This window comes from Lygodium microphyllum, chromosome 2 (assembly GCF_053477565.2).
Source record: "Lygodium microphyllum isolate KBCC chromosome 2, Lygodium_microphyllum_v1.1.10, whole genome shotgun sequence".
NCBI classification, from domain to species: domain Eukaryota; kingdom Viridiplantae; phylum Streptophyta; class Polypodiopsida; order Schizaeales; family Lygodiaceae; genus Lygodium; species Lygodium microphyllum.
The window spans coordinates 18,245,719-18,534,076 of NC_141136.1; the positions used below are offsets into that span (position 1 = coordinate 18,245,719).

At 42.7% G+C, this 288,358-nt stretch overlaps 2 protein-coding genes across 5 annotated transcripts; one reads left to right on the plus strand and one right to left on the minus strand.

The window, feature by feature from the left end:
• Nucleotides 1-6,322: 6,322 nt before the first annotated feature.
• LOC148039524 (glycerophosphodiester phosphodiesterase GDPD2-like) lies at nt 6,323-8,957 on the minus strand. Of its 2 annotated transcripts, none has more exons than XM_087665166.1 (9): nt 8,823-8,957; nt 8,248-8,427; nt 8,045-8,104; nt 7,803-7,886; nt 7,485-7,685; nt 7,290-7,385; nt 7,091-7,178; nt 6,896-7,004; nt 6,323-6,768 (listed from the first exon to the last, which is right to left on the minus strand). In XM_087665166.1, the coding sequence occupies exons 2-9, from the start codon at nt 8,401-8,403 to the stop codon at nt 6,525-6,527; spliced, it is 1,038 nt and encodes a 345-aa protein (XP_087521292.1). In that variant the 5' UTR covers nt 8,404-8,427; nt 8,823-8,957; the 3' UTR covers nt 6,323-6,524. The 2 variants fall into 2 exon arrangements, with proteins under 2 accessions (XP_087521292.1, XP_087521295.1); XM_087665169.1 differs by having other exon boundaries at nt 8,340-8,427; nt 8,823-8,872.
• Nucleotides 8,958-83,095: 74,138 nt separating this feature from the next.
• LOC148039525 (putative pentatricopeptide repeat-containing protein At3g47840) lies at nt 83,096-212,048 on the plus strand. Of its 3 annotated transcripts, none has more exons than XM_087691638.1 (3): nt 83,096-86,411; nt 86,498-86,577; nt 211,678-212,048. In XM_087691638.1, exon 1 carries the CDS (start codon nt 83,268-83,270, stop codon nt 85,959-85,961), a length of 2,694 nt encoding a protein of 897 aa, XP_087547764.1. In that variant the 5' UTR covers nt 83,096-83,267; the 3' UTR covers nt 85,962-86,411; nt 86,498-86,577; nt 211,678-212,048. The 3 variants fall into 3 exon arrangements, with proteins under 3 accessions (XP_087547764.1, XP_087547756.1, XP_087547773.1); XM_087691630.1 differs by lacking the exon at nt 211,678-212,048 and adding an exon at nt 209,232-209,626; XM_087691647.1 differs by lacking the exon at nt 211,678-212,048 and adding an exon at nt 136,119-136,466.
• The last annotated feature ends 76,310 nt before the right edge of the window (nt 212,049-288,358 follow it).

The window sequence follows — 288,358 nt, forward strand, 5'->3', positions numbered from 1 at the left end:
GGAGGTGGAGCTTACTTGAGGTGCATTGCAAGGATCGTGGAGCCATTAATGTGCCTTTTTCAAATAGACTACAATGAGAAGGTAAATTCATGAGTTCATTGCATTTATATGGAGAGCTTATAATGGTTATTTGAGATGTAGCCATAGTTGTGTTGCTCAAAATGCTAGAAACAATATGCATCCCATTAAGTCTAAAATTCATGGCTTGTGAAATCAATGACATTTTACTTCCATTTCTAGGATTGACGAAATCAAATAAAGAGGCATATACGTTGTACGCCTAGTGACAAAATAGGAGCTTGTACTTTGTCGCATGGATTAGCATAGGGTGAGTGAGCTTATATGATCCTCATTGCCCTACTTGCTTGAGATCTATACTTGAGTTTATTTAGAATGGTCTTGAATTTTTTATTCTTAGAACTAAAAACAATTGGTCTTGGATCTTCATGACCACTTAAGAATTTAGAAAGGGAATCGGATGGCATGCCAATGGCCATAAGGCCTTTGTCTAAAAATCAAGTGACACTGAGTCATAGGACTAAATGCCTATGTGTGAAAAACAAAATCAAGCATCATCTTGTGTATGGCCATAGGGTCTCTAATCGCAACTCCAATGTAGCTACAAAGGCCTAGCCTTGGGAAATTATTCAACCACTTACGCCATTACATGATTGTTTGACCATTTAGGCCAGCCTTGCTCGTCATTGGCCAATTAGGTCATGATAAGGCCTCATTGGCAAGAGAATATGTCAAATGGCCAAACGGCCTTTTCAAGGCCATAAGGCCTCAATCTCATTCAAATGACCAATAAGACCTCTAGTAATTAGGCATTTACCTTATTCTTGTATTATTCTTGATCGAACGAAAGTCAACAATTGGATAATTGTTGATAAATCGGACAAGATGATGAAGTCAATGATTGAAAAAACAGATGAGATGATGAATCCATCAATTGGATAATCATTGAAAAATCAAATGAGATAATCAAGTCGAAGAAGATTATGTGCATCAAAAGTAAATTAGACAATTTGGATAGTCATTCACTCTCTAAACATTGCCTTGGCACTACAAAAGTATGCATTGAATCGTAATGCTAGGTCTTCTTGGAACATCATTCTCTTTCCTAAGTTGATAACCTAGTATGACATCTTGCATTTGGCCTTGGAAAAGGATAGGACCTTGTGATCAATTGTGCTTGACTGCCAAAAAGCACAGAAAGTAATTCATTGGTGTTTATTCCATACCCCCCAAGTGAATATGTTGAGTGTGAATAGAGTGACCACTTCACCTAGTTGGAAGCACATCTTTCGTGAAGCTGCCATGATCCTCATGATTGCTTGCCATAGTTTGCTATTGAGAAGCATAGTATTAATATGTTGACTCATTTTTCCTTAGCTACAACCTTTCTATCTAAGCATCACATGATCACATGACTGTGTTCAACATAACCCATTGAGGGGTCATTTTTCCTTAGCTACAACCTTTCTGTTAAAGCATCACATGATCACATGACCATGTTCAACATAGCCCATTGTCAATGCAACCACAATGGGTACATTGGCAATGCTTTATTCCACGATTAGAAACTTGCACCCAAGGACATACCCACCTATGTACCCTATGTTTTGCATGCTTACTCACTTCCCTTAGGCACATCCCTTTCCATTTTAAGACCTATCTCTAGGATGTATTAGACCTTTGAGACCCTAAACCACTTGTGCATAAACCCTATTGCGCACATTCATTTCTAACTTGTGAGAAGAGCATAATTTGCATATAGATCATGCTACTTGGGAATCTTAGAATAGGACACTAAACCCTACACCTTTAGGTTAGGCACTTCTCCATGCTCACAAATACCTAGGCACACACCCTTAGCCCTAGCACTTATAGGGAACACAATTGCATCCTAACAAACTTGCATTAGCCACTCATCCAACTTGGAGCCATGCACATGCACTTTCAAGATAGGTCTAACTTATCAAGGCCAACTATTTAGTGCACTTTTTGAATCTAGCATCTCATTCTCATACCTATCTAACACATTTGTAACTCTAAATATTGTTTTGATATTCTTCATCAACTAGGTCACTACAATTTGCACATAGGCAATTAGCCCTTTCGCCCTTTCAATTTTGCAATCTAACTACCCACGTATTCCCTAAAAAACACATCTAGGCATGACCCTTGCCACAACCCACCTAGTGCATCCCAATAGAGTCAACTTAATTCTAGGTTGGCACGTAAGCACCATTGTTGCAAAGGTACTATTCAATTAATCACCCCCCACAGTCACCTAGATAACAAGAAATTGACACATACTAGACATCCCACTCAGTCACACACCACCACTTAGCACATTCTTAGGGGTAGCTTTTGCTTAGTGGAAGTGGAGCACTAGTATGCAAGTCCACTCACTAAGCCCATTGCTTCTACTAAGACCTTGCACGTAAGCACACCATGTATACTTCTAGAGTAGTATCCATAGGCACTATCGTTAGGTTTGATTAAGTGCACATAAGCACACCTTGATCATAATCATCCTACATGAGAAGATTTCACAAACCCTTAGGCATACTAGTTCAAATCCAAGATACTACATCATTGGTTAAGGCACTAAAACCAGCAAAGAACCAAGCACATACGAATAACACAAGTATAGTAAGTGGCATAGCACTCGTACATCAATTTGGCCATCCATACACTCATTAGGTTTTGCATGTAGTAATAGACCTCCTTGGATACATTTAGTAATCAAGCCCCTTACCCTAGCACACTCTCCTCATGCTTAGGCACAACAAAAGCTGAGGGACAGTACTTGAAGGACCACAACCACACCTACTTATTGAGATATCAAGCTCTACATGAGCAATTTATGCAGCTTTCATGGAAGCCATATTTGGATACAGTGTGATGCACATTACGCTATGTCAAGTCCACATTGGACTATGCCTTATTCTACAGTGCAAGTGTACCATTCGACTTGCATGATTACAAACATGTAAATTAGGCTAGTAGTATTTCAAACAAGAGATATACCAATGGTTTTATGTTTTCCTTTGGGAATGATGTTGTTACTTGGAGTAGCAAGAAACGACCAACACTTGCCGTGTCTAGTACAGAGGTAGAGTACGAAGGTAAAGCAATTGTAGCATGTGAGGTAGCTTAGTTATGCAAGCTACTTGGTGATTTAGGAATGTAAGTGGATAAGAAGGTTATCATCTACTGTGGTAACCTTAGTAGCATTCAATGGGCTAGGAACCTAGTGTATCATGGGTGGACCAAACACATAAAGGTCCATTGCCATTTCATTCAAGAGTGGGTTCTAGCGGGTAATATTGACTTGGTTTATATCAGCACGAAGGATCAATGTGTTGATATTTTCACCAAGTCCTTGGGAGCTGAGAAGCTTCAACACTTTAAGACTATGCTTGGAGTTTATAAGCTCATGTTGAGCTCAAGGGGGAGTGTTGAGATGCCGAGCTCTACATGAGCTGGCATCCACTATGTGTCTCAATGATATGGCATGATACTATTTACTGGTGTGTTAGGTGACCAACATGAGGATACACCAATGATTCTATAGCTAGACTACACCCCACATAGTCCATCCTTAGTTATGGCACATTCATTGTGCTACCTCTTCTTTCCTAGTGGATTCACACTTAGTGGCCACATGTGCATATGTTGTGGTACTTTCATTTTAGTGTTTTATCATGTTGTAGACTTAGTTCTCTTTTTGTAAAGAAGAAGAAGAAAAAAAAAAGATTTTTGTCGTATCTCTTTGTGTTCTCAAGTCTCCATTGCTTTTGTATATGTGTGCTCTTGGGTGCTTCACCTCTCTCCTCTCTTATTTGTTTTTACTACTCACATCTAAAGCTCTGTTGCTTGAGACAAAGATGATTCTTGTGTTCACGAGTGTATCACCCACTCTCAAAATCAAAAGAGGCATGAGAGGCACAAACCTTGACAAGAGAGCTTGCCCTCATTGAATGGTGAAATTGGAGTATGAACATGCTTCAAAATTACCCTCAATTCTAGTCTTAGATATATAACCTTTGGCAAGGATACCACTTGCATGACTTGAGAGAACCCTAGAGTTCTAGTGGAACGAATACAAGGGAAATACCAAAAGATTACCTAGGAATGCCTTGCGACAATTAGAAACCAAAGCACTCCTAACCCGCCTGTGTGAATGCTACTAGATATGATTTTTAAGCACAAAAGCTAAGAAATACAAATGCATAAATATATGCATGGAGAATGTGCTCACTCATGTATCGGTTGGGAGATTGTACCCATTCTCTTATCATGCACTATTATCTTTGTTTTCTCTCTTATGCAATGTGTTTCTCTAAATTTTTAGTTTATATTTGCTATTGCATGGTGAAAGGCTACAACATTTAATCTAATGATATGTTTAACTATCTATAACCTATGGCTCAAGTGTTCAAATCCCAATACAAGGGCCAATTTTCTAGGCCATTAGGCTATCAATTTTGAGACCTATCATGGGGTCAAGGCCACACGTTGTGCACCATACTCATGAAAAAGCAAGCCACAAAAGATCAAATTTGTTTAATCAAGAAGCCATAATTTGCAAATTCAAATTCAATTTGCATCCCATCACCTTTATACATTGGAAAATATGATGTTATCCTGGCAAGGCCTCACAATTTAAGAATTAAAAAGTATTCTTTCATTTTCACAAAACCACTCCTCTTTAAGGAAATCCAAGAATAGTGGGCCATGTGGTGGTGGGGGGGGTGGGGGGGGTGGGGGGGGGGGGATGTAAATGGATAGAATGTGCATCTCAACCTCCCTCCCATTAGTTCACCTCAAATCTCTTACTTGGAAAGGATATTAATGCCTAATCTAAAGTTCCTTTTTTTAGTCCATATTTTTCCTAATGTGTTATTGTACTATGAGGTTGTCTATACCAATCTTTTGACCTCACAAGTGTAATAGGAGTTAGTCCATGTGATCTTTTGACTAGGATGCACATTATAAGGTGACAAGTTTAAGTGGATCATGATATGATTAGTCATGTTTTTTTAGCCTTATCAACTTGGAAAGAACAATTGAAGAAGAAGGAAAGAAAATCCAATTAGAGTCATCCTTAGACTCTCATTCTCACAAAGGAAAAAATTTAAGGGCTTGTCCAAGTATTCTCCCTTTGTGATCTACTCCTACCATTATGACTCAATCTATGTCCTTTCACATTCATCAAGTGGAGAATTCTTCTATGGCTTGCTCATCTTTTGGGAAGGCTTGGCTAGTGGATAATGATGCTTTGAGTCAAACAACTTACATTTGAGATTCTGTCTAGGATCATATCACAAACATTGGGTGAACGATCATTTTCTACTCCATCAAACTTTTCCATATCCATTCTTTTTAAAATTTGATGCCCTCAATATAATGTGCCAAGGCACATTTAGGGGTTGTATGAACATTCTTTCTTGTTCATTTCAAGTAAATTAGAGCTCTATTTCCTTCATCATCTTCTATATCTTTCTTCTCTCTGTTTTCCTTTATTATGCACTCAAAACTCACATGAGTTACATATTATATCAATAAGATCCCTCCAAGTTATTTGTCCACTAGGATTCGTCATAAATCTCCATAAATGTGTGAATGTATGATTTCATGCATTGTTGTAGCTAAGTACACATGAAGGAGTCAACCCATTTTTGCTCAACAAGAATGTATTCCAAGAAGCTACAAGCAAGAATCATATTATCCTTAATGGTATTGACAAAAACAACCAATTTTTCTCATCCTTCCACATTGTCTTGATAAGGGGAAACCCTCAAAGCATGCCCTCATTAATAAGGGAGCACGACTATAACCTCTTGTGTGTATGCCTTTCTTATTGCAACATGCTACGAAGGCAAAGGAATAAGCTACCAAGGTAGAAAGATTATTCAAGAAATTTTGGTGAACTTTGTAAAGCCATGTATGTGGTGTATTCAACATCTTTTATCAAGTTTATTTGTATGCAATATACAACAATAATTTATTTCAAGAATTGGTATTACATTTTGTGCACATGACCTTATACAAGAGTAAAGATCCTACCTCCTTAATAAGTAGAATAGAGCATTCATTAGAATCATGTAGCTTGCTAAAAGTTATCACAAGTTGTCACGACGATCACATGATGAAGTCTTTAATGCGACCACGGTGGTGAAATCCCACCAAGGACATCATCAAGTTGATGTGCAAGTCAAGGTCTAGTAGTTATTAGTACTTTACGTGAAAGCGATGGTTATTTTAGCAGGCGAACAGGCCCAAGGGGACACACATAAAACTTCTAATCTGTACCTAAAATGTGTCGTCGTTTGACGACTCCATGACTTTATATAGGCTGCGCAAAATGTGACATCATTTTGCAAATATTTTTTAAAAAGGCGGGAAAAAAAAAGCAAAGAAATGGGTCAGGTAGGTGTCAAAGTGGGGTAGGTGTCCAGGAACGCCTGTCGGTTTTGCGGCGAACAGAAGGGACGGTTCGTTCCCCAAGCCTAGGCTGGCACGGCCCTTACAAGCTGCGACGTTATGGTGCCTCTGCCGGGAGTAGAAGCAGCCATGGCGATGATGCCGCTGCCGCTGACTGCCTCGATTTCATCAGCTTCACAACCGGAAGAAGAGGCAGACAAGACCAAGGGCGGGCTCATCTTCATTTCGGACACTGCCTTCGCTACCTCATCCACAATCACCCCCTCCACACCCAGCTCTTCTTGGCGACGCACAGCGTCAGCGTCATCGCTGACCCATTAACAAAAAAAAAAAAAAAGACAAGCGACGCCACCCTGTTCAGTCAGGGCTAGATTTTGGGTATTTGGAGGATTGTCTCTCTCTGCCAATAATCACAAGGTTTAGGTCTGACCCTTACTTTACTTCGCCGTAGGTGAGAAGAGACAAGTCGGCCTCCAGAATGCTCTTCACCGCCTGCGGTCGTAGCAAGATCGATGCCGCTTCTGCAACTATACCATCTAAAGCAGCTGCGCACAAAACAATATATATTCCCCTGTTTTGAAGATGCCCTAAACGACAACACAAGCAAGTAAAAAGAGCCCAACTAACAGACCTTTTCGACACACGTCCACTGCTGCTTCCAAGGAGTTCCTCCTCGAATCCTCGTGCAGGTGCAACCCTCCTTCTGTCAAGAAGTAAACCTGCAATTTCATCATATTGTTAAGGGAACATACCCCCTCTGTTTGGCTTTCTTCAATGGAAGCTTGGCATCAGAATAATTTCAACGGAATGGCAGGCTAACGTAGAACTACAGGATAGGTGCTTTGGTCTCTTCTCATGACTTCGACAGCGTCGGGGTGAAAACTTGAAAGAATAATGCTCCGGTTCCTCGAACATCTCGATACAACCTGCATATTTACAGGACGACGTCTTCAGAACATGCAGTTACGGCGCCTCTCGTGGTCGGGAAACCATGAAGAATGAAATGTTTACATCCGTTTCATCACCTTCAAGACAGTATTTACTGTCTGTTTCATTATAGCTTCGGCAATATGTTGGTCGTCTGCAAACTTGAGCTCGATGTTGAAGCCGACTGAAGTTGAGACCTGCTCGAAAGCCTCTTCCAACGTGCAGAAAGAGTCGTTGACCGACACCTTCCATGGTACCAACCTTCCGTCTGCAGCTTCTCTCAACAGAAGCTTATCCGTCTGGGACAAACTGGAATTGCTAAGATTGACGCATTCAAGCAACGAACAAATTGCTGGAAACAATAGTTCTGACTCTACCGTGACCATGGCACCGTTTTTATCTGGATTGGTGATTACCTTGGCTTGGTGGTCGTTTTGATAGCCAATATCCAGAAACTCCTGCAGTGTCATATCTGATATTTTCTTTGCCACAATGCGCCCCTGGCAACCAAGTTCCGAAGCCCTGTAAGATATGCATAAAAGCGCTAACATGTACGAAAAAGGCAACAACCATATCTCCACGATCCAAAGACCTCGATGCATCATCATGGAACATGTTGATGCACAGAAGTTAAGAGATCCTCAATATTCAAACTCACCTCCACCATTGCAACTACATGATTGTCGTGGAAGAGAACAGGGCATCCATCTTCGGTCACCTGCAAGAGGATGCATCCTGTGAGAAATGGAGCATCAGTCCTAGCCTAAGACCCTCAGCCCGCACTTCACAAAAGGTGAAGTTTTCACCCTATAAGTGTAAGACCTCTGAGCGGCAGGCTCTGAAAGAACGACCCGAACAAACCTGCACATCGAACTCCACAAAGTCCGCTCCGTGTGAAGCAGCAGTGTTGAAGGATGTGATTGTGTTCTCCATGATAGAGTGCAGGGAATCACCTGAGATTGGATTACTCTTGTTCTTGCCACAGCCGCGATGGCCAATAACCAACAATCGCTTCATCGTCGTCAAAGAACAGAATGTAATCTGCGACAAAGAAGTCAACAAAACGTCACCAGAAAAGCAGCACCATGCGGTCCGCAATCTCTCTTAACACGAAAACGGAAAGAAGCGGAAGCGAGGACGGAAGAAAACGGAAGGCAGAATGACAGGAAAAGAAAACAAGCGCCGGAGGAAGATGTGCCGTGAGCGGTTTTGGCACTGAAATGCAAGGCTGCGCAATGGCACAGGAAAATGGGGGAAGCATGAATTCTAATTCCTGGTGGTTTGAAATGGAGAATTAGCGGATGCCTAAATGGAACCCAAGGACGGTGAAAGATGGCGATAATGGGAAGAGGAAAAGCATCGCCATGGACTGTAAAAACGGAGAATCTATCATGTTCTCATACCTGGTTGTTTGAAATGGATGAGAAGACACCTACCTGACGCAGGTTGGAGGAGACGAGGGATGGCGCCGTTAAGTCGATGCACTGTGTATGTGATATGCGAGAGAACAAGGAAGATCAGGCTACTTTAAAGGGAGGGAAGATGAAAGAGGGAGAAGGGAGGGAGGGAGGGAGGGAGAAGGAAAGGGCACGAATAACAGCAACCCCTGAAAGGAAGTAACCAATTGGCCCAAAGGCTCTTTGCCAGCTTTGGTTGACGTGGAAACCTCTCTCTCTCTCTCTCTCTCTCTCTCTCTCGCTCTCGCTAGGAGAGGACCTTAAAAAGTCTTAGGCCTCTCTCTCTCTCTCTCTCTCTCTCTCTCTCTCTCTAGGAGAGAACCTTAAAAAGTCTTAGGCCTTTTACTTCCACATACCCCAAAGTTTTAGTTGCCTTTCACCCAGTCGATAAAAAAATTTTGGAACTTTACCTTCCAACGTCCCCACATAGCATATAGCTCAAACACCCAAAATATATATTGGACACATTTCGGGGTATCTCAAGCTTTGGTTTCTAAAGGTTTTAACATTTTGGGGTATCTCATGCTTTAGTTTCTAAAGGTTCAACATGCTGGACAAACCTTTACTTGTTGGATGTTGTCCAACAACAAAAAGTAAAAGCAAGACCACCTCTTTAGCAAAAATCTTCTTTCATGCCTTTGCCCCTCCCGACATCAAATCCCATCCATAGACCATCGAACCTATAGTGTGATGTCACATGCAAACTTATTGTCAATCTAAAGTAGTAACTTAGGGTTGGTCCAAAGTAATTCTATAGGTACATTATTGGGAGTGATGTTAAAGGGAGGCTAATCACATCGGTTATACATATGCCTAATGCATAAGTTGAGTCTCATTTTTCTTAAAATAGTTGATTTCCTAAGTTTTGCATCCACATTTGCTTCGTTCTCTTCCCAAAACAAAGAGCATTGTGAAGCAAACCAAGGAAATGAGATGGTAGCTATGTGGACACAAATAAGAATGGCTAACTCAATAGCTAAAGGAAGGGTAAATAGAGTAGATCTCTCTCTCTCTCTCTCTCTCTCTCTCTCTCTCTCTCTCTCTCTCTCTCTCTCTCTCTCTCTCTCTCTCTCTCTCTCTCTCTCTCTCTCTCTCTCTCTCTCTCTCTCTCTCTCTCTCTCTCTCTCTCTCTCTCATCCCTAATTTGACATAGCTTGTCCATGGTTGAGTAGAAAACACAAACATCAGCTCACCCCACCTCGAGCACATAATTCCTTTATGGTTTCAACACAAAGAGCAACTCACAATTTCAACTCAAACAACAACTCTGGACAAAGCATCACCTTGTCCCCAAAACCAAATAGCAACTTGAGGCTTTAATACAGCTTCACATCCACATCCCATGCAGTTTGTCATCGGTCTAAATATCCTGTACAACCCAACTCGCTCTTTCTAGTCGAACATCAGCTCACCCCACCTCGAGCACATAATTCCTTTATGGTTTCAACACAAAGAGCAACTCACCATTTCAACTCAAACAACAACTCTAAACAAAGCATCACCTTGTCCCCAAAACCAAATAGCAACTTGAGGCTTTAATACAGCTTCACATCCACATCCCATGCAGTTTGTCATCGGTCTAAATATCATGTACAACCCAACTCGCTCTTTCTAGTCGAACTGCTAAAAAAAAATTTCACCTAGATGCAATGACTGTACTTTTTGGCACCTTCATGTCATGTTTTGACTTTGCTTTTTCTACCACTATTTTTAGCAATGGATGTTCTTTAGCTATCAAAGTTGCTTTTTAACTTCATTTCACTTAAGCTTTAATAAAGTCTCACATCCAAATCCATTGCACATCTTATACAACCCGTCTTACTCTTTCTAGTTGAACAACTTTCATCATGTAGCACAACTAGGTCTACTAAGCATCAAGGTTCGAGACATTGCTAGTAGCTCAATTCTTGGAAGCATATCTCTACAATAAGAGTTTGCTCATACACGTAAGTGTCTTCAAAGGGTTTTTCCCATCTTTTCATCACCTTCCTCTATGGTTCAAGGTGCCACCTAAGGAACAGGGTTAGACATAAATTATTGCCCTAATAGCAAGATATACCCAAAGACTTTTTCAACTTCCCTAGCAATACCACCCAAGCAAAGTCCATAGGAAAAAACCCTATGTTAATGAGTTTATAACTTGAAAGTAGAAAATATGACCTTGAAGGACTTACTTTCCAAGGTCCAATGCATTTTTGGCTCAACTAGAGGAGAAGTTGGGTATGGAGGTGACTACAACTAGTAAGAAGATTGGACATAAAATCAAGAACATGACAACTATGATGCAAGAAAAGGTATAGAAGGAAATTGCAACAAAGAAGGAATGAGATATAAAATTTATGATATATATTAATTTTTCCATGGTTAATGAAGCTACATTACAAAAGGATATCAAATCTCATGCACAACTAGGAGGACTTCCTAACCATTAGCATGAAGAAATACAAGAGGAACTAGAGGATGAAGTCCACCAAGAATATTTAGAGTCATACAAGTTAGAAACCAAACTATAGCCGATATTGGAAAATCAAGGGTAGCAACTTTGGATTTTGGAGACATATCTGATATTGGGGATGAGACAGAATACCCTAACATGTTCAGGATGATAGTAGGAGTTTGATTTACATGATTATCATAAGGCCAAACTTGAGCTATAACTTGAGCTATGTTGTTAGCCTTGTTAGTCAGTCTACGCAAATGCCTAAAAAGCCTCACTTGGATGGAGTTAGATGCATTTTGAGGTATGTGAAGTCAAGTTTGCATTACGAACTTTTTTATGAGGTAGGTAAGGATATACAAGTGTTTGGATACACATACGCAAATTGGCATGGTAGCATGTCTGACAGAAGATCTACCTGTGGATTCATGTTTTTCATTGGTAATGCAACAGTTATGTGGAGCAGCAAAAAGTAACCTATAGTTGCTTTATCAAGTATAAAGACTAAGTATAGAGGTGCTACTATGGCAGCATGTAAGGTGGTATTGCTACAAAAGTTATTAGGTGATATGGATGTATAGGGAGATGGTCTAGTTGTCATTCATTGTGACAACATGAATAGTATACAATTAGCTAGGAACCCAATAGTCTATGCTAGGATAAAGCACATTGAGGTGTATTACCACTTTGTGAGACAGAAGGTACTTGCAGGAGAGATTGACTTGATATATGTCAGTACACAAGTTCTACAAAGGCATTGGGTGTAGAGAAGCTTTGAATATTTTGAAGGTTACTTAGAGTTATAAATATACAATTGAGCTTGAAGGGGAGTATTGAGATAGAAATCTCAACATGTACGGACATTGATGATCGACCACCTAATTAGATAAATTTGTACATCTATACTTAACACATCAATGGTCATTATGATCCTTACATGGCCACTCACCTAGAACTTATTATATTTAGTTTATTGCACCTATCTGCAACTTGCACAGTTATAGCACTAGTCGATTAATATAGTTAGTTATGCATTGTTTGACTTAGTAGGCCACTTTCCTTATGTTCTATTTTATCTACACTTTGTGTACATTGTATTGAGTAAGAAAGAAGAAGAAAAAACTAGCAAGAAAATGTTTTGGCCTCCATTTCTCTTCTTATGTTCTTGAGTGAGCTTCCTCTTGTGTGTATGGTGTGTGTTTGACACAGCAACTCAAGCAAGTTCCCCCACCATGCGATTCTTGACATTGGATCATCTACAAAGGTGCTTCAAGTCATAAGACTCCTTCAAGTCATAAGACTCCACAAAGGGAATTAGATCTAGGATCTTCATTAATATAAGGGTATAGTCACTCTCGGTGATATTTTCTTGATGCATGTTAAAGGTATTGGCACTTTTCCACTATTGCATAGCCATCCATGGAGTTATGTTTTAGAAGTACTACATGTTTCAAATTGGGGATTCCCATTTCTCTCAATTCATGGCCTTATTAAACTTGGTAATCAAGTTGTCTTCATCAAGCAAATTGTAAGGACTCTTCATCAAGAACCATTCTTGTGATAGCTTGGTAGGATAGAGGGCTATATAGGTTCCAATCCCCTTCCTTTGTGTAGGGCCCTCTAAGGTACTCTTCCATTGTCACACCCATTCACATTTGTCTAAAACCCATCCCACAAGCTCCATCCCATCCCCCAACATATCCTCTATTGGTTCCCTCATACCCCATCTATTTCAAAGAGGGAGGATATCGATAATGCAATTGTGGATTCCCAAGATAATGAGGACGTTCTTTGAGGATTGCATTGACAAACTTTGGAACTCATTTTGCTTCCCTCAAATCCATTTCATCTTCTTTGGACTTTAGCCACACATCAAGGATCTAAGAGGGGTGTGTTAGCACTCATTTGTGTCATGCGTAGTCATCTCCTACATGTGAGCTTTAGTTTGAGTTAGACAAAGACAATAGGAGCTCTAACATTGTTTGTCTATCATTTCATGTGTTTTGAGGAAGGCGGTAACTCTTTCTAAAGTGTGCATTTTAGTGCATTAAAATTTTTGCTCACTTTTAGGGCATTCACACTAGCTATTTGAGAGATCCATACCAATAGATTTCTTTCAATGACCAAAGGTTGCATTCACATGGGGATGATCAATTTAGGAATGGCAATCAACATTTTCTACATTAAATGCATTGCCTCAACCAAATTTAGGCCATGCTTTTGCAACAATTGGCTAGTTTTAGGTTTCATTAGTTTTTTATAGCTACTTCACTTCATTGTTGGCATCCACCTTTTCTTGCATATTTGTGGAAGTTTTCACTCAACCGCCAAAACCCATGGACCTCTTATTACTTCAAGTGTTTCAATCCGTGCAATGGATACCTCTCACATAGTCGTATGCACTCTCGTACCTACAAGTGTAGTGAACTTACCTCTACTCGATCAAGTTTCCTCCTCCCTCAAACACTCCGGTAGCTCCATGATCCAAGTTGCAAGCTCGATCCTCAAGCTCCAAGCTCCATGCTCCACTTCTGTGCGCGAGACAAGAGAAGAGAAGAGAAAAAGAAGAGGAGAGGAGAAGATGGAGAGCTTATCCCCCATGGTCCCTTACCCTCACACACTCACTTCCTCACACCCTCACACTCCCTCTCTCAAGCACAAGCTCAAGCAAGCAAGAACAAGAAGAAGAAGAGAAGAGGAGAATTAGTTTGGCCACATATAAGAATAAGCTTCTTCATGCACTTTTTTCCTTTTATACAAAACCCTAACGCTAATCCCCTTTCGGCACCCATCCCTTTTTACATAACCGGCCATCTTAGCCTAGGTCCTCTTTTCCTATTTCCTTCCTATTTGCATTGCAGCTTCACCCATGCTCGTCTACACTTACAAATTGCACAAGAGCTTGGCACTCTTTTACAAGGATTTAGAGTGGCTTATATTTAAAATACACATTTTCTCTTTTGCACTTGCCTTGAACTTTTAAGGTTATCCTTGTGCTTTTGGCATTTTTTCCCTCCATTTCTTCTACTAGGCCGCCTTTTTTTAATTTGCCTTGTGTCTTTTAAATGTTCTTTTTGCTTTCTTTGCACTTGGTTAACATTACTCCCCCCTAGCTAAGTGCCAATCCCATGGCACTTGTTGTTGCTACACTTGTTGATGAGGGCTCAATCTTTTACTGTGGGTCTTTTCTTCGTTTTCTCTTTTCTCTTTCTTTTTCTTTTTCTTTCTCTTTTTTTTTTGGAGATGCACTGGGAGGGAGCATGTTAGACATCATCCCAATGCTCTACAGTAATTAAATTTCGAGGGGCCCAAGAGATTTGCCAGGGAATGCATGGCTTGGCATGGAGCCCTTTGCTCTTCTGACTATACTTCTTGTGGCCACAGAGGGGGCTTGGTTCTTACACTCGTTCTTTCTTTTGTTGAGCTGATTTAGAATCATGCCCTTCTTCCTAGACCAACTCCAATGGCTCCTGTTGAGGCGGTTGCATTTGTTGTTCTGGCTCCCCAAGCCCTAGCAAGGAGAGTTCCTGTGAGGTTCAGCCAATTGAGATTAGGGGAGTACTTTGTGCCTCTACTCCTAAGCCAATGTTAGGCTTAGGTATTTTGGCATGCAGTCCATGTTGCTGCACCCTCCTAATTAGCTCTAGTTTTCTTTTTAGTTGTGTGACATTCAATGTGCTCAAGGATGTGCATTGCTGCTCCAGCATTCTTGTCTTGAAAATTGCGACTTTTCTTTCCACCAAGAGGCATTCACTCTCGGAATGGGCCAAGCTGTAGGCTAAAACTTTGATTCCATTTTCGTTAGAGCAATCTCCTCCCCATGCTATTGCTGCCTTAGTTGTTCTTCCTCCTCTTTTGGTGTTTTCCTGTGCTCTTCTTCTAAACTCTTCGATTCCTCCTCCACCCTTTGCAGCACTCTATTTTCTTTGGAAGTGGATCGAGTTCTTCTTATGGGGATTTTGAGAGTGATCTTTTCCTCTCCCCTTGACTCTATAATTTTCAGCCTTGCTTGTCATTGATTATCCTCTTACTCTTTCTATTGAGATGATTCATCATTCTTCTTTTTATTAGTAACTCTCTCCATGTTGTGGATTGAGTTCTTCTTATGGGGATTTTGAGAGTGATCTTTCCCTCTCCCCTTGACTCTATAATTTTCAGCCTTACTTGTCCTTGATTATCCTCTTACTCTTTCTGTTGAGATGATTCATCATTCTTCTTTTTATTAGTAACTCTCTCCATGTTGTCATATTGTTCCTTCCCCAGACTTTGCCTCCCCCTATTCTCCTACTATTGAAAGTGAGATGGTTGGGCTTGCTAGGGTGGGAGAATGATGCTCCTCTCGGATCGGTAATGGCTCTGGGGTCTTCTCTGTTCCTTCTCTGTTTGTCTCCCCCAAAGCTTCCCAAATGATGGCAGTTGACACTCCTCCAAAGCCTACAGTTGAAGCCTTGGAGGTAGATTATTTCCTCTCGGATTCCGCTATGGTAGCTAGAGACTCCTTTTCTGCCACCCTTGGTGCTATGGCTAGTATCTTTGCTGATGCATGTATTATCTTCCGAACATAGGCGTTTCATTGTTCCTTATCTAAGGCATTGGCTGCAAGACTCTCCAACAATGATACACCTATTTTGCGCATGAGAGCATTATATCTCTTGCTTGAGAAAAGGATGTGGATCATTTTAACCTGCAAGTGAATGGTGGGGTGCTTGATGGCTACCATGTTAATGTTCCTTCTTTTGTCAAAAGTTCTTAGGAATTGTAAGCATCTGTCGTGGTTTATTTTCTAGTCAACCTTCTCCGTGTATTTGTGGAGATTGCACAGGTCCACATTTGTCTCATCGCACCTTCCTTGTTCACTAGCTCTCTCAAATTGTTGATGTTGTGGTACTTTAGTTGGTTGTAGACTTATGTTTTAGTGACCAATCGATACATCTTCTCTTCCTCTGAGAATGAAAGTTGACCTGCCATCTCAAGTTCTTGTTATGGCCCAACTACTTACAATTAGCTCCTTTGAGGTATTTTTTGCAAAAAAGTAAAAAGTTTAAGATTGAACATTATGAAATAGTGTGATTGTTTCAATAAGAAATGTGAACTTTTTATACTTCAAGAAATCCACACATTCCAGGCACAAATTCCATAAAGGATTTTCTTGAAGTACAATTTTTCTTTATTCATCCCTTTTTTTTTGCCTTTGAAATTCAGTTTTGTGAAAAGACGTGGGATCTAGAGCATGGCAGTAGCTATGGTGGATCAAAGAGGAAGATTAAGCTCATGATGATATAGACAAGACTTGACCTATTACACAAGTGAATTAGGTTTCAAGATTGAAGGTTGGACTCATAAACACAATCTTGTGTATAAGATTGACAATGACTAAAACACTAAGTGAAATGGTAAAACATCACGATATTGCATTCATCATATGTGTGTAAAAGTGATAGTCAAGTACAATGCTTTATAGTTGTTGGATGTGTAGCAGTTTCCCTTTCTGTGCATATGGGATTCAGTCTGCTACATGTCCTAAGCCCAGAACTGCCTCATATAAAGAGCCATAGTGGATGTGATTGCAAATATCTCAATACCCCTCCTCAATCACAACCAGAAAGTACAAAATGTGTAGAGGCCTTAGTGAGAGCAACACCTGCAAAGTGTGGGCACACCATAAACACGGAAAAAACACCAGAGGCTATTGCAGAAAAGGCTAAATGTGGATTTATAGTTGTTGGATGGGTAGCAATTCCCCTTTTTATCCATATGGGATTCAGTCTACATGCATGTTCTAAGCCCAGAACTGCCTCATACAAAGAGGCCATAGTGGGTGTGATTGCAAATATCTCAACAAGTTTGAAGTTTTGAAGTTCAAGTCATGTTTTCTTTTCCATCTTACCCCCTCCCCCCCAAGAATGATGAAAATCCTTTCTAGGATTGGAGGATGAAGGGTTACGGGCATTTAACTACATGCTTGATGTGCTCTACTTCGTCATGAGCCAATCGTAGAAGTTTGGGCTATACTCCAAGTGGGCGACATGTAATGACGTCTAATGCCTATGTGTGTAATGTAGGTCAGGACATCAGTGAGGAAGTCAATGGAGTTCATCCTGCTAGTAATATGTAGTTCTTCTTTAGTGAGGATTCGATCGAAATAGGGGTGGGCCATGACATATTCCTCTAAAGGTTGTTTGCATGAGATGGCCAAGACTCTAAACAAGATAGGAGCCACATAGGTAGGGTCATACTCAAAGGTCTTGATTGCACATCTCTCCTCGGTCTTGGTCATGATTTGGTAGCCCTCTTGTTCCCATTGGAGGTGCATAGCCTACCATTTTCGTAGAAAGGAAGAGTCAGAGTCGATTGGCTTTATCTACTCTTCTAGCTCTTGGCCTATCGCGAAGACTTTGCTCCTACGATATGATGTGATCAGTCATTGTGTGCAAGCTTGCTCTTGAGAGATCTTGTTGTCAATCAATTCCTTGGCTACCTTGAGAACCTTGGTGAACATAAACTCATAGTCCTCCTAAGTGCATGGCAAGGAGTTCACTTCCATTGATAATGTCTCATCAAGGAGGCCTAAGTCTAGCCATGCATAGTTCCTGGTCTAGTGTGGTGAATGTGGCATCCAAGCATCTGATGTAGGTGACTAAGTCATTCCCCATATTTGCGGATAGATCCATGGCCAATGTAAGAATAGACTTATGCTTATAGGAGGGTCTAAGTCTACGGGAGGCTAGGTTTGGTTGAGCTAGATAGCTCAACTACTAATGCATGCCTCATGGGTGGTTTAATAGGGTGTCTGTCGACCACTTGTGCGATAGATTGGTCATGCGGCTTGGTTGATGTACTACTAGTGTTAGGTTGAATTGGCCTAGGGCCCCAACTGGTTGCGGCTTTGGTTGATAGACTCCATGAGGTTCTATGGATTTGGTGATTTTTGAGGCAATGAATTTCTCATCCCTAGTTGGCTCAGTGCTTTTGTGGAGATGGGCTGGAGGGCTTGGGTTGAGGAGCATGTGTACCCCTCCTAGTCTTGTGCAACCAAATCTAGTTGTTGCCTTCGTATAGTAGCCTTGAGAGTGCAATAGATCTTTGGGTACCCATCGTAGCTTGACTATTCATGTGCTTTTCGATAGCACCATCTTTGTCTTCTAGGCCTAGGATGTGATATTTTGTGGTCACGGCTTCAAAAGGATTGGCTTCAAGGCAGTTGCAATTGTTGTTTAGACACCCATTTGAGCTCCTGCTCAGTTATCTTGGATATGTCTCCTTTAGGTTGCAGTTGACTTGTCTTGGTAGGATGGGACAAGTTACAACCCCCCTCCTTAGACCTATTAGGTTTCTCATCAATATCGGAACACTGCAAATGGCAAGGTGAATGCACTGCAAGTCATAGTCGGCATTGCAATGTGCTTGTTTATTGAATGCACGTCCTAGTAGCGATTTCTTACGAGAACCTTGGTGTTAGGCATCACATAAAAGATCATAGGTAAGCTTTCGGTCTCGATAGAGACCGCTATTTTGCACTTTCCCAATAGTGAGTAGGACTGCCCTCCAAATGGGTTGAGTTTAGTGTTTGTAGGTTATAGGTGGGGCTAACCAATGAGGGTCCAATGATCATGCATAAGGATGTTACAGTCATAGCTCCCTCATAAATGATTGCATCAAAGATGTGTGTCTTCTAGGCATTCGTTGATATACATAGGTAGGCAAGTGTCACTGCTTCCTCACCCTATTTCTCAATCTCACTGATGGTGGCTACTCTTATATTTATAGGGGTTTCTAGCATTGGAGGCTTGTGTGGTAGGTGCGCTAGTATTGGTCAATGACTAGAGTTCTTGGCCATCATGTAGAGTGGTACTGATGGTGGGACTATATTCTTTGATAGCAGTTGAGATTATGTGACTTTTTGGGACTTGCCGACTACCCTACCAACCTATTTATAATCCTTGTCTTCATCTGAGAATGGAAGATCAATGGTGGCTAGCACATGCATCTAATTCCGCTTGTCCTCAGGGCAAGGGATATACTTTATAAGTGGTCCATAGGATTTGTTGACTTGTGAGTCTCCTTTCAACATAGCAGAGGTGGCATCTAGGTCAACTGGAGTGGCCTTCCAAGTGTCCATCTCGACTCTTATAGCCTTCGATCTATTGCCTAAGAATATGAGACTGTTGCCCCAATCTTCTATTACTCATGCATTTTGCATCCAAGGTGGGCCTAGCATGACATCTTGGTCCACTCCCTTCATGACTATGAAGTTTATTGAGAACTCGACTACATGGCTGAGTACACTCACTTCGAGCTTGTAGGACTACATGGCTAACTACACTAACTCCTACTCTTGTGTCTACAATTCACTTTCTTGTATCATCTCCTAATGCATTGACATGCAAGTCTGCATCCATCTCTATGCCTTCCCCAAAAGCATTCATTGCAAAGACCTAGGCACAGAGTTCAAGGTTAAGCTTGGTATGTGTGTTACTACATCGTGGTCACGCAAGTCGGTCATGGTAAGCTCATCATTTTGTTCTACCCACTACTTCAACCCTTGCCATAGTGTCAAGTTTTGCCTGAGCAACTCTCCCAAATGTAGGGTCATAGGGGCTGATATCAATGTCATGAGCAAGTTTCCAACTACCTACTTTTCGTTAGGCTCTACATTCTTTTGCCAATGATCTTGGGAAATCTGCCCACCTATGGCATCTAGGCTATGCCTATGTGGTGTTATGTGGGGTGCGGATGCGTCTCTTGATTTAAACTGTGTAGGCAAGACTGGTGTGCTCACGCTAGAGAGCTCATCGATCTCATCGTCATGATGGGTTTTGCATCTTTTAGGTGCACTTGGGCTTCTCTTACCCACTCCTTGACCTTATCAACCACTTCTAATTGGTGCCTCGGATCAGGATATTCTCCAACCTTAGCACTTTTCTTTTCTGATTTTTTAGGAGTAGAGGTCTCTGCTTCTACATCCTGACTTTCTTCCCCTCTCTGGTAACGTGGTGGCACTATTTGTCTTAAGTGTAATCCTCATCTCATCCTACTTTTTCCTTCTTCTACAACTTCTCTTCCCTATTGAAACTACATCAAGGTTGCTAGGTCCTGATAATGAAATACCGGCCCGCTTTGCCTGTGCTCGAGTCATGAAATTCAGCAGAATTGGTGTGTCTTCACCGTCAAGTGTTTCAACTCCAAACAATCCCAATGGTATAGATGGCATGATAACTAAACTAGTGGATGGTTTCTGTCTAGGATACTCGACATAGAAGTGTGTGATTGCACACTCAGGGCATCTTAGGTCAATCTTGTCTCGATTAGTGATGGGATTACCCTCATCCTCATATGAGACATAAGGGTTTACATATGCTTTGTCCTCATTCGGCTCCTCTACGTATTGTATTGGAGCATCTCTCGGTCAATGGATGGGTCACAATGGGTCCAGGTGGTCTAGGTATCTCTATGGGGTTGATGTCCATCCTAGGGATAGCTAGCTTTGAATCATTGGGTGCTAGAAGAGCTAGTGGAGATCCCCTTCCGTAATGTGGCAGTCTACTCCCTAGGTAGTAAGGTTGATTGTATGGCTATGGATATGGCAATTGCCTCGATAATCAGCAGTGCATTGCATCATAGCCAAACCTACTACAATTGGCACAGGGTCTAGATCTAGGATCCATGCACTCAATCGAAAGGTAGTTTCCTCCGCAATGCACCCATTGCAAGTGAGGTCGTGTGGGCCTTCTCATCATCACTTGCAAAGCTTAGCCAACTCTAGCTTCATGTCTACCAACTCTTGGCTTTGATCGACATTCTTTTCCTTGTCTTGGGTGCTTTTGCCAAATCTTTCACTAACGGTCAGAGCTCTTTCTAAGGTTCTAGAGGCAATGATGTCTTGGGTTGTGGGTCTTGAGCTCCTCTCATTGAGTAGATCAAAGAGACTCCACATGTGGATGATGTAGTCTTAGATATCCTACTCGTCCTTCATTCATCAATCTAATGATGAGGTTGTCAAAGTATCCCACCTCAGAGAATCTCTTGATGAAGAGACTCTTAAGGGTATTAAATTCATTGTTTTCGGCATTGTCTAAACTAGTGTACCACGTCTGCCCTTTGTCTCCTAGGCAAAGTCCAAAAGTTATTCGTGCTGAGCAAGGTCCATGAGGATGCCTCACATAATTGCTCAAACGGCTCCACAAAGCTATATGGGTCATTGTCAAGCTAAGTTTCTTAGCAACCATAGATATCTTGGTTTGGCTCCTAGAGTTCAGGGTGATTCCTAGTCCTACTATCAACATAGTTGCTAGAGCTACTCTGCTTTCCTCAGCAGTTATGTTGTCTAAGAGTCATTTTTTGAGAACCTTGCTTAGCATAAGATCAACCTCTAAGCCTCTCTCCCTCTTAGCATTCGGTCATGTGTCTTGGCTATATTGGGATGAGTTAAGACACATTAGACTTCATGCATTTCTATGTTTTATCTCAGCTTTTGAGCTCATTGCTCTCGGTTGTAGGTGGCCATGCTTTGTAGTGCTTCCCTTGCCAACCTTCTCTCCTCCTTTGGATCGGCTAATATATCCTCGCCTAGTCTAGCATGATGCTCCATTTTGGTTTGCACGTCATACCGGGTCATCAGTTGTTTGTTGGTTGTCAATTGGTAATTCTCCCAAATCAAGCTCATCATTTTTTGGGTTGGCACTGGTTCCTGACATATTGCTAACTTCTTGAGCAACTAGGGTGTTGATCAAATTGATCAAGTTGAGTAGAGTTGTATCCCTAACCGTGCCTCTTGTTGTTGCTCCCAAATAGGCTTGACAATCCAAGTCTCTTAGTCTTCAGTGATTGGGGTTGTTGGCCATTGTTCAATGTCTAGGGTTTCCTCCTACTAGTGGCTTCATTTAGCTCATCTTATATTGGGTGAGTTCCTTGTTATTTAAAGCAATCCTCAATGTTATAGACACTTAGATGTTAGTGGTGTGCTCTTTAAGGCGCGCTCTGCAAAATTAGGCTTTCAGCTTTTCTATGCACGTAAAATGTTTAATTAATGCAGTGTATGAATCCAATGAAAACAATACAATGTAGCACACACTTTCCTGATTCTTTCATGCCTTTAACAACCACTCTAGCTCGTTTGTTCTGGTCTCTATAGCATCCTAGATGTGTGGTCTAAGGGGTAGCAGGTCTCTATCGAGATACAAGGCTCAGGGTCAATGTGCTACGATCGTTTTCTCGACTTTTGAATCTTAGCTCTCGATTTAATTGGCTTTATTGTCCCATTCACTCACCTGGGGATCCACTAGGGTGTCATATGGCTAGGGCATGGCCTCTACAGGATCCAATGAGGTCAGAGTTTGTCAAAATTTGATGTTTTGTTTCACGTTTGCTTTGTAGGCTTTTCTATCTGATTCCTAGAATCGGCTATCTGATTCTAGGTTGCCTAATTATGGACTATCTAATTTTGGCTGTCCAATTCTAGGTTGTCTAATTTTGGTTGTCTAATTCTAGGCTGTCCAATTTTGGATTCTGGGATGTTTGATTCTAAAGTATTGAATTCTACGAATCGAACTACCCGACTATGACAGTGAAAACATATGCAGACTCAACAAAAATTTGACATATCACGCTCGATGCTTCCTTCTAGTCTCTAGCAAGGTCTAGAATCAAAAAACAAGGTGTCAAAACAACTCAACTATAGCCTTTGAATGTACCCGATCGACAGGAATCGAAGCTCTCCTTGCCTTGTTCTTTCCCTGTTTTAGGCCTACTATTACAACAGACACCATGTTGTGTATTTCTCTATTTTTCTTATTTTTTCCTTACCTAAATGCATTCAAATTACAAGCAACAACTTACACTACTCCAATCTACTTTTCTAAATCCAAAAAACCATAATAACTTACTTACAAAGGCGATCGAATACCTCTTCAACTCCCTTGCACCCTATTTCAATGCTCGATTTGGAGCATGCAAGAACTTAAAGCTTGAATTCATTGGTTTTGGCAACGGAACCAAAATGTGGAAAATTTTGCTCAATCGTAAAGACCCACCACCCGCTTATTGCTTCAAGCATTTCAAGCCAAGTGCAATGGCTACCTCTCACATAGCCATACGTGCTCTCACACCTATGAGTGTGGTGAGCTTACCTCCATGCCCGATTGAGTTACCTCCTCCCTCAAGCACTCCAATAGCTCCATGATCCAAGGTGTAAGCTTAATCCTCAAGCTCCAAGCTCCATACTCCACTGTCATGTATGAGACAAGAGAAGAGAAGAGAAGAAGTCACACACTCACTCCCTCTCTCAAGCACAAGCTCAAGCAAGCAAGAACAAGTAGAAGAAGAAGAAGAGGAGAGGAGAGATAGTTTTGTCTACACACAAGAATGAGCTTCTTCATTCACTTTTTGCCTTTTATACAAAACCCTAGCCCTAATCCCCTTTGGGCACCCATCCCTTTTTACATGACCAACAATCTTAGCCTAGGTCCTTTTTTCCTATTTCCTTCCTATTTGTATTGTGCCTTCACCCATAACCAGGTACATTTACAAATTGCACAGGAGGGAGCTTGGAGCTCTTTTACAAGGATTTAAAGTGTGCTTTTATATTTAAAATGCACATTTCCTCTTTTACACTTGCCTTGAACTTTTAAGGTTGTCCTTGTGCTTTTGGCCTTTTTTCCTCCCATTTCTTCAATTGCTAGGTCCGCCTTTTTGTACTTTGCCCTGTGTCTTTTAAATTTTCTTTTTGATTTCTTTGCATTGGGGTTAACAATATTTTAGCACTCTCCATCATCTAGTGGCATTCCTCTCTCATTGAATGCTCATCTTAGTCTCATCTAGTGCCCTCATTAACACTTTGGGTCTGCTTTATATTCAAGATCCTTTTTATTTCAATGCAAAATTCTTCTTCCATTCTCTATGTTCTCTTCAACCTCTCTCCTTTATTCTCTCTTTGTGTTCATGATCTTCTTCCATTGTCTATTCTCACAAAGTCATGTGGGATGAAGCACCATTGTCTACCACAATCATGGCTTCTCCAACATGGAAGAAGCAAGTGTGACACCTTCAACCTTGAACATATGGATGAAGATGGACTTAGCGGTAATCATTGTTGTAGGCTTTGAGTCCTTGCACCTTTCTTACTACTAGGCTTCAAGTGAGGGTATCTTTGCTAACACTTCTTCTCAAGATGAGTGCCTTTCCTACAATATGGACAACTTGGCTTTGATTTGTTCTCATTCCTATTAACATCTTGGTCATTCTTCTTTTTCTTGGCCTTCTTCTTGTCCTTCTTGTTACCCCTTTTTGAACTTGTAGCAAAATCTTTTCTAGATCTAGATCCAATAGCTTCTATCTCCTTGAGTCATTGTTCCTATTCAAAAACAAGGAAGGCAAGATTCACCTAAAGAATAGTGCAACCTCTAGAGGTGTAGAAGATATCATACCTTCGAGATGGGATATGAGTATTAAGAACCATCATCCTCACATAAAGAGATACAATATCATCCTACAACTCAAAATTATTGATTTGGTCCTTCATGGAAGGTGTAACGTGTCCGCTCGTCCACTTGTGGGACATATCTTAGTAGCCCATCGGGAAGAGAGTCTAGAAAGTGCCACTTGGCACTCGCAAGGAATGTCACAGGGTTTGCGATCTAGGTCTTCCCGAGTCTGCCCTGAGCAACGGAAGTATCCGGCCGTTCCCACTTAGGACCGACCTGAAGTCAGGGTTTCTTTCCCATTAACAAAGTCTCTAGGAAGTAGCTAGCATCGAGCTCCAGATGACCCACTTTGAGTAGGAACACTAGAGTCGAACCAGATTTATGCTGCACTTGGTTCATGGAGAATGGAAAACGAGAGGGATACAAAGCTCAACTTCTCTGCCCATAAGGCCTAGTCCCATTCCGCTCCCCTAAAATAGCATAAATCGGGATTCTAACTCTACTACTCTAGGTCTTCACAGTTTCGTTATCACATCTTTTGAGAAAAGTTCCCAGCTAACTGGGACCACCCTTCCGTAGGACGGACCCAAGTCACGTCCATCGCACTTTCCTCAGGTTGCTTAGTTATCTAATTACCTACCACATTATGTTTGACATGCAAAAGCAGCTTCCTTAATTAATCAATTTAAACACAGGTTCCTTCACGTAACTTAGGCACTGACAAAAAAACAATGTCAAGCAAGTTCCTTTTTCAAATATCTGATCTTTATTTATCATAGTCCTGGAATACATCAAGTATCATGCCCGAAGGCTATCCCAGCAATCAACAGGATTGCTGCTCCAAGTTTCGCTTGTAGACTAGTACACGGGCCTCGAGATCCCATCTCGAGTCACGTCGGCCTCTTATACGGGCATAGCTACAAAGTTCTTCTAGCATAAGACATGATTATCCTCTATGGTGCTAACCATTTTGAGGTTGTGGAGGAGCCATTGGCTAGCCATCTCTGACATGGTAGCTAAGTGATTAGCTCTAAGTTACACATTTTTCTTTAATGAGTGGATATGATAGGTCCTACAAATTTCAACACCTCTTGAAACCATATGTCTAGCTAATCTAAGCTCAAGACTTATTAGTGAATTACAATGTGCATATTTGAACTTAAAGTTTATTATTTCTTCACTTACTTGCAATTTTTAAACCCACATTATGAGGTGGTAAGCCTAGAATATCGCTATTAAAAACCTACTTCTGTGTGTGTGTGTGTGTGTGTGTGTGTGTGTGTGTGTGTGTGTGTGTGTGTGTGTGTGTGTGTGTGTGTGTGTGTGCGCGCACACGCACGCACGTGCGTACGTGTGTGCATACATGCGTGCATGTGTGCGTGCGTGCATGCTGCATGCGAGCAACAAGTGAGACTGAGACTGAGAGATAGCTAATGATAATAATGTAGCTCAGAACACCTAAACATTGAATTGTATGGGCCCATGAGAATTTAATGACATAGAGAGGGAGGTGGATTTTCGAGAGGGGGTGCTAGCACTCTCCATCTCCTTCTATCTCTATGTGATAAGATGATGATGTGATAACGTGTAATGAACCATCATCTCATTGAGGTAAATATTGGTGTGAAAGCATGCCAAAAATAAAGATATTCCAAAGAAGCTTTGCCAAGCAGCCTAGCCAAAAAAATTTCCCCTTTAGAGAAAGTTATTGTTAAAATATGTTCACAGAGATGGGTTGCAGCCTATAAACAATTACATAGTGTCACATACTTGTAAGATCTTGAGTATTAGGGTCTAGATATATGGAACAATAATGAGGCGGCTGCAAACTCCTACACTGTGATCAATGCATTCTATGCAAAATAATGAGGTATCACGCAAGGGATGTGAAGAAATTGACATGAAAGTGGTGGGCCATGAATGCAGGGGAAACTTATCCACATTTGAGGCCCCTCGTTGTGCATATATTAGGGCAATGTGCAAGCAACTCTAGCTCAGAGCAAAATTGAACCACATATAAATAAATGCACAACACCATCTGAAACAAATGGTCCCTTTTCTAATCCCTTTGTGTAGGAGATGGCAAAAAAAAAACTAGCATGGAAGTGGTGAACCATGAAAGTAGGGGAGACTTGTCCACATTTGAGACCCCTCACTATGCATATACTAGCACACTGTGCTAGCAACTCCATCTTTGGAGCAAAATTGAAGCACATATAAATATATGCACAACACCATCTGAAATAGATTGTTGGTAGATTGTTGGTAGATAGGGAAAAGAAGTTGGTATACATATTTTTGCAATGATAGGATCATGCAAATTCTCAAGAGGAGTGGCTCTATGAGGAGGGTATACCCTTATAGATGTATAATTGTGATGGCATTGAGATGGAGGTCTCAAACACTAATGGAATCAAGCATGTTGAAAGTGAGAATCACACCATTCCAACAAATATTGAGATTCAAATGAATCTAGAGGTAATGGATATAGAAATTGAGAAGTATCTTGCTCATCAAATGACTCAATCACACTACAAGGATACAGGCGTATAGAGACGGTGATTTCCGACGCAAGTTAGCAGCATTGCGACAGTACTCATGCGAAAAGAGCGCGTCGTTTTGTGCGAACGAACGAAAGAGGGAGCGAAAGGGAGAGCGAACTGCATCTTGCGTTTGAGAGAGAGAGAGGGAGAGAAAGAGAGAAAGAGGGAGAAGAAAAGCTTCTCACCGCCGCCGCCATTTGCGAAGAAGAGGAGGAAGTGTATGGAGGGCAAAGAGGAGCCACCGAATCCATCCTCAGGCCTTTGCGGTGAGTGCATTGTTCCATCTTGCTTTGTTTTTGTTTTTTATCATTTTCTTTTGCTTGTTTTTGTTAAAAATCATGTGTATTGAGAGAGAAAGAGAGGAATTGAGAGAGGAAGAGGAAGAGAGAAAAAGAAAGAAGGAACGAGAGAGAGACAGTGGGAAAAAAACATTAAACATAATAGAGAAAGAGAGAAAGAGAGAAAGAGAGAAAGAGAGAAAGAGGGAGGCAGAGAGGAGAATGAATGAATGAAAAACAAAGAGAGGGTAAGATCATATTCTTTAATTTCTTATTTTCTTGTTTGTAGTAATAGTAATAGTAATAGTAGTTGTAGTAGTAGTAGTAGTAGTTCTTTAATCTCTTCTTTTCTTGTTTGTAGTGGTAGTAGTGGTGGTGGTGGTAGCAGTAGTTCTTTAATTTCTTATTTTCTTGTTTATAGTAGTAGTAGTGGTAGTAGTAGCAGTTCTTTAATTTATTATTTTCTTGTTTTTTGTAGTAGTAGTGGTAGTAGTATTTGTTGTTGTTGTTGTTGTTGTTTTATTTCTTCTTTTCTTATTTGTTGTTGTTGTGGTAGTCATAGTGGTAGTGGTAGTGGTAGTGGTAGTGGTAGTGATAGTGGTAGTAGTTGTTGTTTAATTTCTTATTTTCTTATTTGTTGTCATTGTGGTAGTCGTAGTAGTAGCGGTGGTAGTGGTAGTGGTAGTAGTTGTTGTTGTTGTTTAATATCTTTTTTTCTTGTTTGTTTTTGCTATGATAGTCATTGTTTAATTTCTTCTTTTCTTGTTTGTTGTTGTTGTGGTAGTCGTAATCGTGGACGTAATAGTAGTAGTAGCAGCAGCAGCAGCAGCAGCAGTAGTAGTGGTAGTGGTAGTGGTAGTAGTAGTAGTAGTTTTCTTATTTGTTATTGTTGTTGTTTTTTTCTTTTCTTTTCTTTTCTTGTTTATTTGTTATTTAGTTTTCTTGTTTGTAGTAGTAGTAGTAGTAGTAGTAGTTTTTTGTTATTTTCTTGTTTGTTGTTGTTGTTTTTTTTTTTCTTCTTCTTCTTCTTTTCTTGTTTATTGTAGTAGTGGTAGTAGTAGTGGTAGTGATAGTAGAGAGAGAGAGAGATATTTTGTTAAAGGAAATGAGAGAGGGAGAGGAAGAGAAAAAGAAAGAATGAATGAGAGAGAGGGAATAAACATACAACATAATAAAGAAAGAGAGAGAGAGAGAGAGATGGAGGGAGAAAAGAGAATGAATGGATAAAAAACAAAGAGAGGGTAAGATCTTGTTCTTTAACTTCTTCTTTTCTTGTTTGTAGCAGTAGTGGTGGTGGTGGTGGTGGTGGCGAGGTTTGGTGCGGTCCGATGCAATACCACGAGACAGGAAACACTCCGACATATATTAATTTGTGGGTGGGTGGAGACTTTACATATGTTAATTTTGTTGATGTAACGTGTCCACTTGTCCACCTATGGGACACATCTTAGTAGCCCATCGAGAAGAGATTCTAGGAAGCGCCACTTGGCACTCACAAGGAATGCCACAAGGTTTGTGATCTAGGTCTTCCCGAGTCTGCCTCGAAGCACAAGTATCCGGTCGTTCCCACTTAGGACTGACCTGAAGTCAGGGTTTTTTTTTCCTATCAGGCAAGTCTCTAGGAAGTAGCTAGCGTCGAGCTCCAGATGAACCACTTTGCATAGGAACAACAGAGTCGAAGCGGATTTATGCTGCACTTGATTCATGGAGAATGGGAAACCAAAGGGATGTGAAGCTCAACCTCTCTGCCCATAAGGCATAGTCCCATTCCGCTCCCCTAAAATAGCATAAATCGGGATTCTAACTCTACTCACTCTAGGTCTTCACAGTTTCGTTATCACGTCTTTTGAGAAAAGTTCCCAGCTAACCGGGACCACCCTTCCGTAGGACGGACCCAAGTCACATCCACCGCACTTTCCATGGGTTGCTTAGTTATCTAATTACCTACCACATTATGTTTGACATGCAAAAGCAGCTTCCTTAATTAATCAATTTAAACACAGGTTCATTCACGCAACTTAGGCACTGACATTAAAAAAACAATGTCAAGCAAGTTCCTTTTTCAAATATCTGATCTTTATTTATCATAGTCTTGGAATACATCAAGTATCTTGCCCAAAGGCTACCCTAGCAATCATCACGATTGCTACTCCAAGTTTTGCCCGTAGACTAGTACACGGGCCTCGAGATCCCATATCGATTTACGTCGGCCTCTTGTGCGGGATCCAGAGGTAAGGAATTTACAGCCAGAGCCTCCCCTAGCACCCAAGCATCCTCCTGCTCTAAGGAGCACCCATGGAGAGACCTCTCGCGGCGAGTTCGGGCCATGTACCCGACGCGGCTAATAACCCTCTTGGATAGGGCCAGGCAGGCAATCGGAGGTAACTGAACCTGCCTCTGCCTCCAGGCTATTAACCTGAAGCATTAATTGTTTGGCCTTGAATTAGTTCCTTGAGCAAAGAATTTCAAACAATGTACCTAAGTGTACAATCAAGATCATTTCTGTGGTCGTTCGTGCGGCCAACTGCTAAGGTGTGATTCATTTTTCCCGAATACTCCCAACATTCAATCTTGGATTGTTCGCGACTTGGCGAGATTCCAAGGGCTTGGCAAGCCAGGTTGCTTGTTTGCCCTTTTTCCTTTGGGTTAGGGTTTATACCCTACCGACCTCAATTTTCATTACCTTAGGTCTCCTTGTACTATAGTCAAATAGATCTTGGACAACCTCGTCATCCTCGGTTGGTCAATTTGCTTCTTGGCAATTCACAATTTCCCTAAGTTTGACAAATCAGTCCCCAAGAGAGAGAGTTGCAGTAGGGCGACTACTCGACTTCTAACTTGTAATTAGATCTCGCCTCCCTTGGCCTAAGATGTAGTAGTAGCATCTTATGGTTTAGTTGCAATAGCATTTGACCTTGCAGACTAGTTGCTCGAGATAGGTAGCAGTGCCTATCTTCAGGAATTACATCCCTTTGTTTGTCAATATTACTAGTATTCGTGTCCTAAGGCCTGGTACCCTCTCTCACACGCAGCATAGAATTATCTAAGTACGAGAACGTTGGATTAACTCTGCAAACCCCTATCTTTTCATATTGAATGTAACTATCACTTCATGCGTGCTGCATCCTATATGCTTTTTCCCAATTGAAATATACCCTTTTTCCTTTCATACATCTACTTACGCATGCAAGTTGCTTATGCAAGTTATACTACATAGATTTATAACGCTATAAAAACATAATCTTTCCTCTTCCCATGCAAGTCACGCGAATAAGAATGCAATTGCTTATGCGAATTCTAAATAAAATATAACTCTTTTACTCCTCTCCATAGCAACTATCTAACCTTTAATTAAACATCCTTCTATGAATTAACCTATTTACGGTCGTTACAAGGGATTTTTATTGCACAAATGCATTGTGTACACATAGTTCATTCTTTCCAATGTAAATTGCCCAATGCAAACCTTCCAACGCATAAGAACATCATAATTTAAATTTAAACTATAAGCGAGATGCAACTAAGACATTATTGCATAAGTGCATCTTTTAACACCTGAACCGTATACTCAAAAACGCAACAACCTTTCATCATGATGGTGCGAGAATTATAAGTAGCTTATCATTCAATTTAAGACTTTTTCGAACATTCCTATGATCTTTTTAAAACAAAGCATTCTAATAATGCAATTAATTTAATGCACCCATATCATGCGAAAATGAAAAGGGTGAATTTTATGGAACCTGAACATCTGCAGGAGGGGTATTATCGATTCTTGCTCCTCGGGTGGGGACTCCTACATGTGCCCCTCTTACTCCCGCGTGTGCTCCTCTTGTGTGGCACTTTGGGGCCATCACAATCAGGACTTGGGAATAAATCGGGCAGGTGGAGGGTGTGCTGAAATTCTCTACAAACTGGCAGTCCTTCCTTCCCGCAAGAGAACTCCCTTCGCAAGCGAGTTGTGCCCTTCCGCGGTTTGCGGGTGAAACACCCCCTAGGAAGCTTTTTTGTGGAAGCTTTTTTTTTTCTTCTTGTTTTCTAACAAGATTCGTGCTGAGAAAGGAGATGGAGACGATAATGATGTTGATGAGGGAGGCAGCATCCTGGCAGCCTGGGGGGTGGCGCTGCATGTCAAGAGGAGGGGGGGAACGTGATGTGTAGGCGGAACAGGGGGCCGGCACTGCTGAGACCATGGGGGCGAGGGAGGGGGGCGCTCTCCCCTTAAATAGTGGGGAGGGGGTGGTTCACGAGGGGGAGACGGCTAGTTAACAGCCGCCACCCCTTACACCTGGGGGTACATGCCCCCCTCTCCCACTCATACTCTCTCTCTCTCTCTCTCTCTCTCTCTCTCTCTCTCTCTCTCTCTCTCTCTCTCTCTCTCTCTCTCTCTCTCTCTCTCTCTCCGCCATGCTATTGGCAAGGGAAGAGAGAGAGAGGTAAAAAAATTAAAAAAAAATTTGAAAAAAAAGGGGGGGTTCTCATGGGAGAGGCACGGGAGAGATATTACAGTTGAGTTACAAGAGAAGAAATCCCTTCTCAAACAATTTAAGAAAGAAAAAAAGAATGATAACAAAAACAAATTGTTTATCATAACATAGACCAAATGGAAAACGATGAAGGTCGTGATGGTCAAGATCACGAGGCGTATCTTAATCAGTGTGTCCCATGTCCTTGCTCTCAATGTAAGCTAGCAATTAGACAAAAACATCAATTGTCTATAGAACACATATGATGCTTCGGTGAGTTTCAATCAGAGGTCATTGATCAGGTGATCTGAGATTTTGAGCAAACGGTAAGAAAAGTATATATCAATCATGCATTGTATTCGCAAGCTAATTGAATATCATATACAAAAAACAGTGGGTATGGCTAGCAAATTTTAAATCCAAGGAGGTGACGTCTCGTCCCAAGGAGGAGTGCACCCTTTGCGGCCAGTTAGAAGAGTTCGTGGGCATACGATGGATGGAGTGCCTGAGCCAATCCACCACTTGGAAGGTACTATCCAATCTATACTATCAATACCAAAGAAGACGGACTGCCTTCCAGACTTTCCTACAATCTTGGAGCTTGAGATGGAGGCAATGATCGATGCATTGATGCTCATGGATGTTGAGACATCTGATCCGCTTAGAGAGGAAGCATCCATACCATTATATGATGGGTGCCAAGTATCTCGCCTGAAGACACTGCTTGCACTCCTAAGTGTGCAAGCAAAATACCAGTAGAGCAATGTGAGTGTGACCGAGTTGTTCAGGTACCTTGTATGTATGCTTCATTGATTTCTCTTCAACACTATCATAAAAAACATTTGTGCTTTTTCAAGGTGTTTTATGAATTTTTTTCATATTACTAAAGTATCATATATTACCACTTGCAAATACCATACCTGAGTCGTGATGATGACATGTTTTACGAAAGCTTGGTATGGACTACAACAGTATCCATGTATGTATCAACAATTGCATACTGTTTCGAGGAGAATACGAGACTATGGAGACATATCCAAAGTGTGGTGCTCACAAGTATCGGGAGGACTTGCAAGGAAAAACCATCCCTCAAAAAGTTCTTAGACACTTTTCGCTTATCCCCTGCATAAACCACATGTTTCTTACATCCAACATGGCGAGCTTGACAACGTGGCATGCGCAAAATAGATCCATAGATGGAGTTCAATGAATATTAGCGGATTCACACACATGGAGCCACATTGACTCTACCTTTCCAGGCTTTTCCCAAGAGCCAAGAAATCTTTGGCTCGGTCTTGCTATGGATGGTGTAAATCCATTCGGTCTACACTCAACTTCTTACAGTGTGTGGCCTATAGTCCTTGTCAACTACAATATCCCTCCATGGCTTTCTACAAAGAAAGGACATCTCATCCTTAGCTTGCTCATTCCCGGCCGCTATAAAGTCAAAAATATGGGCGCATATCTTCGTCCATTAGTTAATGGGCTTAAGATTTTGTGGGAGGAGGGGGCCACCGTGGAAGATATGAGCAAGCGCGATGGTCGATGGTTCATCAATATTCGAGCCATTCTCATGTGGACTATGTATGACTTTCTAGGATTCGGAGAATGCTCAGGTAAGTAGGCTTCCGTTCTTATTGGTAATATCTATCATAGCTTGTTCAAGTTTGTATTCACAGGATAGAGGTGTTGGGACAGGTCTGGTTATCTCAGGTTATCATGCATGTCCATTGTGTGGGCCACAGTTAGACTCCCGAAGGTCACGAACCATGAAGAAGATGGTATATCAAGGACACGCCACTTTCTTGCCAGAGGGTCATGAACTCAGGGAAGGTTTTCTTGGACAACCTCTAGCACGTATGAATGCCCAAAGCTGGTACAAGCTGAAAATGGTCCACATAGAGTCACATCCAAACAGAATGCAACGATTCTCAGTTTTCTATGAGTTTTCATATTGGATCCACTTACAGATCTTGGATCCCATGCATACTTTCAAGAACGTGGGCAACTTACTATGGGACCATATCACAGGAAGGAGAGACAGTATAGGGGCATGAATGGATTTGAAGGAGGTAGGCAAGATGGAGGCGCTTTGGCCTGGTCGAGTGTGCTGATGGTCGCTCTTGCAACTACCTCGCGCTCCTTGGGTTTTGTCCATTAAAGAAGAGCACATTGTGAGGCAAATAGTCAAGTCTATCCGCACTTCGATGGGAATGATGTGTTCTCTCATGTTCGTGTTTTCTAAAGATGACCAATAATCAGGGCTAAAATCCCATGATTAGCATAAGATATATCAAGATTGTACTACGAATGGATTGTAAGTGGCCTGCATATTTTGCTATTTGGAGTGTAGTCGTTTTTCATAATGCTTCCTTGTTTGTGGCAATTTGTACTACCAATCACGATCGCAGGATGTCTTACTCCAAAAATACATGGGGCGATTTATAGGTTGTCAACTTTAGTGCAATGGATCTCACAGAAGGAGATTAAGACATCTTGTATTCAATCCGCAAGGCGAGGAGCAATGGAGATGGTCTATCTCTTTGAAAAATACCTGCCTACCAGCATGCTCATGATACAAATCCACCTTCTTGTGCATCTTGTAGATGAAGTGGAGATTGTTGGACCTGTCCATACGCGATGGATGTTCTTCTTAGAGCGCTTCATGAAAACCCTGAAAGGCTTTGTGCGACAATGAGCTCGATCAGATGGTAGCATGGCTGAAGGTTGGTTGGTGTTTGAGGCGTTAGTGCATATTTCACAATGGCTACCAACAGTGGATTCAGACAATAGTATGCTATGGTCATTGAAGGACGATGATAGACTAACCGGAGATGTGGTGGTTGGAAATGGGGTAGAAAAAAGAATGGATGCTGCAATGGAGGAGAAAGTGAATCGCTTTTGTATGTTGCACAATGCCTCCATGGAGACGTGGCTCGCTAGGTACGAGCAAGCTAGCAAAGATCGGGAAGAAGCACGATCTAAATTTCAACATAGTACATGCCATCGACTGATTCGATATCTCAAGGGCATGGAGGAGATGCTGCAGTTTATGTCAACGTGATGGTTGCATGGAGCTTTGACTGCAGCGTCTCGGGAAGGTTTGGAGGTCTCAACCGAGGAGTGGGAATTCTCAAGGGGATGTAGTTCAAAGGTGATGACGTGTTTAGGGTTTGTCGTATCTATATTTTATATGCGACAACTAATTGAGTGTTTCAATGTAAAGTACAAAATATATAGTGCATCGTAGTCGCATGGACGGCATTTCCACGTGGAGCGTATTGACAAAATGTGCTCCACAACAAATTGTGGTATCATAGCAAAGTTTGAGCAAGAGAGCCGACGACGAGCAATGGATCCAAACACGATTATAGATGAGATGGAGTATTTTGGGAACTTGCAAAGTATTATCATGGTGGATTACCGTAGCTTCTCCATGATCATATTCGATGTGCAGCAGTGGTTCAAAATGGAGGAGCTGGAGCTACAGTTCGACGAGGTCCATTTGGATTTCTCAAAATAGATTCCGAAAAAAGATAGACGAATTTGCACGACACGTTTGTGTTGCCGGTCCATTGTGAACAGGTGCATGAACTCATATTTTTTTAAATTTTATTACGACATGGTACATGTTACAAAACTTAAATCTCTCTTGTATGTGATTTTGAACATGTAGTTTTCTATCCAAATCCTTGGCAACCTCAATGGTAGTATGTTAAATCTCTCTTGTGTGTGATTTTGAACATGTAGTTTTCTATCCAAATCCCCGACAACCTCAATGGTGGTATGTTATACCTTCAGCTCCCCGAAGTGCAAGAGTATATGATCAAAGTGATGTTCTAAGTGTAGATGAGGACAGTATGCAAATAGAGGAATCGATATTGCAAGGGGTGGAGGCCACTGAAAGCTTGGAGCATGTAGAGGAGCCAGAATCAGGTAACAATGATGGAAATACATGAATCCAAGAATTCTTTGAGAACGAGATGGACTCATCCTTTTGTGGTGACATATCTATCAACCTTCCAGTATATGTGGAGTTGTGTTAGGAGATTGATATGGGACCATAGGGTACTTCATACTTGGAGCATCCACCTACTCAATTCATTGAGGAATTGCTTATAAGGGTACATAAGCTATGCATTTTAAGTAAGATCATTTTTAAAAGATTTATATTACCGTGCTTTGTATGATTTATATTGATTATGCTAATATCAATTTTGTGTGCAGGTGACCTTTGTGGATATTTAGATCAGTACGATGAGTCAAGGGATGAGCAACGAGAAGCTACAAGAGATATTCACGAGTATATCTCCAGATCAAATGGCTCGATTCAAAGATATGGAGGACTAGGAGCTGTCTCAGACACCATCAAGCTGTTCTGTTAGATCTGCTTCGGTGCACTCAGATGCTTCAATTTCCAGTAGATTCAATTTCCAGTAGACGAGGTCAATACTCTAGACTTGGGCCAGTTGGGCTAGATGGAGGGAGTGGTTCTGGGGGATGCTGTAGAGACATGGATGCAGTGAGCTCACAATCGGCTTGAGATACAGGTGCTTAGGTGGTTGTTGTGGAGGTACTGATGCAGTGTCTCCGTCTCATCATTCTGTTGGAGTTTGTGTCACCTATGGGAATGCCTACTCCAATCATTGCTCAATTGTCCGCAGGTGGCACCCCTATGGGTGCTACTCCAAGAGATACTACCCTCGTAGCTAGACCAGATATACAGGGGTCTCCTGGATATGCCCAGGAGCGTGGTCATAGGTGGGAGAGGACACATCTTAGGCATACCCCAGAGGGGTATGGATACCTTGTAGATGATAGGACAGGAGCGATCATCATGAATGATGAGGGGAGGAGGGTGATGGCTCATATGAGAGAGTTGTGCCAACAAGTTTTTCAACACAACGTCTTGGATCATTGGAAGAACATACAGGAGGGGAGCAAGGATTACATAATAGCATCCTTGCATGAGGAGTTTCCGGTATTGCCGTAGTAGATAGGTTTTTCACAGGCTGGATGATGGAGTGCATGCATGCGTACATGTCACACAGATGATCAAACACACGCAAGGCACTTAAGAGTGGGGCCTCAAAGCCCAAGTGGCTAGAGGTAGACGACTAGTGTTGACTCAGGGAGGAGGCTATAGATTCTCCAGGACATTGGAGACAATAACGCGAGGTGGCGAGGGCACGATTGGAGGCAGGAGTGGTCCATCATCTTGGGAGTGGCGACCACAGGACATATCTGGAGGACTTTGTAAGTTATTATTTTATTTTGCTTGCTTATTTTTTTGCAGTATCCCTTGTACTAACAATCGTGTTTCTAATAGTTGTATTTTATTTTCTTTGCAGCACTCCATTGCAAACCGCAATCCCACCTGCCTAGAGACTTGATATGCAGAGATACACGGTCTCACTGCATTGATCGACCGATTGTATGGACGCGGCGGCCTTGTAAGTCACTCATATTTCTTGTCCATAGTTACTAAATTTAATTAAAATGCATTATTGTATGGTGGACTGATGTGTAGTTGTTTCGTTTTTTGCAAAGTCCGTTCGATGCTGCTTTGCGGCGAGATGAGGTTTCGGATGGCAAGGATCTATAGCTCGTCCTTGGATCCGTGGAGCTCACATACTCTTCTTTTCTGGTCACGTGATTTTCGTAGGCATTTTCTATATAGTAGTAGTATCTTGCTATGATTGTATCGTCGCTTTCATTATGCAATCATGTATTTATTTCATGTGTCAGTGTTACAATTCAAGTACGCTTTGCCTTCATTTACACAAGCATTGTACACATTACTGAAACTCTTTTGTAAGTATGGCCCAAATAAAGCACATAGTGTTATTTGTGGTAGGGTAACTTTTTTTAAAAAAGTTCCTCTTACCGTTGCTATTAGCATCGCAAATTTACTACACGCATCGTTATTAGCGTTGCAATAGGCGTCGCAAAGCGTCGTTATCACCGTCACTATCTGTGTCGGTATCACCGTTGCATTTGCGACACAGATAGCGACGCTGATAACAACACTGATACCGACTGTTCTATGGCGTCGCTAATACCAACGTTTTTTGCGATAATGGGGGAAAATTTCTTAATGAACATTTTCGTCGCTTTGAACGTTGGTATAAGGCCTGTATCTTGTAGTGTCACATCCAATAGTCATTGAGCTAGAACATCATGATGTGGCAATGGATTAGCTATGAAGCTTTACCTCTCCTTTTTCCTTGATGTTAAAAAAAAATTAAATGCTATAAATGATTGATCTCTTGATATTTAAAGTTTTTTATAGCAATAAGTTTGCAATGTCACATATAACATGTACTATGAAAGACACAGTTTATTGTTTCAACTATGAAAGACATATTTTATTGTTTCAACTATGAAAGATATGGTTTATTGTTTCAACTTTTCATAATTAATATACTTCGAAAGCTATCTCTTTATAGAGATTCAAAAAGTGATATTGCTTGAGATTCATTGTGCAACTTATTTAATGTTTGTACAGAGCTGATGTTTACATAATGGTTTCAATCAACAAAGAGGTTGTGGAGAGCATTGTGAGTGCTCTCTTGATCTCACTCTTAAGATCATGCATAAGGCATTCTAAAGATCTTATACAAAGATTCAAGAATGAGAAATTGGCAATACAGACGCTTGTTGTTCAAAATCATCTAGTGCACCATGAAAGCAAGGTGGATGCAGTGCTCACATGATAAAAAGTATGAGTCTATTTCCCTAACAAATGACTTACAATATCCCATACACATATTGCTCGAGCTCATAAGGACATCTACATTTTGTTGTAAAACTTACACGGCACAGTGAACAAAATCTGAGAAAGAGATAAAGAGTACACAACAGAGAAGAGGAGAATTAAATTTTTTATTTAGCTCCAAACAACTGATACAAAGATGGATCTATCCACTCATGCACTTCCACTATGAAGCTCAAATGTTGATCTAGACAGAAGATAGGTGAAGAGCTTAAGGCTAGCTGGAACAACTCTGACTGGGTGAAAGATAGATAATAGATGGTTGTGAAGGGGTTTACCTTTTATAGCCTGCGAAGGTGGTTAGGTCGGCCTAACCGACCTATCATATGAGATTCCACTAGTCGTCCAGGGAATATTCCCTTTATCATTGTGTCGAGGGCATTGCCCTCGGACCCCCACCAGGGGGGCTAGCACCAGAGGCCACTTTCACGGTCCCCGGACCCCAAAATAGGGGCCCTTGATAACTCCCTTACCCCACAACTTGATGCAATGTGCAAGTGAAATGGAAGACGAAGGCGCGCCAAGAAGAATTTGGAAACACAAGAAGTGCAGAAAATTCCTCAATCAAGGAGAAATGTGCACAAGAAAAAGTGCAAGTCAATACTTTTGTATAAGAGCGCAAAGGCGCACCACGATTTATTTTAAGAGCACTGGGCTCTCACCTGTGTGAATTGTAAAGGTAGATAGGCGGTAGAAAGGAAGCTAAGAAGATAGGAGAATGATGGAAAAAATGGCCTAGGCCACAGCCGGCCATGTAAAAAAAGGGGATAAGGGGATGACCGCCCAAAAGGGATTTAGAGTTTTGTATATAAAGTTGAAAAGTGAATGAGAAGCTCATTCTTGCGTGTGCCAAAACTAGCTCTCTTCTTCTTCTTCTTCTTCTTGTTTTTGCTTGCTTGAGCTTGTGCTTGTGCTTGAGAGAGGGAGTGTGAGTGTAAGGGAGTGAGTGTGTGAGGGTGAGGGTGAGGGACCGTGGTAGAGAAGCTCTCCATCTTCTCTTCTCTCCTTCTCTTGTCTTCTCTTCTCTTCTCTTCGTGGAGCTTGAGAATGGAGCTCACTTGAAGCTTGCACTTAGATCGTGGAGCTACCAGAGTGCTTGGGAGAGGAGGCAACTCGATCGGGCATGGAGGTAAGCTCACTACACTCGTAGAGATCGATAGTGCATCGGCTATGTGAGAGGTAGCCATTAGTGCTTCGCTTGAAACGCTTGAACAATAAGCGGTTAGTGGGTCTTAGCGGTAGCTTGCCTCTACAATATATATATATATATATATATATATATATATCGTATAGATGTAGTTTAAAATATTTTGGGTGGACTTTTCCACCATCAATAGTTTACAAAATATGCTTGAAATCTTGACAATTTTAAATGCTAGAAGTTTTTATGAGAAAAAAGATGGTATTGCTTATGTAAAGACATAAATATTGATGTTTCATTGTGATAAAAAAACATTATGTATACTTTAGCTGCAATTAGTATTGTAGGATCAAATAACTATAAACTCATGTATGTAGTTTAATGTGAACATGTATTTTCATGTGGATAAACATCCACTTCTCATAGAAAAATTTATAGTTAGGCAATTCTTGATGGATTGCAATGAAAATGCTAGGTTGCTTGGGTTGAAATGGATGGAAAGTTAAAGATTCACTTAGACTATGATAGGCTTTCTTATAGTGAAATGGGTAAATTTTGTGCCCTTTGCATGAATGTATGAATTCAATTTCTCTTTGCTACATTGAATAATTGCTTTCAAACTAGATGCTTGCTTGATGGGACCTACATAGGTCCTATGGGCTATATTGTTTCAAATGGAAGCCTAGGGCTTACACCCTTTTAAATCATGTCACATGTAGATAGTCATGCTTGATAGCCGTGTAAGCATCACAAATTTGATCGAATTTCCTTGTTATTAAAAGTCAGATGTAACATCTACTCCATCAATTTAGAAACACACTGTAAAGGAGAAGTGGGATGAGAAACTATATGGTGCAAGAGGAAACAATTCCAAAATCTTCCTCAAAATAGAGTTCTTCAGCTTGGAATACAAGCAAGAGAAGACCTAGGAAAGTTTGTTTCCCACATGAAGGGTTTGATGGCTCAATTATCGTCAGTCCGAGATCTGGTTGTACTGAAGAGGATGCCATTGCAATACTTGAAGGTGTCATCGAGTCTTGTTTGGATGAGGAGAAAAGAAACCAAAAGAAAGGTAGCACTGGCTCAACATCTACTTCAACAAAGCAATCCTTAATCCATACTATGACTACTAAAATTTCCTTTTACAATAAAAAAGGATATATTGTAAGCAACTACTTGAAAAATATCCCAACAAGATGAAGTGCAAAAAATATAAACAAATAGGGTATATCACTAGTAAATATCCAAACTCTCCTGAAGTACCCAACGAATTGGAGGCCAACTATGTCTCCGAAGCACCTGATGACCAACTTTTCTAGTATCCATTGTATAATCTTTCCATAAATATCCTTATAGCCTATTTTATAAATCCATCCCACTACTTTAATTAGGGGGGAACCATTTACATGCTATGTAATCCAATGCCACCTTGAAATTGAGGGGGGGTGTTAGAAGTGTAGCATGGGAAACATAAGTAAACAAGGGTGCATGAGGGAAGGTGAGGTTTGAATTAATTGAAGGGAAAGGGAAACCCTAACCCTAGCCAACATTTAGGCTATATAAATAGCCTAGAGGTCACTCTCAAGTGTAGAGAGAGTGTGCTAGTTGTACCTTGGGCAACTTACTAAGCAAGATTTCCTTCTTGTACTTGAGTTCTCTCTCCCTCTTGTGCACATAACTTTATGCTTTCACTTTAATTTCCAACAATATGAGTATCATTTAGTGGCACAACTAGACATGTGTTATCTCATCCTCCCATTGTACCCTTGTATGGGCACTTTTTGGTCTTGTACACCACATTGGCTTCTTTTATAGTATATCACTTATTTTATAGTACATCACTTCTTTTATAGTTCATCACTTCTAGCACATCACATTTTGATGTCTAGTGATGATCCAAAGTGTACATAATTTTGTGTCATAAGTCGATTTTGAACCTCAAAAGAAATTAATATATCTTTATTTCTTTCTTTCTACCCTGTACCACCACCATCATATCATCCTCCTTGTCACATGCTCTCTCTCTCTCTCTCTCTCTCTCTCTCTCTCTCTCTCTCTCTCTCTCTCTCTCTCTCTCTCTCTCTCTCTCTCTCTCTCTCTCTCTCTCTCTCTCTCTCTCTCTCTCTCTCTCTCTCTCTCTCTCTCTCTCTCTCTCTCTCTCTCTCTCTCTCTCTCTCTCTCTCTCTCTCTCCCCCCCCAACAACCTTGGCATCATGTCCCAACCTTGGTGAGTTTGTAACTTAGAAGCAAAGGAGGTGTTTTGAAAGACTCAATTGCAAAAGTGGTTACATGCTTGGGGAAACTAGAAGAAAGCTTGCAATAAAGATGGCTATAGCTAATAAGAAGATTAAAGATGAAGCCATGGAAATGACAACCAAAGGACAAAAGGAGGTACGTAAGAAAATAAACACAAGAAAGGAGGTAAATAAGCAAGGTATGATACACAATATCATTTCAATAGTTAATAATGTTACATCACAAAAGAAGATTACATTTCTTCTATGTCTAGGAGGTCTCCTTGATGGCTAGCAAATGAAGAAACAAACGAAGAACTAGATGATGAAGACTATCAAGGATGTTTATAGTGATAGAGGCTAGAAGCCAAACTAAGGCTAATATTGGGTAGAGGGGGCGGGCTTAATTGGATGGTATTAGAAAAGGTCACTAAGAAAGAAAACTATCAAGCAAATGTTGAGTTTGAAAATGTAGCAAATAAAGTTGAAATATTAAAGAAATTGAAGTGTTTCAAGGAAACCAAAATGTGGATTATATATGAACTTACTCTAGCACAAGCCAAAGCACCACAAGATTAAAGAATATTCATTATACATAGTTTTAAAGCATGAGTACTAAGTGCTTTAGGGTCATGATACCTTTAGTAACTTTGGCATCAAAACTTGGATTTATTTTTCTACCAATGGCACCCTAAAGCGAGTCCCTTTTTGTACCAATGGCACCTTAAAGTGGATTATAACTAAATTTTTCATGGTCAGTAGCATCAATGATAACAAATACCACCCATGTCATCCTCTACTAGCCTTGTTACTAGTAATAATCCGATCACAACTTGCCACTATTTTCGAGTGTCAAGCTCACTCTCGTGAAAATTGTAATTAAAAATTATACACATGTAAAGGCACTACACTTCTATGAATCAATGAAATTAAAAAGAAATGTGCTTAAAGGGCCTAAACCTTGAAGGTTATAAGTAGTGGGATGGCCAAGCATGCTGTCCAAGATTAAAAGATCTCCCACATATAAGGAAACCCACTCATGTTTAAGGTGGAAAAATTAAAGAAAATGATTCTATGGCTACAAACTAAACATGAGTTATCTCTACTCTACCTCTACCATCTCTATTGATTCTCTTGTGAGTTTGTGAGTGGAAGGAGAGGACAATATCATCTCTTAGAGTCATTGTGAGAATCGGGTTGCCTTCTATCCACTTGATTGCATTCACATTCGCCACATTTCTTTCAATGGTTACTATTTGTGAGTGGAGAGAGAGAGAGAGAGAGGGGGGGGGGGAGGGAGGGAGGGGGGAAGAGGTTAATGGAGAGATTTCATTAGAGGAATAAGTGAGAGGGATTGTTATCTTGTGCATACCTCTTGGGATGACAGAGTGCAAGGTTGTGACAAGGAGCATTCATTGAAATTAGTAACAACTTCAAGCTTATCGATAGCATTTGGACTACACTTGGTGAGTTTATATAGCTTCAATCTACTTCTTTATTGGATTTCAATAACCAATATCAACCATAGAATAGCATCTATAGTTATGCTAGGTTTTCCAAATGCCATTACTAAAGGAATTTTGAAGGGTGAGAGACCATAAGACATTGATGTGAGAGACCATAAGACATTGAAGGGTGAGAGACCATAAGACATTGATGTGTCAATATCACATGATCCAATATGTGTAGGATATAAGAGAGTCTCTCACCTATGATGAGGCTACGCATAGGGGTGACAGTTACTCTTAGGAGAGGGCTATGCAATCTGAGATTGACTCATTGCATAAGAATCACACATGGGATTTGGTTTCCTTGCCTAGTGGCAAGAGGGCTTTCCCTTGCAAGTGGGTGTATAAGTTGAAAAGTACCGTTGACACCCACTACTAGCATACAAGGCCAGATTGGTAGCAAAGGGTTTTAAGCAAGAGCATGGTATTGACTTTGATGAGTTTTTCTCTCCTATGGTTTAAGATGAATATCCTACACTTGGTTTTGGCTATGATTACACATCTTGACTTGGATTTGTATTAGTTGGATGTCAAGATGGCTTTCTTACATGGGGACTTGCATGATGAGATATACATGGAGCAGCCTAAGGGCTTTGCAAAGCTTGGTAGGAAACACCTAATCTACAAATTGAGTATGGCTTGAAGTAGGCACCTAGGGAATGGTACCACAAATTTGATGCATTCATGCAGTTTCAAGGCTATAGCCATAGTGGTATGGATCTGTGCTTGAACAGAAGAAATCCAAGATAGTTTGTTACTGATTTTAGTACTCTATGTGGATGATATGCTTTTAGTAGGGAGAGCTCATGATGAGCTAGATGCTCTTAAGGCTCAACTCAAGAAGAGCTTTGAGATGAAAGATTTGGGATAGGCCTCTCATATACTTGGTATGCGCATTACGCACGACAAGTCTTACGGACTACTCTATCTATCACAAGGAGTATATCCATAAAGTCTTTGAGCGCTTCCGTATGCAAGATGTGAAGCCTATTGGTTGTCCATTGCCTTCTCATCTGAAGGTATCATAGGCCAATGGTATGTAGAAAGATGAGCAAAGGGTCAAGATGGCCAAGATTCCCTATGCATCCATAGTGGACAGTCTTATGTATGCCATGATAACCACCCATCTAGATCTTGCATTTGCAATTGGTGTTGTTGCATGTTATATGGCTATACCTGGCAAGAGGAATTGGAATGACGTGAAGGGTATCGTGAGGTGCCTAAAAGGCACTACTGATATGTGCATATGTTATGGCAGCCAATGTACATAAGTCATGGGATACAGTAACTCTAACTATGCAGGATATGTAGATAGTAGGAAGTCCACTTTTGGCTATGTGTTCACTTTTGCTAGAGGTGTTGTTTTATGGATGTCTAGGGTGCAGAAATGCACAGCCCTTTTGTACTACAGAGGCCAAGTATGTTACCGCCACACTGAGGATTGCAAGGAGGCCATTTGGTTGGGTTGTATGGTTGATCACCTTGGTATTGCATATGCTATCCCTACACTACATTCAAATTCTAGGAGGGCTATCCAGTTAGCCAAGAATCTAGTCTTCCATGCGAAGACAAAACACAATGAGGTGAGGTATCACTTCATTCGTGAGGCCATTGAGGACAGGGTTGTTGACCTTGTTAAGATCTCAACTAACTAGAATCCTGCAGACTTGCTCACAAAAAGCCTCTCTACAGAGTGCTTTGCCTTCCTTAGGAGGTTGATGGGTGCTATTGTTATTTTTCCAAAGGGTTGACAGGCTATGACTAGCGTCAATTTTATGTTGTCTTTTTTTTTGTACTTTTGTGTGTTGATACTCATAATAATGTTTCACAAATCAAGCCACGTCCTTAAAGAAGATAGACCATCACAATCGAGCTTGAAAAATTTTACACACCATTGTATCCCTATATGAAGTCTTCTTTTTTTACCCCTCTATATCTTCTCCTTGGACCCTCCTTGGAGCACATCTAGCATCTCATGTTTACACACACATCTTTTCAATATTCCATCATGCCCTAACCTATTAATATAAATAGCATGTACTAAGTTGGTAGCATTAGGATTAGGTGAGAAAATAGTGAGCTTTTTCTTCTCCATTAGGTGGCCTTGCAATCCATGTTTAAGTATATGCATAATGTTCTAGTCCAATAAGGAGTTTAAATTACTCTAAAAAGCTCAATATCTTATCCAATCTGAAATAAATTGGCATGAGATAGATCATTCTTGCAACTTTCCATAAGCTACCCACTGGGAATTTGCAACATATGATATATAATAGTTTCATTTTTGCACACACCATTAAGAAGTCAAATTTAATTACTAGTAGTAGACATCTTGTTAATGCATCTAGTTGTACAAGGTTTAACAAGATGAAATAATACTCGATGGGCTACAAACAAGGTAAATGGGGTTGCTAGAAGGTAGGATTAGAACTTCTTCACAACATATACTATTGTGAGGCCTTCCTTTTTATCATTGGAGTAATTAATTTCTACACCAACGAGTTGTCTACTTGTGAATCTCACAAGGGAGTCCTTGCTTTTTCACCAAGCTGTCATAGATTTGCTCCAATAGCAATCACCAATGCATGAATATGTATGAATGGTAGCCAAGGCTTGTAAGATAGGTACACTTATTAGAGCATTTTTTAAAGTCTCACATGTAAGTTGGTATTCTCAAATCCATTCAAAGAGCATGTATAGTGTATAGTGGTGTATCATTGATAGCATAGTTTAAAGCAAACAGCATATAGTACCTTGCACAACTAAGAAAGCATTGGACTCATTTGGCATTAGCTAGTGGTTGAATATTAACAATATCCATTCACTTAAAATAACTATCGTTTGAAACCGCATGCCCTAAAATACTACCATATCTAGCCTAAAAAGTGGTCTTTCAAGGTGTCAAACCACAAACAGAAAAAGGCTACAAATGGTAAAAGGCCATAAATAGAAAAAGGCAAATACCACAAAAGATAAAAGGCAAACAAAAGTGAAGTTGTAATATGATGGGAATATTTTGAAGGATTAATCCTTTTGAGCACTCAGGTGTGCAAACAATAAATTTTGATTAATTCCCATGGTTATGTGATTATTTCTAATATTATTTTGAGAGTCAAACTCGATTATCATGCAAGTTGTAATACTACAAGTATTGGAGATGAAGATCCATAACTAGACAAGATTGCATGCAGTAGCTTTCTATTTAGTTTTGAAGGATCATTCTAAATTAATCTAAAGTTGTGTACATATGGTAAGAAAAGGATTGATTGTGTTAAAAAGAAGGATAGGGTGTCTTGACTCGACCCATGTGTAAAAATCATAGAGTGAATGGATAAGGTGATTCTTATGTGTATAAACTTGAGAGCCCTCTTCTTCTCCTTTATGCTTCTACTCTACCTTCTTGTGCTTCATCTTCTCCCCTTGTTCTTAGAGGCGAGAGGCAAAGTGGAGGAGAGATTGGATTGTCTCTCTTCTTCTCTATATTTTCTCTTGAAGATAGAGCACTCGTGCAGATTAAACTAGTGGCTATGGAGTAAAGGAGGTAAATCAAGGAGCACTATTTGAATCACTAGCAAGATATGATGAAATTAACCATAAAGGCATAAATTATCTCCACCATGTGATGGAATAGGGGTGCAAAAACCAAAATGGAATAGGAGCTTACATTCCAAAAATCAAATAGGAATGCAAACTCCAAAATGTGGCATGGTGTAGTTAGTAAGTATGGTGTAAGAAAATATTGAGATGCTTTTTAAGGCTTTGATTGATTCTTTGGTTGACGAATGAGCTCTAGAAAGATTAGGAAAAAGAAAAAAACCTTAAGAATAGTCCTCAAACCTTGTAAAAGCACAAAAAAAAACAACCTTTTGCGTATCATGTTGGAAATAATGAGAACACATCCAACTAATTAGATGCAATGATAATGATTTAAGGAGGATGAAACTCATAGATAGCCACAGGATTAATTATCAAAAAATTAGCATGGATAGCATATAGTGGTGGCAAATATACTAATGATGACAAGGTTTGAATGATTGATATGCCACTTGAGGGCTCTGTAAGATTGTGGTGGGATTCTCAGAATTAGGAAACAAAGGCAAATTGGAATGAAGTTGAAACCATTTCCCTATCAAGTTTGTAGAAAGGTAAACTCTCGAGAGTTTATGAAAATTTTTAGAAAGATTGGACAAAGAAGAGAATGAGGAAGTGTCTAAATTTGTAGAAAGAAAAAATCTTGATAATTTATGAAAAATTTTAGAAAGATTGTACAAAGAAGAGAATGAGGAAGTATCTAAATTTGCTACTAGATTAGAAGAGAGATGGATAGAGGCTATGCAAGGAACAGAGCAAACTCTAGTCATATTATTGAAAAAGGAAAAGTTTGTGTATTCACTCAGACTTGAAAATGAAAGAGAAGATTTTGATAAAAGATCTTGATTCATTTGAGGATGCAATTAGAATTGAGGATAGGTAGAGGAAGTTGTAAATGAGGTTGGAACAATTAAGAACTATTGTTGCACCTATAGTTTAAATGCCTAGCATAGTTAATACTATTGCATAAAATACAAAACAACTAGCTATAAATCGTCCCATGGTGCTTGAAGAGTTGAAAATGTTGTGCAACAAGGTTATTGAAAACTTGATGATGATGTAATTCAAAACTTGCAATAACAATTGGAATATCTAAATTTGAATATGAATATGTTGCAAGCTAGGCAACTTCCAATGCAACCACGATTTAGAGGATGAAGCTTACACTCAAAGGGCAACAAGAATTAAAAATGAAAATGGGTTGCAGATGAGCTAGAGACTAGCAAGAAGGCTAGATAGAGAAGGAAAATGCAAATGGGAGATTTTGCTTTCAGAGTTAATTAGGTTTCTTATAACTTGTTTGAGGATCTTAAAAGCAAAAAGATTGATATTCCATATGGATAGATGGTTGGTACAATAAGTTCAACCTTGAGAAGACAATATAATGGACTCATTGGTATCATAAAATGGAGAATGATACCTAAACATGTGGGTCTGTGTACATATGAAATGTGGAAGACATATGAAAAGATTGATATTCCATATGGAGAGATGGTTGCTACAATAAGTTCAACATTGAGAAGTGTAGGGGGAGCTCATGCTCAACCACCAAGACCCACGAACCACTTATTGCTTCAAGTATTCCAAGCGAGCTCTCATGGCTATCTCTCACCTAGCCGACGTGCCGTCGATCCTCTCGGGGTGTAGTGAGCTTACCTTGATGCCGAAATGAGTTGCCTCCTCCCTCACACAAGCTGGCAGCTCCAAATCCTAAATGCTATCTCAAGCATCCTCAAGCCTCCTCCATCTCCAAGCTCCATCCACCATAGCCGCATGTGAGACAAGAAAAGAGAGAAGAGGAGATGGTGAAGAGCTTCACCCTCTTGATCCCTCACTCCCACACACTCACTCACTCCCTCACACTCTCACACTCCGTCCCTCAAGAGTACACACACAAGCAAGATGAAGAGAAGAAGAGAAGAAGAGAGGACTCTTGTTAGCCACACACCAAAGAATGAGCTCCCATTCACTTTTTGAACTTTATATATACAAACCCTAAAATCCCATGGGCACCCATCCCTTTTTACACGACCAACCATTGTGGCAAGGTCCCTTTTTCTAACTCCTTCTTCTTGCTTCATGCCTTAAGCCTATATCCATCTATTCTTTTGAAAATGGCACAGGAGGGAGCCTTGTGCTCTTTTACAAGAGTTTTTAGAGTTTTTGAGGCACCTTTCCTTTAAAATTGTGTTTTTTGCCTCAGTTTAGCTTTAGGGGCTGCCTCTATGCCTTTGCTCTTTTTCCATTCTTTTTTCGCTTTTTCCTTCATTTTTTCACTGTCTCGAATTGAGGTTAACATTACCCCCGTCCAAGGCGGGTACCAGTCCCATGGCACTTCGAGGTATTTGTTGGGAATGTTGGAAAAGGGTAGGCGGTTGGTAAGTTGTCGGTCAAGTGATGGTAGGGCCATATGTGGGCTGAGATGCTTTGGAAGCTTTGGCAATGATGGATGACGGAGAGCCAATTAGATGTTAAGTGGATGATGGGGCCTCCGAAGTTGGTGGTTTGTCACATTTTGTAGTATCTAAAAGGAGAAAGTGTGGTGCTCTACCTAAGGGGAGTGTCTAGCTTATTGTGTGGTGTATTGTGCTCATGCTAGTGGAACAGGGAGTTGGGTCTAACCACAAGTAGTCCTGGGTGATGCCCCACACTTGAGGACCCTGTTGGGGTGGTAGGGAGGTGCGGTGAGTGTAGCATAGGGTGACAGGTCTAACCATAGGCGAGTGTTACCTCCCTAGGTGCGTCCTACCCTTGGGGTGCCCTAAGCATGAAGTGGGGGCAACAAAGGGCTAGGGGGTTAAGAACGGGGCCAGCCGGCCGACCAAGGTCACTGAACGCGCCTAACTTGAGGACCCTTAGGTGTAGGGACTGTGTGCTATGTGCTGCGACCTACGTGCATATAGGTTTTTCTTTCTTTTTTTATTTCTTTTAAAAATTTATTTTTTATATAGTTGGGTTCAGTAGTAGGGAATTGTTAGTCCTCATCCTCAAGAGGGGGTGGTGAAGGAGATTTGATGAAATGGCTCAAAAATCGCCAACTTTGCATGAAATTCTTAAGGTTCAAGTGAATTTGGAGGGAAGTGGTGGAGAGGAATGGATGGCTGCAGCAAGTGAACTGGTTGTCACTCATATCTTCAAGAATAGAGAGGTAAAAAGAAGGGAGGAGTCTGGCTCGCATCATCAGGCGGGTCATTGCGCAGCTATCGATTGAATTAGGATCAAAAAAGAGTGGGGAAAAGCCACATTCACTACAAGATATAGACCTTATAGCGACGTTTAAAGCGACGAAAATACAAACAACAAAATTTGCCCCGTCGTCGCAAAAAGCGTCGTTATTGACGACGCCATAGAATCGTCGCTATATGCGTCGCTATATGCGACGCATATAGCGACGCATATAGTGACGGTTACAGAGAATTTGTGATGCTGATAGCGACGACAATAGCGATGCGTGCAGCAAATTTGCGACGCAAATAGCGACGGTAACAGAGAAAAAAAAATTTGTGGCAGGGCAGCAAGCTGCCCTGCCACATATAGCACTATGTGCTGTATGAGAGCCATACAAAATAGTTTCTGCACTACTGCATACAAAGCGTTTGCAAACAAAAAGAATGTATACTGAAATCATAAAACTGATAGATGAAATAAATACATGATATCGCATAAAATGCGATTGGTACAATCATAAAACAATATCAGTAATACATAGAAAATGTCTACATAGATCGGGCGACTAAAAACTAAAGGTATGTGAGGTCTAAGGATCCAAGGGCGAGCTACAAATCGTCGTCCCCCGAAAGCTCTTCCCGCTGTAAAGGAGCATCAAACGGATTCTGCAGAAAAAGAAACAACATATCAATCCACCATACAATAATGCATTCAAATATCTCATGGTAACTACGGACAAGAAAGATGAGTGACTTACTGGGCCGCCGCGTCTATACAATCGGTCGATCAATGATCTGAGACTGTGCCTCTCTGCATATCGAGTCTCAAGGCCTTGCGGATCGCGATTTATAATGGAGTGCTGCAAAGAAAACAAAATGCTAACTGTTAGAAACATGATTGTCAGTACAAAGAATATCTCAAAAAAACAAATAAGCAAAACAAAAGAGAAACTTACAAAGTCCTCCAAATATGTCCTGTGGCCGCCACTCCCAAGATGATGTACCGATCCGGCCTCGATTCGTGCCCTCGCCGCCTCCCGCCTGCTGACTCCAACGTCCTGGCGAATTTGTAGCCTCCTCCCTCAGTCGGCGCCAGTCGTCTGCATCTAACCACTCGGGCTTTGGAGCCCCACTCTTGATTGCCTTGCGTGCGTCGGATCGTCTATGTGACATGTATGCACGCATGCAATCCATCATCCTGCCCGTAGAGAATCTATCCACTGCGGCTGGCACCGGGAACTCCTCGTGCAAGGATGCTACTATGTACTCCTTGCTCCCCTCCGGTATGTTCCTCCAATGATCCAGGACGTTGTGCCGAAAAACTTGTTGGCACAACTCCCTCATGCGAGCCATCACCCTCCTCCCCTCATCATTCATGATGATGGCTCCTGACTTGCCATCCACTAGGTATCCATAATCCCTAGGAGTGTGCCTTGTATGGGCCCTCTCCCATCTCCGTCCACGCTCCTGGGCATATCCAGGAGACCCCTGAACATCCGGTGTACCGACGGGGGTACCCTCTCCCGGAGTGCCACTCAAAGGGGTGCCACCAGAGGGGGTGCCACCAAAAGGAGTGCCACCAAAAGGCGTGACATCTACCGACGGTTGCACAAAAGCCAGAGTAACTGGAGTGGACGTCCCCACAGGTGTGACAAATCCTGGAGGTGACCGAGCTCCAACTGAACGACAAGACGGAGACACTGCGTCCGTGTCTCCACAGCAGCACCCCCCTGATCCTCCTGCAGTCGCAGTCCCTCCCTCTGGCCCAAGTCGCGAGCGTCGAGATCGTTTGCTCGAAGTTGAAGCATCTGATCGCACTGAAGCTGATCGAGCAGAGTGCCCTGACGAAGAACGAGACAGCTCCTCATCTGCAATCTCTCTGAATCTCGCGAGCTGATCTGGAGACATACATGCCATCATCTCCTAAAACTCCTCATCGCTCATCCCTCGACTCATCCTGAAAATGTCGATACCTGCACAGATAAAAAATAATGTTAGAATAATCAATTTAAACTATACAAAGCACATTAATATAAATCATTTTTGAAATCCCTCTTAAAATGCATATCTTATCTACCTTTATGGAAGATCTAAACAACGAATTGAGTAATACAATTCTCCAAGAATGAAGTATTCTATGGTCCCATGTTAATCCCCTGACACAACTCTGCATACACTGGAAGGTCGATAGACATGTCACCACAAAAGAACGAGTCTGCCTCGTTCTCAAAAAATTCTACGACTTCTGTATTTCCATCATTGTTAGCCGATGCGTGCTCCAAGCTTGCGGTGGCCTCCACCCCTTGTAATTTCGATCCCTCTATTTGCATATTTTCTTCATCTATGCCTGGAACATCGCTTTGATCGTATACTCTCGCACCTCGAGGAGTTGAAGGTATAACATACCACCATCGAGGTTGTCGGGGATTTGGATAGAAGATTACCTGTTCACAAACACTTACAAACCGTCTTCAAACCATTGTGACATAAACCATGTCGTATTACAATTAGCAAGCAAATGACTAGTTGTACCTGTTCACAATGGGCCGACAACACAAAGGTGTCGCGCAAATCCATCCATTTTTTTCTAGAATCTATTTCGAGAAATCCAGATGGACCTCGTGGAACTGTTGCACCAGCTCCTCCAAGTACCACTTTGAACCACTGCACATCGAATATTATCGTGGAGAAGCTACGGTAATCCACCGTAATAATACTTTGCAAATTTCCAAAATACTCCATCTCATCCACAACCGTGTTCGGATCCGTTGCTCGTCGCCGGCTCTCTTGCTCAAACCTTGCCATGACACCACAGTCCATTGTGGAGCGCATTTTGTCAATACGCTCCACCCGAAAATGCCGTCCGCGCGACCACGTTGCACTATATATTTTGTACTGCACATTGAAACACTCAAATTAGATGTAGCAAGCATATTTAGATACGACACATTCTAAACCCCTCATTACCTTTGGACTACATCCCCTCGAGAACTCCCACTCCTCCATTGAGACCTCTGTCCCTTCGCTGGATGCTGCGGTCAAGGCTCCATGCAACCATCGTGTTGACATAAACCGTGGCATCTCCTCCATGCCTTCGGGATATCGAATCGGTCGGTGACGCGTACTGCATCGGAATTCAGCTCGCGCTTCCTCTCGATCTTGCCTTGCAATCTGGTACTTGGCGAGCCACGTCTCCATGGAGGCATGGTGCAACATACAAAAGCGATTCACCTTCTCTTCCATTGAGGCATCCATTCTTTTTTCTACCCCATTTCCAACCACCACATCTCCAATCAACCTGTCATCATCCTTCAGCGTCCATAGCATTTCATTGTCTGGTTCCACCGTTGGTAGCCATTGTGAGATATGCACTAATGCCTCTGACACCAACCAACCTTCCGCCATGCTATCTTCCGGACGAGCTCGTTGTCGCACAAAGCCTTTCAGGGTTTTCATGAAGCGCTCCAGGAAGAACATCCATCGCGTATAGACAAGTCCAGCAATCTCCACTTCATCCACAAGATGCACAAGAAGGTGAACTTGTATCGTGAGCATGCTAGTGGGCAGGTATTTCTCAAAGAGACAGACTGTCTCAACTGCTCCCCGCCTTGCGGATTCAATAGAGGACGTCTTAATCTCTTTCTGTGAGATCCATTGTACCAAAGTCGACAGCTTGTAAATGGCCCCGCGAATTTCTGGAGTTAGGCATCCCGCGATCGCGATCGGTAGGACAAACTGCCACAAATGAGAAAGCATTAAGAATAATGGTCACTTTTCAAATTTCAAAATGTCCACGCTAATTAAAATCCATTCTGTTCACAAACCTGACATATCTTATGCCAATCATGGGATTTTAGCCCAGACATTTGGTCATCTTTAGAAAATGCGGACCTGAGAGAACGCATCATACCCGTCGGAGTGCGGATAGACTTGATTACTTGCTTCACAATGCGCTCTTCTTTGGTAGACAAAACCCAAGGAGCGCGAGGAAGCTGCACTCCCCCTTCAGCACTCGACTGCGACCAAAGCGCCTCCATCTTACCGACCTCCTTTAAATCCATTCGTGACCCTATAGTGTCTCTCTTTCCTGTGATGTGGTCCCATAGCAAGCTGCCCACATTTTTGAAAATATGCATGGGATCCAACAAGTGGTTGACCTGTAAGTGGGTCCAATATGGCAACTCCTAGAAAACTGAGAGCCGTCGCATTCCATTTGGATGTGATTCCGGGTTTACCATTTTCAGCTCGTACCAGCTTGCAGCGTTCATACGTGCTGGAGGTGGTCCAAGAAAACCTTCCCTGAGTTCATGATCCTCCGGCAAGAAAGCGGCGTGTCCTTGATATACCATCTTCTTCATGGTTCGTGACCTTCGGGAGTCTAACTGTGGCCCACACAATGGACATGCATGATAACCTAAGGTAACGAGACCTGCAAGGCGATCCACGACCTAGTGAATACTTGATTGAATGAAATAAAATATAGATATTACCGGTGAGAACAAAGGTCTGCTCACCTGAGCACTCTCCCAATCCCGGAAAGTCATGCATCGTCCACATGAGAATGGCTCGAATGTTGGCTGACCGCCGACGATCGCGCCTGCTCATATCTTGCACCGTGACCCCCTCCTCCCACAAAATCTTAAGCTCATCAACTAATGGACGAAGATACACGTCCATATTTTTTACTTTGTAGCGGCCCGGGATGAGCAAGCTAAGGATGAGATGTCCTTTCTTCGTAGAAAGCCATGGAGGAATATTGTAGTTGACAAGCACTATAGGCCACACACTGTAAGAAGTCGAGTGTAGACCGAATGGGTTCACACCATCCATGGCGAGACCGAGCCGAAGATTCCTTGGCTCTCGCGCAAAGCCTGGGAAGGTAGAGTCAATGTGGCTCCATGCGCGCGAATCTGCTGATATTCATTGCACTCCATCCGTGGACCTATTCTGCACATGCCACGTTGTCAAGCTTGCCATGGCAGACGTGTGAAACATGTGGTTTATGCGGGGGATGAGCGGAAAGTGTCTGAGGACTTTTTGAGGGATGGTCTGCCCTTGCAAGTCCTGTCGATACCTGTGAGCACCACACTTTGGACATGTCTCCATAGTCTCGTATTCATCTCGAAACAATATGCAGTCGTTGATACATGCATGGATGTTATTGTAGTCCATGCCAAGCTTCCGTAAAACATGTCGCGCATCATCACGAGACTCAGGCATGGTGTTTGCAGGTGGCAATATATGACATTTCAATAACCTGAAAAAATCATAAAACACCTTGAAAAATCCATCCATGTTTGCAATAATACTGTTTTTTAAAAAAAACAATGAAGTCTGTGTGCAAGGTACCTGAATAACTTAGTCACACTCGTATCGCTCCAACCGTATTTTGCTTGCACACTTAAGAGTGCAAGCAATGTCTTCAACTGAGATACTCGACACCCATCATATAATGGTATGGATGCTTCCTCTCTAAGCGGGTCAGATGTCTCAACATCCATGGGAATCAATGCATCGATCATTGCCTCCATCTCAGGCTCCAAGATTGTAGGCAAGTCGGGAAGGTTGTCTGTCTCCTCTGGCATTGACGGTATAGATGGGCCTTGCGAGTGGTCGATTGGCTCCTACAATCCATCCATCGCACGTCCACGAACTCTTCTAATTGGCCGCAAAGGGTGCACTCCCCCTTGGGTCGAGACATCACCCCCCTGGACACAAAATTTGCCAACAAGACCCAATCTTATTGTGTATGGTTTTCAATTAGCTTGAGAGTACAATGCATGAAAAATGCTAACTTCAAATTACCGTTTGCTGAAAATCTGCAATCGCCTGATCAATGATCTCAGATTGAAACTCGCCAAATCGTCGTACGTGTTCTATAGACAATCGGCATTTTCGTCTAATTGCCAACTTGCATTGAGAGCAAAGATGGGGTGAAGGGGGTTGTGGAACCACTTCTTCTTCAAAACCGCCTAGGTCGATGTGCAGTTCTGTCTCACTCCTTGCGCACTCTTGCTGTTGTACCTCTTCTACGAGCCCTAGAGCATCAATCTCTTAGAGGTTTAGCCTGACCGATAGCAGATACCTACGTTGTTCCTCCGGGCTTAGCCCCATTGTAATGGGTTGGGAGGGCATGTGTAGCCCTGCGCTCGCAAGGCTCTGCGCGCTATGCTCAGTTTCTTTTTTATTGCCTCCAAGGACTTCCCTTCCTCCTCATGAGTGGCATCCATCAAGGTATTCAGGAAGATTCGTTGTTGAGTAAGGAAGGCCACTTGGCTTGCCTCTACACTACCTTCTGCTAGGATTTTCTCTTTCTCTGCAAGAGAGAGGAGATGCGCCAAGGTCTTCACTCTATGCTTATTCTGGCCTACCCACTCTTCAGCTCTCTTTTTCATTTCTTCCATGCCTTCTCTATGTCTTTGCACCAAGGCCATGAGCCTCCACTGCTGATCTTCTAATTCCCTACTCATTCTCTCCTGCTCTTCTCTTTCGAGGCTCAGCCTTTCGGTCATAGTTTCCATTTCTCGATGGTGTTGCTCCTCTTCTTGTTTCCTTCCTTCCTCCCCTGCAGTAAACTCTTTCATGCCCTGTTCGATCCGACCTATTTTTGCTGCCAGATCCTCATGTTGCATGATCAGAACCTTATACTCTTTTTGCATCTTCTCGAGCTCTTGATTTTCATCTATGAGCTATCGCCACTAGCTTTGCTTCTTTTCTTCTTTGGTTTTTAGTTCCCTTTTCAGGTCGAGAATTTTCTTTTTGTTGTGTAGTCATTTGCCTTGTCTTCTTGAGCTGGAAGGCCACTGCTGCTTCCCTTTCTACCTCCAACTCGGCCACTGCGATCCTCCTTTTCTCCCTTGCCCTCTCTAACTGCGAGAGCAATTCATCAACGTACTCGTCGTGATTTGTGAGTGGCATCATAGTAGTGGGGATTGGGGTGATCGAGGCTTCCATTTTTTGGCGTTTCGGCTCTTGCCTAGACTCGACATCTGTAGTTGGCCTTTTGTGCTCGGTGGCTGTGGCCTCCCGCTCCTTCCTTGTGCTAGTTTCTTATTGATAAAGTATTGCATCCACGTCACAAAACTGTTCACATCGGTGCTAGCTGGGATGCTTGGGGTGACAGTGGTGGCTTCGCTGGCAGGCACCAAGGGGCGGAATGGAATGGATGGGAGCCTAACCCTTGCCTTCGATGACCATGGACGGCATGGCTTTGGGGTACTTGAGCGCTTGAGCCGGGTCTATCTTCCTTAGGTAGACTTAAATTTCCTAGGCCATTTAGTCAGCTCTGTTGTTCTATGGACCGGCAAATTGCTTCGGCCATGTCTTCCTCCTCCTGTCTCCTCAACTCTGTCTCCTCAACCCTGTCTCCTCAACTCTATCTCCTCTTCCATAACTCTTCTTTCTCTCTCTTCTTCTATTTTCCTTGCTTCCTCAGTCAACTTTTCAGCTTCTTCCTTCTCCTTCTTTTTCTACTCCGCTGCCTCTCTCAAGGATTCCTTTTTTGCTTTTTCCAGAACTTCTTCTTCATTTTTCCTACCTGCCTTCTGTTTCTTCTTCTGAGTTGCCTTCCCAGTGAACTCCTTTGTTTTTCTTCGTCTTGATTGATCCTCCCACTCCTCCTTCTTTGTCTCGATTTCTGTTCGGTCGCTTTATTGCTCATCCTTTTGATGGGTCAGCGACCTGTCTGGGGTCTCATTTGCTCCTTTGTTTCCTTGTTTGGCCTCTTTCACAGTCTCCTGGATGATGGCCGTCAGTATGCTTCCATATCTGATGAAGGAGGCTTTCGAGGAAGGTTTCTTCCTCTCTGTATTCTTAGATGCGGGGGATTCTCCGCTTGCCTATTGTTGCCCAGGGCTACTGCTTTGGCCGCTTGGTGTATTGTTTTTTGCGCACATAGCCATTCCAATCCACCTCATCCAGGGTGTGGGTTGCCACATTCTCAAGCACATGTACACTGATCCGGTGCACGGGGGAATTGTAGCATTGGCTGGAGAAAAGAGCGTGCACCAACTTCGCCTACATGTAGATCTCAGCATCGGGGATGTCTTATATGCTGATGCCATTGTTTGTCAAAACTTCTTCCCTCTTCATCTTCAGCAGAGCATACACATCCCTCTTGCGTTTTTTTTCTCCGCCTTAGGTTCCAATCCCAGTGCTTTCTCCACCAAGACTTGGTTTAGTGGTACATGCACTTGTTAGGCATTCTCCCCCCTTCCCACCATCACCATTCCGCTTTCTCGATCGGGGTTGTGCATTCTTAAGAACTCTACACACTTCGTGTGGTCAGGTTCTTGTGCAAACTTCTCTAGATACTTGTGGAGGTTGATTGTTCCACTATTCTCCTTGCGGTCTGTTCCTTGGCCACCATCTTCTCAAGGTTGTGAATGCTATGGAATTTTAGTTGACTATAAGCCCGATTTTCCAGGCTGATGTCGTATTGCGCTCTCTCTTCCTCCATGAAGGGGAGTCAGTGGGCACGGTCTTGTTGCAACATCTCTCGCTCCTATCACAAACCATAATTTCCATTAGTGATTTTTTTAATATAGTTAATATATACAATAATTTTCTTAAAAGAAAGACTTTATGTTTGTTGAATGAAATCATTAAGATCCAATACAGATTTTTCCCTTAAGACTTTTTGTGTTTTATTTCAAAGTTTTTGTGACATTCCCTTACATCGCCAGTTTTTTATGTGTTTATTACGTTTGCTTGATCTTGATTGTTTTTAATTTGATTCACCTTCACCTTTACCCTCTCCCCTTCCAGATTGAGAAGAATCCTTCCTAGGATTGAAAGTTAGGAGATCAAGGGCATTCAATATTCAGACCTAAGGGTTACTTGCACATGAGCTAATTATAGAATTCTGGGTTATATTCCAAGTGAGCCTTATAGTCTAGATCGAAGGGTCGGGTACTTACATGTGTGATGTAAGTGAGGACATCCGTTAGGAAATCGCCGGAATCGACATGGCTAGCGATGTGGAGCTCTTCTTTGGTCAAGAGACGATCAAGATATGGGTGTCCTTTGACGTGCTCTTCCATGGATCGACCACCAAGAGTGGTTAACACTCTACATGAGGTGGGTGCGACATAGGTTGGGTCATACTCCGGTGTCTTGATTGCGCGACACTGCTCAGCATTGGTTATGATCTGGCATCCTTGGAGTTCCCACAACAATCGTAGAGCGTACCAGTTTCGTAAAAATGAGGAGTCGATGGCAGCTAATGCTTTCAACTCCTCGACTTTGTTGTCAGTGATGAAAGAAGTCACACGCTTATTGTAGGACGTAATGAGGCGTTGTTTGATGGCTTGTTCTCTTGAGATCTCAGTGTGTAGCAACTCTGCAGCTCAATGGGGTGTTTTGACAAATACGAATTCGAATGTTTCCCATGAGCAAAGGATCGTGCGAACTTCAGTCCTAAAGGCTCTTGCAACATGCATAAGTCCAAGCGGTCATAACTTAGAGTGAGCAACATGAACGTGGCATCTAAGCATCTGAGACAAGCAATAACGTCATTCCCTGTGTCTTCAGCTAGGTCTGTGGCCAGAGTTAAGAATAATTTCCACTCGTAAGAGGGTTTAAGGCCCGCATGTGGCTGGCATTTGATGGGGCTAGAAGGCTCGACGGCAGATGGTGGTAGTTGCCTATGACACGGTGTTTGAGACTCAAGCGTCGGAGTAGTAGCTGCTAGGATGGGCTACTAAACTTGGATGGCATTTGGAGTTTGGACTGATAGGCTTGCTCAACTCTTTTGGGCTTATGCGTGAGTGAGCTAGTAGGCAGTGGGTCCAGGAAGCACTGCGGCTTCTGGTTATGAGGTTCTATGGGGCTCAGGGTGATCAAGCTTGAGGGCAGCATGTGAGTAGTTCCTTGGGCCATTCAAGTCTTAGGGATCCATATCCAGGCATTTCCCTCATAGTAGCCTTGCACGTGCAAGAGGGCTTTCGGAACCCATCTGGGCTTGATCATGCTTTGATTTTTGTAACTGCGTCTTGGCCTCCTAGGTTTAGAGTTTCTTGTGTTACGAGGGCGTGGGCATCTACTCATAGGCGACCATTGCGGTTGTTTAGGCCTCCATTGAAACTCAGGCTATTGGGCCTTAGCTTTTGCTGCTGTGAGGGGCGAGCTCATGGGATTCAGTGGATGGTGGCCGAGCACTACCCCCCCTCCATAGACTTGGCTGCGAGTATTCCTACCGGTGGCCTTGCGGACTTCAATGAGGTCACGCAGCCCTTGCTGAAGGCTGTAACAATGCAGATGTTGCCCATGGCAAGGTGGATGCGTTGTGACCCATAATTGACATTGTAGTGAGTTTGCTTTTTGAAGGTTCGCCCCAGCAGCGACTCAGTGCTTGCGTCTTTAGAGTTTGGCAACACATAAAAGATCGTTGGTATAGTCTCAGACTCGATAGCAACAGCGGCCCTGCACTTGCTGAGAAGTGCGTATGAGCAGCCCCCATATGGGTTTAATTTGGCATTAGTGGGCTGTAGTGGTGGTTTACCAAGCTGGGTCCAATGATTATGAGTTAGGACATTGAAGTCTGCTCCCTCATCGATCAAGGCATTGAAAGCATATGTTTGCTTGGCAGTGACCATGATGTGGAGGTATGCGGGTTCTACGATTTTCTCATCCTCATCTTCAATTTTCGTGATTGTGGCGACTCGTACTTTGACAGGGGGTTCTAACATTGGTGGCTCATGCAGCAGATGCATGGGGGGGTAGTACTTTTTAATGTGATTGCCATTGAAGAAGCCTATACCCTCATCATCTAGAATCTCGAGCTCAATGTTGCCAGTTTAGCTGATTGCTCAAACTTTGAAAGGCCCAAAACCTCTAAACTTCATTTTCTGCTTGTGTCCTTTAACTGAGTACATGAGCACTAAGTCGCCCTGTTCAAAGTTGCACTATTTGATATGCTTGTCAAACCAGCTTTTGCATTGTGCCTTCTCGCATATGAGTGCATGAGTGGCTAGAAGGCAAGTCTCTGAGAGGTGTTCAAGTTCAACCAAGTGTTGCATCCATGCCTCCTTCCCTTCCCATCGTTCTTGAAGCACTATTCTCAGGCTAGGAACGAAGAATTCTATTGGTAGAATTGCCTCAGTCCCATAGGTCAACCTAAAGGGAGTCTGGCCGACAGTCGTTTTATAAGTTGTACGGTAAGCCCACAATGCTGCCATCAACTTCTTATCTGAGTCGTTGCGCGAAGTAGAGATTGCTTTGGTTTTTACAAGGATCTTATTTGTGGATTTTGCTTGCCTGTTTGCTTGAGGGTAGTATGGAGAGGATTTTCGATGGATAATTAGAAAGGTGGATAGAAGATGTGCTATCACTTCATTGATGAAGTGCATGCCCTGGTACTGACTAGTTCAATGGGGCAGCCGAATTGTGAGATCACCTCCTCCCATAAGAACTTAGCAGTCATTCTAGCATCATTCTTTCGTGTCGCTCTTGCTTCTACCCATTTCGTTAGGTAGTCTGTGGCCATAATGATATATTTGGCTTGCGAGTACTATGCCGCAGGACTAATGGGTCCTATGAAGTCGATCCCCCATTTTTCGAAGGGTTGTAGTGCAATGATTGAGGTTAACTCCATTTGATCCTTACAAATCGGGGCCTTTGTCCACTGACACTCGTCATAATGCTTGACAAATCGTGCTGAGTCGCGAAAAAGCATAGGCCACCACAGTTAAGACTGTAGCACCTTGTGGGCTATCATGTCTCCGCTGAAGTGTCCTCCAGCAATTCCACTGTGCGTCTCTATAAGCACATCGTGCATCTCATGCTCGCATACTCATCTATGCAACAACCCGTCTTGTCCTAACCTATATAGTTGGCCTGCTATTAACTAATAGGGTTGGATTTTGAGGATAAGTCACCTAAATCGGGTCTTTTCTATCGGTCGCTCAGGTAGTCCATGCTCCAGCACTTGGACAATGTCATTGCCTAGTATGGCATTAGATCAGCCTTGAATAAATCTCTCTCGCTAGAAAGGTTAAACAGATGGGCGTCTAGCAATTCATTAACAATGCCTTGTCCAGCGGCCTCTCCCATGGGGATGCGCGACATGTGGCCAGCCATGTAGTGCTATTTTCCCTTCTGTACAACCACAGAGAAGTCGAATTCTAAAAGCAAAAGGAGCCATCAAGCTATGCATCCTATAGAGCAGGTTTTGTTCACTAGATACAGCAAGGCTTGATGGTCCACAAAGAAAGTAAAAGGCGTAGCCAAAAGATAATGCCGAAACTTCTTTACAGCAAATACCATGGCTAAACCCTCTCTCTCAGTCGTCGAGTAGTTCATTTCGGTCTCAGTGAGTTGTCTGCTAGCAAAGCTCACAGGATAGTCGAGTTAGTGTTCGCCAGGTTCGCACATCATTGCCCCCACGGCGAATTTCGAAGCATCAATATGCATGTGGAAGGTAGTGGTCTAATCTGGGGCTCGTAGGATCGGTGCAATAGTCAGAGCCTTTTTCAATTTCTCGTATGCTCGTTGGCATGCTTCAATCCAAGACGATCAATAGCTTATACAAAGGTATGGTAATCAATGCATAGTTCAACACAAACCGTCGATAGTATCCCGTATGGCCTAAGAAGCATTGAACTCCCTTATAGTTGATTAGGGGTGGAAGGTCGACAATAACCCTGACTTTTGAGAAGTCAGTGGCAATGCCATTCTTCAACACCACGTGCCCTAGGATGCATCCATGTTTCACCCAGAACTGGCACTTTAAGGGGTTCAAAGAGAGACGATATAGGTGACACTGCTCAAAGGCTGCCCGGAGTTTGTCTAAGTGTTCTCTCCAGGTCGAGTGAACACACAAGTCATCCACGAAGACCTCCAATTCCTTGCGAAGCATGTCTTTAAATATGGTGCACATGAGGCATTGAAAGGTGGTTGGGGCAATAGTCAACCCAAAGGGCATGACTATGTAAGCAAAGACACCACACTCAATGGCGAAGGCAATCTTATGCTTGTCAATAGGATGCACTTGCACCTGATTGTATCCAAAGAAGCTGTTCAGAAAGCTATAGGCCTCTTTGCCCGCCACTCTTTCGAGCATGTGCTCGGTATACGGCAATGGGTAGTTGTCTCTCTTAGTGGCAGCATTCACCTTCTTGTAATTGACGCATACTCTAATCTTTCTATTTTTCTTCATCACTATGACTATGGGCGACACCCAGTCAGTGTGCTTGATTTCATAAATGAATCCTGCTCTCATCAGCTTGTCAATCTCCTCTTTGACTGCATGAGCGTGTTTTGGATTTATCGGGTACAGTCGCTGCTTGACTGACATTGCGTCTGGCATCATGGGTATGTTATGAGTCACTACACTTAGATCTATCCCCTTAAGCTCTTCTAAGGACCAAGCGAACACGTCTATATACTCTCGCAAGAGAGCAACAAGACTCATCTCCTCTTCCTCAGTCAAGTCATCGGCACAATTAAAACCGGTCGAGGTGTCTCCCCCTCCTATGCTAGGCTCACCTCCTTGGCCTTGGCTAGTCCCTCGATGGGTTCACTCGTTTGCCCTTGGAGTTTGGCACCCAACAGGATTACCACCGTGTCACCCTTCTTGAATTTTATAAATCTCCTTGGGAGATCCTGCAGCTTTCTTTGCTCTTCCGTTTGCGTGCCCCTAGGCTGCTTTGCCTTTTCTTCCTTCAACCGTTTGCGCCTTAGGTGGACGGGTAGCTCCCCCTTGGTGCGTTTGGTCTTGGATGGGCTAGGTATTTATGGGTCGCTATCTGACCTTACCTCTGACTCAAAATTGAACTCATCGTTTTTACTAAAAGAGGTGGTTTCTCCTGGCAGTCGCAGCTCAGAGAGTGACTCTGTTCTAAGCACTGGTGTCGTACTTGGTTGGATTAGGCCTGCTTGTTCAAAATCTATGGCTCCTATGTGTTCCAACCAAGCATGGTCACAATCCATGCGCATGACCCCTCGTTCTATCTTAAAGACACTCTTTTTTTGTGGCTTAGAGTCCGCTTGTATCTGTTCTATTTCTCATCCCTCCGTGTCATATTTCACCATGTCTATCTCACCCTCACTTATGTCACTGAAAGAACGACAGTCTTTGTACTTGTCATTGGAGTCATCTTCGTCTGACTGCTCATCGTCTCCTAGGTTTTGGTATATCTCTTGTTTCTGATCGGGGACTAGGACCTAATTATACATGAGGTTTTAAGTCATGCACCCTGGTCCATTGCCACCTTGGTTCGTCTACCAAATCTTGGAGTGGCTTGAAGTTTGTTCCTGGGTTGCCAGGTAGCCTGCCAGTCAAATACTCCAGAATCTCTTGGAGATCCCTCTTGTTATTTGGCACTTGGAATGTGACAGGTTTAGGTCGGCCACAAGGGGTTCCTGCCAACATGCAGACTAGTACGGAGGGTGTGTCTTTTGACTTGCCCACTATCTTGATGGCTTGCTCGTATGCCTCATGATTTGAGAATGGCAAGTCGATCATAGCTAGGACATGCATCCAGTCCCGCTCATGCTCCGGGCATGGGATATACTCGGTCAAGGGTCCATAGGAATTCTTGACTCGAGCGTTACCTTTAAGCATCACGGAGATGGCATCCAAGTCGACTGGCAAGATCTTCCAAGTGTCCATTTCTACCCTCACAGCTTCCGTTCTATTGCCAAGGAAGATTAAGCTGTTACTCCAATCTTCGATGACTCTGGCATTGTGTATCCAGGGTTAGCCTAATAGGATATCTTAGTCCACTCCCTTCATGACTATAAAGTCAACAAAAAATTGGACGCCTACGATTTTCATCGGCTAGTTTTTAAGTACCCTAGATGGTTTCACTCTCATAGCTTTTACTAGTGTGACATTGAACCTAGCGGTCTCGACTGACAGGTTTCCCCAAGTTTGAAGCACCGCATGGCTCAGCACGCTAACCCCCGCTCCTGTGTCTACAATCCCCTTCCTCATTGTGTCGCCTAGGGCTAAGACATGTAAGACCGCATGCATCTCGGTACCTTCCCATGAAGCATTAACGTGCAAGGACTTAGGCATAGAGTGCAGCGTCAAACTCGGTATTTGTATCTTTGCATCATGGTCGTGCAGGTCTACAGCAGCTTGCTCTCGTGATCCTTCAACCCACTACTTCAAGTCTCGCCATAGGGTGGAATGCTGCCTAAGCAGGTCTCCCAAACCCAGTGTCACAGGGGTGGTCACTAGCACAGTAAGGAGGTTGTTGGCTGCTTGTCTCTCTCCTATTCTGGATTGCCCTGGCCAATGGCCATGACTGATTTGCTAGCCTATAGCGTCAAGGCTTTGCCTAAGTGGCACCACTTGTGGTGCAGTTGCATCTCTCGATTTTGATTGAGGGGGTGAGACTGGCATGCTTATGCTGGGGTCGATCTCGTCCTCTAGGATGGGCTCAGCATATTTTAGGTGCTCTTGGGCCTCTTTTACCCATTTCTTCACTTTCTCAATACCCTCTAGTTTGGCACTTCGGATGCAAGTGTGTTAACCTTCAGACGAACAAGGTGGAAAATCTGGAAAAGCTAAAGAAGAAGACAAAGGCCAAGGCAAAGTGAAATGGAAGACAAAGACGCACAAGGAGAAGAGTCCTAAATAAGGGAGAAAGGTGCACAAGGAAAAGCGCATGTCACTACCTTTGTAAAAGAGCGCAAGCACATCATGATTTAAGTTAAGGATCGATGCGGGCTCTCACCCATGCAATTTGTAAATGTAGATGGGCGGTGGAAAGGAAGCTAGGAAGATAAAAGGACAATGGGGAAAAGGGCCGAGGCCAGGGCCGGCCATGTAAAAAAGGGGATAAGGGGATGACCGCCCAAAAGGGATTTAGGGGTTTGTATATAAAGTTGAAAAGTGAATGAGAAGCTCATTCTTGTGCGTGGCCAAAAGTGGCTCTCCTCTTCTTCTTCTTCTTCTTCTTCTTGCTTGCTTGAGCTTGTGCTTGAGAGTGTGAGGGAGTGAGTGTGTGAGGGTGAGGGACCGGGGAGGAGAAGCTCTCCATCTTCTCCTCTCTTCTTCTCTTCTCTTCTCCTCTCTTCTCTTACTCACGGCAATGGAGCTTGGAGCATGGAGCTTGAGGATGGAGCTTGCTTGAAGCTTGCACTTCGATCGTGGAGCTACCAGAGTGTGCAGGAGAGGAGGTAACTTGAACGGCATGGAGGTAAGCTCACTACACCCGTAGATATGGATGGTGTGTTGGCTATGTGAGAGGTAGCCATTAGTGCTCGGCTTGGAACACTTGAACAATAAGCGGTCCGTGGGTCTTGGCAGTTGAGCGAAAGCTCCCATAGGCCATTGTGGCAAGGTCCCTTTTTCTAATTCCTTCTTCTTGCTTCATGCCCTAAGCCTATACCCATTTATTCTTTTACAAATGGCACAGGAGGGAGCCTAGCGCTCTTTTACAACAGTTTTTAGAGTTTTTAAGGCACCTTTCCTTTAAATTTGCACTTTTTGCCTCAGTTTAGCTTTAGAGGCTGCCTCTACACCTTTGCTCTTTTTCCATTCTTTTTCCACTTTTTTCTTCATTTTTTCGCCATCTCGAATTGAGGTTAGCAAGAAGACAATATAATGGGCTCATTAGTATCACAAAATGGAGAATGATACCTAAATATGTGGGGTTGTGTACATATGAAATGTGCAAGACATAATACATGCTGTCATGGATGCATTGATACATGGAAGGAAAGTTGATTAGGTTTATGTAGATACCAATGCACAATTCTATGTAATTATTGAAGAAACAATGTTGCAAATGCATCTTAAAATGATTGGGAAGTCAATGTTTAAGGTTAAGGTGGCTAACAACTCAAAAGGTAAGATTCTTGGGAGTTATTGAAAATATGGAGATTAATATTGGAGGTCAAAGAGCATGCTTGGATTTTCATGTTCTACTTGCTTGTTGAATCCACACTGCACTTACATATCTATAAGTAGCCATGCTAAGGAAGTGTTGTTTCTCCTCCTCATACCTACATTGCTTTTAGAGCTCTTAAAGTCCTGGAGTACTCATGTGTCATCACTTCTTGAGCTTTACACGTGATAATTTAAATTAGTAATAAGACAAGTACAACTTGAAGTTAGCATCTAGTGCTACGGTTTTTTCAAGTGTTCCAAATAGCGTTGATCGTTTTGTTTCTAGCTACCCATGCACACTATTCCTAGTGCAAATCATATATTGCACAATGTATACAAGATCATATGTTATGCTAGCAAGAAGATCCCATCAATGGTTATGCAATTGGGTCTCTAGACATGCTTTTAGACATGTCTACGTACTTTTCTCTTAGTGCAAAAAACATATCTAGCTGCGTTTTGACATTTTGGTTTTCTTATAGCCATCCACCATTGAATTCTTTTCTGTGAACCCAAAAAACAAATATAGTGATGATATAAAATCATGAAGTATAGAGTCTACAATCCATGTAGCTTCCAAAGTGTGTCTCTTTCACATTGTCATCATATATGAGCGGTTGATATGAAATGAGAAAACACTCTTTATGCTATGCATTTCTATTGTAGAGATATCAACAAATTTTTAGCTTTTTTCAAGCTGAAAATTTTACATATCAAATTGTGATGGATAGAGAAGTCAAGAATTAGTCTTATTCATCACTTTTTCTTTTAAAAAATAATTTTAGTGGGGATATTCACTTTTATGACTTTAGTTTTTTAATGTTATAATTTTAGAAAACACAACTTGCTTCTCATGTAGCTGATCGTGTCTCATCAACAACTTACTTTATTATGCTTGCATTTAAATGTTATGATTAAATAGAGTGTTTTCTATAGTAAAGGTTACCATAGGTGAACTAGCTCTAGAAACCTTGTAACCTTTGGGTGGAGGTGTTAACTTAGGACATGGATCAGCTTGAGCTTGGTTCATTGAGTGATAGGGAATTCTAGGACCTTGAGGATCAATGGATCAATACTCTGCCATTCAAAGGAAAATGCTTTGAAACTATTGAGAAAATATAGTGCAAGAGAATGAGAATGAGAATGCTAGAAATTGCAAATCCAATTGAACCAGTTCTACTCTCTATTATATTTAGGAGCTACCATTCAATGGTATACATACAAGTACAAGAGGTGAGGTTTGTAATTAGTGGGTGGTAGATGCAAGTTATTTCATGTGGTAGGTGACCACATTTAATTGTTAATCAATGAGGTTGTTGAGCCTACCAAGGTTTATCTATATGGTAGATGAACTATCATTCAATATCCTTGCTTAAGGTAAAGAGAGGTGAGACTAATATACAAAACTTCTAATGAGAATTGACTTTTCTAGTAATGCATTCCCCATTAGGAAAACAATAACATCCATCTTGCCTATGGAAGACATATCCTTTCTATTGATGTTTTTGAGGATTAAGTCCACATGTAAGGGATCATAAGAATAGCTATAAAGTAGAATATCAATGTTACTTTGGAGTCTAGGAAATTATTTTTTTGCTTGATCTTAGGGTATGAATCATGGAAATGCCAATGGAAAATTAACTGGATGATGAAGTAGATACTTGGACCTTGTGGACCAGAAGAAGAATTGTCATGATTGAGGCGACCAGTCAAAAGCCATCCTCTTCACAATATCAAAGTAGAGAGCTCCTTGAGGATTTTCTAAGGATAGGGTGTTGATGAGGTATCTTGCATAATTTAAAGTGGACACTGATGCTATATACTATAAGCAAACTCATTTGAGAGGTATAAAGCGAGGATGGTTACAAAAGGATATGCTCAAAATCATGCATTAGGCTATGAGGAAACATGCAATACGATTGCAAAAATGACATCTGCTAGATTGGTTATTGCTTTGGCTTCTATTTATGGTTAGAAACTATATTAGATGGATGTTAAAAAGCTCTCTAAAATTGCACTTTGGGAGACCATATGTACATGGAGTAGCTAGAAGTGCATGTACATCCAAAGTTTTCGCATTATGTATATAAGGTAAAGAAGGTATTGTATGGGCTGAAGCAAGTACCTAAAGCTTTGGTGTGAGAGGATTAGTGGGCCTTTATGCAACATGGATTTCCAATAGATTACGGATGGTTACTCTTTTTATGTTAGACATTCTAACAATGGTATGGTGGTTGTGATCATATATGTTGATGATCTCATCATAATAGATGAAATAACGAACTGATAAGCCTCAAAAGCAGATGTGTCACCTTTTTGTGGCTTCTATAGCGAAAAAAGGGATTCGAACCCTCAACAAGCATGGCTTACACAAGGAGTTTGACATTAAGGGCTTGGGACTATTGAGATACTTCTTGGGTAATGAAGTAATAGAGACACCATATGGAATTTGGTTTAACCAAAGGTAAGACTCTTTGGTGATTTTAGAAAAGTATGGTATGACTATATATAAGCCAATTGATACACCTTTTGATCAAAATGTGAAGATGGTTAATGATGGACAATATGCTGAAGACATTAATATGTTTAGAAAGATAGTTGGTAGTTTGATCTACTTAACCAAAACAAGACTAGACGAGTTATGAAGATGGAGTGATAAGCCAATTTATGTAAAAGTCATGCAAATTACACTTAGATTCTATAAGAAGAGTATTGAGATATGTAAAGAAATAGCCATTTATGGATTGTTTCATGAGAAAGGAATCAAGCCTACATTGTTTGGATATACAAATCTAGACTAGGGATTATGGATAGAAGATCAGCTAGTGGATAGGCCTTTTCATTTGGTTTAGTGATGTGAGTTAAAGCAGTAAGAAATAATATATAGTAGCATTATCAAGTATGAAAGCCAAGTATAGAGAAGTAACATTGATAGCTTGTGAGCTGTAACATGCCCGCTCCTCAAATCACGAGACATGTCTTAGTAGCTGATCGAGAGATATATCTAGAAGACGCTGCCCGGCACTCCCAAGGAATGACACGGGGTTTGCCAACTAGGGTCTCTCGAGTCTGCCCCACAACGGAACTTATCTGACTATTCCCACTAGGATCGACCTGAAGTCCGACTTTTCCTAACATTTTCTCATTAACATTTCCTTTGAGGAAAGCTCTCGGCTAATTGAGACCACCCTTCCGTAGGATAGACCTATTGGTCACATCCACCATGCTTTCATCGGGGGTTGATTTAGTTATCTAATTACCTCCCACGTTATGCTTGACACATAAAAGCAACTTCCTTAGTTAACCCGTTAGTCACAGGTTCCTTTATGTAATTTAGGACACATACACGAAGACAAGATAAAACAGGATCAAACACTTCCTTAGCTTATCTTCATATTAATGTTTGTCTCCCGCCCATACAGGAGAATTAAGTGTTCCTTTCTGCCTCCGTAGAAAAAATCCTTCCGTCTCCCAGCAATAAAAACCCGAAGGTTTATCCTCCCAAGATTCCGCCTTGTAACTAGTATCGAGGCCTCGAGATCCCATCTCGAGTCATGTAGAACACTTGTGTAGGGCCCGGAGGCATTGGGATTTACGACCAGAGCCCCCACTGGCACCCAAGCATCCTCCTACGCCAAGTGATTTCCATGGAGAGACCTCTCGCGGCGGGCTCGGTCCACATTCCCGGCGTGGATTCACAATCCCCTTGGTTAGGGTTTGGCGGTTTGCGAGGGGTTGCTAGCACCATCCTTCCTTAGTTATCCCTTTAGGAAATTAACCACAGCTAAAGCCACTAGCTTAATACCATTACTAGGGAAAACATCCCTTTTATTTCCATGGCAATCAGTCATCTCAGACCCGGCCATGCAATCATCAACCACAAACAACTTGGATTAGCATCCAAAACCACATCAACGAACAATTGAATGCACAACCTCTTACTTCAAGCCATCGCAATCCTATTGCCTGCACAACCAGATTTTAACTTGGATGTATCAAAACACTTTTACAACCTTTCCAAACAACCAAGCATAACTTGGGTCAACAATCCATCTTTAACAAGACCAACCTTCGTTAAAACCATTTCAACAGTTCCGAGCAACATGCTTAGCATGAATCAACTTCCCTAAAGTTCGCTCTCCCCCCTTGGGTTAGGGCTTCGCAAGGTCAATTTAACAAGCTCCTTCTAGATCATTTTGTCTTGCACGGCCTTTGACGGTTGCGACCTACTTGACAATCTGTCTAGCTCATTGCGTTTCACAACCATAGAGCCTTTGATGGACAACCCTTTGTTGGAAAAGATAAGACTAAGCCCTTGGAGTTGGGTTCTTAAGTTTTCAAGGTATGGCAATAAACCCTCCTTGTTGGTAATCAATTGGACATCAACTTTAAGTAAATGCAACATCTTCTAACCTTTTATCTTTAAGTGTGATACAATGCAGAATTTTTCTAGTCAAATTCACTCCTCATGCGCTTGGAGCATACCAATAGCCATTCTTCTCACCTTTCCACTCTATTAGCCCCATTAAAGTGAGATGCAATGAGAAGTTCATGCATTGATAACCTCTAGACCTTAGTGTATCTACCTTTGTGCGGATGTTTGCAAAGGTAAACATATATCACAACAACTATTGTGTCGTAGGAAATTTCTTAAGTATGTATTAAATTCCTGAATGGATACATCATAGAGTAGGACAACTTAGATTTTTAAGATAGCAGTTTTGATATTGATTATAAACTTATTTAGGATGCAATCTATGTCATAACCTCAACCGAACATTATATGACTCGTACTAAGCCTTAATAAGTTTGCATCCTATGCGGGAATAGATTAGAAATTCCTTTCATTTCAGGTGATCAATCATGCTTATAGATTGAATTATGCGTAAATGGAAGACATAAGTTCTTTTCGAGTTTTACGGGTCACCTGGATGTGGAGAGAGGGTGACGAGATGTTAGGGTTGGTTGCGACTCCATTGGCATTTCTATCTTCGGCCGCGGCTTTCGCGCTAGTACTCTTAGTAAGCTTTCTCTTTGGAGCCATCTTGCATACACGATCCTTCACCCTGGGTCCTTGATGTGGTGGCGTTGTTTAAGGGCAACTCGCAAAGTGGTCACCAATCCAATGAGGGAGATGAAAGTTCGATAGTGTTCATGACTTTGAGAATCACCTTGGCTGGAGATAATCTCTAACTTTCACCCCTCTCTCTCTCTCTCTCTCTCTCTCTCTCTCTCTCTCTCTCTCAGCATGACGGTCTGATTCAATCTCCCACTAACTATATCTCTCTTCCCCTATCATATTAATCTCTCTCTCTCTCTCTTCTTCTTCCTTTCTTCTTTCCTTCTCCTACTCTCTCTCTTCCTATTCTTCTTCTTCTTCTTCTCTTCCTCTTCCTCTTCTTCTTCCTCTTCTCCTACTCTTCTACCTCTTTTCCTCCTCTTCTCCATCTTCTCTTCTCCTTCTCCTTCTCTCTCACTAATTCTCTTCTTCTTCTCCTTCTCTCCCACTACTTCTCTTCTTCTTCTTTTCTCCTTCTCTTCTCCCTCCTCCTCTTCTTCTCTTCTCTCTCTTCCTATTCTTCTTCTTCTCTTCCTCTTCTCCTACTCTCTCTCCCTCTGCTTCTCTTCTTCTCTCTCCTTCTCTCCTTCCTCTTCTCTCCTTCTCCCTCTTCTTCCCTTCTCTCTCCCACTCCTTCCTCTCTCCTTCTTCACTTCTCTTCTCCTCCTCTTCTTCCCTTCTCTCTCTCACTCCTTCTTCCTCTCTCCTTCTTCTTCACTTCTTCTCTTCTCCTCCTCTTCTCCCTCTTCTCCTCCTCTCTCTCTCTCCCTCCCTCTCCTCTTCCTTCTTCTCTTCTCCTTCTTTTCTTCTCCTTCTCTTCTCTTCTCCTCCTCTCCTCCTCTCCTCCCTCTTCTCCTCCTCACTCTCCCTCCTCCTTCCCTTCACACTGCTCATGGGGGAAAGGGCGCAGCTCTTTCAACGAATGGGGGGGGGGGGGGGGACTCTTTCCGATGGACGCCCAGGGGGCCGCAATCTCCAAGGTAGATGAAGGTGCCTATCTCTGACAGGGGGCGAGACTCTCCTTACGGCCAACAGGGGGGAGGGTTTTATCATGTGTGGGAGGGGGGAGGAAGTGGTTGTTCGCCGCCAACTGGGGGGCTGCATGCCCCCCACCTCGAGCTCACTCCCTCTTTCTCTCTCTCCCCGCCATGCTCACGGCAAGGGGAGAGAGAGGGAGGGATTTTTTTTAAAAAAAATCAAAAAGGGGGGGTGAGTTCCAATGGAGGAGGGCACGGGGTCACGGAGAGGGGAAGAAATGTTACATTTGAGCAAACATGCCTGAGACTACTTCCATGTGACATGGGGATTGAGATATATGGTGGAATTATCATGTATTGTGATAACATCAATTGCACTATGCTTGCAAAGAACCGAGTCTATCATTGCAAGAACAAAATATATTGAACTACACTATCATTTTATCATAGACAAAGTCATGGATAGAGAGATAGACTTGGTACATGTCAAAATAAATGACCAAGTAGCAACAGACAACCAAAATCATTAAGTAAACATAGATTTGAGTATTGTAGGAGTACACTTGGAGTATTATGTCTACAATCTTATTTTGAATTGGAAGGGGAGTGTTGAGAAATATCTCATATGTTATAGTCATATCCTATATATGCATAAAATAAAGTAAAACTATGTGCAAAGTGACTTAAAAGGTAAAAAAAGTATCTATCTACTTTGAGAGATAATCATTGTAGGTATGTGGGACAATGGAAGAAAAAGAAGAATGAAGAATGAATAAGACGAAGATGGATTGAGCCCAAAGTGCTTGTCTCCCTTACCTTGTGCTTTTTTTTTTAAATTCTTGTGATTTATTGGTTTAATCAATTTTTCTTTATCTGAAGAGAACTGACATATCTCATATCCACTACTACGACTAACTGCCCTAACTTTAAAAATATTTTACGATTTGTATGCGAGTGTACCCGACTCTCTTTAAAAATATAATTACAACATAAGGTCCTTCTAAAAATTACAAGTGTCCAAAAAAAAAAACTCATTGACCTTAAAAATAGTCTTAGCATGGCTCAAAAAGTAATATGCCCTTGCTTCCAGTCCTTGCACTTTTACTTTCCAATTTCTTGAATTCCTACATCCTTGTTTTCCTAACTTCTTTGAATTTTTTGAATTCATGATTTATTGAGTTATCTTGAAGAGAAAACTTGTCACCACTCTTCCATAGAGGTTTGCCACAAATTGACCATGTATGGCCCCATTTTCCCCAATTGGAACACTATTATGGTCCACACAAATAATGATATCCTCCCCTCTTCAATTTTGTGTGCTTGAACATGATCACTTCTGTGCTTTTCTTGTTCTCGATTTTGAGTGAAATAAGGCGGTTGCCACCTTCTCCCTCTACCTTTGCCTTTAGAACCCAAGATATTAAGGCCTAGATAGCATGTTCTTAAATATATCAATAGAATCATGGATCACTTTCCTCAAAGGGTCATGGACTAGATAGGGTTTGCAAATGTGGAAGAAATTGCCACCTCTTTTCCCTTCTTATGACTTCCTTGTACACCTCCCAATCCGAGTTCGCGATTAGGAGAAAGTGGGTGACATTTGCTATGCAAGTGACCATCCATTTCTATGAGCACGATGAGGAGATAACCCCTTGTGCTACATTAGTTGAATCAGAGGGGATCAAGCCCTCACATAGCAAAGTAGAGGCAACTACTGGGGTGCCTCTCGTATGAACCGATTAGGGTGATGGGGTCTTTGTGAATGGATCCAAAGTGGTTGAGCTACATGTTGACGTAGAGTCCGTGCTCACCGTGAAGGTGAGTTTCAAGGAGGTCCCTTTGCATTAAAGGCCTACTTATGTGTTCAAACGCATTCTAGTCTCTGGAACAAAAGGTTGTAATCTTCTTGGTGAGATCATGGTGATTGGTTGGCTACATGATCAAACCAAGTTGGTTCCAAGGAGACTTCACCCTCTTGGTCACTCACAATGGATGGAGCTTGTCACGGAGTGAGAAAGATTGGAACAAGCTAGGTGTAAAGACTTAGCTCGCATGTGCCCCCAAGGAAAATCTAGACATGTCAAGGTCCCGAAGTGATGTGGGCAAACTTGTGCTAGGGCACAATGCCAGTCCACACCCAACCTCATGTGCCTTCATGTATTATGCAGTTATTGAGGGCCAAGTCAAAGTCGTCATGGCTTAGGTAATGGCCTGTGCCATGCACGCTAGGTAGTTCGATGCTATACATTTGACTATCCTACGCACCACGTGCCTCAACTCATGATTTGGCCATCAAGGGCCTCAACATACATGTAGGCGCATCATGGAAAGATCCACCTAAGGGCTGCCTACCAAACTTGTGCATGATAATGGTGTATCTAGGTGACAGTGGCCCAATGGTTTTGATAGTAGGGGAGATGACCCTTACATTGCAGGCATAGTGATCCGATGCAACCCATCAAGTCGCCATGCTTTGTCCAGGTGCTCCATCTATCTAGTCCACGTAGTAGGATGGGCTTCCTCCTCACCTTGCAGTATCTATGTATGCTTCAACGTGAGAAATGATACTCGATGTGAGAGAAATGGATCTCTCGCGATGTGCAAGGCAACATGCAACAACACCACGCGTTCCTTGGTGTGTCGTGTTCCAAATGCTCTCATCCCTCGAAGGTCCAAGCGAAAGAAGACTGATGCCAGGAGGCATATTCCATGGTGGATTCCGTGAGGTTTTGCAGTGGATTCCATAAAACTATATTTATTTGCTGGGGCTTATACACAAGGTGGATTCCTTGTGTGAGAAGTTGATGGTGACACCTGTCCTTATGTTAATTTAATGTGCATGTAGGTGATTCCATGGCAGGTGATTTCGCAAAATATATATTTAAATTAATGGACGTTTATGAGTTTAGAGTGCACTCGTATTAAATTAACGTTAGAACAAAGTTCCAACCTATTTATTTATTTTGTTGAAGATTGCTAGGTATTCACTTTTGTTGGTTTAATTTTATTATTTTCTAACAATTGTGAATGCTTCAGTTAATGTGTAGAGTAGGCAGCAGTGGCGTTGGGAAGCACTGGGCGATAGCATGCATTCAAATTACCTATAAGAAATTATCATTTTTGATGGGCGCACGTCTTATTATTAAAGACGTGGCACTAATACTTATTTAGACGTGCTTGACAAATATTTATTATTTTGTATGCGCATGGGCGCACGGTTTAAATATTTCATTATGGGACATTGTATTTGGATACAGCTCAACTTTTCGGCCGCCCAACCACTTTATTCTTTATTTGGACAAAAGCAAACACAAAGGCTAAAGCATGCTAATTGTAAAATTGGGCCATTTTTTGGCTTTGAGATGAATAAATTTATAAATACATACCTTGTGAAGCGCTCACACAAGGCATGGGGGGAGATTGTACCCAATTGGTCTTTTTGCCTCATGTCGTGCAAATCTTCTTTCTTGCTTTTTGAGCTTAAGTAGAGTTCTTTGTTCTTGGGGACCTTTCGGCACTCGCTAAGTACACATCCAAGATCTGATTTGTGCACCAGTGGTATTAGAGTGAAGCTAAGATCAAGGGCTTCTAATCGCTTACCATCTCGCGCGAAGGCGAAGCTCCTGGAATGAACGGCCTCTCAAACCGTCAATACCAGTGTGTTTGTGGCGGTGAAGAATCCCCTGATGTGCTATTGGATCGTAAAGGACCACTCTTTGGAGGCAGAGGACCACTCGAGAAGCTCCCTTATCAACACACTTTTTCTCAGAGTTAGCAGAGAAGAAAGATTAGTCAATTGGAGTTTAAAAGCTTAATAAGATTTATAAAAATATTAACTTTTTCAATTCAAACGTCTGTGGCAGTAGGACGTACTCACTGCCATCGAATCCAGCGTCAACATGGCGCTATCCTGTCACGTTAATCCTAAAAAAAGTAAGCTTTTTCTTTAAAGCTTAAGATTACTAAGCTTTCTGAAGCTTCAAAATTCAATCTTTAAATTCCTCCTTAGCAGGCGTTCAGATGGAGCTCTTTCCAAAATCAATCTTGAACCGGTTTTGCAACTCTAGCAAGCTCATGGTTGTACTTGCACTTTGACAGAGCCAATTTTCAAACAGATTGCTATAGATAGTCTATAAGGACGACGTTTTCGTTGGAAGAAGGATTTCATCAATTTCTGTACCCGTAAAAAGAAGAAAGATCGCAAAAAGCCATATAAAAAAAACAAGCAAGCCTTGTAAACTCAACCTTGAGCTACGCGCATCCCGCTAACAAGATTTCGAGTGTGTGAGGTTGTTTGAAATTTTACAAGATGTATGATCAAAATATGAAAGATTTTATGGCCGAAGGGGATTTACTGAAACCAATGATGGAGCAAAAAGTGGATCTAATTATGATGTAGCTTCAAGAGGAATGAAGAGCACGTCAAACTTTGCAAGCTCAACTGGCTACTCTTCAACGATCTACTGTCGATCAAGATGGACTGCAACTCAAAGATGTTATACGACGTATGATTGATGTGACACTCGAAGCACAATCTATCAGGAAAGAAGCCAATATAAGTTTAAAAAATTTAAATTCTGTACTTTTAATGGGCTACATGACAGAAAAACTGTTCTCACTTTTATCAATCAGTTTGATGATTATTTCCATGAAGAATAGTATGCCGAAAAAGACAAACTCAAGTGTGTCACTAACCATCTAGTGGACAGAGCATCGTTATGGTGGACTGTTGTCCACAAAAGTATTGATTGTCCTACTACTTGGGAGGCTTTTCAAAAGAAATTTTTGTAGAATTTTCTTCCACCTCGATTCCATGAAAAAGCAATCAAACAGTGGGATCTTCTGTAACAAAGAGAGCGTGAGCTTATTTCGCAATACATTGAGCGTTTCTAGAACGCCTTACTGTTCAAGCTCACGACTCTCGAGGATGTGATTTCTTTAGCCCATGATGCTAAAGACAAAATTCAAGGATAAGAGAAGCAACCACAACAAATTCAAACTAATGGTAACTTTGATACAAAGCAATTCAATTCTAACTTTCAAAGATTCAATCAAAATCGCATTGTTCCTTCTTCTTTTTGTAAATCCTAGACACAACCCCCTGCTTTACTATCAAACACAAATTCAAATCCTAAGCCATCTTTCCAACCAAATCCTAATATACATAAACTCCCAGCCATTACCAATAATGTTTCCAAAGCCAAGCCTATAGTCTACTACAAGTGCCACCAACCTAGATATCTAGTGGTGAATTGTCAATCCAAAAATCCAATTGTTCACATCAACTACTTGGGAGCGATTGAAGATAAAGACCATGAAGAAATACCGGATTTCACAGAAGACAATGATGATATTGGTACTAATTCAAATACTTTACCAGGTATGCTAAATCCTTATTCATTTTTAACGATGAAATGTATTGTGCGTGCATTCAAATATTGTTTTGCTACTGACTTACCACCTAGTTTACCACCTACATGTCCTGAAGATCATAAAATAGACTTAATTCTTGGTTCTCAACCACCACGTAAAGCACCTTATAGACACAATCAAATTGAACAGAAAGAAATCCAAGCACAAGTTGAAGATTTGTTAACTCGAGGACTCATTAGGCCCAGTAGTTCTCCTTTTGGTGTACCTATCCTATTAGTTAAAAAGAAAAATAATACCTATATGATGTGCATTCACTATCGTGCCCTAAATAAGATCACTGTCAATAATAAATCTTCGATCCCTAGGGTAGACAACCTCATGGATAAACTACAAAAAGCCACAATATTTAGCAAGATAGATCTTAAATCTGGATATCATCAAGTACAATTGGATACACTTGATATTTTCAAACTGCATTTAGAACTCAATTTGGTCATTATAAATTCCTTGTTATGCCTTTTGCTTTGACTAATGCACCAGCCACATTCAGTCATATGATGAATCACATATTTTTGAAGCATCAGTATTGTGTAATTGTTTTCTTTGATGACATATTGATTTTCAGTAAAAATGAGAACAAGAATTATGAACATTTATCTTTGGTTTTCAAATTATTGAAAGAGAATCAATTATATGCTAACCTTGAAAATAGTGAAAATTTTCAAACCCACATCGAATACTTAGGATATATTGTTTCTTCTGATGGTATTAAAGTTGATCCTAAAAAGATAGAAGCAATTTTGAGTTGGCCGATTCCTAAAAATGTGCATGAATTACGTTCTTTCTTAGGTCTTGCTAGCTTTTATAGAAAATTTGCGAGAAAATTTTCATTGCTTGCATTGCCTTTGACAAAATTGTTAAAGAAATGTGTTGTATATCATTGGTTTGATAATCAACAAAGGTCTTTTAACTTATTGAAACATGCTTTAACCCATACCTCTGTTTTGCAATTACTTGACTTTAATAGACCATTCTTTCTAGTAGTCACGCTGATGCTAATGGATCTAGAATAAGAGATGTCCTTATGCAAGATTCATATCTTCCATAGCTTACTCTAGCTGCAAACTTAAACCATCTGAACTCAAGTATTCTACTTATGATAAGGAATTGCTAGCTGTAATACAAGCTTTACGTCAATGGAAACACTATTTAATGGGATTTGAATACATGATCAAAACTGACCAATAAAGTATCAAACATCTCCTTAGTCAGCCACAAATCTCTGACCGTCATATTAAATGGGCTACTTTTATTCAAAGTTTTCATCCACTTATCCAATATCAACTTGAAAAAGAGAATGTTGTTGCCGACGCCTTAAGTAGAAGACCAAGTGTCCATAATATTTCCGTTATATCTTTTGATTTCCTTATCCCTATGAAAGATACCTATGACTAAGACCCCAGCTTTCAAGCTGATTGGAATAAATTAGTTGCTAATAACTGGATTCCAGTAGATTCATTGTCTTATTCTGATGGATTTATGTTTTATGAGAAAAGATTATGTGTAACTGTTCCATTTAGATAATTTGTGTTGCATGAAATTCATTGTCTCCCATATCAAGGCCATAAATGTATTATTTATACTTTATGTACATTGATTGAAGATTTCTATTGGCCACAGATGGAATCTGATGTTTCTAACTTTATATCTGAGTGTTTAATTTGTCAAAGAGTTAAGCGATACCATGGTAAGAAATATGGTTTATTAATGCCTTTACCAATTCTCGAACGACCATGGGAACATATTTCAATGGATTTTATAACTGGTTTGCCTAACACCCAAGCTAATCATGTTTTGATTTGGACTATTGTAGATTGATTTAGCAAACAAACATTTTTCCTTCCATGTAAGAAAACATTAACTACATCTCAAGCTGCTCAATTGTTTTTGAGAACTGCTTTCACTAACCATGGTTTACCAAAAGTTATTATTTAAGATCATGATTCTAGATTTTGCAATAATTTTTGGACTACTTTCTTTGCTAATTTAGGTACAAAGATTGATTTCTTATATGCATTTCATCCTGAAACTAATAGGCAAACAGAAGCTACTAACAATACAATTTTAGATCTTTTGCATGTATACACAATTTCAAAACCACAAACATGGGATACACACTTGTATTTACTTCAGTTTGCATATAATAATACACCACATACAACTACACAAAAAGCACCTTTTGAAATCATTTATGGACATAGATTGCCTACACCTGTTACATCATTGTCAAATAAAGTTAAAGCTCCTGATGATATTAAAAATCGTCCTATTGAAGAGGCCTAATGGATACACGCTTGCAACCTAAGTGCTTACCTCTCACTGCTCGCTCCACATTGAGCTAATAGCAATTGAGGACAATTGCTATCCCACCTCGGGGGTATGATGCCAAGAGGCATATTTTACGGTAGATTCCGTGAGGTTTTACGGTGGATTTTGTAAAACTATATTTATTTGCCGGGGCTCGTACACAAGGTGGATTCATTGTGCGAGAAGTTGACAGGGACACCTGTCCTTTTTGGGTGTCATGTTAATTTAATGTGCACATGGGTGATTCCATGGCGGGTGATTTCGTAAAATACATATTTAAATTAATGGGCATTTATGAGTTTAGAGTGCACTCATATTAAATTAAGGTTAGGACTGAGTTCCAACCTATTTATTTATTTTGCTGAAGATTGCTAGGTATTCACTTTTGTTGGTTTAATTTTATTATTTTCTAACAATTGTGAATGCTTCAGTTGATATGTAGAGCAGGTGGTGGTGGCGTTGGGAAGCATTGGGCGATAGCGTATATTCAAATTATCTAGAAGAAATTATCATTTTTGATGGGCGTGCGTTGTATCATTAAAGGCGCGGTGCTAATATTTATTTAGGTACACTTATTTATTGAAGAGCTTGACAAATATTTATTATTTTGTATGTGCATGGACTCACGGTTTAAATATTTTATTATGAGACATTGTATTTGGGCATAGCTCGACTTTTGGACCGCCCAACCGCTTTATTCTTTATTTGGACAAAAGCAAACACAAAAGCTAAAGCATGCTAATTGTAAAGGTGGGCTGTTTTTTAGCTTTGAGATAAATAAACTTATAAATACATACCTTGTGAAGCGCTCATACAAGGCATGGGGGGAGATTGTATCCAATTGGTATTTTTGCCTCATGTCGTGCAAATCTTCTTTCTTGCTTTTTGAGCTTAAGTAGAGTTCTTTGTTCTTGGGGACCTTTCTAGCGCTCGCTATGTATACATCTATAATCCGATTTGTGTACCAAAGACAAATGGTGTGAAGTAGTGGGATCACGCCTTTCGCGCAAGGAGACATGCCACCTTCGCAAGTAGGCAGTATGGCCTCCTCTTTAGAGGAAAGCAAGCTCGTGCCAACAAAGTGAAGATCTGGGCAACTAAAGTCAAACTCTTTATCAAGGGGAGGTGCATCCTCAGAGTGCACCTCTTGGAAGACGAGGCATGCGGCTACCCTGCGGTGGTCAAATGCTGCCTCATGTAGATGAAGGGATGCAACCACTCTAGTGCGGTCAAATGCTCTCTCCTACCTTGATTGCATATTGACAAATTTGGCCAATCAACTATGAAGGCAAGAGCCCAAAAGGTGGCGCCTTGCGAGCGATGGCTTGCTCCTCGTTGAGCTTCTCGCCTTGCCGCTAAGTCCACTGGTTAGGCCATATTGCCAAGACCATGTGTTAGGCCAAGTGCGTAAGACTTATATTAATTGGGTTACCCTCCATTTTGTGCTTATAAATATGGGTAGTAGGTGGACGGATTGAAGTGCACAGTAAAATCTATCTTCCAAGTCAAGTATGCCCCAGGCTACTCCACAATTGTAAATTGAGTTAATGGGTGGTACCTTAACTGTAGTCCGAAAAGACCATGTTCCACACTTGTAATTGAGTTTGTGGGCATGGCACCTAGTGGGTAGACCCTGACTAGCTTGATAGCGAGTTGGCAAAGACCCCGTAAGTTTTGAAGTCAAAAGAGTTTAGCGAGTAGATACTGAGACTGTCTTGATAGTGAGGCATGTTAAGACCCCAAAATTTTGGAGTCCTCATACAACCGCCCCTTGGGCTATGTTATGGTTTTTGGGGACTCGACAAGGACCTTGAGTTCTTCAAGGGGAGGGGTGCATGAGGGATATAAACCTATTGTGCCAACCCCTCACCCCACAGTGTTGAGCCGAGTGCATCGTGTGTTGAAACCTCCATCCTCACTCGTGAAACTAAGCCATCTTGCAATACAACTTCGGGCCCTAAAAAAGGGCCCTCATTTTTTAATCCCTTGTCACTTGTTGTTTACTTGTGCTATGTTGTGTTATGCTTCTGCACGCTTGTGGGCTCGCTCACTGGTGGGTAATATCCCATGAGACGGGTTCCACGGGGTGGGTCACACCCCTGCCCAAGGCAGACCCATGGTGGCTTTGATGCACCTGCTAAGACTTGAACGGTTAAGATAAGGCCATCGCTTTCGGGTCGTCACTTCGTGTTCTGCAACAATTTTGCGATTAACGCTTTATCGAACGCTTGCCGGCACTGGAAATGATGGATGCTGAAACTCAAAGATGCTTTGTTGGAAAAGAAGTACGAAAGGCGTCGAAGTAGAATGCGAAGGTGGGAGAAGCTACGAAAGGAAGAAACGTCCATCCTACAGAAATCTCAGCAATCTTGTCGTCACTTGGACTTCGCAGAAGCAAATCCTGCAACATTGCCTTCTGTCCTGCGATGGTGTACAGCCAATAAACTTCTCCCCGACGGTCGATTAGCTCACATCCACCTAGTCTGCACTGGCTTCCCTCATAGTGCCTTCTATGGCAACCTCCTCCTCTCCTTGTACTGTAATTGCGATTCCCTACATGATGCGCATGCAGTTTTTGCCCGCATGCATGACAAGGATCAGCTCTCGTGGAAGCTTCTCATCAAAGCTTATGGTAGACATGACTCTGGCTATCGCGCTGCTCACATTTTCCATCAGATGCAATTGGAAGGCACGATACCGGACAAATTTGTTGTCAGCACCTTGTTCTCCGTGTGTGACTGTCATGCTGAACTTCAGAGAATTTTGGCCTGCACAGTTGGCCGGGACATTGCTTCAGATTTGATTTTATGCAATGGTCTCCTGAGCATGCACTCTAGACACCAGCACATGGAGGATGCCGTGATGATTTTCGATCACATGTCTGAACGAGATGTTGTATCCTGGAACATTATAATTCAAGCCTTTGCTCATGCAGGACAAGGTACACTCGGCCTTCAGCATTTTGAGCATATGCAGAATCAAGCCGTGTTACCAGACAAGGCCACTTTTGTTGCCGTCATCTTTGCATGCACACGACAGTCTGCTCTGAAACAAGGGAGGAATGCACATGCACTTATAATGAGCACTATATTCAAATCCGATGCCAGTTTGTTCACTTCCCTTGTCAACATGTATGGCAGCTGTGGTAGCTTGGTGGATGCTCAGGGGAGCTTTGAAACAGCAAGATCAGGTCGCTACATTACTTCATGGAATGCTATGATAGTGGCCTATTTACATCATGGGAGAATTCATGATGCCATTTGTCTGTTTGAGCAGATGAGTACTAGTATCATATTACCAAGTAGAGCGACCTTTGTCACAATTCTCAGTGCATGTGCAAGTCAGGCAGCAGTGGATGAGGGTAAATTCATGCATGCACATGTGATAGACAATGTTATGGAGGGTGATGTGATTGTTGGAAATGTTCTTGTGTCCATGTACAGCAAATGTGGCAATCTGGAGGATGCTGACTATGTGTTCCGAAAAATGCCTGAGCGAGAAAACGTTACATGGAATACAATGATTACAGCATTTGTTGGGCATGGACAGGGGCATACTGCCTTAAAACTTTTTCACCAAATGCAAGTGGAAGGTGTCATGCCAAATGAGGTCACATTTCTGAATCTCTTATCTGCATGCACAACTCTTGCAGCCAAGTTAGAGGGTGTGTTGCTTCATGTGCACATTGTGAACAGTAACTTTGTGCATGATTCTGCCATGAGGAACACACTTCTTAACATGTATGGGAAGTGGGGTAGTGTGGAGGAAGCACAGAAAGCTTTCGAGAAGCTTGTTGAGCCAGATGTCTTTTCATGGAATACTTTAATTGCAGCCTACCGTCAACTAGGGAAATACATAAAAGTTGTAGAGCTTTTTTGCCAAATGCAAAGTGAAGCTGTGATCCCGGATAAAGTGACTTTTGGTTCTGTCCTTGCTGCATTTGTTTCTCATACAACATTGGCTGAAGCCAAGAGAGTCCATGCTAGCATTGCACCAACTGAGTGGGGTTTTGATATTACCATGGGAACTACCCTTATCAACATGTACAGCAACTGCAAAAGTGTGGGTGATTCAATTGACCACTTTTACGAGTTGCCTTACCGGAATACCTTCACATGGAATGCTATAATTACAGCATATGCTGAGCATGGTCAAAGTCTTAATGCTGGGCAAATGTTTGATAGAATGAAACAAGAAGCAGTGATGCATGATGATATTACATTTGTCTGCATTCTGTCAGCATATGCTGAGTCAGCAGCGATTGCTGATGGCAAGCGAATACATGCACAGATTGTTTGCACTGAATTTGAGCAAGATACAGTGCTAGGGAATGCTATTCTTAGTATGTATGGAAAATGTGGTAGTAAGGGGGATGCTTGTAGATTTTTTGATAACATGCCTGTGAAGGATGAAGTTTCATGGTCTGCTCTTATTTCAGTATATGCCCAGAATGGGCAGGCTAAAGATTGTCTCCGATTATTTGGTCAAATGAGGCAAGAAGGTGTTGTACCAACTCATATAACCTTCTTGAGTGTTCTTTCTGCATGTCGCCATGCTGGCCTACTGAAAGAAGGTCGTGAATGTTTTAGACTAATGAATCAGTATGGCATAACACCCACAGTGGATCATAACAACTGTATGATTGACTTGTTTGCAAGGGCAGGATTACTGAATGAGGCTGAAGACTGGATCAAACGAATGCCGATGAACCCAACGGCTGCCTCATGGACAACCTTGCTAATTGCTTGCAGAAACCTTGGAGATTCCGAAAGGGGTGAGAGGTTTGCTAAGCAGGCAATGCGATTAGATCCGAAAAATGCAGCAGTTTATATAACATTATTCAATCTTTATATGGCAGTGGGGAAAGAAGAGGATGGAAGGAAAGTGATGGACCTAATGAAGGGAAAATCTACTGTTAAAAAGCCAGCATGTACTGCAGTGTAGTTTGAAGGACAGGATGTACTTCGATTGCTGTTCAGAATGATATGCCTTACTGCAATGGACAAAAGAGATGGATGTTGGTGAGGAATTTGTAGCAGTAAGGACAGCATGGGGCAGTGTAGTTTGAAGGACAGGGTACTGGGCATCATGACATCGTTTCTGTAAACAGTCGAATAGTCTAATTGGAGGACAGTCTGAAGTTTTAAGACATGGTAGTGTGATTTCTTTCATCTCAGTATTGCAAAGAAACTGTGAGATTTGGATGCATCGAGATGCTCCTTGAACATGCAGGACAAAGTTTGAACATGTATGAGTGGCTGTGAAGGCTGACTGGCTAATCCAAAGTTGCAGACGACATAAATCTTAGAGATCTCATGGTTCCTGCAAAACCACTTCATTACAGGAATTCAGGCGTGGGATATGGAGTTTTTTGCACTGATACTGTGAAGCTATGTATGGTCCTACTCATCGATTATTCAAAACTTTTTTGGTAACTGACAGCTTTGACAGACTCTAACTTCCATATTTCCCTGGTGTAGTTTCGTTTCCTCTGGATTCAGTTCCTTGTGGCTGCCATTTGGGTATCAAGACAAGTTCAATAAGTTCAACTTGGCCGAAGGTAAGGCATGCTCCTCTTTATTGTTAAGTAAGTTTCTAATAAGTCTGCTTTCAGGAAGGCCGATGTTTCATGTTTTCCTTGCTTGTCTTCTTAAATTTTGTCCCAAGTCCCATTCATATGTTGAAGACAAGGTAAGTTTTTTTCTTTTTGGTTTTGTTTATGATATATCTTTATTGTAGACCGTATTATATTAGGACTCTTAAGGGGAGTTCTTGTGTAGCACAATAAGTGAGAGAGAGCAAATAGGGGAAAAGATACTGGTTTAGAGAAGCATCCCAAAACAAAATTTTGTCTCACAGCTCATCAGGTGGTATCTCTCTAAGCTGGGACTTGCCAGAAAACAGCATCAAAGCTCTGGGCAATGCTTTACAATTGAGGGTTTCAGAACCCGAGATCTTTCAGTCACTAGGTCTTACCTCGAGCTGCTGTAAACAGAGGCACAGCAGGAATATGGATGACAACGAGAGACTAAACACAAGAATGAAGGCAGTATGAACAGGCCCCAAGGTGCACATAACTGAAATAGAAAACTGGAGAGAGGTAAACAGACATACTGTCAGAGTGAAGCAGTGCGGAAGTGAATGACCAAGACAGAGAGAGAGAGAGAGAGAGAGAGAGAGAGAGAGAGAGAGAATGAAACACAAATCTGCAGTGTAGAATGCTGTTTAAGGATGCAGAAATATACAAGGGAGCAGAGAGAATGTCTGTGTATGTCTCCACCTCGAAGATCTCAATCTCTGTGAACCAGAGGGCAGTCTCCATGATCTGCAGTCTGAAAACTGAGAGCACAATTGACCGAGATTGTGAAGACTGAGGCCAATAAATAGGCCAACAAGGAAATGCCAAAAATAACAGGTTGGCCGACTGGACAGCGAATCTGTCTGACCAGTTGTCAGACTGCAGTCTGCTGCTCGCCTGAGATGTGGCACTCCTGCTGTCCCTGTTGCTGCCTGCTGTACCTGCCGCTCCTGCTGCACCTGCCTGTCCTGCCTGTCTAGGGAATGTCCAGCTCTAACAGCCCCTCTCAGATCTTGGACACGGCAGAAGGCTAAGGGATCTGGAGTGTTGTCAAAGGAAAGCTTGAGGAAGCGCCTTCGTAAACAAGTCTGCAAGATTGTCTTCTGTCTTGCAATAGACTAGGGAAATGGTCTCATCTAGAATCTTCTCCCGAATGAAATGGTATTGGATCTCAATGTGCTTCGTTTGAGCATGAAACATAGGGTTCCTGGCCAAGGGAATGCAACTCTCATTGTTGCATTGCAGAACAATAGGACCTCTCTGCAGAGGTAGCCAAGCTCCGCCAAGAGCTTGCGAAGCCACACTGTCTCACATGTCGTAGAAGATGCCGCCCGATACTCCGTCTCAGTCAAAGATAGGGCGACCGTGGGTTGCTTCTTGCTGCTCCATGAAACAACACTAGCACCCAAGGTAAAGGAATAACTTGTCGTGGACCTCCGATGATCTACATTGCTAGTCCAATGTGAATCACTCCAGCCTGTAAGTACCAAGTCTGCATCACTTGTACCTGCGGGATAATAGATCCCAAGATTAGGAGTCCCATGTAGGAAGCACAAAATTTGCTGAGTAGCCTACCAATGCACCATCTCGGGTTCACTCATGAAATCGGCCAGCACACCTATAGCTATCATAAGTCAACACAAGTATTAAGAAGCCAGATCAAGGAGCCAACCAACTGCCTATAACGGGTAGCATCCACCAAAGGAGAATCAGAATGAGTTGTAGCCTTTCAATTCGGGTCCATAGGAATCATAAGAGACTTGCATCGCTCCATCTCACACGTAGCAAGAGCTCTTATACATACCGTTGCTGAGAAATAAAGATTCCCCTTGGAGTTTGATAGATCTCATGACTTAGAAATAAGTGAAGAAGTCCCATATCCATCATCTCAAACTTCTCACGAAGTGTTGCCTTTGTCTGCTTGACCATCTGAGTATGGTCACCTGTTACAATCAAGTCGTCCACATGAAGGACAAACAACACACGACCTCCACTTGAGGTGTGAATATAAAGCTGGGGATTGGCTTTGGAATGCCGATACCCCAATTTCTCTTGGAGGAATGAGTCAATCTTCTTGTTTCAAGCACGGGGAGCTTGCTTAAGGCCATAGAGAGTCTTCTTTAACATGTACACCTTACCATCAGAAGAATCGAAGTCTGGAGGCTGCTCAACATAGATCTTCTTCTTCAACTTCCCATTTAAGAAGGCAGACTTTATATCCAGCCGATAGATCGGCCATCTTCTATGGCTAGCCAAGGCAAGAACTATGCGAATAGTAGCCATCCAAGTTGTAGGGGCAAAAGTATCATTGGAAATCAATGCCGGGGTGCTGTGCAAAACCTTTAGCAACAAGGCGGGCCTTGTGCTTGTCCAATGTGCCATCACTGTGGTACTTGGTCTTGAAGACCCATTTGACTCCAATGATCTTATGGGGAGGCTTTGGTACAAGATACCAAGTGCCATTCCTCTCAATCGACTCGAGCTTTTGCTTAATCACTTTCCGCCAATGATCATACTGTAAAGCCTCCTTCACAGAGGTGGACACTTGATCCTGCTGCCGCGGGCCATTTTGCGGTTGCCACTCCTCAGGGATCCCCTCAATCCTTGCATCACGAAGAGTGTCAGGAGCGCAACGAGGAGGAGGTTGGATCTCACCTTGTCGCTCTCCATTTGCTAAAGTTTCTGGCAGATGCAGATCCACCGATGGCGGGGGTGCAGTCGGTGAATTTGGTAGTTGAGAACTAAGCTCCTCATCTAAGGAGTCCTCACGAGGCACAGGCTCTAGAGAAATAGTCATTGGCGCCCAACTATCACCGGGTTCTTGAAGAACAGGGTGTTCCTCACCCCCTCCTGAGGTTGGAACTTCCATGAACCTAACATCATGACTCGTGTAGACATCCCGCTTAACGGGATCATACAATTGGTAGCCTTGAGATTGCGAGCTATAGCCCACAAACAGTTGTCTTTTGGAAGCCGTTTCAAATTTGTCACGTTGTGTCTTCGAGATGTAAACATAGGCATCACATCTAAAAACCTTGAAATAAGAAACATCTGGCTTAGACCCAAAGTATGCCTCATAAGGGGTCATATCAACAATAACGGAAGTAGGGGATCAATTAAGGATGTGAATTGTAGTAGCCACAACCTCGGCCCATAGACACTGAGGTGTCTGATGATGCTCCATCATGGTACGGGTCATCTCGATCACATTGTGATTCTTCCGCTCCTATATGCCATTCTCCTGAGAGGGGTTTGTATTGGGAGACTCCTAGTGAATACCACGATCTGCATAAAAACAAGCAAGCTCATTTGAAACAAATTCTTTGCCCTTATACGATCTTAAGGTCTTTAATTTTTGGCCCGATCGGTTCTCCTCAAAGAGTAACCGATCCTTAAAGTTGGAGAAAGCCTCCGACTTTAGCTTCAAGAAATAAGCCCATGTCATCCTGCTGTAATCATCCACAATTAGCATGAAATATAGGCTCCCTCTAAGGGACTCTGTCCTCATCGAGCCACAAAGATCGGTAGAAACAAGCTCCAAGGGTATTGAAGATTGCCTCAAAGCCTTGTTGGGAACAACATCATGAGTCTGCTTTCCACAAATGCAGGATACACAAGGCGGCTCGCTCACCACAATATCCGGCTCAAACAAGTTGTCCCCCTTGGATGCTTTCGGAAGGTAATCATAGTTGAGGTGGCCAAAGCGAGCATGCTAAAGCTTGGATTGAGTTTGTGAGGTAAGAAGAAGAGAAGTCAAGGCAGAAGAAGATCGCAACTTATAGACCATATTCTCCTCATATCCTGAAAAAAGAATCTATCTTGATCCATGAATCCGAAAAGAATTCATATCAAATTCTACTATAAGTCCAAGGGCACAAATCTTGTGCACTGAAAGTAGATGTAGCCCAAGGCTGGCACATAAAGCACCTCAGATGTATGGGCACCACCTCGCCCATTTGGAATAAGATGCACGTCTCATGGTCCCTGCTTAGGAAGAGACGAACTATCACGAATGAGAATCTAGCCATGCGAAGGCCGCAAATGAGCAATGTCTGTTGAGGAAGGAGTCATGTGCAGGCAGCACCATTGTCAACAATCCACTCCCGAGTGTATGGGGCCATCAACGCAGCATCAGAAGCCGTTAGGGTCGAATCCTCAACCACCTCCAAGTGGAGGAAAGCAGCTGATGAGGGAGCAACCACTGCTTTGGAATTTTTTGAAGATTTCTCCTTCTTCTCCTTGTCGGGGCAATCCTTTTTCCAGTGATCTATTTTGTCACACATGTGATAAGTGGACTCCTTTTCTTTGTCCTTGGATTCGTCCTCCTTTTTTCGGTCCTTTCTCTTCTTTTGAGAGGACTGACCAACCAAAGCCTTGTGAAGGAAACTGCTAGGGTTTGCACCGAGGACACAGAGAGTATACGACCACGACAGAAACACAAAAAGACAGACACAGACATAGAGGGCAAAACTCCTAATAGGGAAAGAGAGAAAGAGAGGGAGAGGGTGAGGGAGGGAGAGGAAACGAGAGAGGGAGAGGAAGAGGGAAAAGGAAAGAAGGAACGAGAGAGAGAGGGAGAAAACATTAAACATAATAGGGAAAGAGAGAAAGAGAGGGAGAGGGAGAGGGAGGGAGAGAGAGAAGGAGGGAGAGGTTATTTTTATTGTTGTTATTGCTTTGTTTCTTCTTTTCTTTTTTTATTGTTTGTTGTTGTTGTGGTAGTCGTAGTAGCGGTAGCAATAGTGGTAGCGGTAGCGGTAGTTGGAGATTAATTTGCAAAACTCAAAACTCAAACTCAAACACAAACAGAAGAAGGGAGAGAGAGAACACAACTCTGAAGTGAATGCATGCTGTAAATGAATGTAAGAGTGTACAGTGTGCTCAAGGGCAGAGCAATGTCGGAGTGTGACGTCCATTGAAGATGGATCCCAAGTCTGTGACCACCAGTCGGAGTGTAGGAGTGCTGAATAGTGAATGGCAGCAGGCTGGTCACCAAAACGCAGCAGTCTGGAGGCTGGAAATTGGTAAATGCATCAATATACCACAGATCGGAGGCTGGAAACTATGCACAATCTGTTGTAAACAGGAGGCTGAAACAATGTTTGAGAGTGTCAGGGCCTGCAATGCTGAAAACGCAGTCGGGCTGACCTTGGAGATGATGGACAGCAGGCTGAAAAGCAGTTTGGGACACTCTGGATCAGTTGCCAACAGTTGAGAGCTGTCATCTACAACAATGGACAGGATGAAGATAATGTGGCTGCAGTCGATGATGGCTGGACAGCAGATGGAGGTGGGCTGCAAGCTGGAAATTGGGCACCAACAGCAGCAGAGGGTGTGTGGGCTGGTGTAACCTGCAAACAAGGATGATGGCTGAATGGGGGTAGCCTGTCTATTTATAGATGTGGAAGGGCACCCCAAAAATTAGGGTTTCCACTAAACTCTCTCAAACTGCTCCCCATTTTAGGGTTTCCACTAAATTCTCTCGAACCGCTCCCCGTTTTAGGCTTTTACTCTAAAAGAGCATTTTTAGTGTGTTTTGGGGCTGTTTAAGAGGCTAATCAACAAGTAATGTATATTTTAGCTCTACACCCCCTCTCAGCCCCAAAACTGAGCTGAAAGGTTAGGCCAGCCATTGTGATGTTTATGTATCCCAAGGCATCCCACTCCAAAGCAGCCAAGGCATGGGACAAAGGGTGCACCTTGGCTGCTCAGTGGCCTACCAGGACTATAGAGGCAATGGCTATTGTACCAAGGAAATCCAAGTAGTCACCCTAGAGAGGATAGGGCATCGGCAAAGGGTGCACGTCGGTTGCCCAGTGGCCTACCAAGCCCTACAAAGGCGGATGGAACTACATGGAATGCTTAAAAAATAAAAATAAAAATAAGTGAAGTAAATTTAATGGGATGCGGCCGATTGAGGAAAAGTGACCCAGAAGATGGGAGTAGGGAGGATACACCCAACATATCACAAAACAATACAAGCTAGCCCGAAGCACCTTGCTAGAAGAGCAAGGTAGAAGTCACTGCCATGATATCATCGAGAGAGATGTTGCATGATTTGCCTTGGGAGGGGAAACCGCCATGTTGGAAGAAGAGCAAGCACTCCTAGGATGATGAAACCATGAAAGGAACGGTGCACATTTCCATGTCTCTAGCCCAGGTAGGACCAAAGCAATCTGCAAGTTAGCCCGACACTGAAAGACAAAACCCTGCAAAAGAGATGAGAATCTGCAAACACAGAGTTTAATGGTGAGATGCTCCAAAGCAAAACATAACAGAAAGAAAATCTAACTCAAAAGAAATGCAGTGAATTTGTATGTGTGTGAGGAAATGCAGTGGAAGATAAAGAAATGGAAAAACTTAGGATAATGAATCCTATGGGCCCGACTCTTAAGAGTGCAAAAATCCGAAAGGACCTAGAGACATGCTAGGCTAAGAAGGTGGTCACCATCGCGTATGTCCAGTAGCAGGGATTTGCCAAGGGAATGCCTGACGAGGTGGGAAGGAAGGTGAGATAGATGCATGAAGTGCAAGAGGATTAGAACCTACAGGCCAATTAGCCAATCCTGCGGGGGTAGTGAAAGAGATGGGCCGCTGAGGCTGTACTCGAGCGACATGTCCAACAGTAGCAACAACGGGTGCTGAAGGAGCAGATGAAGCAGGAGCGGAGGGCGTAGCCCCAGTGGACTCTGTAGTGGCAGTAATCTGCTGAGGCTTTTTAGGTGGAAGACCTTGGGCCTTGGAGCGACACTCCTTGTTCACATGGCCTGCTCTCTGGCAATGTGTGCAAAACCGGTTTTTCTTAGGGAGTTGTTGCCAGATAGGTCTAGATTCTTTGGTTCCATCTGAGGAATAGGAGTCACCCTTCGATTGGCCGTAGCATTGCGGGCTCTCCATTGACGGATGTAATTAGGGTGAGCTAGTCGAGGGTCCGGCATAGGCTTTAGACCAATGAAGAGGTCCCAAAGACCCTGAGACTCAAGCACTTGGTGCATAAAATTAGACCAAGTGGTGAAATTTGACCCATTAAAACGTGTCTTATCCGTGAAGGCATTCTTGGCCGTTGCAACAGGATTGGTTGTGTTCAGAGATGGATAGTGTGAAAAAGTGTAGTGTGGGTAGGATGGGGGAGTGGAGTACACTTGGAAATGAGCCCCAGAGTGCCCACTAGGCATGCGTGTAGTGTGCAAGGTAGATCCATAGGTAGGGATGAGTTGACTAGGCATGGGCATGGTAGCCACATGAGAAACCCAAAGCGGTGGGACAGGAACACGGTTAGTAGAAGATGGGAATCCCTGTGTAGGTGTAACCCAAGGAGAGTATGAAGACGCACCATAAGCTGAGGATGGAAACCCCTGCTTATGAGTGGTCATGGGAGATGTGAAGCTGGGGATAGTGAGGGGGATGCCCAGCACAATCGACCCAGGAGTTATGGGTGTGCTCATTTGCTAAAAGGTGAGGGACACTGTGTTAAAGGGTGGCATTCCCCCTAACGAAGTACCATGGTGCAAAGAGGTAGAGAATGGGGTGGAGAAGGAAAAGGTGCTAGAAGCGGAGATGGAAGATCCAACCCCTAGGGTGTGTGATGCAGATGTGGAGTGTAATCCAAGGTTTTGGAAAGATGATGAGAGGTGTGATATAGAAGAGGGTGGGATGGGAGGGAAGTGAGAAGTGTGTGTGATATGTTCAAATGAAACAGAAGCTGTAGATGTACCTGAATTTCGTTTGCTTCTCATGAGCCCCCTCTATTGAAGCTCACATACGCAAAGCCATCCGGATCTTGTACCTCAAAAGAAGAAACAGGTGAGGGTTTTGATTCATGCAACACAAAAGAATTGTATAAACCTGACATTGGACCTGGTTGAGATGATGAAGATGGATCGCTAGACGTTCCGAATGCCGTATGTCCTTTATGATCGGAGAGGTGGCTAGCCTCACCAACCGGTCCGGATGTGGTAGCAAAACTAGGAGGGGTGTAAACATCACCATACTTGTTGCGATAGTAATCCTCAAAGTCGTCCTTTGTCATGCTAGTGAAATCTGGTGAAGGTAGAGTGTCGTTCTTCTCAGCGAGTCCATAATGTTGTCTCAGGGCCTCCAATGATTTGGTTACGAGTTGTATTGTGTGTCTCACACAAATACTAGCTCTCCACAATATCTACAGGATACTCTTTACAAGAGCACCGGCTCTGATACCATGTGAAGGAAATGGCTAGGGTTTGCACTGAGGACACACAATGTACGACCATGACAAAAACACAAAAAGACAGACACAGACACAGAGGGCAAAACTCAAACCCTAAACGCAAAACTCAAAACTCAAAACTCAAACACAAAAACTCAAATACAAATAGATGAAGGGAGAGAGAGAACACAACTCTGAAGTGAATGAATGCTGTAAATGAATGTAAGAGTGTACAGTGTGCTCAAGGGCAGAGTAATGTCGGAGTATGATGTCCACCAAAGACGGATCCCAAGTCTGTGACCACTAGTCGGAGTGTAGGAGTGCTGAATAGTGAATGGCAGCAGGCTGGAAACTGGTAAACGCAGTAGTGTACCATTGATCAGAGACTGGAAACTGTGCACAGTCTGTTGTAAACAGCAGGCTGAAACAATGTCTGAGAGTGTCAGGGCTTGCAATGCTGAAAACGCAGGCTGACTGACCCTGGAGATGATGGACAGCAGGCTGAACAGCAGTCTGGGACAGTCAGGAGCAGTCGCCAGCAGCTGAGAGCTGTCGCCTACAGCAATGGACAGGCTGAAGATAATGTGGTTGCAGTCGATGATGGCTGGACAGCAGATGGAGGTGGGCTGCAGGCTGGAAACTGGGCGCCAACAGTAGCAGAGGGTGTGTGGGCTGGTGTAACCTGCAAACAAGGATGATGGCTAAATGGGGGTAGCCTGTCCATTTATAGATGTGGAAGGGCGCCCCAAAAATTAGGGTTTCCACTAAACTCTCACGAACTGCTCCCCATTTTAGGGTTTCCATTGAACTCTCTCGAACTGCTCCCCGTTTTAGGGTTTTACTCTAAAAGAGCATTTTTAGAGTGTTTTGGGGCTGTTTAAGAGACTAATCAACAAGTAATGCATATTTTAGCTCAACAAGCCTCAAATTTAGAAGCATTGTGTTATATTAATAAGGTAAATTATGAGAAGCAGGCACGAGGGATGACCGTTTGGGGGCCTTGGGCGCCCGAACAGGGTTTAGGGGAGCCTAGAATTAAAGAGAGTCCAGGAATAGTAGGACTCACCAAGAAGTGACGGCTGGCAATCAGATCACGATGGGAGTTGCTAGCAATTAACTAGGCAAGGCTGGGAGGAAAAAACGTATCTCGTGCCCCTATTGAGAATCGGACTGAGTACTTTTCCGTTCTCCTCATCATACTAGTCTCTTCATTGAATTGTCATCTTGAATATAACATTGGTATCAGAGCCACCATCGCATCCTGCTGGAGCCATTGGGTCCTGTTTCAGCCAGTGGGTCCTGATTCTGTCAGTTATTCACGAAGTTTTTTTTCAGCGACTAAGGCGTGAGGGTCAGGCGACTAAGGCGAGGGCCAAGCGACTTCACGAACACGTCACCCGTCATCCGTTTACACTGGCCGTAGGGAGACGTATAGCGTGAGACGGTACTCTACATGCCACATGTCATAGACGACTGTCTTCGGAGAGCAGTAATACCACGGTAGTCACATCCGTCACCAATCGAATGAAGCGAGGAGTCAAATCCGTCACCAGCCGATTAAAGTCAGTGATGTGAGAGTGCGCAACGGAAGAGGAAATACGAACACGGAGGGAGAGAGAGAGAGAGAAAGAAGAAAATAAGGAAGAGAAATCTGCACTGACTGAAATGAATGCTGAATACACTGAAATGGACTGATCAGTCCCTGCACGCAGCCCACAGCGTCAGTGAGGGCACCAGATCAGGCTGATGATGATGGCAGCACCACCACGGGGGAGAAGGAGTGTCGGAATCTGCAAGAAGACTACTGACCAAGTGGGGAGGGGGGCTGCCAATATATAGGCAACGGACAAACCCTAACCCTAACCCTAAAATGGGCGCAAACCCTAAAAGTGCCCTAAAATGGGCGCCCCACAACAGTGACCAAAAAGTGGCCGGGCAGCCAGTGGCTGCCCACTAAAAGAGGCCAAAAAGAAATACACAACCTAAGATAGCCAGTCAAGAGTGACTAGCCTCCCCCATCATAACACGACAGACATGCCAGAGCTCCTAATGTCCTCGTCTGACTCAGACTGAAGCTCACAGGCAGGAGATGACAAGGCATGACAAACATGACTGCTAACACCCCCTCTCAGATCCTGGATGTGGCTGAAGGCCGAAGAAGAAATGGATCCGGGGATGGCAAGAGGAATGTCAATGTCGATGAAGTCCGTCGATGTAGACTGCCGCTGAAGGAGCTCCTCACGATCCTAGAAAGCCCCCTCTAAAACACTAGGGGCCAGGGAATCCACAGCCGCATCACCGAGATCGTCCCCCTCTGAAAGGGATGGGGGGTACGAGGGAACCACCGGAGGAGAAGGTGGGGGATGGGAAGAAACCTGTGGAATAAAAGGTGTACAAGCGGGAACGGGTGTAGCAATAGACTGCCTCGGAGGACCCTGCATCAAAGAAGGGGAATGGAGCCTGTAAAGCCCCCTCTCCTGCCAATCTGTAGATAAGGCAGCTCCTGTAAGAGAATCCTCAATAACAACGGCATGCTCGGTGAAGATCACTCGTGTGCCAAGCCTCGTAAGGCCATAAACTGAGAGGAGGGGAAGGCCCAAGTCCGGAACATGTAGGGCCTGTGAAAGGAAGCTCGTAGGTCGGTCTGTAAACAAAGGCAATGTGCCAACACCACTAATAGGCACCGATAAAATGTCACCAACAGTGACTGAACCCTCTGATGGACGGAGATCCTGTAACAAATCACCTCGGGGAGTCATATGACTCGAAGCACCACTGTCCACTAACCAAGGCTGCGCAGAAGACACTGCAGCCACGGAAGAAGGATCCTCCTCCAAAGCATGGATATGAAGGAACATTGACTCATGGGTAACAGCTGGTGTAGAGGTAGAAGAAGGCTCCGATGTAGATCCACCCTTCGCTCCCGGACAAAGGTGAGGGTACTTTTTCCAGCATTTCTCCTCTGGATGTGTCCCTTTCCCACAGTGTGGGCACTTCGGTCTCTCTGAATCTGAGTCAGAGCCTGAAGAACTGTCCTTCTTCTTAGCCTTTGACTTCGTTTTCTTCTTCTTCTGTCCTCCCGAACCTGCAACAAAGGCTCTAGTGGAGTCGGATCCACTAGCATTGACCTCTCTGAGTCGCTCGTCATGCTCCAAGACAAGCGGGGATAGCTCCTCCCATAGAAGCTTCTCACGGGTCCTCGATGTAAGAAGGCTGGTGTAGAAGACATCAAACCGAGGCGATGGCAGCTGAGTCAAAAGAATCATAGCCATGTCTTCAGAAGATATCGTCCGACCGAGGGATGCAAGCTCATCCCTCATATCCTGTAATCTGTTGATGTGGTCCTTCATGGAAGGACTATCATCAATAGCGAGCATCTGCAACTTCTTTTCGAGAGATATCCGGTGGGCAAACGTCTTCTGCTGATAGAGAGACGCTAGCTTTTGCCACACGTCCGCTGCAGTCTTCAACCTGTGAACATGAACAAGGACAGAATCCTGCAAACTCAGAAAGAGGAAAGATCGGGCTCTAGAATTGAGCCGATCCCATAACGCTGCGCGATCCATAGATGTCCCATCTGCGGGATCCACCATAGGCCGGGGAGTAGGAACAGAAACAAGCTCCCAAAGATCGAAGGAGTCCAAGATACACTCCACCTTGCAGGACCATAGAGAAAAGTTGGAGCCATCCAACCGGTCCTCTTTGGGCAGTTGAGGAAGTATGGGTACCTGTACAGGGGGTACCAAAGGCTGCATCTTCGGCCCACTGGAAGGGGATCGCCGAGATACATGAATAGAAGGGGGACGGGAACGAGGAAGAGACTCCATATGACGATCCTCGCGATAGAAATCACGCCTCCGTTCAGATGAATGTCGAGACAAAAGCTCATCATCTGAGTCATCAAAACCTGTAGACTGATGAGAAGACATCTTCCAATCTGCAAACACCAAAACACAACAAGGGAAGGTTGCCGGTGCCGAAACACAAACACCAGAAGCTCCTGAGCTGGCCGCCTTGCACAGAACGCAAGGATGCTGTCAAACGCAAATGCTGATGATGCAATCACCACAGAAAAAACAGCCGCCTGCCTGAAAACGCAGCCTGGGAAGAAGTCGCCAGCAGGAAAAGAGCCGCCGGACGATGGAACAACAGCCAGAACAGCAAGGCGCAGGCTGGAAGGGTGTCGCCCAGCTAGAGGAGGGCCGCCCAGGCTGAAAACGCAGGCAGGAAGAGGGTGGTGATGACGTGGCAGCCACTGGAGAAGGCGCCAGCAGCAAACGCAAATTTGTTGATACCAAAACAGGCCGCCCTGATCAAGGAGATGGTGCAGAGGATGACGCCTCAGCTGTTGGAGACGTCTTGACCAGCAAACGCAGAGTTGTGGGTGTTCTCCCGCGTAAAACTCAGCTCCGTGTACTCTCAGTTTGGCGATGATACCATGTGAGAGCGCGCAACGGAAGAGGAAATACGAACACGGAGGGAGAGAGAGAGAGAAAGCAGAAAATAAGGAAGAGAAATCTGCACTGACTGAAATGAATGCTGAATACACTGAAATGGACTGATCAGTCCCTGCACGCAGCCCACAGCGTCAGTGAGGGCACCGGATCAGGCTGATGATGATGGCAGCACCACCACGGGGGAGAAGGAGTGTCGGAATCTGCAAGAAGACTACTGACCAAGTGGGGAGGGGGGCCTGCCAATATATAGGCAACGGACAAACCCTAACCCTAACCCTAAAATGGGTGCAAACCCTAAAAGTGCCCTAAAATGGGCGCCCCACAACAGTGACCAAAAAGTGGCCGGGCAGCCAGTGGCTGCCCACTAAAAGAGGCCAAAAAGAAATACACAACCTAAGACAGCCAGTCAAGAGTGACTAGCCTCCCCCATCATAACACATGACAGACATGTCAGAGCTCCTAATGTCCTCGTCTGACTCAGACTGAGGCTCACAGGCAGGAGATGACAAGGCATGACAAACATGACTGCTAACAAGTGAGACCTGTCCTCTACATAGAAGACATACTGATGGTTCACGTGACCATTCAGAAGGGGGATATTTAGTCCCCTTCTTACTAGTCGTTTCTGCCAATAAGCTTCATCTCCAGCGTGACCGGCTTCATTCGGGAAGATAAAAATTATCCCCACTCTTCGGGCTTATTAATAACACTAGCAATAGTTGCCCTGTCATTATAACCAGGGAAGTACTTTACTTTGTATGCAAATTTCTTATCTTTGCTTTCCAATTCCAGTGTATTCATGGCAGACAAAGGGAAAGAGGGATTAATGGAAGGTTCTAGTTCTGGGGACCACCCTATGGTAGATCCCCATGAAACGGAGATGCAAGAAGAACAGTGGGAAGAATTCTTTGCCACACGAGAACAATTTGATGATCTAACTGCTCGTGTGCAGGCACAGGGGGTTCAAATGGAATTTTTAACTCAAACACTCGCCGAAATAAAATCTCAATTAACTTTATTACTAGAAAGGGATAAAAATAAGATAGAAACCTCGGATATCCCATCTTCATTGAAAGATTTAGATGTGACTATGCAAGATCCTAAGGAACCCCACCACAAGTTGAGGGATAATCCAGTTCTAAAAGATATGAAACCCCCTTAGTTTCACGGGGAGGAAAAAGATAGAAATAAAGACACTATTTTTAATTTTCTCCAAAAATGGGAAGATTTACACAAACTTAAAAATACTCCACCACATCTCCAAGCGGCGCTGGAGGCTAGTTTTACTTTGGAGCCAAAGGCGTATAAATGGTGGCGAACTTTAAAGGAGGCAAATAAAATACCTGAAACTTGGGCTCAATTTGAATCCGTCTTTTTGAAAGAATTCCTTTCTGAAAATGAAATGGAAAGAAATTGGGAAGATTGGGATTATGTCAGATAAAAGGGAAGACCCCTGCTGACATATTTGGAGGAATATCGTGAGATAATCCTCAAATTGGAAGGAATAGATGAATTTCAAAAGACAAGAGGATTCATTAGGGGACTAGATAAGGCCTGTAAAAAGGAAGTAAAAAGGAGTTCACCTAAGACGCTGGAAGAGGCAATTAAATTTGCATTAATCAATGAAGATAGTACGTGTCCAGGTACACTCACTAGTCTCACTGATATGGAGCCCAAGTCTAAGGAATTGGAAACCTCAAAATTTGTAGGCAAATTTAAAAGGAAAATGCCATTTTTTAAGGGCAAGAAACCACCTTTTGAAAAGAAACAATATGTAAGGCCAAAGTTAAGTCCAGATGACTTTGATAAGGCCAAAAAAGAAAAGTTGTGTTTCAATTGCCTATCCCCTAACCATGCTGCTTGGAGTTGCCCTCAAAGGAAAAAGGGGGAAGACAAAGGAAAGGATAAGGACAAGGGCAAAGGAAAAGAAAAACAAATCCATGTAGTGCAGACTCTATAATTAAAGGGGCATGAAAGGTATAAATCTTTAGAAGTCTTGCACAAGGATGTACAACACAGGTGTTGTATGTCAACTTCTATGTGGCAGCCTACCTTTGGGCCACATGATTTAGTTAGAGTGCATGGATTGATAGCTGGAAAGAGGGTTAGAGTCATGATTGATGACTCTGCTACCCACAATTTCATAAATTATGCACTTGTCAAAAAATTGAAATTTCCCCAACAAAAGAGTGGGCATCAATATGTTGTTCGTATGATGCAAGGTCAAGATAATAAAATATGGTATACAATGGTATTCAATTTGGAAATTGAGATTCAAGGATATACACATAAACTTGATTTCCAAATTATGAATATGGAAAAAGCCGATATTGCTTTAGGGAGGGAGTGGCTATGGGGATTGGAACCATCCTTAAAACGTAGTTATCATCATAATACACTGGAATTTGAAAGGGATGGTAAGACTTTTGTAATTCAAGGTAAACATGAAGTATCTGATAATCCTTTGTTTGTTAGAGATCAGTGCCTGTACGGGACTGCACAGTCCAGTCGGACTGTGCAGTCGGACTGCCACGTGGCAGTCTGACTCCCTGCAGTCCAGTCGGCTGCATTTAATGCAGCCGACCTGCCCTGATTTTCGCCCTGTTTTCTGGCTATAAATAGCCGAGGACTTCAGCAGTCTCTCACACTTCTCTGCTCGCAGACTACAGACCGGTGGCACGTGTAGATTCCGTCTCTGTTCGCAGATTTCAGACAGGAGATAGTGCAGACTACAGCAGACTTCGAGGTGAACAGCAGGTTGCATCGTCGAGGTGGAGACACGCAGTCCAGCGCACTGCGCCCGTGTATATATTTGCATATCTTTGTATTCAGCACACTTTATACAGCAGATCTTCATCTTCCACTGTCTCTTGCTCTCTCTTCTCTCTCTGCGTTCTCTCTCTCTCAGTCCTACGCTTCCGCACCGTTGCACTCTGACATGGTATCAGAGCAGTGTTAGAGGGCTGACTGAGCGCAGAACCAACCTGAAGAGGAGTTTCTATCGTGACACAAATTTGCGTTTTCAGTGTTTGAGGGCAGGCAGGAGGGCTGCGCCTTGGAACAAGGCGAAGCGAGCGTGGGCGCGCAGGAAAGGAGTCCAGGTGGTGGATTTGCTGCTGTTTACTGCTGTTTGACGAGGAGGAAGTTTGAGTTTTCAGCTTTCAAGTGCAGGTTTTGCTTTTTCATCGCCTCTGGCAGGTAAAGAAGTTTCAGGACGCGGAAGAGCCTTAGCAGGCTGAGTTTTCACAGTCAGAGGGGGCTGCTTTTGCGTTTGTGAAGGCATTACAGGTAAAGATGTCTACAGAGATTGACTTGGAGTTCCAGACGATTATGGACCGGAAGGTGCTTGTCTTACCGGCTCTTCCCGCAGATCAGAAGCTCGATGGCGACAACTACCGCATCTGGCGCGTCATGATGTTGGCCATCCTTGAGTTCTATGATTTGGCGGAGCTTGTACAGGAGGAGATTGACCGGCCCTCGGTAAGAGATGAGTCCAAACTCTCTTCCGAGGCTCGTGCGGAGTTGGCCAAGGCTCAGCCTCACTGGGACAAACTGAATGCTAGGATTCATTCCTTTCTTTTTCTATCTTGTACTACAGCCGTGATAGCTCACATTGAGCACTTGATGGTGGCTCGGGAGATATGGCTGGAGCTTGATCAGATGTACAACCGGATGACCCTTATGAAGCAGGTTTCTTTGGAGGTTCAGATGCGGACCTTGTCTGTAAACAAGTCTTCTTCGCTACGGGAGCACATCAACAAGCTAAGACAGCTTCAGATGCAGGTTCAGAATGCGGGGAAGCCGATTTCCTCCGAAGACATGGCGATCACACTCTTGTCCCAGTTGCCGCCACGATTCGGTACATTCTACTCTGCCCTTTTTGCTTTGGGGCGAGAGTCTACTCTTCGTTGGGAAGAGTTGGTTCCTATGGTCTTGGACCAAGAGGAACAGCTCAAGGGACAGAATGCTTCCAAGTCGGAGGCGCTGACAGGTCAAGCCTCTCAGAAGAAGGGGAAGGACCAAAAGAAGAAGAAGGGGGATAACAAGTCAAACAAGGACAAGGACAAGGACAAAGAATTCACATGTCATATTTGTGGAAAGACTGGCCATTGGAAGAAGGATTGCCCTGACAAAGACAAGAAGGACACCAACAAGAAGGACACAAAGGATTCTGGAGCGGTGGCTGCACCCTCATCAGCTGCATTTCTTCATCTAGCTGTCATTGAGGACTCTTCACCGAATGCTTCTGATGCTGCGATGACGGCTCCCTAGGCTCGAGAGTGGATCGTTGATAGTGGTGCCTCCCGGCACATGACTCCTTCATCAAATGGTGTTTCCCAGTTGCGACCCTCGCGTGGGCAGAATCTCATTGGAGATAGCTCTTCCGTGTCTATTGCAGGACGGGGTAAGATGCAGCTTATTCCAGATGGACGTGGTGGTACCCACACCTCAGAGGTCTTGCATGTACCAGGCTTAGGGTTATAGCCAGAAAACAGGGCGAAAATCAGGGCAGGTCGGCTGCATTAAATGCAGCCGACTGGACTGCAGGTAGTCGGACTGCCACGTGGCAGTCTGACTGCACAGTCCGACAGCCCACGGTAGCCCTTTCGTCTACTGAGACGGAGTATCGGGCCGCGTTTTCCACCATATGTAAGGCTGTGTGGCTTCAGAGATTGTTGGAGGAGCTTGGCTGCCCCCAGACTCATCCTACCTTGCTGCAATGTGACAATGAGAGTTGCATTGCCTTGGCACGGAACCCTGTTTTTCATGCCCGGATGAAGCACATAGAGATCCAGTACCACTTCATCAGAGAGAAGCTTCTGGATGAGACCATCATTGTGGAGTACTGCAAGATGGAGGACAATCTTGCAGATTTGTTTACGAAGGCACTTCCCCAGGCTCTACTTCGGAGACATTCCAGATCCCTTAGGCCTCTGCCTCGCCCAGGCTCTGAGAGGGGGTGTTAGAGATCAGCGCCTGTACGGGACTGCACAGTCCAGTCGGACTGCCACGTGGCAGTCCTCCACGTGGCAGTCCGACTGCCTGCAGTCCAGTCGGCTGCATTTAATGCAGCCGACCTGCCCTGATTTTCGCCCTGTTTTCTGGCTATAAATAGCCGAGGACTTCAGCAGTCTCTCACACTTCTCTGCTCGCAGATTACAGACCAGTGGCACGCACAGATTCCGTCTGTGTTCGCAGATTTCAGACAGGAGACAGTGCAGACTGCAGCGGACTTCGAGGTGAACAGCAGGTTGCATCGTCGAGGTGGAGACATGCAGTCCACCGCACTGCGCCCGTGTATATATCTGCATATCTTTGTATTCAGCACACTTTATACAACAGATCTTCATCTTCCACTGTCTCTTTCTCTCTCTTCTCTCTCTGCGTTCTCTCTCTCTCAGTCCTAAGCTTCCGCACCGCTGCACTCTGACATTGTTGTGTTCCACTGAGGTTCAGAAGCTGATAAATAAGGGAGCTTGTGAGGTATATATGTTATGGTCTCTTCCTGTACAAAACACTTTTACTTTCTGTAATATAAAGCAACAATTTTCTTATGTTTGTGAGTTGAATGTAAATAATGAATTAAGTAGTTTGTTAGATGAATTTAAAGATGTGTTTCCTTCTGATTTACCAAGTGGCCTTCCACCAGATAGGGGTGATTTAAATCACCCAATTGATACAAATAAGGATACACACCCTATTTCTAAACCACTGTATAAATTAAGTGAAACACAGCACCAAGAAGTTGAAAGACAAATTAAGAATTACCTTGATAAATGATTTATCCAACCCAGTAATTCACCTTGGGCTTCGCCAATTTTATTAGTAAAAAAAAAAGACGGTTCTATGTGACTTTGTGTTGATTATAGAGCACTTAATAAAATAACAGTGAAAAATAAATTTCCTATGCCCAGAATGGAAGATCTTTTTGATCAATTACAAGGGGCGAAATTCTTCACAAAGATAGATTTAAGATCAGGCTATCATCAAGTAAGAATTAAGGCACAAGATGTTCCTAAGACGGCATTTCGTACTAGATACGGGCATTATGATTTTTTGGTGATGCCAAAATAGCTGTTCCAATGACAGACCAACTTAAAGGGAAAGGAAAGAGCTTTAATTGGGGAACAGACCAAAATGAAGTTTTCGAAAACTTAAGGTAGCTATTGCTACAGCTCCAGTACTATTAATTGTGGATCCCAATAAACCATTTGTGGTTGAAGCCGATGCCAGTGATAAGGCGATAGGCGCGGTCTTATTACAAGAAGGTCTACCAGTTACTTTTGAAAGGAAGAAATTAGACCGTGCAAAACAGAATTATTTTGTTTATGAGAGAGAGCTGGAGGCACTATTTATACGGTGCCAAACTTTTGATCTTGTCGGATCATGAAAGCATTAAGTGGCTTAATGACCAACCGGATCTACAAGGGCGTAAAGCCAGACGGGCCGAACTCCTCCAAGAGTTCGACTATGAGATAAGATATAGGAAGGGAAAGTATAATATAGTAGCTGATGCACTCAGCAGAATGCCCATCATAAATGAATTGAGTTTTACTTAGTTCACTTCCGATTTGCTTGAATCTTTAAAAGAAAAATGCCAAGTTGATCCGGCATATTCCAATATATGGGAAGCAATAAAAAATGAGGATCCAAATGAAAGTGCCTCCACTGAGGAAAGAATATCTGAGGATGTTCAACAAGGAAATGGAGTATCAGGGGTTGCTCAAACCGGATTCAAGTGGAAGAATTTTACCATGGATAATGGTTATTTACTCTACAAGGGTAGGGTATGTGTCCCAAAAGATAAAGAAATAAGGCACCGGATACTCTTTGAGTGTCATGATACCCCTAGCGCGGGATATCCAGGAGTTAATAAGACTTATAGTCTTATTAAAAGGCAGTTCTATTGGCCTGGAATGAATAAGGAAGTCCTTGACTATGTGATCAAATGTAATAAATGCCAGGTTAATAAAGCTGAAAGATTGAAAATGGGAGGACTTCTCCATCCATTAGAGATTTCTTCAAGAAAATGGGAGAGTATCTCCATGGATTTTATTGTTGCATTACCCAGAACACAGGGGGGGCACGACTCTGTGTGGGTGATTGTGGATAGGTTAACCAAAATGGCTAGGTTATGTTAAAATTTGCTTAAGAAAATATTAAGAAAGCTTAAAATCGAGCTAGAGCTTATACAGATCCTCATCGAAGAGACGTCTCCTTTGAAGAAGGAGAATTGGTCTATCTTAAAGTGCTTGAACAAACTAAAACCATGAAAACGGGACAATGTCCAAAGCTTTCACCGAGGTATTGTGGTTCTTTCACAATACTTAAAAAGGTGGGAGAACGGGCTTACAAGCTCCAACTACCTACTGGTAGTAAAATACATCTAGTTTTTCATGTGAGTAAGTTAAGGAAGAAGCTAGGTGATTTGGATAATTTAATCTTAAATGATAACATTGAGGAGCTATTAGATGATCAATCTAATCCACATGAACCAGAAAGAATATTAAATGTTCGTAACAGATGAACAAGGAATACTATTTATCAAGAATGTTTGGTCAAGTGGAAAGATTGTTCAGAAGAAAGCTCAACATGGGAGCGAGTAAGTACCCTAAGAAAAAGGTTTCCCAATTTACAGTTAGACCTTCCAAGTATCGTTTTCGAGGACGAAACCGATTTTTAAGGGGAAGGAAATGTTATATTAATAAGGTAAATTATGGGAAGAAGGCACAAGGGATGACCGTCCGGGGCCCCGAACGGGGTTTAGGGGAGCCTAGAATTAAAGAGAGTCCAGGAATAGTAGGACTCACCAAGAAGTGATGGCTGGCAATCGGATCACGATGGGAGTTGCTAGCAATTAACTAGGCAAGGCTGGGAGGAAAAAAAACGTATCTCGTGCCCCTATTGTTAATCGGACTAAGTACTCTTCCGTTCTCCTCATCATACTAGTCTCTTCATTGAATTGTCATCTTGAATATAACACATTGGTTCCTTTCAATTGCTCTTATTGATCCTAGACCATAGAAACCAACTCTTCCCACTGAAGAGTCTCAGACCGCCCTGAAGCAATCAAGGCAAAATAAAAACCATTGAAACAGGTAGTAATTGTGAAAGAATAGTTATTGCCATGTCTTTAGAAGTGATCACCTTCTCTGTGTTTTGTACTTGCATTTGAAGTTGCCTCAGCTTGTTAATATGCTCCTACATGGAAGATGACTTGTTGACACTCATGGTCCTCATTTGCACTTCCAAAGAAACTCACTTCATGATGGTCATACGATTGTACATTTGATCAAACTCGAGCCATATCTCTTGGGCCACTGTTAAATGCTCAATATGAGAGAGAATAGTTGTAGTACATGAGAGAAATAGAAACGAGCGGATGTGAGCATTGAGTTTATCCCAACGTGTCTGAGCCTTTGCTAACTCCACTTTATCATTGGAAGAGAGTCTGGAATTGTCTCATGAAGAAGGACGATGAATAGCTTTCGTAACAAGCTCCTTCTGATCATAGGACTCCAAAATGGCAAGCATCATGACCCGCCAGATGTGGGAATTCTTGCCATTGAGCTTTTGATCTGATGGAAGAGCCAGTAACAAGGGCACCTTCTGGTCCATGATCGCCTGAAACTCTGTCTTGGCCTCAGAAGACATCTGCACCTACAATGCCTGCACAAAACACAAAAAGTAGCCCTCTCTAATTGTGAGAATACAGCCAAGAGGGTGGGGAAGAAGGAGGCTTAGAATAAGCCAAGGGTGGGGAACAATTGTAGGCTCTCAGGAGAGTAGACTGTGGAGGAGATGTGGGCCAGGGAAGCCACTGTACCTGGAAGTGGGTGGGGGAATTCTCCGTGCTGTGGGGTGGTCTCCAGGAGGGCTTGTCGCCTCCTAAGGTCTTAGAGCCTCTGTGTGCTCGAAAGGACTTAGTGTGCGTCGGGTGTGGCTTATTGCCTTGAGTATAATACTCTGATAGCCGATGTAGAATGATCTCTGTGGCCTAGAAAGGAGAGGTGGCACAAGGAGTGCCTTGTGGAAAATGCATATACTCCGGAGGGGTGGGGAGCAAAGGTCGATGTCGACAATCTACGGTGGGATGACTGTTCGTGCCGTAGTAGTAGCACCTAGTAGAAGGACAATTTGTCAATGGAGATGTCATGGTATTGGTGTGGCAAACTGGAGAAGGGAAGTGGGAGAGAGAAAAAGGATATCTCCCAATGCGCAATGAAAATGATAGAGAAATCAAATGTTGATGCCGAACCGGCCACCGGTCTTTGTCTTCTTTGATGAGGAGGAGAGAGAAAGACTAAAAACGCAGGCTGTAGGAGTGAGAAAGACTAAAAACGTAGGAAAAACCAGTAGTAGCAATTAGTATGCTGAAATCAGCTCCGAATAGTGTGTGCTAGGCTGGAAACATGCACCAAACTATTATAGACAACAATGGCCAGCTTAGACCGTGATGTCCTCCGCGTCTAGGGCATGGGTAGCAAGCTGAAATACATGAAATCTGCAAAAACGAGATTATTTTCTGAATGGAGAGTGATCAGCAATAGTTGCTTTGCTATAAACAGCTGCAAACTACGGGTGGAAGCCTGGAAATAGACGCTAGACTGTAGATGACAGCAAGGGACAGCTGAGACTGCGATGTTCTCTGCGAAAGGGGTGTGGGCAGCAAGCTGAAAACACTTGAAACCTGCAAAAACGAGATATTGATGCAGTGGAAGAAGAAGAAGCGGATGCTGAATCTACCACCAGTCTTTGCTGTCACTGGAGTGGAGGATCTTTGCTCCTGTTTGAGCAGATCCAGCTCTGATACTATGTCAAAAGATGACGTACAAGTGAGGCAGTAGGGTTTGTGGGGAGAAACATGGAGTGAACTCGACAAACATGGAGAAGAGAAGAGAGAAGAAACTCTGATGAATGGAATGATGAAGTTTTGAATCATGGAGTGAATGTGATACAGGGGAACAAGGGTGCCATAGCACAAGGAAGATGAAGACAGCCATGAACCATGAACTGCAATGTCCTCCTGAAGGGGTGTGAGGGTAGTGGAGAGGCTTGAGAGAAGAGGTGACAGATTGAATGAATCAGCCGTGGAGAATGAGTGATAGAGGTAGCCTATAAATAGGCAAGAGTTAGTCTAGGGTGGTGCCCCTTTTTGGGGCTGCAAACCCTAAACACAAAATGCAGAATTGCAAAAAGGCAAACTGCGGGTGAAAGGTTTCTCAACAGTTTCCATCCCGAAGTTCTCAATCTCCGTGAACTCCAAGGGCAGCCTCCACGGTTTGCAGCCTGAAAACTGAGAACACAATTGACCGAGACTGTGAAGACCGAGGCCAATAATTAGGCCAGCAAGGAAATGCCAAAAATAACAGGTCGGCTGCTGATTGGACAACAAATCTGTCTGACCAGCTATTGGACTGCCCGCTTGACATGTGGCAACTGCCACGTGGCACTCCTGCTGTCCCTGTTGCCACCTGCTGTACTTGCTGCTCCTGCTGCACCTGCCTGCCCTGCCTGTCCAAGGAATGTCTAGCTCTAACACATACAGTCCTAGCAGCCTAAATACAGGCACAGAAGTCAAGAATGGTCCAACCAGCAAATAGATATTGACCTGCTGACTTGGAAAAGGCAAATCTGCCCAATTGTCCCTAGTTGTCATGTGTCAAAATTTGACCAATACATGGACATTGGACTTGGGCTAAACCATTGGCATAATTGCCTAGATATGGAGCTAAACATGCACACTTTCAACACCCCCTCTTAGTGGGATAAAGGGAACAACCCAATGAGTTGAGGAGCTACAAACATATGTACCGTGGACTGAGGGGTAAAGACGTAACTCCCCTCTCAATTAAGTGTGAGAATGCACAACGGAAGCAGAAGCAACACACACAAGGCACAAAACACAACACAATGAACAATAAACAATGAAGAACGAATTTAGAGACAACTCATGGATGGGCAATGGAATCCATAGCAGAAAGCACGAAAAATGAAGTACAACGCCACCAGGGTAACCAACATTCTGATGATCAGCTGCAATGCCTCCAGTCTGCCTCCCTCCAAGGATATGTTAGAGATATCATTCCCTGGACAGCAGTGTTGCAGAGCAGTACGGCTAGAGTGCCACGTCAGCAGTCGCAAGAGCCATGTGAGCTGTTGTAGGAGCCACGTGGCAGCGGACTGTTCAGTCGGACAGAGGCTGAGCAGTCGGACAGAGGCTGAGCAGTCGGACAGGTTTTTTGGCATTTTTTAATGCAGTCGGCTGCATTTAATGCAGCTGACATGATGCTGGACACTATTTTTTCTTGGCTATTTATAGCCTGTCTTTTGGCACACTCTCAGTCATTCATAGGTACTCTCGGCAGTTCGTGGAGATCAGATCGTGATCAGGCCTTGCTGTCCTCGAGGCGTGCACGTGGGGTGACATTGTAGAGGAGGACATACACAAATATTCTCTTTGCACCCGTGTATATTTCTGCATTCCTATACAACATTCTATACCGCAGATTTTCTACATTTTACTGTCTCCTCTCTCTGTTTCTCTCTTCTTTTTGTGTTCACTCTCTCTCAGTCTTGGTCCCACACTCCCGCATTGCTGCACTCTGACATGCTATCAGAGTGGTGAAGACGGACTGACTGACTGAGTCAAGAACCTACTTGAAGAGGAGATTTCAGCGCAACACAAGGCTGCGTCTCCAGCATTCGAGGGTGAGTGGGAGGACTGTGCATATTGGAACAAGGCTGAAGCGAGTGTGGGTGTACGGGAAAAGAATCAAGTTGGTGAATTTGCTACAGGTTGCTGCTATTTAAAGAGGAGGAAGGTTGCGCTTTCTGCCTTCCATTGTAGATTTTACCTTTTCATCGCCTTCGGCGGTTGATGAAGGTTCGGGAAGCAGAGGGAAGAGCCCTAGCAGGCTGCATCTTCACAGTCAAAGGGGGTTACTTTTGCGTTTGTGCAGGCATTTGTGGGAGCTTTCACTCAACCGCCAAGACCCACGGATCGCTTATTGTTTTAAGCATTCCAAATCGAGCACTAATGGCTACCTCTCACATAGCCGACGTGCCATCCATATCTACGGGTGTAGTGAGCTTACCTCCATGCCGATTGAGTTACCTCCTCTCCCGCGCACTCTAGTAGTTCCACGATCCAAGTGCAAGCTTCAAACAAGCTTCATCCTCAAGCTCCACGCTCCAAGCTCCATAGCTGCGAGCAAGAGAAGAGAAGAGAAGAGAAGAGAAGAGAAGAAGAGAGGAGAAGATGGAGAGCTTCTCCTCCCTGGTCCCTCACCCTCACACACTCACTCCCTCACACTCTCACACTCCCTCTCTCACGCACAAGCTCAAGCAAGTAAGAAGAATAAGAAGAAGAAGAAAAGGAGAGCCACTTTTGGCCACACACAAGAATGAGCTTCTCATTCACTTTTCAACTTTATATACAAAACCCTAAATCCCTTTTTGGGCGGTCATCTCCTTATTCCCTTTTTTACATGGCTGGCCGTGGCCTAGGTCCTTTTTCCCATTGTCCTTCTATCTTCCTAGTTTTCTTTCCACTGTCCGTTTACATTTACAAATTGCATAGGTGAGAGCCGGCGCTCCTTAAATTAAATCATGATGCGCTTGCGCTCTTTTACAAAAGTATTGACTTGCGCTTTTCCTTGTGCGTATTTTCCCCTTATTTAGGACTTTTCTGCGCTTCTTGTGTTTCTAAATTTTTCTTAGCGCGCTTTCGTCTTCCGTTTCACTTTGCCTTGGCCTTTGTCTTCTGCTTTAGCTTTTCCAAATTTTCCACCTTGTTCGTTTGACGGTTAACATTATCCCCCTCCTAGACGAGTGCCAGTCCCATGGCACTCACCGTCGTAGGTAGCAGGCTTTGGCATGCACTGTTGACGTGGGTGGAAGGGACATCTGTGGTTGCCGTGGAGGAGTGTTGGTGGTGGTGTGGAGGAAGGTCGTTGGGGGCACGTTGGTGGCCTAGGTGGTTGGTGATAGGGTTGTTGAAGTTGGTGGTAGGGTTGTTCTTTGTTGGGGATTGTACTGATGGCCAACACAAGTGTTGGTTTGTTGGGGATTTTGCACATGACGATTCTTGGCGGGCTTGCAGGACGATAAAATGATAAGAATTGAGAGTTGGGTGGCGATGAAGAGCAAACGACACTTTCATTGGAGTCTTCAATACTTGCAATTGAAAATCTCTCATAGGTGGTCTCTCCCTAGGGGTAGTGCTAGTCTTCTCTATCGTGCACAAGACATAGTTCAATTAGTTTGGGAGACATGTCGAACTCTAAGCAAGCTGAGAGTATTGTAGCACTTGAGGACCCAAACTGTGTATATATTTCGGTGCAGATATTATGTGAGTGCTCGTGCATACTTAGATATTACGTAGTTAGAAGACCGCGGGGTGGTTTCTCGTAACAATGTGTGGATGAAGCAAAGTTGTCCATGTTGAGAAGAAGTACACGTGAAGGTATATGAGACATCCTTTGCATTGTGATTGCACGACGTAGCATAATTGAACACAGGGACACCGCACTTTCGGTAGCTGAGAGCTATGGGACATACTTGATGAGGACAGTGTATTTTCATGGCCATTCGTGCGGTGCTTACCACAATTGATTGCAATGGTATTAAGGCAGAGTGCAGGAGGGAATCGTGTGAATGGGTCAGGGTGACATGTCTAACCATAGGCGAGACAAGCTCCCTAGGTATGTCCTGCCCTTGATGTGCCTTGAACAATTGTGGGTGATGCTAAAGGGCTAGGGGACTAGGGACGGAGCCAGCCGACCAAGGTCACTGGACGTGCCTAATTTGAGGACCCCTAGGTGCTGTGCTATGATCGTGGGTGCTTCGCATATTTTTCTTATTTTCTTTTTTTTTTTCATTTTTCATTTTTTTGGTTTTTTTTTTCTTCTTATTTCTTTCTTTCTTTTTTCTCTTTTTTTGTTTTTGTTTTTGTTTTTTTTTGGACTTGCTTGAGTACAACCATTGCTATATGTTGAGGCTATCAGTCTTTTAATGGGTTGGAAAATGTCAAGCTTCAAAGGCTTAGGAAATGGATATTATAGTGATGATTGTGCCCTAGCCTCGTTATTAGAGAAGCAGTCGTTGAGATGGGGAGATACACTTGAGATATTTCAACTCTCTTTGGAACGTGCGATGTTGGTACAATTGGGGTAACAGCTGCCGTGCCCAGCGCAGAGTGTAACCCAGAAAAAGGAAGTGGTTAAGATCATGCTTTGGGCCATGCGATATGGGCACTCGCACGGGTGATTTTTGCTTTCGGCAGTGTGGCTTTGTCACGGCTCTTTGCGGGGTCGGTGGTCTTGCGGTGACGTGGGCATTGAACACTTTCGCACAAAGGCCTGTGTCATCCTGCATCCACTTGTCACTTCATGAGAGTACATACACGGCATATGCCGCAACTAGAATAAACCAGTGCAACGCAAGAAGACATCACTTATTTGAATTCCATGGTGTTGGCTTAGATACTTATCACATGCGCTTGATTAGCTTTTTCTTTTGCTAAAGACGTGAAATATATTAAACGCAAATATAAAAAGTTTGTACAATCGAGAAACATATCAGCACTTAACCATTTAAAGACAAAAAAGTCATGGCCAGGTAGCATTTGATAAGCCTTTTATACAACATAGGGCTACTCTATTTGTACGAGGCGGGGCGAGTCTGGGTGGTCGGGCAACTGAGGCTGTGTTGGTGAGGGGCTCTTGTGAGGTTGGGCGGAGAAAATGTCGGCTGGGACCTGAATGGTGTAGTCCCTGGCCGCAACTGTTTCCAGAATGCTTTTAAACAATGCGTCAAATTCCTGCTTGTCTCGAGCTGCCCTCTCCTCTTTTGAGCACCTGGTGCTCGAGCTTTTGGTGGGAGCCTGCACGGTTGGTGTTGCCACACCTCGTATGCTCCCTTGAGCCCTCGTCCTCTTGGCTTGGGGGGTTTTTGGCCTGCGTCCTGGGCGGTGTCATTTAGGGCCTCTTTTCGCGCGTACATCTTTAGAGTAGGCATGTAGCGTTCTAGTGGGGGGGCGCTTGTGCTGTATGCTCCCTTCGACGGTGAATAGCGTCCTTGCAAGCCAGTTACACTAGGTGCTCCATGTTGGCTACCGTAGGGGAACCTGCAATATGCGAACCAAGGATTAGGCCTTGAGGCAGGATAAAACTGTTCGCATGGAAGGGATTATATAGTGGGTTATCAAGTGCACATGACGAGAAGAGGAGAGGTGAGGCATGCAGTGTTTATTGTAGAGGGATGGCCCCCATAATGATGTTCATTTGGCCTCTAGCCATTAGCAGATCTTGGCTCATGCTAAGTTGCGTGGACTGGTTGTCATGGAGTGGGGCAAGGCTCATCCTTGGAAGGATAGACCGAAAAGGGGGAAAGGTGTATAGAAAGGGACGGTACCTTGTCTACACCATCAGAGATGTTGGTCAGGGCTTCCTATGGTGGTAATGAGGGTTGCATGCCCTCCACCTGGAGGTGGGAATGGTCACACAACTTCTAAATGTGTGGTGAGAGGAGAACTTGAGGAGCTTAGCTTGTTGAACCCAACTCTTCTCCCTGCTCTTAACTATCATTGCTTGTATGTGTTGATATTGTCTATATAGGGTCACAAAAGTCATTGTTTATCTATATACATATCTATGAATCCATGTCACTTCACGAGGATAAAAGCCAATTGTAGAACTCTGGATTGTACTGGAGTGTGGCACACGCATCTAGTACTCGTGGCAGCTTACTCAATACCGATAGATATTTTGCAACATTGAGTAGCATGGAACCTTGTCTGAGTCTACTGGCAATATATAACTCCTCCTCAGTGAGAACCTTATCAGACAGAGAGTTCTCTTAGCTAGTTTCAGCTAAGTCCGTACCCCGAAGGGTAGTCAACACTCGAAAGGAAGTTGGTGCCACATAGCTTGGGTCTCTTTGAGATCGCCATTTGGCCAATCGCTCCTCTGAGACTGTCATGATCTGGGCTCTTAGTTCGGCCATTGCAACGTGGTTTTCACACCAACGTTGTTCAAATTGACTTTGACTCTCTGATTGTCGCTTTAGTTGCTCTATCTCTAAGAGATTTGGTTGGTAGAGTACATCATTGAATGTTACAGTTAAGCGTAGTTCGTCGGCTTTCTCGTCAGAGATGAGTCGCATGCGTTCATGCAGGAGCCTGTTATAGTGCTCGCCAAGATGTTCTTGCTCTTCCCAAGATAAGGGAAATGGCAAGTATTCTTTAAGCTGCTCTTTAGAGAATGTGCCCATGTCTTTCAGGACATAGACACGTGCGAACACTTTGAGCTTAGCATCCAACTCGGTTAAGCATTCTGCGACACTTTTATGTTCAACGAGGGCTTGCTCGGTTGCTATCTCATGTAAGGTTCTAGGAGTTTTCCTAGGCTTTAGCATAGCTGGGGGCTCAGGCCTAGACGAGCAAGATTGGTCAACGCTAGGATTTCTTATGCTCTTGGGGTTTCCATGTTTCTCTTGAGGCTTCGTTATTGCGTCATGGTTCTCCTTGGATGTGAGTGGTATAAATTTGTCACCCTGTTGTGACAACGTTGTATCCACTCTTGATTGGTCAATGCGAGTTCTGTTGTCGGTGGATTGAGTGTTGCAAGCAACTGTTGATGGTAACAATTGCTTTGATTTTTCAGAGCACACGGATGTGTCTGAGGTTTCACCGCTACTAGGAGAGGCATCAATGGGGTCATTGGTAGATGGACTCGATGCTTTATTTCTCAGCTCTCCAGCGCTCTTGGTGTCAATGTTCTTGGGGTTCACAACCACCTGTAACTGCTGTTGTTTTCCCTGTTTTTTCCTCTTTTTCTTGGTCAATGAAGGTGTATCTCTCAACGACTCAGGATCCTGGACTAGGTCAACCGTTGATGTGCTTGGTTGGGCCTCAGCATTTTCTTTCTCTAGTGTGTCCTTATGGGACATAGCCGTGGCTTGCTGAATAGTCTCGCTAGGTTGTGAGGGTACAACTGCCTCCCTTTTCGGAGAGTCTAGCTCTTCCCTTCTGTTTAGCTCCTCCAACCTAGACTTTAGGTGCTTTGGAAGTGCTGGAGTTGTCAATGAAGTTGGTTGCGACACCTCCTCCACAGGTGAACTACTAAGGACACGTTCCACAAGGGGCATTGTCACGACCAAGAGCTGTGACTGCTGTGATCTCTGATTGGAAGTAGTAGTAGCTAGTTCAGTGGACTTGCTACTATTGGTGGATTGCAGTGTCAAGTCCTTAGGTCGATTGGAAGTGGTCGTGTCTTTTGTTGCCCTTAGAGCATTCACTTGCATAGATCGAGTATCAGTTGAGCTAGCCATGGTGGATTGCACATGCATATCCTTAGGTTGAGAGCTAAGAGTGGTGCAGTGTCCTGCCTCTTGGACATTTGGAAGCTCTGATGTAGGTAGAGATTGGGATTGAGTAGCCGCACTTGACGACTGTTGTGCTTTCTGTGTCCGTTTAGGGGAAGAGGGTGTAGGAGACTTGGGACTCCTAAGTGGCTTTGACACTGGTTGGGAGATTTGCTCGTAGCTGTTAGATGATTTTGCTATTTGCTTTGTTGAGCATTTAACCTTGCCATGAGCAATGTTGTGCCTATGATGCCTGCTATCCTCTTGGGGAATCAAAGGCTCCTTGGGCACTAGTGGCTTTTGCGTATCCTCAACGATTACATTTGATATTTGCTTGTCAAGCACGCTAGACTGAGGATTTACCCTCCGATTGGTCTCGTCTGGTTTCTTGATTTCGACCATGAGGGGCTCGGTCACTCCACTGTTGTTGACTCGAGACTTGGTTTTTTGTTTAGATCTCCTCCTATGCTTCTTTGCTCTTGATACAATCTGGCCTTCAATCGACAAGGGAGGTTTAGCAAGGGGTTTTGGCACCCAAATCCATCGGTTACCTGCGTAATACCCTTGAGCATGTAGCAATGCTTTGGATATCTATCGTGGCATTGTGCTGATCCTCCATTGATGCCTTCATCTATAAGGCTTGGGCTTCTTTTGGGATCTTCTACGATATTTGTAAGTCCAAAGCCCGTCCTTGGCATTGTCTCTTGACCTTCTTGTTTTAGGCATGGCCTCACTCACTGGTTCTCGTTGTTCGACCTGTGCTTGTATCAACTCTTCCAACAAGTCCTTGCTCTCGTTAGCAGGCTTGACTGCTATGTTAGCACCCTCTTTGCCTTTCGCTCGAGGTTCGGCGAGGTCACCCTTGCTAAAGGTTGTGACTATTCTCACACTCCGTAGTGTCAGGTGTATCCTCTGTGTTACATAGTCGGCCTCACACTTGGTTGCCCTTTTGAAGGGTCTTCCTAGGAGGGTTTCCTTCCTGTAATTAGTACTATTTGGAGGAATATGAAATAGGATATGCAAGCTTTCAGTTTCAATTGCTGCAAGGATTTTGCACTTCCCTATAAGTGCTTGTGGGTGTCCCCCGTAAGGGCTAAGAGTTGCATTAGTCGGTGTGAGCTCTGGTTGGCCTAGTAGGGTCCATGATTCATAGGTCAAGATATTAAAATCTGCTCCTTCATCAATCAGAGCATCGATAGTATGCTCTTTTTTTGCGGTGAGTTTGACCCTAAGATAAGCAGGTGGTACTATGTCTTCGCCTTTCGGGTCTTGGCTTGTAAATAGCCTTCTGACAAATGCCCTTGAGTCCCCAACTGCACGACCAGATGTGGATTTTCCACTGATGTCTTGGATCGTCAGTGCAGTGCTATTCAAGGAGCATCTATCGTCAGGACTGTCATATCTAGTCATTCTCGCTGTTGTAGCTTGATGTTGTTGCTTTCCGCTTTGACTAGATGTAGTGTGAATGCAACATGTATGTGTTTTTGCAGTGTGGCTTTTTTGCCCTTGTTGGCTAGATTGGCCCATTGAGGTTCTAGGGTCTCTGTTTATCTCTGTTCGGGTATGGGCTTTTGGTTGCTCTTTTGCAAGTGAGAATCCATGCTCGTGTAGAGCCATTACTACACTAGGGTCTAATTTGGAGGACCTCTCACGGCGCGTGTTTTCTCTCCAACCTACTTGGGGGAGGTGCGGCGGGAGCAGAGCTCCCTCTACGGGGGTCTCGGGGGGGGGGGGGGGGGCAGTCCCCCCCGGTCCGCAGGGCCGTTACGGTAAACACCATGCGCAATTTGGAGGACCGTTTATAGCCAAATTTTGAACTACTTGCTCTAAGTTTCAGCCCAGTGATCGATCTATGATATGGTTTCGGTTCTATATGGTCTCTCGGCCAGTTTTAGATCTACGGGTTAAAATTTGAAAAAAAATCCAAATTCGGCTCAATAAGTCTGAGTTGCAGGCGCCGAATCCCCGATTCGGCCCATCCGAGGGTCGAGTAGAAAGGGCCAAATGTAATTGGTTCGAATATCAATTCGGCCAGTCTGAGTCTGGTTGTCCGAGGGCTGAGTGGCCAAGTGGGCCGAGGGCCGAGTCAGGTGGTTCGAGTGGTAGTGTGCCGAGGGCCGATTCTGGGACTCGGCCAGGATGGTCCGATTGTGAGAATCAGACATGCTGGTCCGATTGTGAGAATCAGACAAGATGGTCCGATTTTGGCACTGGGTCCGATTTCTACTTTGGTCCAATTTCCCTAGTCGGACAAGGGAGGTCCGACTACTGCAATGGGTCGAATGGTCCAAATTTGGGACTAGGACTCGTGGTTCGATTCTGACACTGGGTCCGATTGTAGCAGTCGGATGGGATGGTCTGATTTTCAGAGTGGTCTGATTCTGGGAGTCGGATCGGAAAAGTGGTCTGATTTTCGAAGTTAGACGGTTCGACTCCAGAAATCGGGTGGTTCTATTCTGGGGGTCGGACAGACTGGTCCAACGGCACAGACGACAGTCCACGGGTTGCGAGCGATGCTTCAAGGTCAACGCCTACTCCCTGGAATCGTCCCGCGTCTTCCAAATAGGTGCAAAACAATGCAAGGAACTGCCAGGCATACCTGGAATCAATGTGGCGCTCGAATTGAACGGCACTTCAACGATCTCCCTGCTGTTGTCTCACTCACTCTCTCTCTCTTTGGCTCTCAAGCTCACTCTCTTCTCAGAAGGCAGAATGTCAAATGTGGTGTTTCTTGGTTTCTTGGGCCTTTTATTGCCCCAACCCAGCCTGCTGTAACCTCAAAAATTAATCCCGCACACTCTTTCAGCCAGAAATCTGAATTTGTGCCCCTATTTCCCTATTTCCAGCAACAGCAAAACCCTTTTGTTTTCCTTCTTTTTTCTATCCTAATCTTAACCTAATGTAACAAAAATAAAACCAGAGATGGGGATGGATGGTCCTACTCTAATATTCAACAACAAATCAAAATACTTACTTGCTCCAAGGATTAAAATCTCCTAAATCTTCTAACTATCTCAAGCACCGGTTCGGGCTGCAAACCCTACTTCTATGCTCGATTCGATACGCGCGGCGCTCAAGACTCGATTCCGTCGATCCCGGCAACGGAACCAAAATGTGGGAGCTTTCGCTCAACCTCCAAGATCCACGGACCGCTTATTGTTTCAAGCGTTTCAAGCCGAGCACTAATGGCTACCTCTTACATAGCCGACGCGCCATCCATATCTACGGGTGTAGTGAGTTTACCTCCATGCCGATTGAGTTACCTCCTCTCCCGCTCACTCCGGTAGCTCCACGATCCAAGTGCAAGCTTCAAGCAAGCTCCATCCTCAAGCTCCATGCTCCAAGCTCCATAGCCGCGAGCAAGAGAAGAGAAGAGAAGAGAAGAGAATAAGAGAGGAGAAGATGGAGAGCTTCTCCTCCCTAGTCCCTCACCCTCACACACTCACTCCCTCACACTCTCACACTTCCTCTCTCACGCACAAGCTCAAGCAAGCAAGAAGAATAAGAAGAAGAAGAGGAGAGCCACTTTTGGCCACACACAAGAATGAGCTTCTTATTCACTTTTCAACTTTATATACAAAACCCTAAATCCCTTTTTGGGCGGTCATCTCCTTATTCCCTTTTTTACATGGCTGGCCGTGGCCTAGGCCCTTTTTCCCATTGTCCTTCTATCTTCCTAGCTTCCTTTCCACCGCCCGTCTACATTTACAAATTGCACGGGTGAGAGCTTGGTGCTCCTTAAATTAAATCATGATGCGGTTGCGCTCTTTTACAAAAGTATTGACTTGCGCTTTTCCTTGTGCGCATTTTTTCCTTATTTAGGACTTTTCTGCGCTTCTTGTGTTTCTAGATTTTTCTTGGCGCGCCTTCGTCTTCCGTTTCACTTTGCATTGGCCTTTGTCTTCTGCTTTAGCTTTCCAGATTTTCCACCTTGTTCGTCTGACGGTTAACAGCATTGCAGGTAAAAATGTCTATAGAGACCGACTTGGAGTTCCAAGCAATCATGGACCAAAAGGTGCCTGTTCTACCAGCTCTTCCATTAGATCAGAAGCTTGATGGTGACAATTATCGCATCTGGCATGTGATGATGACCATTCTGGAGTCTTATGATTTGGCGGAGCTTGTGATGGAGGAGATTAACCGGCCCTTGGTGAGAGATGAGTCCAAACTCTCTTCCAACGCTCGTGCGGAGTTGACTAAGGCCCAATCTCAATGGGACAAACTGAATGCCCAGATTCGTTCTTTTCTTTTCCTGTCTTGTACTACAGCCGTGATAGCTCACGTCGAGCACTTGACGGTGGCTTGAGAGATATGGTTGGAGCTTGACTAGATGTATAACCGGATGACCCTGATGAAGAGGATTTCTTTGGAGGTGTGGATGCGGACCTTGTCCGTGAATTAGTCTTCTTTGCTTCGGGAACACATCAACAAGCTTCTGCAGCTTCAGATGCAGGTTCAAAATGCGGGGAAGTCTATTTTCTCCAAAGATTTGGTGATCACTTTATTGTCCCAGTTGTCGCTACGATTCGGTACTTTTTATTCCGCTCTTATTGCATTAGGGCAAGAGTCGACTCTTCGATGGGAAGAGCTAATTCCTATGGTCTTGGACCAAGAGGAACAGTTGAAGGGACATGATGCTTTCAAATTGGAGGCATTGGTTGGTCAAGCTTCTCAGAAAAAGAGGAAGGACCAAAAGAAGAAGAAGAAGGAGGATAATAAATCCAAGAAGGACAAGGAGAAGGAATCGACTTGCCATATTTGTGGTAAGACCGATCATTGGAAGAAGGATTGCCCCGACAAGGACAAGGACACAAAGAAGGACTCCAAGGATTTAGGAGCGGTGGCTGTACCCTCATCAGGTGCTTTTCTACACTTAGCGATCGTTGAGGACCCTACACCGAAGACTTCTAATGCTACGATGACAACTCCCCAGGATTGAGAGTGGATTGTGGGACAGTGGTCCCTCCCAGCACATGATTCCTCCCGTTGGTGTTGCCCATTTGTGACCTTCGTGTGGGCAGATTCTCATTGGAGACAGCTTTTCTTTGTCTATTGCTGTATGGGGTGAGATGCATCTGATTCTAGATGGACATGGTGGTACCCACACTTCCGAGGTGTTGCATGTGTGAGGTTTAGGGTATCATTTGCTTTCGGTCCATAAGATTTGTTCTCTCGGCCTCTTGGTGGAGTTTGACAGTGACATTGTTCGAGTTCTTGATCGTGGATCGAGGAAGGTTCTCTCTTCAGGGTTTGAGGAGAACGGCATTTACGAATCGAAGTTTTCTACAGCTCTTACCTCTCTTCTTCTTACCTCTCACACACAGTTCGAGCTATGGCATGCTCGGTTTGGCCACCTGAACTATGAATATCTTCGAAAGGTGTTGCGAGGATCATTTGTTCGAGGTTTGCCGGACATCGTGGCGAGCCAACAACCATGTATCTTTTGCATTTGTGAGAAATTGCATTGGGATGCGATTTTCCCAACAAAGCTTCGAGGCAGTCTACTTCACCTATGGAGTTTGTATCTACGGATCTTTGTGGCCCGATGCAGACCGAGTCCTTGAAGGGGAGCTTGTACTTTATGTTGATCGTAGATGACTACAGCAGGATGACATGGGCCTATTTCTTGACGTTGAAGCCCAAGGCTTTCTCCCACTTTAAGGATTGGCTTCTCTTTGGGGAGAACCCATCTGGCTGGAGACTGGACCTTGCGATCAGACAAGGGTGGTGAATTTGTGTCTAACGAGTTTGCTCGTTTTTGTGCAGATAGGGGCATTCACTAGGAGTTTGCTAACACCAATAGTCCTCAAGAGAATAGCATTTTGGAGTGGAAGAACCGAAGTGTGATCGAGATGGCGCGCACCATGATGGAGCACCGATAGTCACCTCAGGTTCTGTGGGCCAAGGCTATGGCTACTGTAGTTCACATCCTTAATTGATCTCCCACTTCGGCCGTTGACAGGCTGACACCTTTTGAGGCTTTGGGACTAAGCCTGATGTCTCTTATTTTAGGATCTTTGGGTGTGACGCTTATGCGTACATCCCAAAGACATAGCGTGACAAGTTTGAGGCGGCTTCCCGACGACAAGTTTTTGTTGGCTATAGCTCCCAGTCCCAAGGTTATTGTTTGTTTGATCCCATCAAGCGAGACGTCTATACGAGCCAAGATGTGTGGTTCGTGGAAGTTCCGGCCATAGAAGGGGGTGAGGATCACCTTGTCCTTGGAGATCCCAGGGAGAGTTGGGCTTCCGAGATAGTTCCTTTGGAGCCAGAGTCTCTTAATGGAGATTCTTCTTCTGATCCGAGTCCTCCCTTCCACCCGCCATCCCAGTGGAGCTTCCATCGGTGGATGTACCGGAGTCTTCAGTAGATGGAGAGCGACAGGGGGAGAGATCCGGCCTTCTCCTCATTGGGCCTGTGACACACTCCGAGATTCAGCTTGTTTGCTCTAACTATTGTTTGATGACCCGTGTTATGTAGGATTGAGAGCCCACTTCATTGAAGGAGGCTTTGCAATCCGCCCATTGGTGGAAGGCTATGGAAGCCGAGTTGGAGGCTATTGAGAGGAATGGCACTTGGTACCTTGTGCCTTGTCCCTCTCACAAGAAGGTGATTGGCGTCAAGTGGGTCTTCAAGACTAAGTACCTTAGTGATGGTTCTTTGGATAAGCACAAGGCCGGCCTTGTTGCTAAAGGTTTTACTCAGCGCCGCGCCCAGGCATTGACTTTCATGATACTTTTGCCCCGACTGCTCGTATAGCAACTATTCGAGCTGTCCTTGCCTTGGTTGGCCATAGGAGATGGCATGTCTATCAATTGGATGTGAAATCAGCCTTTCTCAATGGTGACTTGCAAGAGGAGATCTATGTAGAGCAGCCTCTTGGCTTTGGATCCTCAGATGGGAAATTTATTTACAGGTTGAAGAAGGCCTTGTATGGTCTCAAGCAGGCTCCATGTGCATGGAACGAGAATATTAACTCGTTTCTTCAGTCAGAGTTGGGATATCGGTGCTCCAAGGCCGATCCGCAGCTTTTTGTGTATACTTTCGAGGCTGGTAGTGTGTTGTTTGTGTTGTATGTTGATGATTTGATTCTTACAGGTGACCATGCACAATAGGTCCAAGAGACGATGTGCAAGTTCTTTCACACACACGAGCCCTGTACCTCAGGAGAGCAAATACGCAGCCTTTAGGATCAGTATGGGAGGATTCGCTCTAGCCCAGATGAAGTGATGGAGATTGCCACCAACTATTACAGACACCTTTTCTAGCAGGAGGTAGCCTCAGCCCGCCAGAGGACAACATTGCGGACAACAGGTTTGGAATCACATCCCGTCCCTTGTCATAGAGGAGATGGGACGCTCCCTCCTAGTCCCCTTCATAGAGAAGGAATTAGAGGAGGCTTTCCATTCACAGGACGTGAAAAAATGCCCGGGAGAGGATGGCCTCTCTAAGGCCTTCTCACTACCTATTGGGAGGTGGTGATGAAGGACCCCCTACTGATGGCCTTTTAGGAGATTTTCACTTTAGTTGAGATTTCAGGGAATCTTTCGGTAGGTCTTATTAATCTTCTCCCCAAAGGGGGAGACTGGTTGAAGCTTTCCCATTGGAGACCGATTGCCTTATGCCTTATTGTCAGTGGCTTATAAGGCACTGGTAAAGATGATTGGTAGGTGACTACGCCCCATGCTTCCAGACATCATTCATGATACATAGATAGGCTTTGTCTAGGATAGGAGCTTCCTAGACAATGTATTCACCTTCTTTGAGGCGATAGAGTGGGCTTAGCACAATGGGCAGAGACTGGCCGTACTACTCTTGGATTTCGAGAAAGGTTATGACAAGATGGACTGGGATTTCCTAGAGGGCACCATGGTGAGATTGGGTCTCCCCAGGCTTCGATTTGCGGGCTTTCTGCACTTTACAGATTGGCCACTAGCAGGGTTCTCATAGGTGGTAGGCAAGGGGGGGAGTTTTAGATGGAGAGATCGGTCTGGCAGGGTTGCCCGGCCGGCCCTGTACTTGTTCCTACTCTTTATAGAGGCAAATTCTCACTTCCTTAGGTCACGTGTGAGTAGATTACGCGGCCTCCGACTTCCAGTGAGAGAGGAGACTGAGTTGCTAGACTCAGAGTATGCAGATGATACAATACTCTACATAGAGGACGATGAGTTGATGTTGGAGAGAGTGAGGTTGGCTCTTGAGGTGTTTTGTTCTGCAACGGGAGCGAAAATCAGCTGGCAAAATTCGGTTGGTTTCCTTAGAGACCCGGACTCTAGCATAGAGTGGGGTGTCCACCTGGGATTTAGTGTATGGGCGAGCAGAGGGCAGACGGTCAGTTACCTAGGGTCCCAGGTGCGACTCGACATCACTCCCACCGAGCAATTTCTTCCGGTCCTTGATTCTATCTGGAGAAAGCTGACCTATTGGAGCACGGCTCGCCTCTCACTAGCAGGCCGAGCCCTGGTAGTTAACCAAGTCCTAGCGACGGCCTGGTACATCACCTCATGTTGGTGCTTCTCCTCATCCTGCGTAGTGCAGCTCCGCCGCCTAGTGCGGAATTTCCTTCGGTCCGGGTCAGATGGCTCCAGGGATTTGAGGGCCAAGGTGGCATAGGCGACCATCATACAACATCGGTCAGAGGGAGGGCTTGGGATCAGACCTAGAGTATCAGAGTATGACCCTCTTGGGCAAGCTAGTTGTTCGTGGCCTCACACCAGGACAGACCTAGAAGGTCCTATTGCAGGAGGGTCTTCAAGATTGTAGACCGAGGCTTGGCAGTGAGTGGAGGCCGTTGGATCTTCACGTCAGCTCAGATCCCCCCCCCCCCCTCCCCGATCACTCTACCTACGTAGTTTGCTCCGCGTGTGGTAGGGACTTCTTAAGGCTCTAATCTAGAGCCCCCCAAGCTGCTAAGAGGAGATAGACCGTTAGCCGGTGGTCTGGAACCCCTAGGTTAGAGATCGAGAAGGGGTTTAGATTGGCGAGCGCCCCTACATCTAGTGGGCTGGTTGGGAGGTTGGCCCAACTTGTATCATCAAGACATGGCGGGAGGTATACATGACGGTGGACAAGGAGGTGTTGCAGCGAGTATTAGGCTGCCAGAGAGGAGTGGAGTTGAGGAGAAGGGAGATAGACACAACAATACCTCAGGAATGATTTGCTCCCTCGACATGAGAGCTGATAGAGTCCGAGGAGATATGGGCCACTAGGTTTTCACCAACAAGCATTCCCCTACAGGTGGCAGGTAGAGTGGGTGGTGCTCCACCGCGGGGACCTTCTTCACCGTACAGGAGGGGGGGCTTCTGGCTCTTGATAGAGGACTGTAGGATGAGAGGATAGTTGTTCTTTCATGGAGGAGGATCCGGGTAATTGGCTTGCAGGGGAAGACATGGCAGCTAGACCCTTTTGTCTTCTGGACGAAGGTCAGGGAGTGGTGCCTCTGGATCTGGGAGGATAGGCCACTTGATGAGCTGGAGTGGGATCCGGGAGAGTGGCTATGGCCGGCCACTGCGGTCACCAAGAAGCCACCGAGGTTCTTGGAGTACACTGCCAGGATTGGCAGACACGTACTGATGCAGGAGGATATGGATTGGACATGGCATTGGGCGGAGCACATCATCATGGAGCCTTTCCGATGGACCTTCTAGCGTCGCCTATGGGATAGTTGGAGGCCGAGGAGGGTATCGTATTTCTTATGGCTGCTGGCACATGGAGGCTTGGCGGTGGGAAATTGGCTTGCCCAGATGTAGGAGAAGGGAGGTTGTAAGTGCTGCACACAACAGCCTCTAGAAATCCCAAAGCATTGCCTTTGGTCTTGTGAGGTGGCGCAGCTCATGTGGAGAGGAGCATGCCACATCCTTTGCCGTGTAGCACATAACCTTGGATGTATCTCACGATAACTGTTCACCAATGGATGCTAAATGGATGGAAGAGGATGACTTGGTAGACCATCCTCAGTTGTTGTAGCTTTATCTTGATGCCTTTCAGTTAGAGCTGACTTTAGATTGGGCTCTTTCAGGTTTAGCAGGGCAAGGGTCCAGAGTACCACCTGATACTCAAGGGGGAGGTAGCACTTCCACTCCTCTAGGAATGGACTGCTCTCGTGTATAGTGGATCTCGGATGTATTCAGCATGCATCCAAGGTATTGTGCTCATAGTATGTCTGCCATGAGGTCACTATTCAGTGTACTAGTCATTGTGGTATGTATGCAGATGGGTATGGTTTTCACTGCAACTTTGAAATTGTACATTTGCATCAGGTTATGATCATGAGAGACTGATTACCGAGTGCTAGTTTTCAGTGTATGATCATTAGTTTTAGTGGTATTCAGATGGTTCTATGGACAGCAGCATGTGTACTGAATGCCATTGACAATTCAGCCATGGTTTCGGCTCGGTTTATGCTTTACTATGGTTGTGTAATTAGTACTGTTGAGAAACAAGAGTTTGGGATGCATCCGATGAGTTTCTGGCAACAATTTTGAACTATTGTTGAGCTTTATGCTATGTTTATGCTGACTGGAAATTTTCAGCAAATGGTAGGCATATGAGATAGTTAGCTAACAGTGGCCAATGTTGTGTTGACTATGATGCCTTGTGAGGCTTTGACACATTACAGTGCAATCGAGGACGATTGCAAGGATTTCAAGGGGGTGGTCTATTAAGATAACGTGAAAATTTGATGCTTTGCTTATGTTTGATTGACATTTGATTAAAGGATTAATCAAATGTGCAATCAAAAGATGCACATGTGTTGCACATGTGAGGTGCAAGCTACTTTCTCACAGTTGAAGACTAATTGATACTTTGAAAAAGATGGCTGTCAAAGACAAAAGTTGTAACAAGTTACACTTGTTAGATTCTAGGTGAATTTTGGTGTCAGTTTTCCTCTAGGACCATTAATTGGCCATTAAGTGTCAGTGGTGGTGACACTAGGGACTAGGCATTAATTAATGGATTAATGCTTATCCAAGGGTCAATTAATGCATGGGATCACTTTGGGTTGCAAATGGCCTAGCCAATTAATTTTTGGATGGGCAAGGTCAATTTTTTGGGCATGGATTAAGGGTTGAATTAATTTTCAGAATTAATTAATCCTAAAAAGTAATCAAATGACTGAAAATTGCTGAAAATGGATTAAGAAAGCTGCCACTTGGCAAAACTTTCCTGTGCAAGTGGGGGAAAGGCTAAATAGGGTTGGAGGGAGAGGGAAATCTCGTTTTTTCATTTTGGGGTTGTTGGAAAGAGGTGTTGGACTATTGCTGCCAGCTTTTAGGGCCAATTCCCAGCCATTGGAGACCATTTTGGTGATGGAGATTGCATATTCTTGACCTTGGGAAGTTGACAATTGCTGCTGATGCACTTTTTCCTGAAGATCACAGTCTCTAATGCTCCTATTGTTGTTGGTGCATCCGTTTGGGGCTGGTACAACAGGGTAGCAACTGATTTTGATCAGTTCTTTGCGACAAATCTCAAAATTTTCTCTCTACAGCATTCTCTCATCTCCTTCAGCCTATGCTCAGCAATTCTCAGCCATTCGGAGGAGATCTCAGCCATTTTTGGTGGGCTGATCTGTAATTTCCGCAATAAACCCTAATTCACAGCAGAAATTAGGGTTTAATAGCCACCTTGGGATCCGTGCCAGAGATTGAAGGCTCAAGGGACTGAAATCAGCAGCTGATAATTGAAGATTATCAAGGGATTTCAGGAGCCAGCCCATCCCGAATTGATTTGGGGCAACATTTGACCAGTCAAGGGTCAAATTGGAGAAGTCTTGGGTGAAACAAGGGGCAAATGACCCAAAAGGTTTGTTGGACATTTATGACAGCAAGAGCAATTAGTTAGCAGGAGGAGATTGAAGAATCTCAAGTTGTACTCCTTCCAGGGTGTCTACTGTCCAAGAATGTTATGGTAAAGTGTGTATTTCATTTTATGTGCATTTAGTTATTGCGGTAATTAACTCTTAAATCAGGTTATTACCACCCATTCCAAGAAGGAAGGCTAGTTTTAGCATGCTTGTCTCCACACTACCTATGCCGCCTCACACGACCAGAGGCAGTGCTTTGGAGTTTCCAGAAGCTGCTGTGTGCAGCGTTTACATCCTCCATCCTTTTGCATTTGGGCTAACCAATTCCCTATTGCCAGGCCTCCATGTGCCACTAGCCATACAAAATACAATATCCTCCGCAGCCTCCACATGTCCCATAGGCGGCGCTAGAAAGTTCGTCGGAAAGCATGCGTGATGCTGTGCTCCGCCCAGTACGTGCTACGTGACGGTGCCTAGTCCATGTCCTGCATCAGCACGTGTTTGCCAATCCTGGCTGTGTACTCCATGAACCTTGGTGGGTCCTTGGCAATCGCAGTGGCTAGCCATAGCCACTCTCCTGGATCCCACTCCAGCTCATCAAGTGGTTTGCCCTCTCAGATCAAAAGGCGCCACTCCTTGAGCTCCTTCCAAGAAACATAGGGGTCGAGTCACCATGTCTTCCCCTGAAGGCTCACCACCCGAATCCTCCTCCATGAAAGGGCAGCTATCCCTTTATCCTACTGCTGTCTGTCAAGGGCCAGACGCCCCCTCTCCTAAACTGTGAAGAAAGTCCCCAGCAGGGTGCCGCCCACTTTGCTTGCCATCTGCAGGAGGGGGATACCTGTCGGTGAAAACTTAGCGGCCCATACCTCCCCGAGCTCTACCGGCTCTCATGCCGGAGGGCCAAGCCACTCCTAAGGTATTGCTGCATCAATCTCCCTTCTCCTCAACTCAACTCCTCTCTGGCAACCTGATGCCCGCTGCAACACTCGTTCACCAACCTGTACATCTCTCACCAGGTGTTAACCCTCAAATGAACGAAGGTGGAAAATCCGGAAAAGCTAAAGCAGAAGACAAAGACAAAGGCCAAGGCAAAGAGAAACGGAAGACAAAGACGTACAAGGAAAAGCGCAAGTCAAAACTTTTGTAAAAGAGCGCAAGCGCATCATGGTTTAAGTCAAGGAGCGCCGGGCTTTTACCCGGCTTTTACCCGTGCAATTTGTAAATGTAGATGGGCGGTGGAAAGGAAGCTAGGAAGATAGAATGACAATGGGAAAAAGGGCCTAGGCTATGGCCGGCCATATAAAAAGGAAAAAAGGGGATGACCGCCCAAAAGGGATTTAGGGTTTTGTATAAAAAGTGGAAAAGTGAATAAGAAGCTTATTCCTTGTGTGTGGCCAAAAGTAGCTCTCTTTTTCTGCTTCTTCTTCTTGTTCTTGCTTGCTTGAGCTTGTGCTTGAGAGAGGGAGTGTGAGAGTGTGAGGGAGTGAGTGTGTGAGGGTGAGGGACCGAGGAGGAGAAGCTCTCCATCTTCTCCTCTCTTCTTCTCTTCTCTTCTCTTCTCTTGTCTTGCTCACGGCAATGGAGCTTGGAGCTGGAGCTTGAGGATGGAGCTTGCTTGAAGCTTGCACTTGGATCGTGGAGCTACCGGAGTGCGCGGAAGAGGAGGTAACTTGAGCGGCACGGAGGTAAGCTCACTACACCCGAATGTATGGATGGCGTGTTGGTTATGTGAGAGGTAGCTATTAGTGCTCGGCTTGGAACGCTTGAAAGAATAAGCAGTCCGAGGGTCTTGGCGATTGAGCGAAAGCTCCCACATTTTGGTTCCATTGCCGGGACCCACGGATTCAAGCCTTGAGCGCTTGCGCGCTTCGAATCGAGCATTGGAGTAGGGTTTTCCCCGAACCGGTGCATGAGATAGGTAGGAAGCGAGGGGGTGGAAGATGGTATTCGATCTCCTTGGCAAGTAGGTTTGTTGTTTTTCTTGAGATTTATGTTGTGAGATGGAGTAGTGTAGGTATTTACTTTGTGATTTGGATACATTAGAGTAGGAGAAAACAAAGAAAATAAGCATTAGGGTTACCGTTGCAAAACAGGGCAGAAACAGGACAAGAATCGTGCAAAAGTGGTAAAAAACTTACTTGTGATGCCTAAGGTCGGTAAGCGAGTTATTGGGGGTGCCAATGCCATATCTGGAAGAGGGTATAAGGGCCAGATGTGACAAGAAAGGCCACATTGTGCATTGCATGGTTTCAAAAGAGCAGGAGAGAAGAGGAAAGTTTGGCGAGGAAATCCGCTTCAATCTTGGCATCAGGGAGATCTTTGGCTAACCCAAGTAATTCTACAACTCCCCCTACAGTAGTAGGAACAATCTGGAGTTGCTTGACAAGGGGGAAGACCCCCAGCGCCTTGCACGACGAATTTTGCGAGCTTCGACGAAGAAACACGTGCGGCGTTCAGTGCGTTCGAGTCACGTCGACTCTGGTCCGAGGCCCAGACTCGGCCCTCGGACCACCCGGTCCACTCGCCCAAACCCTAGTCGGCTTCGGACCTTCCGAGGAAAAAAACCGTCCGAGTCAACCCATTTGGTCGTCCAAGTCAAAACTTTTTGCCACGTGGCACATTTGGCCTCGGCCCGCCCGAACGACGTCCGAGACTCAAATTCGGCCCTCCGCCACATCCCACATTCGGCCCTCTGTCCAAGTGCCTCAGCCCGCCCGAGTGACCTCGTCCGAATTCGTCCGAATCGTCCGAACTCAGCTCTCGGCTCGTCCGAGTGGGTCACTCGGACCCTGCAATTCGGACATGTTAGGCCGAATTTAGATTTTCTCAAATTTTTACGTGAAGACAGTGAAATTAATCGAGAAACCATACAGAGCCGAAACCATATCATGGATAGATCACTGGGTTGAAACTGAGAGCAAGTAGTTCAAAATTGGCTATAAACGGTCCTCCAACTGGCGCATGGTGTTTACTGTAACGGCCCTGCGGGCCGGGGGGGACTGCCTCTCCTGGACCCCCGTAGAGGGGGCTCTGCCCCCTCCGCACCTTCCCCAAGTAGGTTGGAGAGAAAACGTGCGCCGTGACAGGTCCTCCAAATTGGACCCTGGTGAAGTAATGGCTCTATACAAGCATGGATTCTCACTTGCAAAAGAGCAGCCAAAAGCCCATACCTGAACAGAGAGAAACAGAGACCCTAGAACATCAATGGGCCAATCTAGCCATCAAGGGCAAAAAGGCCACACCACGAGAACACAAAGACATTGTGGTCATACCATGTCTAGTCAGAGCGAAATGCAACATCAGCAAGCTATAAAGGCCAAGATGACTAGACATGACACTCTTGACGAGAGATGTACCTTGAGCAACACTGCACAGACAACCCAAGACGTTGATGGAGAATCCACGTCTGGTCATGCAAGTGGGGATTCAAGGGCATCTGTCAGAAGGCTTAAATTTACAAGCCAAGACCCGGAAGATGAAGACATAGTACCACCTGCTTATCTTAGGGTCAAACTCACCGCGAAAAGAGAGCATACTATCGATGCTCTGATTGATGGAGCAGATTTTAACATCTTGACCTATGAAGCATGGACCCTACTAGGCCAACCAGAGCTCACACCGACTAGTGCAACTTTTAGCCCTTATGGGGGACATCCACAAGCACTCATAGGGAAGTGCAAAATCCTTGCGACAATTGAAACGGAAAGCTTGCCTATCCTATTTTATGTTCCTCCAAAAAGTGCTAGCTGCGGGAAAGAAACCCTCCTAGGAAGATCCTTCAAAAAGGCTACCAAGTGTGAGGCGGACTATGTAGCTCAGAGGATACACTTGACACTACTGGGTGTGAGGATAGTCACGACCTTTAGCAAGGGTGACCTCAGCAAACCTCGAGGGAAAGGCAAGGAAGATGTTGACGTAACAGTCAAGCCCATTAAGGAGAGCAAGGACTTGTTGGAAGAGTTAATCACAGGTCGAACGACGAGAGCCAGTGAGTGAGGCCATGCCTGAACCAAGAAGGTCAAGAGACAATGCCAAGGACAGGCTTTGGACTTACAAATATCGTAGAAGACCCCAAAAGAAGCCCAAGCCTTATAGACGCAAGCATCGATGGAGAGCTAGCACAATGCTACGATGGATATCCAAGGCGTGGCTTCGGGCTCAAGGATATTATGCAGGCAACCGATGGATTTGGGTGCCAAAACCCCTTGCTAAACCTTTGTGGTCGACTGAAGGCTAGATCGTATCAAGAGCAAAGAAGCGTAGGAGGAGATCTAAGCGAAAAACCAAGTCTCGAGTCAACAACAGTGGAGTGACTGAGTCCCTCATGGTCGAAATCAAGAAACCAAGCGGGACCAATCGGAGGGTAGATCCTCGGCCTAGCGTGCTTGACAAGTAGATGCCAGATGTAATCGTTGAGGATATGCAGAAGCCGCTAGTGCCCAAGGAGCTTTTGATTCCCCAAGAGGATAGCAAGCATCATAGGCACAACATTGCTCAAGGCAAGGTTAAATGCTCAACAAAGCAAATAGCACAATCATCTAACAACCACGAGCAAATCTCCAAGCCAGTGTCAAAGCCACTTAGGAGTCCTAAGTCTCCTACACCCTCTTTCCCTACCCGGACACAAGAAGCACAACACTCCTCAAGTGCGGCTACTCAATCCCAATCTCGACCTATATCAAAGCTTCCAAATGTCCAAGAGGCAGGACACGACACCACCCTTAGCTCTCAACCTAAGGATGTGCATGTGCAACCCACCGTGACTAGATCAACAGATACTTGATCTACGCAAGTGAATGCTCTAAGGGCATTAAAAGGCACGACCACTTCTGATCTGCCTCAGGACTTGACACCGCAGTCTACCAATGGTAGCCAATCTACTGAATTAGCCACCACTATTTCCAATCAAGGATCACAGCAGTCACAATCTTTGGCCGTGACAACACCCCTTGTGAAACGTGTCCTTAGTGGTTTACGTGTGGAGGAGGTGTCACAATTAACTGCCTCGACAACTCCAATGCTTCCAAAGTGCCTAAAGCCTAGACTGGAGGAGTTACACACAAGGGAATTGGCTGAAGAGCTAGGCTCTCCAAAAAGGAAGGCAGTTGTGCTCTCACAACCTAGTGAGGCTACTCAGCAGGCCATGGTCATGTCTCGTAAGGACACACTAGAGAAGGGAAATGCTGAGGCCCAACTAAGCACATCAGCGGTGTCGAACTAGCCCAAGGTCCGAGCCGTTAGATGCACCTGCACTGACCAAGAAAAAGAGAAGGAAACAACGAAAACAACAACAGTTGCAGGTAGTTGTGGACCCCAAGAGCATTAAGACTAAGGGCGATGAAGAGCTGGGGAATAAAGCATCAAGTCCATCCACCAATGAACCCAGTGATGTGTCTCCTAATAGCGGTGAAACCTCAGTCCCATCCGGGTGCTCCGACAAATCACAGTAGTCGTTGCCATTAAGGGCTGCTTGCAACACTCTATCCATCGACAATAGAACTTGCATTGACAAAGCAAGAATGGATACAACACTGTCACGACGGGGTGACGGAGTCGCAACAGTCACACCCAAGGAGAACCTTGACGTAATAACGAAGCCTCAAGAGAAACATGAAAACCCCAAGAGCATGAGCAATCCTAGCGTTGACCAATCCTGCTCATCTAGGCCTGAGCCCCTAGCTATACTAAAGCCTAAGGAAACTTAGAACTTTGCATGAGATGGCAACCGAGCAAGTCTTCGTTGAACGTAGAAGTGTCACAGAATACTTAACTGAGTTGGATGCTAAGCTCAAGGTGTTCACACGAGTCTACGTCCTTGCGGACGTGGGCACAATCCCAAAGGAGCAGCTTGGAGATTATTTGCCATTTCCTCTATCCTGGGAAGAGCAAGAACATCTTGACGAGCACTATAACAAGCTCTTACATGAACGCATGCGACTCATCCCTGACGAGGAGGCTGACAAACTGCGTTTAACCGTCACGTTCAATGATGTGCTCTGCCGACCGAATCTTGTGGACATAGAACAACTAAAGCGACTAATAAAGGGCTGAAGTCAATTTGAACAGCGTTGGTGTGAGAACCGCGTTGCAATGGCCGAACTAGGGGCTCAGATCATGACAGTCTCAGAGGAGCGATTGGCCAAATGGCGGTCTCAAAAGGACCCAACCTATCTAGCACCAACTTCCCTTCGAGTGCTAACTGACATTCGGGGTACGGACTTAGCTGGGACTAGACTAGAGAGCCCTTTGATTGATAAGGTTCTCACTGAGGAGGAGTTACATATTGCTAGTAGACTCCGTCAAGGTTCCATGCTACTCGACGTGGCAAAATATCTATCAGTATTAAGTAAGCTATCGCGAATACTAGATGCGTGTGCCACGCTCCAGTACAACCCCGAGTTCTACAATTGGTTCTTATCCTCGTGAAGTGACATTATGTATATAAATAAACATTGATTCTTGTGTCACCTTATATAAACAATATCAACACACACAAGTAATGATAGTCAAGCGCAGGGAGAAGAGTTGGGTCTGACAGGCTAAGCTCCTCAAGTCCTCCTCTCATCACACATTTAAAAGCCGTGTGAGCATCCCCACCTCCAAGTGAAGGGCATGCAACCCACCTTACCGCTATAGGAAGCCATGACCAACAACACTGATGGTGTAGACAGGGTGTAACCCCTTTCTACACACCTTCTTTCCTTTTTGGTCTATCCTTCCGAGGATGTGCCCTGTCCCACTCCATGACAACCGACCCATACAACTTAGCATAAGCCAATATCTGCTAATGACTGGAGACAAGGGGAACATCATCATGGGGGCCATCCCTATACAACAAACACTGCATGCCTCACTCGTCCCCTCCTTGTCATATGCGCTTGATAAACCACACTAAAATCCCTTCCGTGCGAACAATTGTATCCTGTATCAAGGTCTAATCCTTGGATTGCATCTTGCAGGCTTCCAGACGGAACACATGGAGAACCATGGACACCTGGCATGCAAGGACGCTCTTCACAGACGACGGGAGCATGTGGCACGCGCCCCTCCACCGGAGCGCTATGTGCCCACCCTCAAGAGGTATGCCAAGAAGTAAGGCCCTAAGCGACACCGCCCCGGACGAAGGCCGAAGAATCCGCGGGCCAGGGGAGCAGACGGTCAGATAGGCACACAAAATGAGGCAACACCAGTTGCACAGACTCCCAACACACGCTCGGGCACCAAATGCTCAAGGGCAGCAAGGGAAAGAGAAGAATTTAATGAACTGTTCAAGGACATTTTGGAAACGGTCGTGGCCCAGGACTACACCATTCATGTCCCGGCCGACATGTTCCCTGCCCAAACCCACAGGAGCCACGCACCAGTAGAGCCTCAGTCGCTCGACAACCCAAACTCGCCCCGCCTCCTACAAATAGAGTAGTCCCATGTTGTATAAAAGGCTTATCAAATGCTACCTGGCCACCATGACTTTTTGTCTTTAAAAGGTTAAGTGTTGACATGTTTCCGAATTTTACGAACTTTTCATATCTGCGTTTAATATATTTCACGTCTTTAGCAAAAGAGAAAGCTAATCGAGCGCAGGTGATAAGTATCTAAGTCAACACCATGGAATTCAGATAAGTGATGTCTCCTTGCGTTGCACTGGTTTATTATAGTTGTGGCATATACCATGCATGTACTCTTATGAAGTGACATGTGGATGCAGGATGATACAGGTCTTTGTGCAAAAGTGTTCAATGCCCGATCACCGCAAGACCATCGACCCCACAAAGAGCCGCAACAAACCCACGTTGCCGAAAGCAAAAATCACCCTTGCCGACCACCCACATCGCATGGCCCAAAGCATATTCATGGGCTATGCTCTCTTTCTGGGTAAAGCTCTATAGTTGGCTCACGGCAGTCGTTACCTCAATTGTACCAACATCGCGTGTGATGCAAGGAGGGTTGCAATGTCTCAAGTGTATCTCCCCATCTCAACAACTGCTTCTTTAACAATGAGGCTAGGGCTCAATCATCACTGTAATATCCATTTTTTGAGCCTTCGAATCTTGATATTTTCCAACCCACTGAAAGGCTGATAACCTCAACATATTGCAATGGTTGTACTCAGGCAAGTAAAAAAAAAAAAAGGAAGAAAGAAAGTAAGAAAAAGTATCAGAAAAAGAAACAAAAAAAAAGGAAAAACAAAGAAATGAAATGAACGAAAAGAAGCACCCACAATCACAAGCACAGCACCTAGGGGTCCTCAAATTAGGTACGTCCAGTGACCTTGATTGACTGACTCCGTCCCTAGTCCCCTAGCCCTTTAGCATCACCCACAGTTGTTCAAGGCACATCCAGGGCAGGACATACCTACGGAGTTCGTCTCGCCTATGGTTAGAACTGTCACCCTGACCCACTTGCACAATTCTCTCTTGCACTCTGCCTTAGTACCATTGCAGTCAGTGGTGGTAAGCACTGCACGATTGGCCATGAAAAGTACACCGTCCTCATCATCAAGTGAGTCCAATAGCTTCCAGCTACCAAAAGTGCGGTGTCCCTGTATTCACTTATGCCACGTCGTGCAGTCACAATGCACAGGATGTCTCATATATCTTCACGTGTACTTCTCAACATGGACAACTTTGCTTCATTCATGCATTGTTACGAGAAACTAGCCCGCGGTCTTCTAACTACGTACTATCTAAGTATGCACTATCACTTATATCATATCTGCACCGAAGTATATCCACAGTTTGGGTCCTCAAGTGCAGGACAATACTCTTAGCTTGCGTAGAGTTGACGTGTCTCCCAAACTAATCAAATATGTCTTGTGCACGATAATAAGACTAGCACTATCCCTTACGGAGAGACCACACGAGAGGTTTTCAAATTGCAGGTATTGAAGCCTCTAATGACGTGTCAATCGCTCTCTAGCGACACCCAACTCTGAATGCTTATCTCTTACCATCCGACAAGCCCGCAAAGAATCATCATGTGCAGAATCCCCAACAAACCAACATTGGTGCTGGCCATCAATGCAATCCCCAACATAGAATAGCCCTACCACCAACTCCAACAACCTTCCACCAGCCACCTTGGCCACCAACAGGCCCCCAGGACTTGCTTTTACACCACCACCAACACTCCTTCACGGAAACCACAGGCGTCCTTGTCACCCACGTCTTCAGTGCATACTACAGCCTGCTACCTACGACGGTGAGTGCCATGGGACTGGCACTCGTCTAGGAGGGGGGTAATGTTAACCCTCAAACGAACGAAGGTGGAAAATCCGGAAAAGCTAAAGCAGAAGACAAAGACAAAGGCCAAGGCAAAGAGAAACGGAAGACAAAGACGCACAAGGAAAAGCGCAAGTCAAAACTTTTATAAAAGAGCGCAAGCGCATCATGGTTTAAGTCGAGGAGCGCCGGGCTCTCACCCGTGCAATTTGTAAATGTAGATGGGCGGTGGAAAGGAAGCTAGGAAGATAGAAGGACAATGGGAAAAAGAGCCTAGGCTATGGCCGGCCATGTAAAAAGGGGAAAAGGGGATGACCGCCCAAAAGGGATTTAGGGTTTTGTATAAAAAGTGGAAAAGTGAATGAGAAACTCATTCCTTGTGTGTGGCCAAAAGTAGCTCTCTTCTTCTTTTTCTTCTTCTTCTTGTTCTTGCTTGCTTGAGCTTGTGCTTGAGAGAGGAAGTGTGAGAGTGTGAGGGAGTGTGTGTGTGAGGGTGAGGGACCGAGGAGGAGAAGCTCTCCATCTTCTCCTCTCTTCTTCTCTTCTCTTCGCTTCTCTTATCTTGCTTGCGGCAATGGAGCTTGGAGTGTGGAGCTTGAGGATGGAGCTTGCTTGAAGCTTGCACTTGGATCGTGGAGCTACCGGAGTGCGCGGGAGAGGAGGTAACTCGAGCGGCACGGAGGTAAGCTCACTACACCCGTAGGTATGGATGACACGTCGGTTATGTGAGAGGTAGCCATTAGTGCTCGGCTTGGAACGCTTGAAAGAATAAGCGGTCCGAGGGTCTTGGCGGTTGAGCGAAAGCTCCCACACCAGGTTCTGATGGTGCGAGTCAGACCAGCCTCCCAACCAGCCCACTGGATGTGGGGGCACTCGCCGATCTGTACCCCCTCCTGATCTCTGACCTAGAGGTTCCAGATCACCAGCTGATGGTCTATCTCCTCTTGGCAACTTGGGGGACTCTGAATTAGGGCCTTACGGAGGCCCTCGCCACATATGAAGTAAGCTACGTAGGAAGGGGGATCCGGGGTGTGTGATCTGGGCTGTGGTGAAGATCCATCTCAAGGACTGTCTCCAATCCCTGCCAAGCCTCGGTCTGCACTCCTGAAGGTCCTCCTGCAGTAGGACCTTCCAGGTCTGCCCTCTTGGTGTGAGACCGCGGACTGCAAGCTTGCCCAAAAGGGCCATACTATGATACCTTGGGTCAATGATCCCAAGCCCTTCATCTGACCGATGCCGGATGATGGTTGCCCATGCCACCTTGGCCCGAGAGTCCATGGAACTGTTCGACCCAGCCTAGAGGAAATTCCGCACTAGGCAGCAAAGCGGAGCAGCACAAGATGAAAAGTACCAATATGAGGCGATGTACCAAACCGTCGCTAGGAGGACCTGGTTGACCACCAGGGCTCGGCTTGTAAGGGAGAGGCGAGCAATACTCCAATAGGCCAGCTTCCTCCGAATAGAGTCGAGGACTGGGAGAAACTGCTGGGCGGGGGTGATGTCAAGTCCCACTTAGAACCCTAGGTAGCGGACGGTCTGCCCTCTGCACACCCATCTAAATCCCAAGTGGACGTCCCACTCCGTATTGGAGTCAAGGTCTGTAAGGAAGCCAATCGACTTCTGCTAGTTGATTTTCGCTCCTGTTGCAGTATAGAACATCTCGAGAGCTAGTCTCACCCTTTCCAACATCAACTCATCATCCTCTATGTAAAGTGCTATATCATTTGCATACTCTGAGTCTAACAGCTCCGTCTCCTCTCTCACTGGAAGTCGGAGGCTGCATAACCCACTCATACGTGATCTGAGGAAGTGAGACATCGCTTCTGCAAAGAGTAGGAACAGATACGGGGCCAATGGGCAGCCTTGCCGTACAGATCTCTCTAGCGAAACTCCTCCCCTGTCCTGCCACCTATGAGAACCTTGCTCGTGGCCGATCTGTAGAGTGTGGAGACGGGCTACTGGGCCGCAGGTAGGGTGATGGGTAGGGTAGGCATCACTAGGCAGGGGGCGGGGGCGGGGGCAGGGGGCGACGGGCTGCAAGCGGGGCCATAGGCGGGAACGATGGCCAGGGGGTGGGGGCAATGGGCAAGGCAAGCGCCACCAGTCCGCTGGCGGGGTTCGATGGGCAGGGAGCGAGGGCAACATGCCACAAGCGAGGGAGGGGGCAAGGGCAACATGCCACAGGCAAGGAAGGCAATGGGCCACAGGCGAGGGAGGGGGGCTACAAGCGATGGCTTTGGGTAGGGGCAAGCGTGAGGAAACGTCGGGAGGCGGGGTAGCAGGCGGCGCGAAGGGCAAGTGCACCATGAATATTCAGCAATACATCAACTCAATAAGAGTTGTCTAACATGTGTACTGCATATATATGTGCCCAAAAGCACTTCTGATACACAAAAAACATCAAAATTCTCTACAATTTCTCCAAAATCTCACAAGTGGGAGATGATAAACTTGAATTTCATTGCTTATAGCACTAGGTCAGCAATGTCTCCAATGTGCATTTCACACATCAATTTTGCCACAATTCAAAAATTTCAGCATAAGCCCTTAAATTTTGCTGACCAATCTACCCCACTTGCATTAATACATGTTCTCGAGAGCATAAAATAGATAAATTTAGCAAAAATTTTCTCGAGTCCAAATGTGTACCAATGTCAGTAAATCCGGCTCAGTTGAGCAAAATTTCACTGATACATGAAAAGCCCCAAAATTTTCAAGGCTAATGTGCACAATTTTTGCAATTTATGGGTGCAATGTCATTGTTATGCACGAACAATATCAAATTTGGGAAAAACCCCAAATTTTCGGGCATAAATATGCATAAATATGAGAACTGTGCTTATGCGCACGAATCCCTATCAGTGAGAAGGGGGCGTGTAAATTAGTAAAAATCTAATGAAAAAAAAAACCGAAATTTTACAAAAGACAGCCATTAACATGTTGTGTGATTTGAGTATGCAAATTTGGGCTACGACTGATGGGGATATGACCTGTCAATGACTCACGTGAGCTGTCCTTGCGTGCGCCTAACCCAGTCGTTGTGTTTGAAGCAGTTGCCTGACCTCACATTGGCTGAAAACAGTCGCCTAATTGAAAACAAACTGTCGATTGCCTCACCTGGTCATCAAAACCAACTTGTTGCTTGACTCGCTACACACGTGTGCTGCCACGCTAGTCTGGAAAAGTTGTACTTGGCCTATTTGAAGAGAAGACGAATTTGAAACAATGTCACCTGACGTTTCTTCATGCACGTGAACTGAAACTGACTCGCAATGTCCTTGGAAAGCGTGCACAGTCTTGCGCAGCTCTGATACCAGTTTGTTGGGATGAGTGCGCAATGGAATGCGAGACAGAAATGGAGTAGGAGTGTTGAGAGTGAGAGAGACAATCCCAAGATGAGTATACCAGTTAGTCACGGTACACAAATAATAAAATGTATTTATATGTTAGGGTACAAATAAGGGTGTGTTCACACCCTTATATGTTTATACACATGGAGACTATTAGACTTTACACCCAACATGAACCTCTCATTTAATGCTAAATCTTGTGATACACTAAAACAACGCTCTTTAAAAAGAAATCTTAAAAAAAAAAACCTCCATTGTTGATTCCATCAGCCTTTGCAAGACTTGGTAGGCCCCTGGGTAGTCGACGAGCACCCTTGGTTCAATGCTTTGGCTTCTTTAGGCAATTAGTTGGGCTCCCTTAGTGAGATAGCGATTGTATTTGTAGTCTTGGTAGGTCTTTGGACAGCTGACGTGCACCCTTTATTCAATGCCCTAGTTGCTTTGGGATGGGATGCCTTGGGATAAAAGAAAATAAAGAAAAGTGCTTATTTGTTATGGCTTAGTTTTGGGCCTAAGAGGGGATGTTGAGCTAGTCCCAAAACATGTTTGATTAGTGAAGAAACCTTCTTTGGAAACACGATCCTACAGATGGGACTAAGTAGAAGGTTGAATGTAAGCTTGAATTATCTCCTTTAAATTCGATGCATAGAACTAATGATCTTGGAGGAGTTTTGAAATCTCTGCTACGGATTGACCATCCGCTAGTGGAATGTGGCTTGGATTACATACTATCATTATGTTAGATTCTATGCTAGTAGTTGATTATATATTTTCTGTTGGATTGGGGGATGCTCATGAAGAAGGGACTCTTCAAAATAACCTTTGATCTTTGAGTAATGAGGAAGACATGTATTTCTTTATGAACAGTGTTAGAGGGGTTTTTGTCGAAAGGTCGAATCCACTGGGGATTAGAAGTAGAAGGAAGTAGAGATAGGAGATGGAAGAGAAGATAGAGAATACCCAAGTGGTAAACACTACAAAAACAAATCACAATGAATTGAATCAATATGTATTGAAAGAACCTGGAATCTTCGCACTACTCTGAAGCAATCTCCAGGCATTAGATCTCCTGCAGCTTCTTCGTAGAACAAAATTACAGCTCCTTCTCTGCTGCTCGGAACCCAAATTTGATGGCTCCAATCTGCAGTTTTCAGTCTGTTTATAGCGATCGCGATGCACACGATTTCGCCAATGTGTCTTTTTTTATGAAAATCCCATAACTGGCTGAAAAAGCAACTTGCTTTTTGTATGCCATCCTAATCTAGAAGTTTTTTTAACTTTTTCGGATTTTTTACAATAAATAATATAAAAAATAGGCTAAAATTATCCAAAAATCTAGTATTTTTGGATAATCCATGCAACTCACACTAATACTAATGACTCAGATCACATTGACTCTCTTGATTAATAAGAAGTCGGATGATGATGCATTCCATGATTTTTCACACTGTGTCCGCATAGTATCATGACATTCACTCCCTCTGAACATGCACATCCTCTGGTATGTGCCAAAATCCTAGTTGTCACCGGATTCTGAGTCCTCCTCATCCTCTGTAACCATATTCTTTGCTTCTTCATCTTCCATATCTTCTTGGCTATCCCCTGTATCGTGGCCACTATTTTCTTCCAATTCTGGAAACTCATAGGCAGTAGATTCCCGCCTTTTGAATAATTTGATTCTTTTCCCTGCTACCGGAAGTTTTATGGCTGTCCCATCCAACTCATTTAAAACATAAGTAGCATTATCACATAGGGTCCAAACCATCTTTTGGAAACTTTACGCATGACACTATGTTGGTTATCTAAACTGCTATCATAAACCAATATCCAATCCCCATCTTATATGGTTCTTGGTCTCAGTCTATGTCTTTTGTCAAACTGTTTCTTGTTCTGTATCCTTGCTGCCCTTAACTTTGCAGTTGCTGTCTCTATGTCTTCTGACTTTCTTTCCAACTGTCTAATGCGCAAGGCCAACAACTCCTCTCGATTCAACTCCTCCTCCCAAGGTAACACAATACATGTGATTGTCATCTCTTCTATCGGCATGAAAGGTTTTTGACCGTACATCAATTCTGTAGGCATATATCCTGTAACAGCACTATGAGTTGTTCTGTCAGCCCACAAAGCATAAGGGAGTAATCGTGGCCACTCTTTTACCTTCTCTCCACATGCTTTTGCCAAATCTTACAATAGGTGGATGACCTCTTTCACTTTTTCCATTTCCTTCAGGGTTATAGGCTGAAGTTAAAGCAAGCTTTATCCCCAACCGTGCAAAGAAATCATGAGCTTCATCTGCATCCAACTCACCCCTATCTGCTGTAATTTTTCCCACACAGCCATATCGACAAAAGATCTCTTCTAAGAGAAAAGTACATATGTCATTTATCGTCTTAGTACGTAGAGCTCTCCCTTCCACTTGATTAGTCAAGTCTTCACGAGCAAGCACAAGATACCTCCTTTGCCAAAGACCTGTAGGTATTGTGACCAAATCCACCACCCACTTAAAATGAAGAGACGATGGATATGTGGGTTGCAATCCATCCCGATGTCTCACAATTGAATACATTTGACATGTCGTACATGTTTCCACAAAGTGAGCAACATCCTTATACATATTCTGCCACCAATATCTTTCTTTGATCTTTGTAAAAGTACCCAAAACACCTCTATGACCAGCCCATAAGCTTTCATGAAATTCTTGCATTACTTTTACTTGTGAAGCTTTGTTACCCAAAACTTGCAATGGCATACCCTGTTTTCTTTTAGCATGTTTCCATAAGTATCCATCTTTTAAGAAAAATCCATAGGCTTTCCTCTTGATCTTCTTAAACTCCTCATTTGACCATTCATCTCTCTTTGTTAATGTACTGAGATATTGACCGATTCTCAGCCACTCTCCTGTATATTTGTCTTCCAGAAACACTTCTACACAAGATGCAAAACATCTAAAGTGTCTTCTCTTTGTTGTCCAAGCTTCTGTTAATGCTGTAGCAACACCTTGCATTGCTAAATTTACTCTTGCAACATCATTTTCAGCCATAAGAAAGTCATCTTCTTCCTCCTCATCCATCATCCCATCTTCATTCTCATAACGTGCTTGAGATAACATGTCTGCCACTGGGTTATCTCTTCCTGCAATATGCTGAAATTCAGGGTTCAAAGATTTGATGTATGCAATCCATCGGAGCATAGCAATGTCCGGAGTAGCATAACTAGTAATCATACCCAATACTGGCAAACAATCGGTCTCAATGACTACATGAGCACCCATAAAATACTCCTTATCACATTTAAGGGCAGTCACAATTCCCCATAATTCTCTTTTAATCTATGGATATCTTCTCTGTCGTTCAGTCAATACTTTAGCACCAAAGCGAATTGCATATCTTTGTCCTTCCTTATCATCTTGCCCAATTGCCTATCCAATCCCGATTGGGCTTGTATCAACAGTAATAATGATAGGCTTTCCATGTGAATAGTCAGCCTTTCTCAATGTAGGAGCAGATTTTAAGAGTTGCTTCAATTTCTTCATTGCTTTCTGATGCTTCCTTTCCCAATGAAATTTCTGACCTTTCCTTAGAAGCTGATAAAGAGCATCGGCTACATGTGCAAAGTGAGGAATCCATATCAAATAGAACACACATGCACCCAAGAATCTACGCACCTCTGATACATTCGTGCATACATCTTGCATTCTCAATCCCATCTATTTTCGTTGGTGATGGCTTTCACCCATAAGGCCCACACATATGCCCAACAATCAAAATCTCTTCAACTCCAAAGACAGGCTTTTATCTAGAAAGAGTTAACTGCACCTCTTCTAGATGTGTCAAAATCCTCTCACAATCCATAATATGATCTGCAACAAACTGTCTGCATCCATGAGCATCCATCTCTTGATTCTTTTCATCCACTGCACACCCTTTGATTGGAACATCATCCAAGAAGGGCATAGTCAATTGTGGTATAAAATCCCTGAGTACCCTATTCATAGCATTTGTCATGTGTGCCACTGAGTTTGTTGTACCCTGTGGGAGAGTATACATCGGTACTAACCCCAAAGGAGTCTTCATGGTTGTGATATCCCTGCTTTCAATTGCAAGCTGAAACTGATCATAACCCGAGTAAAGATCACCCAAAGAATAGATCGCTCTGCTTGCAAAAGCCTCTGCAAATTCATCAACCACATGACCTGCACCCACATTTCTTATGGTCACTTTATTGACTGGTTGCATGTCTTGAATAAATCTCAAGCCCCATTCTTTTTGGGCACAGTAAACCAACGATTTGAGTACGGGGCTGAAGAAGGCTCCAAGATCTTCATGCGAATCTTTTCATTTAGCAAATCCATCAGCCTTGGCAAGTAAGCTTTAGGCACTGGAATAGGCCTCAAGTTCCATGATACATGTGGCACAGTAAATATAACCATAGGAGAGACAACATTTGGATCCACACAATCTATTTCACTTGGCTGAAATGCAAATGCCTTCCCATGTCTAGCCAACATCCGCATAAAACAATCTCTCTCAGCAGGCAAAAGAAACCCTTTTACTCCAACTTTCAATTCCTGCAATGTTTTAGATGTAAATTGATGACCTATATCTTTAGGATCCCATAAGCTTGGCTGCCTTGACACTTTTTCATACATACCCTCACTCTCTGGTGGAGGTGGCAAAGCAATTGGTTTCACTTTTTTGTCAACTGTCTTATACTTTGTCTCCACAAGTGCTTCAATCCATTGTAATGCTTCCTGCTGAGCAAATAGTAGTATAACATCATACATATCCAAAGAACATACTGACAGCACTCTGTTTTCAGCCTCGTTTTCTGCATGTATAGTTGTTGAAATTTCAGCCATAGTGTCAGTAATATTCAGCCCATAAAAGATGTTTGAAATGCCATCATTTTCAGCTAAAAATCCCACTGCTCTCAGTTTCTTAGTAGCCCATTTCATAGATATGCGTTCAGCCCTACACATAGCTTCCATAGGCTAAACCGACATGAACTATTTGCTGTAAACTGAGAATTACCAATAGTAAATACATGCTTCATTTCATTAAGAGGCGAGTACACCCTCTGAATAGTACTACTGTAGCCTCGCATTACAGCAGTGGTTAATGAAAATCCAGGTCTTTGAATTCCCTTGCATTTGGAACCAAAGGAGACTCTCAAAGCCTCTCACGATTTCTAGGATGATTAATACAAACAGTAAGAAATTGGACTGCTTTTCTCCCATCCTTGTCATCAAGCACCTTTGTTTCTATACGCACACCTGTAATATAGGGCTGTTCCAAAATCACTGTATATGAGGAATTATCTTGCATAAAGAAGTGTTGCTCTTCCTGTACATCACCAATCGCCACTTTTACATTAGGACATACATCATAGAGCTCCCCTGAAGAATTATTTGCAGCCCTCATTCGCCAACCATGATCAGTGTCTACAGGCCATGCACCATTTTCATACAATCCACGCTCAATGACATTTATCTCAGACCCATGGTCAAGTAAAGCAACACAAGGAGTTTCACGTTCCCCTATTTTCACTACCGTTTCAGTGGTAGCTCTAGCCCAATGATTTCTTGTGTAGTGACTTCAAGAAATAAATCCTAGAGTCTCTTCTCCATATTGTTGCATTTGCCTTACTCCACCATACATATTGGTACAAGACAATGCATTTTCAGCCACTTTCTTCTCTTTTCCACATGCTATCCATTGATTAGTAGCGTCTTGCATAGACAATCCTGTACTTACTTCATGCTCATATTTAGCCCGAATACCCAACAAACCAGTTTTCTCTTCAAATTGTAGCAATGCACCAGTGGTATCACTAAGAAATTGACGCTTCCTTTTAATTATGTGAATGATCTCATCATGAAATTCTCACTTGGCAATGCCAAGTACCTCTCCCAAGGTAAATTCCACCAGACTGTTTAAGATCCGTTCTTCAAGAACCTTCTTAAGATCTGTGGTTGTCTCAATGTCAGATTGCAACTTACATCTTGGCTACTTGCCCTTCTTTTTGTCCTCTTATTTGATATCCTGTTTTTGCTCCTGATTGACCTCTTCCATAACATGCTTGGGAGGTGGCTGATTTCCAGCTTTAGGTTGATCCATACTTCTTCTTGTCATTCTTTTAGATGTGCATGCAATATCTTCATCTCTTTTTCGTTTTTCTTCCACAAATACATGTGTATTGTACCTTTGCTAAATATGCATACACTGAATATGCTGTATGTAAAGCATGTGTCTATATTTCAGCCTTTGGACCAACCATTACTTGGCCATACATTCTATCCAACTGCAGACCAAAAGTAGAAGCATGTACCGCCGCATAAGCATTTCGGACAGCTAAGTCTTCCAACAACTTTTGCATACCTCCCTTTCCAAAATTCAAAGCAAGAGGCAATCGCGTTTCTTGTGCATGGATCTTGCCATCTTTCCAAAGGATGAGCTGTCGTGCCAAGGCCTCCTGATAGGTAGTACAATCCTTTCTCTCATGCTGCAAACTGTCACACCACATATATCTTTTTCCAAGTTTAGGGGCTACTGCCCATCCCCTTTCCTCTTGTCCTTTTTCATCCAATTTTGCAACCTTCAATTGAAGATCCCGCATCCCTTTGACCAATTCATCCAAGACATCTTTCCTAATAGAGGGAACAATAGCAGGTACAGCCATAGGGTTAGCCACAGAAGCGGGTGGCTTACTGGATACTTCAACAGTTTTTCCCGTAAGAGTGGGCAAGCTAGAGACACGCGATCTTTCTCTTCTTCTATACTTCTTCACAAGCACAGTAACAACTTTCTTGACATATCTCCACTCTGTTTTCAAACCTGTCTCTGTAGTCAGATCCTCCAGCAAATCATCAAGCTTCTCTTGAAGCTCAGGATCAGCTGCTTGTAGAAACAATTCAATTTTCTGACTTGCAAGAGCTTGCGGTTTTGCGAGATCCAACTGCTCAAATCGACTTTCAAATTCTCTTAACAATTCTGTAGCCACAAGACCCTTATTGTTCCCTGAGTGTCTTCTTGAAGGCTACCCAGTCTGTATCCTGCAAGTATAATTCAGTAATCCGTGCTTTTAGTTTATGAACAGTAATACGTATAAAATACAGGCTCCATGCAGATTGAGCCACTCCAAAGAATTCCATCTTTTGAGCATAGATATGTACATATGCAGATACATTCCTGCCATTGAATAACTTCACCTCACGCTCAACTGCTTTCAAAGCATTCATCAAACACTTTCTGTTTGAGCTGAAGCTTGCATCACCTGTTGTTGTGGTTGTACCTGTATAAGCATATTCATATTTTGCACCAACTGTTGCAAAACATCACTGGAGAATGTGTTCGAAGGTACTCCCATCTTATCTTCCCTTCTTCTGTGACGACCTTTCACGTATGGACCAAACTACGCCTTTTTTCTTCAGTCCTCTCACTCAGGGGAGTGGACGACGACATAGATAGAGGAAGAGTTGAAGAGATAGGTGGCGGACCACGCCTCCCAGTGGATGGGAGGACTAGTACTGTTTGCACAGCATTGGCCTGGTTGCATGATGGACATTAACTGGTGAGTTGGTATCGAGGTCCCTCACTTGAGCATTATCTTTCGAGCCCCTCCATAGTGGAGACCTCCGAGGGATATGATTGAGTGGCCCCTGACACAGGCAGCCCGTTTCTACCATTGCACAGAGTCTCGACTCTCAGCATGGTTGATAGATGCATTGATAGTACCACTTGGAACTTCTATCACCCATTTGGTTCAGGCCGAGGGCCACCATGGGGGAATGGAGCTCGCCATCCAGACCGGTGGTACTTGCATATCTCATAGCTTCTCCTCGTCATTAGCAGCCTCCACACCAAACAGATGCCTGATCGAGCAGTTAGGTTTTTCCATGAGCTTACACCTTGTATCCTGGAATGTGAATAGCCTCCACTACAGTGGGGCATGTGGTTCCAGGAAATTGATTGTTTGGTAGGAGCTGCAGCCTGCCCTTGCCAGACGGATCGACATCTTACTTCTACAAGAGCATAAGCTCACCCCCACCCAGGCCCAGTTGGTAGGAAAGGTACTCCCAGGCAGCTCGCACACTTACCAGGAGCACGCCATAGGTGCCTATGGTAGGAGTGGAGGCGTATGGACCTCTATTGGTCTGAGTCTTATCGCTTGTGTTCGAGACCATGGGACGATAGTGGCAGGGAGGGTGCTATGGATCGGATTGGATATTGGGGACTCGAGCCTTGGAGTCCTTAATATCTATGCCCCTACGTAGGTTAGGGCACGCAACATGTTCTGGGTGGAGATTGTGGAAGAACTCCCAGAGGTAGACTCTTGGATTGTTGGAGGAGACTTCAACAACCTGGATGCTTTGGAGGACTAGCAGGGCAGAGGGAGAAACTGCCAGGGCATGGCCAGGGAGGAGCAGGAGACATGGGAGGTGTTTCTTCTGGTAGTAGGAGCACACCATGCATGGAGAGACCCTGCCTTCCACAGGAGGGAGAGGTCGCTGGACTTCTCTTGGGGATACAGGCAGCTAGGTGGAGTCCTGTTGGAGCGGTTGGACATGTTTTATATTGGAGAGTGGGGAGGCTCTTGGGGAGGCTAGATTGGGCAGTTGGCGAGCACCACGTTGTCCGATCATTGCCCAGTTCTCCTGATACTAGATCCCCCAGCATTTGCCCTAGATTCACGATCTTGTTGGATCCTTGACTCGATCTACAAGAGGGAGAAGATGATGAGACAGATAGAGTAGATTTGGACCAGAGAATGGTACAGGAGGGGCCAGATAGCAGAGGAGGTTGGAGAGGCCCTAGCTGATTCGAGTAGAATCTGCCAAGAGGCAGCCATACAGGTCAGGCAACAGAGATGGGAGGAGGAGAGAGCACTCCAGTGGGACCTTGCAGCCACGCAGCCTAACTAAGGTAGCAACACTTATAGCAATGTGCTAAAGAGTGCATTGAAGATCATCAACCTACTCTTTGCTAAAGAGGGATACTAGAATGGAAAATGTTACTAAAGATTGAGATGGATTGCTAAAAAAAAAGTTGATCATCATCTAATTCATACTATTATTGAAACAAGGTCCTTGTATTACCAAGGGAGCAAATAAATCTAGTCTATTGGCAATGATATATTGATTTATGGAGCAAGAATGCAATGCATTCCCTACTACTAGGGGCTCTATCAAGAAATGGCCTATGTTTACAATGGAGTACCATGCCTATTGTAAGCTTTCCATATCTTTCTAGTAGTAGGTAGCCTTGAAGATTATTTGTTGTCTTTGTTTTGAGAAAGATAATAGGATTTATAAGCTAATCTTTGCAATTGATCAACATGCCTTGAGAATGATTTTTTTAAAACATACTTTTGGATTAATTGAGGGATTTTTTTCCTCTTATAGCAATCAATATTAGTTATACATATTAGAAGGTTAAAGGTTGGTCTTTGGTGGAAAACGTATAGTCAATGCTTTGCAAGTTTTATTGATGCTAAATCTACAAAGCTTATAAAACAAATATAGAGATCTTGGAGTCGATGTTCTACCATTAAAACTACTAATCAACAATGATAAGCCATGCTCTTTGTTGTTGCTTATCATGATCAAAGTACATAAGAATCTACTTGAAATAATCCTATTGTAGCATATAACTTTCTAAATTGATTTATAGCCATAGATAACATCTAATTTTTAGAAATGCTATACATATATGGACATATCATAATTGTTTATAGTAACATGCTATCCTCAAAATTACTAATCAGATTATTCTTGAATAAAGAACTCATAAGAAATAGAATAAAAAAATTACAAGACAGGGACAGGATGATAGAATTAAGCATTAGCAACCCTCTGTTGATTGTTAAGATGTCAAGCTCTACATGAGCTGGTGTCCACTATGTGCGCCTTGGTAATGTGTCAAGGTATTATTCACTCGTGTGTTAGGTGACTGACATAAGGATATGCCATTGATTCTACGGTTGGACTACACCCATGTAGTCTATCCTTGGTTACAACACATTCATTATCTGACTTTTTTCTTTCTTAGTGAGTTCACACTTAGTGACGATGTATACATGTGTTGTGGTACTTTTCATATTAACATCATATTGGGGAATATGAGAATTTTCCATAAGTTTGGGACACATGGTCAAATCTTTGGATTTGTCATAAGTTGAACACTATAACTCCAAATTGAGCGCTCTATAGCTCAATAGATTCCATTTTTCAAGCGCTTTCCAATGATAAGTTACATGATATGGTTTTGAGAAACTTTTGGGCATGTTATCCGTGTGCCACCTTTTTAGTATTCAAAAAATGAAAATTGGGAGATTCCCAAACTTACTAATATTGTGTTTATTAGTCTTTTATCATGTTGTAAATATAGTTCTTTTGTGTAGACGAAGAAAGAAGAATAAGAAAAATTTAGTAGTCAAATCTCTATGTGCTCAAGTCTCCATTGCTTTTGTGTGTGTGCTCTTGGTCTCTTTGCCTCTCTTCCCTCTTGTCTGTTTTCATGATCCCATGGTTGTGTGGAGCTCGATTGAAAGTTGAGGTGAAGGTATTGGAGCAGAAAAGCAAGCAAGAAAGCAAGGGGTAAGAAGCTCTTCCACCTTACTTGATTTGCCTTAGGTTATAGTCGTAGGAGGCTCTTGAGGCTAATAGGGTTGTAATCTCCAATTGCAAGTGAAACTTGGTGAGCAAGAAGAACGGTGGTCTATGTATTGCAAATATGCTCTTTAAGTCTTGCTGCTTGTGATTTTTGGCATCTGAGGTCATTTCGGCCTCTATTTTGGATTTGCAAGTAGTCTGCATAGCAGTTTTTGGGTATATTGTAGTCTCACCTGTATCATTTGTTTATAGATGCATAGGTTACAAATTTCGAATTTGTAAGATTTCAAGTATTTGCTAGATTACAAATACAAAATGCATTTGCATACAAATTGTAGATTGTAGTTTTTTGCAAGGTTTTTTATTTTGTCAAAATATTTGATAACTTCAACCATATTGTTAGTGAGAAGCTTAATAAAAATAATTATCCTGCATGCAAGTTTAGGATGAAAATTTTCTTAAAGGAAAAAGGTGTTTGGAATTACATTGAAGAAGACATGGCAATAGCATGTGAAGTTCTTGCACGAAATGCTACTGCAGAACAGCTAAAGGCTAAGAAAGATTGGGAGTGGACATAGAGAGTAGTCATGTATTGGCTATTTGTTAGTGTCACAAATAACATGATGGACTATTTGTAGGAATTTAAAATCCTTCCCATTGCATGAAAGAAATTGGCAAGGTTTTTTGAACTAAATACAAAGGCCAAAAAGCTATAGATCAAAGAACCAAGTGAAAAGAGGAAACCTGTCCATTAATGATTATGCCTTGAAGATCAAGAGTATTGTGGAAGCTCTTGGATCTATCAGTGTGGTAGTTGATGATGATGATATTGTGTGTGAATATTTAGATGGACTTGGAGATGAATATAAGAGCTTCAAGTCATCTATGAATACAAGGGATGATGTCCCTAATTTTGCAACAAACTTTATTTCTATGTTGATACTTTAGAAGAAGAACCTTGGGTTGGATTCCACTTCTTCTCAAAGAAAAAACAAGTCTAAATAGGTATTTTACTCTATAAGCAGGGGTAGAGGTCATGGTAGAGGCCAAGGTGGTGATCATGGTCAAGCCTATGATGCACAATAAAATAGAGGAGGATAGTCCCGAGAAAGAGGGAGTCCAAGAGGGCAAGTTGCATATTCTAATAAGTAGCAAAACTCTAGTGATAGTAGGGAGTGCATACATTGTGGTTCGAAAGGCCACATTTCTAAAAATTATTTCAAATACTAGACTAAGATTAGAAATAGAAAAAAGCAACAAGGTAATTATGCATCCAACAAGAATGATGATGATAGAAGTAAACAATTGTTTGTTATGCAATACTTTATGAATACTATGAGTGCTAATGGTCCGTCAAAGAATGATGTATGGTATATAGATTTAGGTGTATCCAATCACATGACTTCTCATGGAGAGTGGTTTGGAGAGATGCGTAGTCTAGAGTCTCCTAACTATGCAGAGACATGATATAATATAATTCATCTTATTATTCATGTTGGAAATGTTCATTTGAGCATGCAGAATAGCAAAACTAAGTACTTGATTGATGTGCTACATGTGCCAAATAATACCAAGAACTTGATTTTTGTTGGTCAAATGATAGAACATGGATTATAAGTTTAGTTTTTATCTCATGGTTGTGATATAAAAGATCTAAAAAATTATTGCAAGTTGATTGCAAAAGGAAACATGCTTGCAGATTGTTTACTCTTGATGTAAGTCTACCTGAAATGGATGTTGCGATATTTACAGAAGGTTTAGGTATTATGGTTGATATTGAAATTTGGCATAAGAGAATTGGTCATGTGAATATGCAGCGGGGTTGAAAGACACGTAGTCTTAAAATAGATTGTGGATGACTTGCTTAAGTTTAGGGTTGATGGGATGCATAAAATATGTGAAGCATGTCAAATTCAAAAGCAAACAAGGTCATGTTTTCACATGAAAAGCATGTATGTAAGAATCCACTTGACTTGATACATTTTGATGTGTGGGGCCCTACAAAGACTACAACTTTGAGCTATTGTAGGTATTATGTTTCCTTTATTGATGACCATACTCGCAAAGTACGGGCTTACTTCATGTGTGAGAAAAGTGAGGTATTCACTCACTTTAAATTTATTAAGCCTTTGGTTGAGTAGGAGATAGGGTTTCATATTAAATGCCTAAGATTGGATGGAGGGGAAGAATATCTTTCCAATAAGTTTAGACAATATATATGTAGATATACTCTGTAGTAAAATGGAGTTGTTGAGTGAAAAAACATGCATATTGTAGAGGTGGCTTATGCATTAATGCTAGAAAGAAACTTACCTCATTACTATTGGGATGAAGGAGTTGCTACTGCTATATACACTATGAATAGTATACCCACTACTGCTATACATGGTATGACACCCAAATACAAATTTAGAGATAGAAAGCCAAAATTTTTCCATCTGAAAGTATTTGGATGTATTGCTTATGTGCATATTCCTCGTGAGTTGCACAGTAAATTGGATCCCAAAGCAAAAAAAGATGTATTTGTTGGATATTGTCTTGAAAAGAAGGGATATAGATATTATAACCTTGTTACATGCGAGCTGAGATTTAGCAAGGATGTTATTTTTGATGAAATAATTAGTTGGTACAGTAATGTGCAGAATGAAGTTGGGATTAATGAGTATGAGAGTGTGGTTGTGCAAAAAATAGGTCAGTAGTCACCAACATTGAGTGGACCACAAGAGTCTCCTAGTCATGGTTCTATTGATAGACCTTGGAGTGGTAGATTGAGGTCACAGGTTGCTCCACCAAGTACATCACAGATGCAAGAAAATGTAAAGAGAAAGTTGAGAACTCACCTATTGTGACAAATGTATCATAAAGTTTCTCTCATGTTGATGCTAATTCACATGGCTCTAAGTAGACATTGGATGAGGAGTTTGAGATTTTGTATATTAAAACAACTAATGTGTGGAGGAAGGCATAAGAGGATGCAAAAGCATTTGGTAGTGATCCAGGTCCACAAAGGTTAAGTATAGTGAGAAATCCAACGTAGCGATTGACATATGATAGCTATGCATCTCATCGCTATGCATACATGGCTAAGGGTGTACAATATGTGGAACCTACTTGTTTTGAGGATGTAGTGGGTAATGAGCATTCGGATTGTGCTATGGATGAAGAAATGGTTACACGTATGGATAATGAATAATGGGAGTTGGTGCCTTTACTAGAAGGCAAGGAAGCTATTGGGACTACAAACAGATTTACAAGGTTAAAGATGGATCTATTGAGTGCTATAAGGCATGACTGGTTGCCAAAGGGTATACCTACACTTATTTTATTGATTATGAGGAGAATTTTACTCTAGTGGCTAAAATATTGACTATAAGGGTTGACAAAGCAGTGGTTGTATCAAAAAGTTGAATCATGCATCAAATAAATGTTAACAATGCCTTCTTGTAGAGGGAGAGTTGCAAGAGGAAGTTGATGTGGAGCAGCCACCTATTTATATAAATAAGAATTATCCAAATTATGTATGCAAGATTTGTAAGGCCATGTAGGCAAAAATAAGCACCTAGGGCACGGCATGGCAGGATTGTAGAATACCTTGTGAAAATTGGATTTCACAGAGCACTGGCTCATCACTCATTCTATGTATGTGAGAGTGATGTAGGTATTGTGGTCATTCCTATTTATATGGATGATTCGATCATTGTGGATGTCAATACTGAGACAAATATTGACGATATAAAGAATCACCTCAAGGCTAAATTTGAGATGAAGGATTTAAGAGAGTTGTGCTATTTTCTCGGCATAGAGATCATTAGGACTCCCCCAGAGAGTACATAGTTGTCACATAGAAAATATGTGTTGGAAATGTTGAAGAAGTGTGTTATGATTGATTGCAATCCTATTTCTATACATTTGGATGTTAATACTAAGCTCACTACACACGAGGGTGACTTGATTGAGGATGTCACTATGTATTGGAAGATTCTCGGCAACCTTATGTATTCAACAATTCACAGGCTAGACCTAAACTACATAATGGGTTTGGAGAGTCAATTTATGTGGCTTCCATGGAAGCCACATTGTGGTGTAGTGTGGTGCACATTGTGCTATGTCAAGTCCACACTAGTCCATGCCTTATTCTAAGGTACAGGTGCACCATTGGATTTGCATGGTTACATCGATGCAGATTGGGCTAGTAATATTTTAGATAGGAGATCTACCAGTGTTTTTATGCTTTCCTTTGGCAATGGTGCTATTACTTGGAGTAGCAAGAAATAGTTGGTAGTTGCCTTGTCCAATACACAAAGGGCAGACTACAGTGGTGCTACAATTGCAGTATGTGAGGTAGCTCGATTACACAAGCTACTTGGTGATTGGGGGATGTAGGTGGATAAGAAGTTATCATCTACTGTAATAACCTTACTGATATTCAATTGGCTAGGAAACTAGTGTATCATGTTGTGTAGAGATCCATTAATATTTTATTTGGGTGCAAGTTCTATGTGCACCAACCACGTGGTTATGTGAATGAAAATCATCCAAATTATGTATGTAGGCTTTGTAAAGCCTTACATGGGTTGAAGCAAGCACCTAGGGAATGGCATGATAGTATTCAGAATACCTTGTCAGCATTGGATTTCATAGAGTAGAGGTTGATTACTCACTCTATGTATGTGAGAGTGCTGCAAGTGTTGTGGTCATTATTACATATGTGGGTGATTTGATAATTGTGGGTGATAGTGAGATAGAGATTAACAATGTAAAGGGTCTTCTCAAGGCTAGATTTGAGATGAAGGATTTAGGGGAGCTATGATACTTTCTTAGCACAGAGATAGTTAGGACTCCAAAGGGTATATAGTTGTCATAGAGATAGTATGCATTGGATATGTTCAAGATGTTGACAACTATGCAAGCTCTAAGTTGGGTTATAGGAGGCTAACCTCAATTAGAAGGCATGGTCACTCTAGACCTAGTTGAGTTATACTTTGAATTAGTATGTGTGATGAATAATAGAAGACAAGAAGAGTGTATCTCTCTCTCTCTCAACTTTGAGCTTATGGCCCCTATGTCTCTCTCTCTCTCTCTCTCTCTCTCTCTCTCTCTCTCTCTCTCTCTCTCTCTCTCTCAACTTGAACATGATATTAGAGATGTGTCACTCGAAATGTTGCTAGCTATTTTACCCATGCTTATGTCTATATCAAAGTATCCTACATCTTGATCAAGCATTTCTTGTAAGTATTACATTCTCATGCGTGTAGTTTGTGCCATCAACTATCACAAAGAGATAAAGAAGCGAAGAAAAGCTACTTCTCCATTCTTTGGGCCTCCATTTTCCTGCTTATATATCGCCATTCTCTAGCAGGAAGAGATATAGTAGTAAATAAATCCACGTCTTCATTTTCCAACCTCATAAATATCAAGAAAAGGTAAAGAGAAAGTTAAGAACTCACCTATTGTGGCAGATGTATCATTAGGTTTCTCTCATGTTGATGCTAATTCACATGGCTCTGAGTAGAGCTTGGATGAGGAGTTTGGGATTCCATCTATTCAAATACCTAGTGTGTAGAAGAAGGCACAAGAGGATGCTAAAGCATTTGGTAGTGATCCAGGTCCACAAAGGTCAAGTATAGTGAGAAAGCCAACATAGCGATTGACATATGATAGCTATGTATCTCATCACTATGCATACATGGCTAAGGTTGTATAGGATGTGGAACCCACTTTTTTTGAGGATGCAATGTAACGAGCATTCTGATTATGCTATGGATAAAGAAATGGTAACACTTATGGATAATGACACGTGGAAATTGGTGCCCTTATTAGAAGGCAAGAAAGCTATTGGCTACAAATGGATTTACAAGGTTAAAGATGAATCTATAGAGTGCTCAAAGGCATGACTAGTTACCAAAGGGTAAGGCTAGACTTTTTGTATTGATTATGAGGAGAATTTTAGTCTAGTGGTCTAAAATTTCCACTATAGCTTAGGTTGACAAAGCAATGGCCATATCAAAAAGTTGAATCATGCATCAAATGAAAGTTAAGAATCCCTTCTTGTAGGGAGAGTTGCAAGAGAAAGTTTATGTGGAGTAGTCAACTATTTATATGAATAAGAATCATCCAAATTATGTATGCAAGCTTTGTAAGGCCATGTAGGCAAAAATAAACACCTAGGGCACGTCATGGCAAGATTGTAGAATACCTTGTGAAAATTGGATTTCACAAGGCACAGTCTCATCATCACACACTCTATGTATGTGAGAGTGATGCAGGTACTGTGGTCCTTATTTATATGGATGATTTGATCATTGTAGATGTCAATACAGAGATAGAGATTGACAATGTGAAGAGTCGTCTCAAGACTAAATTTGAGATGAAGGATTTAAGAGAGTTGTGCTATTTTCTCAGCATAGAGATCATTAGGACTCTAGAGGGTATATGGTTGTCATAGAGACAATATGCATTAAAAATTTGAAGAAGTATGGTATGATTGATTGCAAGCCTATCTCTATACCTTTGGATGCTAATACTAAGCTTAATGCACACGAGGGTGCCTTGATTGAAGATGTCACTATATATTAGAACATTGTGGGTAGCATTATCTATTTGATGATCACTATGCTAGACCTAAACTACATTGTTGGTTTGGAGAGTCGATTTATATAGCTTCCATAGAAGACACATTGTGATGCAGTGTGGCATACATTACACTATCTCAAGTCCACATTGGACTATGCCTTATTCTATGATACATGTATACCATTGGATTTGCATGGTTACATAGATGTATGTTGGTTTGGTAGTATTTCAAACAGGAGATCTACCAGTGGTTTTATGTTTATCTTTGGTAGTGGTGCTATTACGTCCAGTAGAATAGGCAGAGCATAAATGTGCTAAAATTGTAGTATGTGAGGTAGCTTAGTTACACAAGCTACTTGGTGATTTGGGGATGCAGGTGGATAAGAAGGTTATTATCTATTGTGATGACCTTAGTAGCATTCGATTTGCTAGGAAACTAGTATATTATATGCATACCAAACACATAGTAAGTCCATTATCATTTCATTTGAATGCGGATTCTAGCAGGTGTGATATTGACTTGGTTTATGTCAACATAGGGGATCAAGCTGTTGATATTCTTACTAAGGCCTTGGGAGTTGAGAAGCTTCAATGCTTTAGGTCCATGGTTGGAGTTTACGAGCTCATGGTCAGCTCAAGGGGGAGTGTTGAGATGTCAAGCTCTATATGAGTTGGCATCCACTACGTGCCTTGGTGATGTCTTAGGATATTTTTCATTGGCATGTTAAGTGACTGACGTGAGGATACACTAGTGATTCCACAACTGGACTACACCCATGTAGTCCATCCTTGGTTATGACACATTCATTGTGCCATCTCTTCCTTTCTTAGAGGGTTCACACTTAGTGATGGCATGTTCATAAGTTGCGGTACTTTTCATATTAGTCTTTTATCATGTTATAGACTTCGTTCTTTTGTGTGGAAGAAGAAAGATGAAGAAGAAAAAAAATTCAGCACTATCTCTCCGTGTGCTCAAGGCTCCATTTCTTTTGTGTTTATGCTCTTGGTCTCTTCACATCTCTTCCCTCTTGTTTGGTTTTATTTGTGCCATCCTAAAAAAATATATATTCCAAAAAGAAGATACGAATAGGTATGTGAATTTAGTACATTAGGACAATGGCCACCTTTCACATGGTGTCCCATGACATTCAAAAGTTACTTTAGATATGTCGATCCAATCAACTACATGCATGCTAAGTACTAAGGTAAAAGAACTAAGGTGAAGGTGTAATCCAAGCTCTAATACTTGGCACCACCTAGTGGATGATTGCGATAGTCAGGACTTGACTCCACTAGCATGCAATTAAGTACTATGATGCAAAGAAACTAACCTAGATAATACAATTAAGCTTTGCTAGAGGCCTTTCCGAGGGGTCCACTAGGGTTTACCATATGGTATCACGTGAGTGTAAGGGAGGGGGGTTATTTAAGGGAAGGAAGGTACATTTTGTAAGGTAACGTTCCATAAATAGGGGGTAGATAAGGGGTATTTTCATATATTTCTTGCTCGCAGGTGACATCTCCTTATTACTACTAGTGAATCCCCCGTGGAGGCCTTACACCCCTTAAGAAGCCACAATGCGCAACAATGAGTAGAGTCCCTCTAGGATACTCAAAGCCCTATTGTGTAGTTCTATAATTGATCCTAAGTGTTAGTAATATGAAACTAGTAACTATATGATACTGGAGTAAGAACAAAAAGTACAATTACAAAGAAAGTAAATGACCTATCTGGGCACATAGTGAATAATAGCCAAACATGATGATATATCAGAGACCATTCAATCATAATTGATCACCAATGAAGAGTCATTGTCCATGTCTTTAAGCTCTTCATGAACCTCATTCAACACCTCCTTTAGCATATCATCTTTATCAGTAGTCTTGAACTCAATCTGCTCTAACAAGCAAGCAATGCAATCATCACTATTTCCTTTTTCATTCATATGCACTATCGAACTTTGCATTCAACTCCAAACATCTATTCTCCAAATCCCATACTTTATGAGCCAAAATGGCCTTCTCATTGATCAAAGCATCATCAATTGATGAGATAAATGAAACCTTAAGCATTGGATATGGCCATGAGATAAGCTTAGTGAACTTGTCTACAACCATCTTCCAATCATTCTTAACATCAACAAGCAAAACATTCCTCATGTCATGAAGTTAAAATTTCAAAACCACTAATAATCAACATTGCTTCAAATTTTTCAAAATTTGTTGCTGAACCTCCTATAAACCTCTCAAGTAAAAGCTTATAATCAACCTGCAACTGAGCATACTTATCCATAAAGTTGCATATTTTAGTCATGCATTTGATTTTGAGCTCATCAATCCATTTTTCAAACAAGGTTCACACATTTTGTCCTTTTCCATGCAAATTGTTCTTCATGCTTTAACTTAAAGGCATCAAACTCATATTTTTTGAGTTGCAACTACTATGATAAAGCCTTAGATTTGTATTGCTATTCATAAAGTTGATCTTGTAGATTTTTCATAGGTGTCACCCTCATAATAGCCTCCTTATCATACTAGTGCAAGTATCCTATGACCTTATGCATAACCTCAAGCACATCAAACATGCTACTCAATGTCAAATCATGAACCAAAGAATGCATACAAGTGGAAGATAAATGATTTGTATGAGAGACCATATAAGCATGCATAGTATTATGGCATTTTAACATGAAGATCAGTATTTTGAGAACCACCCTGCTGAAAATTACCTTGTCCATGCACATTTCCCAAAATTTTAGCCTTCCTTTTCTCATGAGCCGTGCCAGAGTCAATTGCTACTTGTCTTGCATAAAAATCCTCATATCTTGCTTCAAGAATATCCCTTTAAGCAATGTGTTTGCTTGAATCACCATCAACCATAGTATCCACTCTATCATTCTACTGAATCTACTCTCGACGGCAATCATGCTTAGCATCCATGCCACTTTCATCATCTTGCAATCCATGATAATTGACCTTTAATAATTACTTGGGTGTCAATTCTAGATGTAAAGATAGTGCATATTCATAAAGAGCTACAAGAAAAAAATTGGCTCTTGATTTTTGAAAGAGTTTTCTTGACTTGGAAACCTTGATTTTTGCCATGGCCTATCATACAACAATCTTGTCCAATTCAACATATGCACATGATCACCATATCAAATAGTCCCATAGTAAACGACATAAAAAATTCCATGAACCACAAGAGCTACAATTTTCCAACTATATTCAAATTCTTTAGCACATATACATTTCATGGGCTAGTAGTATCATCAAAGGCTTCATGCATATGATCATCAAAATGTTTCCAACTTGCAAGGTTGAAATTTAAGGGAAGAGAAATACATGACTTACAATACCTCTAATGTCAACTTAATTCTTCCAGTTATCTTGGGATTAGTTTGTCTCAGAATGTCCACGTCTATGGAAGCATGAACATTGGATGACCATTTCTCCCAAGGCAACATAGTATATGACAATAATCCAATCCTTTCCAACCAATGTCGATTTGTAGACTTAAGAAAGTCGAGCTCTAGTGTGGGATCAACAAAAGGCGTTACCATGTTAGTGGTGCTAGGCAGAATATTTGCATTTTTGGGTTTTGTTTCCCCCTCTCAAAGTTTTCTTGACTGACCATCATCCCCACCATCAACCTCTCCCTCATCATTGATCTCAATCTTGGAAGGATTTGTCGTAGCAAGTTTTCGGGAAGACATTCTTCTCATACGTGTCATAACTGCTCCAAAATTCCACTTTTGCAATGGCAATGGCAAACATGAAAAGAGCGTACTCATGCTCTCCATTTGCTTTTGAAAGTCCAAGTTCAATTGAGTATTCAACTTCTTTTTGCCAAATGTCATTTCATACTCATAGCTTTGTGACTCTTTACACCATAAGTTATCCTTATTTAAAAGATGTTCCCAACTAGAAATTATGAGATGAATAGGACTATAGCAAGGTTGTACCATCCTTTTTACTTTGAAGCCATGAACTGCAAGTTTAAGAATATTCCCTTTCAGATCTTTCATTAGGAAAGTATCTTGATATGGTCCAACATACCTCAATTACAGTTTGTTGGGAAATTTTCCAAGCCTTGAGTTGTAAACCACAACCCAATCTCCTTCTTCAAAAATCTTCTTTTTGACATGCCTATTTACCCATACTTGCTATTTTGAGTGTGTGACTTGTCAAACACAAGCAGCCCAAACTCGATTCTCTTCCACCAACCGATATTGAACCGACTTTTCATTATGCAACTTATGTTTTGCTACAATCATGAGGCTTAGAACCACAAACTCCATGGGAAAAATAGCCTCTAAATCATAAACTAACCTAAATGGTGTGAGTCCCATAATAACCTTGAATGTAGTCCTAAATACCCATAATGCTGAATCTAGCTTCATATCCCAATCTTTCCTATTGTCCTCCACAACGTCCTTTAGGATGTGGAGAAAGATCTTGTTAGAACTTTCAAATTGCCCATTTACTTTCGGATGATATGCAGTGGACTTCTTATGCAAGATCATATGTGTGATTGTCGATTCGTGAATAACCTAATTCAAGAAATGTTTGCCCCTATCACTAATCAACTCTATAGGACATCCAAATCTGGTCATGATATTTGAATACATGAATTTAGCAAAAATGGATGCCCTATTATCTCATAGAGCTTGTGCTTCCACCCATTTTATATAGTAGTCTATGCAAACCAAGATATATCTATTCCCTATTTTAGTTGTCGGTTTTATTGGTCCAATAAAATCTATACCCCATTTTTGAAAAGGGTTCCAATGGAAAGATTCAGTGATCTTGCATTGTGTCTTCATCCAAAAGTCGACCCTTCTTTAAACACTACAACATTACTTTGCATATCGGAGAGCATCCTTCAAGACAATTGGCCACCATAATCTAGCTTGCAATATTTTCCTTCATGTAAATTCTCCTAAAAAATGTTTGCCTGAAAGAATAACATGAGCTTCATGAAGTACTACTAGTTGCTAATGCTTAGGCACATGTGTCCTAAGTATATTATCCAGTCCTCTTCTATACAATGTATTCAAGATAACTTGATAAGACCTACTATAAGGTAGGAGCCACAACTAGCATATTTTTCAACATCATAAAAAGCCTTTTTCTAATCCTCCTACCAAATAAATTGCATGCCTTTCTTAGTGAGAGTAGTGAGAAGAGAAAAAATGAGAGGACTGGCTCAAACACTTGTTGTGCAATTTGACCTAACCTACAAATTCGATCACTTCTATAAACTTTGTTGGTGCCTTAAAGAACAAATAACTTCCTTGGGTCAATGGCCATACCATACCTTCTTCTGACAAAATATGACCCAACAATACTCCCCTCTTAGTTGCAAACATAGACTTGAATGGAATGAAGGACATACCAAACTTCCTACTATTGCTAAACCAATCCATAGCCTTCTCCTGAAGAGTGGTTGCAAAAATTACTGCTTTTTGACCTAGTCTCCATATAGTTGGTTAAACCCACTTGCTGTCCACCTTCTCTCAAATTGAGACACATGACAATTAGGGTCTTCTTTCTTTCCCCCTAAAACTTTGGTAGCTCCTACCTTAGGATTTTGACGTGGTGCTGTTTGAATTGACATTTTCATGCTCCTATTACTAAGACTTGGTGGATCAAACACTAGCTTTCATTGTGCAGGTGGCCCAAATAGAGTAGTTCCTATTAGCAAAAAATCTTGTATATTTCTCCTCAAATCATTATGAGGACTTTATACTTCTATTTCAACATCATCATTTCCGTCTCCTCCTACTGCATTGGTGGATGGAATATGTTTTGGAAGAATATGCTCAGATTTAGGTTCCTCCCTATATAGGTCTTCATCAACCTCTTCTCCTTTTTCAGCATGCACTTCTCCATCCACTTATACTTCAACTTGCACCTTAAACAAAATGTGTTGGTCTTTCCTTCTCAAGTACTTACTCAATTCTCTTGCTCTTGCTCTTGTGAGAACCCAATCCCTTGTTGAGGGAATTGCCTTGATATATATGTGCTGCCCATCTAAAGCACTCTAATCTTAATAACTACCATTATAGTCGTGCACTCTTGTAGCTTATTTCTTCATTTGATCTGTTCCAAGCATGATTCCTTAATCATGAGCATTATACGCATGAACTAGGCAGGATTGCCAAAGTGTTATTGCCTATCACGATCAAAGTATAAAAAAACTGCTTAAAATAATCCCATAGTAAAATACAACTTTGTGAATTGATTTATAGCCATTGATAACATTTCATTTTTAGGAAGGCTATACAAATACAAAGCACACATCATAATCATTTGTAGCAACATGCTATTCTAAAAATTACTAATCACATTATTCTTGAACAAAGAACTCATTGTAAATAGTATAAATAATTTAAGAGATGGGACAAGATGATAGAATTAGGCATTAGCAACCCTCTCTAGGTGCCATCATAAAAATGATGTATTCAAAAAGTAGATACAAATAGATACATGAATAAGGTACATTAGGATAGCCGCCACCTTTCACACGATATTCCATGACATTCAAAGGTTACTTTAAATGTGCTTATCTAATTGACTACATGCATGCTAAATACCAAGGTAAAAGCAGTAAGGTGAAGGAAAAAATTCAAATCCTAACACTCTTACTATGATCCTATGGGAGCAACAATTTAGTATGCTTTGTTGTATGGAAGAAATGTTTTAATGTGCTTATTGTATGCTTTATGCTTGATTGAGACTTTTGAAAATCTAATGTAGAAAACTCATGTATTTGATAGCATGTGTGGAGCCTTGGATCCAATTAATCCAAAGCATGTGTGGAGTATTGGTGTGGAAGCTCTCGCTCAATTGCAAAGACCCACGGACCGCTTATTGCTTCAAGCGTTCCAAGCCGAGCACTAATGGCTACCTCTCACATAGCCGATGCGCCATCCATCTCTATGGGTGTAGTGAGCTTGCCTCCATGCCTGATCAAGTTACCTTCTCTCTCGAGCACTCCCGGTAGCTCCACAATCTAAGTGCAAGCTTCAAGTGAGCTCCATCCTCAAGCTCCCCACTCCAAGCTCCATTTCCACGAGCAAGAGGAGAAGAGAATAGAAGAAGAGAGGATAAGATGGAGAGATTGTCCTCCTCGGTCCCTCACCCTCACACACTCACTCCCTCACACTCTCACACTCCTTCTCTCAAGCACAAGCTCAAGCTAGCAAGAAGAAGAAGAAGAAGAAGAAGAAGAGAGCCACTTTTGGCCACACACAAGAATGAGCTTCTCATTCACTTTTCAACTTTATATACAAAACCCTAAATCCCTTTTGGGCGGTCATCCCCTTATCCCCTTTTTTACATGGCTGGCCGTGGCCTAGGCCATTTTTCCCATTGTCCTTCTATTTTCCTAGCTTCCTTCCTACCGCCCATCTACCTTTACAAATTGCACGGGTGAGAGCTCGACGATCTTTAAATTTAATCATGATGCACTTGCGCTCTTTTACAAAAGTATTGACTTGTGCTTTTTCTCGTGCTTTTTTTTTCTTTATTTAGGACTTTTCTGCACTTCTTGTGTTTTCATATTTTTCTTGACGTGCCTTCATTTTCTGTTTCACTTTTGCCTTGGCCTTTATCTTCTGCTTTAGTTTTTCCATATTTTCCACCTTATTCGTCTGAGGGTTAACATTACCCCCTCCTAGAAAAGTGTCAGTCCCATGCTATTCACCGTCGTAGTTAGTAGGCTTTGGCATGCATCAAAGACGTGGGTGGAAGGGATTGCTGTGGTTGGCCTTGGAGGAATTTTAATGGTTGTGCGGATGAAGGTGGTTGGTGGCACTTTGTTGGCCTGATTGGTTGGTGATAGGGTTATTGAAGTTGGGGATAGGGCTGGCTTTTGGTGGGAGTTGCACTCATGGGTTGGCACAAGTGTTGATATTCAGGGGATTTTGGGGTGGGCGATGATTCATTGGTGGGATTGCATGATGATGAAGGATAAGAATTCAGAGTTGAGTGTTGATGAAGAGCTGACGGTACTTTCGTTGGAGTTTGCAATACCTGCAATTGAAAACCTCTCATATGTGGTCTCTCCTTGGGGTAGTTCTAGTCTTCTTATCGTGCACAAGACATAATTTGATTAGTTTGGAAGACATGTCAAACTCTAAGCATGCTGAGAGTAATGTCCTACACTTGAGGACCCAAAGTATGTATAGATTGGGGTGGAGATGTTATGTGAGTGCACGTGCATACTTAGATATTACGTAGGTAGAAGACTGTTGGGCTTGTTCCTCGTAGCAATGCATGGATGATGCAAGGGTTTGATGGGACGGAAAAAATTGTCGATGTTGAGGAGAAGTACACTTGAAGGCTTCTTGAGACATCATTTGTGATTTTGAGCACACGATGTAGCATAATTAAGCTCATTGATGCCTTAGCTTTGGTAGTTGGTGGCTACTTGAAGAGTACAATGTACTTTCCATGGTCTTTCATGCCTTGCTTACCTTTGTTGATTGCAATGACACTAAGATGGAGTGCGAAAAAGAATTGTGCAAATGGTTTAGGGTGACAGATTTAACCATAGGTGAGACAAGCTCCCTAGGTATGTCCTACCCTTGATGTGCCTTGAACAATTGTGGGGGATGTGTAGAGGGCTAGGGGACTAGGGATGGAGCCAGCTGGCCAAGGTCACTGGGTGTACCTAATTTGAGGACCCCTAGGTGTCGTGCTGTGATTGTGAGTGCTTTTTTCTTTTCTTTTTCTTTTTCTTTTTCTTCTTTCCTTTTCTTTCCTTCACTTCTAAAAAAAAAAAAGAATAACATGAGTACAACCATTGCAATACATTGAGGCCACAACCTTTCAATTGGATAAGGAAATGTCGAGATGCAAAGGCTGTGAAACTGGATATTACAACGATGATTGTGTCCCAGCCTCGTTGCTAGAGGAACAATTGTGGAGATGGGGAGATACATTGGAGATTTTGCAAAACCTCTTTGTAACGTGCGATGTTGGTACAATTGAGGTAACAGTTGCCGTGACACTGATCATGCTTTAGGACATGCGATGTGGGCGATCGACAAGGGTGATTTTCACTTTCGACGGTGTGGCTTCGTCATGGCTCTTTGTGAGGTTGGTGGTCTTGCGATGACTTGGGCATTGAACACTTTCGTACAAAGACCTGTGTCGTCCTGTATCCACTTGACACTTCATGAGAGTATATGCAGGTCACATGCATCAATTATAATGAACAGATGCAACACAAAAAGATATTACTTTATCAAAATCCTATGGTGCTGACTGCGATGCATATCCTTGACGCTTGTTAAATAGGTGACATATATTAGTAGTAGGTAAGGGAGATTTATACAATTGGGGAGCTTGCCCCTTTAACCACTAAAGGAACAAAAGTCACGACAAAATGGTATTTGTCAAGTTGCTTATACACATAGGGCCTACTCTATTTGTATGAGGCGTGGTGGATGTGGGTGATTAAACGACTGGGGCTGTGCCGGTGGTGGGCTCTTGTTAGACTGGGCGGGGAAGATATCAGCCGGGACCCGAATGGTGTAGTTCTTGGCCACAGCTGTTGCAAGAATGCTTTTAAACAATTCATCGAGTTTCCACTTGTCTCTAGCTGCCTTCTTCTCTTTCGAGCACTTGGTGCTCGAGCGTCTGGTAGGGGCCTACACGGCCAGTATTGCCACACCTCGAGTACTTCCTTGAGCCTTCGCCCTCTTGGCTTGGGGAGTTTTCGGTTTGTGTCTTGGGTAGTGTCTCTTGGGGCCTCTTTTTCGGTGCATACCTCTTTAGAGTAGGCATGTAGCATTCTGGTGGGGGGCGCTAGTGCCTTATGCTCCCTTCTATGGAGAAGAGCTTCCTTGTATGCCAGCTACATTGTGTGCTCCATGATGGCTATTGTGGGGAAATCTGCAAAATGTGAAACAAGATTAGGCTTTGAGCCAGGATAGAATTATTTCCATGAAAGAGATTAAACAACGGATTATCAAGCGCATATGAGGAGTGCGGTGAGGTGAGGTATGCAGTGTTTGTTATAGAGGGACGACCCCCGTGATGATATTTGTCCTGCTTTGACTGCGGGGCATATTCTAGCTATAGCAGATCTTGGCTTATGCTAAGTTGTGTGGACTAGTTGTCATAAAGTGGACTAGGGCTCGTCCCTGGAAGGATAGACCAGAAAGAGAAAAGGTGTATAGAAGGGGACAACACCCCATCTGCACCGTTAGAGATGTTGGTCAGGGCTTCCTATGGTAGTAATGAGGGTTGCATGCCCTCCATCTAGAGGTGGGGATGATCACATGACTTCTAGATGTGTGTTTAGAGGACCTGACGAGCTCAGCCTGTCAAACCCAACTCTTCTTCCCGTGCCTGACTATCATTGCTTGTGTGTGTTAATATTATCTGTACAGGGCCACAAAAATCATTGTTTATTTATGTACATATTTACGAATCCATGTCACTTCATGAGGATAAACACTAATTCTAGAACTCAGGATTGTACTGGAGTGTGGCACACACATCCAGTACTTGTGGCAACTTACTCAATAACGATAGATATTTTGCAACATCGAGTAGCATGGTACCTTGTTCGAGTCTACTGGCAACATGTCACTCCTCCTCAGTGAGAATCTTATCAGCTAGAGAGTTCTCTCGGCTAGTTTCAGCTAAGTCCGTACCCCAAATGGCAATCAGCACTTGAAAGGAAGTTGGTGCCACATAGGTTGGGTCTCTTTGAGACCGCCATTTGGCCAATATGGGCTCCTAGTTTGGCTATTGTAACATAGTTTTCAAACAAATGTTTTTCAAATTGACTTGACTCTCTGATTGTCGCTTTAGTTGCTCTATCTCTAAGAGATTTGGTTGGTAGAGCACATCATTAAATGTCACAGTTAAGCGTAGTTCATCGGCTTCCTCATCATAGATGACTTGTATGCGTTCATGCAGAAGCATGTTGTAGTGCTCGTCAAGATGTTCTTGCTCTTCCCAGGATAGGGGAAATTGCAAGTATTCCCCAAGTTGCTTCTTGGGGAATGCACCCATGTCCGCAAGGACGTAGACACCTGCGAATACTTTGAGTTTAGCATCCAACTCAGTTAAGCATTCTATGTCACTTCTATGTTTAACGAGGGCTTGCTCGGTTGCTATCTCATGCAAGGTTCTTAGAGTCTCCCTAGGCTTTAGCATAGCTAGGGGCTCATGCTTAGATGAGCAAGATTGGTCAATGCTAGGATTGCTTATGCTCTTGGGGTTTCCATATTTCTCGTGAGACCTTACTGCTATTGTGCCATGGTTCTCCTTGGATGTGATCGGTATAATCTTGTCACCTTGTTGTGACAGTGTTGTATCCACTCTTGATTGGTCAATGCGAGTTCTGTTGTTGGTGAATTGAGTGTTGCAAGCAACCGTTGATGGTAAAGGTTGCTTTGATCTTTTAGAGCACATGGATGTGTTTGAGGTTTCACCGTTGTTAGGAGATATGGTTGTGGGTTCATTCGTGGGTGGACTCGATGCTTTATTCCTTAGCTCTTCGGCACTCTTCTTGATCTCAATCTTCTTGGGGTCTACCACTTGCAACTGCAGTTGTTGTTTTTGTTGTTTTCTCTTCTCTTTCTTAGGTAATCGAGGTGTATCCCTGGAAGACTCGGGACCTTGAACTAGGTCAGTCATTGATGTGATTGGTTGGGCCTCAACATTCTCTTTCTCTAGTGTGTCCTCATGGGACATAGCTGCGGCCTACTGAATAACCCTGCTAGGTTGTGAGGGTACAACTATCTCTCTTTTTGGAGAGTCTAGCTCTTCAGCTAACTCCCCTTTGTTTAGCTCCTCACGCCTAGGCTTTAGGTGCTTTGGAAGTGTTGGAATTGTCAAGGATGTTGGTTTGTGACACCTCCTCCACAGGTGAATGGCTAAGGACACATTCCGCAAGGGGCATTGTCACGGCCAAGGGCTGTGACTGCAGTGATCCTTGATTGGAAGTAGTAGTAGTTAGTTTAGTGGACTGGCTACTATTGGTGGATTGCGGTGTCAAGTCCTTTCGCCGATCGAAAGTAGTCGTGTCTTTTGTTGCCCTTTGAGCATTCACTTATGTAGATCGAGTATCAATTGATCTAGTCACATTAGGTTGCACAAGAATATCCTTGGGTCGAGAGCTACGGGTGGTGTCATGTCCCACCTCTTGGACATCTAGAAGCTTAGATGGAGATAGAGGTTGGGCTTGAGCAGTTGCACTTGACGGCAACTGTTGTGCTTCCTATGTCCGTTTAGGGAAAGAGGGTGTAGGAGATTTGGGACTCTTAGGTGGACTTGGCATTGACTGAAATATTTGCTCGTGGGTGTTAGACAATTGTGCCATTTGCTTTGTTGAGCAATCAGCCTTTTTATGAGCAGCGTTGTGCCTGTGGTGCTCATGATCCTCTTGGGAAGTCAAAAGCTCCTTGAGCACTAGTGGTCTTTGTGCATGCTCAATGGTTACATTTGATATCTGCTTATTAAGCATGCTAGGCTCTTCCTTTTTAATACTCATGTTTGGTTTCTTGCCCCGAGACCTGGATTTTCTCTTAGATTTTCTCTTGTACTGCTTTGCTTTTGATGCAATCTAGCCTTCAGCTGATAGAGGTGGTTTAGCAGGGGGTTTTGGTATCCAAATCCATCGGTTACCTGTGTAATACCCTTGAGCACGTAGCAACGCTTTGGATAGCCATCGCGGTGATGTGCTAGCTCTCCATTGGTGCCTTCGTCTATAAGGCTTGGGCTTCTTTTGTGGTCTTCTACGATGTTTGTAAGTCCAAAGCCTACCCTTGGCATTGCCTCCTGACCTTCTTGTTTCAAGCCTGGCCTCACTTACTGGTTCTCTCTATGCAACATGCGCTTGTAGCAACTCTTTCAACAAGTCCTTGCTCTCATCACTAGGTTTGCTTGGCATGTCAGAATTTTCATTGTCTTTCCCTCGAGGATGAGGTCACCCTTACTAAAGGTTGTGATTATCCTCACACCCGGTAGCGTAAAGTGTATCCTGTATGCGACATAGTCAGCCTTACACTTGGTTGCCCTTTTGAAGGGTCGTCCAAGGAGGGTTTCCTTTTCATAACTAGCACTATTTGGAGGAACATGGAATAGGACATGTAAGCTTTCAGTTTCAATAGTTACAAGGATTTTGCACTTTTCTATGAGTGTTTGTGGGTGTCCTATGTAAGGACTAAGAGTTGCATAACAAGTACTCTAGAAGGTGAAAATTTAAAGGATTACGTATCCGATTCAGTGGTAACTATCAAGAAAGAGCTTATGGATGTGATTACAGAGTTTATAGATGCTGAAGGTGAATACCGCCAATATATCCACTCCTGCGGGAGGTGGGAGAGATGTGATGTGTTCTAATACATGTTACAAATGTGGAGAAAATGGTAATATCTCACTGAATTGTCAAAACCCTAGAAGATCTCTGGATTACAAGCTCTTATGGAGTCGATGCAAAGGAGAAAGACACACTGCAAAAGATTGTCCAAGTCCAGCCCCGGTGAAATCTACTTCTGATACCCCATAGAAGACCTAAGAACCTGCTTCCAATTTGGTGGAATTGGAAGTGGCCACAATAACGCGAGCAAAGAAAGGAGAATTCGTAGTTTCAAAAGAGAACGTTCCTTCTGCCAAGAATGTGAAGTTCAACCTTCCTTGGGAAAAGAAAAGCAATGCAATCCAGAATAAGGAAGTATAGAGCACTACAAAGCCACATAGAGCTGCAAAGAAAATTGTAGAGATAGGACCAGAGGTCCAAGAAATAGAGGATGCAAAAGTACCTCCTTATAAAGAAGAAGCGCAGATGTTGCCACTCCTAGAAGAAAAATGCAAGATAAAAGTGGCCATGGTCCCATTTCCCAGTCGATTGGAAAAGCTTGTGGATCCTTTGATGAGTATGATTTGGTCAAAGACTTAGACACCTTTAAACCAAATCTAACCTTCAGACAGTTGCTGATGTTGTCTCCCAGTTGCTGATGTTGTCTCCCAGTTGCTGAAAAAGATTCAAAAGTATCTTGACAAGAAGACGCAGCCTAAGGATTGCTCCTCCAACAACAATAAAGTCCAACAGAGCCTCAGAACCCGTGAAAGAAGTAGATGTGGCTAACGCTTTCCTGGATCCTCGAACCCTAGAGATTGGCGTATGGATTGAAGGGTGCTTTATTGCAGATGCATTGATGTATGGAAACTCATCAGTAAACATAATGAGAGATGTAACAATGAAGGATCTAGGCTTGCAGGGAATGCAACCTACATAGTGGATTATCGGATTAGTAGACCCAAGCAGAATCAAACCGTTGGGCATCCTCCCATACGTAAAAACAAACCTTGTGGGAAGAGACTATTGGCTAACATATTTGGTGGTCAAACCAAATTCTTACGGGCCCTCATATCCTTTGCTGTTGGGAAGACCCTAGCTTTTCGAAGCAAGAGTAAGGACGGGCGGGTTTAAAGAAACACCCTAAGACTCGGCAGAGGACCCAATAAAGTGGTGTTGAAGTTGAAAGGGAAGCAGAACACATGAGGAAGAAGCTTGGCGGTGAGAACTATGACGGATGGAGAGCAAGAGCCAAGAGAGAGAGACTCAAAAGTGGGAACTCCAACCACCACAATGTGTGGCCACGTCTTTCTTTATTCAAACTATCACTAAAAGAATAAAGAATAAGCAACTGTGATGGGCGCCCGCCACTTGCAATGTGCAGTCGCGGGTACTGTCAGTGTAGTAATACACGGGCGGCTAGGCGGAGGTGCTTTTACCCCCAACAACCTTCCACTTAAGGGCAAATCTACCCTAGTGAGAGAGAAAAAAGGAAAGATAGTACAACATGTACACATGTAGAATAGGATGAGGCAAAAGAGGTCATCTCATCTAATGCTCATCAATCTTCTAAGGAAGGTAAAGTGCTCGATAGTGAGGCTCTTCGTGAGCAAGTCTGCTGCACGAATCTGCTCAGATGGAATCTTGACAAGGTCAACAGAATTTTCCTCAACGATCTCGCGAATGAAGTGATACCTCAACTCAATATGTTTCGTGTTCGCATGGAAGATCGGATTCTTGGCCAATTGAATGGCACTCGTAGGATTTGAATGCAGTGTAGGCATAGCATGTGTCATACCAAGGCAAGCAATCAAATGACCTAACTAGATAGCCCCCTTGCAAGCGTCTGTGGCTGCAATATACTCATACTCTGTAGTAGAAGGGGCCGTACACTTCTATTCCCTGGACATCCAAGAGATAGCCCCTCCAATATAAGTGAATACATAGCCAGAAGTGGACTTCCTACTATCTGCATGCCCTGCATAATCACTATCAGTGTACCCCACGACTCTTGTATCGTGGCTACCATAACAAAGACACATATCTGTTGAGCCATTCAGGTACCTCATGATACCCTTCACGACATCCCAATGTTTCTTGCAAGGTATAGCCATATAACATGCCACAACCCCAACTGCAAAAGCAATATCTGGATGGGTGGCTATCATGGCATACATAAGATTGCCCACGGCTGATGCATAGGGAATCTTAGCCATCTCGGCCCTTTGCTCATCTTTCTATGGACAATCGGCTTGTGAAACCTTCACATGAGAAGGTAATGGACAGCCGATAGGCTTAACATCGTGCATGCAGAAGCGCTCAAGGACTTTATGAATGTACTCCCTCTGTGACAGATAGAGTAGTCCCTGAGATCTATCACGCGTAATGCGCATACCAAGTATATGAGAGGCATGTCCCAGATCTTTGATCTCAAAGCTCTTCTTGACGTGAGCTTTAAGAGCATCTAGCTCCTCATGAGCTGTCCCTGCTAAAAGCATGCCATCCACATAGAGTACCAAAATTAGTAAAGAATCATCACGGGCTTTTTTCGTGTACAAGCACGGATCCATAGCACTGCGGTTGTAGCCCTGTGACTGCATGAATGCATCAAACTTATGGTACTATTCTCGAGGTGCCTGCTTCAAGCCATATAGACTCTTCTTTAGCTTGCACACTAGGTGCTCCCTACCAGGGTTTGCAAAGCCCTTAGGCTGCTCCATGTAAATCTCATCATACAAGTTCCCATGTAAAAAGGCCGTCTTGACATCCATCTAGTACAATTCCAAGTCAAGGTGTGCAGCCAAGGCCAAGACCAAGCATATGATGGTTATCTTGACCACACAAGAAAAGACTTCATCAAAGTCAACACCATGCTCTTGTTTAAATTCCTTAGCAACCAATCGATCCTTGTATGCCGACTTAGGGTATTTAGGGATACTTTTCAGCTTGTACACCCACTTGCATGTCAAATCCTTCTTACCCTAAGGCAAGGAAACCAAATCCTAAGTGTGATTCTTATGCAATGAGTTAAGATTAGACTGCATAGCCCTCTCCCAAGAGTGACAATCACCCCTGTGCATAGCCTCATCATAAGTGAGAGACTCTCCTACATATGTAACTAGTACATAATCCATAAAGGGCGCAAAATGGTCAAGAGGTCGTCTATCTCTAGTAGAACGCCTCAACCTAGGCTCTGCTACCTGACCGATATCTTGTCTAATATCAGCATGTCTAACATTTGGGCCATGAGCATCAGGTAATGCTACATGCTGTTTGGTCCCCTGGCTGTGGAGCAGGTTGGATGGGAGTAGGAGGCTCCTCTTGAAAGAGAACTCTGCGTATCTCAACCACTTTCTCAAGCTACATATGCATTTTATCCTCATGAAAGATGATAATGAAAGATGACATCATGACAATAGATCACTTTCTGCGGCTGCGGATCCCATAGACGGTAACCCATCTCTCATGTATCTCCATAGCCAATGAAAATGCATTTGACACTTTTAGGATCCAGCTTATTGCGTTTGTCCTTGGGCACATTGCAAAATGCCTCATAGCCAAAGACACATAAATGATCATAAGAGGAGGTATTGCCTGCCCATACCTCCTCTGCAACCTGAAAGTCAATGCCACTGCTAGGCTACCTGTTAATGAGATGCACTGCAGTAGTAATTGCCTCAGCCCAAAAGTGCTGCGGTAAGCCAGCCTGGCTAAGCATGCTACGGACCCTTTCCTGAATGGTCTGATTTATGCGTTCAACCATACCATTCTGGGGAGGGGTGTAAGGGGCGGTCAACTGACGCTTAATAGCCCGCTCATCACAAAACTGCTCAAAAGCACGTGATACATATTCATCCCCATTATCTAACCTGAGGCATTTTAGCTTTTTCCTAGACCGGTTCTCTGGCAATACAAGCCAACACTGAAATGTGTCTAAGACATTGGATTTTCTCTTTATGGGATAAGCCCAAACCTTTCGTGAGTAATCATCTATGAAATTCACAAAGTACTTTGTCCCACCAAGTGACTGACAGGGCATGGGTCCACATGCATCTGAGTGCACAAGAGCCAAGGGCTCACCCATGCGTTTCTTACCAGACTTTTTATGCGTATTTCTAGTCTGCCTGCCATACAAACAATGATCACAAGAATCAAAGTGCGAAGAGTCAAAAGGCAGAAGATACTGCAAAGCACGGAGCATTTTCATTCCTTTAAGAGACATATGCCCCAAACGAGCATGCCAAAGGGATACATGGGGAATAGATCCCACAAATAAAACACGATCCAATGTAACTCCAGATACAAGTAAAGGATAGAGGCTGCTAGACTTGGTACCTCTTGCAAGCACAAGGGTGCCATGAGTAATCTTCCATGCAGAGTCTTCAAAAGACACAAAATACCCTGCATCATCAAGCTGTCGAGTTGACATAAGGCTGTGAGTCAAGGTAGGTACATGGTATATATTATGTAAAATAAAAGAACTACCAGAAGGAAACTGCAGCCTAACATCTCCAATGCTCACAATGTCGAGACCTGTCATCACCGAGATGCACAAAACCAGACATGGTATGATAGGTGTAAAAACCAATCTCTACAGGGTGTCACATGAAAGGACACACCCGAATCCAAGAGCCAGCACTATGCATATATGGAATGTATCTCAGAAGCTTGTAAGATATCTCATGAAGAAGCTGCAAGTATGTAATCATCATCTGAAAAAGTGGCTTGCATGACATTAATCTCTTCTATTTTCACACTGGACTTTGCAGATACAATACTGCGCTGAGAAGACTTTTCCTGCGCTTTTTCTTTTCCCTTTTCCTTGCGCTTATCATCACGTATTTTATGGCACTGTGGCCTAATATGTCTCGCTTTCCCACAATAATGACTGGTAAGATCAGACTTCCATCCACGGGACTTATTGCAACCACGTGACTTGGACATGGACTTCTGAGAGTCCCTGTCCTTATGATCATTATCATGCGTGCCATGTCTGCCACCTCTAATGGTCAATGCATGTGAAGAGCGGAAAGCATCATTATTTCTCTCGTTGATTTCCTCAGTCAATAAAGCAGTCTCAACATCTTTGATTTTCAGCCCATGAAGCTTGTTCGTGCATATGGTAGTACAGAAGACATCCCATGCTTCAGGTAAGGTGCCAGGTGTGGGAGCTTTCGCTCAACCGCCAAGACCCACGGACCGCTTATTGTTTCAAGCGTTCCAAGCGAGCTCTCATGGCTATCTCTCACCTAGCCGACGCGCCGCAGATCCTACGAATGCAATGAACTTACCTTGATGCTTGATCGAGTGCCCTCCTCTCTCACACTTCGGTAGCTCCGCTATTCTTGATGCTAGCTCAAGCATCCTCAAGCCTCCTCCATCTCCAAGCCTCATCCTCCATAGCCGCGCGCGCAAGAGAAGAGAAGGAAAGAGAAGAGGAGAAGGGGAGAGGAGATGGTGGAGAGCTTCACCCCCTTGATTCCTCACTCTCACACACACTCAATCCCTCACACTCTCACACTCCCTCTCTCAAGAGCACACACAAGGAAGGAGGAGAGAAGAAGAGAGGAAGAAGAAGACTAGTTTTGCCACACCAAAGAATGAGCTCTTCATTCACTTTTCAACTTTATATACAAAACCCTACTTCCTTTTTGGGCGGTCATTCTCTTTTTCCCTTTTTTACATAGCCGCGGTCATAGCCTCGACCCTATTTTCCCTTGTCCTTTTATCTTCCTTGCTTCCTTTTCATTACCCTTCTATATTTACAAATCGCACAGGTGAGAGGGTGAGAGCCCGGCACTCTTTTACAAGGTTTTAGGGTGCGCTTTTTATGCGCCTTTCCCTTTTCGTGGTTGCCTTGGCCTTTAACGGTTGTCCTTGCGCTTTTGGCCTTTTCTCCTTCTTTTCCTTCCGTCGGACTACATTTTTTCCGCCTTTGCCCTACGTCTTTTCCACTTTCTTTCACTTTCTTCGTGTTGGGGTTAACATTACCCCCCTCCTAGACGAGTGCCAGTCCCATGGCACTTATTGGCGTAGGGAGCAAGTGGTAGTATGCATTGAAGACTTCGGGGGGCAGGGCTTGGGGTCTGCACTGGTGACCGGTTACGTGGGGGTTGGTTGGGGATGTCGCGTAGGGTGATTTCTCCAGCTTGTCGGATGCTGGGTGGGTAATTAGTATTGGAGGTTGATGAAGAACGAATGCTACTTGGGCCGTGGTTGTCAACGCCTGCAATTGAAAAGCTGTCAGGTGGTCTCTCCCTAGGGGTGGTGCTAGTCTCTGTATTGTGCACAAGACTTAGTTTGGGAGACAGGTCGAACTCTAAGCAAGCTGAGAGTGTTGTCCTGCACTTGAGGATCCAAATTGTGAATTAGTTCTGTGGAGGTAGTATATGAGTGCCATGCGTGTGTATACTTAAATATTACGTAGCTAGAAGACTGGGCGGCGGGGACCGGGTGGAGCAGAATTGTGGAAATGGGGAGATGTATACCTTTGACTCTTGTTCGGAGGCGTCGTTAGGGGTGTGCCATTGTCGTCGGAGCTTGCTTGGGTTTTTTTTTTTTTTTGGCCATGGTTACATGGAGGCAGCAGTACAAGGGATAACGGAAGTTCTACTCATCATCAGAATGGTGGGGAAGGGTGGGCGGAGGGCGGGGGGCCTTGTTAAGGAATTTTCGGCTTAGCAAGTAGCCTTTAGTGTGGAGGCGGGTTTTGAGGGTGGTGGTGGAGAGAAAGGGGTGGTTGCACTGTGTGAATTTGCTGTCATTCATGTCTTCTAGCAGTGCACCACAGAAGGATGGCAAAAGAGCAGCACGCATCATGAGACAAGTCATGGTGGTGCTGTCTATGGCATTGGGGTCAAAATAGAGGGGTGGAAGGTGGCGCTCTTGGGGAGCAGGTTCCTGGTGTACTAGGATTCTAATTAACCTAAGGTAGTTACAGGTGGTGATGAATGCTGGGTCAGGGCAGGAAGTGAATTCGTTAAGGAATTTATTTATGGAGCTGTACAAGTCGGGCAGGGTGAAGAGAAGAGCGTTTCTATGGGAAGTAGTATTGGTATTATAAATGACGGGAAAGTCAAACCTGCCGTGGATGGACGGGTTAAAATCCACTCCTACCCTTCGAGGATACGGCATAAAGGTGGGGTCGTTCCTTTCCGAAGGGAGGGTGTTGCAAAACGCCATCCACGCCTCCAGGTTGACGTCAAGAATGCGCTGCCTCCAGGTGGGTTGGGAACTATAGCCTTCCACTGTGCGAGGTACCTGGAGGACTTTGTCTTGCCAAAATTCGCGGTCCTCGGCTCCCCAAGCAGTTGGGTGGGCCTCATGCTCTTCTAACCATTTAGCCTTGAGCCGGGCCCCCACGGCAATGACATCCTCCACCAACTGAATGGGCAACACCCTATTCAAGGCGGTGGGAAACTCAAAGCGTAGGTCGAAGGGGTCTTGGCTGTACTCCTGCTGCTCCCAGATAATCATTTCAGCGCGGTACTCAGCGGGGGAGTCTTGGGTGCGCAGCGGGAAAGGGGAAGGCTGTTTCGGGGCGGGTCTGGCCTTCAGTTTTCTTCTTGCCTTCTCCACCATTTCCTTCCTTCGGGTGGTGTGGGCCGCTCTGCGTTCGGCAGATGCGTCATGGGGTGGCAGTTCGGTTTGTTGGGGTTGAGGGGGTGGCGGGACATATTCCTCGTCTTGAGGCCCTAGGTTAAGCTCTGGCTCACCCCCTTCCGCTTGCTCCTCCTCCTGTGTTTTCTCCTCAGTGAACCCCAGGTCATCCATCTCTTGTGTTGTCAGTCCTGCTCGTGCCAGATATTTCCTTGTTCCTCTAGGCTCTACGGAGGGCCTCCTAGCTGCAGTGGTACGTGCAGGCCTGCCGTGAGGGCCCTGCGCGCAATGGTTAGCTTTCTCTGCAACTGATCATTGGCCTCACCTGTTTCTGAGTGGATGGTGTGGAGCAGTGTGTTGATAAATGTGCGCTGCTAAGCTGTCATAGCAAGTTGGGCTGCCTCTGCCTGGTTTTTAGCCATCACTTTGTCTCCCTTAACCTTGGCTAGCCGGCGTGTTAAGTCCCACACTCTCTGCTCGTTATGATTTGACCATTCCTTTGCCCGCCTCTCCATGTCTTCCAGGCTTTCCCCCTGTCGGAGGGTCATCGCCATAAATTGTTGTTGCTGGGCTTCGAGCTCATGGCGCAAGCGGGACTGCTCTCGGTGCTCCTCTGCGATCTGCTCGTTGAGTTGGTCCCGCGTCGCCTGCAACCTGCGCACCTGTTCTGCCCTTAATTGATCCAGCTCTGCAACGTCTTGTCTAATTTTCTCAAGCTGACTCTGTACCTCCAAGTTGGTTGCAGATAGCTGGTCATTCCTGCGCTGAAGGTGGGCATTTGTCTCCCTCTCCCTGGTGAGACGTTCCATTAGGATTTTCCTTCGTCCCTCCCAGGTAGCGTCGCGCTCCTTCAGGGTTTTCAGCTCCTCCGCCTCCTCCCTAGGCACATCGATTTCCTTTTGATGTTCTGTTATTTGCCTTACTCTGTCCAGTTGGAGGGCAGCTTGTGATTCGCGCTCCGCTGCCAGCTCCTCCACCGCCGCCCTCCTTTCTTGCCTGGCTGTTTGCAACTACGCGAGCAGCTCCTTTACATAGTCATCATAGTGGCCTGTTGGAGGTGGGGAGTGAGGGATGATCGTCGTGGTGGCAATCTCCTCCACTTTTTGTCTTTTCTCTTCTGGCCCTAGCTCCAGCTCGGCCGTTGCTGCCCTTTTGGCCCCTGAGACTGGGGTGGCCCCGGCTGCTTCCCTTGCCAACTCCCTTTCCACCAAGAATTGTAGCCAGGTGACTACATTGCTTTCATCGATCTTTGGGGTGTGCATCAGGGCAGCTGTGGCAGGGGGCGTCACCTTGAAGGGAGTGGCTTGCATGGTTGGTGCGAGGAGAGGGGAGACGGGTCTGACCGGGTCTTTGCCTTTCCCTTCTGTAGGAGGCGGCGGGACAGGTTCCGGCACACCAATGCTGGGGCCGGGTGCTTCAGATTCAGATTCGTATGTTCTGCCCGCTCCCTCCATGTCTTTCCTCCGCTGTTCCTCGATGGAGCGACGCGTCGCCAGCTCCAATTCTTCTTCTCTCCTCAACTCTTCCTCAGCCCTTTTTCTTCTTTCCTCCTCTTCTCTTACCGACTCTCTTCGGGCTCATTCGAGCTCCTCCTTCTCTTTTCTCCTTCGCTCCTCCTCTCTCTTTCCGTGTAGGGCTTTGGTCCGTTGCTCCGCTTTCCTGTCTGGTGCAGCCTAGCGTTCTCCCTCCTCGTCGGTGTCCTTTCATCCGACTGTTCCTCCGCCTGGGGCTGGGACTGCGACGGCGAGTCGCCTCCTTTTCCGCCATCTCCCTGTTTGTCCTCTCCCACACGTCCCTGCCCTATTGCCTCGTGGAGGATCGCAGTGAGGGCACCTCCGAAACCTACGGTGGTGGCCTTGGAGGATGAGGCCTTGCGGGTTGATCGAGGTGAGGGGGATTCTCCTGCTACGGCCCTTCCTCCTGTTGCCAGGGCCTTTGCTGAGGCCTCAATCGTCCTTCTCACGAACCCGTTGAGGTTCACCTCATCTAGTGCCTGAGCCGTGATGCTTTCGAGTAAAGGCACATTTATCCTGGACATGATGCTATTGTACCGTTGACTCGAAAATAGAGTATGTATCATTTTTGCCTACAGCTGAATCTCTGGATCAGGGATGTTTGCCAAGTTGACTCCGTTGGTGTGGACTTTCACTTTGTCCATTCCCAACATGGCGTAGACGTCCCTTTTCGGCTTCTTCTCCACCTTGTTCGGAAGCCCCAATGCTCTTTCTACCAGTTCAGGGGTCAGTTCAACCTGCACCTGTTTGGTGGCTTCCACGTCCCGCACTGTGATGGTGCCCCTGCTTTTGTTGAAGGTGCGTAGGAACTCGGCGCACAGGGTATAGTCTATCCTTTGGCCCACTGCTTCCAGATACCGTTGTAAGTGGCATTGCTCCATGATCCGTCGCACCGCTGGTTCCTCAATAACCACATCTTTCAAGTTGAATATGTGGCGGAACTTCAGCTGATTGAATGCTCTGGTTTGCACCGTGAGGCCGTACTGCACCTGTTCCTCCTCCGAGAAAGGGAGTTTGCCAGCCTTGTCTTGACCTGTCATGGTCGCCACCTGTACATTCAGTCAATTCACTTCTTAGTATTTTTGGCAACCAATTCGTAGGACGACCATAGCAGATTTTATCATTTATAACCATGATTTTTTCCTTTCAAACTTCTATCACCTATTTCTGCATGGCATTTTAATTTAGAGCCTTTTCATGCGTGGTTCACTTTTTAGTTTTACTGCCCCATCCCCCTTGTGGAAAAGAAAAATCCGTCCCAGGATTGGGGGGTGTGGGTCCAAGGCGTTCAGGTTGTTTTGTGGAGGAGCCAATCGTAGAAGTTGGGGTTATATTCGAGGTGTGCAGAGTAGTCCAAGTCACAGGGTCGGATGCCTACGTGGGTGATGTATGTGAGGACATCGGTGAGGAAATCTCCGGAGTTGACCCGACTTGCGATGTGGAGCTCTTCTTCTGTCAGGATGCGATCGATTCGACCTCGAAGAGTGGTTAACACTCGATACGAGGTGGGCGCGACGTATGTGGGATCATATTCGGCTGTCTTGATGGCTCGGCGTTGTTCGGCGTTGGTCATTATGCGGCATCCTTCCACTGCCCATTTTAATCGAAGAGTACCACTGCTTCAAGAAGGGAGATTCGGTGTCTGCCAGGTGGGACAACCTTGTTGTTTCTTGGCTAGTGAGGCCGGACGTTGTGCGCGGGTCAAAGGATGGGATGAGGCGTTGCTTAATGGCTTGCTCTTTGGAGACCTCGCGAGCGAGTAGCTCAGCGATTGAGCGTGAAGCTTGTGTGAAGGCGAATTCAAAAGTCTCCCAAGAGCAAGGCATGGTTCGCACGTCCGTTGCAAGGGGTTCCGCTAACAGTCCCAAGTCTAAGGGGGCATAGCTGAGGGACAGTGCCACAAAGGTGGCGTCGAGCTGTTTGATGCAGTCCACAACGTCATCCCCCGTGTCCTCAGCGAGGTTAGCGGCCAGCGTTAGGAATGGCTTCCGTTCATAGGAAGGCTTAAGGCCGGCGGGTGGTTGAGGTTTGCTGGGGCTGGAGGTTCTGTCGGTACGGAGCGGTATAGCTGGGGGCCTGTTTGAGTCAGCAACTCGGGCGTTGGTCGGATGGATGGGTCGGGTTTGATCTTAGGGGCCATGCTAATGCGGTCGGCAGGGTTGCTGGGTTGCGGGCCGGGTTGGTTGGGTGATACCTCCGGTGGTGGTGGCCGGTGCTTGGGCCGTTGGGCGTGTGTGACGCCCGTGGGGTGACTCGCAAAGGGGGTCGGATGACTGGGGTGGACTCTACGATTTGTGGTCTTGAAGTGTCAGAGGACAAGGCCTTGCGATTGACGTAGGAGCAGGGCCCGTGTCAGTTGGGACTTTGGGGATCCACAGCAAGGCATTCCTCTCATAGTAGCCTTGTGCACGTAGCAGGATTTTAGGGACCCATATTTGTTTAACCACGCGGTGCTTGTGATGATGGCGGTTTGGTCTTCTAGGTTTAGGTTTGTAGGTGTTCCGCGGACCCGCGCGTCTAGTCCTAGGCTGATCGTGAGGCTTCTTCGGCACCCATTGCAAGCGAGTCTGTTGGGGTTTTGCCTTAGGTTTGGCGGGTCGCGGTGCATGGGGATCTGGGTGTAGTAAATATGCACGGCCCTCCTCCCTAGTCCCGGGTGCGGCTACTTCTATTGGTGGCCCGTTGAGCGATGTTGGGGTTACGAGGCGCTGGCTGAAAGTCGTGACAATAGCCACATTCCCGATTGTTAGGTGGATGCGTTGTGACTCATAATCAACATTGCAATGGGTCTGCTTTTTAAAAGTTTGCCCGAGCAATGACTCTGTGCCTGCCTCCCTGGCATCGGGTAGGACATAGAACAGCATGGGAATAGTTTCAGTCTCGATAGAAATGGCAACCCTGCATGTGTCGAGGATCGGGTAGGATTGGGCTCCATATGGGTTCAATCTGGCTGTTGTGGGATGAAGCATTGGTGCGCCAAGTTGGGTCCAATGCTCATGCGTCAAAATGTTAAAATCCGCCCCCTCGTCAATCAGGGCGTTGAAGGAGCACGTTTGCTTGGCCGTGACCGTGATGCGGAGGTAGGCGGGTTCTACAGGCTCCTCATTCTCGCCGATTTTCGTAAGTGTGGCTACTCGTATGTTAATGTGCGTTTCCACCATTGGTTGTTCATGCAGTGGGTGAGTAGGCAGGTAGCACTTTTTGATTCGACTGCCGTTAAAGAAGCCCATTCCCTCACCATCTAGTGTTTCCAGCTCGACATTACCAGTTCGGCTGATTGTGCGGACCTTAAAGGGCCCGAGACCTCTGAATTTCATCTTTTGTTTGTATCCTTTAACTGAGTAGAGGAGCACTAGGTCTCTCGGCTCAAACTCTCGTTGCTTGACGTGTTTGTCAAACCAGCTTTTGCGTCTAGCTTTCTCACAGATAAGCGCATGGGTGGCTAGAAGACGCACCTCTGATAGGCGTTCTAGCTCAACTAAGCGTTGCATCCATGCCTCCCTCCCCTCCCATCGTTCTTGGAGTGCTATCCGTAGGCTAGGGACGAAGAATTCTAATGGAAGAATAGCTTGGGTCCCATAGGTTAGCCTAAAAGGCGTTTGTCCAACGGCCGTCTTATAAGCTGTTCGGTAGGCCCACAGGGCTGCCATCAACTTGTTATCCCAGTCACTTCGTGAGGCTGAGACCACTTTGGTCAGGACAGTGATGAGAATTTTGTTGGTTGACTCAGCCTGGCCATTAGCTTGAGGGTAGTATGGTGAGGATTTGCGATGGATGATGAGGAAGGTGGATAGGAGATGGGCTATCACTTCGTTGATGAAGTGCGTTCCCTGGTCGCTAACCAATTCGATGGGGCAACCAAAACGCGAGATTACTTGCTTCCATAAGAACTTGGCAGTTGTCCTAGCGTCGTTTTTCCATGTGGCCCTCGCCTCCGCCCATTTGGTGAGGTAGTCCGTGGCCACCACGATGTATCTAGCCTGCGAATATTGTGCCGCGGGGATGATGGGTCCTATGAAGTTAATTCCCCACTTTTCGAAAGGTTGGCGACCGATGACCGGGGTTAACTCCATCTGATCTTTACGGACCGGGACCCTTGTCCGTTGGCACTCGTCACAATGTTTGACAAATTGTGAGGCATCACGGAAGAGCGTGGGCCACCATAACTGGGACTGCAACACCTTTCGTGCTGTTGTATCTCCGCTAAAGTGTCCTCCTGCAATACCGTTGTGCGCCTCTGAGAGCACATCGTGCATCTCATGCTCACATACGCATCTACGTAGCAGGCCGTCTTGCCCCAGCCTATAGAGCTGGCCTGCAATCAACTGATAGGGCTGGATCTTTAGGATTAATCGCCTAAGCCGTGCCCGTTCCATTGGTCGTTCGGGCAGCCCATGCTCGAGTACTTGGACTATGTCATCTGCCCAGTAGGGTGTCAGGTCGGCCCTGAATAGGTCTTTTTCGTCGGACATGCGGAATAAGTGGCTGTCTGGTAATTCGTCCACTATGCCTTGTCCAGCAGCTTCTCTTGTGGGTACTCGGGACAGATGGTCAGCCATGTAGTGTTGTTTTCCCTTCCGTACCACCACTGAGAAGTCGAATTCCAGGAGCAAGAGAAGCCATCGGGCTATACGTCCTGTAGCACAAGGTTTGTTGACTAGGTAGAGCAGGGCTTGATGGTCCACAAAGAAGGTGAAGGGGGTGGCTAGCAGGTAATGCCGAAACTTTTTCATGGTGAATGCCATGGCTAATCCCTCCCTTTTCGTAGTCGAATAATTCATCTCTGTTTCAGTGAGCTGCCTGCTCGCAAAACTTACTGGGTAATCCAAGTTATGCTCACCAGGTTGGCACAGCACTGCCCCCACGGTGAACTTAGAGGCGTCGATGTGTACGTGGAACGACATAGTCCAATCTGGGGGTCGTAGGATAGGTGCCGTTGTTAGGGCTTTTTTCAGTTCCTCGTAGGCTTGTTGGCAGACTTCGGTCCACTCGAAGGCAATTAGCAGCTTGTACAATGGCCTAGCGATCAGCGCGTAGTTTAGTACAAACCGCCGGTAGTATCCTGTGTGCCCTAAGAAGCATTGAACTCCCCTATAATTACTTGGGGGTGGGAGGTCCACGATAACCTTGACCTTTGAGAAGTCCGTGGCAATGCCGTTCTTGGATACCACGTGTCCCAAGATGCAGCCATGCTTTACCCAAAACTGACATTTCAGGGGGTTGAGGGAGAGACGGTATAAACGACACCGTTCAAAGACCGCGCGGAGTTTTTCGAGATGTTGGTTCCAGGCCGAATGGACACACAGATCATCGACGAAGACCTCTAACTCCTTGCGAAGCATGTCCTTGAATATGGTGCACATGAGGCGTTGAAAGGTGGCGGGGGCATTGGTTAGCCCGAATGGCATGACTATGTAGGCAAAGACTCCCCACTCAGTGGCAAAGGCGGTCTTGTGCCTATCCGCAGGGTGCACTTGCACCTGATTGCATCCCGAGAAGCCATCCAGGAAACTGTAGGCTTCCTTACCTGCCACCCTCTCAAGCATGTGCTCGGTGTAAGGTAAGGGGTAGTTGTCTCTCTTTGTCGCTGCATTTACTTTCTTGTAATTGACGCACACTCGAATCTTGCCGTTTTTCTTCATCACGATGACTATGGGTGATACCCAGTCCGTGTGCTCAATTTCGTAAATGAATTCGACTCGCATCAACTTGTCAATTTCCTCCTTGACAGCATGGGCGTGCTTTGGATTCATAGGGTATGGTCGCTGCTTGACCGGCGTTGCATCTATTGTCATGGGTATGTTGTGAGTCACCACACTTGGATCTACCCCTCGTAGCTCATCTAAAGACCAAGCAAACACATCCCGGTACTCCCGCAAAAGAGTGATGAGGCTGGATTCTTCCTCCGTGGTCAGGTCCTCGGCAATGAACACCGGTCGGGGTGTTTCTCGTTCCAGGGCTAGGCTTATCTCCTTGACCTTGGCTGGCCCTTCGATGGGTTCGCGGGTTTGCCCTTGGCGCTTGGCACTTAGCAGAACCACCATCCTATCCCCTGTTTTGAATTTCGAAAAGCGCTTAGGGAGGTCTCGCGGCTTCCTTTGCTCTTCCGATCACACATCGTTGGGACGCTCTGCTTCATTCTGCCGTAGCCGTCGGCGCCTCAGGTGGATGGGTAAGTCTCCCCTGGTGCGTCTGGTCATGGGTGGCCTAGGGATTTCTGGGTCATCCTCTGAAGTAATTTCAGATTCAGAGTCGAATTCCTCATTTTCACTAGGGGAGGTGGTCTCCCCTGGCGGCCGCAGTTCGGATGGCGACTCGGTTCTAAGCATGGCTGCCGTTTTTGGTTGGGTCAGGCCGGCCTGCTTAAAATCCACAGCTCCCATCTGTTCCAACCAAGCACGATCGCATTTCGCACACATGACTCCTTGGTCCATTCTAAGGGCCGGCCTCGGCTGTGGTTTTGCATCTGCTCGCATTTGCTCAATCTCTCGCTCTTCGGTATCATATTCTACTGTGTCCATCTCACCCTCACTTTCTTCATCGAAGGGTTGGCAATCTTCGTATTCGTCGCCGGAATCCGCCTCGCTGGACTGCTCATCGTCCCCCAAGGCCTGCTCTGCCTCATTTTATTGGTCGGGGACCAATGCCCAATTGTATCTGAGATTTCGTTCGTGCACTCTGGTCCACTTCCATTCGGGTTGTTCTAAGAGGTCTTGGAGCGGCTTGAGATTGGCGGCTGCGTTGCGCGCCAGTCGGTCCGTTAGATGCCCCAGTATTCCCTGGAGTTCTCTCTTGTTGGTTGGCACTTGGAAGGCGACAGGCTTAGGTCCGTCATGGAGGCTTGCTGCCATCATGTAGACAGGTGTAGGCTGTGTTTCTCTTGGCTTGCCAATTGTTTTGACAGCCTGCTCGTACGCTTCATGATCTGAGAACGGCAGATCAAGTGTAGCGAGAACGTACATCCAATCGCGCTCGTCCTCTGGGCAAGGGATATACTTTGTCAAGGACCCGTAGGGTTTCTTGTTCTGGGTGGTTCCTTTGAGTAGAATGGAGATGGCATCCAGGTCGACTGGTGAGGTCTTCCAAGTGTCCATCTCTATTCTCGCAGCGTTAGTTCGGTTGCCCAAGAAGATCAGGCTGTTATCCCAGTCTTCGATAACTCTGGCATTGCGCATCCAGGGTCGACCCAATAAGATATCATAATCCACTCCCTTCATGACGATGAAGTCGACAGAGAACTGGACTCCTGCAATCTTCACTGGCCAATTCTTCAAGACCCCGAATGGTCTCACTTGCATGCCATTTGCTAGCGTGACGTTAAACCGAGCAGTTTCGATGGGCGGGTTTCCCCACTTCTGTAGCACTGCATGGTTAAGCACAGTGACCCCCGCTCCTGTGTCCACGATCCGCTTTCTCGTTGTGTCCCCCAAGGCTAGGACTGGCAGGACTGCATGCATTTCCGAGCCCTCCCAGAAGGCGTTGATGTGCAAGGACTTAGGGTCTGAGTGTAGCGTCAAACTTGGCAAGTGCGTTTCCGCATCCTGGTCTTGAGCATTTCCCGGGGCTTGCTCGTGTGGTCTTTCGACCCACTGTTTGAGGTCCTGCCATAGGGTAGAGTGCTGCGTGAGCAGCTCTCCCAGTGCAACCGTTACAGGGGTGGTCACTAGTGTGGTTAGGAGATTGCTAAACACTTGTCCTTCCCTATGTTCAGACTGTCCGGGCCAATGGCCACGGCTGTTCTGTGGTTCTGTTACGTCTAGGCTTGGCCTTGTCGGTACTGCTTGTGGCATAGCCGCCTCGGCAGACTTAGGTTGGGGTAGCGATGACAACGCACTCATGCTGGAGAGGTCCTCAATCTCATCCTCCGTGATGGGCTCGACATCCTTGAGGTGTTGTTGAGCCTCCCTCACCCATTCCTTTACCTTTTCTATGGCTTCCAATTGCCGCCTGGGGTGTGGGTATTCCCCCACCTTAGCGCTTTCCTGTTGGGCAGTTCTAGGGGCTGAAGTTTCTGCCTCTGCGTCTGAGACTTTCTTGCCGTGGGGCAAGGTCATAATGCTGTCGGTTTTTAGTGCGACCTTAGCCTCTGACATCTTCTTTTTCCACCTACGGCTTTTCTTTCCTATAGAGGTAGCGTCGAGATTGCTAGGTGCTGGCAGAGAGATGCCGGCCTACTTCGTTTTTGCTCGGGTCATCACTCGTAGGGGGATAGGTGTGGCCTCCCCATCGGGGTTTTCAACACCAAACAGTCCCAGCGGGATAGACGGCAAATTAGCTGTACCAGAAGACGGCTTCCGTTTTGGGCAATCTATGAAAAGATGAGTGATTCCGCACTCTGCACACCTTTGGTCAGCTTTGTCCCTACTTTGCTGCTCTCTTTCTGGGCACCGTGATGAGACGTGACCGGGATGTCCACATGTCCAACAAGTGACTGGATCCAGTGGGCTATCCTCCCAGGCCTCTACCCCATTCTCGTCCTAGTGCCATCACCGGTACTGGTCGGTAATCCATGAGGATTGCATTGCCCTCGTTATCATGCGAGACGTAAGGGTATATGTAGGTTTCTTCGTCATTGGGCTCCTCTATGTAGTGCACGGGGGCATCGCTCGGTGGGTGGGTCACATAGGGACAAGGCGGTCTAGGAATACCGGTAGGATTTATGTCCAGCCTAGGGACCGCTGGCTTCGTGTCGTTTAGGTGCTGGTAGGGCAAGAGGAGCTCCCCTTCCGTAGAATGGCTGTGGCCTGTTAGCCGGGTAGAGCTGGCCGTAGGGCTGCGTGTATGGTAGTCTTCGTGGTAGTTTGTAGTGTGCGGCATCATGGCCGAACCTTTCGCAGTTAGTGCAGGGTTTTGACCTAGGGTCCTGACATTCTGCTGGCAGGTGGTTTCCTCCGCAGTACACGCACTGGACGTGCGGACGCGTAGGTCGCCTTAACATGTCCTGTATTTTGGCCAGTTCTGTCTTGACCTGGGCCAAGCCATGGTTCGTCTTGGCGGCCTTCCCCTTATCGTGGGACGATGCATTGGATCGCTCGCTAGAGGTTGGCGTTCGTTCTAAACTCCGTGGGTTGATTTCTTCAGGGTTCAAGCTCCTGGAGCTCCGCTCCCTCAACTGGTCATCGACCCTAATGGCCTCCTCAAAAACAGCCACTACGTCCCTTTGCAAGCTCGAATTGCCTGCTAGTGCTTTGTACAATTCTTCATCCCAAATCCCGCTGATGAACACGGTTGACACTGCCCTGTCAGTCGGTCTTTCGCCCAAGGGGATTCTCTTAAGGAGACTTCTCACGTGAGTCACATAGTCGCGGATGCCCTCCTTCTCCTTCTGCTTGACGTTCATTAGACGCACTAGCAGGTTGTCAGAGTATCCGGGTTCGGCAAACCTCTTGACAAAAGGGTTCTTGAGGTTATTGAAGTTGGCTCGTTCTATATCATCTAGGCTCGTATACCACGTCGTACCCTTATCGCTTAAGCAAAGTTTGAATGCTTGCGAATGTTGGGTCTGGTCGTTGAGGCCATTGGCTTCGCAGACCTGCTCGAACTGCTCAACAAAGCTGTACGGGTCGTCCGGTGGTTGGTACTTGTCGAGTTACTTAGCGACGATAGGTATTTTGGCTTGGCTCTTTGAACCCTGGTTTGCCCCTAGTCCTGCAAGTAGCGAGGTTGCTAGCGCAGCGGCATTTTGTTCCGCCGCGGTGTTATCAAGCAGCCGTTTCATGAGGAGCTCGCCCAGCGTTAGGTCTCCCTCGAGTGCTCTTTCCTAGTCTGTTCGGTTTCGGCCAGCCAAGTTCAACACTCGCTGCACCTCATGCAGCTCCATGCTTTGCCTTAGGCTCCTGGCTTGTTGGTTGCTATTGTAGTCTGCTATGCCCTGCAATGCCTTGCGAGCTAGCCTTCTCTCCTCCTCTAGGTGTGCAATGATTGCCTCCGCCGTCCTGCCATGGTGTTCGTACCTGGCATGGGCATTGTAACTGCTCACCATTTGCTGTATGGCTTCCGGAAATGCGCTAACATCTAGCTCCCCTACAAACCGATGATTTGAGCCTCCCTCTGTCATGGTGAAATTCTCGTGCCTGGTTGTAAGTCAGATCCTTGTCGTTGTCGCTCCTTGCTTGATCCTGCCTTGCGTTTGTTACGCTTGGGTTTTCTTCTAGTGGTGGATTTTTTTTTTTTTGGGCAATTTATCTGAGTGAGTTCTTTTTAATTTTTGAATGCAGTGCTCAACTTAGGGTCACTCGTGAGTGTGTTGCTCCTCGTGCACTTGTGCTCAATCAGGCTTTTGACTTTCCTAAGTGTTCTTCAAGTGCGGAAATTCAATCAGAGTGCTGTGAGTGCTTCCCTTGCGTCTCACTCACCCTTGCTCGTTTTGGGCCTGACAGACTTTGCTACTCTAGTCTTGGCCGCCTTATGGGTCACAGGGTCCTATGCTGCTTCCTGTTGCTCGCGTGGGGGTGGGCCACTGGGGGGAGTGCCCCAGTGTGTCCCTGGATGGGTCAGGCTTTGTTTTGGTTTCACCTTGGGAATCGGATGTCCGATTTACCAGTGGTCCGATTTACCAGTGGTCCGATTGCGGGGATCAGACCAGGTATGTTAGGGCGACGTGGGGGTCTTACGGTCCGCGTGTCCGATTCTAAAGAATCGGACGGGCGAGTGTGCGAGGAATCAGTCCGATTCTAGACGGTCCGATTCTAGGTGGGTCCTATTATGGATGGGTCCATTCTAGGCGGTCCGATTATGGATGGGTCCGATTCTAGGCGGTCCGATTGGGTCCGATTCTAGGCGGTCCGATTATGGATGGGTCCGATTCTAGGAATCGGACCGGTCCAATTGGTGACGTGTGTTACTTCATCCGATCGGACCGGGTGGATCCGAGTCGGAGCGTCCGAGTGATCCGAGTGGTTGAGTCAGACAAATTGGTCCGAGTGCCACGTGGCACGTTCGATCGGACCAGTTGGTCCGAGTCTAGTGATTGAACGGGTTGTTCCGATCGGCGATTGTCCGAGTGTCCGATTCTGGGAATCGGACACGGCCATCCATTCCCGCCGGTCCGATGGGTTACGCACACCGATTTGCTCGATTTTCACTAGGTGTATTATCCTATTGGTCGTGCGATTACCCCACGAGAGAGCTGAAGTGGGGCGGATGAGATCGGTTACCTGAAGTCGCCGAATGCAATGTCCTCCTAGCTCCGGTCGATCGGACAACTGCCCAGCTCGCTCACTCGCTCACTCTCTGTCTCTCTCGCTCTCCGTTGGTTGGAAATGGGGTCCTCTTTCCCTCCCAGAGTTTATACCTTGCTAGTTCTGCCCTACACACTACAGGTTCCTTCCCTGAGGTTTCCTATGCCATTACCTTGCATCTACTCCATTTTTTCCATTTGTTTCCTGTGGTTTTCCCCCTGTTTCACAGCAGCAGCCCTCTGCCTTTTCGTGTGTGATTTCCTACTGCTAATCTATCCTAAACACATCCTGAATCGGAAGCAAAACACTGAACTAATTTCTCCACGTTTTTCAGTCATTAATAACCAGATTTCAAAACACTTACCTGTTCTGAAGATAAAAAACACCAGACTTCCTACCTATCTCAAGCTCCGTTTTAGGGTGAATGCCCTACTTCGGTGCTCGATATGGGGCGCGCGAGTGCTCGAGCTTGAATCCGTTTGTCCCGGCAACAGAACCAAAATGGAGCTTTCGCTCAACCGCCAAGACCCACGGACCGCTTATTGTTTCAAGCGTTCCAAGCGAGCTCTCATGGCTATCTCTCACCTAGCCGACGCGCCGCCGATCCTACGAATGCAGTGAACTTACCTTGATGCTTGATCGAGTGCCCTCCTCTCTCTCACACTTCGGTAGCTCCATGATTCTTGATGCTAGCTCAAGCATCCTCAAGCCTCCTCCATCTCCAAGCCTCATCCTCCATAGCCGCGCGCGCAAGAGAAGAGAAGGAAAGAGAAGAGGAGAAGGGGAGAGGAGATGGTGGAGAGCTTCACCCCTTGATTCCTCACTCTCTCACACACTCACTCCCTCACACTCTCACACTCCCTCTCTCAAGAGCACACACAAGCAAGAAGGAGAGAAGAAGAGAGGAAGAAGAAGACTAGTTTTGCAACACCAAAGAATGAGCTCTTCATTCACTTTTCAACTTTATATACAAAACCCTACTTCCCTTTTGGGCGGTCATTCCCTTTTTTACATGGCCGGTCATAGCCCCATAGCCCCGGCCCTATTTTCCCTTGTCCTTTTATCTTCCTTGCTTCCTTTTCACTACCCTTCTATATTTACAAATCGCACGCGGGTGAGAGCCCAGCACTCTTTTACAAGGTTCTAGGGTGCGTTTTTTATGCGCCTTTCCCTTTTCGTGGTTGCCTTGGCCTTTAACGGTTGTCCTTGCGCTTTTGGCCTTTTCTCCTTCTTTTCCTTCCGTCGGGCTACCTTTTTTCCGCCTTTGCCCTGCGTCTTTTCCACTTTCTTTCACTTTCTTCGTGTTGGGGTTAACACCAGGCAAAAACAACGGGTGCAAGTTGTCTTTGAACTCAATACCTTGTGACAACAGACTCTTCATGATAGCATGAAACTGACTGAAATGAGATGAAAGGAATGTCCCCTTCTTCATGCGAAGGTCCATTAACTACTTCAGCCAATACATCTGTGATGCAGGACTCTGCTGCGCATAAAGCTCCTGAATCTTTTCCATAAATCCCATACACTATGATTCTCATCTTCAACAACATTATGATGGACCTCTTCTGAGAGTGATAAAATAATGGTAGACTTGCATAGGTCATCAACTTCCATCCAAACATCATCATCCATATCCTCAGGGTGAACACCCTTGAAACGTAAGGGTTTAATCTGCAACTTCTGCACCAAAACTTGCCATATTTGGGACTTCCAATACCCATAGTTAGTACCATCCAACTTGGCAATGTTAAAGAGAGCTGTATCTTTCAGATGACCAACCATACTAACCCAAATCAAAGCAAAAAAGCAAAATTATAGGTTGTTGTAATTAGCAAAAAATGCATTAAAACCATTGCTAAAACTGGCTAAAAGAGTGGATTTTACCAAGAGAAGCACTTGTCCACCAAATATGACCAAGATAACATCAAATAGTAAGCATTACCCTCATAGAAGTGCTCAAAATTTGGAGATTTCAGCTTGCTATAATAAATGACAACAGTATATAAAATTGTCCCAAAATGAAGCAATCACTAATACATATGTCACTGCAACTGCTAGGTAGCAAGATACATCCAACAGTGAGTTTCCAGGGGCAAGAAGGTACCAATAACTGTCAAACCAATCACTTGTTAGGCAAGAGGTATCTCATAGGTTTAGAAGTCATACATGTAATGGGTCTCGAGTTAAGAGAAGAGACCAAGCACAAGCACAACTAATAGAGTAAGAACCTCAATACATAACCATCCAAGATACATACAAAACTGACAAACCTGGTGATAGAGATAGGTACCTGCCCCAATAGGTATATCAAAATAGCCCACTATAGACAAACTGCAGACACAAAGCTCTCAAGAGAGCAAATTCATGTAACAATCCCACAAGCTCAAGCTCATCTATAAAAAAGACTATGTGTACATCCGAATATACCAAGAGGCTCCCACTAGAAGTGAAGTCAGATGCAAAGAGAGCAAGCAACTCTCTAATACATCAAATACATAGCATCAGACGTGCCAAATCCTAGTAGGGTACATCTAGAGCATAAATCCCAAGCTATCTCAGACCCGTAAAGCATAGGCCTGAAAGCATTCAAAGAGCATGCAATTGACAATCAAATGTGATGCCCAGTAGATCCAAAATGCCCAAATATATTTGAAGATGAAGCTCCAAGTAACTGTCAAGCATGGAAAAAGCAAGTGGCATTCATATCTGACCAAAGTATAAATGCAAGAGGTCTAAATGTCAAGCAGTGACAATAGGCATAGACCGGTCCAAAGCATGCCAACTAAAGCCAAATGCCAATAAAGGACGGCCAAGTCGGAGCCTAATCCAAGCTCAAAAGCATTCTAGAACCAAGAAGAAGCATTTGAAAACCTCCAAATACATCGGTATGATCATTCTAACCTCCAGTAAGCACCTCGTATCAATGAGCCAATGCATACACCAAGTAAATGAGCTTCAGTCCACTATATTACAGCAAGCAATTTACTGTTAAATGAAGCTCAAACGGTGCTCAAATCTGCTCCAAAGCATAAACATAGCATCCCATAACATCCGGGCATCACTGGGCATCAATAGGCATCAAACAGATAATTCCAAGAAGCATCAAACAGTAAATGTCAAGTGCTACTCTATTTTGACAGTCCTGGGATTGTGTATACAGTAAAGGGCTGAATGGGGAAGCACTCAAATCGATCACCAGGAGCCAAGCACTAATGTCGGGGAGTCCAACAATGCTCGGGAAGGTTGCCAAAAGTGTCGGAAGCCGAGGAAGAGTAGGTAAATGCCAGGAGTAGGTCAGCCCAGCCCCTAAAAATGCACCAAAATTTGCACTGGCTGTTCTTGGGGGCTAGGGGGTATTCAACAGGCCTCGGGGGCATTTGGCAATATTGAGGGGGCTCAAATGTAGCTTGAGAATAAGCCAATGAAGGGCCGAAAGCTTAGGGAGGAGGAGGCGGGAGATCAAAACATACCTGCGGAGGCGGGAGATCAAAACATACCTGCAAATAAAGGTGCTATGGCTGCCATTGAAGCTCGGGTTGAAGCTCTTCAAATTTGGGCTGAAGAGAATGTCAGGCAAGCCCCAATGCCTTTGCTCTGATACTAGTTGAAAGGGAAGTGGAACCTAGGAGGAAGAAGAAGCTTGGTAGTGAGAGCTATGGCGGATGGAGAGTAAGAACCAAGAGAGAGAGAGAGACTCAAATGTGGGAACTCCAAACACCACAATGTGTGGCCGGGCCTTCCTTTATCCAAACTGTTACTAAAAGAATAAAGAATAAGTGACTATGACGGGCGCCCCACCACCTGCAGTGTGCAGTGGCGGGTATTGTTAGTGTAGTAATACACAGGCGGCTAGGCGGAGGTGCCTTTACTCCCAACAAAAGTTGTATGATTGCAAAAAGGCAATGGATCTACATCCATCAAAGGCATAACAGAATCCTCCAATGAAGTAACAGATGGTACATCAGGAGATGAAGAGGCTATCAAACATATCTTTCCCAAGAAAACAAAGGCACAATCCCTAAAAGTGGGCTTTGTAAGATAACTACCAAAGGAAGCAAAGTCTTTGTCCATGGGAGAATAACTCCTGCCTAAACCCGAATTGACTTCTCAAATCACCTCTAACAACGAAATAGAAGCATGGATATACTGTTCTCCCTGTTACATAGCAGTCACAAAGTTAGAGACAGAGACAGAGACATAAGCAGTGACAGAGACATAGACAGAGACGGAGATAGAAGCAGAAGCAGAAGCAGAAGTAGAGGACATAACAGAGAGCCTTTTCTTCTCTTACTGAACACCCACAGATGTAATTGAGTTCATTTATCTCATGGTTAACAGTGAATGGGTTTCGCCCATTGAGGCCGTACCCAAAAAGAATGGAAAACTTCAAATATGTGTGGACTTTCAAAAGTTAAACTCAAAGACGAAGAAGGATCATTTCACTATCCCTTTCACAGACCAATTGTTGGACACAATGGTAGGCCATGAGCTCTATTCCCTCTTGGATGGATTCAACAGATATAACCAAGTCCAAATCGCAGAAGAGGACCAATCCAAAACAACCTTCACAACAGATTGGGGAACCTATGCTTACAGAGTGATGCCGTTTGGGCTCTGTAATGCTCTTGCTACATTTCAACGAGTGATGATGATTGCCTTCCAAAACCATTTGCATGATTTCATTGAGGTGTATCTCAATGACTTCTGTGTCTATAGCCTAATCCATGAGCATTGGGGACACCTAGAGAAATGTTTTGACAGATGCCAAGAGTATAGGATTTCTCTCAACCCTGACAAATGTGTTTTTGGCATCTCATTAGGCGTTCTACCGGGCTACATTGTCTTTGCACAAGGGATAGCAACAGATCTTGCTAAGATTGAGAAGATTGCCGCCTTGATAGCCCCAACTAACCTTAAGCAATTGAGGGGATTTCTTAGCCACATGTGGGCTATTACAGAAGGTTCATTGCACACTTTGCGATAACGGCAGCCCCTTTGTATAAACTCCTAAGAAAAGATGCCAAGTTTGCATGGACCACTGATTGTAACAAGATATTTAATACCCTAAAGCAGTGTTTGATTGAAGCACCCATCATGTAGCCTCTTGAGTGGACAAAGGAGTTCCATGTTCACACTAATGTATTAGTTGAAGGCCTAGGTGCAGTCTTATGCCAAAAGGATCCATCTAAGTTAGATCAACCAATCTATTATGCAAGTCGGAAAGTAACCGATCGAGAGCGGAACTACACAATGACAGAGCTTGAGTGTTTAGCAATGGTGTTTGCTTTGGAGAAGTTCCGACATTATCTGTTGTCCGACACATTTCAAATTCTATGTGGACCGTGAAGCCATTTCCTCCATGATGAAAAAGACCAACATGAAGGAAGAATGATGAGATGGCTCCTTCTATTTCAAGAGTTTGACTTTGAAGTGGTTACCAAACTCGATCGCTCTCGTGTCCTAGCTGATCACCTTCCGTGAATCCCTCAACGTGATGATGAAGACAAGCAAGATGATCCTGACCTTCCTGATGCTTTCTTGTTTCTGGTTGAAATAGTGACCCCATGGTACACAGACATAGCCAACCTCCTGGCAACCCAACAGTATCCCCCTGGCATCTTGAGCCGTTGAGAAGAGGAAGCTTCTGTTCGAATTGTCCCCCTGTTAGGTGGCGCCTTGTACAAGAAAGGCAAGGACAAAGTCTTGCGAAGATGTATTGTAGGAGAAGAAATCGACATAGTATTGAAAGCATGCCATGACAAGCCATGTGGTGGACACTTCGCAGAAGAAGCGATAGCCAGAAAGGCCTTACTTGCAGGATATTGGTGGCCAACTCTCCACAAGGATGCCTATGACTACTGTAAGTGATGTGATGCCTATCAACGGATGGGGAAACCCACCAAGACCAATGACATGCCAGTGCAACCTATTCTTTCCTTGAAGTCGTTCGAGAAGTGGGGCATCAACTTCATAGGTCCAATCAATCCTCCCACCAGACAGAAGTAGAACAAATACATCTTGATATGCACGGATTTTGTCACCAAGTGGTGTGAAGCTAAAGTTCTGAACTGAAACGACGGTAGTAGCGTGGCCTTGTTCTTGTACGAGAACATCATCACCTATTTTAGTAGTTCCCTAGAGCTCGTAAGTGACCCAGATACACATTTTCTTAACAAGATTACGGAAGAGTTGATAAAATTGTATAAGATCCGCCATCGCAAGTCCACCCCTTACTGCCCTAGAGCCAATGGCCAAGTTGAAGTCACCAATTGCATCCTTTGCTTGATCCTGACAAGGACGATTGCCACACATTGCTGTGATTGGGATGATCGACTTACAAAGGCCCTCTGGGCGTACAAAACCTCCCATAAGGCAACTACAGGAGGACAAACTCCTTTCTAGTTGGTGTATGGAGCAGAAGCCATCTTTCCTATTGAACTCGAGCTACCCTCTCTGTGCGTGGCCATCAATGAATGCTTGGAAGATGATGAGTCTCTACAATGCCATCTTTTGCACTTGGAGTGACTTGAGGAGATTCGCAGGATGGCCCTATAGTACATGGAAACCACACAAGCTCGCAGAAAGGCCTATTGTGACAGCTTCATTAAGCAGGAGTTCAAGAAAGGTGACTTAGTTTTCGCTTATCATTCCTGATTTGACAAGTTTCCAGGCAAGCTTCAACAACGATGGATGGGTTCTTATAAGGTACTTTCCATCAATCTGAATGGCTCCGTCCAAGTCTAGACAATTGATGCCTCTAATGATCCCTTCTTGATCAATGGTTATTGCTTGAAGAAGTACTTCTCTCCCTGGGGATCTTGACAATCACAGTCGACCCACCCTTTCCCTTTTGGGAGTCAGACTGCCCTTCTCCTTGTGCTACTGACAACTATTACGCTCTTCTTTATGAGGTGGCATCCTTCTGCTAGCCCCTCCTAGACACCTCCCATCCTTACTCTATTCTCCTCTCGTTGGATCCAGTAGTGATGGTGAGGATGGTCCTGACACATGGTATTTCTACGATTCTCTTTATTAAAGAAAAAAAAAAGGAAAAAATATATATCGGTCATGGGAGAAAAGGACTTAGGTCGCTATCATGCCGATCTATTCTTCGAGAAAAGGTGGAAACACCCTCGGGAGTAGGAAATTAAAGAAAATTAAGAAAAGAAAAAAAAAGGAAAAAACAAACAAACTATTATGGGAGAAAAGGAAGGAATTCCCTGTCATAGTAGGCCTCATTCCAAGAAAAGGTGGTAAACACCCTTGGGTAAGAAGCTGGCTGTGGAAAAGGTGGTAACACCCCATAATTCAAGATAGCTGACTCACCAGCAGACCTTCTTTAGATACAATTTCAAGCCACCTCCCTTGGTGTGCTATCTCTATAAATTCATCAGTTCATCTAACCCTTTCAACATACGATCTCTTTTCCAACCCAATCGAAGTACAAGACCTGTTGGCTGCCTCGTTGGGTACGCCTCATCTTCAACACCATGATGACAATAATAGACGAATCAATCTTCATTGATAAACAATTGAGTTATGTGAGCTTTCATCCTAACAGGATGGGCTGTGAATATGGGCTACCCTCTGTATTTATCAGCAGAGTGTGAGACATAGGGTGGGGTGAGTGTCTAGTCCTTTCCCTTTACATTTAACAGAGAGGTGCAATGTATGAATGGAGTGTTGTACGCACGGGTTGGGCCTCAATGCACAAGCATGATTTGTTCCTATGCACTACACTATAAGGCTCCATAGCCTTTCTTCTCGCACCATATGTCGGCACAAGGCGAGATGCACAGTTGCACCAGTAATTGCACACAAGGCATACAACCTCTACACAAGTGACTATGAAGATAACATCAATAGGTTTGAGGAATGGGCTGCCCTCTTGTATCTATCAACAGTGTGAGACAAAGGGGGGGTTGAGTGTGACTGGTGTTTCCTAAATCACTTATTGAGAGATGAGGATTGAGGGACATTATGACAATTGGAGTCAGGTATGTTTTCATTTTCCTATGTACACATGGGATTTGTCTCTACTATCACCACACGATATGTCATCCTCTTCTATACATTGCAAAACAAGGCTCCTTGGCCTTCTTGCTTGCACCTATGCCAGACGGGGTTGGACGTACTCATGTACCATCAAGTGTGCATCCTAGCATGCTCCCTCTGTACCATCCCCCTTGTCGATTCCTAACCTGGGTGTGAGATTTGGGTTTCACTCATGATTCACTCGAGTGATGTCAGTACTGGGGCGAGTGATTGGTCTTTCATTCCATTTGAGTGATTGTTGTCATAGCATGTAGGGTTGAAGGTCACCATAGGGGTTTGGCATGAGAAGAATGTATGGGGGCTCAAGAGCTTAGACTTCGGAGATGGTAGAGATAAGAGAAGGCTTGAAGGTTTTAAGCCAAGTTCTTGAAGATAAGAGACATCCAGGTGAAGGTAGATTCAGGGAGAGGAGTAGACGGAAGAGAAGGGATTCGAAGAAATTGAAGACGTAGAAGAATACAAAAAAAACAGAATTAGAAAATGTAGAAGAATACTAATAGAGATGAAGTCTGTCAGTCTCTTTCAGCATTATGAGAAGATATAACTCTAGTACACAAAAGTGTGTATAAATTAATACATTTCTCTATGTTTCTCAGATCACCAATCTGATGCTTCCATTAGCTCCGAAAGGGGAGTAAAATGCCAGCATACTTGGCCAGAATTCTACCAGATCACTCCATCTCCCCCTTCAGAGTGTTGTTCATTGCCTAAAAATAGCGATCGTGCATCATGTGATTTCGTCAATCTCTCTTTTTACATAAAATCCTCTCAAATTGGCTAAAAGCTACATGCTTTCTTTTACATGTCATCCTAATCTAGAAGTTGTCTATAGTTATATGGATTTTTACAAGAGATAATATTTAGAATATAAAAAATTGGCTAAAAACTTGTCCAAAAAAATCTAATATTTTAAACCATGGGCACTAATACTAATGCCTAAAGTGGCATTGGCTCTCTAAATCTAAAAGGAAGCCACACTCTAGTTTTTTTACATGGTGTGCGCGTAGCAGCACGACACCGAGTTGAGTATAATATTCTTCGCCATCGACAATTTTTCGCGATTCCCTCAACAAAGCTGCCTCCTTGGGTATTGCTACTGTGTGGTTCCTACCCCCCTAGATGTGTACATGCTGCAAAGACACCTTGGTCCCTCCTACATCCGATTGGGATATAATATTCGACATCGACAATCAACCTTGATTCTCTCCACCATGGGCGACATTTTTCTAACCCTACACCTTTTGTTTTATTAGTGATGGTCAAGTCTTAAGTATGGGGACATCAACAGTTGTGGTTTGATGTGTGGTTCTAGGTCCCTGATGTTCGGTTTACCCTTCCCTTTAGGCTTTAAGTGTCGGGGTGCGTCCTTGCGCGTCTATGATGCATATCCCCTGCATATACCTTAATTTGATCATGCATCTATGCCATGACTTGCTTTTACCCTGATGGGGTCCCTTCCCCACCCATCCTTTCACTTTTACCCCACTTTTGGGGTTGTTCCGTTTCTCTTTCCCTTTATCCCTTGTTTTGAAGTTTTTCATGTGAACATACCCTACATTCATTGAAACCCCAATCCAACCTTCCGATCCTGTTTGTCCCTTTGAACTGACCATTTTTCCTTTTTACCAACCCTGTTCCGCTAGATGGATCTTGTTTTTGAACCTTTGTTTGTCAACTAGATGTGTTTCCATGTGAACATATCTTGATGAATCTTGAGTTATTAATTTTTGAACCTTTGTTTGTCAACTAGATGTGTTTCCATGTGAACGTATCTTGTTTTCTTTCAAACACCAATATGACATGATCGCCCTGCCCTACACCTTCCATATGATATTTTTCCTTTTTACACACTATCATTTCGAAGCACGGTTCATCGATTATTAATTTTTGCGGGTTTTCGAGACATTTTCGTGCGTATTTTTTTACATTTTTCCATGTAAACATGCCCTATTTTCATTGGAATTCCAATTCAATTTGACAGCTGTGTCCAACCAACCTTTCCTCACATTTTTCCTTTTTTCTCCATCCTATTTTTCTCGTTGGATTTTTAGCTGTTAAATTTTTAACATGTTTTTGGGTGTCTTTTTTTGTGTTTTTCATATGTGAACCCCTCCTCATTCCCCAAGACATGAGTTTTGATGTGACCCCTCCATGAATCCCCTTCCTGGACATTTTCCTTTTTATTGCCCTTCGTTACGATACTCGATTCTTTCCGTATTAATTTTTGAGTCCATTTTTTAGTCTATTTTTTTGGTTTTTTCCATGTGAACGCATCCTATCTTAGTCGGAACCATGTTCGGATGTGATAGATTTGTTGGGTACGTTATTTTTCACATTTTTCCTTCTTTCTACCCTACGTTGTGATAAACAGATTCTCTGATATTAATTCCCTGTATGCACTTTAGGGCTCGATTTTCACCTTTTACCCATGTGACTGCCCCACATTCTCTTCGGACCCCCTATTGCATTTTTCCATTGTCTTCCCCCTACCTTTCGGCACATTTTTCATTTTTACGGCATTTCATTCCAATGCACGGTTTAGGTTTTATTAAAATTTTCGTGTTTTTGCGTGTACGCACCTCCCGCGTTGCGCGTGAATATCGGGGTTTTTTAATTTACCCGTCCTCTGCTACATCCGTCGCACTGTTCACTCCTATGCAGGTGTCCTGACCATCTATGGGTCCTGCGACTGCAAATTTTTTTACCCCTACCCCTCGCTTGTGCGCGGGACGAGGGGCTTCCTTGTTTTTTTTCTCTCATTTTATTATTATTAATCTTATTTTTTAAAATGTTAATTAAAAAATTAAATTCCCCCCCTCGCTTGTGCGCGGGACGAGGGGCTTCCTTGTTTTTTTTCTCTCATTTTATTATTATTAATCTTATTTTTTAAAATGTTAATTAAAAAATTAAATTCCCCCCCTCCCCGACGGTTCCCTCCTCTCCTTTCTCCCCCTCCCCGACAGTTCCATCCTCTCCTTCCTCCTCCTCTCTCCTCTTCTTTCTCTTTCTTTCTTCCTTCTTCTCTCTCCCCGACCCCTCGCTCTCTCTTTCCCCTCTCTCCCTGCTTCTACTCTCCTTTCTTTTCTTCTTCTTCTTCTTCTTCTGCACCACCTTGCAGCCGCCCCTGCCATCGCCGCTGCTGCCAAGTCCGTCGCTGCCGCCAAGTCCGTCGTTGCCACCTCCTTGGCCCTCCTCCCCACCCCACACTAGCCCTCCTAAGCCCCTCTTTCTCCCATAACCCTTTCCCTTCCCACACTTCCCCTACTAAGCCCCCCATTCCAAGCCTTCCCCCCACCCCTACTAAGTCCCCCCTTCCTCCCATAACCCTTTCCCTCCCCCTACTCCCCTACTAAGCCCCTCTTTTCCCCCATATACCCACCTCCCCCTAAGCCCCCTTCCCACCTTTCCACCCTTCAACCCCGCAGAACCCCCCTCTTTTCCCTAGCTCCCTTTCCCCCTCTTTCCCCTAACCCAATGCCCATCCCGTACTTAGCCCCCCTTTAACCCACACACATTCACATTCACCATACACGCAGTTGCGGGTGTTTATGACATTGTGTATGGGCGCGGGAATTGTCGTGCTGTATTAGGAGTTCCTTGTACATGTTTACACGTGGGGATGCACGTCCGGTCTTGTTCCTGTGCTGTTGCGTGCCCATCTGTTCACACGTAGCTGTTCACATGCAGACCTTGGTACCTCTTTTATTATTTTCCAATAAACTCGAGAAAACACCTAAAAATATTTAAAAACACTTAAAAAATTCATATAGATCCAATAAAAATCCAAAAAATAGCAAAAAAATTCTTTGACAGATTCAAAAGTTTTTTGGATTTTTTTTAAGTTGTAATTGCAATAATAAATTGTAAAAAAGTAAGAATATTCAAAATCAATTTAAAATTTATTAAAAATTAAATTATATTTATAAAAAATAAATAAAAATTAAAAACAATTCTAATTTTTTTTCAAGAAATCCCACTAACTCATTTGAATATTTTTAGAATGTTTCATATGTTAAAAATGTTGTACTAAATGGATAAAATATTATTTAAAGGCCAAAATGCTAAAATTTTTACCGAAATTTATAGAAATTTGATTTTACATTTCAAAAATAAGATGAAAACTGTTGAAAAATATAATCACATTGTTGAAATCAAATGGTTCAATTCTCTTTTTAGGTTGATTGTAGAAAACTTGTTATTAATTTTTTTAAAAAATATAATATAAAAAATAAATAAAAAATACATAAATAATAATTATTATTATCACAACACACAAAAATTAATCACAACTAACCAAACTAAATAGGACCACACTAACATTTCCTTGATAGTTCATTTGTAAAAAAACAAGGTATTGCATTTTTTTTAAAATTAGTGGCTTTTCCCTTTTCTTGGACTCATTGCATCTTGGGATTAATCTGTGCGCCCTTAGTTTCTTGCATAGACTTCCTACCATATATTTATTTTTTATATTTTTTGCTTTATTTATTTTTTATCATCCCATAACTACTATTAATTGTTAAAATAAACTTTAATCACTCACTTTTTCACGTGCGCTCGCGCTAAGCACACATTTTTTAATAAAATAAAATAAACTAGCCGTTTACTTAGTACGTACTTCGTGCGCTACAGACACATCTAAATTTATTTAAAAATGAACTCGTCGTCACAAGTGCACCCACTACATAAACAGTGTTAAACACGCACTTACTTTTTAATCAATGAATTTGCATTTAGAGACCTTTGGGACACAGAGTCCGGTTTTTGTTTAAAGCATCGCTTCACCCTAATAATTTATAATTAATATTTTTAGAAGGAATTGCCGTCTTCTTTTTAAGGTTTAACACCTAATAAAATTGCACCCATTTTAAAATAATTTATTAGACAAACAATTCATTAAAACTAATTCCTCTCACTACACTTATTCTCCTTTTCAATAAAAGCGCTTTGTGGGATGGATATATGTGCCATCTTGCAAGTTGTAATTGCTTACCAAAGTTTTGGTCATGTTATGAGTGGATTGTTGTATTATGGTTTGGTTGCTATGACACGATTACAGGTACGATATGTAGTTTTCTTTTCTGCCTAATATAGGGATTGAGGGTGTTCATTGTCTTGTATCGCATGAAGCTTTCGGTTATATATGTGTAGAGGCCATGTCGAATTTTTTCTAGGCTATGAATTGTTTGGGGTGTTAGTTGGTTAGTCACGTCTGTGTATGTCTATTCTGGGTCGATCTCTTATTTATGGTTATTCTACTATTTTGTAGGCATTCACTGTGATTGTCTATGTGTGTAATCTATTTGAATGGCATCTCAAGCTCCTCCTCTAGTTCAGTATGTCCCATTGGTGTCTCACGATTATTCTTTATTGATGGAGTCAGAACTTATTAGCAAAGCAGGCTTAGCCAAGTTCATCGCACTTTCATTACCACTCATTATGGAGAATATTGATACTTGCGATTAGTTTCTAGTCTCTTACAGTAAGAGGTATGGTAATGTGAGGAATAGTTATTCAATTGACGGCTAAAAGTTTGGGCAAGGCTTTGCCTTTACCCTATCGGGGAGACTCTTTTCCTACTGCTTGACAACTGTTTTCGAATGATGATATTTTTAAATTGTTGCACAAGCATACACAGGATGTGTTGGATCCCAAGAAGGTTATTACCATTTCTGGTATCAATGTCTCCATGATCTCCAATCCTGTGTGGAAGCAGCTATGCCAATTCCTTTAGGACAGACATATGCATGCCAAGACACTCTCTAACTACCTTTCAAAGGAGTTGTTTACATGTTCTAGAATGGTGTTGAAAGGCATAACACTTGATTGGAATTCCTATCTTTTGTCAAAAATGGATCAACACTTTGTCAAAGACACAAGGATTAATGTAACTAATGTTACATTTGGTTCCTACCTTTTTGTCTTTTTGGCATATATTGCCCCTTCGAAGGAAGTTTCTACCTTGATAGCTGATCCACTAAAAGCCCATTTCCTTGCTAAACACTCTGATGTCGTCATTGAGGATCTTGATCATATCCCTCTCCTGTAGTAGTTCAAAGGAAACACTTAAAACGAGTGGCTGAATCAACCCCAGCTCCTCCTTTAGTCTCCATTTTCTGATCAATCTAGTAGTCACCTACCAATTTTCCTCACAATGCTGAAACTTTTCAGAGCACATCCTGAGGGTACTCTAGAGATTTCCATCCCTTCAGTACAACACTTGGTAGCTGGAGATGCAATTCCCTTTCTATGTCAAGATGTTCAACATTCTATTGAGCTCTCAGTGACTATCTGTATCCAACAGCTCTATTCCTCTTGCTATGACGAAGTCTAATAAACCAAAGAAGAGTTGAAAAAAGCAACTGCAGAGCCAACTTCTGCTCATGAACGCTTTTTTGATCTTTGTACCCAAATGGAACAATAGTCTAAGATCATTGATGCTAAAAAAATGGACATTTCTAGTTTGCACACTCAGGTGGTTGACACTACAACCCAAGATGTTAATGTGACTAAGGAACGAGATAGATTATTGAAGGAATCTCAAGAGCTCCAGGCTCTGCTAGCCACCTAGACAGAGGAGCTTAAGATAGAAAATACCACCTTGGAATAGAGCAGAATCCAAATTTAGTAGCTTAACGAGTAATTGGTCTAGTCATGTTCTTCTACACCAAGTCTTAGGCAACCAGTTTCTTCTTTGACCCCTGCGGACTTGGCAGTTCTCCAATGACAGACCGCGTTATGTTCGTTGTTTCAAGCTAAAGTGGAAATAATATAGTGCAAGATGGACTTATTATGGTCTTCATTTGAGCAATTTTAGGAGTATGTTCCTCCCAACCATTCCTTTTTTTTCCACTATTAGTTGCAGAAGTTGGCCTTCTATATTAACCTCTCAACGATGGATCTACCTCTTCCAAAGGATGGTTGGAGTGGAGCTTGGTCTTCTGATTTGCTAACAGAAATAGCTCGTATGGACTTTGAAGATTTTGTGACTTCGAATAAAACGCTGCTGTCTTATATGTATTTACGAGGTGATTTGTTGATTCTAGATGATGAAGATCTGGCTTGGTATGTAGGGGATGTGGTCTTACAAGTTGCCTTGTATGTCAAACAATGGGAGTTAAGGATAGATGAAATATTCCAGTGCTATTCTTCTAAAGTGCCTGGTTGCCCTGACACTTTATGGCATTCAATGATTGATTTTGTAGTCCTAAACCAACGACAAAATAAAGCCTCTACTCATGTTGAGAACACTAACCAGCTGAGGGTGGATCTTCTGCCTTATCTTTTCTAGAACCATCCATTTGATTCATCCTTCTTTGATGTCTACCATTGACAATTTGCTTCAGGTCCCTCCATTCCTAGCTTATTTTATTATCAAAAAATGGCCCATTGATATGATGCTTATTTTTCCCTTTATCAATCCAACTCAGTAGCCATCTTACCTCTCATTTTCCAACCTCAGGGTGCTTCTTAAATTCCAATTTTTACCTATTGTTCTTTCATTGAAGATCGAGTAGTTTTCACTTCTCCACCTTGTCCTTCCCCATCTATCCATATTCCTTCCACTTTTCTTGCTTATTAGTTAACACCTTTCTTAGCCAATTCACCTAAATTCTTAGCTAATTCTTCTTTAGGTTATTCCTCATTTTATGATTTTGCCTATCCATCTCTTCATCCTCTTTTATCCATTCCTCTTCCATCTCCTCCCACTTCTATTTCTCAACCCCCTCCATTGGTTAGTGGGTATGAAGGATTTAATCAGCAGATTCCAAGAAGAAGAGGATGAAACTCAACTGATTCTCTTACGAGACTATATATTAATTGGCCATTAATTCCATGGGACTGGACAATTGCTAGTCAAGCCTACTAAACTTATCTCCATTTTTTCCAACAATATTTACAATTTCTAGATCCTTCAGTGAGATTGACAGCCCACTTTACTTGATACCTAGCATATATGAATAGGCATTCACATAATGATCAAACGGACATTCCAAATTTATGTATAAATATCAATGTGAACATTGATTTTCAACAACTGGATATCCTATATTTTAATGCCCTTTGTATGTATAGTAGATATATTGTTTTGCTAAAAAGGATGTGCTGCCTTTAATTCTTTTAGAATCCTCCAAAATCTTTTGTGGATGAATTCTTATCCATGGATCATTTTCGTAATCATCAAGATTTCAAGAGGGATCATCTTCACTAATATCCCTGGATGTATATTCTATGCTTCTTAATGATATCTCACTCTTTTGGAGGTGCCATTCACATGGTTGTTTTGTATTTTTGCTATGTTAATTTCTATGTGATGAGTTTGTGGTGGTTGAATATTGGATTCGTTGGAGAGCTCTCTTTTCGACGATTAGAATTGATGGTGATGGTGGATGGAAATCCTACAATGCAAAGCTGAAGAACCTCTTATATCATTTACAAATTTGTCATGACTTTCTATTGTTATAAGATATGTTACTGGATAACGATGTTTTCCTTTAGTTGTATTCTTTCTTAGATATAGGTGACAAGTTGGGGTCATGGTTGGGTGGATTATTGAAGATACTAAAGAAGATCGAGTTAAGCTCTTAATAAACTTATATTATCACTTTCTTAGGTCGCGAGGACGCTTCCTTATTAAGTGTGAGGATATGTTGAATGTTGAAAAGACTAGATTTTTTTTGGTTGATTTTTTATGGATTTTAAGTGATGATTATTTTTTTTGAAAGTTTTTTAGAGTATTTTGGATGATATTGATTATGTTTTGGAAGCTCATAATGATTATCAGTAGAAATATGAGGTTCTGTGATGTTCTGATAGGTTTTGTTAACACAATATTGGTGAGTTTGGGAATCTTCCAATTCTCGATTTTTGAATACTAAAAAGGTGGCACCCAGATAACATGCCTATCAATTTCTTAAAACCATATGATGTGATCTATCATTGGGAAGCGCTTGAAAAATGAAATCTATTGAGCTATAGAGCACACAATTTGGAGTTATAATGTTCAAGTTATGACAAATGCAAAGATTTGACCATGTGTCCCAAACTTATGGAAAATTTTCATATTTTCCAATATGGTGTTTGTCGAGGTTTTGATTGGTTCTAATACCTTTTGTTTAGCTTATATTTTGTTCTAATTTTCTTCTGTATGAAGTATGGATTGATGATTGATAAAGATTGAGGTCTTTTGAAATATCATTGAATGTTTTTTTGATAGTTTGGAATGGTTTTAGTATGAGTTATATGGTTTTGATGTTTTCTGTTGATCTTTTGTAACCCTCTGCTGAGCTTCTCTAGAGCCTCTGTTCCTGCTATATTTCTATTCTATTCTGTTCTATATGCTTCTGTAAGTGTTCTGTGGAATGTATGTGTAACTTTGGAAAAGTTTTATAGCCTTGGAAAGAGGTGAATGTAAGTTCAAAAGAGCTCAAAGAAGTGGAAGAAATAGCTACTGAAGACTCAAAAGAAGACTGGAGTGAAGTGACAGTGATAAGCTATGAAGAGCCACTATAGTGGCTCTAGTAAACTTTCATACCAGACACACCTCTTGGAACGGGCATCCATGACCTAAGAAGGATTATTATGAGTGATTAATGAGTATTGTAGTGCGGAGATGATCTACTATTGATTGAGAGAGAAAGAGAGAGTTAGAGATAGCCAATTCTATACAAAACAATGTATCTACTTACGAGAGACTGAGAGAGAAAACTATGAAGACAATGAAGATGAATCATATGTGATTTCTTTCCATTTAAAAGTGTTGTATTCTTTTGTGTTCTTGTTAGTTTTGATGGATTCTATGAAGATGTTGAACATTATGGTTGACTCTATCAAATCCGTGGGAGATATCTACTATGATACTGCGAGAAGATTTGTTATTTTTCTTGTTGTGGTTCTCTAAAGAATGAAACAAAAGCTTGTTGATGTTATAAGATAGATTTTCTTGTAGTAGAAACCTATTTTCCTTGGTGTCTCTCTTGGGGCTCTAGTTTAAAATGGATTGTTTCCTTGCTACACTTTATGAGTATGCCATATCTTTATATCCAAAACTAAACTCGGAGTATTTGCTAGGTAAACTCAAACAGAAGGTAGGATAATGTAGTCGATGTGTGGATGCTAAATTTAATGATCATGAGGAGCCTTAGGAGGTTGATGCTACTGATGTCATGTTTGTTTGCGATCCTAATAGAAAGGGTATTTACAGAGACATTTTGCAAGTTGGATACGAAGAGCAGTTGTTTTTCTAGTAGCCAAGGTGCATTTGGAACCTTTATTAGCAACTTACAAAATAGTGGTAGTTGAGATAGTGAACATGGTGAGTGGCTTGGATGATGATGAGGAAATTGCTTTCCTAGTAGCCAATGTGCATTTGGAACCCTTTTATCCAGTGGATGCGATGCATATTAATTAGCAATACTTGGATCCGTATTTCCCAATTTATCATATCGACCAACCCCCACCAATACCGACATAGAATCAAATTTCTCAAGATATGAAAATCTTGATTCCAAACTCTAGAGAAAAAGTGGCTCAAGTTTTGGCTATAGTTGAATGAAATGTAGCAAAAGTGCTTAGACAGGAAAGAGAGTTTAAAGCACAAATGCAAAAGCTGGCTAGGGTCACGGAGGACTACACTGTCTACAATATATCTTGGTTCGAAAGACATTAAGTCAATAAAGATCAATGCTCACTTGAAACCTAAGTTTTGAGAGCAACTCATTACTCTCTTTATAGAATTTAAGGATGTATTCATATGGGATTATGCAAAAATGAAAGGATGGGATCCTAGGTTTTATCACATGATTCTTTACCATTATGCTAAACAAATTGCCTATGCATTTGTTAAAAAGGTTAAAAGTGATGACGGCCTTTATGCTTTTGTGGATGTAGAGAAAGAAGTTAGTTTGCATATGCTTAAGTTAGAGAACAAAATACATCCTAAAAAGAAGATGAAAATTGGGAATATTTGGCTAAGAAGTATGCATGTGCAGGATGACAAGCAAAAGATGTTTCTTATGGACCTAAACTTCATGCTAGTGGTCAAGCTATGGATGAACATATGAATATTCATGAGGAAAATGTTCCTTGCACTTCTAGGTATTCTGTGGCTAATGGTTTGAAAGTTAGTAGTATGATACATGTATTTGATGCCATGCAAAAAATTACAAGTTATCTACAATAGTATGATAAGGAGAGCACTCAGTTAATGGTGATGGTAAAAAATCTGCAAGTTCAGCTTTTGATCAGGAGCTAAAATCTGAGTAGTAGTTGTATCATAAGTAGTAGGAATATGATACCATGAAGTTGAAATATGAATACCAAATTGCAAAATTACAGCAGGATATTGCAAAGGGCAAGATGTCAATCACTTTGTTTGAGAAATGCACTCATAAATTTTAAAGTAAATGCATTGTCGAAATGGATAGCTTTATGGAGATGCATGTTCAATTGTTGCAAGTTGATCATAAGCTCTTAAAGGAGAGGTTTCAACCTTTGTAAGAGGTTAAGAAGCAAATATTGAAAAACATTGAGGTTGATGTTGATGCATCAGTGGTTTTGAAATTTGAACTTGAAGATATAAGAAATGCTTTATTGGTCGATGTAAGGAATGTTTGGGAAATGGTAGTTGAAATATTCATTGGTGTTATATGTTAGCTATATACAATGCTCAAGGGTACATTTGTTTCAATAGCTAATGAATCATTATTGTAGGAAAAGGAGATATTGATTTCATAAGGTTCATGAGTTGGAGAATATATGCATGAAGTTGACTGACAAATTGGACAATGTTTTAAATACTAAAAGGAAAACTAATGAATATGTTACTTCTTTGTTGCAGGAGAAAGAGTTTAAGACTGTTGACAAGGATGCCATGCTTAACAAAGCTCTTCATGAGGTGAATATAGAGTTGAAGGGGATGAAACATGATTCTTCTTTGGTAGTAAGTAGTGATCAATTAGTTATTGAGGTGTCTTCTTGTATGACCATTATACCTTATATGCCTAGCTACAATCTCTAGTTTTTGTTTCAATTATACTTTTTATTTTGTCTCATCACAATCACTAGATTCATTTTCTAGACACTTAGGATTGGTTATACAATTGCACTAGAGGGCTTTGAGTATCCTAGAGGGGCTCTACTCACTTTTTCTTAATGTGGCTTGTTAAGGGGCACAACGCCTCTAGCAATCTATAATTATGTTCTTTGGGTTAGTCTTCATGCTACTTAATTTTCATACCTCATGTTACTAAGCTGCATGCTGGCTGGTTGGAGACTTGACTATCCTAGTCTCATCTAGTGAGCTATGCCAAGTGTTAGGGCTTGAATTGCATAATCTTAATAGATTACTACTATTGTTTTCTCTTTCTAGTTTTATTAGGTACTACTAACAATATTACATTGTTAAGAGTATTGAGGAACATTACTATTAGTACTATTTTGATTATACAACTAGTTAAGATTGTGTGTTCTTTCCTCTTCCTCATCGAATTTTCTCATGGTATCAGAGCAGTCATTTTAGGATATCATGTAATGTGAGCCTTATGTGTGTGGAATCCCCGTTCATTGCATTGTTTTACTTAAAGTTGAAAATGGTATCTAGTCTACTCTTAGAGGGAGCTAAAAATCTCAATGGAGCAAATTATGCTATTTAGAAAGTGAAAATAGAGTCACTTCTCTTTTTTAAAGATTATTGGAATCGATCTCTATGGATACACTAAAAGTAGATAGGCTACCAGAGAAGAATTGGACAAATGGGACAAGAAGGCCATGTTTGTTGTCCATAAGATGAAGCTTAATTTTGATGATATTCTCATCCATCGAATGGAGGTGATAACTTCTAAGAAAGCTTAGGAGACCTTGAAGAACATATTTGAATCAAAAAGCACATCAATGAAATTTGAGCTTGTTAGATATCCCTTTAGACCTAAGTTGTGGGATGTGGGAATATTCCTTGATCGACTAGGGAAGGTTCATAATGTGGTCATACTTGCCAACCAAATTACATTCTCAGGCTATAAAAGGAAGACCCCTCTAAAGCCATCGTTAATATTTCTTTCACCTAGTTAGAGTTCTTCTAGCTACCCTAAGCTCTTCGCCTATGATCTATTTGGGGATCACCATCTAAGCTTCACTGTGGAAGTGCACGGGTAGAAATAGCCATCTTTGTATTAAGTTCATTTGAAATTAAATCACTCTCTGTTCTTCTAATATTTTCTATGTATTCTCTACTTCTTGCTTAGACTATCCACTGAGCCATGTAATTTCTACATGGTATCTGAGCCGCATGGGGGCTTTAAGAAGTGAAGAGTATGTGAGAGGCAAGGGCTTCGATAGGGTAGATGAGAAATGTCATCTATTGCATCAAGTAGCGGTGCTGGTGCATCAAGTGATGGTGGTACTGTGCCAGTAATTTAAACACTAAGGATTTTTCCACCAACCTTTAACAAAGGAAAGTTAGATGGTACAAACTATACTTTGTGGAAGTTTAAAATCACAATTATCCTTGATTCTTATGAGCTTCTAGAGATGGTGTTGGGGACTAATCCAAAACCACAACCCATCCCGACCCAAAAAAATCGAGTATTATGATACCTCCAAATGTAGATATTCTACAAGCTTGGAAACGAAGGAACACAGATGCATTGTGTGCCTTAGTTACAAACTATTCTCATAGTGTTTTAACCTTGAATTAGCACATAATAAAGGCATCAAAGGCTTGGAACATGTTGAGGAGTCAATAAGAAATGCAAAATCAAATAAGGATTCATAACTTAGAGAATCAACTAGCAGCAAGGAAGTTTGCTGAAGGAGAGACAACTAAAGCATTCAATCACTCGGATCAATAATCTATGTGGTCAGATGACTGGTGCTAGGATACAAAAGACTAGTTAGAAGCTAGGTTGGAGGTGTCTTTGAATTTATCCACCAAAGTTTAATGGATTGGTAACTTCCCTAAACACTCAGGTGAGGCCCTAAGCTTTGACGTTTGAGGAATTTTGTGCACTACTAATGGAAGAGGAGTTGAGGTTTAAAGCTTGAGAAGGTAGCAGCAGTAGAGATGCTGCATTCCCCACCAACGCAAAAGCCAATGGTCATTCCTCTACCAATGGTGACAAAAAGAAGAAGGGTGGTAAGAAAAAGTTTCTTGGCTACATGCACATAAAACTCTTCATAATTGGTATCATATTCTTGAGAAAAATCTTTAGCAATTAATCTACCTTTATGTTATCAATATATTCTTATTAAATTTCAGTTCATAGATTCATTAACATCTTGTGATTTTATTATTGGGTGGGAGTTGACATGAATTCCAAGTCTCATTCTTATGCAATGCATACATTTCTTTCTCTGTAACATCCTTTCATTCCTTTTTACCATATGCATCCTTGTACATTATATGTTTATCATCCTATAAAACTAAGGTGAAAAAGACATGATTGCATTTATAAAAGTTTAAGTTTTTACCTCTTTCATATGGTAATCTTTAGGGTGTCCTTTTTCTTGTAGACATCCTTACAACTGATTATGTTATTCATATTCTTTCTTCAATTCACCAATAGTGTTCTCTTTTTCAATACTCTTCTTCCATGGTTGGTGGTATCTACACTTTTAGAGGTGTGGAAGAGCATGTGTCCAAATATAATGATTGGGCTAATGTCTATAGCTTGCATTCTCGTCAAATATTACATCCCTTGATATAAAATATTCCAAAATATTTAAGGGATGTAATGTCTAGCTTGCATTCTCGTTCATAAATCTTGTAAGACTTATTTATATAATTGAATCCAATAAGCACACACTTTCTAGGATTTTCATCAAGTTTCTTCCTTTTCTCATCAAGAATATGAGTAAAAGCTATGCATCCACATACTTTAAGATGTCAAGATACTTTAGGCTTAGCTCCATAGAATGCTTCATATGGTATAGTACCTCTTAATACTAGGTAACCAGTTTATCAAGTAGCAAGCAATCTTGATTGCTAAGCAAGCTATTTATCTTTTATCATGCATTTGGTTGTTCTGAATAGGATCCTAATCTTCCTTGTAGCACCATTTCGTTGAGATGTATAGATATAAGTAAGCTACCTTCTTATCCCTAGTTTAAGAATATATTAGTTGAAGTATTTGAATAGAAATTCTCTTCCATTATCTGACCTGAATAATTCCATTTATGCCAATTATTGTATGAAAATGCTTGAAGGTGTCAAATACTTCAACCTTGGATTTCATGAAGAATACCCAAGTATACTTAGAAAAATAATTAGTGAAATGGGGATAGTATGAATATCCACCTATATTAGGTGTATGGGATGATTCACATACATATGTATTAATGAGATCAAGGAATCCTTTTGACCTATTTGTACTCAAGAATCTTGTTCTTGACTGCTTTCCAGTGCAAAAGCTTCATAAACTATGCCAATCCTTTATAGTAGTAATGATATGCCCAAAACCATACTTTAATACTTCAACATACACATGCTTCTAAAATTCAAGTGACCATACCAAAGAAAGAGGGGTTTCTCTTTCATCTTGTATGGCTATAAATATTGAAGGTGATCTATCAAGTTAAAAGAGTTTCCCATGCTTCTCTCCTTTGGCCGCTACTTTATAGTGATATTTTATGCCTTTAATGAGGCATTGTTGTTCTTCAAACTCCCCTTTGAAGCCTTTTTATGGCTCTAACTAAGAGTAGGTTCTTCATCAATGAGGGTACCAAGAGAACATCTCCATGTGTCTTTTCCAACCTTATATTGAGCTAGACAGGTATGTCTCCTTTATCTCTAATAGCATTAGGAGTACTATCTGCAATATAGATATTATCATTGTTAGTAGAATCCAATTTAGAGAAATATCCAATGGAGAAGTAATCTAGAAGCATGGCCCACTATTAATTCACCATGGTTCTTCTTTGATTCCAAAGTCCACACTATTGGCTTGTATAGTCTTCTCAAAAGAGAGTAGAGAGTTGTCTTTAAAGAAGCATTCAGAGTTTTCTTCTCCATTAACAAAGCTAAATGTTTTCCCCCTTCTAATCAACTGATTATTTGTATAATATATCTTAGAATGTGCATATTTTGAATAATAGTAGCATTGAATTGAGTTATGATAGTCTCTACCTTTACCTCTTTCTCTACCTCTATAGAAATGGCCACCTATTCCATAAGAAAAATGGATACCTTCATGATGTTATTGATCATTTTTGTGGTTGGGATGTTTTCATTGATGTCTTTTTCTTCCCCTTTAGGTGTTGAGTCTTCGTATTCTTGTTTTGAATAGCATCTACATTTACCCCTTTCTCTACCCTTATAGAAATGGCCTCCTATTCCATAACAAAAATGAATATTTTCATGAGATTATGGATCATTGTTGTGGTTGGGATGGTTTCATTGATGTCTATACCTTTACCTCTTTCTCTACATCTATAGAAATGGCCTCCTATTCCATAACAAAAATGAATATCTTCATGAGATTATTGATCATTGTTGTGGTTGGGATGGTTTCATTGATGTCAATACCGTTACCTCTTTCTCTATATCTATAGAAATGGCCTCCTATTTCATTAAAAAAATGAATACCTTCATGAGATTATTGATCAATGTTGTGGTTGGGATGGTTTCATTGATGTCTTTTGCTTTCTCTTTGGGTGTTGAGTCTTCCTATTCCTATTTTGAATAACCTCAACCTTTACCTCTTTCTCTATCTCTATAGAAGTGGCCTCCTATTCCATAAGAAAAATGAATATTTTCATGAGATTATTGATCATTGTTGTGGTTGGGATGGTTTCATTGATGTCTTTTGCTTCCTCTTTAGGTGTTGAGTCTTCCTATTCTTGTTTTGAAAAGAGGTATTTGTTATCTGTGGTTGTAGAGTACTTATAAAGCTATCATTATGGATATTCTCCATATCTTCTTACTTTTGATCTTCATATTTAAGAATATATTATATCTCATCAAGGGAGGATTTTTTCATCAAAATGATGAGGCCTTGTACAAATCCTTCATATAATTTCTTCAAACCATGAGTGATGATTATAAAAAATACATTTTCTATTATTTAATCTTCTATAATAATCAATTTGTTGGTATACATACTTGACTCTTATGCTGAACTCTATAGCAACTCATACACTCCACAACTCGATGCATTGTGCCTTGAGTTGCTATCGTCATGACTACTCTATGTAACCCAAAGTCTAGATCTACAAAGGTCACCTTTTCGCCATCTAGCCACATAGATCTCATCTGACATACAAGTTAGGATACACCCAATGTCCATGCTCACACATGGCTTATCCTCATAATGGGGGCCTTACAACTTTGATCACCATGGATCATTAGTGGCACCTTATGAGGGTGGGGCATTGAGCATATCTAACACCCACCCCTCAACGTTCACCCACAGGTGAGTGAAAACATTCTCGATCCAATGCTAAGTCTTTGAATATGAATTCAAAGGAGATCCTTCATAAGAGCTTTGATAAATATATTTGCTCCATTCTTCTCCATTGGAAAATAGACCATCTCTACTATCCCATCCTCAATCAAGTCACACACATAGTGATACTAATCTCAACGTGTTTGGTGCATGTATAAAAAACTAGAATTTTGGCAATGGCAATGCAACTCTGATTGTCACATCTTAGTACTGTTTGATATTTATCATGTACTCCCATATACCATATGATCCTCCTTAGCCATACTATTTCACATGTAACAAAGCAAGCTGCCTTGTACTTTGCGTCAGTAGAGAACAATGCCACAATTGGTTGCTTCTTACTGATCTAAGAGAAAAATACTAAAGCTAAAGAGAAATAATATCCAAAAACTAATTTTCTAGAATCACTATCACCTTCCCAATCTATGTCACACTTTTCCATAAGAGCACTTTTGGAATTGTATGTGATACCATAGTCAAGAGCTCCCTTCAAGTATTTGAGCACCCTTATCCCAGCTTTCCAATGACTTTCTTAGGGTTTGTTTGAGAACTTAATCAAAACACTAATAGCAAAATTGATATCTAGCTTAGTGTTACACAAGTAGATGAGGCTTCTAACCAACCTCGTGTACCTTCCAATGCTTGCTAGTGTTGATGTATCTTCAATGGATAACTTCACATTGACCTCCATAGATATAGCTATCTCCTTACATGATTATGCAAAATGCTTTAAAGATCTCCCATGCATACTTCTTTTGAGAGATGAATATTTTTCCAGACTTCAATCCCCAAAAAATAGTGCAACAAGCCCAAGTCTGTCATTTTAAACTTAGAGCTCAAAGCCTTTTGAGTTACTATTAAGACTGCTTCAGCCTAGAAACATTGAGATAAGCCAGAATGAATGAGCATACATCGCATGACATAGAGGATAGTCGAGTTTTTACATTCGGTAATACATTCTGTTGAGGATAATAGGGAATAGTATATTCATGATGAATACCCTGATTATCACAATAATCATCAAAATAATTTAAAATGTATTCTCCACTATTATGATTGCAAAGTTTCTTGATGTGATGATCAATATGTTCTACATATTTTTGATATTTCTTAAAGATAATAAAGCTTTTGATTTATGTCACAAGAGAGAAACAATGGTGTAACTTGAGAAGTCATCAATAAAAGTCATGAAATACTGATATTGAGATTTTGATGGAGGAAAAGGTCCATGAATATCAGTGTGAATAAGATCAAGCAAATCTCTAGAATGAGTTATGGTAGAAAGGGAAAAGGGTTTGTGAAAATGCTTTCCAAGTGCACAATATTCACAAATACCCACGTGAGGATGAGCTTGGAATTTCATACCTTGAAAAAAGTCACATTGATAAAGATCGACAAGTTTAGAAAAAGATTACCATTTTGAGGAGTGAAAGCTATGGTTTGGCCATCTTTCTCAATGTGACACTTGGTATGGTCAAAACTAACAAAGAGACTAAGATCCACAAGTCTTGCAACTGAAAGAAGATTCCTTTGTAGATCTGGGACATGTAAAACTCCACGTAGAATTCTTGTTGAAGAAAGAGTACCAAGATATAAATCACCTATACCTTTGACTTGACAGGTTGTGTCATCAACAAGATAAACCAATTTCTTGACTAGAATAGATTGATAATTATGTAACCATTGGGATGATATGCCATGTTTCTTGTAATACCAAAATTAATAATAAAAAGAGAACATGAAGTATCCTTTTCGGAGAGATAGAACAACTCACGCAATTCACTTTTCAGTGGTGTTTTCATGTATAGTAGCATATGCTCTAATTATGATTTGAATCAAAACACCTCTTGAAACATATATGGGTTGGATAATCATTATTTTTGTAATAGTCACAAGGAGAATAAAATGTGGTTATTTATTTATAATACCATATTCTTCATCATATTATTTTTCAAAGAAATCATCTATAGTGTGATAATTTCTATTGCAATAAGAATAATGTCTATTAGGAAACTTGAGAAAGAGAAGCTACCACCATGATGACTCCTACTACATGTAAAGCATGGAAAGTGACACCTTTGAGCAAGTAAAGCTTGGTCAATTTGTTTTGACTGTGTGTCCTCTTGTGAGATCATAACTGTTTCTTGATTTGTGTGTTGTTGTTCATGTGGTTGTTGTGAATATTCAATCAAATATATACAAGTTTGATCAAAATTTATCCCATCTTTGTTAGTTAATAGGGTAACAATATTATCATAAGCAAGATCCTTTAAAGTGTCAAGAAGGTGTGTTACCAATTGCTTTCATGAAATGGCATTACCGATAGTAGCAAGATGATTGATAATATTCTTCAATGATTAGATATGTGTTTTCATAGAAGTTTGGATGTTTTATTGTAACTCAGTGAGTTGACTATGAAGATAAAGTATTCCTGTAATAGATTTCTTCTTAAAATTTACTATCAAATACTTCCATATAGCTTGTGAGGTTGAAAGCTTATATACATTAAGCATAAGAGATTCTTGAAGAGTAGAAAAAATATATCAATGAGTTGGTTTATCACATCTGACCCACTCATTATAAACAATTTGCCATTCTTCAAAGATAGGTCTTGTTACAAGGGTATTATTATGAGCCTAATCAATTCGTTGAGACGGATATTCATAATTACCAAGAACAATATCATGCAAGTCATCACATTCAAGAATTAGTAGCATCTTTACTTTCCATCCAAGGAATCATTGTCCTTGAAAGTGAGGAATAGAACGTTGTCTAAAAGGAAATCCATTGACAATTATTGAATTTGACCTATCTAGCTAAGAGAATATGTAAATATGAGATCACAGAATCTACACACCATATGCCATTTTAGGGGGCCCGAATGGGACTATGCCCTAGGGCAGAGAGGTTGAGTGGCACATCCCTCTCGTTTTCCATTCCCCTTGAACCAAGTGTGGTATGGGTCTGCTTTGGCTTGGGTATCTCTCCGTAAAGTAGGATGTCCAAGACTCGACGCTAAAATGTTGTCAGGATACCTTAACCACTAGAAACCTAGATTTTAGGTTGATCCTCATGGGTTCTTCAACTGTGGATGTGCTATGGACATTCTGTTGCGAGGTGGAATCAGGAAAACCTAGGCGACAAACCTCGTGACATTCCATGGGAGTGCCAGGTGGCATTACTTAGACTTGTCTCTTGATGGACCACTAAAAACGTGCTTGGATAGGTGATATGCGGCACATTACAGATACGTTAGGCTCCGTATTATGCCATGCTAGAATAGGTCATTGAAAAGGATAAATTGCATCTCAAATATTTGAAGATGAAATTTGCAAAGTGCTTGTATGAAGGGAAGTTGATTGTGCCTATTGCTATGTAACAAATCCATGCATAGCATAAGTAAAATATGGGATTCTAAAGTATTAAGCCTCGATCAGTCTTCGATTAATCTGTACCAAGGACAATATTGTTTAAGGTTTGCAGATGCACATACACGATACATACATGGGAGAGATTATGTGAACTTTACATCAATGATATGCGACTCCTTGCCTTAGGAGAAAGAAAGATAAAGTCAAGATAAAATGTTGCATAGTAGGGAAAGACTAAAAGATAAATGTCACTTAAAGAAGAGGCATAAATGCTCTTGCTAAACTCGCATTGAAATGATAGGACTTACATCTCATGTACCATGATTGAAACCTTAACATGTGCCTTAGCTGAAAGAAGGGAGTGTTAAGTAAAATTTACATAGAATTGCTCTTTGATCCCAAGGGGAAGAGCGAATGTGTAATGGAAATGTTATCGCATCTATTCTTGCAATGTTTAGAAAAGAATACCATTGTTTTTGTTGATCAAACAACACCCTAAATGCTTTTACATTCAACTGTTTGTGGCATTGTGGTTGGATGATTATCCCAAGTGCTTATGGGTTGATGGTAAATTCATGGTAGGGGTCTGTGATGACAAGTTTCCATGGAGATAAAGGAATGTTTTCTTGGAAGATGATATTAGGTTGATTTCTTTGATTGTGCTTGATTCTTAACTCGATTAATTAAGAAAATGATATTTTGCACGGATGGATCATCTCCAAGGTCACATCGTGCTTCAACTCGAGAGGGCATTGCTCGATTCATCGGCTGAAGGTCAAGTGGTGAAAAGGCCAACCACAAAAATGATGTTTCACTCCTAGGATGCTTGTGGGTCAAGTGGAGCTCTAGATATCCCTTGCCTCGTCTAAAAAATGGAGTTGAAGGCTGTCATGAGCCCAATGTCTATGGCATTGGAAGATCCTGTTCTAGATAATGGACGAAAATTATGGTGCCATGTGATTTGGACCGGTACTTTTGCAGGGCAGAAGAAATACATAATTTCTCCTATACAGGAAGGAGTCAAAGATTAACTTGAAGATAAGTTAAGGAACTTGTTTGTCAAAAGAACTGTTTGCACTATTTTCGTGTCTGTGTTGTAAAGTATGTGAATGAACCATGTTCCCTAAAAGGCCTAATTAAGAAAACTGATTTTAAATGTCACACATAAATGTGATAGGACCTAATTGAATAACTAAAGAATGCCTATTGAGGGAAGCAGATGGGCAGAACCCCCGATGGATTTGTCCTATAGCAGGGTGGTCCTAGAGAACGCTTACTGAATAACTAAAGAACGCCTACTGAGGGAAGCAGATGGGCTGAACCCCCGATGGGTTTGTCCTATAGCAGGGTGGTCCTAGAGAACTGGGAGGCTTCTCACAAGGTTTTATGTCATTCGACATTAGGTATTGTTAGGTTAGAACCCCGATTCATGCCGTTTTAGGGGACTGGTATGGGACTATGCCCTATGGGTAGAGAGGTTGAGTGACACATCCCTCTCGTTTCCCATTCTCTTTGAACCAAGTGCAGCATGGGTCTGCTTTGGCTTGGGTATCTCTGCGTAAAGTAGGATGTCCAGGATGACCTAACGCTCGAAGGCTGTCAGGAGACCTTGACCACTAGGAACCCAGATTTCAGGTCGATCCTAGTGGGTTTGGCCGTGAAAGTTTTGTTGCGAGGAGGCACACTTGAAAAACCCTAGGCGAAAAACCCCAGAACATTCCATGGGAATGCCGGGCAGTAATGCTTAGATTCATTTCTTGATCCACCGCTAAAATGTGCTTGGACAGGGCACGTTATAGACGGTATAGATTAGAGCAAGAAGGCCTAAATGTATGAGATTATACAAACCAATTCCTTAACCTCACTATGTATGCTGATAGTATAAATGATGAAGCTAGAATCCACAAGTATATGTATGGTTTAGAAACTTATTTATTAACTAATGTTATGGCCCAAAGCCCCACCAATCTTATCAAACCTATTGAGCTTCCGAAATGTTATAGAAGGAAGTATAGAAGAGAGTTCCCATTTCAACCTAGTTATGGACAGCTAAGGACTGTTTTAAAACAGAGGCAAGTTGGCAATGTTTATGGTAACAATCATGCACCAAATGGGAGCTTAAGAGTACCAACTTATCCATCGTTCAATGCTTCAAGTCCTCAATGAAATTTTAGGACAACAAACAGTCCAAGAGTAGATTTTAAAGAAGGGGAAAAAAAGTTTAGATCTACTTTAGCCAATATTAATCCAAAGTTTATACTTATGTACCTTTAAGAAAAGAAAATTTGCGGGTGATATGCAGTACTAGCAGTCAAAAGAGTCCCCATTGAAGAGAACAAACTCTTCCAAAAGTTGCCCATAAACTTAGTGTCGTGATCAGACACAATCTTCATTGGCAAACCATGAAGCTTGAAAATACATTCCATGAATTGTTGAGCCACTTGCTTTGCTGTAAATTGGGCCTTAGTAGAGATGAAATGGGCTGATTTAGTCAATCGATCAACTACTACATAAATGCTATTCCACCCATGCTTAGTTGTAGGTAATCCCACAATAAAATCCATAGAAATATCAGTCCACTTGCCTTGAGGAATAGGAAGTGGCTGAAGTAAGCCACCGGGTAGAAGAAATGAGTCTTTATTTTGTTGACACGAAAGACATTGCATTACATAATCCTTAACATCCCGTCAAATTCCCTTCCAATAGAAGCTCATATGGATATTGTCAAATGTTTTGCACATCCCATGATGACCTGCCAAAGGTGAAGAATGTATCTAATGCAAAATGCGATCTTTGAAAGAGAATTGTGGTGTCGACTAGACTCTACCATGATACCATAAAAGACCATTGTGCCAATTAAAATTGGGATACTCTTCTCTGTTTCCTTGCTAAAATTCCTTCATCATCTTTGATGCTTTCTCATCAAGCAAATATTTTTCTTGGATATCATGAATCCAATCCTTATGTATGACTGAAATTGAAGATAAAGAACATGCCCACATACATGATAAAGCATCCACCACAGCATTAACTTTTCCAGCCATGTAGGATATTTCAAAATCATAGCTTTGAAGAGTAGCTAACCACCTCCTTTGTTTAGGGGATAAGTTTGGTTGAGAAAGGAAGTATTTCAGCACATGATGATCACTTTTCACCTTGAAATGACTGCCATATATATAGTGATGCCACTTTTTGATAGCATTCAAAATTTCCAATATCTCTTGTTCATAGATATGCAGTTGACGTTTCTTATCATCAAGCTTGCGACTTTCATAAGCTATAACTCCATGGTCTTGATACAAAACAACCCTAACTCCTCGTCCACTAGCATCTACACATATAATGAATTCCTTAGAGAAATCTGGGCATACAAGAATAGGTGCTGAAACTAATAGAGATTTCAGCTCATTAAAACTCTTGTTGGCTATGGAGTCCCAAAAGAAAGCTTCTTTCTTCAGCCTATTGATCAAAGGAGCCTCCACATGAGCATAATTTTTTATAAACCTCCTATAGAATGAAGATAATCCAAGGAAACATCTCAAAGAAGTAGAATTTTTAGAAGTAGGCTACTCTCTAACACATTTCACCTTGTTAGGATCCACACGAATGCCTTTCTCTCCCACAAGGTGACCCAAGTATTCAACTTGATCTTCCATGAAGGAACACTTTGACGTTTTGGCAAAGAGTATGTCTTCTTAATGTGTCAAAGACCTCTCAAACATGCATCAAATGCTCAACCTTGGATTTACTATAAATGAGGATATCATCAAAGAATACAACGACTATTTTGAACAAAAAAGGCTGCAATATCTTATTCATAAGTGCTTGAAAAGTAGCGGGTGCATTCGAAAGCCCAAATGGCAAAACCAAGAAGTGATATAATCCTCTTTCAGTCCGAAAGGCTATTTTATATTCATCCCCTTCCTTCATTTGAATTTAATGATAACCCGAACGAAGATCAATCTTGGTGAAGACCTTTGCATCTTTGAGCTCATCCAAGAGGTCATCAATGCGAGAAATCGGGTATCTATTCTTTACCGTGGACTTGTTAAGCTCCCTATAATCAATGCACATTTGAAAAGATCCATCTTTCTTCTTTACCAAGAGCACAAGAGAGGCAAATGAAGATTGACTTAGCTGAATTAAGCCCATTTGTAGCAACTCTTTGACTTGTCTTTCCACCTCTTCCCTTTCAAACTTTAACAAGTGATAGGGAGGTTTGTTGATGGGTTTTGTGTTGGGTAGCAAGTCACTAGGGTGGTCTACCTCTCTCTTTGGAGGCAAAGATGATGGTTGTTGAAATAAATCTTTGTATGCTTCCAATAGCTCTTCCAGTCTTGGATCCTTTTTCTTTGAAGAAGATGATGGCTTTTTTGGTGACTGCTCTTCATCCACTTTCGCAAGCAAAAGAGTGAATATGCATGACCGTGCATTGATTTATTTACGCATCTTCTTCCTAGAGATGAGTTCCATTTGCTTTTTACCAATGCCCTTTAATATCATAGGCTGTCCATTCCATTGGAATTCAATTAGCATGTTTTACAATGGTTTTCAACCAATCGCAGACAATATCTATGGGACCCATTTTCAAAGTGATCAAGTCCACTTCCACTACACATGAAGGAGATAGGGTAATATGAGTATGTAGACATACTTCATTACTTGATTCATAAGCTCCATTAGCAACTTGAATCTTCAACGACACTTGCATTTGTTGAGGAAGCAATCTCAACCCATGCAAAGATTTGGTATTAATGAAGCTATGGGTGTTGCCCGTATCAATCAAAAGATGAACTTTTCTACCATTGATTAGCCCTTCAAGTCTAAGGGTATTTTCTCCTTTACAACCGGTCCAAGCATCATGAGAAATTGCACATAAAGAACCGCTCGGATCAAAAGGAAAACTGCCCGAAACATCATAAAATTCATAATTATTTCCTTCATCTTTGTCATGCATTTCTTCAACCATAGGGTTTGCTTCTACCTGAAATGCATTCCCCTCTTCACTTTCATCCTCATCCAGCTCATTGATGATGACAAAGTTAAGCTTGCTATTTTTGGATTTGCATTTCAACCTATGGTCTTGTATCTACTTTTTGCCATATTTGAAGCATAACCCTTTTTCCCTCATGTCTCTTATATGTTCATTTGAAAGAACTTTGCTATACCTACTATTCTGAAATCCCTTTTGTGCATTTTCAGCCCTTGCAAAGCTTTGTTTTGCTTCAACCACTGGTCTATAACCATTTCCTCCACTTGGTTTTGATTGGATATGTAGGCAACTTGCTGTAATTACTGCTGTACTTACTAGTTCCCTTGCTTTCTTGCTTATAAACATCCCTTTGCTGGCTGAAATGTGCTCCAACCTTTAAAGGCTGACCAGGTAATGAATATCTTGCACTTTCTGGCTGAAGTCCCATTCAATCTCTTCTATATTTTTTCCCATACCTTTGAGCATATAAAATGGCTTCATGAATTGTGTTGGGCTCATTGCACCTAGTTGTAATATTTCCGCTCAAAAATATTGTTGAACTTGACTCCCCGCACACCGTGCAAGGTTATCCCCCACAACGTAATTATCGGCAACTTAATCCGTACCCTGCACACACAAAAATGAGGCCTCCGCACTGTGAAATCGAGGCCGGGGTTGAAGACCATAAGAACCTGCGAGAGAACACCCTTTTTTTTGAAGAGGCAAATTGGGATAATGATGAAATTAAGTCAATTTTTTAAAATAATTATCCCTTTCCCCAGTCGATGCATGGCTCGAGGAGAGGGAGTGTGGGGAGGAATGGCTAAGGTAGGGTGGTGTGGGTTGCATGTGGGGGGGGGGGGGGGGGGGGAGCCATGCATAATCCACGTGGTGGAGCTTCCCTCCTCCCCCCCCCCCCCCCCAAGGCTATATGAACCCCCATGTGGACAAAGGGAAGGGGCTGCGTGTGCTGGAGGAACGAAGGGAGGATCAGAGATGAACAAAGAGAGGGAGAGGCTTCCGTGACCGCCGCCACGTCTAAATCTGCCGCCCTGATGCGCTATAGGCCGCTCTGCTGCGCCGGTTGCTGCTCGTACTCCAGGCGCCAAGACGCCAACAAACCCCCCTTCACCGTCGACTTCCACAAATTATTGGCCTCTACGTTTTTTCTGGTTAAATCAGAAGCTTCTAAGGGGGCTTCCTTAAGCCCCATTCCCACAAGCCTTTCCATCAGCCCCATTCCCACAAGCCTTCCTAGGTTGCTTTCAAAACCGCGTTGCGGTGAAGGAATTTCCTACGTACGAGGGAGAAGGCAGATCTTGAGGCTGTTCGGAGAACGCGTAGAAGCGAGAGCAATTCACGGAGTCAAATCATCAACGATGGCTCCCAAGAAGTCGCAAGGCACATCTGCGGGAGGTTCTTCCCTGAACTTACATGTGGACATCACCGCGGATCCACAAGCCCAGGTTTTTCGAATTTAATCCTACGTATAAGAAATGCTTTGAACATGCTTACTTCCATAGGGAGAATGCAATTTACGCTTATCATTAATTCATGTGGTAGTGATAAAAGTACATTTGATAAATCACCTATTTGAACGATAGATAAGGATTGGTGCATATCATGCAATTGGATCATTTGCATCTCCAAAGTTATGAATGTAAATCTCACTCGCCCTATGAGCTCAGTCACAAATTGCCTTGTCGTGCATTTTCAAAGTGGAAGTCTAAAACGCATATTGCCTAGGGTTAAAGAGGAAATTGTTAAGTACACTGGCCGTGAAGGAAAATAGTATCTTGCATTTATTCAATAACTTCTTGTTATGACTCGCATGGAAAGAATTGTTAACATCCGTTGCACGGCATGACAACGAAACAATAGACATTGCATGTTGCATGCAAAGATGTTTATCGAACGAATCAAAGGTTGCATGTCACATGAACTTCATTAACAATGTTGTATTTAGAAAAGGGTCGCATGGTACATATTCGTAAATTTCATTTCATCGAGTTGAATTTGGAAAAGATTGCATGGCTTGTCAAAGCATGAAATTATAAAGCTTGGACAAAAGGGTTGTAGGCATGATTCTTTGATGTAAAACCTAATAGGTCCTATGTAAGTTACTCTCCAAATTATCATGCGTAATGACTTTAGCAAGAAAAGTTAGGGTTATTGCAAACCTTTTGGTGCATAGAAGTAATGATTCACATGTTTACATGTATTGTGACGTCTTGCAAACTAGCTTAGTATCTCTAGGAAAGGATCGTCCTTGTCATAAGACAAGTAGGTTAATTTACCCGAATCATTTGTGGTATTATAACCGTTAGGGATTTGTATAGGCATAACTAGTTGACACGATAAACACCTCAAGTACTAACTAGGGATTGGCACGTTAGGAATACATCCAAGTATCGAACTTGGACACCAAGTCGAAACCCTCAAACCCAAAGGTCCTACCCACATTCACGAAATGTTTGGGTCAATTGGACGCTCATGCAAACAATAATTTAGGGTTTCTACCTTAAGGATCGTTGACCCAATGCTAAAACTCAGATTGAGTTTGGAAACCCTAGGAACGAACGTTGTTGGCCTAGTACCATTAGGGTTGGGTAAGAAGACACTCCAAACCCATCGTCTTGTCTAAACATAATTCCTTGACCAGGAAACGCCGTTCAATGGGGGAAATGATCCTATGAGTTAGGTGTGACACTTGTGCAACAAGTTGCAATGTCGCACGGCTATGTGGTTTAATCACAAGAGGGATTGCCATTCCTTGGAATGAGGTTGGTAGGTTTTAGCGCAAGTCTAACTTGCAAGAGGATGAGTAGTCATCCTGCTACATCACCTTTCTTGGGCTGATTTGCCAAGTTAAGGAAAATTATGTATTTACCTCGTAAGCAAAGGATCAATCAAGTTAGAGCGACATGGTCGCCAGGATTCACTATCTTAATTTATGAAACCTAAGGTGTTGGTTAAGTTGGGTGAATAAGGTATGACCCTAACCCAAGGATAAAAGGGTAAACAAACAAATCCTTGGGGGTTCTTGCCAAGTCGTAATTGATCCCGGATTGAATGCTAGATGCATTTGGAGAAAAGGATTCACTCCTTAGCAGTTGACCAAATAAACGACCACTAGAATTGATAGTGCTTGTAACAGTTTAGGAGCATTGTTTACATTGTTTGCTCAAGGAACTAAAGATAAAAAGATAATTAATGCTTGAGGTTGAAGGCCTGAAGGGAGAGGCAGCATCAGTTACCCCCGACTGTCTGCCTGACCCTAACCAAGGGGGTTGTTAGTCGCGCCGGAAATGTGGACCAAACCTGCCACGAGTCTCTCCATTGGGCACTACTTGGAGCAGGAGAACGCTTGGGTGCCAGGGGGCTCTGGCCATAAATCTCTTGCCTCTAGACCCTCCACAAGAGGCCAACGTGACTCGGGATTGGATCTCGAGGCCCATATACTAGTCTATGGACAGAATCTTGGATTAGTAATCCCTGTGGATTGCTGGATAGCCTTCGAGTGGATTATGGATAGTCTTCGGGCGGATTATGGATAGCCTTCAGGAGGATTATGGATAGCCTTTAGGTGGATTATGGATTAGCCTACGGGCTGGATTTTATGGATGTATTCCAAAGATAAGTAAGATAACCTGTTGAAAAGGAACTTGTTTGGCACTATTTTTCTATGTCAAGTGCTAAGATTATGTGAAGGAACCAATGTCTAACTGGCTAATTAAGGAAGCTATTTTATGCGTGTGTAACTAAATGTGGTAGATAATTAGACAACTAAAGAAACCTTGAGGAAAGTGTGGTGGATGTGGCCATGGGTCCGTCCTACGGATGGGTGGTCCCGATTGGCCAGGAACTTTTCTCAAATGCAATCAATAGCAGGAACTTTGCAAGTTAAGGGAATGTACAACATGCAAGGATGACCTAGAGTTCAGGCAAATAGAATTCCAGTTTATGCCGTTTGAGGGGAACGGAATGGGACTATGCCTTATGGGCAGAGAGGTCGAGCTTTGCATCCCTCTCGTTTTCCATTCTCCTTAAACCAAGTGCAACATGAATCCGCTTCAACCCTGGCGTTTTTGCATAAAGTAGTTTGCCTGGGGTTCTACGCTAGTCACTCTCTAGGAACTTGACCACTAGAGGAAACCCCTGATTCAGGCCGGTCCTAAGTGGGAACGGTCGGAATAGTTCCACTACGTGCAGACTCGGGAAGTCCTAGATCACAAACTCCGTAACATTCCATGGGAGTGCCGGGCGGAGCTTTCTAGACTCTCTTTCCGATGGGCTGCTAAGACGTGTCTTGAAAGGAAACAGGTGGACACGTTATAGTTGGTATCAGAGCAAACCAACGAAGGATCTGTCTTTATATGAAAACTTAATAAGAAGAAGGAAAGAAAATGTTGCAGTTAAGAACATTTTCTTACTTATTGATGCTGTCTTGTAGAGTCATGAAGCATGGAACAAGTTCATGGTATTCCAGGTCATGTTTATGACCGCTATGCATGTCTTGGATTATCGACGAAGGATCGATATGATGAATATCCTAGACCGCATCTACAATCCATCACCCTTGTACATGGAACAGAGATGGATGGGTGTTTTAGGCATCTATTATATAGCTGCCCACCGACTTGCATACCTTTGAACCAACTTGAAGAGAATCAAGTGGATGGAGGACTTAAAGATCGTGAGTTGTTTGTCTTTGTTGAGGCTCATGCAAACGCGACCCTACATGTCGAAGGTCGAAGGGTTAAGCAGAATAAGTATGTGTATGAGAAAGTGACTCGAGTAATCCCTACTGACAGAATTAAGGTGTTGGGACGTCATGAGAAGAACGGATATCAAAGGAAAAGATACCCTAATCTTCCAATGACTTATCGATTACTGAAAATTGATGACCCCAATCCTTACTACTACTCAGTTCCAGTAGAGCTGAATGCAACAACATCTTATTCTCCTCGAATTAATGTATCATCTTGTTCCATCGCCCCAAGAAATAATTGTACTTCGAAAGGGCTATGTCCATATGAATCAAATAAGACTTCTTTTTATCAATGATTGTCTTGACTGTGAATATTGATAAAGAAGTAAAGTGATTTGGTCACTTGGCTAAGAGCTGAAGTAGATATGCAATGTAATGTGGAATTCTTACTGGGAGGAAAAGTCAACTTCAGTTAGATTCAGAGTCATGAACCTAGGTATCCATGAGTGTTTGCTTGGAATGGATTGGCTTAAACCTAATGACACCCACATTCATTGTGGAAAGGGCCAAGTTTCCTTTCGAAACTCTGAAGGGGAATTGGTCACAAATCAAGGAGAGGTTGGAAAGCCAAAAATTCAATTGGCCAAAGCATTTCGGATTATAAAGGGAGTTCGAAAGGGACTACCTGTCTACTTGATTAAGCTTAATAAGCTAGATCAGAATCAGGAGTCTAGTGAAGAACCTTCATGGCTAAAGGAGTACGCAGATGAATTTCTTGAAGAGCTGACAGAACTTCCGCCTCAAAGAGAAGTTAATCGTGAGATCAAGCTAGTGCCGGAAGCTACGCCAATTGCAAAGAGGCCTATTAGAATGTCCATCCCGGAAGCAATTGAGCTGAAGGAGCAACTCAAGCAACTGTTAGATCACGGCTACATCCGTTCTAGCAGTTCACCATGGGGAGCTCCAGTGCTGTTCCAGAAGAAGAAAGATGGAACGCTTTGGCTGTGTATTGATTACAGAGGGTTGAATCAATCAACCATTAAGAACAAGTACCCTATTCCAAGAATAGATGAACTTCTTGACCGGCTTCAAGGTGTGAAGATCTTCTCCAAGATTGATCTCAGGTCTGGATACTATCAGATAAGGATCAAGGAAGAAGATATCCCAAAGACGGCATTCAACACAAGATATGGACACTTTGAGTTCCTAGTCATGTCATTCGGACTGACGAATGCACCTGCCATCTTCAACAGGTTAATGCAGGATATCTTTAGGCCATATCTTGACGACTTTGTACTCGTCTTCTTTGACAATACCTTAGTCTATTCCAAACAGGAAGAAGATCATGAACCCTAGCTTCGCATTGTCCTTGAGAAAATGAGGGCACACAAGTTTTATGCCAAAATGAAGAAGTGTGTATTCTTCAAGTGACAAATTGAGTATCTGGGATTCATCATATCAGCAGAAGGAATCTCAATGGATCCCAGCCAAAGTCAAAGATATTCTAGAATGGCCAATACCAACAACAGTCAAAGAAATATGCAATTTTCTTGGATTGACAGGATGGTATAGGGTCTATAAAAAACTATGCTTTGATTGCAGCACCTCTGACCGAGCTACTAAAGAAGCAAACATTGATCGCATGGTCAACTACCGAACAATCTAGCTTTGATAGATTAAAGCAAAGTTTGGTATCAGCACCTATCTTGAAACTTCTGAACCTTAGTAAAGAGTTCGAAGTAGTAACGGATGATAGCACACTTGCCTTAGGATGTGTGCTCATGCAAGGTCATTCGGTAGCATACTCTTCAAGAAAACTGAAGAATCATGAGAAGAATTATGCTACCCATGATCTAGAGCTGTTAGTTGTCATCCATGCTCTAAAGCTTTGGAGACATTACCTACTAGGTAACAAGTTTACCCTAGTGACGGATCATAAAAGTCTCAAGTAGATCTTTACCCAGAATGAACTCAATATGAGGCAATGTCGGTGGATTGAAGTGCTAGAGGAGTATGACTTTGAAATCAAATACCGGCCTAGAAAGGAGAATGTAGTTGGCAATGCACTCAGTCGCAAGGCATTCCTTAATTCTCTAATCTTGCAAAATCCATCAACAACTATATCTCTAGCCACAAAGGTTTCCATGCCAAATAACCCAATACTCGAGCTAGCTAGAGAAGAAGCTTGCCATGATCCAACTTATCAAAAGATGCTAAGGGAGATCCCTATCAAGGATCAGGACCAAAAGCTACAGGCTAAGTATCAAGAATTCTCTATCAGTAGTGGACTTGTCTACTATAGAACGAGATTATGTATACCACCAAGCCAGTCACTCAAGCAAAAGATACTTTGGGAAGCTCATGATTCCCCTTTCTCAGGACATCCTGGTTATGTCAAGACCCTCAATGCAGTTAGGAAGAGCTACTATTAGGAGAGGCTTAAAGGTGACGTTCTCACTTGACATTCCCCAAATGAAATGGGAATTCATCAATATGGACTTTGTTGTTGGCCTATCCCAAGTCCGAGGAAAATACAACTCCATTATAGTTGTGGTGGATATGCTCACCAAGGTTGCACATCTTATTCTTGTTAAGACAAACTATAAAGCCTCTGATATTGCAAGGTTATTTATCAAGGAGATATTCAAACTGCATGGGTTGCCCGAAAGAATCATTAGTGATGGCGATTCTCTCTTCACATCACAGTTTTGGAGATCTATCTTCGAAGCCATTGGGACTCAACTCTATTTTAGTATAGCTTACCATCCCCAAATCGATGGTTAAACGGAGCGAGTCAACCAAGTCGTTGAGGATATGCTAAGGGCACACTACTGCCGTGAACCAAAAAGGTGGATTCAATACTTGCCACCACTGGTTGAGTTTGCCTACAATGCTTCTTACCAACAAAGCATTCAGATGACTCCTTTTCAAGCATTGTATGGGCATGACTGTCGAAGTCCTTTAAACTTCTCGGATCCAACCTTGAGGGTTGAAGCTTCAAGGCAGATGCTGGAAGATATGGATGACCAAATGAAGTCAATAAGATAGGACATCCAAGCTGCCAAGGATAGATAGAAGGCATACGTGGATTTGAAACGTCAAGATAGAACCTTCGAGGAAGGAGACATGGTCTTCATTCGCGTATGCCCAAAGAAGAGTTCCCTATCCTTAGGAGATTGCAAGAAGCTAAGTCCAAGGTATTGTGGACCTACAAGATGCTCAAGTGCCTAGGACCCAATGCTTATAGACTGCAACTCCCTGAGAACCTAAAGGTTCATAATGTATTTCATATTAGCCTACTATACCTAATCCTAGCCATGTACTTGATGACCAACAAGTTGTAATGCCTAGCCAAGGAGTCCTTGAGCTGCGGCCTAACAGGATCTTAGATGTGAGGGGAAGGAAATTGAGATCCAAAACCTTGAGAGAATGCCTCATCCAGTGGAAAGATTATCCCGACGAGGATGCCACTTGGATGGATGAAAGCACTCTCAACCAACAATACTGCCAGTTCTTCTCAAGATGAGGACATCTCGATTCCTCCAAGGGGGAGAGAATGTAATATTTTTGCCCAAAAATATTGTTGAACTTGACTCCTTGCACGCTGCGCAAGGTTATCCCCCATGGCGTAATTATCGACAACTTAATCTATACCCCGCACGTGCGACAATGAGGCCTCCGCACTGTGAAATCGAGGCCAGGGTTGAAGACCATAAGAACCTGCGGAAGAATACCCTTTTTTTTAAAGAGGAAAATTGGGATAATGATGAAATTAAGTCAAATTTTTTTCATAATTATCCCTTCCCCCAGCCGATGCATGGCTGGAGGAGAGGGAGTGTGGGAATGAATGGCTAAGGTAGGGTGGTGTGGGTTGCATGAGGGGGGGGGGGGGGGGAAGCCATGCATAATCCACGTGGTGGAGCTTCCCTCCCCCCCCTCCCCCCGCCCCCCCCTTAAGGGTATATGAACCCCCATGTGGACAAAGGGAAGGGGCTACGTGCTGGAGGAACGAAGGGAGGATCAGAGACGAACAGAGAGAGGGAGAGGCTGTCATGACTACCGCCACATCTAAATCCGCCGCCCTGCTACGCCAGCTGTTGCTGCTCCTACTCCCTCTGCCAAGACACCAGAAAACCCCCCTTCGCTGTCAACTTCCACAAATCATTGGCCTCCACATTTTTTCTGGTTAAATCAGAAGCTTCTTTAAGAAGCTTCTAAGGGGGCTTTCTTAAGCCCCATTCCCACAAGCCTTCCTGGGTATCTTTCAAAACCACGTTGCGGTGAAGGAATTTCTTGCATACGAGGGAGAAGGCAGATCTTGAGGCTGTTCGGAGAACGCATAGAAGCGAGAGCAATTCACGGAGTCAAGTCATCAACGATGGCTCCCAAGAAGTCGCAAGGTGCACCTGCGGGAGATTCTTCCCCGAACTTACATGTGGACATCACCGTGGATCCACAAGTCCAGGTTTTTCGAATTTAATCCTACGTATAAGAAATTCTTTGAACATGCGTAATTCCATAGGGAGAATGCAATTTAATCTTATCATTAATTCATGTAGTAGTGATAAAAGTACATTTGATCAATTACCTCTTTGAACGATAGATAAGGGTTGGTGCATATCATGCAATTGGATCATTTGCATCTCCAAAGTTATGAATGTAAATCTCACTCGCCCTATGAGCTTAGTCACAAATTGCCTTGTCGTGCATTTTCAAAGTGGAAGTCTAAAACGCATATTGCCTAGGGTTAAAGAGGAAATTGTTAAGTGCATTGGCCGTGAAGGAAAAGAGTATCTTGCATTTAGTCAATAACTTCTCGTTATGACTCGCATGGAAAGAATTGTTAACATCCATTGCACGGCATGACAACGAAACAATAGACATTGCACATTGCATGCAAAGATGTTTGTCAAACGGATCAAAGGTTGCATATCACATGAACTTCATTAACAATGTTGTATTTAGAAAAGGGTTGCATGTTACATATTCGTAAATTTCATTTCACTGAGTTGCATTTGGAAAAGATTGCATGGCTTGTCAAAGCATGAAATTCTAAAGCTTGGACAAAAGGGTTGTAGGCATGATTCTTTGATGTAAAACCTAATAGGTCCTATGTAAGTTACTCTCCAAATTATCATGCGTAATGACTTTAGGAAGAAAAGTTAGGGTTATTGCAAACCTTTTGGTACATAGAAGTAATGATTCACATGTTTACATGTATTGTGCCATCTTGCGAACTAGCTTAGCATCTCTAGGAAAGGATCGTCCTTGTCGTAAGACAAGTAGGTTAATTTACCCGAATCAATTGTGGTATTATAACCGTTAGGGATTCGTATAGGCATAACTAGTCGACACGATAAACACCTCAAGTACTAGCTAGGGCTTGGCATGTTAGGAATGCAGCCAAGTATCGAACTTGGACACCAAGTCGAAACCCTCAAACCCAAAGGTCCTACCTACATTCACCGAATGTTTGGGTCAATTGGACACTCATGCAAACAACGATTTAGGGTTTCTACGCTAAGGATTGTCGACCCAATGCTAAAACTTAGATTGAGTTTGGAAACCCTAGGAACGAATGTTGTCGGCCTAGTACCACTAGGGTTGGGTAAGAAGACATCCCAAATCCAGCGTCTTGTCTAAACATAATTCCTTGACTAGGAAACACCATTCAATGGGTAAAATGATCCCATGAGTTAGGTGCGACACTTGTGCAACAAGTTGCAATGTCGCATAGCTATGTGGTTTAATCACAAGAGGGATTTCCATTCCTTGGAATGAGGTTGGTAGGTTTTAGCACAAGTCTAACTTGCAAGAGGACGAGTAGTCATCCTGCTACATCACCTTTCTTGGGCTGATTTACCAAGTTAAGGGAAGTTATGTATTTGCCTCGTAAGCAAAGGATCAATCAAGTTAGAGCGACATGGTCGCCAGGATTCACTGTCTTAATTTATGAAACCTAAGGTGTTGGTTAAGTTGGGTGAATAGGGTATGACCCTAATCCAAGGATAAAAGGATAAACAAACAAACCCTTGGGGGATCTTGCCAAGTCGTAATTGATCCTGGATTGAATGCTAGATGTATTCGGAGAAAAGGATTCACTCCTTAGCAGTTGACCAAATAAACGATCACTAGAATTGATTGTGCTTGTAATAGTTTAGGAGCACTATTTGCATTGTTTGCTCAAGGAACTAAAGATGGAAATATAATTAATGCTTCAGGTTGAAGGCTTGAAGGGAGAGGCAGCATCAGTTACCCCCGACTGTCTGCCTGACCCTAATCAAGGGGGTTGTTAGCTGCGCCGAGAACGTGGACCGAACCGGTTGCGAGAGGTCTCTCCGTTGGGCAGTACTTGGAGCAGGAGGACGCTTGGGTGCCAGGGGGGGCTCTGGCCGTAAATCCCTTGCCTTTCGGGCCCTACTTGGAGTAGGAGAACGCTTGGGTGCTAGGGGGGCTCTGGCCATAAATCCCTTGCCTTCCGGGCACTACTTGGAGCAAGAGGACACTTGGGTGCCAGGGGGGACTTTGGCCCTAAATCCCTTGCCTTTCAGGCCCTCCACAAGAGACCAACATGACTCGGGATTGGATCTTGAGGCCGGCATACTAGTGTACGGGCGGAATCTTGGATTAGTAATCCTTGTAGATTGCTGGTTAGCCTTCGGGCGAATTATGGATAGCCTTCGGGTGGATTATGGATTAGCCTATGGGTTGGATTTTATGGATGTATTCCAAAGATAAGTAAGATAACCTGTTGAAAAGAAACTTGTTTGGCACTGTTTTTCTATGTCAAGTGCTAAGATTACGTGAAGGAACTAGTATCTAACTGGCTAATTAAGGAAGCTGTTTTATGCGTGTCTAACTAAATGTGGTAGGTAATTAGAAAACTTAAGCAACCTTGAGGAAAGTGCGGTGGATGTGGCCATGGGTCTGTCCTACGGATGGGTGGTCCCGGTTGGCCGAGACTTTTCTCAAATGGAATCAATAGTAGGAACTTTGCAAGTTAAGAGAATGTATAGCAGGCAACGCTGACCTAGAGTTCAAGTTACTAGAATTCTGGTTTATGCTGTTTTAGGGGAACGGAATGGGACTATGCCTTATGGGCAGAGGTGTCAAGCTTTGCATCCCTCTCGTTTTCCATTCTCCTTGAACCAAGTGCAACATGAATCCGCTTCGACCCTGGCGTTTCTGCATAAAGTAGTTCGCTTGGGGTTCGCCGCTAGTCACTCTTTAGGAACTTGACCACTAGAGGAAACCCCTGATTCAGGTTGGTCCTAAGTGGGAACGACCGAAATACTTCCACTACGTAGCAGACTTGGGAAGTCCTAAATCGCAAACCCCGTAACATTCCATGGGAGTGCCGGGCGGAGCTTTCTAAACTCTCTTCCCGATGGGCTGCTAAGACGTGTCCTGAAAGGAAACAGGTGGACACGTTACACTACTTTTGAAGAGAGGGCTAAATCTAGACCAAAGATATATTTGTTTAATTTGGCAAAATCATCAATCCCTTCAATGTACATAGAAAGATTAAGGAACATGTTAGAGTAATCACGAACAGACATGCCCCTTTGTTGAAGACCATACCATCTTCTTTGCAATATTTCTTTTTCCATTGGAGAGACAAACACTTCCAACATTGCCTTCTTAAAATCCTCCCAAGAAGCAAAATTGTGACCAACTCTTTGCATATATCTCCACCATATATGTGTGTAGCCTTCAAGATGGAGTGTTGTAAAATAGATCTTGGCTTCATCATGGCGAGGAAAAAGTGTGAATTACATCTCCAATTTGTTTACCCATTCTTCCCACTCCGTTGGATATGCATTATCCCCCTTGAAGTTGAAAATGGTAATCTTTTCTTTGTACTCCCTTTCATTATGAGTTGGCTGGAAATTGTTGGAGTACTGCCCAAAAGATGATTGTCTCAAAAAATCTCTATTCATTGAATCTCTTCCAAAGGAATTTAGTCTAGAATTATTACCACCATGATTCGGTTGTCTCAATCCAAAAGAATGATGCTGTCCATTAGTGGACTGCCCATAAAATGACTTATCTTTGTTGGTGATATCATAAAATGATATTCTTTCATAAAATCTTCCACTCTTATCATGAAAGTACAATTCTTTTTGCTTGATGGTAGATTGAGAGGGAAAAGATTTGTAGAAGGGGTCACATCCATGAAACTCCTCATTCTTCAATCCTCTTCTTCATAAGTAGCCTCACATCTTGGATTGAATTGAGGACGGGCATGGTGCTTTGATGTTATTGATGGCTGGTAATGAGTACTCCTTGATGTAGATGGCTCTTCTTTCTCAAAGGTTGACATAATAGGCTGATAAATTCCCTTTCCTTTCATATTGAAGGGCTAAACTGAAGTATTTTCAATATGAATAGTGGGTTCATTTTGTGTAGAAGATGTGGGTTGAGTCTTCAAATCCCTGATAACTGCTACTACATCCTCAAATCCACTCTTCATGAACTTGATCAGTTTTGCTGAAGTCCTTCATCCACTTTGTTGGATGTATTCTCAATCTTCCCCAAGGATTTGGAAAGTTTCTTATATTGATCATGCATACCAATGTTCAACATACGCATCTCTCTTGAAAACATGTGCTCTTCAAAAAGTTCATGAGACAAGGATTTCCATCATTACCCAACTGTACACTATGGGCATTACCAATGCTTAATAATCATCTTGTTGGTCATGATTGAGGGCTTCATTAGTGATGTTTTTATCATTGATGTATTCTTTGATATCTTCTTGAATGGTATCCATGACTTGATCTTTTCTCTTGTGTTTGGCCATTAAGGATAGGTGCCATAAAAAATGATTGTGGAGAAGAAAACTATCAATAACTTGCTTACTATTGCACAAATGCTAATGGTTTATTGATCCAAATGAAGCTTATATATCAGGGATACTCTAGATTTAGTAATATCTCAGCTTGCAATAGATATATGGGTAGAATGAACTCAAACAATGCACCCATGTTAGCCTGTCTAGGTGCAGTCCTCTAGACCCCCTGTTAGTGAATTGGCTATAACTTTTCCTCCCGATGTCTGATTACTAAATTTTTTAATTCAAATGAAAGCTTAACATACCCTCTTAAAATCAAGTTATCCCAAATCAAATCATGATAGAATGTTTTGTAATAGAAATTGTGTACATGTCTAGAGAATTCTGGCAACCTGTTAACACCCTATAGGAGCCCTGTTTGACCCTGAAATGAATCTTGTATTACTTGTAGAGCTTCAAAGAAATTAATAGACCTGTGATGGGTTGTAAGGCATTGTAAGTATCCAGTAAACCCTTGCACTAATAGGTACCTGTGTGGAAAGACTTGTAAATCTGCCCAAGGATGTCACAAACTGCCCTGTTCGGTACCCCTAGTCTTCAAATCTTCATCCACTCTTTCCCAAGTGGTCTTCCGTGGTCCACCACCTGTGGTGAGGGATAAAATGGCTAGATGGGCACCTAAATGGGCTCTGAAACTCTAGAAGGTGTGCAAAGTTCCTTCTGGGCCAGTTTGTGCACCCCTACGGATTCTTAAATAGCAAGGGAGGGTCACCTCTCTTTTGTCTTGCTATCTCATCCAGCTTCGACCTTTTTCCTCGGTCAGAATATACATGGAAGATCTAGTATTCTATCAATCAAAGTATGATATGCATGGTTGAATCAAGATTTTTCCATTTCATGATATACAAGAACAAAATGGAATAGGACTGAATTGAAATGGATATGGGTAAGGAATACCTACAACAGTGACTCACTGCTTTACAATTCTATTCCACTTACCGATTAATTCTTATTTTCAGTCATATTGCATTCCATCACAATAAGCAATTCAAGGTTAGGATTAGCACAATTTTTCCAACAAATGGAAGGGATTAACAACAATTGGCTATTGATTTTTATTGGGTAAAATGAAAAGAATTCAGCATGACATCATTCAGCCCTAAATTGGGTCTACATACAATCAAATGGTAATTCTTAGATGAGATTACTCTTAATTATCCCTTTTCAACAAATGGGTGGCTTAAGCAATTGGATTTTAAAGGGATTAAGAGAAAAACTAAGAAATACCTCTTATATTGTTGAAGTAGATGATTATGGAGACTCCAATAGCCGTATGAGACTTGAAATTCTTGATCTCTTGCTTGATGTATCCAAGAATACATTCAAATTGCAATTCCCATGATGAAATTGTAGCTCATAGACTCCAATTTCTCTTCAAGAGAGCTCTAATATCTAAAAGTTTGATATAAGTGAGCTCTGTAGCCCAAATGTGGTTGGAATTTTGGAAGGGAATCAATGATGAGCATCCATAAAGGTAGAAGACTTCAATCCCTGATAAAGAACTCTTCCATTGAAGGATTGAAGCTTGCGTATGCTATCCATACACTTGCAATGATAAGAAGAAGCTCTATTGCAATATTGATGCAAGACCACGAATTCTTGATATAATCCCGTGCATAGAAGCTTTAGGATGCATCAAGAACCAAAAGCTCCATGATACCATCCTTCAAAGTCCAAGAATTTTGAAAAATCAAGTGGATGCCCTATTTTGACTCATTTCAAGAGAAGAAATGCTCTAATCTTGCAAGAAATCTTCAATGTTGACTCAATGAGTGCTGAAGAAGCTCAAGGATGCTTGTTAGAACAAAAGCCCTTTGACATTTTGAAGAAATTCTAGGAAAAACTCACTGCTGTCCTGAATCTGCCATAGCCAAGGTTTGAAAGCTCAAGAATGATCAACAGAATGGAAATAGAACCGAATACTTGTTGGAATGCTTGAATAAGCTCTGTTAAAGCTTGCAATTATCATAGACAAGCTTCATGGCTGAAATTTTTGTGGAGTAGAAGAGGATGGAAATCAGCAAAATTTGCATAAACTGCTCCTCCTGTCATCCTGGATGATAAAGATTGCTTAAGCTAAGCAAAAGGCTACTCTACATGAAGCTTGTGACATAAGGAATCAAGACTTGATGTCACATCAGTGTGGGTAATGGTCATTGGAAGTAGATTGAAGCAATAGAAGCCATGGATTCTCGGAGAAAAGCTTGAGAGGAAGAAGACAGAGAAATTGAACCCCAAAAGTAATCTCAGTTAAACTGCTCCTCCTGTCTTGGATGATAAAGATTGCTTAAGCTAAGCAGTAGCTGCTCTACATGAAGCTTATGACATAAGGAATCAAGATCTAATGTCACATCAGTGAAATGGCCATTGAAAGTAGATTGAAGCAGGAGAAGCCATGGATTCTTGGAGAAAAGCTTGAGAGTAAGAAGAGAGAGAAGCCATGTGTTTATCTTAATAGAAAATGGTAGTACACACAATTTTGTTAATAAGTCATTTGTAGACAGATTGAATTGTCTTTCCACTGATTTACAACAGCCCTAAGAGTTCAAATAGCAAATGGTGAAGAAGAAATTAGCACTCAAATATGCCCACATGTTTCTTTAGAGTTGACTGAAAAGTATGAAGCAAAAGTAAACTTGATTACTTTGGAAATGGGGCCCTCGAATGTGATTGGTTGATGACCTTAGAAAAGATTACTATGGATTTCTCTCAGCTATATATGGAGTTTATATTTGATGGATAGCCTATCCACTTACAGGGAATCTCTAGTAAATCTAATTTTCACCATTCAACAACTCAAGGAGTATTGCAAGAGGTGCTCACAGTTTTTTGTCTTGCATGTGAATAAAGAGATTGAAGATCATTCAAAAAATTCAGTAGATAATCCATCTTTGAAAGATCTTCTTGAGGAGTATAGGGATTTGTTTGAAGTATTTACCTCATTACCTCCTAAGAGAGCAGTAGATCACCCTATTGACTTGGATCCAAACTCAAATCCAATCAATAACCCACCCTACATATTGTCTAAGTATGAGCATGAAGAAGTAGCCCAACAAATTAAGGAGCTTCTAGAGATGGGATTCATTGAACCTATTCCTTCACGTTATGCATCTCTAGTCTTGTTAGTGAAGAAAGATGGTCTTCAATATTGACTACACTAATCTGAATAAGACCACAATGAAGAATAGGTATCCAATACCTAGAGTTGATGATTTGCTAGATGAGCTCAAGCGGGCTAGATTCTTTACCAAGATTGATTTGAGGATAGGGTATTATTAGATCCATATGCAAGAGGGTGATATAGTTAAGACTGCCTTTAGGACACTGATCGTGGGCTATACCATTTTCTAGTGATGTCATTTGGGCTTACTAATGCTCCAATTACCTTTCAGAGTCCGATGAATAATATTTTGCAGCCTCTCCTCTTTGAGTTTTTCCTAGTCTTCTTTGATGACATATTTGTAGGACCATTTATTACATATGAGGAAGGTTTTTGATGTATTGAGTGAAGGGAGGTGAGCCATGAAGTGAAAGCATGAGCAAGAGTAAGAGAGCTATGTTAGAAGGAGCAGGAGTAAGAGAGAGACTCCAAATGTGAGAGCTCCAACCATCATAATGTGTGGCCGGCCTTCCCTTCATTTAAATGTCATTGAAAGAATGAAGTGATAGTGATAGACACTCGTCACCTATAGTGTGTAGGAGCATGTACTATCAATGTAACAATACATGGGTGGCTAGGCAGAGGCACCTTTACCCCCAATAACCTCTCACTTAAAGGTGAATTTGCCTTAGTGAGGAGGAAAAAAAGAAAAAGTACAAGTGTACATAGTTACAACAAGACGAGGAAATATGGCATCTCATCCTATGCCCATCATCTTCCTAAGGAAGACAAAATACTCCACTAAGAGACTTTTCATGAGCAAGTCTGCAAGATTCTGGTCAGTCAAGATCTTGACAAGATCAATAGTCTTATCCTCAATGACCTCATGAATGAAGTGATACCTCATCTCAATGTGTTTCATATTCTCATGGAAGACCGAATTCTTAAATAACTGGATAGCACTCAAAGAATCCAAATGCAGTGTAGGGATAGCATCTGTCATACCAAGGTTAGTAACAGAATGGCCTAACCAGATGGCCTTCTTGCAAGCCTTAATGGCTACAACATACTCGGCCTCTATAGTGGAGAGGGCCATGCATTTCTGCACCTTGGACATCCATAAAATCGCACCTTGAGCAAAAGTGAACACATAGCCATAAGTGGACTTCCTAATATTTGCATATTCTACATAATCAAAGTCAGTGTGCCCCATGACTCCTGTATCCTAGCTACCATAACAAATGCACATATCAATAGTGCCCTTCATGTATCTCACGACACCTTTCATTGCATTCCAATGCATCTTGCCAGATGTAGCCATATAACGTGCCATGACACCAATTGCAAAAGAAATATCTGGATAGGTGGCTATCCTGGCATACATAAGATTGCCCACACTGCAGATGCATAGGGAATCTTAGCCATCTTGATCTTTTGCTCATTTGTTTGTGGACAATCAATCCTTGTGATATCTTTACATGTGAGAAGGCAATGAACAACCAATAGGATTCACATCCTGCATACGGAAGTGCTCAAGGACTTTATGGATATACTCCTTTTGTGACAACAAACACAATAGTCTGTGAGACCTATCATGCCTAAGGTGTATACCAAGTATATGAGAGGTCTGCCATCCAAGATCTTTCATCTCAAAGCTCTTTTTGAGCTGAGCCTTAAGAGCGTTGTCAAAAAGTTTTCTATTCATGATATAAATTATAGAGTCCTTATGTTTGCAGAAGAACTTCATTAAGATCCACATAAGAAATTTTCTTACCTAATTCAGTCATTATTTCCCAACATCTGACTTAGATATCACTTAATCTCATAAGTTCTTTTGTAACTTGTCATGCAATTTTCAGTTGTACCATGTAAATTGACAAAAATTAAGTCTATGGGAACCCATAACATGATCAACAAGAGGTAATTGACACTCTGTAGGTTAAGTCACATTGGTTCAAGAGGAATATTTGCCTGGAAATAAAAAAAAGTGCCAAAAGTCCACTAGGTTTCTATGGGACTAGGAATAATGGACTTATGTGACTTATAAGTGATCTAAATGGTCAAAATTTTGTGTGGGAGCTGAGGGAAGAGTAGCCCGCATTTTTTGGCACAATTTTCGGGCTTGCATACCTGTGGCAGATGGAGGGAGAGCTGAAGGCTATGGTGCATGCTCCAAAGCATGCAAACTCAGAGCAAACTAAAGAAAGAGAGGAGATACGAACAAAGAAGGTAAGAGCCTTTTTGGCCCATCCATTTGGTATCACGAAAATGAATAGTATGACAGTCCATAAAAGGGGAAAGCTAAGAAAAAGTATTCAACATGCTCTTATGTATGTCTTCTTCCATTCTCTTACCATATTCATGGTCCAATGAAGCCCATCTTGTGCCCAAGCACTTGAGTGACTTTGGGGCAAGAAAAGGGGAGTTATTTGGAGGTGTATGGGCTGTTTTGGACAGCTAAAACTAGTCATAAATAGGGCAGCCCACTGTTCTTGTCCATTTGAAGGGAAATCAAGTGATCTATGTGGTTGTAAGTGAAGGAATTGACCTCTTAACATCAGGACTTCATTTGAGAATGATTAGAGAGGCTTATTCTTGAGATTATGTACATTTTTGGAGCCTGTTTATGGGCTGGAAATTACTGTTTTAAAACTGGACTGAAGTAAATTATATGCTTTGACAATGCATTTCATGAGGTTTTGATCTATATCTTGGATGTAGTAGAGTCTACCGCCAAAATACTTATATATTGGAGTTGTTGTCCATTAGTATTCGTGAAATAGAAACCGTTTGAGCTTGCATTTGAAGTATGCATTTGAATTAAATCTGAGATAAAATCTCTAAATGTATTGGTTTATTATCTCCATACTCATTTGATGTAATCAAGTCAAAGTCTTTAATTCTATTCATGTATGCTAAGTATAAGAAAAAGCTTGAGGTCTTCTTCTTCAACTGAATCATCTCTAAAACCCAAGTCTTATCAAACCCCATTCTTTCCTCCCTCTCCTAACCTTGAATCCCTCACTCCTCTTCTGCTCTAAGCCTTGATGGAAGACCTTTAACCCCCAACATGACGACAGTGGTGAACCCAACGTGAAGGTCGGCTGTAGAAGAGAAAAGTACAATGGGAGAATCATCAAGTTCGGGAGGAGATGCCTTGCAGCAGTTGGTTCATCTGATGCAAGAGAGCCAACAACAATTGCAATTTCAGCAGCAGATGTAACTGCAGCAACAAAGGAGACAAGATGAAGAGCGAAATGATGCCGCTACCATTAAAGCTTTGGAAGTAGTTGGGCAAGAGCCCAAACAATTTAATGGGCAAAATGTGTCCTCTTTTATCCATCTCTATACTGACAAGATGGTCTTCTTTGGAGTTCCTCATCATGCTCGGAGCCGATACTTTGCTTGTTTGGCTGTGCATGGCCTCCAGGACCGGATTCATGGTCTTTTTCAAAAAGATGCGGGATGGTTTGCATTCAAGAAGGCTCTTCGAGAAGAATTCTTTCTTGAAGATTCTGGCCTCATGACGAATAAAATCTTCACTGAATGGGTTGATAGGCCCAATAAGGGACTAACTGCCACTGCTCTTCACCGCGAATTTGAAAGCAAAAATTTTCAACTAGATCTTGATGATTAGCAGGGTATGGAAAGCCAGAAGATTGAATTGTTTCTGAAGGCTGCGGATCCTTTTCTTCAAGAGAAGCTAACCAATCGGTTTGAAGATCCTGACTCTGAGACGGGATTGAAGACTGCTTGGGATGATGACACTGAAGCAGTTAATATGATTGCTTGGAGAGAGCGGATGCACCTAAGGTGGGGTTCTATCTCTGCATCATCTGAGTCCATAAAAGAGCTTGTTCCTGTATCTTGACCTCCTGTCTCTATGGCCGACCAACCAAGAAATCCTGTTGTTCCACCTTTAAAGAAGGATGTTATGGACGAGCTGATCAAGAGCATGTGGGATCTCCATCTTAATCTAACAGAGATTAATTCCAAGGTGGAAAGGCTTGATGTGAAAGTAGAAGAAAGAGGACGGACAACTGCCCAAAAACCCGTACGAGAAGGCTTCAAAAGACATTGTATTTGGTGTGATAGCCTACAGCATGATAAGAGGGAGTGCAATGCATTCTGTGAAGCTGAGGTGCAAAAATTAGTCTTTTGGAAGGATGGTAAAATTCATGCAACTGAAATTGGGCTTCCTCTTGAGCCAAATTTCGGTAACGGTGGCATAAAGAAAAGATTGGAGGATTTGGCAACAAGAACAGCCTATGCAGCTGTTGATGCGGCTACCTATGGGCTGCAAATTGAGCCAACTAATGAAATTGTTAAAGAATGTAAAGCTGATGCAAAATCTAAAGTGTGGATGTAGGCCTTAGATCGCATGGAGTGAGTTAAGACATCCAAAGATGATTTAACTATTGCCAGCCAATGCATCCGAGGAAGAATCGGATGGACCGAGCCAATTGATTCATTTTTAGCCTTCGCTCGATTGGCTGAAATCAATAATCAAGAAGCTATGGTAGAAGAAAAGAGAATAAGATGTTTCCGGTCCCTGCTCTTTGGGGCCAACCAAACGTGTGACAAGAAGTAAACTGGATTAGCAGAAGGCTGCTGAAAATCCACCACCACTACCAGAGCATGATATGGAAAATGCCTCACAAGCAAAGAAGACAAAAGGAAAGAGAAAAGGTAAACACCCCGGCTACAAGTTGCAGTCCGACATAGAGACTGCGACGGATCTCAAGCGGATCCTAGAAGAAAGGATTCTTGGAAGCAAAATTGAATTTACATTGGGTGAAAATCTCGGAATTGCAAAATGAGGATTTCATGAATAATTGATGTAATTAAAAAGAAAAGACAATATGTTGGTGAAGAAACTAAAGAATCTATGCATGCTTTTTTGCAAGCACTTCATGTGTATTTGCAGGATGAAGAGAAGCTGAATACTCAAGGGATTCCATTGGAGGCAATCAAAGAATTGATTGTAGCCATAGAAGCCAAAGATGAAGACATCTATGAAGCGGAAATTAAAGAAGCTATTGCAGAGAAAGTTATGGTGGGGTCTTCTCAATCCAAAGAGCTGCCCATGCAAAAGAAAGAAGCATGTCTTCACAACATGCAAGAAGAGATTGATGCTTATTTTATTCCAAGTAGTCACTACTTCCGTACCCATTGGGCAAGGGCGACCACTGAAACCTTTGTCAAGATTGGAAAAAGAGAGACTCCATGCATTGCCCTTATAGACCATGGCTCGGATATCAATGTCATGTCAAGAAGTCTCTATGAGAATGGCAGATGGCCCATAGATGTGGACCCAGGATGGCGCATGAAAGCAGCCAATAATTCTTCTGGTGATCTCTATGCGACATGTCCTTATGTACAGGTTACTGTTGGTAATGTAAAAGATGAATTTCATTTCTTTGTTCAAGATTCCTGTAGCTATCCTATCATTCTTGGTCAACCTTTTATTTCTAAGTCTCGTTTGGAGACAAAGGCCCTTCATGATGGTTCATCATATGCTCGGATAAGAAGTAAGGATAATGACAAAGGTGTCCAATTTTTGACTGTATGTGTAAATCATCACCGGAATAGAGATCGATTGAGAGATCATCCTGTACCTCTTGATGCCCGAGAATTTAAGGGTTTTCGAGTTGCACTGCTATAAATGGAGGTTATGGCAGTGCTTCATGTCATAAAAATTTGCCTCCACATGTAAAGGGGGCTATGCCAAAAGCTGACTTGCAGGTATTTACGGCCAATAGTGTGGGCTGTTATAAACAATTTTCAGCCATGAACATGGCTAAAAGAAAGCATTTATGTCATGTGGAACGAGAGTTGAAGCAAGTTGATGTTCTAGATAAAAATGAAGAAATTTTAGGACTATTTTATGGGCTGATTTATAATGATACATTGGCTAAAATACATGCAATTATTTATGTAGAAAATCAAGCTGAAAATCAGTCCATACAGGTATGCACATTAGATATTTATGACATAATTCAAGAATTTGCTGATCATGAAGCTTTTGGACAGCCAAACATGGTTGAGGCAAGAGTAGAGATGAAGTATAAGACAGCTGACAAGAAGGTCAAGCCGGTGGCAAATCCATTACCTCCTGAAAGTGAAGGACTGGCAAAAAGGACATCCAAACAACCAAGTCTTCATGACCCCAAAGATATTGGTCACCAATTTACAGCTGAAAGCTTACAGGAGCTAAAAATTGGTGAAGACTCTTTTCTCTTGCCAGCTGAAAAGCAAGCCTTTATGCAGATATTAAAGAAACATGGAAAAGTTTTTTCATTTCAGTCTCATGAAATTGGCTGTGTGGATCCAAGTGTTGTGTCACCAATGGTGATTTTCACGGTCCCATACGTTTCTTGGAACCTTAAACCAATTCCGGTAGCAAGGGCTCATTTGCCTAAGTTACTGGAGCCTTTAAATGAAAAGATAAAGATGTGAATATTGGAGCCATCTTCAGCTCCATATTCTAACCGATGGTTTACTGTGCCAAAGAAGAATGGATCTTTGCGATTCATTCAAGATTTATAGCCTGTTAATAAAGTCACTATTAGAAATATTGGTTCGAGGCCAATTGTTGATGAATTCGTTGAGGCTTACAATGAAGATGCCTCTTGGTTTAGTCCGCATGGGTACTCTACCTCAAGGAGCTATAAATTTGGTGGCTCACATGATGAATGCCATGCATAAAGTATTGAGAGATTATATTCCCCAACTAACTCTTCCTTTCCTTGATGATGTACCGATCAAAGGATGTGAAATTCATGAGAAGAATGAAGAGCTCAACGAGCATGGATGCCGCAAGTTTGTTTCCGATCATATTAAATATTGTGCTCAAATCTTCTCTAAATTGGAAGAAGTTCATCTTACTCTTTCAGGTGCTAAATCTGTTTTTGGAGTCGAAGAAGTTCTTGTGGTTGGGCATAAGTGTGGCCCATATGGCCGAAAGCCTTCTCCAATCAATATTGATGCTATCAGTAAAATGCAAAAAATATGTATAAATGTTTCGGAGGTGAGACGATTTCTTGGAGCATGTGTTTTCTATCTTATTTGGATCCCACAGTTCGCTCATGTTGCTGAAAATCTTTATCAACTGCTAAGACAAGGCCAAAGGTTTATGTGGGAAAAAGAGCATACACAAGCTATTTGAAAATTGAAGAAATTGTTGATTTCTGCCTCCACCTTCAAGAGGGATAATTACTCTAATGGACAGCCTATCATACTTATGGTAGACACAAGTTCTATTGGGATAGGATGGTAGTCGATCAAGATGATCTTGAAGGCAATAGATATGCAATCTGCTTTGGAGCGAAGGTTCTTAATGAACATCAAAGAAGGTATGCTCAAATTAAAAGAGAACTTTGGGGAGTTGTAATTGCATTGAAGTGTGACCGGGAGTACTTCATGGGCACACATGTAATAGTTGAAACAGATTGTCTTCCACTCTTGGGCATGATTGCCAACTACTCCACTCCCGACATAGCTATGCTAAGATGGTTAGCCTATATTAAATCCTTAAATCTTGATTTGAAACATATTGTAGGAAGAAATAATCTAGTTATTGACATGCTTTCGCATGCCAAATATAAGGATAAAGAAGAGATAATGGGTGAGGAAGAAACAGAGTCTATATTTGCTAAAAATGATGCTGTAATTGCAGGATCAAATCTAAAAACAGCAAGTACAGCTGTTCCTAATGATGGTACAACTGTTATAAATGCAAGTACATCATTAATTACGGCAAGTACAATAGGTTCAGCTACTGTAATAAAATTTACAGTCGCAAAGATAGAAGAAACAACCATGGAAGGACGGTGGGCAGCTAAAAGACAGCATGCTCAATGTTTTGTTTTGGTTTGTTCTCATTTTAAAGAAGAATATTATGCAGATGATTGGCTAAAAATGGGCCAATTCCTTGTTTAAGGTATGGAATTCAAAGCTCATCCACATATAGGTATTTGTGAATATTGTGCACTTCGAAAGAATTTTCACAAACCCTTTTCCATTTCCACCACAACTCATTCTCGAGATTCTCTTGATCATATTCACACTGATATTCGTGGACCTTTTTCTCCATCAAAATCTCAATATCAGTATTTCATGACTTTATTGATGACTTCTCAAGATGCACCATCATTTTTCTCTTGTGATATAAATCAAAAGCTTATGGTCCAAACCATCTTTGAACCATTTTTCTCATGCTACTATGCTAATTCTCTGCCACTTGCCTACCGCACACAAAAGATGAATGAATTCTATGACTTGAAGCAACTAGGATTATCCCTTGAAGTATATTATTTAAAGTTCGTTTCACTCCTAAAGTATGCACCCCCAATGGATATGACATAAGAGGTATCAAAATTTTGTATTGGGTTGAATCCACCATTAAGAGTTTGCCTCTTAAATATAACAATGTATCAATAACTCTAATTAATATGCCAAACCCTGAAGTTGTTGATATCCAGGCATCACTGTTAGAGGAGCAAAAGAAGCTAAAAACTAAGGAAGTTCCAAGCACCTCTAGAGATGAAAATGCATTATATGTTGGCAACAGGTACAAAGGCAAGAAGAATCAGCTCTTCTGTGACTTCTACAAAAGGACCAGACACTGAGAGTGGAATTTTGACGCCGAGAAGTGCTTAAAAATAGCTAAAAATTACGAATATTAAGAGAAAAATATTCAATGTCGAAGGCGGCGGCTTGATCTAGGACGATTTTAAGCGTCAAAGTGCTCTAAGGACGCCCGTGCAACACTTGCGGATTTTTAGCAATTTTTCCGTGATCCTGTGAAAGTGACTGAAGTTTCCCTTCAGTTCATGGTCTCAGGACGGTTGTGCAGGATTTTTTCGAGCTCGAATCGGACGCCGGACACAAGAGATATGGCAAAACGCGGGAGGGTGCCCAAAAAAGGGCCAAGAATGAAGGGGTGGCCAAGTAGGGGCCCAAAGGGGGTGCCTCTTGGTACCCCCCACTCAAAAAAAATGTGAAAGGAGGAGGGCGGCGGCTGATCAGCCCCTCGAAAAAAACGCCCCCCCTCTCCCCATGGATGAGTTTTTGGGCTGCAAGTAAGCCATATCAATGGCAGGCCAGGGTTAATCCACTCCTTCTCCGCTCCATATCGCCTCCTCTCGCGCGAAGAATGGTAGACTGTAGCGAGAGAGAGAGAGAGAGAGAGAGAGAGAGAGAGAGAGAGAGAGAGAGAGAGAGAGAGAGAGAGAGAGAGAGAGAGAGAGAGAGAATCAGTCTTTCTCTCTCCTCCCTCTCTCTCTTCTAAGGGCAGATTCATGTGGTGAAGAAGAAGAAGAAGAATGGATAACGGATGCTTATCCAATGAAGACCGGATTACTCCGTGGTTCAAGAGGAATGAAGATTGCTGATTGTGGACTGTCAGAGCATTAATGGCTGCTGGAAATCAGTCCCGAGATATGACAAATAAAAACCTGCAACCTGCAAAGAATGGTAATTTCATTTTTACAAAGAAAATTGATGTTTTATGCAATTTACTTCATAAATATTTATTCCCATGGGATGATTATGCATCATAATGTTGTTTACTATGAGTTTGATCAGTTTATGCTCAGAAAATCAAAAAATCATAAGTGTTGTGACTGAAATTAATAGTGTAAAACCTGTAAAACACGCAAAATATGGGAAAATTGGGTGTTTTTGATATATAAATGAAAAATATAACAAGACACACCAATTAAATTTGTGTTTTTGCTGCAAATGAACCTAAGGGCCATAGCGCACAACTCATTTTGAATTTTCAGTTATTTAATATTGCAAGAAATACAAGAAAAATAGGAAAATGAAGAAAAAATAAGGGAAAAATAGATTTTGAGTGTCGAAAATTAAGGAAAAATAAGAACCATGTTCGTGTATGTATGGGGGGTCTGAAATATGAGGTTTAGCCTCAGTTCAGCCCTACCTTTATGTTCTAGTGAGTTTTTATGGCTTTTTATACAATAAAAATGTGGAAATGAACCCTAAATCGATCAATAATGCACAACCTAAACGGGTGAGGGGGTAGAGTGTATAAAAGGTGTTTAAATGCTGAATGAAATAATGAAAAGTTTGTTGGTTTTTATGCATACCATTTAGGTTGGTCGATAATTAAAAATTAAGGATCTAGTAGCACGAGGCTTCCTCGGTGCTAGGTTCATATAACGCCGCATACGAGCGATAGTCAAAATCATTGAAAGAAATGTTTTCCACTTATGCACAAATGCTGATTTTCTTAATTGTTTGAGCACATGGACATTCACTATTTGCATAAATTATAAAGAAGCTTAAAGGTATCAGACAATACCTCCTGGATGCATAGCACCTGTATTCTCTAGCTCGTGGCCAACGTTGAGTGAGTAAGGTTGTCCAAGCTGTAGGCTAGGCATTGGGTCCTAGGGGAAAGAAAGTGAGGTATGGTACATTCCTGGATACGAATAATTGGTACCTTGAGAGGACTATGTGCGAAGTGTTATATATGTTTAGCGACGCATCGAGCGGCCAATCCCCAAGGTGTAGGAGAGTCGCAGTGAGGTAGCGGCAATCAGCTGTGGGAGAACCTCCTATGTTTGTACTTCGTGCCATTGGGAAATGTGCTAGGGACTCCCTCTAAGGAGTGTTAATGGGGTTAGAGTTGGACTACGATACGTGATATAAACGCAAGATGTTTAGGAAGATGATGTATGTGTTATCAACGCTCCTGGCCACGAGGCCGTGGGGTTATTGAGTGCATGATAGAGGTCCGGCTAGTACATGAGCCAGTGCCGGCCTGTTTTAGGTCCCATCAGACACACTGAGAAGTTCTGCCACACCAGAAAGAGGTCCCAACAGGCCTATCTAGTTGCAGTCAAAGAAGAAGAAGAAAACAGAGCAAAGGAAGAAGAAGAAGAAGAAGAAGAAAACCACCAGGACAAGGACAAAACTCATTAGTCCTTCTATTCAGATAGACTTTGGAGTACCTTATGGGCTATTGCTAGGCCATGTGGTTAGTTCAGTAGGGAAAGCAACTGACCTTGAAAAGATCAAGGTTATAGTTGCTATGAGTCCACCACGCACTCCGAAAGAGGTTCATAGCTTTCTGTCATCGATAGGGTATTATCGAAGGTTTATCAATGCCCTGGCAGAAAGAACCTTGCCACTAACGAATTTATTATCCTATAACTGTCTATTTGCATGGAGTGATGCTTGTAAAGTATCATTTGAAGATGTGAAATAGGAGCTAGTGAAAGCACCCATTTTAAAAGCACCTAAAAGAGGTGAGGTGTTCTACATATTTTTAGCAGCCACCATGCATAGTATCAGGTGCTGTTTAGCCCAAATCTGGGAGGAGAAGTGGTATCACCCGATAGCTTTTGCTAGTCGGAAATTGGACATTTCAAAGATCAATTATACCTACATGGAGAAGTTGTGTCTTGCGATGGTCTTTGGGACTAAGAAATTCGGGCACTACATCCTCTATGAAAAGGTAGTATTCTAAACGAAGGCGGAAGGACTGAGATTGCTTATGAACAAGCTGCAGCTGCTTGATCGTTTGGCAAAGTGGTTAATCACTTTCCAGGAGTTCGATTATGAGATTAAGAGTAAGCCACCGAGGTTGCAGGGTATTGTGGAATGCCTTGTGGATTTCGGGGAGCCGAAAGAGGCTTTGGCTGAAGGAAGCGATATTGAGGAAATGTTTAAAGTTGATACAGCTTCTATCCCATCTTGGTATGTTGCTATTATGCACTATCTATCAACAGAAGAGACGGGAGCTGGTTTGTCAAAGTCTGAAAAGAGAAAAATCAAACAATAGGCATTGAAGTTTTCCTTGATCGCAGGGACGCTATATCGGTAAGGTGTTGATGATATCTACCACCGATGTGTGATGCCTGACGAGGTTCCTTTTATCTTGGAGGAGTGCCATGACTCTGCATATGGAGGGCACTTCGCTGTGGACGGCTGATGGCGCAGAAAGCGTTAAGAGCTGGATATTGGTGGCTGTCCATCTTCCAAGATTCTTTTGAGTATGTGAAGCGATGTGATACATGTCAAAGACGTGATAGTAGAGAAAATAAGAAACGCCCACTTATGCCCATCATGGCTATCCTTCCATTTGAGAAGTGGGGCATTGATTTTGTGGGTCCTATTACTCCGTCGTCTACTACCCAGAAGAGGTATATTATAGTAGCCACTGATTATTTTACAAAATGGTCAGAAGCGCGGGCGACGAGGTAGGACAATGCAAAAGAGACTGCAAGTTTCCTGTTAGAGTATATTATCTACCGTTTTGGTCCACCGACAGAATTAGTGTCGTACCGTGGAACCAATTTCCTGAATAAGGTGATCAAAAGCTTGACTAAGGCTTAGAAAATCAAGCACAATAAAACGACTCCTTATAATCCACAAGCAAATGGGCAAGTTGAAAGTACTAATAAACAGCTTGTGGGGATCTTGTCCAAGATAGTCTCCAAGAAGAAACGAGACTGGGATAGGAAGTTATATGTGGCAGTATGGGTGTACAATACAATGTTCAAGCGAGCTACCGGCCATACTCCATTCAAATTGGTTTATGGGGAAGAGTGTGTGTTACCCCTTGAGATTGAATTGCCAACCATACGGTTTGCAATTAACCACTCTTTGGGAGATAAGGATTCCCTTTTTGAACATTTCACGACTATAGCCCACCTGGATGAGCTGAAGTTGTAGAGCTTACTACATCAGGAGGTAGCTAAGCGTTAGATGAAGCGGTTGCATGACCTTAGAGCGAAGAAATATACATTTAAAAAAGACCAATTAGTTCTGTATTATGATGCGCGTAGGGACCTGTTTCCATGGAAGCTGGAACCTAAATGGGATGGTCCCTACAAGATTGTCAGGTTAGGGAAAAATAGGTCTACGGTCCTATTAGCTGATCTACAGGGAGTAGAGTTTAAAAATAAGGTTAATCTTAATAAGATTAAACCTTATTATTTCTAAGTATGCTAATACAAAAGAAATGCATTGCAGGTCCATGCTAGGAATGATTTGAGACCTGCGAAAGAGCTTAAAGTCAGTTGATGGGTCGATTAATCTCTTATTTGGAGTACCCATATCTAGAGCAAAGATATCATCAGGGGAAAATTATCTGGTGGAGCAAAGGATACAAAGTGATTGAGCTAGAAGACGAAACCTTTGTGTGGGAGATCAAAGTCTTTTGCCATCACTGCTTACGACTGTTGTGACGAGTATCCCTGTTAAGTTCAATGAAGAAGGTGGGATGGAGCTATCAGTTCATCCTCTCAATATGCTAAACTTTGATTATCATAATTATGAATAGAGGAGTTCGTGATGGCCGGCTGTGTAAACCCATTGTGGACGTATACATTATATTTTGACGAAGCGTCCAGGGGCCCTAATAAAAAAGGGAGTGTTGGAGTAGTAATCCGAGACCCCCGACATAGAGTTACGATGAAGTTAGCTGCTTATCTCGGGGTAGGATTCACTAACAATATGGCAGAGTATAAAGCCTTGATTATGGGATTGCATATTGCCAAATAAGGTGATATTCGTCAGTTGTTAGTAAAAGGGGATTCCCACTTGATCCCGAATCAGCTAGATGGGACATACACAGTGCGGAATCCCATTCTCTGTATGTATCATCGGACTGCGATGACCCTACTTGAAGAGTTTGAGAGAGTGTATTTTCAGCCGATTCCACGCTACTGGAATCAGTTTGTGGATTCATTAGCAAATCTTGCTTATGAGGAAGACATCTTCTTTAATTGTGGTCCTAGTTTGGATATTGTGATCAATGATGAAACATGACCCGGTCGCTTGTGGGGTATGTTATCAGAACATGTGATATATGGCAAACGATGGTTGATATGGGTGATGCAAAGAGTAGCCGAGACCAATCTACCGTTATTATCTTGGACCCATAGGTTAATTCGACAACATGTTATGCATACGCCTCTTGCTATATATACAAGAGGGATGGGTCATAACCTTATGCATTTAGTTTATGGCTACGAGCCCTGTGTTTTCCTCCTTGAGAAGGAACCTATTATTGTATATCTAGATTCTTTCAAGGAAGGATGTATAGGTGCTACTATGTTTTATTAGGCCAAGAGGGCCAGTTTTGCGAGGTGTTACTGTTTTATTTCATTAGGCCAAGAGGGCCAGTTGTCTGTTTAGTGCAGGTGCGGTTAATGGTTTCTTGTTTTAGTTTTGTGCTAGACAGGTTCGAAGAAGAGCTTGGAAGGAGCCTTTTGTTGCGTGGAAGCTTCTTGTGGCCCTATCCAGGTGATCTCTCTCCTTTATGTGTCTGTGTACTTATTAAGGGGTTTATCATTTCTTGTTGGGGACCGGCGTCCAAGGCATGAAGTCCCAGGTTTAGGTTCACTATGTTTGAGGGAGGTCTGAGTAGTCGTGGCCTCCTGTAACGACATTGTCAGGCATTGAAAGACCTGTTTTAGAAGGGAGTCCTAGTGACCCTGCTCTGCTAGCCTGCTAGGCAGCCATTCTAGGAGTTCTTGTTAGTTGTGAGGTAGATAGAGAAGCCTGCTAGAAAAAAATGCTAATAATAAGAAGAAGGAAAAAACTTGAATATCTTAAAGGAAAATATAACTATAGAGGTGTGTAAAAAGGGGTTCTAACCCCTACAAACAGAAAAGGGAAAAATTTTTATAAGCAGTTGATCATCGCCTTGCGAGGGCTTGGTAGGTCCCTAGGGACGAGTCAGACCTGGGGCCGATGCCTTGTCTTCCTAGGGGTGGCATCTTGCTAGAAAAAAAAAAAGGGAAGGTTGGAGCAAAAATAAAAGTGAGCGGTAGAAAAGGATTAAGTGTCGCCTTGTGAGGACTTGGTAGGTTCTTGGGTACCGAGACAGGACCTGAGGCCGATGCCCTGTTCTCCTTGGGTCACTACGCTCAGCTCCCTCCTTTTTGCATGCCTGAGTATGGAAAAATAACAACCCTAAAAGAAGAAGTGTGCTGACAGAAAATACTTATTGATCAGGCTATAGGGGTCCTCGCCTAGTAGGAACTTTTAGTTGTGTTGTCCTTAGTTAGGTAGGTAGTTCAGACCACCACTTAGGGCAACCTCTTTGATAGTTCTTCTTAGTTTGGCCGTGTTGGAGCAGTTGGTTAGTGACTAGCTTCGAACCTTTTATCAGATTATGCTAAGCCTACCCCTTATGGATGTCATGCTTTGGTTTTGTCAGGGGGTCGACTGCAGAAGAGAAAAGTACAATGGGAGAATCATCAAGTTCGGGAGGAGATGCCTTGCAGCAATTGGTTCGTCTGATGCAAGAGAGCCAACAACAATTGCAATTTCAGTATAGCAGATGCAACTGCAGCAACAAAGGAGACAAGATGAAGAGCGAAATGATGCCGCTGCCATTAAAGCTTTGGAAGCAGTTGGTCAAGCAATTTAATGGGCAAATTGTGTCCTCTTTTATCCATCTCTATACTGACAAGATGGTCTTCTTTGGAGTTCCTCATCATGCTTGGAGCTGATACTTTGCTCGTTTGGCTGTGCATGGCCTCCAGGACCGGATTCATGGTCTTTTTCAAAAAGATGCGGGATGGTTTACATTCAAGAAGGCTCTTTGAGAAGAATTCTTTCTTGAAGATTCTGGCCTCATGGCGAATAAAATCTTCATTGAATGGGTTGAAAGGCCCAATAAGGGACTAACTGCCACTACTCTTCACCCGAATTTGAAAGCAAATTTTCTCAACTAGATCTTGATGATTAGCAGGATATGGAAAGCCAGAAGATTGAATTGTTTCTGAAGGCTGCGGATCCTTTTCTTCAAGAGAAGCTAACCGATCGGCTTGAAGATCCTGACTCTGAGACGGGATTGAAGACTGCTTGGGGTGATGACACTGAAGCAGTTAATATGATTGCTCGGAGAGAGCGGATGCACCTAAGGTGGGGGTCTATCTCTGCATCATCTTAGTCCATAAAAGAGCTTGTTCTTGTATCTTGACCTCCTGTCTCTATGGCCGAGCAACCAAGAAATCCTGTTGTTCCACCTCTAAAGAAGGATGTTATGGACGAGCTGATCAAGAGCATGCGGGATCTCCATCTTAATCTAACAGAGATTAATTCCAAGGTGGAAAGGCTTGATGTGAAAGTGGAAGAAAGAGGATGGACAACTGCCCAAAGACCCGTACGAGAAGCCTTCAAAAGACATTGTATTTGGTGTGATAGCCTACAACATGATAAGAGGGAGTGCAGTGCATTCCGTGAAGCTGAGGTGCAAAAATTAGTCTTTTGGAAGGATAGTAAAATTCATCCAACTGAAATTGGGCTTCCTCTTGAGCCAAATTTCGGTAACGGTAGCATGATGAAAAGATTGGAGGATTTGGCAACAAGAATAGCCTATGCAGCTGTTGATTCGGCTACCTATGGGCTGCAAATTGAGCCAACTAATGAAATTGTTAAAGAATGTAAAGCTGATGTAAAATCTAAAGTGTGGATGCAGACCTTAGATCGCATGGAGCGAGGCAAGACATCCAAAGATGATTTAACTATTGCCAGTCAATGCATCCGAGGAAGAATCGGATGGACCGAGCCAATTGATTCATTTTTAGCCTTTGCTCGGTTGGCTGAAATCAATAATCAAGAAGCTATGGTAGAAGAAAAGAGAATAAGATGTTTTCGGTCCCTCCTCTTTGGGGCCAACCAAACGTGTGACAAGAAGTAAACTAGATTAGCAGAAGGTTGCTGAAAATCCACCACCAGCGCCAGAGCATGATATGGAAAATGTCTCACAAGCAAAGAAGATATAAGGAAAGAGAAAAGGTAAACATCCCGGCTACAAGCTGTAGTCTGACATAGAGACTGCGACGGATCTCAAGCGGATCCTAGAAGAAAGGATTCTTGGAAGCAAAATTGAATTTACATTGGGTGAAATTCTTGGAATTGCAAAACGAGGATTTCATGATGTAATAATTGATATAATTAAATAGAAAAGACAATATTTGGTGAAGAAACTAAAGAATCTATGCATGCTTTTTTGCAAGCACTTCATGTGTATTTGCAGGATGAAGAGAAGCTGAATACTCAAGGGATTCCATTGGAGGCAATCAAAGAATTGATTGCAGCCATAGAAGCCAAAGATGAAGACATCTATGAAGCAGAAATTGAAGAAGCTATTGCAGAGAATGTTATGGTGGGGTCTTCTCAATCCAAAGAGCTGCCCATGCAAAAGAAAGAAGCATGTCTTCACAACATGCAAGAAGAGATTGATGCTCATTTTATTCCAAGTAGTCACTACTTCCGTACTCATTGGGCAAGGGCGACCACTGAAACCATTGTCAAGATTGGAGAAAGAGAGACTCCATGCATTGCCCTTATAGACCATGGCTCGGATATCAACGTCATGTCAAGAAGTCTCTATGAGAATGGCAGATGGCCCATAGATGTGGAACCCGAATGGCGCATGAAAGCAGCTAATAATTGTTCTGGTGATCTCTATGCGGCATGTCCTTATGTACATGTTACTATTGGTAATGTAAAAGATGAATTTCATTTCTTTGTTCAAGATTCATGTAGCTATGCTATCCTTCTTGGTCAAACTTTTATTTCTAAGTCTCGTTTGGAGACAAAGGCCCTTCATGATGGTTCATCATATGCTCGGATAAGAAGTAATGATAATGACAAAGCTGTCCAATTTTTGACTATATGTGTAAATCATCACCGGAATAGAGATCGATTGAGAGATCATCCTATACCTCCTGATGCCCAAGAATTTAAGGGTTTTCGAGTTACACTTCTGTAAATGGAGGCTATGGTAGTGCTTCATGTCATAAAAATTTGCCTCCACATGTAAAGGGAGCTATGCCAAAAGCTAACTTGCAGGTATTTACGGCCAATAGTGTGGGCTGTTATAAACAGTTTTCAACCATGAACATGGCTAAAAGAAAGCATTTATGTCATGTGGAACGAGAGCTGAAGCAAGTTGATGTTCTAGATAAAAATGAAGAAATTTTAGGACTATTTTATGGGCTGATTTATGATGATACATTGGCTGAAATACATGCAACTATTTATGTAGAAAATCAAGCTGGAAATCAGTCCATACAAGTATGCACATTAGATATTTATGACATAATTCAAGAATTTGCTGATCATGAAGCTTTTGGATAGCCAAACATGGTTGAGGCTGTAAAAATATTACATGGCGCAGCGAACAGAATCTGAGAAAGAGATAGAGAGTACACAACAGATAAGAGGAGAATCAGTAAATTCTTTAACTCCAAACAACTGATACAAAGATGGCTCTGTCCACCCGTGCGCTTCCACTGTGTGAAGCTTAGATGGCGATCTAGATAGAAGATAGGTGAAGATCTTAAGGCTAGCTAGAACAACAACTCTGACTGGGTGAAAGATGAAAGATGAGTGATCGATGGCTGTGAAGGGGTTTAGCTTTTATAGCCTGCGAAGGCCGTGAGGTTGGCGTGACCGACCTACCATATAAGCCTCCACTAGTCGGCCAGGGAATATTCCAGGGAATATTCTCTTTACCATCGGGCCGGGGGTGCTGCCTCCGGACCCCCACCAGGGGGGCCTTTCGCAGCCCCCGGACCCCACAATAGGGGCCCCTTTTAACTCCCTTACCCCACAACTCGATGCAATGTGCCTCGAGTTGCTACTAGCTTAACCACTCCATCTAACCGAAAGATTAGACCCACAACGGTCACCTTTTTGCCATCCAGTCACATAGACCTAATCTGATATACAAGTCAGGACTCAACCAATGTCCGGGCTCACATTTGGCTTCTGCTCATAATGGGGGCTTTACAACTTTGAGCACCATGGATCATTGCTAGTACCTAATGAGGGTGGGGCATTTATCATATCTAACACCCCCCCTCAATGTCCACCCATAGGTGAACTATCTCCTCGGCCAAATGCCGAGTCTCTGAAGATGAACTTGAAGTAGATCCTTCGTAAGTGCTTTGGTGAAGATATCTGCTCCATTCTCCTCTGTTGGACAGTAGACAAGTTCCACTATCCCATCCTCCATCAAATCACGTACATAGTGATACTGGATCTCTATATGTTTGGTGCGTGCATGAAACACTGGATTTTTGGCAATGGCGATGCAACTCTGATTGTCACATCTTAGCACAATTGCTTCTTCATCCTGCACTCCCATATGCCATAGAATCCTTCTCAACCATACTACTTCACATGCAGCAAAACAAGCTGCCTTGTACTCTGCTTCGGTAGAAGACAATGCCACTATTGGCTGGTTCTTACTAATCCAAGAGAAAATTCCTGAACCCAAAGAGAAACAATAACCAGAAACTGACTTCCTGGAATCACTGTCTCCTGCCCAATCTGAGTCACAGTTCCCCACAAGAGAAGTTCCGAAACTGTATGTGATACCATAGTCAAGAGTTTTCTTCAAGTATCTGAGCACCCGCATCCCAGCCTTCCAATGACTCTCATGAGGTTTGTTTGAGAACCTGCTCAAAACACCAACAGCAAAATTGATATCTGGTCTAGTGTTACACAAGTAGATCAAACTGCCGACCAACCTCCTATACCTCCCAATGTCTGCTCTAGTGCTGATGTATCCTCAACGGATAACTTTGCATTCACCTTCATAGGTGTAGCTATCTCCTTGCACTTGGTCATGCCAAATGCCTTAAAGATCTCCCATGCATACTTCTTCTGAGAGATGAATATCTTTCCTGTCTCTTGCCAGACTTCAATCCCCAAATAATAGTGCAGTAAGCCCAAGTCTGTCATTTCAACCTCAGAACTCAAAGCCTTTCGAGTTTTCTTGATCATATCTTCATAGTCACCTGTAATAAGAAGGTCATCCACATATAGGACAATCACTACAGACTTTTTACCATCCCTGTAAACATACAAGTTAGCATCTGAGGCACATCTTTTGAAGTTTAGGTTTAAAAAGAACTTATCTATCCGCTGGTACCATGCTCTGGGGGCTTGTTTCAGCCCATATAATGCCTTCTTTAGCTTACACACTTTGTTCTCAGAATGGGGGGCCTCAAACCCTGGTGGCTGAGCCACGTACACCTCCTCCTTGAGGTCACCATTTAAGAACGCCGACTTAACATCCATTTGGTACACTGGCCACTTCTTGTGGGTAGCCACTGCAAGTACCGTGCGAATAGTGGTCATTCTGGCAGTTGGGGCAAATAACTCTTGAAAATCAAACCCTTCAACTTGTGAAATTCCTTAGGCAACCAGTCTAGCTTTGTACTTTTCTAAGGTGTTGAGATATCGAGCTCCACTCGTGATACGCCAGGGTGACCGTTGTGTATTTATGTCACCGACTTGTCAGTTGCAGACGCGGTTGGTACACCGCCCATGAATAATAGCTACATGATAGCTATCCTTATCTACTCTAGTTCGTGGCTCAGTTAGTATGCCACCTTAGTTAGTTGAGTTTGGGTTGAGACCCATATCTAGGGTTCTTCTATTTCTTTGTACTTGAGTTCTTTTTGGCTTACACAACTAAGAAGAGAAAAACTGTTTTCAGCCTCCACCCTTGTGTGTCTTCCCCCATTGTGCAAGCAAGAAAGCTTCAAGCGAGACTCCTTCCTTCTCTCCCACAATCTTGACATGGTATCAGAGCCTTGTTCGTGGTAAGGAGCTCAAGAAAGCAAGCCAAGCTCGCGGTGGTCTGGTAAGAGGAGCAGTGTTGCTTTCATTTTCTGTTTTGGGAGCAGATCTCTGCAGGTAGTACAGCCGGAAATTGCAGGAGTGCATTGTCTCAGGTTGAGACGCCCTTCGCGGTGAAGCAAGAGGGCAATATATGCTGCGGGAGAGGGCTTTAGCCCTTGGCGACCTTGTTTTTTTGATTTGAGGCCATTTCGGGGCCTGTTTTGCAGACGGAAGTTTTCTGCATGCACTCAGGAAAAGGCTCAGTTTTATGCTGTGCAGCCACTGTTCTACAGGTCGGTGAAAAGTTACTGTAGAAATTGCATCGTATGCTTGTGCGCAGAGACATTGGGAGTTTCAGAATCATCCTTGGTTCCTGTTTATGCAAAATCGTCACTAGGAAGTGACTGTGTGGTCAAATACCACTTTCGCCAGTTTTGCAGATTTTCCCTTGTGAGGGTGAAGCTGTGGTTTTTTGCAGTGACAGAATTTTTTACAGTCTTCTGTAATGGCATTTGATTCTCTTTCACAGATTGTCACTGAAAAGCTTGACAAGAACAACTTCCAAGCATGGAAGTTTAGAATGACGAATTTCCTTATGGGAAAAGGATATTGGGAATTTGTTGCAGGAAATGAAGAAGAACCAGTTCTTCCTGATGTTCCCAATCAACAGCAAATGCAGGCATTCAAAGCATGGCATGAGAGAGCCAGGAAAGTTATGTACTAGCTATCTATCAGCATTTCAGACTCTATGATTGTGCATATTCAGGATACAAGTACGCCAAAGGAGGCATGGGATACTCTGTCAAAGATGTATAGCACAAATACACAAGCCAGGAAAATGCAGCTCAAGCAAGAGTTGCACAATGTGCAAAGAGAAAATATGAGCATCAACGACTACCACATGAAGGTGAAGAAGATTGCAGATGCACTTGCTTCCATTGGGTCGCCAGTGGAAGATGATGATTTAGTTTCCGTGACCTTGAATGGTCTAGGAAAGGATTATGCACAGTTTCGGACATCCATTTCAGTTCGTGAAAGATTTTCTGATTTTGAGGAGTTGATTGCTCTTCTAATTTCTGAGGAACAGAGAAATGGTGGTGCATCTTCTTCAGGAGGAACTTCAAAAGAAGCTGTCTTCTACTCAAATGCTGGAAGAGGTAGAGGCAGAGGTAGAGGAGGCCGATTTGGAGGCCGTGGCAGAAATCAGAATATGCAGCAGACTCAAGAAAACCAGTCCTATGGAGGAGGACGTGGTAACTCTAGAGGCAGGGGGAGCCAAAGAGGTCGTGGTGGATGGCAAAGAGGCCAAAATGCAAACAGTAATGTTGAATGCTACTACTGTGGTAAAATGGGTCATATGGCTAAAGACTGCTATAAAAAGCAGAATGACATCATGAATGGAAAACTGCAACAAGGGAATTATGCATCTTCTAGTAGACAGGGTGATGACAGAAATGAGCACTTGTTTATGGTGCAGCACATGAACAATTCTATGACAAGTGCAGAAGAAAGCAATGATGTATGGTATGTTGACTCAGGTGCATCAAACCACATGACAGGTCATGCAGAATGGATGGAGGATGCAAGGAAAATGGAAAAACCAGGATTTGTGGAGACTGGTGATGATACTGCACATCCTATTGTGCAGATTGGAAAAATTCCCTTGTCTATGCAGGATGGGAAAAAGAAATACCTGTCCGATGTATTTCATGTCCCGAATATCACCAAGAATCTGGTTTCTGTTGGTCAAATGGTTGAACAGGGCTTGCAGGTCAGATTTAATCCTCATGGATGCTTTGTTGAGGATATGAAAAATAAAGGTCGCTTGATAGCAAAAGGAAAGAAGAAGGGCAGAATGTTTACATTGGATGCAGACATGTCTGAATTGAGTGCAGCAATGTTTGCACATGGGACCGGTGTAGTTGCAGATATTGATATCTGGCATAAACGCATTGGTCATGTTAATGTACAGCGACTTAAATCAATGCAGGCCCAAAATATTGTTGCAGGATTGCCAAAATTCAAGGTTGCAGAAATGCATAAGGTATGTGAAGCCTGCCAGTTTGGAAAACAGGCAAGGAAACCATTTCCTAGACATGTTCAAGAGAGTGAGAAGCCATTGGAATTAATCCACTCTGATGTGTGGACTACTAAAGCTGCATCTCTTGGAGGCTGTCATTATTTTGTCACTTTTATTGATGACTATAGCAGAAAAGTTTGGGTGTATTTTATGAAAAAGAAAAGTGAAGTTTTTGGGCATTTCAAAACTCTTAAAGCTATGGCTGAAAAAGAAACAGGTCTGCAAATAAAATGCCTAAGGTCAGATGGAGGGGGAGAGTACCTCTCAAATGAGTTTGCAAAGTTCTTACAGGAGCATGGCATAAAGCAGCAATATTCATGCAGTTATACCCCACAACAAAATGGAATTGCAGAAAGGAAAAACAGGCATATTGGAGAGGTATCTCGTGCCATGCTCAATGAAAAAGACTTCCCAGATTTTTATTGGGCTGAAGCAGTTGCTACAGCAGTCTACATAATGAACAGGACTCCCACTGCAGCAATACATGGAATGACTCCAGAGGAGAGATATACTGGTAGGAAACCAGATATTTCACATTTGAAAATTTTTGGTTGCATTGCCTATGTACATGTGCCAGATGAGTTGAGATCCAAGTTGGATCCAAAAGCTGAAAAGTGCATCTTTATTGGTTACTCTCTGCAGCAAAAAGGGTATAGATGCTATAACCCTTCTACTCGTAAGTTTACAGTGAGCAGAGATGTTGTTTTTGATGAGATGAGTAGCTGGTATAAACCAGTAAATGTGATTGATGATGTAGATGCACAAAATGGTAATGCTGCACAGAATTCAAAGCAGCAGTCACAAAATATTAGTGGACCTGGAGCGTCCTCTAGCAGTGGTTCACATTCTTCGCCATGGACAGGCAGATTGAGATCAGGAGAATCTTCTGAAGGCAGCGCAAATAGTGGTATGCAGGTATCACGAAAAGGAAAAGAGAAGGTAGATCAGCCCATGTTTGATGTGAATGCAGGTCACTCTTATGTGGATGGTGAATCCAGTGGCTCAGAACAGAGCATTGATGATGAGTTGGGTATTCCTTCTATTGTTACACCTGGAGTAAGGAAGACCAGGGATGTTTTGAGAGCACCTGGGAGTGAACCCACTTTGCGCAGGTCTACCAGAGTTAGGTATCCTGTGGATAGGCTGAAATATGATGGATTTACAGCCATTCACTATGCATATATGGTCAAAGTGATACAGGAACCAGAACCCACTTCTTTTGAGCAAGCCATGGGAAAAGAAAAATGGGAGAAAGCCATGGATGAAGAAATGGATGCCTTGGAAGCAAATGCTACATGGGAATTGGTACCTTTGCCTAAAGGTAAAAATGCAATTGGCTGTAAGTGGGTTTATAAGGTGAAGCACAATGCAGATGGTTCTGTGAATAGATACAAGGCAAGATTAGTAGTCAAGGGGTATGCACAAACATATGGCATTGACTATGAAGAAACATTCAGTCCGGTTGCAAGGATGGCAACCGTAAGAGCAGTCATTGCTATGGCTGCATCAAAGGGATGGTCTTTACATCAGATGGATGTAAAGAATGCCTTCTTGCATGGTGATTTGCAAGAAGAGGTCTATATGGAGCAGCCACCAGGTTATGTGCATGCTGTTCATCCTGAGTTTGTTTGCAGGTTGAAGAAAGCCTTGTATGGCTTAAAGCAAGCACCTAGAGCATGGTCTGACAAGATAGGACAGTATCTTGTCACTATTGGCTTTCAGATTTCCAAGGCAGATTTCTCACTTTATGTGAGAAAAACAGAGAAAGGTATTATGCTACTTGTCATTTATGTTGATGATTTGATTATGACAGGTGACAGTGATGAAGATATCCTTCATGTGAAAATGCTATTGAAGCAGAAGTTTGAGATGAAGGATTTGGGAGAGCTGCGCTATTTCTTGGGCATTGAGGTGATTAGATCACCAAGTGGGATACAGCTCTTGCAGAGGCAGTATGGATTGGACATGCTGTCCAAATATGGGATGACAGGCTGTAAGCCTATTTCAGTTCCTTTGGAGCAGAATGTGAAGCTGAGCACAGATGCAGGTGAGCTTCTGGAAGACCCTACTATGTACAGACGCATAGTAGGAAGCTTGATTTATATGACTATTACCAGGCCAGATTTGAGCTATGCTGTTGGATTGGTAAGTCAGTTTATGCAGGCTCCAAGGAAACCACATTTGGATGCGGCTAGACGCATACTCAGGTATGTGAAGTCCACATTGCAGTATGGACTATTTTATGAGACTGGGGTTCAGATACAGTTGCATGGATACACTGATGCTGATTGGGCTGGTAGTATTTCTGATAGACGATCTACCAGTGGATATGTATTCTCTTTTGGGAGTGCTGCAGTCACTTGGAGCAGCAAGAAACAGCCTACAGTTGCCTTGTCGAGCACAGAGGCTGAGTACAGGGGTGCAGCAATGGCTGCATGTGAGGTAGCTTGGTTGCATAAGCTACTTTATGATATGCATCAGTCTACAGATGGGCCAGTTGTCATTTATTGTGACAACATGAGTAGTATACACTTGGCAAATAACCCAGTCTATCATGCTAGAACAAAGCACATTGAGGTGCATTATCACTATGTGCGAGAGAGGGTTTTACTAGGTCTTATTGATCTAGTTTATGTCAGCACAGAGGATCAGGTAGCTGACATATTCACGAAGGCATTGGGCGCAGAGAAGCTGCGCAAGTTCAGAGACCTGCTTGGTGTGCAGGAATTGGGATTGAGCTCGAGGGGGAGTGTTGAGATATCGAGCTCCACTCGTGATACGCCAGGGTGACCGTTGTGTATTTATGTCACCGACTTGTCAGTTGCAGACGCGGTTGGTACACCGCCCATGAATAATAGCTACATGATAGCTATCCTTATCTACTCTAGTTCGTGGCTCAGTTAGTATGCCACCTTAGTTAGTTGAGTTTGGGTTGAGACCCATATCTAGGGTTCTTCTATTTCTTTGTACTTGAGTTCTTTTTGGCTTACACAACTAAGAAGAGAAAAACTGTTTTCAGCCTCCACCCTTGTGTGTCTTCCCCCATTGTGCAAGCAAGAAAGCTTCAAGCGAGACTCCTTCCTTCTCTCCCACAATCTTGACATAAGGTACCATCAGCCTTGTACTTTATCTTCCAGATCCACTTGGTGCCAATAACCTTCCACTTTGCTGGTCGATCCAGTAGCTCCCAAGTGTCATTCTTGATTATGCTGTCATACTCCGCCTGCATAGCAGCCTTCCATGATGGATCTGCAAGTGCTTCTAAGTCAGTTGGCTCCTTTACTTCTCTCATAATCTCAACCATCAAGGCCATATTGACTATGTGAGCAGAAGCCCTCCTTTGCTCCTCTATTCTCTGAGAACTCCTTGGTCCGTCTGCCTTCTCCTCAACAGATGCAGGCATAGGATTATTGTGCTTCACCCAGCGCGGCAATGGCTTTTCTGGTGGGGTGATGTCAGGTTGGTGAACTTTTTCCTCATCATATGAAGATGATGCTTCCTCCTCCTTAAGGATAGGGATAGCTCTCAGGACAGGTTCATAGTGGACTACTTCTTCGCTTGATGATAAAGTGGAAGAACTAGCCTTCTCCTCCTCCACTATATGCGGCTCCTCCTTGAACACCACATCACGGCTCGCGATGATCTTCTTTGCCTCTTGGTCATATAATTTGTAAGCCTTCTGCTCATCACTATAAGAGGAACTTGATAGGATGTTTGGTACCCAAGTAAAGAATTCAAAGGTAAAATTACTCATGCATTTTTATAAATTGGATATAAAAGACAATGCTTCCATGACCATACACATTAACAAGTTCAAGAGCCTAAAAACCTAGCTTGCAACTCTTAAGAAGAATATTGATGAAGATGAAGGAATAGCCATATTGCTTGCAAGTATAAATAAGGATCCATATGAGAATCTTGTGTCCACCCTAAGTAATGTTCCAAATCTCTCACTTAAAGATATTGAGCACTTTGTTCTTGATGAAGAGAATAAATAGAAGAATAAGAATGCAAAAGATGGTGTCCTATCATATAGGGAAAATCTCTTATGTACCAAAGGAGCTGCTAGACCCAAACGAAGAGGTTGAGGATTCAACACTGACAACAAAGATCACATGACATGTCATTATTGTGGTAAGATTGGCCATATACCCAATGTATGTTTCCACTGTAAAAGAGCACAATAGATGAAAAATGGTAACCACCATAATCAGTTCATGAATGAAAGAGAAGAAGAAGAACAAGATGCTTCTACTACCATTAATAAATATGACAGATTGTTCTGAAATAATTTCCATTGTATCTTTCATACGTTTTTCCCTTAATGGTTTGCTCTCATTGTAAAAACCCTTGCAAAAGATGCAAATTTTCAAGCTTTAACTTGAGTAGGCTGCTTATGATGTTTCAAAATAAAAATTTCCTGGCTTCTTTTCTCTTCCCCAACTTTAGGCGCAGCTCGGTGGCACATCAAACACCAACATTGATGACGATTTGGCTCAGCATTGCGAAAAAACGTGGTCGCTGCCTGAAACAGAGACACAGTCTTGATCGGGCCATTTTCTCCCTATATGCATAGCGCAATCTTGCCCAAATCCATAAGGCTTTTAAATCCCATCAATCAAGCTTCAATCTCATGTAAAAAGTTCTTGAAATGATTGAGTATACAATGCATACTATGCACAAAACCAAGCCTGGGTTAGAAACCCTAATTCAGAAGCCATAGCCAAACCTCACTCAAGCTCAAGCTCAAGCTCTTCTCCCACTTCATTTCTCTCACTCCTCTTGACTCAACAAAGCTTCTGCCACTCTGATTTGAGCTCCCAGCTCATTTTCTAGCAAGAATTCAAGTATCCATTAGCAAGGAGGGGACTCAAGTTGAAGGACAAGACAAGCATCAAGAATCAAGTCAAACTCAAGCAATAAACATCAAAGTTCAAACTAGTATCTTTTGATACTACACTGCCATTGCTTGTGTCTTTTGATAGATTAAAAATCAACTCTGCTGCTGAAATCTAGTGCTGATCTATTGTTGCTCTAGCCTTATAACATGAGAAAAGACTCTCCAACTACTCGCTTCAAAGGAGTTGTGTTTCATACCTAGTAGACCTGCATCAAACTCATCCTGATGAAGAAGAGCCTCTGGGCCATTACCACTGGAAAAGGAAAGAAGCCTCGTGATGTGGATCTTGCTGTCACTTGGCAAAAGAACGATGATATGGCTCATGCCATTATCAAACTAGAGCTAGACGACATCTATATCCACCATGTATCCGAAATGTGAAACTTCGCAGGATACATGGAAGGGACTTGAAAATTTGTTCGGTGCACAGTCTAAATCATCAAAGTATGGTCTCCTGATAGAGTTTTTCAGGCTTGAAATGAAGTCCAGCACATCATTTGCCACTCATCTAAATTACATGGACGGACTTCTAACCCAGCTTGCACAAATCAACATTAAAATGGAAGAAGATATTTGCATCTGTGTTCTACTTAAGAGTTTGCCTCTTAAATATAACAATGTATCAACAACTCTAATTAATATGCCAAACCCTGAACTTGTTGATATCCAGGCATCACAGTTAGAGGAGGAAAAGAAGCTAAAAACTAAGGAAGAACCAAGCACCTCTAGAGATGAACATGCATTATATGTTGGCAACGGGTATAAAGGCAAGAAGAATCAGCTCTTCTGTGACTTCTGCAAAAGGACCAGACACTAAGAGCGGAATTTTGATGCGAAGAAGTGCTTAAAAATAGCTAAAAATTACGAATATTAAGGAAAGTATATTCAACGTCGAAGGCGGCGGCTCAATCTAGGACGATTTTAAGCGTCAAAGTGCTCTAAGGACGCCCATGCAACACTTGCGGATTTTTAGTAATTTTTTCGTGCGCCTGTGCAAGTGACTGAAGTTTCTAGTCAGTTTGTGGTCCCAAGATGGTCACGCAGGATTTTTCCGCGCTCGAATCGGATGCCGGACACAGGAGATATGGCAAAACCCGGGAGGGTGCCCAAAAAAGGGCCAAGAATGAAGGGGTGGCCAAGTAGGGGCCCAAAGGGGGTGCCTCTTGGTACCCCCCACTAAAAAAAAAATGTGAAAGGAGGAGGGTGGTGGCTGATTAGCCACGCAAAAAAAACACCCCTCCCCCCCCCTTGCGACCCTCCCCCCCTCCCCCCTCCCCCCCCCCATGGATGAGTTTTTGGGCTGCAAGTAAGCTATATCAATGGCAGGCCAGAGTTAATCCACTCCTTCTCCGCTCCATATCGCCTCCTCTTGCACGAAGAATGGTAGATTGTAGAGAGAGAGAGAGAAAACCAGTATTTTTCTCTCCTCCCTCTCTCTCTTCTAAGGGCAGATTCAAGTTGTGAAGAAGAAGAATAAGAATGGATGACGGATGCTTGTCCAATGAAGACCGGATTGCTCCGTGGTTTAAGAGGAATGAAGATTGCTAATTGTGGACTGTCATGAGCATTAATGGCTGCTGGAAATCAGTCCCGAGATATGGCAAATAAAAACTCGCAACCCGCAAAGAACAATAATTTCATTTTTACAAAGGAAATTGATGTTTTATGTAATTTACTTCATAAATATTTGCTCCCATGGGATGATTATGCATCATAATGTTGTTTGCTATGAGTTTGATGAGTTTATGCTTAGAAAATCAGAAGATCATAAGTGTTGTGACTGAAATTAATAGTGTAAAACTCGTAAAATACGCGAAATATGAAAAAATTAGGTGTTTTTGATATATAAATGGAAAATATAACAAGACACACCAACTAAATTTGTGTTTTTACTGCAAATGAACCTAAGGGCCACAACCCACAACTCATTTTGAATTTTCAGTTATTTAATATTGCAAGAAATACAAAAAAATAGAAAAATGAGAAAAAATAAGGGAAAAATGGATTTTGAGTGTCGAAAATTAAGAAAAAATAAGAACCATGTTCGTGTATGTATGGGGGGTCTGAAGTATGAGGTTTAGCCTCACTTCAGCCCTACCTTTATATTCTAGTGAGTTTTTATGGCTTTTTATACAATAAAAATGTGGAAATGAACCCTAAACCGATCAATAATGCACAACCTAAACGGTGAGGGGGTAGAGTGTATAAAAGGTGTTTAAATGCTGAATGAAATAATGAAAAGTTTGTTGGTTTTTATGCATACCATTTAGGTTGGTCGATAATTAAAAATTAAGGATCTAGTAGCACGAGGGTTCCTCGGTGCTAGGTTCATGCAACGCCGCATACGAGCGATAGTCAAAATCATTGAAAGAAATATTTTTCACTTGTGCACAAATGCTGATTTTCTTAATTGTTTGAGCACATGGACATTCACTATTTGCATAAATCATAAAGAAACTTAAAGGTATCAGACAATACCTCCTGGATGCATAGCACCTGTATTCTCTAGATCGTGGCCAACATTGAGTGAGTAAGGTTGTCCAAGCTGTAGGCTAGGCATTGGGTCCTAGGGGAAAGAAAGTGAGGTATGGTACATTCCTGGATACGAATAATTAGTACCTTGAGAGGACTATGTGTGAAGTGTTATATATATTTAGCAACGCATTGAGGGGCCAATCGCTAAGGTGTAGGAGAGTCGCAGTGAGGTAGCGGTAGTCAGCCCGTGGGAGAACCTCCTATGTTTGTACTTCGTGCCATTGGGCAATGTGCTAGGGACTCCCTCTGAGGAGTGTTAATTGGGTTAGAGTTGGACTACGATACGTGATACAAACGCAAGATGTTTAGGAAGATGATGTATGTGTCATCAACGCTCCTGGCCGTGAGGCCGTGGGGTTGTTGAGCGCATGATAGAGGTCCGGCTAGTGCATGAGCCAGTGCCGGCCCATTTTAGGTCCTATTAGACACACTGAGAAGTTCTACCACACCAGAAAGAGGTCCTAACAAGCCTATCTAGTTGCAGTCAAAGAAGAAGAAGAAAACAGAGCAAAGGAAGAAAAAGAAAAAGAAAACCACTATGAGAAGGACAAAACTCATTAGTCCTTCTATTCAGATAGACTTTTTTAGTTTTGTATTCCCTAACCCGAATGCCTTAAATATAAACTCGTAAAATTCTCAGTTATCCTTGTACTACAATCTCTGTATACTTTGTGAGGCCCTTGCTATAGCCTCTGGATGTCCATCATGTTTGTGGTATCCACACTTAGCCTTTTTTGTGACATCCTCTAGTGTTTTGCCATGTTTATGGTGTGCTCACACTTTGTAGGTGTTGCTTTCACTAAAGCCTCTATACACTTTGTACTTTTGGTTGTGATTGAGGAGGGTGTTGAGATATTTGCAATCACACCTACTTCAGTCCCTTTGTGAGAAGCAGTGAGGGTTCAGGACCAAAATCCCATATGCACAGTAAGAGAAAGTACCACCACTCAAATCCTATAAAGCATTGTATTTGCACTCTTTTTCTAATGCAATGATAGTACTCTTTTCTTTCCAGTAAAGTGTCATGCCACTGTCAATACACAAGATTGTGTTTATGAGTCCAAGTCTCAATCTTGGAACCTAATTCACTTGTGTAACAAATTGTCCTTGTCAAGCTCAATGTCTTCATGAGTTCCTTTTCCCTCTTTCAACCTCCATAGCTTCCACATATGCCATGCTCTAGATCCTGTATATTTCAACAAATAGAGCACACCATAGTCCTGTAAGTCCTATGCCCAAACCATTGTTATAAAGGCCGCTTTAATTAGCCTACACTCCTCTCAAACAATGGCAATCAATTTCCAAGGTGTCCTTGTTTTGTTCTTTTCCATGTGCTTTGTCTAGAGAAACATGGTGCTCCTCAAAGTGCTGTTTAACAAAGATTAGCTCCATGTAGCTTCTTATACCATTGTATCACATATCCATCTTATCATATTCTCAGCCACACCAGCTTGCAATTCTGAGATTCATGTATAGATTGATATGATGGTGATAGTTCAAAATTTGGCACAAATATTCTGGTATATGTTGGAGATTATCTCAATGCAAATCCACCTTTCTTATGCATCCACCATCCTTAATGATTTGTGGTTGCTCATTAATCATGAGGTGGATGGTTGAACTGAACATTGAGCTACCACATCTTAGCTCTAATGTGCTACCCCTTACTTCATCTAGTGCAGGATGCCGTGTGAGCTAGACTAGAGCTATGGCTTAATGCACCCTTTGCAAAGTGCAAGATGCCAAGCAAGCAAGAGTAGACCAATTTGATTCAACACAATTATAGCTCCCTTGCTGATTTTTTGTCGAGGTTGGTAATGGAAGAAGGCTTTTATACCATGTTGAGAGAGAGAGTGAAAATGACACAGTGTGTAGCCATCAATATAGAGACTAAAGAATCCTCATTGTCTCCCATAATCCATATCACTCATTGTAGCATACACTAACCTAGTCACACACAATAGATAGGAGAGATAGAACACTAATTGACCATACTATCTAGCTATGGTTGAGTCATTGACTCACTTACTATGCCACACATGATGGTAATGATGATAGTTGCACAATTAAGCTATAGCTATATTAAAGAGTTGGTAGAGCTTGATTCTTAATACGTCTTTCCTTGGAAAGTATTTCCATAGGATTAGATATTCTCATAAAGTAAAAAATTTCAAGGGATTTTTTCTCATTTCTAATATCTTACAAAATTTGATGACTTCAAGGATTCCTTGGGTTGGCATTACAATCTATTCATAATTAAGGATATATTCAAGATTGGAAAAAGAGGAATTTAGTAAGCTTATATGGCTTTCATTATGAATCTTTAGATGAGGAGATAAGGGGAGTTTATATGCTCTTATATGCATATGTCAAAGGCATTTAATAAATTTCTAAGGCCCACAATACCTAGGAATAAGATTTTTCAACTTTCCAAGAGGTAGAGAGATCTTCTTGGGTCCAACCCTTAGAAAAACCATATTGTCTTCCTCAAAGGATCATTGATCAGTCCCCTTTAGATCAATGTAGACCTTTTCCTAATCTTGTGCCACTTTTATATCTTGATGAATTGCCTTGCACTACTCTTGCATGTTATGTAGTATTCTTTTAGAGGCTTCCACCCTTTATATTTGGATAAAAGAAGTTTAGGGAAGATAAGCACTCTTGCCCAACTAATGCTTGGAATAGGATCATTTCAATGCTTTGTTAGCACGAAGTAGTAAAGGAATATTCTACCAACGGAAGGTATTTAATCCACTTTTTTGGTTATAATAAGCCCTCAAAATATCCTCCAAGACTTGAATTGCTATTTTTGTTTGTACATCAGTTTGAAGACTGAAGCATAATTGAGTTCCAATGACTTGAAAAAGGCTAGTCTAGAAGCCAATCTAGAGGAAATATCTCCTTGATGAAGATTTTGGTGATATCAAAATCTTTATGGATTGGTTTTACTAGAATACCATAAGATACCTTGTTAACCATGTCTACTATCACTAGGACAATATCGTATTCTCCTTGAATAGTGGATAAGCCAACTATAAAATCCACACTAATATATTCTTCTAAAGAGAAGTCAGGGAACTTTAATACAAGTGTAGTAGTAAGGCATTCCTTTAGTTGATCAAAACTCTTTTGCCTTATAGGATTCTATATTATCTTGTGTTTGTGTCTTGAGAAGTTCGGTTAGAGGAGTCATAATAAGGGTGTAGTCCTTGATGAAAATATAGTATCATCCTCTAAGCCTTTGGAATCCTCTGATTTCTCTGATAATCTAGGAAGGCGGTCACTCTTAAATATCCCTCACTTTTCCAAGATCAACCGTGATTCCCTTGGCTAAAACAATGAATATTAAGTACTCAATCCTCTTTTTGAAGAAAGCACACTTACTTAGCTCCTTACATAGAGATTATTTTTCCTCAAAGTTTCAGAGGTGGTTTGGATGGTCCTCCTCTTCTCTAGAATAGACCAAGAATTGTTAAAGAATATAAGGAAAAACTCATCGAGATATGGTCTAAAAATATCATGAACTAATCTATTAAAAGTAGGTGTTGTATTACTTAATGCAAAAGATATTATAGTAAATTGATAATGGCCATACCTTGCATTAAAAGTAGTTTTTTGGATATCCTCATTCTTAATCGGAATTTGATAGTAGACTGACCTTAGTTAATTTTTAAAAATAGCTTTGCTCCTTGAAGTATATCAAGCAATTCATTAATCTATAGGATAGGGTACTTATTTTTAATGGTTGCTTGATTCAATCCATGATAATTGATGCAAAATATCAAATTTCCATCCGTATTCTTTTTAAAAAGTATGGGAGTACCCCCTGGTCACTTGCTATAATAGTTATTTAAGCCACTATTTTAATTTGATGACCTCAGGAATAGACATTTTGTAGGGTTTCTTTGCCATTGGTGATCTATATCTCAACTGGAAGGTAGCTCAATTAGATATTTGAAAATAATGTTTGCATATTTGACAAGCCTTGATGATTCTTCAAGGTTTGTAGGTGGGCTTATCTTATTTAATTTGATTAAATAAATGGGTAGTCCTTTTCATAGACCCTTAATTTGCTAACTTGATTTTGCTAATTGTAATATGGGTTTCCCTACCTTTCCATGATCTTGAACTAAAGTTCCAACAATATTGTTAAAGCTAATTGTTCCTTGCCCATAATTGATACTTACCTAATTAGGATTTGGCAAATCCATACCTAAGAGGAGCAAGAGAGCATGGAGGTGAGAGCTATGGCGGATGGAGCAAGAGCAAGAAAGAGAGAGACTCTAAATGTGGGAACTCCAATAGTCATAATGTGTGGCCTTCCCTTTATTCAAATGTCATTGAAAGAATGAAAAATGAAGTGATAGTGATGGGCGCCCGCTGCCTGTAGTGTGCAAGTATAGGTACTGTCAATGTGGTAATACACAGGCAGCTAGGTAGAGACGCCTTTACCCCCAACAACTAATAGTAAACCATGTACATAGATACAAGAGGACGAGGAAAGACGTCATCTCATCCAACACCCATCAACTTCCTAAGGAAGACCAAGCACTCTATAGAGAGACTTTTTGTGAGCAATTCTATAGGATTTTGGTTAGTTGAGATCTTGCTAGGTTAAGAGACTTGTTCTCAATGACCCCACGAATGAAGTGATACCTCACCTCAATGTGTTTTGTCTTTGCATGAATATCAGATTATTGGCTGATTCTTGGCTAGCTTGATAGCACTCATAGAATCCGAATGCAGTGTAGGGATAGCATCTATCATACCAAGGTCAACAACAACCAAACAACCCAACCAAATGGTCTCCTTGCAAGCCTTAGTGGCTGCAACACACTTGGCCTCTGTGTAGTAGAAAGAGTCGTACATTTTTGCACCTTGGACATCCATGAAACATCACCTCTGGCAAAAGTGAACACATAGCCAGAGGTTGAATTTCTACTATCTGCATGTTCTACATAGTTAGAGTTAGGTATTCTCTCAAGGTCCTTGATCTCAAATGCGTCTCCCTAATATCTAGGATTCTATCAGGCCGTAGCTCAAGGAGTACTTGGCTAGGCATTACAATTTGTCGATCATCAAGTACATGATTCAGATTAGGTAGATACTTTTTCAATAAGCTAACGTGGAATACATTATGAATCTTTAGAGTTGCGGGCAGTTGTAGTCTGTAAGCATTAGGCCCTAGGCACTTGATGATCTTATAAGGTCCACAATACCTCGAACTTAGCTTCTTGTACTCTCCCAAGGACAGTGAACTCTTTTTAGGGCATATACGGATGAAGACCATATCACCTTCGACGAAGGATCTGTCTTGCTATTTCAAGTCAGCATAAGCCTTTTGTCTATCCTTGGCAGCTTGAATGTCTTGTCTTATTGATTTGATTTGATCATCCATGTCTTTCAGCATCTGTTTTGAAGCTTCTATCCTCAAAGTTGGATCCGAGAAGCTCAAAGGGGTACGATAATCATGCCCATACAATGCTTGGAAAGGGGTCATCTGAATACTCTGTTGCTAAGAAGCATTGTAGGCAAACTCAACCAGTGGTAAGTATTGAATCCACCTTTTGGGTTCGCGACAACAGTATGCCTTAAGCATATCTTCAATGACTTGATTGAATCGTTCTATTTGACCATCAGTTTGGGGATGGTAAGATGTGCTGAAATAGAGTTGAGTTCCAATAGCCTCAAAGATAGCCCTCTAGAAGTGTGATGTGAAAAGAGAGTCATGATCACTAATGATTCTTCTGGGTAACCCATGAAGTTTGAATATCTCCTTGATGAATAATCTTGCAATGTCTGAAGCTTTATAGTTCGTCTTGACAGGGATGAGATGTGAGACCTTGGTGAGCATATCTACTACAACAAAAATAGAGTTATATTCTCCTTGAACTTGGGGTAGGCCAACAATAAATTTCATACTAATGAACTCCCATTTCATTTTTGGAATGTCAAGTGGTTGCAATTTTCCATGCATTTTAACATGTTCTGCCTTAACGCGTTGACAAGACAAACATTCCGTGACATATTTGAGTACGTCTCCCTTGAGCCTTTCCCAATAATAGCTCTTTCTGACCGTATTAAGGGTCTTAGCATAACCAGGATGCCCTGAGAAAGGGGAGTCATGGGCTTCCCAAAGTATCTTCTGCTTGAGAGTTTGGCTTGAAGGGATACATAATCTTGTCCTAAAGTAGACAAGCCTACTACTGATGGAGAATTCTTAATACTTCGTCTTTAGCTTCGAGTCTTGATCCTTGATGGGGTCTCCCTTAGCATTTTATGATAGAATGGGTCATGATATGCCTCCTCTTTTGCTAGCTCAAGAATCGGGTTGTTTGGCATTGATACCTTTGTGGCTAGAGACCTTGCTGTTGATGGATCTTGCAAGAGAATTTAGAGATGCCTTGCAATTGAGTGCATCGACAGCTACATTCTCTTTTCCAGGCCTATATTTGATTTCAAAATCATATTCTTCTAGCACTTTGATCCATCAACATTGCCTTATATTGAGCTCATTCTGGGTGAAAATCCATTTAAGACTCTTGTGGTCCGTTACTAAGGAAATTTTGTTACCTAGCAAGTAATGTCTCCAAAGTTTGATAGCATGGATGACAGCCAACAACTCCAGGTCGTGGGTAGCATAATTCCTTTCATGGCTCTTCAATTTTCTTGAAGAATATGCTACGGGATGACCGTGTTGCATAAGTATACATCCTAAAGCAAGTGTGCTAGCATCGGTTACCACTTCAAACTCCTTACTAAGATTAGAAAATTTCAGGATGAGTGCTGATACTAAGCTTTGCTTTAGTTTGTCAAAGCTGGTCTGTTCAGCAGGCGACCATACAATTGCTACTTGCTTCTTTAGTAGATCAGTCAGAGGTGTTGCAATCAAAGCATAATCTTTGATGAAAATTCTATACCACCCTGTCAACCCAAGAAAACTATGTATTTCTTTGACAGAAATTGGTGTTGGCCATTCCAAAACGTCTCTGACCTTAGCTGGATCTACTGAAATTCCTTCTGCTGATATAATGAATCCCAGATATTCAATCTGTCGCTTGAAAAATTGGCACTTCTTCTTCTTAGCATAAAGCTTGTGTGCTCTCATTGTTTCAAGAACAATGCGAAGCTGGGGTTCATAGTCCTTTCCCTGATTTGAGTAGACTAGGGTATCATAAAAAAAGATGAGAATGAAGTCATCAAGATAGGGCCTAAAGATTTCTTGCATTAACATGTTGAAGGTAGCAGGAGCATTCATCAGCCCAAATGACATTACTAGGAATTCAAAGTGTCCATACCTTGTATTGAATGCAGTCTTCAGAATATCTTCTTCTTTGATCCTTATCTAATAATATCAAAATCTGAGATCTATCTTTGAGAAGATCTTCACCCCTTGAAGATGATCAAGTAATTGATCTATTCCTAGAATGGGGTATTTATTTTTTATGGTTACTTGGTTCAACCCTCTATAGTTAATGCATAGGCGAAGCGTTCCATCTTTCTTTTTTTGGAACAACACTAGAGCTCCCCATGGAGAACTGCTAGGTCGGATGTAGCCTTGATCTAATAGTTGCTTGAGTTGCTCTTTCAGTTCGATAGCTTCCAGGATGGACATCTTATATGGCCTCTTTGCAATTGGTGCGGCTCCTGGCACAAGTTTGATTTCGTGGTCAACTTCCCTTTGGGGGGGAAGTTCCGTCAGATCTTCAGGGGATACGTCTACGTATTCCTTTAACCATGACGTCTTCAGGGAATACGTCTGTCCTTCCCATAGTGGATATGGGCATCATTGGGTATTAGCCAATCCATTCCGAGTAAACATTCGTGGACACCTAGGTTCATTACCCTGAATCTCACAGAAGTTGGCTTCCCACCCAGTAGGAATTTCACCTTAGCATTTTGCCTAGTACAAGTGACCTCACGACCATTTGCTAATTTCACAAGTAAAGTAGGTGCATCTATTGAGGCTATCCCTAATCTTTTTGCACAGGTTGGTGAAATGAAGGAATGTGTACATCCACAATCAATCAAGGTTTTGAAGCTTTTACCTTGATATTTTGATGGAGTTTGAATCACCGAGAATTGGCGATTTGGACCCTTCTTGTGAAGAGTGGAGTGAACCATTGTCCTCTCAATGCCAGCATCCATGGATGGATCTTCTTCATTGTCCAGATCCTTGTTGGAAACACTAGAGGTTCTCCCTCTGGCCATAATGGTGGTTCCTTGGCCGTGAGAAACTCTATTTTAACCTTGGAATTTCCTCTGGCGATGCCCTCTGCTAAGCTTGGGACACTCCCTCTTGAAGTTTCTGGGCTCGTTTCAATGGAAGCAGGATGGGTTGTGATCATTACTTTGTGTTGATAAAGTTGTTGACAACATTGACTCTAGCTTTCTTTCTTTGGCCCTGATTCTGACCCTGTGCTCTCTTAGTCTGAGCCTTAGACATGCCCTTATTTTGATCTTTGTAAGGCCAAATCCTGTTCCTCGCACATCTTCCTTAAGCTTATCCCAAGTGATTGTCCCCTCCAAGATCGCTTGGTCTCTACACCTTTGTTTCCACCAAAGTCTCGCTTTGCCTGCTAAGTTTGGAGAGCATGGCTTGGTCAGTAGGTGCAGTTTCTGTTGCCTCAAAATAGTCCTCCATGGACTCAATCCAGATCTTGGCGTCGGCTTGAACAGTCATTTCCTTGCCATCAAACTAGAGTGGTTTAATTTGTTTGAGAAGACATTTCTTCTCTTGAGCTACAGTGGACTTAGTGCAGGAGTCGGATTTGGAACCTGCGCTTGGGGTTGCGTCTGAACAATAAGATTCTTTATGTTAACATCTTATCATACATTTTCATATTATGTTAATATGACTAGCACAACTTTTTAGCTAAGTGCTTTAATCACTTAACACCTTAGTTAACATTTATGATCAAGATAGAAAATTGTAAAAAGTCTTATTTATTCATGAAGGTATAACCCCTTGAGTATATTTATTTTGGATAAGTAGGACATGTTGATTGATACATTAATTTGGGTAAAATAGGATTGTGTTACAATCGGCTATAGGGACGGAATAATAATATGGAGTGGGGTCATGGATTTTCAGGAAACGGTAAGTCATAGGAAGCTTGGGGTATCCCTTCGTTTGATACCCGTTCTTCTCATAGCACCCTAACACTTTGATTCTGTCAATAGAGATCACCCCAGTCACTTCTTCATAGACATACTTGTTCTGCTTGACTTACCGACTGCTAACATGCAAAGTTGCATTTATGTGAGCTTCGAAAAAGATAAACAACTTCATGATCTTTAAATCCTCCATCCACTTGATTCTCTTCAAGTTGGTTTGAAGGTGCGCGAGTCAGTGGACTACTATGTAGTATATTCCTGAGTCTCCCATCCATCTCCACTCCTCATACTATAGGGGTGAAGGATTATAGATGCGGTCCAGAATATTCATTATGCCAAGCCTCTGACGATAATTTGAAGCATGCATTGCAGTCATGAACATGACCTGGAACACCAAGAACTTGCTCCATGCTTCGTGACTCTGCAGCCCAGTATCCATAAGTGAGTAAAGAAATGTTTTCAATAAAAAACATTACTCTATTCCACTCACCCTCCCATGTTTATCCCCTTATTCCCTTTATTTTCCTCCATTAAGTTCCCTTGTAATATTTAGATCTCATTGGTTGTCTTTGATACCAACTATAACGTGTCTACTTGTGGGACATGTCTTAGCAGCCCATCGAGAAGAGACTCTACAAAGTGTTGTCTGGTAGTCGCAAGGAATGTCACAGGGTTTGTGATCTAGGTCTTCCCGATTTTTCCCCGAAGTGGAAGTATCCAACTGTTTTCACTTAGGACCGACTTGAAGTTAGGGTTCTTTTTCTATTAGCCAAATCTCTAGGAAGTGGCTAGTGTCGAGCTCTAGATGAACCATTTTGCGTAGGAACAAGAGAGTCAAAGCGGATTTATGCTGCACTTGGTTCATGGAAAATGGAAAACGAGAGGGATGCGAAGCTCAACCTTTCGGCCCATGAGGCATAGTCCCATTTTGCTCCCCTAAAACAATATAAATCACGATTCTAACTCTACTGACTCTAGGTCTTCACAGTTTCGTTATCACGTCTTTTGAGAAAATTTCCTAGCTAAAACTGGGACCACCCTTCCGTAGGACAGACCCAAGTCACGTCCACTACACTTTTCTCGGGTTGCTTAGTTATCTAATTACCTACCACATTATGTTTGACATGCAAAAGCAGCTTCCTTAATTAATCAATTTAAACACACGTTCCTTCGTGTAGCTTAGGCACTGACATAAAAAAACAATGTCTAGCATGTTCATTTTTTAAATATTTGATCTTTATTTATCATGGTCTTGGAATACATCAAGTATCTTGCTTAAAGGCTATCCCAGCAATCAACAGGATTGCTGCTCCAAGTTTCGCCCGTAGACTAGTACACAGGCCTCGAGATCCCATCTCGAGTCATGTCGGCCTCTTGTGTAGGATCTGGAGGTAAGAAATTTACGGCCAAAGCCTCCCATGGCACCCAAGCGTCCTCCCACTCCAAGCAGCACCCACGGAGAGACCTCTCACGGCGGGCTCGGTCCATGTACCCGGCGCAGCTAACAACCCCCTTGGATAGGGCCAGGCAAGCAGTCGGAGGGAACTGAACCTGCCTCTCCCTCCAGGATATTAACCTAAAGCATTAAGTGTTTGTCCTTGAATTAGTTCCTTGAGCAAAGAAGTTCAAACAATGTCCCTAAGTGTACAATCACGATCATTTCTGTGGTCATTCGTATGAGCAACTGCTAAGGTGTGATTCCTTTTTCCTGAATACTCCCAGTATTTGATCCTGGATCGTTCGCAACTTGGCAAGATTCCAAGGGCTTGGCAAGCTAGGTTGCTTGTTTTCCCTTTTTCTTTGGGTTAGGGTTTGTACCCTACCGACCCCAATTATCCTTACCTTAGGTCTCCTTATAAAATAGATATTGGACAACCCCCTCGTCCTCGGTTGGTCAATTTTCTTCTTGGCAATTCACAATTTTCCTAAGTTTGACAAATCGGTCCCCAAGAGAGAGAGTTGTAGTAGGGCGACTACTCGACTTTTTAACGAATCTAGCTTTTAATTAGATCTCGCCTCCCTTGGCCTAAGACGTAGTAGTAGCATCTTATGATTTAGTTGCAATAGTATCTGACCTTGCAGACTAGTTGCATGAGATAGGTAGCAATGCTTATCTTGAGGAATTACATCCCTTTGTCAGTATTACCAGTATTCGTGTCCTAAGGCCTGGTACCCTCTCTTACTCGCAACATAGAACGATCTAAGTACGAGAATGCTAGATTAACTCTGTAAGCGCAATACTAAGAAACATTTTAACTTAACTTAACCTATCTTTCATATTGAATATAACTGTCATTTCATGCTTATTATATGCTTTTCATCAAATGAAATATAACCCCTTTCTCTTTTCATACATCTACTTATGCATGCAAGTTGCTTATGCGTGCAAGTTATGCTACATAAATTTATAATGTTATAAAAACATAATCTTTTCTTTTCCCATGCAAGTCATGCGAATAAGAATGTAGTTGCTTATGTGAATTCTGAATAAAATATAACTCTTTTACTCCTCTCCATAGCAACTATCTATTCTTTAATTAAACATCCTTCTATGAATTAACCTATTTACGGTCATCGCAAGGGATTTTTATTGCACAAATGCATAATTCATTGCTTCCAACGTAAATTATCCAATGCAAACCTTCCAATGCATAAGAACATTGCAATTTATATTTAACCTATATGTGAGATACAACTAGGATATTATTGCATAAGTGCATCTTTTAACACCTGAACCTTATATTAAAAAATGCAACAACCTTTCATCATGATGGTGCGAGAAATATAAGTACCTTGTTATGCAATTTAAAACTTTTCCAAGCATTCCTAAGATCTTTTTAAAACAAAGCGTTCTAATAATGCAATTAATTTTTTCCTATGCGAATTTATACTTAATGTACCCATATCATGCAAAAACGAAAAGGGTGAATTTGATGGAACTTGAACTTCCACAAGAGGGGTATTATCGGCTCTTGTGCTTTGGGGCCATCGCAATTGGGACTTCGAAATAAGTCGGGTAGGTGGAGAGTGTGCTGAAATTCTCTGCAAACTGGCAGTCCTTCCCTCCCACAAGGGAACTCCCTTCGTAGACGAGTTGCATCCTTCCATGGTCTGAGGGTGAAATACCCCCTAGGAAGCTTTTTTGTGGAAGCTTCTAGGAAGCTTCCCAAGAAGATTCTTTATTTTTTTTTAATTTTCTGATAGGGGGTGTGTTGATGAAGACAAAATGATGATGATGATGATGGTGGTGACAACTTTGGCAGCCTGGCGGCGTTTAGGCCGAGCAGGGGGGGCGGCAGCGTTGTTGTCTGCCAAGTGGAGCAAGGGGGGGGCAGCATTGCTAGACCACGGCAAGGGGGGGGGGGGGGGGGGGGGGGCGCTGCGTCGAAGACCACAAGGGAGGGGGGCTCCCCTTTTATAGTGGGGAGGGGGTGGTTTATGGGGGGGAAGACGGCTGTTTAACGGCCGCCACCCCTCCACCTGGGGGATCCATGCCCCCCTCTCCCACTCATACTTCCTCTCCTCTCTCTCTCCTTGCCATGCTGTCGGAAGGGGGAGAGAGAGAGAGAGATAAAAAAATGTACAAAAATTAAATAAAGGGGGGGTTCTCATGGGGGCGGAGGTACGGAAAAGATATTACAGCTCACCAAGGACTATATGAATGGATAGAGTAGTCCTTGATACCTATTACACGTAATGTGCATACCAAGAATATTAGAGGCCTATCCAAGATCTTTCATCTCAAAGCTCTTCTTGAGATGAGGATTAAGAGCATCTAGCTCATCATGAGCTTTCCTTGCCAAAAGCATGTCATCCACATAGATTACCAAAATCAATAAAGATCCATCATAGGCTTTCTTCGTGTACAAGCGCGGATCCATAGCACTACAGCTATATCCCTATGACTGCATAAATGCATCAAACTTATGATACCATTTCCTAGGTGCCTTCTTCAAGCCATAAAGACTTTTCCTCAAATTGCACACTAGGTGTTCCTTGCCAGGCTCTGCAAAGCCCTTAGGTTGCTCCATGTAAATCTCATCATGCAAGTCCCCATGTAAGAAAGCTGCCTTGACATCCAACTAATATGAGTCTAAGTCAAGCTATGCAGCCAAAGACAAGACTAAACATAGGGTGGTCATCTTAACCATAGGAGAGAAGAGCTCAATAAAGTCAACACCATGCTCTTGTTTAAAATCATTTGCTACAATTTGGCCTTGTATGTTGGCCTAGGGTATCCAGGGGTACTTTTCAACTTGTACACCCACTTGCAAGGCAAAGCCCTCTTGCCACTAGATGAGAAAACCAAATCCCATGTATGATTCTTATGCAACGAGTCCATCTTAGACTGCATAACCCTCTCTTAGGAGTGACTATCACCCCTGCACATAGCCTCATCATAGGTGAGAGGCTCTCCTGTATCTATAACTAAGAAATAATTTATGGAGGTCTCATAGTAGTCAGGAGGTCATCTATCTCTAATAGAACACCTCAATGTAGGCTTTGTTGCCTATCCAATATCCTATTTAACATCCTGACCATGAGGATTAGCTGGTGCAGGTTGTCTAGCTAGTTGTGTGGAAGTAGGGGGCTCCTCTTGAAAGATAACCCTGCATATTGCAACAACTTTCTCAGGCTGCATATGCATTTTGTCATCATGGAACACAACATCATGGTTGTGGATCACTTTCCATGCCTTTGGATCCCAAAGATGATATCCCATCTCACCTGCATCTCCATAGCCAAGGAAAATGCATTTCACACTTTTAGGATCTAGATTATTGTGTTTATCCTTGGGCACATGGCAAAAGGCCTCACATCTAAAGACATAGAAATGAGTATATGAGGGAGGCTTTCCTGTCCATACTTCCTCTGCAACAACCTAGAAATGAGTATATGAGGGAGGCTTTCCTGTCCATACTTCCTCTGCAACAACCTAGAAGTCAATACCACTACAAGGTGACCTGTTAATGAGATGCACGGTAGTAGAGACTGCCTCAACCCAAAAATGCTATGGTAAGCTTGCTTGGCTAAGCATATTATGGACCCTCTCCTCGATAGTCTCGTTCATACACTTAGCCATACCATTTTGGGGAGGGATGTAAGGGGCAGTCAACTGATGCTTAATATCTTGTTCATCAAAAAACTGCTCAAAGGCACATGAGACATACTCACCCCCATTATTGGTCCTTAAGAATTTTAACCTATGCCCAAACTCATTCTCTGCTAAAGAAAGCCAATGCTGAAAGATGGCCAAGACATCAAATTTTTGCTTTATGGGATAAGCCCAAACCTTACATGAATAATTGTCAATAAATGTGACAAAGTACTTCCCACCCCCTAACGAACAGGGCATGGGTCCACATACATCTGAATGCACAAGAGCCAAAGGCTCACCCATTTGTGAAATACTAGACTTTTTATGAGAATTTCTAGTCTACTTGCCATATAAACAATGATCACACAACTTAACATGCGAGTAGTCAAAAGGCAGAAGATACTGCAAAGCACTAAGCATTTTCATTTCCTTAAGTGACATATGCCTAAGATTGGCAGGCCAGTGAGATACATGTGGGATAGAACCCACTGACAAAACATGGTCAATAGTACCGAATACAACCAAAGGGTAGAGTCTACGAGGACTTGGCACCTCTTGCAAGAATAAGGCTACCATGAGTTATCTTCCATATAGAATCATCAAAGCATATATGATAACCTACATCATCAAGCTACCCATCAGACATAAGGCTTTTATTCAGTGCAGATACATGACATAGATTATGCAAAATAAAAGTGCTACCAGAGGGAAACTGTAGAGTGACATCACCAATGCCAAAGATAACAGGAGATAGATCATCACCTAAGTGCACAGTACCAGATACACTATGATAGGGGGTATGAAACCATTCATGATAGGGGGTCACATGAAAAGATGCACTTGAATCCAAAAGCCAACTCTGCATGAATAGACTGAGCCTCATTCAGTTGCTATTGAGAGGCATCACATGAAGAGGCTACTAAGATGTAGTCACCATTAGACTCCTTAGGTTGCATGACATTTATCTCCTCAATCTTTACGTTGGACTTTGCATCAGGTATAATGCTGTGATCATTGGATTTCTCCTACACTTTTTCTTTCTCCTTTTCTTTGTGCTTGTCATTGCACATTTTATGGCAGTGCGGCCGTATTGGTCTGGCTTTCCCACAATAATGGCATGTAAGATCAGACTTACGTCCACAGGACTTGCTACGTCCATGTGACTTAGACCTAGACTTCTGAGAGTTCTTTCCATGATGATCATTATGTTTCTTGCCACTTCTGCCACCTCTAATGGATAAAGCATGTGAACTGTGGGAAGCATCATTGTTTTTCCTATTAATTTGTCCAATCAAAAGAGCACTCTCTACATCTTGTGATTTCAGCCCATCAAGTTTGTTGGTACAGATTGCAGATGCGAAATACATCCCAAGACACAAGTAAAGTGCCAAGCAGAAACAAAGGATGCAAATTATCCTGAAACTCGATACCCTGTTGAAGTAGATTCTTCATGATGGAATGAAATTAGCTAAAGTGAGCAGACAATGGGGTCCCCTCCATGCGGAGATCCATCAATTGTAAGCCAATATATCTGTGAAGCAAGGCTCTATTTTGCATCAAGTTCTTGAATCTTTTCCGTGAGATTCCATGCACTCTGATCTTCATCTTCAACAACATTATTATGGACCTATTCAAAGAGTGATAAAATGATAGTGGACTTGCATATAGTGCATCTAAATCAGCCCAATCATCATCATCCATATTCACAGGTTTAAT

What these genes read in the sequence shown, in the direction of transcription:
- LOC148039524 (XM_087665166.1), bottom strand. Translation starts at nt 8,403, where the DNA reads ATGAAGCGATTGTTGGTTATTGGCCATCGCGGCTGTGGCAAGAACAAG. An exon ending in ATGTAGTTGCAATGGTGGAG is followed by an intron (nt 7,887 to 8,044) that starts GTGAGTTTGAAT and finishes CTTGGTTGCCAG; the next exon opens with GGGCGCATTGTGGCAAAGAA. An exon ending in AAAACGACCACCAAGCCAAG is followed by an intron (nt 7,686 to 7,802) that starts GTAATCACCAAT and finishes AGTTTGTCCCAG; the next exon opens with ACGGATAAGCTTCTGTTGAG.
- LOC148039525 (XM_087691638.1), top strand. Translation starts at nt 83,268, where the DNA reads ATGCTGAAACTCAAAGATGCTTTGTTGGAAAAGAAGTACGAAAGGCGT.